The 231,360-nt window shown below is 50.4% G+C and overlaps 9 protein-coding genes and 2 pseudogenes across 18 annotated transcripts; 5 read left to right on the plus strand and 6 right to left on the minus strand.

Annotated features, from left to right (window-relative positions):
* The first annotated feature begins 2,382 nt into the window (after positions 1–2,382).
* On the plus strand, positions 2,383–85,945 carry praf2 (PRA1 domain family, member 2). 3 transcript variants are annotated; one of them, XM_063035106.1, is made up of 10 exons: positions 2,383–2,598; positions 39,252–39,368; positions 61,667–61,886; positions 70,203–70,448; positions 71,517–71,612; positions 74,955–75,069; positions 75,651–75,707; positions 76,272–76,347; positions 82,469–82,616; positions 83,176–85,945. In XM_063035106.1, the coding sequence occupies exons 1-10, from the start codon at positions 2,411–2,413 to the stop codon at positions 83,566–83,568; spliced, it is 1,656 nt and encodes a 551-aa protein (XP_062891176.1). In that variant the 5' UTR covers positions 2,383–2,410; the 3' UTR covers positions 83,569–85,945. The 3 variants fall into 3 exon arrangements, with proteins under 3 accessions (XP_062891176.1, XP_062891178.1, XP_062891177.1); XM_063035107.1 differs by lacking the exon at positions 2,383–2,598 and adding an exon at positions 34,923–35,285 and having other exon boundaries at positions 83,176–85,734; XM_063035108.1 differs by lacking the exons at positions 39,252–39,368; positions 61,667–61,886; positions 70,203–70,448; ... (4 more) ...; positions 82,469–82,616; positions 83,176–85,945 and adding exons at positions 10,124–10,341; positions 10,815–10,961.
* Positions 85,946–93,764: 7,819 nt separating this feature from the next.
* Positions 93,765–97,761, plus strand: LOC134338938 (tubulin alpha-1B chain-like). Of its 2 annotated transcripts, XM_063035149.1 has the most exons (5): positions 93,765–94,002; positions 94,155–94,303; positions 95,747–96,427; positions 97,154–97,403; positions 97,694–97,761. In XM_063035149.1, exons 1-5 carry the CDS (start codon positions 93,882–93,884, stop codon positions 97,747–97,749), a joined length of 1,257 nt encoding a protein of 418 aa, XP_062891219.1. In that variant the 5' UTR covers positions 93,765–93,881; the 3' UTR covers positions 97,750–97,761. The 2 variants fall into 2 exon arrangements, with proteins under 2 accessions (XP_062891219.1, XP_062891218.1); XM_063035148.1 differs by lacking the exon at positions 97,694–97,761 and having other exon boundaries at positions 97,154–97,551.
* A 2,235-nt stretch (positions 97,762–99,996) lies between these two features.
* Positions 99,997–127,158, minus strand: imp4 (IMP U3 small nucleolar ribonucleoprotein 4). 2 transcript variants are annotated; one of them, XM_063035146.1, is made up of 9 exons: positions 127,045–127,158; positions 124,299–124,407; positions 122,820–122,903; positions 117,595–117,704; positions 116,067–116,199; positions 108,444–108,598; positions 107,376–107,470; positions 103,067–103,140; positions 99,997–102,052 (listed from the first exon to the last, which is right to left on the minus strand). In XM_063035146.1, the coding sequence occupies exons 1-9, from the start codon at positions 127,045–127,047 to the stop codon at positions 101,940–101,942; spliced, it is 876 nt and encodes a 291-aa protein (XP_062891216.1). In that variant the 5' UTR covers positions 127,048–127,158; the 3' UTR covers positions 99,997–101,939. The 2 variants fall into 2 exon arrangements, with proteins under 2 accessions (XP_062891216.1, XP_062891217.1); XM_063035147.1 differs by lacking the exon at positions 127,045–127,158 and adding an exon at positions 124,935–124,960.
* A 334-nt stretch (positions 127,159–127,492) lies between these two features.
* Positions 127,493–143,021, plus strand: ccdc115 (coiled-coil domain containing 115). The gene is made up of 5 exons (XM_063035552.1): positions 127,493–127,635; positions 131,011–131,114; positions 134,193–134,326; positions 141,140–141,340; positions 142,310–143,021. The coding sequence occupies exons 1-5, from the start codon at positions 127,513–127,515 to the stop codon at positions 142,423–142,425; spliced, it is 678 nt and encodes a 225-aa protein (XP_062891622.1). The 5' UTR covers positions 127,493–127,512; the 3' UTR covers positions 142,426–143,021.
* A 2,440-nt stretch (positions 143,022–145,461) lies between these two features.
* Positions 145,462–172,793, minus strand: LOC134339062 (5-aminolevulinate synthase, erythroid-specific, mitochondrial-like). Of its 2 annotated transcripts, XM_063035343.1 has the most exons (12): positions 172,671–172,746; positions 172,270–172,309; positions 166,865–167,046; positions 165,084–165,266; positions 162,312–162,419; positions 159,477–159,696; positions 156,040–156,224; positions 155,313–155,492; positions 154,446–154,610; positions 150,489–150,757; positions 148,421–148,583; positions 145,462–146,409 (listed from the first exon to the last, which is right to left on the minus strand). In XM_063035343.1, exons 1-12 carry the CDS (start codon positions 172,744–172,746, stop codon positions 146,246–146,248), a joined length of 1,935 nt encoding a protein of 644 aa, XP_062891413.1. In that variant the 3' UTR covers positions 145,462–146,245. The 2 variants fall into 2 exon arrangements, with proteins under 2 accessions (XP_062891413.1, XP_062891412.1); XM_063035342.1 differs by lacking the exon at positions 172,270–172,309 and having other exon boundaries at positions 172,671–172,793.
* LOC134339063 (tubulin alpha chain-like) lies at positions 171,310–181,009 on the plus strand. Its single transcript, XM_063035344.1, has 5 exons — positions 171,310–171,327; positions 178,975–179,197; positions 179,292–179,440; positions 179,830–180,510; positions 180,713–181,009. Exons 1-5 carry the CDS (start codon positions 171,310–171,312, stop codon positions 181,007–181,009), a joined length of 1,368 nt encoding a protein of 455 aa, XP_062891414.1.
* Positions 175,102–177,828, minus strand: LOC134338719 (tubulin alpha-8 chain-like; annotated as a pseudogene).
* A 9,586-nt stretch (positions 181,010–190,595) lies between the features above and the next one.
* Positions 190,596–191,448, minus strand: LOC134338754 (tubulin alpha chain-like; annotated as a pseudogene).
* Positions 191,449–191,529: 81 nt separating this feature from the next.
* On the minus strand, positions 191,530–197,989 carry LOC134339026 (tubulin alpha chain-like). 3 transcript variants are annotated; one of them, XM_063035281.1, is made up of 5 exons: positions 197,981–197,989; positions 193,155–193,377; positions 192,856–193,004; positions 192,029–192,709; positions 191,530–191,826 (listed from the first exon to the last, which is right to left on the minus strand). In XM_063035281.1, exons 2-5 carry the CDS (start codon positions 193,273–193,275, stop codon positions 191,530–191,532), a joined length of 1,248 nt encoding a protein of 415 aa, XP_062891351.1. In that variant the 5' UTR covers positions 193,276–193,377; positions 197,981–197,989. The 3 variants fall into 3 exon arrangements, with proteins under 3 accessions (XP_062891351.1, XP_062891349.1, XP_062891348.1); XM_063035279.1 differs by lacking the exon at positions 197,981–197,989 and adding an exon at positions 197,675–197,683; XM_063035278.1 differs by lacking the exon at positions 197,981–197,989 and adding an exon at positions 196,480–196,506.
* Positions 197,990–207,306: 9,317 nt separating this feature from the next.
* LOC134339165 (tubulin alpha chain-like) lies at positions 207,307–218,323 on the minus strand. 2 transcript variants are annotated; one of them, XM_063035541.1, is made up of 5 exons: positions 218,244–218,323; positions 209,692–209,914; positions 209,392–209,540; positions 208,566–209,246; positions 207,307–207,603 (listed from the first exon to the last, which is right to left on the minus strand). In XM_063035541.1, exons 2-5 carry the CDS (start codon positions 209,810–209,812, stop codon positions 207,307–207,309), a joined length of 1,248 nt encoding a protein of 415 aa, XP_062891611.1. In that variant the 5' UTR covers positions 209,813–209,914; positions 218,244–218,323. The 2 variants fall into 2 exon arrangements, with proteins under 2 accessions (XP_062891611.1, XP_062891610.1); XM_063035540.1 differs by lacking the exon at positions 218,244–218,323 and adding an exon at positions 216,789–216,819 and having other exon boundaries at positions 209,692–209,940.
* A 4,534-nt stretch (positions 218,324–222,857) lies between these two features.
* On the plus strand, positions 222,858–229,602 carry LOC134339166 (tubulin alpha-1A chain-like). 2 transcript variants are annotated; one of them, XM_063035543.1, is made up of 5 exons: positions 222,858–223,512; positions 223,664–223,812; positions 223,958–224,638; positions 225,601–225,861; positions 229,582–229,602. In XM_063035543.1, exons 1-5 carry the CDS (start codon positions 223,392–223,394, stop codon positions 229,600–229,602), a joined length of 1,233 nt encoding a protein of 410 aa, XP_062891613.1. In that variant the 5' UTR covers positions 222,858–223,391. The 2 variants fall into 2 exon arrangements, with proteins under 2 accessions (XP_062891613.1, XP_062891612.1); XM_063035542.1 differs by lacking the exon at positions 229,582–229,602 and having other exon boundaries at positions 225,601–225,897.
* The last annotated feature ends 1,758 nt before the right edge of the window (positions 229,603–231,360 follow it).

The raw sequence follows: 231,360 nt of genomic DNA on the forward strand, positions 1-231,360 counted from the left end.
GGGAGAAATTTAAAAGGGATCCAAGGGGCAATATTGGGGAACAGTTATTGTCCTTTGTTCCATCCGAACTTCCTGGTGGCCAAACATTTTAATTCCAATTTCCTATTCCTGTTCTGACATGTCAGTCCACAGCCTCCCCTTGTGCCATAATGAGGCCGCCCTCAGGGTGGAGGAGCATCTGGGTAGCCTCCAACCTGATAGCATGAATATTGATTTCTCCTTCCACTGATTTTTTTTTCCCCCTCCCCTCTTTTTCTATTCTCCACCTCTTCTCACCTTCCACTGGGACCCCTCCTCCTTCCCTTTCTCCCACTCTCCTCTCCTATTAGATTCCTTCATCTCCATCCCTTTACCCAAGCCTCCCACCTGGCTTCACCTATCAGCTTCTAGCTATCCTCTTTCCCCTCCCCCCAACCTTTTTATTTTGGCATCTTTCCCCTTCCTTCCCAGTCCTGATGAAGGGTCTCGGCCCGAAACGTCGACTGTTTATTCATTTCCACAGATGCTGCAGGAACTCAGCAGGTCAGGCAGCATTTTGTGTGTGATGCTTTGGACTTCCAGCAACTTGACGTTCTCGTGCACCAGGCTCCTGAACCAGCGTGAAAAGTCAAGAGGATATGTTGAAACTTCATGTAACTCCGGTTGGGCCACATCTGGACTATTGCATACAATTCTGGTTGCTTCACTATAGGAAGGATGTTGAGGCTTTAGAGAGGGTGCAGAAGAGGTTTACCAGGATGCTGCCTGGTTTAGAATGCTATAACGGGAGATTGGACAAACTTGGGTTGTTTTATCTGGAACGGCAAAACTGAGGGGACATCTGATAGAGGTTTACAAGATTATGAGAGGCATAGGTGAAGTGGACAGAGAGTATCTGTTTCCCAGGGTTTAAATATCTAATACCAGAGGGTATGAACTGAAGGTGAGAGAGGATACGTTCAATGGGGCCGTGAAGAGTTTGTTTTTTACTCAGAGAGTGGTGGGTGCCTGGTATGGCGGTAGAGGCAAATACATTACAGGCTTTTAACAGACGTTTGGATAGGCACATTAAGTAGATGGAGGGGTATTGGCATGGTGGGGGTAGGAGGGTTTAGTGTTTGTGGGCCGAATGGCCTGTTCCTGTGCTGTTCTATGTTCTGCGACGCACTTTCAAAGACTCCTTACAACTCATATTCTGGGTCCTTTTATTTTCCCATTATTGCTTGTTTGTAAATGTTTACTGTATTTTTTCTTTAAACTGCAGCAAGAAACTCAAGTTTAGTCAAGTTCAAGTTTTTAATTCTCATTCAAATAGACACGAATACCCATGAACACAGCAAAATCAAATAGCATTACTGTGGGGTCAAGAGGCAAAACACAGTACCAACAATCATACACAGCACAAAGCACACACAGTACTGTGCAAAGTGCCTTGGGCACATACAGTATAATATGAGCTAGGGTGTTTGAGACGTTTGCACAGTACTGTAGAAATTTTATGTATTGTACTGTACTGCTGTCACAGAAAAGAAACATTTTATGACATGATGAGAGTGATGATAAACCTGATTCTGATATGGGTCTCTATTGTGGACTGAGAGTGGGAAGGGGACATCATGGCTGGGAAAAGCGGAAGGGAGAGGGCAGGTAGCGGGAAGCGCCAGAGAGCGGTTCTGTAATGATCAATAGATCAATTGTTTGGAATCAAATGACCTTGCCTTGTGTCTCAGGTCTGGATGTGTCTACACCCGCGCCATCATTCTCCCCCACCCCCCGGCACTCCTCCTCTGCCACCATTCTCCCCCACCCCTCCCGCAGCACTCCACCCTCACCATTCCCAACATCCTTTGCTCCCGTCAGATTTACAAACTCGCTCTCCTCTCCATGTTGACAAATACTGGGCCTTCGTTACCCTAGCTATACATACAGTATGTGCCTCAGGACTTTTGCACAGTATTCTATAGCACATATAAGATTGAAGTAAACGTACAGACACTCAAAAAAAAGTTATATAAATGACGGGTTATAATGGTCTTTCTCAGTATAAGGGGGTCAGCACAGTATCTGTTTGCTTGTTAGACACTCTCCAAATCCATCCAGCTGTCAGAGATAACGACGACTCTAGGTCAAGAGGCAGGAAATGGGACCCATCGGGCAATTCAGTCACGTGCTTGTCAGCACTAGATGGGCTGAATGGAATTCTGTGTGGTAGATGACGTAATGCTACAATTTGCATACGTGGGTGGGTCCACGCACGACGCAATCACCAGGGCGTACGTCCGACCCATGGAGGAGCTCAGCTCGGAGACGCAGGCGCAGTAAAGGAGATGAGGCAGGCGGACGGTGGTGCGCCTGCGCAGTCAGCGCGCTGACTCGGTTGCTCACCCCACCCCACCCCCCCCGCACCTCCACCGCCGCCGACGCCGCCGCCATGGCTCGGCACTCCGAGGTACAGCTTCCGCCGTTCCGCACAATGGACGACTTCTTGTGCAGCTCGGCGCGATTCAGCCTGCCCGACATTAAGGATCCATTAAGGTGGAACAACCGGGTGATCAATAACCTGCTCTACTACCAGACCAACTACCTGGCAACTGTCGCCGGCATCCTCCTGCTGGTCGGGTCAGTACCGGCGCTCCGCTGTCTCCCGCCCCCTTTCCCTCAGCGATTGGTTGGTAACGCCGTCACTCAGGGCGGGCTACCACTTGTATTGAGTAATCTGTGTGTTGTTATTATGATGACGTAATCAGGGGGCGGGTCTATAATGCGTTCCCGTCATTTATTTGCTACCTTCGTTGACATTCATGTCTTCTTTAGAGACTATTGGTTCTGAAATGTTTATCGATCGCAGCAGGGGGTAGGGCAACAGCTGTTACTGGACCGCGCCTATGGTCCTTTCTCCCATTGGTAGTTGAGCCGTCACTCAAAATAGGGTTCCCCTTTTAATTGGCTCTACCTCTACTAGCTCAGTTTGGTACCACCTTTTTCTCCTTCTTCTCTCATTCATTGGCTGAGCCGTACAGTCAATCATGCGTTGACGTCGGTGCCACGTTTGTTTGAGCAATGCAGCTCCCGCCTGGCATTAAAGGGATGTGAGCAGTCAGGGGCTTATTTTTTTTTAATGCCGATAATTATTCCCACTTTGCGTGAATGGCAGTTAGAAGCATGAGGAAAATCAGAGAATTAGCTTTATTATCGCTGACGCAGGTCGTCAGATTTGTTTTGCGGCAGCGGTACAGTACAAAACGTCAGTAAGTAGAGGAATAGCGAGGTAGCGTCCATAGGGTCAATGACCCGAAATTTGATGGTGGAGGGGAAAAATGTCCCTGAATCGTTGAGTGTGGGTCATCAGGCTCCTCTACCTCCTAACTGATGGTGCTAATGCGAGGAGGGCATCCTTGATGATGGATGCCGTCATTTTGGGGCACCAGCTGTAGAAGATGCCCTCATGTTGGGAGGGGCTGTGTCCTGGGGAAGCCGGCTGACTTTACAAACCTCTGCTACTTTTTTTTCCCGATTCTGTGCGTTGGAGTCTCCGCACCAGACGGTGATGCAACCAGTCAGCATTCTCTCCACAGTTGATCTGTAGATTTGCTAGATTCTTTGGTGACAAACTGAATCTCCTCAAACTCCTAAAAGAAGACTGTGGCAACCTGCCTCAGTGACTGTTATCCAGTAGCAGTTACATCCACGGTGCTGAAGTGTTTTCATGAAACATATCGACTCCTACCTGAGAAGTGATCCACTGCAGATGCCATCTCATTGGCTCTTTACTGAACCCTGGAACATCTGGACAGCAAAGATGCAAACATCAGGGTGCTCTTTATCGACTACAGCTTAACATTCAATACCATCATCCCCTTAAAACTGATCAATAAGCTTCAAGAGCAAATAGATCCTCACTTGTAGACCCCAGTCAGTTTGGATTGGCAACAACATCTCCTCCACAATCTCCATCAGCACAGATGCCCCACAAGTCTGTGTGCTTTGTCCCCGTTTCCACTCGATTTATATTTATATGACTGTGAGGGCTAAGCACAGCTCCAATGCCATATTCAAGTTTGCTGACGACACCGCTGTTGTAGGCCGAATCAAAGGTGGCGATGAATCAGCATAAAGGAGGGAGATTGAAAATCTGGCTGAGTGGTGCCACAGTGAATGTGTCCTACTCAATGTCAGCAGGACCATAGAGCTGTTCATAGACTTCAGGAGGATGAAAGCAGAAACCCACGAGCCAGTCCCCACAGGAGGATCAGAGGTGGAGAGGGTCAGCAACTTTAAATTCCTCACTGTTACTATTTTGGAAAACCTGTCCTGGGCCCGGCATGTAGTTGCACGACATCACCTCTATTTCTTGAGGAGTTTGCAAAGATTTGGCATGACATCTGAAACTTGTGACAAGCTTGTTATAGATGTATAGTGGAGAGTATATTGACTGGCTGCATCACAGCCTGGTAGGGAAACACCAATGCCCTTGAACAGAAAATCCGACAAAAAGTAGTGGATCCAGCCCAGTCCAACATGGGAAGAGCCCTCGCCACCTTTGAACGCGTCTCATCAGCGTGTTGTCACAGGAAAGCAGTGTTCACCATCAGGGACCCTCACCTCCCAGGACATGCTCTCTTCTCGCTGCTGCCATCAGGAAGAAGGTAGAAGAGCCTTAGGACTCACACCAGCAAATTTGGGAACAGTTATTACCCCTCAACCATCAAGCTCACAACTTGAGTAACCACACAACTTCACTTGCCCCATCACTGAACTGTTCCCACAACCTATGGACTCACTTCCAATGACTCTTCATCACATGTTCTCAATATTTATTGCTTATTTAATTATGATTACTTATTTCTTTTTGTGTTTGCTCAGTTTGGTGTCTTTTGCACCCTGGTTGAATGCCCAAGTTGGTGCGATTTTTCATTGACTCTATGATGGATTTATTGAGTATGCCAGCAAGAAATGAATTTCGGGGAGGCATATTGTGACATATATGTACTTTAATAATAAACTTACTTTGGACTGGTGTGCCTTCGTCGTGACTGTATCAATACATTGGGCCGAGCATAGATTCTCTAAGGTGTTGAAGGCCCAGGAACCTTAACCTGCTGTCCCTTTACACATCTGACTCCTCGATGAGGACTGGTGTGTGTTCTGATTAATATTTAATAAATGTCAGGAAGAACACTTGAATTACCATGGAAACAGAAGCTAGGGATCTAGCATTGAATCTATGGGCCAAATGGCCTGTTTCTACACTGTACAATTTGCTGACTTCTCCCAATTTAAAGATGCATTTACAATGACCCAATGTGTCACAGCCTTTCTGTGTTTTGGGAATTTAATTCTTCCTCAGATTCCTTATCAACTGTATCTCCACCTTAACTTAAATATATGCCCCCTAGTTTTAGACCTCTTGCCATGTGGAAGAGTCTCTCCAACTCTGCAACTGCCCCTCACCCCTCATCATTCTGTCCAGGTTCCTCCCACCCCCCCCCCCACCTCAGTCTCCCCCGCTCCAGGGAGAGCAGACCGAGCCTCTCCGGTCTCTCCTGCTAACTGAAACGCTGCATCCCGGGCAACGTCCTGGGGAATCTCCTCTGCACCCTCTCCGGTGCAGTCGCCTCCTTCCTGTAGTGTGGAGGCCAGAACTGTACACAGTACTCCAGCTGGTTTATAAAGTTGTACTATAATGGCTCTGCTCCTGTATTCTGAGTTCCAGCAGGTATCCCAGCACCTTCTTCACCACTTTACTGAAGACAGACCTTTCTGAGTCGTGCCAGTAAAAAAATGCTGAGAGTTGACAGAGTCATGCCAAATTCCTTTAACCTCCTGGGCAAGTCGAGGCTTTGGAGAGCTTTCTTGGCCATTTTGTCCACGTGATTGGACCAGGACAGGCTGATGTTCATTCCCAAGAACTTGAAGTGCATCTACATCACCAAATACAGCCCTGAGATTCATTTTCTTGTGGGCATACTCAACAAATCTACAAAATAATAACCATAACAGAATCAATGAAAGACCGCCCAACTTGGACATTCAACCAGAGAATTGAATTGACTTTATTATTTTTACTCTTCATATACATGACGAGTAAAAATCTTTATGTTATGTCTCCGTCTAATGGTGCAATTTATAGTAATTTATAATGAATAGTATGTACAACAGGACAGTCAATATAACAGAAATGCAATTGTATCAGCATGAATTAATCAGTCTGACGGCCTGGTGGAAGAAGCTGTCCCGGAGCCTGTTGGTCCTGGTTTTTATGCTGCGGTACAGTTTCCCGGATGGTAGCAGCTGGAACAGTTTGTGCTTGGGGTGGCTCGGGTCTCCCAGTGATCCTTCGGGCCCTTCTTATATGCGTGAATAGTCATTTTATTGTCCTGAATAGTGGGAAGTTCACATCTACAGATGCACTGGGCTGTCCACACCACTCTCTGCAGAGACCTGCGATTGAGGGAAGTACAGTTCCCATACCAGGCAGTGATGCAGCCAGTCAGGATGCTCTCAATTGTGCCCCTATAGAAAATTCTTAGAATTTGAGGGGCCATACCAAACTTCTTTAACTGTCTAAGGGGAAAGAGGCGCTGTGATGCCTTTTCACCACACAGCTGGTATGTACAGACCACGTGAGATCCTCAGTGATGTTTATACTGAGGAATTTAAATTTGTGTACCCTCTCAACCCCAGACCCTTTGATGTCAATAGGGGTTAGCCCGTCTCCATTCCTCCTACAGCCCACAACCAGCTCCTTTGTTTTTGCGACAGTGGAGGAGAGGTTGTTTTCTTGACACCATTGTGTCAGGGTGATAACTTCCTCTCTGTAGGCTGCCTCATTATTGCTTGAGATTAGGCCAGTCATTGTAGTGTTGTCAGCAAATTTAATAGGCGGATTGGAGCAGTGGGTAGCGACACAGCCATGGGTATACAAAAAATAAAGGAGGTGGCTTAGTACACAGAGGACAATCCGAGCAAATTCAAAAAGAAAGAAATAATAGTAAGAAATTATTTTATTAACAACGTCATGCTTTGGGTATTTTTTCCCTACAGATTTTCTCAAAATGCAATAACTATTTCATTTTTGCTGCTTAAGATAAAAAATTAAGTTGGTTAAATTAGGCCCATTGAATTAGCCAATAGGATTTGTCTTGTTGACAATTTTTTGAGCGAGAGCACGAGAAAAAGAACAAGGAGTAATTTTCAAGAGCGAGAGCGCAGGATTGAAGGGGGGAAGAGAAGGAAAGTGGAAACGGAGGACAACCATCGCAGAAGAACATGGCGAAACACTCACAGAACCCATTTGGAAGGACAGATACTGATGTTGGAAAATCTTCATGTAGACCATGGTCTCACGGAGAATGCACAGATAACTTTTAATTAGCTATAGTAGTTGGCACACAAACTTGGAAAAAGTTGGGCCTCTTTTCCTTAGACATTGCGCGAATATGTTTCCTGGGGTGGGTTCTTCAGCGCAAAACCATTTTGGTACTGTGAGTAAACGAAGTGAAGCAAATTGGATTGATTACGCAACAATGAGTTCCTCAGAAGGCAGTGGAGGCCAATTCTCTGGATTCTTTCAAGAAAGAGTTAGATTGAGCTCTTAAAGATAGTGAAGTGAAGGGATATGGGGAGAAGGCAGGAAAAGGGTACTGAGTGTGGATGATCAGCCATGATTACAGGGAATGGTGGTGCTGGCTCGAAGGGCTGAATGGCCTACTCCTGCACCTATTGTCTATTGTCTATTAAGTGCATCTGTTAAACTAATATACATATGCATGATGGGCCCTTTTCCTTTGGTTGTATTATATTGTATTATGGTGTTTGTTATAGTTCGAAATATTTTGTCAGTACAATTTTAATCTGTCTATTCTGTTGTGAATTCAATTATTGCTTCCTGGCGAATGGTAAATTTGCTTGGATGGTCACTGTTCATTCAGGTAACAGACCTGTGTTCCCTTAAAGGAACATTCAGACTTTTTGGTGTTGTGCTTACCTGAATCATATTTACTTTGACATGTTTATTTATTGGGAATGGGCTTTCATCATCATTGTTGAGTTATGTTACTGTTGAGTTATGCATTGCTGAGTTATGTTACTGTTAGCTTGTATTCACAGCAATAGATATCCCTTTACGGTGAGAGGGTTACATACATGAATAAGTAATAAATATCAAGAAAATGAGATGAACAGACCTTGAAAGTGAGTCCATTGGTCATGGAAACATTTCAACGATGGGGGCAAGTGAAGTTGAATGAACTTACCCCTTTGGTTCAAGAGCCTGATGGTTGAGGGGTAATAACTGTTCCTAACCCTGTTGGTTCGAGTCCTGGGGCTCCTCTGTGGCAGTATGAGAGTATTATCCTAGGTGGTGGGGTTCCCTGATGATGGATTCTGCTTTCCTGCGACAGCGTTTCATGTAGATGTGCTCAACGGTGGGGAGGGCTTTACCCATGATGGACCGAATCCACTACTTTCTGTAGGATTTTCCGTTCAAGGGCATTGGTGTTTCCACACCAACTTTTGACCTCGGCAATGTTGATGTAAACAGGAGCATGTGCACCGGCGCCCTTCCTGACGTCAATGACCAGATCTTTGGTTTTACTGACACTGAGGAAAGGGTTGTTGCCGTGACACCAGGTAACTAAGCTCTCCTTCTCCTTCCTGTCCCCTGAATCATCACTATCAGAGATACAGCCCACAACAGTGGTATCATCTGCTATCTTGCAGATGGAGTTAGACATGGCTTTTGTCATGACACGTCACGAGAATCAGATCAGTTATATTATTCAAACTGACGTTGAAATTTGTTCTTATATGGCAGTGGTACAATGCAAGAGATAAAAGTTATTATAAATTACAGTAAGCATATATAAAAGAGTGCAAAATAGAGTGACAGTGTTCATACATTCATGGACCATTCAGGAATCTGATGGTGGAAGCGAAGAAGTTGTTCCTGAAACGTTGAGTGTTGGGCTTCCTCCTTGATGGCAGCGACGAGACGATGGCATGTCCTGGATAGTGAGGGTCGCTAGTGATGGACGCCGCCTTCCTGAGGTGTTGCTCTTCGAAGACGTTCTGGGTGGTGGGGGATGGTTTTGCCCGTGGTGGAGCTGGCTGAGTTTGCAACCCTCTGCGGCTATTTGCGATCCTGTGCGGGGGCCCCTCCGTGCCAGACAGTCACACAGGCAGTTCGAATGTTCTCCACAAATCATTCATGGAAACATACGTGAGTCTTTGGAGTCATACCAAACTTCCTCAAACTCCGAATGAAATATAACCGCTGGCGTGCCTTCTTCATAATTGCATCAATATGTTTGGACCAGGATGGATCTTCTGAGGTTTTGACGCCAATTGACTACTACCATCGTGGAGGAGGTACAGGACACTGAAGACCCACACTCAATGATTCAGGAACACCTTCTTCCCCTCCACCATCAGATTTCTGAATAGTCCATGAACGCTTTACACCTTATTATTTTTGCAGTTTTGCCTGTAACTTATGGTAATTTTATCTACTTGCCCTGCACTTCCACCCCCGAACAACAAAGTCCGCATCCTCATTACCCTGTGATAGCAAATCTGAACTCCACCGTGGACCATTCTAAGCCTGGCTGTGATAAGAGGAGGCCTGGTCATGGGGGCAAGCAACCACATCCCATAAAAACCCAGAGCTACAGCAATGCCAACAGTAGCTCCAAAGACCTCATCCCGGGGAGAGGAAGGATCCTTGCCTGGATATGCATGAAGTTGCGTAGTGAATGCTGCAAGTCCGTGCAAGCCACAGTAGAACATTTTTCAGGTCTTGCAAAATGTTTTTGAGCTGTGTCCAATTTCAGCTGCATGGCAACAAAGGCTATGTGAGTGGGAGCATTTCAGTCACTGCGTGGCCGCGCACCCTTGCAGCTTAGAGGGAACCGTGATTTTCGGGGTTCTGCCCCCTCTCCCTGATGGTGGTAATGAGAAGTGGGCATATCCTGGGTGGTGAGGGTCCTTAATGATGGATGCCGCCTTCTTGAGGATGCCCTCGATGGTGGCGAGGGTTATGCCCGTGATGGAGCTGGCTGAGTCTACAATCCTCGGCAGCTCCCTATCTCCGTCCTGCTCCTGACGCTGATTCTGAGAGTGACCCGTCTGCTGCCCCCCGCCGCAGGTACATCGAGCCGCTGAAGACTCTGCTGGGTGGGGCAGTCGTCTGCCTCTTCTTCCTGGGCTTCGTGTGGTCAGCCGAGAACAAGGCGGTGGTGCGGCGCCTGCGTAGAAACCACCCCGGCCTCTGCGTACTGGCCGTGCTGGCCGCCAGCTACTGCCTGCTGTCCCTCCTCGGAGGGGTGGCTGTCTTCCTATTTGGCATCACTTTTCCCATGCTCTGTAAGTGACCGCTCTCACCGCTTCGGTGGGGGAGGGTGGGGGGGTGCGTGGGCGGTTGAGGTAGACCTGTGAACGTTCCCTTCTGTCTTTCCCTTGTTCAGTTACTCCCTGCTTCTTTTCCTTGCCCTTCACATGAGGTTGTTGCATTGGGAGAGAGGGAGAGCAGGGGCTTGTGCCTCTTGGAACCAAGTCCTATCCCGAGCATTGGCTGTGTTTGTGTGTCTGTGCCTCTGTGTGTGTGTCTTTGTCTATGCCTCTGTATATATGTGTGTGTGTGTGTGTGTGTGTGTGTGTGTGAATCAGCCCCCTAATCCCCATCCCCATCCCGTGAGAGGGGAGGAATTCAGGGGAACGTGAGTGGAGTGAAATGGGATGGGTGTCAGTGGGCTGGCACGGAACAGGATGGGACGGAGGGCCTGTTCCCCTGTTTGGATGTCTCTGTGACAGCCCTCTCTGTCTCCCGCCCCATCCAGTGATCCTCATCCACGCCTCTCTCCGCCTGCGGAACCTGAAGAACAAGATCGAGAACAAGATCGAGAGCATCGGCCTGAAGCGCACCCCGATGGGCATCCTCCTCGAGGCCCTGGGTCAGGAGCAGGAGGCAGGGTCATAGACACCGTCCGAGCGGACCATCCCCCCCTGCACCCCCGCCACTGCTCATCCACTCCAGTGCACTGCTCGAAGAAAGGGACCATCCCGGGACAGAAACGACGTCTGTGTTTGTGTATCTGTCTTCACCCTCCCCCTCTCGTATCCACTCCCTACCCACCTCTCTCCACTTCCAATGCCCTCTCTACCCACCTCTCTCCACTTCCAATGCCCTCTCTACCCACCTCTCTCCACTACCAACACCCTCCCTACCCACCTCTCTCCACTGCCAACACCCCTCCCTACCCACCTCTCTCCACTGTCAACACCCTCCCTACCCACCTCTCTCCACTGCCAACACCCCTCCCTACCCACCTCTCTCCACTGCCAACACCCCTCCCTACCCACCTCTCTCCACTGTCAACACCCTCCCTACCCACCTCTCTCCACTGCCAACACCCCTCCCTACCCACCTCTCTCCACTGCCAACACCCCTCTCTACCCACCTCTCTCCACTTCCAACACCCCTCCCTACCCACCTCTCTCCACTGCCAACACCCTCCCTACCCACCTCTCTCCACTGCCAACTCCCTTTTCTACCCCATCTCTTCCCCTTGCCCATCTCTTCTTTCTACCCCATCTCTGCCCTCTCTCCCCCACTCCCCTATCCCCATCACTCCCTTCCTCCTTCTTCCCACCCTCTTGTCTACACTCCCACCACCTCTCTCCCCCTCTCCTACCTGCCACCCTTTCCCTCTGACATTTCTTGCCCCTTTCATTCTTACATCCCCTCTCCCTCACCCTGCCCACCTACTCCCTCCACCACCCTCTCTCCTTCCCCCTCTCTCTTTCCTCACCCTTTCCCTCCTCCTCACTGCCCCATTCCTCTCCTTCCCCCCACACTCTGTTCCCCCCTGTCTTCCTCTCTTTCTCTCTCTCCCTCCCAGGAGGCGACATTCCCACTTTGTTCCCGTATCCCTATGCCAACCTCCCACCACCCAACTCTGTGGTCCCAACGCTGGCCGGGACAGCCTAGAGGCAGCCGCAGCCGTGGCCCGAAGAAACCAGCAAACTACGAGAGATCGTCCTTTCCTCCCCCGCCCCAAGGAGATCTCTCTCCACAATCTCCACTTTGACAGTTCAGTGGAGACAGGGATTTGGTGATGGAATGGCAAAAGATTTCTGTGTTGGGATGGCTTTGGATTCGGGGAGAGGGGTTTCTGAGAGAGATGTCCCTGTGAGTTCCACGTGGGAAGAGCTGTGGGGTTTGTGATCTGCTGTCAGAGTATCTGGGGCCGGATTTCATGTTGTGCCCGCTAGGAGGGAGGACCTCCGCGATCAGTAGCCATTGTCAGCCAGTGCATGTCTCAGTACCGTGCGTATGTGTGAGATTCAGTGTATTGCCATAATCTTCAGCATTCCTTGAATGTAAAGACACTAATGTGTACAGTTCAGTAAATTTTTTTTACTCAACTTCATTGTTGTCATAAGTCCGTATACACCGGGTATAAATGCCATGAAAATTAGCTCTTTGCTCCTCGCCTCCCTTCCCTCCCCCCTCTCTCCTCCCCTCCCCTCCCCCCTCCTGTCTCCACCCCTCCCCTCTCCCTCAAACCCTCCCCTTCCCCCTCTTCCCCATTCTTCTCTCTCCCATTCTGTCCCCTTCCCCCTCTCCCTCTGTCTCTCCCCTTAGATATAATTTACAAGGATGTTGACAGGGCTTGATTATCGGGCAGGGGGGAGGTAAAAAAAAAGTTTCTCTTCATCTCTGTTCTGAAAAAGCAGTGCTAAATCTACTTCCCTTAATCTTGCGGCTCTGTCCCCTATTTCTAGTCTCACCAGTGGAAACAACTTTCCTGTCTCTATCCTACATAATTGTGTGTGTTTGATAAGGTCCCCTCTCATTCTCCTGATGATTTCTAGTGGTATAGTCGATCTCTCCTCATCGGCAAACCCCCCACGTCTCCAGACTGGGAGAAAGGTTCAAAGGTTAATTTTATTGTCAAAGTATGCATGTACAATACAACCCTTAGGTTTGTCTACTCCAGATAGCCATTAAATACAGAAAGACCCTGGGAGTTGATGATAAAAAAGACATCAACTCCTCTCCACCCCAACCGGCATGAAAAAGAAAAGAAACAAAACTGGCAGACCCCAAAATCCAACCCCCCCATCCCCCTCCGCCTGTAGCAAAATCTAACCCCCATGCCTGCAGCAAAAACAGCCACGATAACAATCAACTATAACAATCCCTGACCCCTCACTCGCAAAAAACAGTGACTGTAGCACCAAACCGAAATCCCCCTACACACAGAAAATTAACAGATCATCCTCCCCCTGCTATCGACTACAGGAAAGAAAATACCGAAAAACTGGAAACCAATATAAAGTACAGTACAATGTTCACGTAAATCTCAGAATATGCGATTCACAAGAAAACATACTGAAAGTGAAGCATACATTAGATAAAATTTTTACAACAGAGACCCACCAAATAAGAACAACAATAAGATTGGACTTGATGGACTTATCAAAATGAAGCACAGAACTAGAGGGCCTCAGTGGGCTGAGGAGTACCTGTGGGGGCAGACAATTTGAGTCGAAACCTTTCATCAGGTCTGACGGCATGGGGTGTCAATTAGAATCACGTTTATTATCACTGAGTAACACACACAAAGTGCTGGAGGAACTCAGCTGGCCAGGCAGCATCTGTGGAGAGGAGTAAACAGTTGACGTTTCGGGCCGAGACCCTTCTTCAGGACAGGAGAGGAAGAGGGATATTCAGAGTAAGAAGGCCACACATGGATTTTGTTGTTTTGTGGCAGCAGGACTGTGCATTGCATAAAAATTAACATGAATTACAAAAAGAAGTATATTAAAAATGAATAAGTATTGTAAAAAGGGAAGAAAATAATTCATGGGTTCATGGACCATTCAGAAATCTGATGTCCCAGATGGAGAAGATCCTCCGCAAGTGTCACCACACTTCCAGCGCCAATAACCCTAAGGCCATAAGATATAGGAGCAGAATTAGACCATTTGGCCCATTGAGTTTGCTCTGGCATTTCATCATGGCTGATCCATTTTCCATCTCATCCCCAGTCTCCTGCCCCTTCATGCCCTGATCAATCAAGGAACTATCAACCTCTGCCTTTATAAGACCGTAGGATATAGGAGTAGAATTAGAACCAACAACAAGACAGCAGTAGCAAGATCTCCAACCAAAGGGATAACTGTACTTCACTCAGCCCCATCATTGAAATATTCCCACAACCAATGGATTCACTTTCAAAGACTCTTCATCTCATGATATTTATGGCTTATTTATTTATTATTTCTTTCTTTTTGTATTTACACAGTTTGTTGTCTTCTGCACTCTGGTTGAGTACCATGTAGTTGCTGTGGTCTTCCATTGATTCTGTTATGACTACCATTCTTTAGAGTTATTGAGTATGCCTGCAAGACCATCTCAGGGTTGTACCATCAGGGAGGAGGCATACGTTGAACAATTCAGGAATAGCTTCTGCCACCAGATTTCTGAATAGACATTGAGCCCATGAACACTACCACACTACTATTTTTTGCTCTTTTTGCACAACTTAATTGATTTAACTTTTTTAATATATATACTTACTGTAATTTACAGTTATAACTATGTATTGCAATGTACTGCTGTCGCATAACAACAAATTCCATGATATTTGCCAGTGAGATTAAACCTGATTCTGTATGTGGTGACTTTGATATTAAATTTACTTTGAACTTTGAAAACAACTCCCTTTCCCACCTTCCTACCCACTCGTTCAGACTAACGAGTCCACACTGAGTGACATAGTCCCAGTTGTCATGTTTGGCCCATACCTCTCTTAATCACAGGTATCTCTAAATATTTTTAAACGTTGGTACCACTTCCTCGGGCAGCTCGTTCCACGTACCCACTGCCCTCTCAGTGAGGTCGAGAGCGGAGCGTGTTGTCTAATGGCAGAGCGTGAACCCACGATCAGCTCCATTTCTCACCTGCTGAGCAAGATTGATATCTACGAGGATGAGCATAAAGTCGGCCTTGGGTCTTGGTCAAAGTTTGATCAGTGTGGTTTTCGAGTCGGACTCATTTTTAGAGGGTACTGCCGTTCACGTTCGTGTTAAATGTTTCTGGTTTTATTGCTATTTTGTGCGATTTTGATCGGGCCAGACTGGCTTAGTCAATGAACGACATAGCGCTAAATTGAACTGAACTAAACTAAACATCTCTAGATTGTTTCAGTGACTCTGCAGTTTGACATTTAACATTCTGTGTATCATTTGCTTGTGTTTTTTTGCTGCTCCCGCTCCCTATTAATGCTCCCAATGGTGTGCACCTCGAGTAGCCTCTGACAACCAAGTCCAGCTCCTGGCCTTCACGTGTGGCTTTACCACTGAGCCCGGCAGAACCGTGTCTACTGACGTAATTGGCAAAGGCAGGTTACTGGCGCCTTAAAGCCAGTCACTTTGGGCAGATGGGGCCCGTCAGCCATGGTTGGCAGCTCACCCAGGAGAAGGTAAACTCTGATCTAAAACCTCCGCTGCCTTGCATGTCTGGGTAGAGGGGATCCGTAATGAACGGATGCCACCTTTTTTGAGGCACTGCCTTTTGAAGGTTTTCTCGATGGCGGGGAGATGGTCATGGAGCTTGCTGAGTCTACAGCCCTCCTGCAGCTTTTTCTAATCCTGTGCAGTGGCCCCTCCATACCGGACAGCAATGCAACCAGTTCGAATGCTGACCATGGTAATCCGTCAAAGTTTGCTGGACTCTGGCAACGTAGCAAATCTGTGCACTTGAGGGGGATGTTGGGCAGCCTAGAATTTTATTCCTTAGCGCTTAGGAGACTGAAAGCTGATCTCATAGATCATTGGGTGAATGTACATCCTTTTCCCCACGGTCAGAGAATCAAAAACTGGAGGACACAGGTTTAAAATCAGAGAGGAGATATTTAAGAGGAACCCGAGCGACATTTTTTTCAAAGTTCAAAGTACATTTATTGTCAAAGTATGTATACAATATACACCTTGAAACTCGTCTCCTTGCAGGCAGCCACAAAACAAAGAAACCCAATAGAACCCATTTTTAAAGAAACACTGTCTAACACCCAGTGTGCAGAAAGAAAAAAAAAACAAATTGTGCAAACAATAAAAGTAAGCAAATAGCATTCAGAACAGAAGTGAGTCGATGGACACGAAGCCTGGCATTACTGCAGCTGGAGCAGACCACAACTTCAGTTCAGTGCAGAGCTGAGTAAGCGCCATGCAGCAGAACTGGCCCAACCCTTGCCTCTGGTCCCGACGCCCTGCGTTTTTCCACCCAGAGGGCGGTCCGAGTGTGGAATGAGCTGCCAGAGGAAATGGTTGAGGTGGCTACATTAACAACATTTGAACGTATTTTGGACAGGTACACAGATTAGGGAAGGTTCAGAGGTATATAGGTCAAATAGGCCTAGTTTAGATGGGGATCTTGGTCGGCATGGACTAGATGGGCTGAAGGGCCTGTTTTTGTGTCGTATGACTCAATGAGACAGATGACAGTCTCGACCTGAATTGGCGGCTGTCATTATGCCCCACAGATGCTGCCTGACCCGCTGAGTTCCTCCAGCAGATTGTGAAGTGCTCCAAATTACAGTGCCTGTGGTCTCTGCCATCTCCACACTGGTCTCACCTTCTCGCAGATATTTTCTTCATCCTACCCCACCACTTCAAACCAATGCTTCCTCCCCTTTCAAATAAAAGAGCTGCAGATGCTGGAAATTTGAAAGAAAAACACAAATTACTGGGAACACTGTTACTAAACAATCCTCACTGCCACACTCCTGTCCCCTGTCCGCTCTCCTACTCTGCTACCCCTCTCATTCAAACTTTCATACATTCACCTCCTCCAAGAGAGGCAAGGGTGTAACACTGAGGCTTGGAAGACATTGGTCAGGCCGGATTTGGAGCATTCACCCCATATGTGGAGTTTCTCTCCCCTCCACGGGCGCTGATCGACTACCAAGACATTGTTAGTTGCTCCAGAATCCAGCATCTGCAGTGCTTACCCTTCCCTTCCTCTCCCACACCGTCCACCCCTCCTCCTCCCCTTCCCTTACCATCTTCCCCTCACCACCCCAGCATCCACCCCTCACCTTCCCCACTCGTACCGCTATGTCCACCCCTCTCTCCCCTTCCTTCTCCATCTTTCCTTCCCCACCATCCACTCTTCCTCTTCCCTTTCGCACCCCATTTTCCCTACCATCCACTCCCTTCCCCTCTTGTATCCACCTCCCTCTCTTCCCTCCTCTCCCCACCCCTCCCATCAAGTCTATTGATTTCCCTCCTGCAGAGAAGCCCCACCCCTCTCAAAGGCCTGAGACCTCTTGGGTCTGGTGTCTCAGCCCCTTCTGGCTGCACGATCACAAATCCCAGGGTTATTCTCCCCAGGGGCTCCATTCCATCTCCAGACTAACCGTTCAAACCCTCCACCAACCTGACACTCGTCATCTCCTTGTCATCTCCCCTGGGGTCCATCCCACCTTCTGCCCAAACCTTCAAACCCCGAACCAACCTGACCCATCATCCTGTCATCCTCCCCAGAGTCCATCCCATCTCCTGACCTCCCCTGACCCTCCCTCCATGGAGTAACTTCTGAAATTCCTGCTTTGCTGCTACTGTGCAATCGAGAATCTCCGGAGACGAAGGCCCCAAATCCTCGGCTTTGCCTATCGCCTGTTGCCAGGACTGGGGTCGAAGCGCTCGGCAGAGATGGTGCTCGGTGTCGCGAGGTGGTCGGAGGGTCGGAGTTTTCAGGCGGACTCGGAGTCGGACTGTGGTCGGATGCTTCCAGGATGCTGCATCGGCAAGTTGGTGGTGCTGGAGGTTCACCGTCTGCGTGAGATGATGGGACTTTCGAGAGACTTTGAGACTTTACCGTGCCATGGTCTGTTCTTATCAAATTACGGTATTGCTTTGCACTGTTGTAACTATATGTTATAATTATATTGTTTTTGTTTTTAAGTCGGGTTGTCATGTGTTTTTGTGATGTCATTCTGGAAAAACATTGTATCATTTCTTAATGCATGCATTACTAAATGACAATAAAAGAGAACTGCGTGTCCTGATAATCTAATCTAATCCATGTCATTCCCCCTCAGGGTACATTCCAGCCAATTTCAGTGGCACAGTAGTGTAGTGGTTGGCACAATGCTTCACAGTAACAGCGACTTGGGTTCAATTCCTGCCGCTGCTTGTAAGGAATTTGTACATTTACCCTGTGACTGTGTGGGTTTCCTCTGGGTGCTTTGGTTTCCTCCCACAGTTCAAAGAAGTACTGGTTAGTAGGTTAATCGGTCATTGTAAATTGTCCCATGATGAGGCTAGGGTTAAATTGGGGGTTGCTAGGCAGTGTGGCTCAAAGGGCCTACTTTGTGCTGTATCTCAATAAATAAATCTCGGGACCAGCTCCTCCATTAACCCCTTATCTGACCCCCGTCATTCCCATGTCATCCTCACCTGCAGTCGATCCCGTCTTCTGACTGTCCCTTCCCCCCCACCAGCTGGCCATCTCCCAGCCCAGCCCCACGACACTCCTTTGCTTCTCTCAACCTGTCACCCCCAAACCTCTGTGGTACAGCTGAACCCGACGCCCCTCCCCATTCCCACAGATGACACCCCTAACAACACTCTGTTACCCCCAAAATCGAGAGCGTCAGCCTGAAGTCCACCTCCATGGGCATCCTCCTCGAGGCACTGGGTCAGGAATGGGAGGTAGGGTCATAGACACCGTCCCAACAAACCCACCCCCCGCAAATACCTCTACCATCGCTTATCCACTCCAGTGCACTGCTCGAAGGAAGGGACATCTCTGTTACCGTCCCAGGGCAAATACTATGTCTGTGTCTATATATCTGCCTCCACCTTTCCCTCTTGTTGCCCTCTTCCCCCCTTCTCCATTCTCTGTCCACTTCTCTACCCCTTTCTCTCTTCCCACCCCAGTCCCTCTGCCCCCAACTTCTGTAGCTCTCCCCCACCCTCTTGTGGCCCCCTTTCTCTGCCCCTCTCCCACTCTCTTCACTCCCTCTGCTCTGTTTGTTCCCCCCCCCCACACAGAATCTGGAATAGCACAGCACAGTACAACGTCTTCAGTGGGCAATGAAGTGCCACGTCGTTGGACGTGGGCAATTACGTTCTTTCCACGACCATGGCAAAATCTCTCTACAGAAATGGTTTCCCCGTTACCTTCTTCTAGGCAGCATCTTTACAAGACGGGTGACTCCCCCTCCCCCCAAGCCACTAATTCAGAGATTGTCTGCCTGGCATCAGTGGTCACATAACCAGGACTTGCTGCTCATATGACCAGCCTGCTCCCGTGGCATCAGGTGACCCGGATCGAGGGGCTGAGCAGGTGTCACACCTTGCCCAAGGGTGACCTGCGGGCTAGCGGAGGAAAGGAGCGCCTGACACCTCCTTTGGTAGAGATGTTACTTCCACCCCGCTAACCTTTTGACCCACTCTGCCATCAATCTCAAGCCTTCCCTTCCAGAATGTGCCAGAGGAACTCATTGGGATGAGCAGCATCTGTGAGGGGGGAAGGTGGATTTGTCATATCTTGGGTGTTTCTTTTTAAACACAGAGTGTGGCAGGTGTCTGGAAGGCACTGCTGGGGGTGGTGTTGGATGCAGATAACTTAATGATCTTTATGGAGGACAGTGGCTGTATTTCATTTGGAGTTTGAGGAGGCTTGGTACGTCACCAAAAAACACTCGAAAATTTCTACAAATGTACCTTGGAGAACATTCTAACTGGTTGCATCACCATCCTGTTGGGACACTGCACAGGATCAAAATAACCTGCAGCAAGTTATGAACCTGGTCAGGCTCCATCATGGTCGCTAGGGTCCGTAGTATGCAAGACATCCATAGTCATAGTCATACTTTGTTGATCCCGGGGGAAATTGGTTTTTGTTACAGTTGCACCATAAATAATTAAATAGTAATAAAACGATAAATAGTTAAATAGTAATATGTAAATTATGCCAGGAAATAAGTCCAGGACCAGCCTATTGGCTCAGCGTGTCTGATCCTCCAAGGGAGGAGTTGTAAAGTTTGATGGCCACAGGCAGGAATGACTTCCGATGACGCTCTGTGCTGCATCTCGGTGGAATGAGTCTCTGGCTGAATGTACTCCTGTGCCCAACCAGTACATTATGTAGTGGATGGGAGACATTGTCCAAGATGGCATGCAACTTGGACAGCATCCTCTTTTCAGACACCAACGTCAGAGAGTCAAGGAAGTGCCTCCAAAAGCCAGCGTTCATCATTACAGATCCCCACCGCCCAGGGCATGCCCTCTTCTCATTACTACCATCAGAAAGAGGTACAGAAACCTGAAGGCACACACTCAGCGATTCAGGAATAGCTTCTTCCCCTCTGACATCTGAGAAAATTAACCCACAAACACTTCCTCAATACTTTCCTTTAATTCCTTTTTATTTGTACTACCTCCTATTACTATGTATTGCAATGTACTGCTGCCACCAAGTTAAAACACTTCACGACATACGTCGGTGATCTTAAACCCGATTCTGATTCAGAAGGTAGACATATGAATCTACAGAGAGTAGAGAGGGGGATATGGACCAATGAACAGGCAGATGAGACTAGCAGTCAGTGGGACGAGGCAGAAAAATGGTTCGGCACAGCCAAGAAAGGCCAAAAGGCCCGTTTCTGTGCTGTAATGTTCTATGAGCATATTTCAGCATGGGCCAAATGGCCTCTTCCCTTGTTGCCCTGTTCTCCATTTAAAATTTCCTTGAAGGGGAGCCATTCAGCCCATCAGGAAAACACGAGCAGGAGTGGTCCCCTCTGCCCTACCGTTCACTATGCAGAACAGACTCGATGGGACGAAAGGCCTAATTCTGCTCCTACTCTCAGTGGCCACTTTATTACGAACACCGGTACCCTCCTGCTCTCTAATGTAGGTATCTAATCAGCCAATCATCTGGCAGCAACTCAACGCATAAAAGCATGCAGGCATGGTCAAGAGGTTCAGTTGTTGCTCAGGCCAAACATCGGAATGGGGGAAGGAATGTGATCTAAGTGACTTTGACCGTGGAATGATTGTTGGTGCCAGATGGGGTGGTTTGAGTATCTCAGAAACTGCTGATCTCCTGGGATTTTCAGACTCTAGAGTTTACAGAGAAAAACAATTAGAAAAATCCGGTGAGTGACAGTTCTGTGGGTGAAAACGCCTTCTACAAGAGGTCAGAGGAGAATGGCCAGACTGGTTCAAGCTGATAGGACAGTGACAGTAACTCAAATAACCACGTGTTACAACAGTGGTGTGCAGAAGCATCTCCGAAAGCACAGCAGGTCGAACCTTGAAGAGGGTGGGGTACAGTCACAGCTGACCACAGACATGCACTCAGTGGCCATTTTATTAGATACGGGAGGTAGCTGATAAAGTCACCAGTCAGTCTGAACATGATCATTGCTCATCCACGCTGGCCACAACTCCTCCTACGCCACTTTCAGTTCCACAGTTTGTCAGCCTCCTCCTCAATGATTCGGAAGATCCCTCCTTCAGGGTTAGAAAATCCAGCGCTTTCTGTGAAAAGAAATTTCCACACACTTGCTTACACAGGATTTTGTCGAGGAAGCATCGCCTGTGAGCTGCCCCCAGTACAGCCTTGGGTGCATTGGTTGTAATGCAAGCAATGCCTTTCACGGTAAGTACTGGTGCGTTCACTCGAGTCGAGTGTGACGTTTTCTTTCGGGTCTGTCAATTGGTATCTCTCTCAGCCTCTCACCCACCCCTCCCTATGCTGCCCCCAATACCCCCAAATGCCGCCCAGATTCTTATCTCCCTCTCCCCAGACTAACCTACATCTTTCCCCCATTGCCCCCTCCACCTCCCCCTCAACCAACCCCACCAGAGGGCCTCCATATACCACTCCCCCTCCCCCCCCCGGCACTCCCGTCTCCCTCGTCACCCATCTAGCTCCCCCTTCCATGAGACCGTAAGGTACAGGAACAGAATTAGGCCATTTGGCTCGTCGAGTCTGTTCCGCCATTCCATCATGGCTGATCCATTTCCCTCTCAGCCCTAATTGCCTGCCTTCTCCCCGTAACTCTTCATGCCCTGACTAATCAAGAACCTATCAACCTCTGCTTTAAATATACCCAGTGACCTGGCCTCTGCAGCTGTCAGTGGCAACAAATTCCACAGATTCACCATTCTCTTGCTAAAGAAATTCCTCCTCATCTCCTTTCTAAGAGGATGCCCCTCTATTCTGAGGCTGTGTCCTCTGTTCTGAGGCTCTCCCACCATAGGAAACATCCTCTCCACATCCACTCTATCAAAGCCTTTCACAATTTGATAGGTTCCCATTTGGGTCACCCCGCATTCTCCTGAATTCTAGTGAATACAGGCCCAGAGCCATCAAACGCTCTTCATATGACAAGCTGTTCAATCCTGGAATAATTTTCGTGAACCTCCTTTGAACTATCTCCAGTGTCAGCATATCCTCTCTAAGATAAGGGTCCCAAAACTGCTTTTAATACGCCAAGAGAGCCCTCACTGATGCTTTCTAAAGCCTCAACTTTGCATCCTTGCAATACTGTATTCCAGTCCTCTTATAAAGAATGTTAACACTGCATTTGCTTTCCTCACCACAGACTCAACCATCAAATTAACCTCAGAGAATCTTGCACAAAGATTCCAAAGTCCTTTTGTACCTCAGATTTTTGAACGTTCTGTCCATTTGTAAAATAGTCTACATTTCTTCTGCCAAAGTGCATGACCATATACTTACCGACACTGTATTCCATCTGCCACTTCTTTGCCCATTCTCCTAATCTGTCTAACTCCTTCTGTAGCCTCTCTAATTCTGCAAAACTACCTGCCCTCCAGTTATCTTCAGATCATCTGCAAACTTTGCAACAAAACCATCAATTCATGTCACGGACTTTATTTGGAAATGCATGGAGGACTGTGTGTCTCGCGAGACGATCCGGGTATTCCCTAACGGGAAACCTTGGATGAATTATGAGGTCAAGTCCCTTTTAAAGGCTAGAGCTGCGGCTTTTAGGTCCGGGGAAACCAGTCGCTACACGGAATCCAGGCGTGAATTCTGGAAAGCCATTAAGGGTGCCAAGAGGCAATATCGAGCCAAGTTGGAAGCCCAGGCTAGCCAAAGGGATGCCAGTAGACTATGGCAGGGTCTAAATCACTGGGCGCAAAGAAAAGGCTGGGAATATCAATAACTGTGGCGCTTCTCTTCCTGACGAACTTAACGTATTCTACGCAAGATTCGAACAGAAGGGGAGCGTCCCGCTCCCCCTGGATGAACAGGACCTGGTGGCATCGAGATTCATCGTCACCGAGCAGGATGTTAGAAGGGCCTTCCTGAAGATAAATCCAAGGAAGGCGATGGGCCCAGATGGCGTCCCAGGACGGGTTCTCCGGGCCTGTGCAAGCGAGCTAGCTGGAGTGTTTGCTGACATCTTCAACTGCTCCTTGCTTCAGTCTCAGATCCCCTCGTGTTTTAAGAAGGCAACGATAATCCCAGTGCCGAAGAAGAGCAAGGTGGCATTCCTGAATGACTATCGACCTGTGGCTCTGACATCAATGGCTATGAAGTGCTTCGAGAGATTGGTTATGGCACGCATCATCCACAGCCTACCGGTCAACCTTGACACTTTTCAATTCGCCTACCGGAGCAACAGGTCAACGGCAGATGCCATCTCTCTGGCCCTACATTCCTCCTTAGAACACCCGGAGAATAAAGACACATACGTAAGGCTCCTTTTCATTGATTACAGCTCTGCCTTTAATACCATCATTCCAAATAAACTGATTCCTGAGCTCCAGAACCTGGGCCTTAGCACTCAGATCTGCAGCTGGATCTTCAACTTCCTCACAGACAGGACCCAGGCTGTAAAAATAGGGGACAAGCTCTCCTCTACAATCACTCTGAGCACCGGTGCCCCACAAGGCTGTGTACTCAGCCCCCTGCTGTACTCACTGTACACCCATGATCGTGTAGCCAAGTTTCCATCAAACTCAACATATAAGTTTGCTGATGACACAACAATTGTAGGCTGTATCTCGGGTAATAATGAGTTTGAGTACGGAGAGGAAATTAAGAACCTGGTGGCATGGTGCGAAGACAATAACCTATCCCTCAACGTCAGCAAGACGAAGGAATTGGTTGTTGACTTCAGAAGGAGTAGCAAACCACACGACCCAATTTACATCAGTGGTGCGCAAGTGGAACAGGTCAAAAGCCTAATATCACAAATGACCTGACTTGGTCCAACCAAGCAGAGTTCTGTGCCAAGAAGGCCCACCAGCACCTTTACTTCCTGAGAAAACTAAAGAAATTTGGCCTGTCCCCTAAAACCCTCACTAATTTTTATGGATGCACCGTAGAAAGCATTCTTCAAGGGTGCATCACAACCTGGTATGGAAGTTGTCCTGTCCAAGACCGAAAGAAACTGCAGAAGATTGTGAACATGGCGCAGCACATCACACAAACCAATCTTCCGTCCGTGGACTCACTTTACACCGCACGCTGTCGGAGCATTGCTGCCGGGATAATCAAGGACATGACCCACCCAGCCAACGCACTTTTCGTTCCTCTTCCCTCCGGGGAAGGTTCAAGAGCTTGAAGACTCGTATGGCCAGATTTGGGAACAGCTTCTTTCCAACTATGATAAGACTGCTGAACGGATCCTGACCTGGATCTGGGCCGTCCCTCCAAATATCCGGACCTGCCTCTTGGTTTTTTTGCACTACCTTACTTCCCATTTTTCTATTTTTTTATTTATAATTTACAATTAAAATTTTTAATATTTACTAATTTTAACTATTTTAAATATTTTTAATATTTAATATTTGTAATCCAGGGAGTGTGAAGCGCAGAATCAAATGTCACTGTGATGATTGTACGTTCTAGTACCAACTGTTTGGTGACAATAAAGTATAAAGTATCATCAAATTATTGACATATAACGTAAAAAGAATCTGTCACAACACAGATCCCTGTGGAACACCTCCAGTCACCAGCAGACAATCAGAAAAGGCTTCCTCTTTGCCTCCTGCCATTGAGTCTCTGCTTTATCCATGCCAGAATCTTCCCTGCAATACCTGGGAAGCTCCCATCCCTCCCCACCTGCCACCTCACCCCCCATCACTCCCCACCCGCTACCTCACCCCCCATCACTCCCCACCCGCTACCTCACCCCCATCGCTCCCCACCCGCTACCTCTCTCCATCGCTCCCCACCCGCCACCTCACCCCCATCACTCCCCATCCGCTACCTCACCACCCATCGCTCCCCACCCGCTACCTCATGCCCCATCGCTCCCCACCCGCTACCTCACTTCCCATCCCTCCCCACCCGCTACCTCACCCCCATCGCTCCCACCCGCTACCTCACCCTCCATCGCTCCCACCCGCTACCTCACTTCCCATCCCTCCCCACCTGCTACCTCACCCCCATCCCTCCCCACCCGCTACCTCACCCCCATCACTCCCCACCCGCTACCTCACCCCCATCCCTCCCCACCCGCTAACTCACCCCATCACTCCCCACCCGCTAACTCACCCCCCATCCCTCCCCACCTGCCACCTCACCCCCCATCCCTCCCCACCTGCCACCTCACCCCCCCATCACTCCCCACCCGCTAACTCAACCCATCCCTCCCCACCCGCCACCTCACCCCCATCACTCCCCATCCGCTACCTCACCACCCATCGCTCCCCACCCGCTACCTCATGCCCCATCGCTCCCCACCTGCTACCTCACTTCCCATCCCTCCCCACCCGCTACCTCACCCCCCATCGCTCCCACCCGCTACCTCACCCTCCATCGCTCCCACCCGCTACCTCACTTCCCATCCCTCCCCACCTGCTACCTCACCCCCCATCCCTCCCCACCCGCTACCTCACCCCCATCACTCCCCACCCGCTACCTCACCCCCATCCCTCCCCACCCGCTACCTCACCCCCCATCCCTCCCCACCTGCCACCTCACCCCCCATCACTCCCCATCGGCTACCTCACTCCCATCCCTCTCCACCTGCCACCTCACCCCCCCATCACTCCCCACCCGCTACCTCACCCCCCATCACTCCCCACCCGCTAACTCAACCCATCCCTACCCACCCGCTTCCTCACCCCCATCACTCCCCACCCGCCACCTCACCCCCCCATCACTCCCCACCCGCTACCTCACCCCCGATCACTCCCCACCCGCTAACTCACCCCCCATCACTCCCCACCCGCTACCTCAACCCCACCCTCCCCACCCGCTACCTCAACCTCCATCGCTCCCCACCCGCTACCTCACCCCCATCCCTCCCCACCCGCTACCTCAACCTCCATCGCTCCCCACCCGCTACCTCACCCCCATCCCTCCCCACCCGCTACCTCAACCTCCATCGCTCCCCACCTGCTACCTCACCCCCATCCCTCCCCACCCGCTACCTCAACCTCCATCGCTCCCCACCTGCTACCTCACTCCCGCATCCCACCCCACCCGCTACCTCACTCCCATCGCTCCCCACCCGCTACTTCTCTCCATTGCTCCCAACCTCACTCCCCCATCACTCCCCACCCGCTACCTCACTCTCCATCGCTCCCCACCTCACTCCCCCATCCCTCCCCACCTGCTACCTCACTCCCGCATCCCTCCCCACCCGCTACCTCACTCCCGCATCCCTCCCCACCCGCTACCTCACCCCCATCACTCCCCACCCACTAACTCACCCCCATCCCTCCCCATCAGCTACCTCACCCCCATCCCTCCCCACCCGCTACCTCAACCCCACCCTCCCCACCCGCTTCCTCAACCCATCCCTCCCCACCCGCTACCTCACCCCCATCACTCCCCACCCGCTACCTCACCCCCCATCACTCCCCATCGGCTACCTCACCCCCATCCCTCCCCACCCGCTACCTCACTCCCGCATCCCTCCCCACCCACTCATTCACCCCCATCACTCCCCACCCGCTACCTCAACCTCCATCGCTCCCCACCTGCTACCTCACCCCCATCCCTCCCCACCCGCTACCTCACTCCCGCATCCCACCCCACCCGCTACCTCACTCCCATCGCTCCCCACCCGCTACTTCTCTCCATCGCTCCCCACCTCACTCCCCCATCATTCCCCACCCCACTCCCCCATCACTCCCCACCCGCTACCTCACTCTCCATCGCTCCCCACCTCACTCCCCCATCCCTCCTCACTCCCGCATCCCTCCCCACCCGCTACCTCACCCCCATCACTCCCCACCCACTACCTCACCCCCCATCACTCCCCACCTACTAACTCACCCCCATCAATCCCCACCCGCTACCTCACCCCCCATCACTCCCCATCGGCTACCTCACCCCCATCCCTCCCCACCCGCTTCCTCAACCCATCCCTCCCCACCCGCTACCTCACTCCCGCATCCCTCCCCACCCACTACCTCACCCCCATCACTCCCCACCCGCTACCTCAACCTCCATCGCTCCCCACCTGCTACCTCACCCCCATCCCTCCCCACCCGCTACCTCACTCCCGCATCCCACCCCACCCGCTACCTCACTCCCATCGCTCCCCACCCGCTACTTCTCTCCATCGCTCCCCACCTCACTCCCCCATCACTCCCCACCCGCTACCTCACTCTCCATTGCTCCCACCCGCTACCACACCCCCATCCCTCCCCACCCACCTCTCTCCATCGCTCCCCACCCGGTACCTCACCGCCCATCGCTCCCCACCCGCCACCTCACCCCCATCGCTCCCCACCCGCCACCTCACCATCCATCGCTCCCTACCCGCCACCTCACTCCCCATCACTCCCCACCCGCCACTTCACCCCCATCACTCCCCACTTGCTACCTCACTCTCCATCGCTCCCCACCCGCTACCTCACTTCCCATCGCACCCCACCCGATACCTCACCCCCCATCCCTCCCCACCCGCTAACTCAACGCCCATCCCTCCCCACCCGCTACCTCACCCCCATCCCTCCCCACCCGCTACCTCACTCCCCATCCCTTCCCACCCGCTACCTCACCCCCCATCCCTCCCCACTCGCTAACTCACCCCCATCCCTCCCCACCCGCTAACTCACTCTCGCATCCCTCCCCACCCGCTACCTCTCTCCATCGCTCCCCACCCGCTACCTCACCCCCCATCCCTCCCCACCCGCTACCTCACCCCCCATCGCTCCCCACCCACTACCTCACCCCCATCCCTCCCCACCCGCTACCTCACCCCCATCACTCCCCATCCGCTACATCACCACCCATCGCTCCCCACCCGCTACCTCACGCCCCATCGCTCCCCACCCGCTACCTCACTTCCCATCCCTCCCCACCTGCTACCTCACGCTCCATCGCTCCCCACCCGCTACCTCACCCCCCATCCCTCCCCACCCGCTACTTCACCCCCCATCGCTCCCACCCGCTACCTCACCCTCCATCGCTCCCACCCGCTACCTCACTTCCCATCCCTCCCCACCCGCCACCTCACTCCCCCCATCGCTCCCCACCCGCCATCTCACTCTCCATCGCTCCCCACCCGCCACCTCACCCACATCCTCCCCACCCGCCACCTCACCCTCCATCGCTCCCCACCCGCCACCTCACCCTCAATCGCTCCCACCCGCTACCTCACCCCCATCGCTCCCCACCCGCTACCTCTCTCCATCGCTCCCACGCTACCTCACCCCCATCCCTCCCCACCCGCTACCTCACCCCCATCCCTCCCCACCCGCTACCTCACCCCCCATCCCTCCCCACTCGCTAACTCACCCCCATCCCTCCCCACCCGCTAACTCACTCTCGCATCCCTCCCCACCCGCTACCTCTCTCCATCGCTCCCCACCCGCTACCTCACCCCCCATCCCTCCCCACCCGCTACCTCACCCCCCATCGCTCCCCACCCACTACCTCACCCCCATCCCTCCCCACCCGCCACCTCACCCCCATCACTCCCCATCCGCTACATCACCACCCATCGCTCCCCACCCGCTACCTCACGCCCCATCGCTCCCCACCCGCTACCTCACTTCCCATCCCTCCCCACCCGCTACCTCACGCTCCATCGCTCCCCACCCGCTACCTCACCCCCCATCCCTCCCCACCCGCTACCTCACCCCCCATCGCTCCCACCCGCTACCTCACCCTCCATCGCTCCCACCCGCTACCTCACTTCCCATCCCTCCCCACCCGCCACCTCACTCCCCCCATCGCTCCCCACCCGCCATCTCACTCTCCATCGCTCCCCACCCGCCACCTCACCCACATCCTCCCCACCCGCCACCTCACCCTCCATCGCTCCCCACCCGCCACCTCACCCTCAATCGCTCCCACCCGCTACCTCACCCCCATCGCTCCCCACCCGCTACCTCTCTCCATCGCTCCCACGCTACCTCACCCCCATCCCTCCCCACCCGCTACCTCACCCCCCCCCTCCCCACCCGCTACTTCACCCCCCATCGCTCCCAGCTCCCCACCCGCCATCTCACTCTCCATCGCTCCCCACCCGCCACCTCACCCACATCCTCCCCACCCGCCACCTCACCCTACCCGCCACCTCACCCTCAATCGCTCCCACCCGCTACCTCACCCCCATCGCTCCCCACCCGCTACCTCTCTCCATCGCTCCCACGCTACCTCAATCACTCCCCATCCGCTACATCACCACCCATCGCTGCTACCTCACGCCCCATCGCTCCCCACCCGCTACCTCACTTCCCATCCCTCCCCACCCGCTACCTCTCTCCATCGCTCCCACGCTACCTCACCCCCATCGCTCCCCACCCGCTACCTCTCTCCATCGCTCCCACGCTACCTCATCCCCACCCGCTATCTCACTCCCCATCGCTCCCCACCCACTACCTCACCCTCCATCGCTCCCACCCGCGACCTCACCCCCCATCCCTCCCCACCCGCTACCTCACTCTCCATTGCTCCCACCCACTACCTCACCCTCCATCGCTCCCACCCGCTACCTCACCCCCCTCGCTCCCCACCCGCTATCTCACTCCCCATCGCTCCCCACTGGCTACCTCACTCCCCATTGCTCCCACCCACTACCTCACCCCCCATCCCTCCCCACCCGCTACCTCACCCTCCATTGCTCCCACCCACTACCTCACTCCCCATCGCTCCCACCCGCTACCTCACCCCCCATCCCTCCCCACCCGCTACCTCACCCTCCATCGCTCCCACCCGCTACCTCACCCTCCATCGCTCCAACCCGCTCCCTAACCCTCCATCGCTCCCCACCCGCCACTTCACCCCCATCACTCCCCACCCGCTACCTCACTCCCCATCGCTCCCCACCCGCTACCTCACCCTCCATCCCTCCTCACCCGCTACCTCACCCCCCATCCCTCCCCACCCGCTACCTCACCCTCCATCGCTCCCACCCGCTACCTCACCCCCCATCCCTCCCCACCCGCTACCTCACCCTCCATCGCTCCCACCCGCTACCTCACCCTCCATCGCTCCAACCCGCTCCCTAACCCTCCATCGCTCCCCACCCGCCACTTCACCCCCATCACTCCCCACCCGCTACCTCACTCCCCATCGCTCCCCACCCGCTACCTCACCCTCCATCCCTCCTCACCCGCTACCTCACCCCCCATCCCTCCCCACCCGCTACCTCACCCTCCATCGCTCCCACCCGCTACCTCACCCTCCATCGCTCCCCACCCGCTACCTCACCCCCATCACTCCCCATCCGCCACCTCACTCCCCCATCGCTCCCCACCCGCCACCTCACCCCATCCCTCCCCACCTGCTACCTCACTCTCCCATCACCCCCCACCCGCTACCTCACTCCCCATCCCTCCCCACCAGCTACCTCACTCTCCCACCTCACCCCCCATCCCTCCCCACCTCCCACCTCACCCCTCACCCCCATCCCTCCCCACCCGCTATCTCACCCTCCATTGCTCCCACCCACTACCTCACTCCCCATCCCTCCCCACTCGCCACTTCACCCCCAACACTCCCCACCCGCTACCTCACCCTCCATTCCTCCCCACCCGCTACCTCACCCCCATCCCTCCCCACCCGCTACCTCACTTCCCATCCCTCCCCACCCGCTACCTCACTCCCCATCGCTCCCCACCTACTACCTCAACCTCCATCCCTCCCCACCCGCTACCTCACCCCCATCCCTCCACACCCGCTACCTCACCCTCCATCGCTCCCCACCCGCTACCTCACCCTCCATCGCTCCCACCCGCTACCTCACCCTCCATCGCTCCCCACCCGCTACCTCACCCCCATCACTCCCCATCCGCCACCTCACTCCCCCATCGCTCCCCACCCGCCACCTCACCCCATCCCTCCCCACCTGCTACCTCACTCTCCCATCACCCCCCACCCGCTACCTCACTCCCCATCCCTCCCCACCAGCTACCTCACTCTCCCACCTCACCCCCCATCCCTCCCCACCTCCCACCTCAACCCTCACCCCCATCCCTCCCCACCCGCTATCTCACCCTCCATTGCTCCCACCCACTACCTCACTCCCCATCCCTCCCCACTCGCCACTTCACCCCCAACACTCCCCACCCGCTACCTCACCCTCCATACCTCCCCACCCGCTACCTCACCCCCATCCCTCCCCACCCGCTACCTCACTTCCCATCCCTCCCCACCCGCTACCTCACTCCCCATCGCTCCCCACCTACTACCTCAACCTCCATCCCTCCCCACCCGCTACCTCACCCCCATCCCTCCACACCCGCTACCTCACCTTCCATCCCTCCCCACCCTCTACCTCTCCCCCATCTCGCCCCACCCGCTACCTCACTACCCATCCCTCCCCACCCGCTACCTCACCCCCATCCCTACCCACCCGCCACTTCACCCATCGCTCCCCCACCCGCCACTTCACCCATCGCTCCCCCACCCGCCACTTCACCCATCGCTCCCCCACCCGCCACTTCACCTCACCCTCCATCCCTCCCCACCCGCTACCTCACCCCCCCATCCCACCCCACCCGCTACTTCACTCCCCATCCCTCCCCACCCGCTACCTCACTCCCCCATCACTCCCCACCCGCTACCTCACTCCCCATCCCTCCCCAGCCGCTACCTCACTCCCCCATCACTCCCCACCCGCTACCTCACTCCCCCATCCCTCCCCACCCGCTACCTTACTCCCCCATCCCTCCCCACCCGCTACCTCACTCTCCCATCACCCCCCATCCGCTACCTCACTCCCCATCCCTCCCCACCTGCTACCTCACTCTCCCACCCCCTGCCTCCCCATCTCTCCCCAACTCCTTTCCCCTCTCCCCCACCCCTTACCCTCTCCCTCACTCCCCTCACCCCTTCCCTCTCTCCCCTACTCCTTCCTTCCTCGCTCCCAACCGTCCCCCACCCCCCTTCAACCTGCACCCACCCCTCTACCCCTATCCCCTTCCTTTCTTCTACTCCTTGCCCCAACCTCTACACTCTTCCCTCCCTCACCCCCTCAAGACACTAACCCCCTTCCTCCCCTCACCTCCCACCCTTCCCCCCTCGCCCCCACTCCTTTGCCCTTCCCACCACCCCTTCCCTCTCTACCCCACCCCTTCCTCCCTCACCCCCATCCCTTCCCCCTTCCCACCACCCATTCGCCCTCCCTCTATCTCCCCATCTCTTCTCCACCTCCCCTTCCAACCTCCACTACCCCTACCCCATCCCCTTTCCCCCACCCTCCCCCTCCCCTCCCCAGAACCATTACCTGCACCCCTTCTCTTCCCACCCCCTCTCCATTCACTCTCCCTTCCCTTCCCCGTTCCTCGCCATTGCCCCACCCACTACATCCTTTATCTCTCCAACTCCATGCCCTCCACCCTCACCCCTACCCCTAAAACCCACCCATCCCACCTCCCCCAACCCCACAAACCCCATCTCCCCCACCCCCCTAACCCCCACCTCATTCCACCCCCAACCCCCACCTCCCCCCACCCTAAGCCCCCTCACCTCATTCTCACTCCCCTCCCTTCAACCCCTCCCACTCCCTTCCTCTCAACCCCACCCCTCCTCCCTCAACCCAAACCCCTCCCCCACCCCCTCAAACCTCCCCCTCAACCCCACCTCACCCCACCCCTCTCAACCCCACCTCATCCCCTCACCCTCATCCCACCCCACCTCACCCCCCCTCAACCCCACACCCTGCAACCACCACCACCCTTCAACCCCACCCCCTCAAACCCCACCCCACCAACCCCCACCTCAACCTCCACCCCCTTCACCCCCACCCCACCAACCCCCACCTCAACCCCAACCCCCTTCAACCCCTACCCCCTCAACCCCCACCTCACCCCCACCCCCATCAACCCCATCTCCCCTTCAACCCCCACCTCAACCTAACCCCCTCAACCCCCACCTCACCCACTGAACCCCCACCCCACCCCTTCAACCCCACCTCACCCTCACACCCCTCAACCCCACCCCTTCAATCCCCACCCCCTCAACCCCACCCCCTTCAACCCCCACCTCCCTCAAACCCACCCCCTTCAACCCCCACCTCACTCCACCCCCCCAACCCGCCACCTCACCTTCACCCCCACCCCCCAACCCCCACCTCACCCTCACCCCCACTCACCCAACCCCCACCTCACCCTCACCCCACCCCCACCTCACCCTCACCCCACCCCCAAACCCCCACCTCACCCTCACCCCCACTCCCCCAAACCCCCACATCACCCTCACCCCCACTCCCCCAACTCCCACCTCACCCTCACCCCACCCCCCAACCCCCACCTCACCCTACCCCCAACCCCCACCTCACCCCCACTCCCCCAACCCCCACCTCACCCTCACCCCCACTCCCCCAACCCCCACACCCTCACCCCCAACCCCCCACCCCCCAACTCACCCTCACCCCCAACTCACCCTCACCCCCAACCCCCCACCCCCAACTCACCCTCACCCCCCCACCCCCAACTCACCCTCACCCCCCCACCCCCAACTCACCCTCACCCCCAACCCCCCCACCCCAACTCACCCTCACCCCAACTCCCCTCACCCCCAACTCACCCTCACCCCCAACTCACCCCCACCCCCAACTCACCCTCACCCCCACCCCCAACTCACCCTCACCCCCAACCCCCCAACCCCCCCACCCTCAACCCCCCAACCCCCCCACCCTCAACCCCCCAACCTCAACCCCCCACCCTCAACCCCTCAACCCCCCCACCCTCAACCCCCCCACCCTCAACCCCCCAACCCCCCCACCCTCAACCCCCCAAGCCCCTCACCCTTAACCCCCCAACCCCCCCACCCTCAAACCCCCACCCTCAACCCCTCAACCCCCCCACCCTCACCCCCACCACCCTCACCCCCACCACCCTCACCCCCACCCCACCCTCACCCCCACCCCACCCTCACCCCCACCCCCAACTCACCCTCACCCCCAACTCACCCTCACCCCCAACTCACCCTCACCCCCACCCCCAACTCACCCTCACCCCCAACTCACCCTCACCCCCAACCCCCCAACCCCCCCACCCTCAACCCCCCAACCCCCCCCACCCTCAACCCCCCACCCTCAACCCCTCAACCCCCCCACCCTCAACCCCCCAACCCCCCCACCCCCCAAACCCCCCACCCTCAACCCCCCAACCCCCCCACCCTCAACCCCCCAACCCCCCCACCCTCAACCCCCCAACCCCCCCACCCTCAACCCCCATCTCAGCTCCCTCCGCACCCCATCCCCGTCTCTGTTGCTGCCAGGACGTTCCGCGATGCCCCCTGTGGGTCGGAGGACCGAACACGGCCCATAGTCTGCGGCTCCGACCGCGGTGGCGGGGGAGCTGTGGTAACACTGTTTTTTCAGACCGATCCGCCTCCTCCATCTCCAGGCCAGGAGACGTCCCGCCCTTTCCTCCTTCCACCCAATCACCACCCCGACCGGTGCCAGCAACAGGATCGTCGTTGTCACGCAGCCCATTCCCCATTGGCCTTCGCGCCTGTCGGTCAGCGCATGGCAGCCGGCACACCCCCTCCCTCCCGTCAAACGAGGCCCACACCCTGGTTCGCCGGCTGACTCACTTGTTTTTCCGCCCCGTTTTGCTTCGGGCCTCTGGTCAAAACCCGCTCAGAAGTGGCCGGTCCCCGTCGGTGCGCCGCCACTGTCCCGGTGGGCCGATTTGCGTGTTGGGGAGCGGCGCCAGTTGGATCCGCGGGGCTCCCCTCGATCCCGGTGCCGGTCCTGGTCCTCACCGCCCCCCGCCCCCTCCGCGGAGATGTCGGATGACGGTCCCAAAGCTGCCGACCCCGGGCTCCCATCCGAGAACCTGTACGTGGTGGTGGACTGTAGTTCGGAGCTGATTAACCTGCTGAGGTGAGACGGGAAGAAGGGGAGTGGGGGGACAAGGAAGACCTGGGAAATGGGGGGGGGTGGAAAGAAGGGAGAAAGGGGACAGTGATTGGAAGGGGTCAGAGACATTGGGGGTGGGGGAAAGAGGAGGTGGCAGAGGGAGAGGGACGGGGAAGAGGTGAGGGTGGTGAGGAAGGGGGGTAAGGAATGGGGGTGGATTGGGTGGAGGAGATGATGGGGTGAGATGGAGCTGCTGAAGCTGTAGGGGGAGATGAAATGAGAGGGAAAGAGGCAAGGGGTGCAGAGGGAGTGAATGGGGCATTTGGGGGAGGAGGGCATGATAGGGGAGGTGAATTGGGGGGGAGAGTGTAAGTGGCATGGATGAGTTAATTCTGGGGCCAAGTGGAATGAGAGATATTGGGGGTGCAGTGGATGTCTGAAGGGGTTGCAGATGATATCCGGGTGGATTATGGAGAGGGCAACCTCCCTCCCTCCCTCCCCAGCAATGGCCCTGGGGTCACTGTTTTAGTCACTTCCCCATTTGTCAGTGCCTGTCGTTGTGAACCAAGGCTGCCTTTCCGTATGGGTTTCTCATTAGTGCCGGGAGTGAGCCTCTGTGCCAGCATTGTCTGTGTCCCTGTGTCACTACGTTCCTCCCCAGACACCAGGCCCCTGGCCTAACCCCTCGGTTCTGAAACCTGGCATAGGAATTGCCCTGGAGTTGGCTTTTGTGGGTGAGGCTGTCCTGCCCTTCTACTGAAATACCCAAGTGGGGTCAGAACAAGGCACGAGAAGACCACCATCCTGCTGACTGCTGATCACCATCCTGACTACCTGCTGTACAGCTCACCAAAGTCCTCTACCTCCCCAGCCTGTCCCTCGATCTCCTCCACATCTTGAAACCCATGGACCTGTGTTCTGAATGGACATAGAAACGAAGCTCCCACGGTAGTTTGGGGAATTCCAAAGGAATAACCCTCTGGATGAAGAAATTCCGCTGTACCTCAGTCCTAAACAGCTTACTCTGCAAGGTTCAGTCCTCTACCTCTGAGATGCCTCTGGTCAGGAGAGAAATCCTCACTGAGAAAGTGTCCTTATCAATGACTTTGCCTTTCCTTTTTCTAAGCTCTCTTGAAAGGCGATTGCGAAATGTACTTATTGTGACAGGGAGGGAGTTTGGAGAGAGGCAATAGTATGCAGGTGCTGAAATCTAGAGCAGTGACTGATTTTACAGGCAGGGTAGAGGATGCATAAACAACACTGGTGTACAGAGGGACCTTGAGGTGCAAGACCATCGTTCATTTGTTATGTGCCTTGTTGTTTGACGTGGGCACATATAGTTGTTCCATGACCATGATTGTTCTTGGCAAATTTTTCTACAGTAGTGGTTTGCCATTGCCACCTTCTGGGCAGTGACCCCCAGCCATTATCAATACTCTTCCAGAGATTGTCTTTAGTCCCTAGCCTCTTGAAAGTGGCCACACAAGTAGATGACGTGGTTACGAAGATGCTTTGCTTGCTTGCCTTAATCAGTCAGGGCACAGAGTACAAGAGTAAGGTATATAAACCTCTGCGGGCCACACAGAGTATTGTGTGTAGTTTGGTCACCAAGTTACAGGAAGGCTGAGGGTGTTTTGGAGAGGGTGCAGAAGAGGTTTACCAGGATGCTGTCTGGATTAGAGGGCGTGAGCTACAAGGAGAGGTTGGACAAATGTGGGTTGTTTTCTCCGGAATGGTGGAGGTTGAGGGGAGATCTGGGAGACATTTATAAAATGGAGAGGCAGAGATGGTCACAATCTTTCACCTAGCGTAAAAATGTCAAATACCAGTGAACATGCATTTAAAGGGTTTGGCGAGGTGGGAGGGGGAACATGTCGGCCCATGGCCCCCTCTTGTGCTAAGCTGAGGCCGTCCTTGGGGTGGATGAGCAGCACCCTGTATTCCGTCTGGGAACCCTCCATTCTGATGGCATGAATATCGATTTCTCCCTTCCTCAATATCCCCCCCTTCCTCTATTCTCCACTCTGACCTTTTACCTCTTTTATTTTGTCTTTCCTGTAAACAAATATCCACCCACCTCCTTCCTGTATTCTCCACTCTGACCTTTTACCTCTTCTCACCTGTCTATTTTCTCCCTCTGGGTCCCCCTCCTCGTTCCCTTTTCCTATGGTCTCCTTTCCTCTCTTTCTCCAGCCCTTTACCATTCCCACCCATTTGGCTTCACCTCGCACCTTCCAGCTAGCCTCTCCCCCACCTCACCTTATTATTCTGGCATCTTCCACCTTCCTTCTCAGGCCTGAAGAACGGTCTCGCCCTGAGCCATCAACTATGTTCATTTCGATATACCTGCTGAGTTCCTCCGGCATTTCGTGTGTTACTCTGAGCTTCCAACATCTGCAGAATCTCACGGCGTCTTTAAGTTCAAAGATGAGATGCGGGGCGAGTTTGTTCTCGTAATACAGAATATGGTGGGTGCCTGGAACGTGCTGTCAGGGATGGTGGTGGTAGCAGAAACAAAAGAGGAGGGATACGGATCATATGCAGGCAGTAGGGATTTAGATGAATTTGACATTGTGTTCAGCACAGACATTGTGGGCTAAAGGGTCTTTTCCATATTGTAACAACCTGTTGCAAGTCACCTGAACCCAGTCTCCACAGGATGAAGCCATTTGGCTCATCAGGTCCACCCAGGGGGCACTGTATCGGGTGTGGAACTCGGCACGGTCTTCTGCTGCTGTAGCCCATCCACTTCAAGGTTCAATGCGTTCTGCATTCACTGCTGTAATGTGGGGTTGTTTGAGTTAAGTGTCAACTTGAACCGGTCTGGCCGTTCTCCTCAGACCTCTCTGATTAACAGGGTATTTTCGCCCACAGGGCTGCCCTTCAATGGATGATTTTTGTTTCTTGCTCCATTCTCTGTAAACTCCAGAGCAGGGGTTCCCAAACTTTTTTTTTATACCATTGCCTGAGGAGTCTGGGTTAGGAACCCTTGTTCCAGAGCATTGGAGACTGAGGGAAGCCTCTGTGTCACTCCAGGGACAGCAACCCAAGTTTGTCCAACCTTTCCTTATAGCTCATACCTTTGAATCCTCCGAATCTCTTCTGCGACCTCGCCAAAACTCCTCACACCCTCCCTGCAACGGGAATGACCAGAACTGCACACAATTGTCGAGATGTGGCCTTGCCGGTGAAGCTGGTGGAAAAGGTTTTGGCTGTCTGTGTATGCTTCTTCTGAACTGTCATTCTGGAGAAAACAGCTCACGGTTATCCAACCTCTCCTTGCAGCTTGCAGTCTAATCCAGGCAGCATCTTGGTGAGAATCTTCTGCTCGCATCCTCCCTCTAATGGGAAAGACTTGAAAAGAAAGCAATGCACAGAACGTAGAAGAGTACAGCGCAGTACTCTTCTACGCAGTACAGGTCGTTCAACCTACAAAGCTAAAAGCAAATCGAAAACACTCAAGCGCTAATATCTCCTATCTCCGCCATGGCCATATCCCCCCACCTTCCTTACATCCATGTGCCTATCTCTACAAAACCTCTATAATGTATTTCCCTCCACCACCATACCAGGCAGTGCAGCCCAGGCATCCATGACTCTGAGTGAAAGAAGAAACTTGCCCCTCACACCCCCCCTTGAACCTCCCCTCATTCACCTTCAATGAATGCCCTCTGGTATTAGACATTTCTATCCAGGGAAACTTGTTGTCTATCCACTTTATCGAAGCCTCTCATAATCTTGTAATCCTCTTATCAGATCTCCTCTCAGTCTCTGGTGCTCCAGAGAAAACAGCCCAAGTTTCTCCAGGCTCTCATTACACCAGCCCTCTGAGCCAGACAGCATCCTGGTAAACCTCTTCTGCACCCTCTCCAAAACCTCAACATTCCTCCTATAGTCGGGCAACCCAAGTGCATGCAGCCTCACCAAGGTTTTACATGGCTTCCTGGCTCTTGTATTCAACAATATTTTCCCGCTCTCTTCCTCTTGCAGTGTGAACTCGGTGCAGCCAGAGTCGGGGATTGTTGCTGACATCGACATCGGTGAGCTGCTGTATCCCAAAAGTTCGGAGAGTTACTACACATTGAAAAGCCAGCCCATCACTGAAAGGTTAGTCAAATATCCCTTGGTGAGAGTCGTAGCAGATCAAAGATTCGAACTACATTTATTTTCAAAGTGTATATATGCAGTACGCAACCCTGAGATTCACACAACAAAGAAGCACCATGGAACCCATTTAAAAAAAAAATCAAACTCCCCCAAATGGCAAAAAAAAAGGGACAAGAATGCAGAATATAAAACACAAAACTACCAGAGTCATCGAAAGGGTCTGGGTATACTCGGTCCAGCTCAGTTCAACCCAACCCAGCGCTGTGCCATTCATTATCTTCAAAATCCCGGATTAAAATCGCACAAAATAGCAAAAAAAAAGGAGCGACCAAGAACCAGAAACACATGATTACGTGATCTGGACTCTGAAAGCTCTCACTCCTCAAACATACTTTATTTTACTTGTGCGCTAGGAGACCAGCATGGCCTCTGTCACCCACACTGGTCTGAAGTCTGGACAGAGAAATGTCATTTTTATACAGAACTGTCTAGCCGTTACAGATATTGACAAAGTGGTGGCCTTGTGTATGTTCAGATTCCTTATTGGACAGATCAATTTGAGATGAGGTGAAAGAAAGGATACAAGACACACACAGCAACTAAGGGGCAATGGTTTTACTGACTTCGAGGTATCGTCAGTTGTTAGCTTGTTGCTTCTACTGTGAATGGCGATTGATCTTGATAGTAAGGAATTCAAATGTGCAGTGATTGACTGAGCTGTAAGAACAGTAATTCATAGCGTAAGAATGTCAATTACAAGGACCTGGTAGATCAGCGGTCCCCAACCACCGGGCCGCAGAGCATGTGCTACCGGGCCGTGAGGAGACAAGGAGTCAGCAGCACCTTTCCTCATTCCCTGTCATGCAGTGTTGAGCTTGAACATAGGGTTGCCAACTGTCCCTTATTTGCCGGGACATCCTGTACATTGGGCTAAATTGGTTTGTCTCATACGGGACCGCCCTTGTCCCGTATTTGCCCCGTTAAGGTAGTGCGTTCCTATGAAACCTTCCGTGCCGAAATGGCGTAAAGTGAAGAAGCAATTACCATTAATGTATATGGGAAAAATTTTTGAGCGTTCCCAGACCCAAAAAATAACCTAACAAATCATACCAAATAACACGTAAAACCTAAAATATCACTAACATATAGTAAAAGCCGGAATGATATGATAAATACACAGCCTATATAAAGTAGAAATAATGTATGTACATTATAGTTGGGAAGATTAAGCCAAAACCGATTTGTGGGGGAAAAATCGGCACGTACGCGCATACGCACAGAGGTACCCGCGCAAGGATTCATGGTCATTGTAGTCTTTCTCGGGGTAAACCCAACTGTCCCGTATGACTGCTACTTTTGTCCCTTATTTGGAAGTGAGAAAGTTGGCAACCCTAACTGTAAAAGACATGTTGAGGTGACTTTAACCCTACTTGAACACCACTGCCCCCCCCACCGGCCGGCCGGTCAGCAAGAATATTGTCAATATTAAAGCGGTCCACGGTGCAGAAAAGGTTGGGGACCTGTGTGGTAGAGCAGTGCCAGAGACGGGGATTGAGGGTGTGATGTGAGCCTTTACAGGTGGGGTGCAGAGGTTTTGCTGGGCTGCTCACTCAGCAGAACCTGCTCTCTTCCTTGCCATTACGGGAGCTGGAAAGACCGTCTCGCCTCCAAATGGCTGTGGATCAAGAGGAGCGCTCGACACAAGCTGGCTGGCTCGCCCAGGTGAGGGTGTCTGATGTTCAAAGACCTGGAGCACCCGGTGACCCCAGGTTACATCGCTGATGATGTGTCCCAGCACATCTTAGATAGATAGATACTTTATTGATCCCAAGGGAGGTATCAGTGTCACAGTAGCATTACAAGTGTACAGATATACAAATATTAGAAGAGAAGTATGAAAGAATAAAAAATAAGTTAACTCAGTCTAACAGGAGGGGGTCATCACTTCCTCGGCTGTAGGTTGACTCATGATAGGGCCTAATGGCCAAGGGTAAGGATGAGCCTCTTCGGAGCAGCTTCAAAATATTGGTATTAACAGTCAGTCGAAACCTCAAACTGACGACCGATGATGCTTCGATGTGGTGGATAATACAGCCCAGTCCGTCACAGTAAACTGTATGTTTGAATTCCTTACTTGCAAGATCAGTCACCATTCACAGTATAGGTGCCAAGTCATTAGAAACTGCAAGTTGACAACCGATGATGCTCGAAGTTAGTAAACCAATTGTCCCCCAGTTGGTGTCTGTGTTTGCATCCTTTCATTATAGTTTTATCTTGAAATGATTCTGAGAAACTGCTATGCAAAGGGAAGCTCTGGTCTTTAAAGACCTTTCTTTCCTGTCCTATCTGCACTTCTCTACAGTCTATTCTTGCCTGGATGTTTGCCTTACCACAACTCCTCGAAGCTCCTGAAAGCCTCCCCCATCCCCCAGTCACTCAGCATGGAAACAGGCCCTTCAGCCCAACATATCACTACTGACCAAGATGCCATATTCAGGCTAGTCCCATTTGTGTTTGGCCTGCATCTCTCAAAACCTGGGGTGCAAGGACCCCGTTGCTTAAAGGTATTGGCCCATAGCCTAAAAGAGGATAGGAACCCTTGTTCCAAACCTTTCCTATTCGTGTACCTGTTCAAGTGTCTTTTAAATGTTGGTTGGTTCGTATTTGTTAGCTTTCTTGAGCCCATCACCCCTTCTGGGGCTGAGGCCGCCGACAGCAGTTTGCCAGAGTCCTCTGTCCTGGACCAGTCTTTCAAGTTGTCCCCCTGGTGTAGCCCATCCCCTCAGCGAGAAGTGTGGACAGTCATGGAAGGAGTATTGTGTTCCTAGAACAGGGCCCATATCACTATCTTCCCTAACACAAAACTGTGAGTAGTTTTGGGCTCCTCATCTAAGAAAAGATGTGCTGGCATTGGCGATGGTCCAGAGGAGGTTCACAGGGAGATTCCAGAAATGAAAGGGTTATCATACGAGGAACATTTGATGGCTCTGGGTCTGTACTCACTGGAATTTCGAACAATGAGGGGAAGGATCTCATTGAAACCTTTCGAATGCTGAAAGGCCTAGACAGAGAAGGTGTGGAAAGGATGTTGCCCATGGTTGGGGAGTCTAGGACAAGAGAGCACAGCCTCACCATAGAGGGACATCCATTTAAAACAGATGCGGAGAAATTTCTTTAGCCAGAGGGTGGTGGATGTGGGATTTATTACCACAGGCAGCTGTGGAGGCCAAGTCATTGCGTGTATTTCAGGCAGAGCTTGATCGGTTCTTGATTGGACACTGCATCAAAGGTTAAGGGGGGGAGGCCTGGGAGCGGGGCTGAGGAGGGCAAAAAAGGATCAGCCATGATGGAAAGGCAGAGCAGCCTCTATGGCCCAAATGGTCTAATTCTGCTCCTATGTCTGATGGTCTTATCATCAGCTGGGGCATCAAAGAGTTGACAGTAATGCTTTTATTGTCTTAGTTTATGTATTGTAGCTCATCACCCCTACGTCAGCATGGGCTTCACCTCTCCCTGGCCCCTTCCCACTCTCTGTGCACAGTAGAGACCATAAACAGAGTCAGGTTTATCATCACTCAGATGGTAAGAGGTTGATCAGCCCTGTGGCTTCCGCGAATTTGTGCCTTTCACCACGTAACATCATAATCTTCGAGGTGAAGATCCTTTCTCTCCCAGGGATGAGGTCTTTGGAGCTTCTGTTGGCGTTTCTGTAGCCCTGGGTTTTTATGGGACGGGTTTGCTAGCTCCGTGCCCAACCCTCCTCCTGCCGGGCTTGGTACTGTCCATGTCCATGGCGGAGTTCAGATTTGCTATCAGTGAGTTATATACCCTATGACTTGGCCTCCACAGCCGTTTGTGGTGATGAATCCCACAGATGCACCACTCTCTGGCTAAAGAAATTCCTCCTCATCTCCATTCTAAGTGATGCCCTTCTATTCTGAGGCTGTGTCCTCTAGTTTTAGACTCTGCTGCTATAGGAAACATCCTCTCTATCAAGGCCTTTCAACGTTTGATAGGTTTCAATGAGATTCCAACCCCTCCTCCTTCGTTCCTCTGAATTCCAGTGAGTACAGACCCTGAGCCTTCAATCGCTACTCATATGACAATTCTTTCATGTGACCACATGATAGAGGAGCAGAATTAGTCCATTATGCCCATCGAAGCTGCTCCACCATTTCATCATAGCTGATCTATTTCTCTCACTGCCCGGATCATTCCCAGAATCATTCTCGCGAATATGCCAGCACATATTTTCTTAGATAACAGGACCAAAGCTGCTCACCACTCTCCAAGCTCGGTCTGACCAATACCTTATGAAGCCTCAGCATTACATCCTTGCTTTTAGTTTGCAGTCCTCACTGACTTAATCTACATGTTGGCCTTTAAAGCATCCTGCACGAGGACTCCCAAGTCCCTTTTAGTTTTCCTCCCTGTTTACAAAATACATTTTTATTTCTTCTACCAAAATGCATGACCATACACTTCCCTACACTAGGTTTCAATGAGGTCCTCCTTCAAATCCTTCCTGTCCCAAGGATGAGTTCTATGGAGCTTCTGTTGGTGTAGGTAGATAGAATTGCAAACCATGTGCCCAGCCCTCCTCCTTTCGCATCCAGGCTCGGGGCCGTCCACGGTGCAGTTCAGATTTGCTATCACGGAGTTCTAATGGCGTGGGGTTCATTGTTCGGGGGTAGAAGTACAGTGCAAGTAGATAAAATTACCATAAGTTACAGGCAAAACTGCAAAAATAATAAGGTGTAAAGTGTTCACAGACTATTCAGAAATCTGATGGAGAAGCTGGTCCTGAATCATTGAGTTTGGGTCTTCAGGCTTCTGTACGATGGTAGTACTCAACTGGCGTCAAAACCTCAGAAGATCCATCCTGGGCCAAACATATTGATGCAATTATGAAGAAGGCACGCCAGCGGTTATATTTCAATAGGAGTTTGACGGGATTTGATATATCACCAACAACTCGAGCATTTTAACTGGCTGCGTCATCGTCTGGTATGGAGGGGCCACATGCATGTGATCGGGGGAAAAGGTTCACTGGGTTGTAATCTCAGCCAGCTTAATCGCGGGCACAACCCTTCCCCACCATCGAGAATATCTTAAAAAAGCGGTGCCTGAGGAAGCTGGCATCTAACAATGAGGACTCTCAGCATTTGCCCTCTTGGGAAAAGTTACAGGAGGTTGAAAACACACTTAGAGTTTTAGGAGCAACATCGTCTCCTCTGCCATCAGATTTCTGAGCACTATCTCGTATATATGTATATGTGTGTGTATATATGTAAATGTGATTTACAGTAATTTTTATGCATTGTTGCCGCAAGATGACAATTTTCCTAATAAACAATATTGTTTAAAAAAAAATCTTAGGCACAACATACATATAGCTAAGGTGCCTAAGACTTTTGCACAGTGCTATAGAAATTTTGTATATTGCACTGTACTGCTGCAAAAAAAAACAACAAATTTCATAACAGTTGAGATATGATAAACCTGATTGAGATATGGGTCTCTATTGTGGACTGAGAGTGGGAAGGGAGCAGGGAGAGGGGAACCATGGCTGGGAAAAGGGGAAGGGAGCAGGAAGCACCAGAGAGACATTCTGTAATAATCAATAAACCAATTGTTTGGAATGAATGACCTTGCCTGGTGTCTCAGGGCTGTTTGTGCATGCACCTCTCCCCACCCCTGGTGCTCCTTCTCTGCCACCTGTCCCACACCCCTCCCGTGACGCTCCACCCTCGCCGTTCCCAACAGCTTTTGCTCCCACCGCATTTAGAAACCCACTGTCTGCTCTAGGTTGACATACAGTACCATGCTAAAGTGTTGGGCACTCTAACTACAGTATTTGGGCCCGAGACCTTTTCACAGTACTGTACGCCAGTGACAATAAACCTGACTTGTTCTGTACCTACCTCAACCGCTTCCTCTGACAGCTTTTTTCCACATCAAGAGTGGTAGGTATGTGAAATGAGCTCCCAGAGGAAGTGGTAAAGGGAGGTACATTTGTTATGTTTAGCAGACATTTGGACAGGTAAGGCGCAGGAGCAGATTTGTGCCACTCACTCCGTTGAGTCTGCTTTGCTGTTCCATAATGGCTCTTTTATTTTCCCTCTCATCCCCATTCTCCTGCCTTCCCGTCTCCCTCTTCCACCTGGAGCACCGTGCACAGTTTCCATCTCCCTCTCCCGCCAGAAACACAATGCAAAGTTCCCGTCTTCCTCTCACACTGAAAGGAACTGTGCACAGTCCCCAAGTTCCCTCTGCCATTCCATCATGACTGATTTATTTTCCCATTCTTCTGCCTTCTCCCCATGACCTTTGATGCTTTTACTAATCAAGAACTTATATACCCAATGACTTGGCCTCCACAACCATCTGTGGCAATGAATTCCACAAGATTTGCTACTGTTTTGCTAAAGTGATTCCTCCTCACCTAAAGGGGCATTCTGTTCCATGGCCATGTCCTCTGGTCCAACACACCCCACGATAGGAAACATCCTCTCCACACCCATTCTATCCAGGCCTTTCAGTGTTTGAAAGACTTCAATCAGGTTCCCCTGCCCATGTCATTTTTCTAAACTCTAGTCCCAGAGCCATGAAACACACCTTGTCCATTAACCTGTCATTCCCGCGTTCATTCTCGCAAACTTCCTTTGGACCCTCTCCAATGCTAGCACATCATTTCTTGGATAAAACTGCTCACGATGCTCCAAGTGTAGGTGCCATCCACAAATACACTGATGTTGTTGGTGGAATCCCAAATGACCACGCAAAAGCGTTTGGGAGGTTGATAAGACCGCCCTAGGAGTATTGGGCTCAGTTTTGTTTGCCCTGCTATGGTCAACATGGCCCAGAGCCATCAAACACTCCTCATATATTAACCCTTTCACATGGGTAGGGAGCCTGCAAGAAGACCACAACCTTGTTGTAGGGTTTAAGGGCTTGCGTGCCTCAATGACCAGGCTGGAGTCAGGGCTTTATTCTTTGGCTCTTGGTAGGGTCACCCCTAGATTGGTCCACTGGTCCTCCAGGTTTGGGGTCTCGGCTCAGTGCTAACAATCCTGACTGGTCAAACAAAATCATTACGGAAATATCAGTGAAGTATCTTAGAACCATAGAAACTACAGCACAGTGCGTCGGTATTCCTGAGTCTCCACCCTGGCCTTGCATGACTGACAGTAGTGAAAACCGAGAAGCTGCTGGCACAGTGAACATCGCCAGGGATGGAGGATTTTCATTGCTGCCCTAAACACCAGCAAAGACCAATGCCATTAAGCAAGGGGTCCTTGGACCCCAGGTAGAGAACCCCTCCTTCAGAAGGCCAAATCCAGGCAAGTGAGACCAGCTAAAGTAAGCAGCCTGGATGAGTTGGTGTACGGTGCGTGTTCGCCAAGGCATAATTCCATGGCACACACACCTCCTGTATAGACACGTACCTTGTAAATCTTGTGCGTGTTTAGGCACAGTGATTTTTGTCCTGTTTCACTTTTGCCTTTCTCAAAGCCTGCCTTTATGTCTGTGCAACCTACTTCCTCAACTCCAGCTTCTGACCTTGCTCCTGTTCCTTCCCTCAGTAGAAAGGCCGAATAGTGTGTTAACTCGTCCCCCACCACACCTGCGACCAAGATGCAGGAGGCTAGCTGCCCCTGAGGAAGCTGTGTGTGCTGTGTTGCTGCTGGGGTTGGCAAAGTGACAGTGCACCAGATGGGTCCCTGGCTTCATTCCAGGATTGGGTATTCACCGGAACATAGAGGGAAGAGCAGGAAATCTCATGCAGAATTTCAGCACAGGTCCACAGGCTACTTAGAGCGGGATAGCGCCTTCAGCCCATGATGTTGTGCCGACCTTTTAACCTACTCCAAGATAATTCTAACCTTTCCTTCTCACATAGCCCTCCATTTTTTCTTTCACCCGTGTGCCTGTCCCAGAGCCTCTGAAATGTCCCTAGTGGTTGGGAAGAGAGGGGAGAGTGAGCAGAAGCACCAGAGTATTAAATAAACCAATTGTTCGAAATCAAGTGACCTAGCTTAGTGTCTCCATGCTGGGTGTGTGCCACCATCTCCCCCCACCCCCCTGCACCTCTGACACTCCCGCTCCACGTTGACAAATTCAGTCCTGTGTCAAAGTCTTAGGACACATAGTCTCAACCACTCTGACAATTCTTTTTCCACTCCAAAGGTGGTGGGTATATGAAGTGAGCTCCCAGAGGAAGTGGTAAAGGCAGGCAGAAGTACAGTATTTAACTGACATTTGGATGGGTAAGGCCATTAAGACGTAGGAGTGGAATTAGGCCATTCAGCCCGTCGAGTCTGCTCTGAAATTCTGTCATGGCTGATTTATTATCTCTCTCCCTGTCTCTTGCCTTCTCCCTGTAACCTTTGACACCCTTACCAATGAAGAGCCTCTGCTTTAAATATACCCAGTGACTTTGCCTCTACAGCCATTTGTGATAATGAATTGGCAAGGTTCCTCTACCCTCCGGCTAAAGAAATTCCCCCTCACCTCTGTTTCCTCAATTCTTAACCCAAAAAAGACAGGAGCAGAATTGGGTCACCCTTGCTGAGTCTGCTGTGTCGTTTCACAATGTCTGATTTATTATCCCCCTCAACCGCATTCTTCTGCCTTCTCCCCGTAACCTTTGACACCCTGACTAATCAGGAACCTATCAACCACTGCTTTAAATATACCCAGTGACTTGACCTCTGCAGCTGACTGTGGCAATGAATTCCACAGATTCACCACCTTCTGGCTGAACAAATTCCTCCTCATCTTTGTTTTAAATGGATGCCCCCCCCTCCCTTTTCTGAATCTACCCACTGATCTTAGACTCCCCCCCGCCCCCAAGTATTGGAAACATCCTGTCTACGTTCACTGTATCCAGGCCTTTAAATATTCAATAGATTTCAATGAGAGCCCTCATTCTTCTGGACTCCAGTAAGTACAGGCCCAGAGCCATCAAATGCTCCTCATACTTTTAACCCTTTCATTCCTGTCATCATAGTCGTGACCCTGCTCTAGACCCTGTCTCCAGGCCAGCACATCCTTTCTTAAATAAAACTGCTTACAATACTCCCAAGTACAGAAATCATCTACAAGCACGCTGATGACACCACTGTTGTTGGCAGAATCTCAGTGGTGACGAGAATGTGGTTGCGGGGTATTGTGCCCAATTTTGGTTCTCCTGTTATGTGGAAAAACCTCACTATGGCCCAGAGCCATCAAACGCTCCTTATACATTAACCCTTTCACATGGATAGAAAGTCTTTAGAAAAGGGGTTCCCAACCTTTTTTATGCCATGGACCAATGCCATTAAGCAAGGGGTTCATGTTCTCCAGGTTGGGAACCCACCCTTGATGAGGATACGGGTCAAATCCAGGCAAATGAGACCAGCTAAAGTAGACAGCTTGGATGAGTTAGTGCACAGTGCCTGGGAAGGCCGAATACTGGCTTACCTTCACACCACCCCCCTCTGGGACCAAGGTGCAGGAGACAGGCTGTCCTAGGGGAAACTCCATGTGGAGCTCTCAATGCAGTGTTGTTGCTGGTGTCGGCAAAGCCAGACTGGTCCTTGGCTTCATTCCAGGATTGGGTATTCACCAGAGAGTAGAGGGAAGAGCAGAAAATCTTGTGCGGAATTCCAGCACTGATCCACAGACCACAAACACTAGAACGTAGATCTGTACAGTACAGACCCTTCAGCCCACACTGTTGTGCTGACCTTTTAACCTGCTCCAAGGTCAATCTAACCCTTCACTCCCACATAGCCCTCCATTTTTCTTTGATCTGCATGCCTAAGTGTCTCTTAAATGTTCTTAATATATCGGCCTCTGCCACCTATGGCAGGGCGTACCATACACTTGCCACTCTCTGTACTGTACTGGGGGAACAAGAAACTACCTCTGACACCTCTCCCAATATGTTCCTTGACTCACCTTAAAAGGATACTCTCTGGTATGGTCCATGACCTTTTTGGGAAAAAAGACGCTGCCTGTCCACTCGTTCTATGCCTTTTTTGTAATCTTATACACCTCTGAGGGTTGCTAGTTCGAGCCCTGGCTGAGGCAGCGTGTGCGTCCCTGAGCAAGGCACTTAACCACATATTGCTCTGCGACGACACCGGTGCCAAGCTGTATGGGTCCTAATGGACAAGATCGGTGTCGTGGAGAGGGGAGACTTGCAGCATGGGCAACTGCCAGACTTCCATACAACCTTGCCCAGGCCTGCGCCCTGGAAACCTTCCAAGGCGCAAATCCATTGTCTCATGAGACTAGCGGATGCCTATATACACCTCTATCACCTCCTCGGTGGCAGGGTGGAGATGTGCCTCTACAAAAGAATGTGCGAGGCGCTCCTTCCCTCTGCTGACCTGCAGGTCACCCTTGGGCAAGGTGTAGCACCTGCGTAGTCTCTGATCAGGGTCACATGAATCCATGGGAGCGGCTGGTGCATATCAAAGTCCTGAATATACGACTGCTGGCACCAGCCAAACAATCTCTGAAGAGTATTGATAACGGCTGGGGTCACCCATCTTGTAAAGATGCTGCCCGGAAGGAAATGGCAAACCATTTCTGTAGTAAAAATTGCCAAGAAAAATCATGGTCAAGAACATGCTCACCTAGATGCAGATAATGATGATTAACCAGAGCCACTCTGGGGGGCAGGGGGGAGTCCCTGGTTGCCCACTCGATCTATGCCTCGTATCATCTTGTACACCTCTATCAAGTCATCTCTCATCCTCCTTTACTCCAAAGAGAAAAGTCCTAACTCTCTCACCCTTTCCTTAGCAGACTCTAACCCAGGCAGCATCCTGGTAAATCTCCTCTGCATCCTCTCTATAGCTTCCACATCCTTTCTATAATGAAGTAAAATATGAATTTTCCCATAATGAAAATTATTATATTAAAATTATATTTTCATTATACTGTGGATTCCAGTTAATTGGGACACTTTGGGACCAATGCACTTTGGCCCAATGAAGCGGCTGCACCAATTTGCTGAAGGCTCATGGAAATAGTTTTTTTAAAAGGTATAAAAATGACAAACTACTCTTTACAAACTTGCTCTCTGCTCCACATTGACAAATACAGTACTGTGCAAAAGTCTTGGGCACCCTAGCTATATATATGTGCTCAAGACTGTTGCACAGTGTGGAGAGGAATAAGCAGCTGGTGTTTCGGGCCCGAGATTCATTCCCCTCCTTAGATGTTGGCTAAGTTGCTGAGTTCCTCCACCAATTTGTGTGTGTTGCTTGGTGTGCGTCATTGATTATCTTGGTCAGCATAGATCAGTCGGGCCAAAGGGACTGTTTCTGTGCCATGCATCCCGTTGGTCCCCCAGCCATGATTCTCAGGAATATTGGAATAAGCCATATAAGATTTGTATCTCCTCTGTGCCCTTCCCACTAAACTTGATGTGTCAAAATTAGATTGTCCAGATGCTGGAAATCTTGAGGAACTCACAAAATGCTTGAGGAACTCAGCAAGTCAGGCGGCATTTATACTTAAGCCCATTACCCTGATTAGGGCAAAGGCCACCAACAGCATCTTGCCAGAGTCCTCCGTCCAGGGCCAGTCTTTCAAGTTGTCCCCAGGTGAAGCCCATCTTCGAAGATCCTTCCTCTCCCAGGGATGTCTGTGGAGATTCTGTTGGCGTTTCTGTAGATCTGAGCATTTACCTGGTAGAACTGGTAACCATAATGCCCAAACCTGCTCCTTTTGCAGCCTGGCTCGGGACCGTCCATGGTGGAGTTAGGCAGCATCTATGGAGGGAAATAAACAGTCGCCGTTTGGTGCCGAGACCCTTCATCAGATCCGAAATGTCGGCTGTTTATTCTGCTCCATAGATGCTGCCTGACCTGATGAGTCCCTCCAACATTTCATGTGTGTTGTTAACCAGCGTTAGCACATTTAGAATGGGGAGAAATATTTTAATCTATTGTAGTGCAAAGTCACAGTGATACTGTACTGAGGTAGTGACTCAGATTGTGCAATTTGGTTCAGCAAGTCACAGTTCAACCTTGTGGTATGGATTAGGGAACATTATATTGGTTATAACACACATTTACACTTTGTACTTATCTCCTGTACCTAATAAAGTAGCCACTGCATATATGTTTATGATCTTCTGCTGCTGTAACCCATCCATTTCAAGGTTCAACGTGTTGTGCATTCAGAGATGCTCTTCTGTTGTAATGTGTGACTACCCTGTCAACTGAACCAGTCTGGCCATTTCCCTCTGAACATTAGCAAGGTGTTTTCACCCACAGAACTGCTGCTCACTGGATGTTTCCTGTTTCTCGCACCATTCCCTGTAAACTCTAGAGCAGGGGTCCCCAGCCTTTTTGCCATAGACCAATACCATTAAGCAAGGGGTTTGTGGACCTCAGACTGGAAACGCATGCTCTTGAGACTGTTGTGCGTGACCATCCCAAGAGATCAGCAGTTTCTGAGATGCTCAAATCACCAACAATCATTCCATGGTCAAAGTCACTTAGATCACGTTTCTTCCCCATTCTGATGTTTGGTCTGCACAACAGTTGAGCCTCTTGACCATGCCTGCATGCTTTTATGCATTGAGTTGTTGCCTCATGATTGGCTGATTAGATATTTGCATTGAGGAGCAAGTGTATAGGTGTCTCTAGTAAAGTAGATGCTGAGTATAAATCTGAAATTTGCAGTCTATTTTGTGATATTGTAATAATATGCAGACACTTGAGAAGCCAAGAATTGCTTCATGGCAGAACCATGGCTAACGGTGAATGTTTTAAGTTAAGAATCCTTTGTCAGAATGGAGAAAGAGAGATTAATTAAATTAGTGGTTTTAGGTTGCCGAAGACGTGGTTGGAAGAGTGAGTAGGTCAAAGGGAATATCCGTGAGTTGCCATAGAGATCTGTTGTTTCGTTACCAGGGGCAACTGTAGTATTGGAAGAAGTTGGCTGAGCTTGTATTAGACAAGTCCCTCGGGTGAGATGGAAGGCGTCTTGCAATTTGGCAGGACTTAGAATGGACGTGGAGATGTTTCTATCATAGGGTGAGTCTAGGACCAGCGGGCACAACCTCAGAATAGAGAGACATCCATTTAGAACAGAGAGGAATTTCTTTAGCCAGAGGGTGGTGACTCTATGGAATTTGGGAAGGCCTGGTCAGGCGTGAAAGGTTACAGGGACAAGTTAGGAGTAATGGGGTTAGGGGGAAATAGATCATCCATGATCAAGTTCCAGAGCCGGCTCGATGGGCTGAATGGCCTAACCCTGCTCTTATGTCTTGTGGAATCACTGGCTGGAACAAGCTTAAATATTCAGGATTGATTCAGAATGGAAAATGCCTGAACTTCACACGCCTGTCAAAAACGAGGCAAAGGATAGACTGGGTGGCTCCAGATGGTCAGTTTAATTTCAACTTTCTGCACCAATTTTTTTTAAATTGAGATACAGGATGGTATCAGGCTTTCCGGCCTTCAAGCTGTGCCGCACCACCCAGCGGACCCTCAGTTTAATCCTGGCCCAGTCACAGGACTATTTACCATGGCCAATTCAGTTGCCAACTGGCGTGTCTTTGGACTGTGGGATTCCTCACCCGGAGGGACTTGCATTAATTAGGATTCTCTGGTGTAGATTAACCAGTGGCTGCCCACAGTTGGGGCAGTTCTATGGTGTGGTAATGCTCAGAGATGGTAAGAGTATCGTACTGGACGCGGGGTACGTGGGCTTGCAGAAGACGTTTAACTAAGTGCCACACGACAGGCTTATCATCTAAGCAAAAGCATCTCAAAAGTTCAAATTAAATTTATTATCAAAGTATATGACACCATGTGTTGGCACGTGGCCAAGTGGTTAAGGCGTTCGTCTAGTGACTTTACCACACATTGCTCTGCGACGACACCGGTGCCAAGCTGTATAGGTCCTAGTGTCCTTCCCTTGGACAACATCGGTGGCGAGGAGAGGGGAGACTTGCAGCATGGGCAACTGCCGGTCTTCCATACAATCTTGCCCAGGCCTGCGCCCTGGAAACCTTCCAAGGTGCAAATCCATGGTCTCATGAGACTAGCGGATGCCTATTATGTCACCATGTAGCCGGCTGGTGGCGTAGTGGCATCAGCGTTGGACTTCGGAGCGAAGAGTTCGAATCCAGCCGGCTCCCCTGCACGCTTTCCATCCGTGCTGGGTTGAGCGTCGAGCTAGCAACTCAGCCTCGTAAAAAGAAGAAAGCCTGCTTAAAAAAAATGTTGTCATGACAGCGTCCTGATGACTCCACTCAGAGTTAAGGGCTTTTATTTATTTTTGTATAATCCTGAGATTCATTTTCTTGCAGGCATTCACAGTGAAACAGAGAAATAGAATAGAATCAATGAAAAACTACATGCAAAGACTGCCAACCAACGTGCAAACAAAGGGACATGGTGCAAATAAGACCATAAGACATAGGAGAGGAATTAGGCCATTCAGCCCATTGAGTGTGCTCTGTCATTCTATCTCAAACCCATTCTCCTGCCTTCTCCCTGTAACCTTTGATGCCCTGACTAATCAAGAACCTATACAAAAACAATACTGAGAATACTTAGACTCCTTAAAAGTGAGTCTGCAAGTGTGGAATCGGTTCATTGATCAGGTGAGTGAAGTTATCCATGGTGGTTCAGGAGTCTGATGGTTGAAGGGTAATAACTGCTCCTGAATCTTGTGGGTGGAACCTGAGGTTCTTGGATGGTGGGGGCCCTTGATGATGGATGCGTCTTTCTTGTGGCAGCACTCCTTGTAGCTGTGCTCAAAGGTGGGGAGGGCTTTGATTGCGACGGACTGGAAGGTGTCTGTGTAAGCTTCTCTTTCTTCGTTTGAAAATTGTGTTCTCCTGTAAATGATATGCCAGGGCTGGGGATATGTGTGGAGTAGTTAATTTGTTTATGTTAGTGTTACAGTGCGGAACAGCCCCTTCTGTCCCAACGAGCCGCACTGCCCAGCACCCCACCTATTTTAACCCTAGACTAATCACCGTGCGATTTACTATACGAGGAGTGATTGATACGTTCGTGGCCCAGGGTAGAAGGAGTCAATTTTAGAAAATCTAGCACATTTATTTTTCAACATAGTCCCCTCCTACCTGTACACACTTAGTCCAGCGGTCGTCTAGCATACGGATCCCTTCTTTGTAGAAGTTAGCGTCTTGGACCTCCAGAAGTGGTCCACAGTATGGGGTGATTGATAAGCTCATAGCCTAAGGTAGAAGGAGATGAGTTATTAACATCAAACTTTCTGCATTATCACTCAAAGAGTTGAACTGCACATGCATGTAATGAGAGTTATATAACTTATTTCCTTCTACCTTAGGCCACGAGCTTATGAATCACCCCTGTTGTGGACCACCTGGAGGTCCAAGATGCTCTCGTTACATGCACTTGCGGTTCAACGCTTTGAGTGATAATGCAGAAAGTTTGAAGTTAATAACTCATCTCCTTCTGCCCGAGGCCCCGAACATATCAATCACCCCTGCTGTGGACCACTTCGACAAAGGAGGGATCCGTATGCTCCACGACTGCTGGAGGGGACTATGTTGAAAAACAAATGTGCTAGGTTTTCTAAAATTGACTCCTTCTACCTTAGGCCATGAACTTATCAATCACCCCTCGTACAATGACCAGTTAGTCTACTAACCGGTCCACCTTTGAACTGTGGGAAGAAACCCATACAATCACGGGGAGAATGTGCAAACTCCTCACAGACGTTGCGGGCATTGAACCCCCAAACTCTCAACGTCTCGCTAACTGCAATGTTACCGTGGTGCCTCAGACAAGAAAGGTTCAGGGAGGTATGTGAACAACATTTAAAAAAAACTCTTGGACAGATACCAATAGGAAAGGTTTAGAATGATAAATGGCACAGTCTTAGATAGGAAACTTGGTCTGGAGAGCCTGAGTTATTGGGAGAAGTTGGCCGGGGTAGATTTTTATTCCTTGGAATGCTGAAGACTGAGGAGCAACCTTATGGAAGTGTTTTTATTTTTAATTATTAAGGCTTAAACACGAGATTCTGCAGATGTGCAAAATGACATCTGTCCTGATGGGATGTGTCGGCCTGAAACGTTGACTCTACATAGATGCTGCCTGACCTGCCGAGTTCTTCCAGTGTTTTGTGTGTGTTTTGCTTATGATGGGCAGGGATAAGGTGGTCAGTGAAGGTCAAACCCCAGCGTAGGGGAGGCCAGGGTTAAGGGTGACAGGAGAGTTTAAAAGGGAATGCAGTTTTTCATGCCCGGGGTAGTACATGGAGCAAGACAGGAAGTGGTTGACGCAGGTACCATCACATCAACGTTATTCCACGTGAAGACACAGTAGCCAAATGGCCTAATTCTGCTCTGTATGTCATGGTATTATCTGTGCTCTTTCCAGCCCACCACCCCCCTCCCCCTAACCCCAGACAGACATGAAACTGGATGCAGGAACCAGATCCGCACACACTTCCCTCTCTCCTGCACACCAGCGGCTGTTCCAACACTCCCTTGTCCTTGTGCGTCAGATGTCCGGCCACATCCTGTCTGGGGGCACATCGCGTGCAGGGGTAGGTGAAGCAGCGGAACCGAGGGGAAGCCCTCCCCCAGCAGGCTCAGCCCAGCCATGAGACCTGAGCACAGCCCAGCACCGGGGGCCAGCTTCTTCTGCGGGCCCTGCACGACTTCCGCGTTCGTCTCCAAGTCATGGAGGCAGGCCCAGTGGCCTAAACTGTTTACGCTGACCACCTTGCCATAAGAGGACAGGATACAGGAGCAGAATTAGGCCATTCTGCCCTTCAAGTTTGCTCCACTATTCCATCATGATTTACTAGCCCTCTCAACCCCATTCTCCTGTCTTCTCCCCAAAACCTTTCACGTCCAGACTAATCTAGGACCTGTCAACCTCTGCTTTAAATATACCCAATGACTTGGCCTCCATAGCCATCTGTGACAGTGAATTCTACAGATTCATCACCCTCTGGCTAAAAAAAAAAACAACTTCCTCATCGCTGTTCTAAAGGGACATCCCTCTTTACTAAGGCTATGTCGTCGGGTCCTAGACTCGCCCACTATAGGAAACACCCTCCCCACGTTCACTCTGTCCAGGCCTTTCTATATTCGATGGGTTTCACTGAGGATCTCTCCCCCCGCTTTGTTCTAAACTCCAACGAGTACATGCTCAGAGCCGTCAAACACTCTTCAAATGTTAACCCTTTCATTCCCGGGATCATTGTTGTGAACCTTCTCTGGGCAATTTCCAATGCCAGCACATCCTTTCTTACACAAGGGCCCACAACTGCCTCACATTACTCCAAGGGTGGTCTTTCATTGATTCTGTTATGGTTATTGTTCTATAGATTTATTGAGTATGCCCACAAGAAAATGAATCTCAAGGCTGTATATGGTGATATATATGTACTTTTGATAATAAATTTACTTTGAACTTTGATGATGATGATGGCGACGTCGACTCAGGCTGGAGAGGCCAGCGTCAGGCATTTTCATGCCTTACAAGGCGCGGATTGGAAGGCTGTGTGGGGCGCCACTCCTCACACAAACATTTCGCGGTATTTTTCTTTTATTTTACGAGGCCGAGTTGCGAGCTCAACACTCGCGGATGGAAAGCGTACTCGGGAGCGGCCCGACTGGATTCGAACCCGGGAACCTCCGTCCGGCGCTGATGTCACTGCGCCACCAGCCAACCAACTTTGACCAGTGCTTTATAAAACCTCAGCATTATGTCCTTACTTTAATATTTCAGTCTTCTCTCTTTCTGTCTATCTGTGGCCGAGATAAGATGATAAAGAGGTTTAAATCAAAGGAAGAGGGCATAATAAGGCATTATTTGGAAAGAAAAGGGCAGCTGAAACATTGGGTTGAGATGTTTAATTTGGACTACATGGGACATAGAACACTATGGCATGGTAGTGCACAACGCTTAGCTGTACAAGTGACGCAGGTTCCTGACGATGCCTGTAAGGAGTTTCCTCACACAGTTCAAAGGTTGGTAGGTCATTGTAAATTGTCCCGTGATTAGGCTCAGATTCAATGGGGTGTTGCTGGGCGGTGCAGCTCGAAGGGCTGGAAGAGCCTATTCCACGCTGTATCTCAATAAATAGATAAATGAAAACAGGCCCTGATCTCTCTCACACAAGAGATTCTGCAGATGCTGGAAATCCAGAGTAACGCACAGAAAATGCTGGTAGAACTCAGCAGGCCAGGCAGCATCAATGAAAAGTGTTGTGTATCTAATATTTCAGTAATGCATGAGTAATCTTGTATGTGTGTATTATATGTCTAAGTATATTATTTATTCATATATAAAATATATTCATTGCTTGTCATACCGAACAGTCAGTCTTTCTTGTCTGGCGCGTAGTATCAGGATTGGTCTTTCGAATTAACCAGGTCACGATATGAACGTTCCTGACTCGACCCTAGTTTTTTTTTAAACTAGGCCGAGTGGCTAGCTTGGTGCTCAACACGGCACGGATGGAAAGCATGCCCGTGGGCGGGGGAGGGCAACTAGATTTGAACTTAGAAGCCTTCGCTTCTGAAGTCCGGCGCTGATGTCACTGCGCCACCAGCCGGCTTATAAAATATATAATATAAGTTAAGCATTCTTGTTCATTTGAATAATTCTTTACAAGTTATATGTAAAAATATGTGAATTGCATATGTCATGATGCTACTATGTGATACATGCATGCTCACTTGAAGTAAACACGAAGTTAGATACACATCTCGGACTCCCGTGTCTTCTTTTGAAGTAGTTTAATATTTTGAAGTTACGAAACATAACAGAAAGGAGCACACACAAAATGCTGAAGGAACTCAGCGGGTCAGGCGGCATCTGTGGAGGTTAAGTTGACATTTCAGGCTGAGGCCCTTCATCAGGACTGAGAAGGAAGGGGGAAAGATGCCAGAATAAAAAGGTGGTTGGAGGGAAAGGATAGCTGGAAGGTGATAGGTGAAGCCAGGTGGGTAGGAAAGGTAGAAGATGCACTCTGTGATAGGAGAGGAGAGTGACCATGAGAGGTGGGGAGAAGGTAGGAAGTGATGGGTGGAAAGGGTAAAGAGCTGGAGAAAATGGAACGTGATAGGAGAGGAAAAGATCTTGGGAGATGGGGAAGGAGAAGGGGCACCAGGGGAGGTGATAGGCAGATGAGGAGTAGAGGTTGGAGGGCAGAGTGGGAAAGCCAGCATCTTTCTCAGGGATAAAATCTCAATATTAGAGGGCACGTTTTTACAGAGAGAGTCTCCAGCATTAAGTGTGTGTTCCTTCACCCCATGATGTAGTTCTGAACTAATTAAATTGATAATTAAGATTGTCACTAAACTAATCCCTTCTGCCTACACAGTGTCCACATCCCTCAATTCCCTGCACATCCATGTGCTTATCTAAGATAAGCCTCTATCATATCTGTCACCACCTCCACTGCTGGGAGTGCATTCCAGCCACCCACGTTCTGCATTACAAGAACAAACTTGCCCCACATCTCATCTTTGAACTGATAAACACACAAGATGCTGCAGATGTTGGAAATTCAGAGCAACACACAAAATGCTGGAGGAACTCAGCAGGTCAGGCATCATCTATAAAAATGAATAAACAGTAGACGTTTTGGGCCGAGATCCTCCTTCAGGACTGAGAAGGAAGTGGGGGGGAAGGGTGGGAGGCTATTTGGAAGGTGACAGGTTGGAGAGCTAGAGAGGAAGGAATCTGATAGGAGAAAGGGCAGAAGGAGGGAACCTGGGGAGGGTGGGGGGAGTAATAGGCAGGTGAGAAGAGGTGAAAGGTCAGAGTGCAGAATAGAGTAAGGGCATGATGGGAATTTGTTCATGGGAAGGAGAAATCAATATTCACACCAGAGGGAATATAAGGTGTTGCTCTTCCATCCTGGGTGTGGCCTCATCTTGGTACAAGAGGAGGCCATGGACCAACATGTTGGAATGGGAATGGGGATTGGAATCAGCATTTTGTGGGTGTTGCTTTGGACTTCCAGTATTTGCAGACTTTCTCGTGTTTAGGATATGAACTTACCCATTCTCACCTTCGGTGCATGCCCTGCGATATTGGACGTGCCCATTCTGGAGAAAAAGATCCTGGCTTTCTGTCTCTGCTTCTCATAATCTTATAAGCCGTTGTCAGGTCTCCCCTCGGCCTCCGTCGCTCCAGTGAAAACAGCAAGTTTGTCTAACCTCTCCTTGTAGCACACACCTTCGAATCCAGGCAGTATCCAGCTGAATCTGTTCCGCACTCTCTCCAAAGCCTCTGCACCCATCCTGCAATGAGGGAGACCACACAGGAGACCACAATAATGTAGCGGTTAGTGCGACACTGTTACAGCTCGGGGTCAGAGTTCAGAGTTCAATTCTGGCACCCTGTGAGCAAGTTTCTGTGTTCCTCCCCATGAGCATGCGGGGGTTTCCCCCGGATACTCCGGTTTCGTCCCACAGTCCAACGACGTGCCGGTGGTAGGTTAATTGGTCGTTGTAAATTGTCCTGTGATTAGGCTACAGTTAAATTGGTGGCTTGCTCGGCTCAAAGGGCCAGAAGGTGACAGTAACTCAAATAACCACGTGCTACGACAGTGGTGTGAAGAGAGCATCTCTGAATGTAAAACACATCAAACCTCGAAGTGGATGGGCTATAGCAGCAGAAGACTGCGAACATACACTCAGTGGCCATTTTATTAGGTACAGGAAGTACCGACAATGTGGCCAATTAGATTATACAATCACGAGAGGCATATTGATTCATTCTTACCATGGTAGTGGGGTCTCAAAACAAGAAGGCCTAGATTTGAAGTGAGAGGAAAGAGATTCAAAGTGGATCTGGGGGCAAAGTTCTTTTTCTTTCCCTCTCTTCCCATAGGGGTTGATTGATATCTGGAATGTGATGCCCTCTAAGCTAAGCGGGTGCATGGCCACACAGTAACTGAAATGCTCTTGCACACATACCCTCCTTTGCTGAGCAGTTAGAATATCTTATATATATAATGACGTTGACTCAGACCTGAGAGGCCAGTGTTGGGCATTTTCATGCCTTACAAGGCGCAGTTCGAAAGGCTGTGTGGGGGGGGGGGGTGCCACTCCTTGCACAGACATTTCACGGTATTATTTTACGAGGCCGAATTGCGAGCTTGACATCAACCCGGCGCGGATGGAAAGCGCGCACAGGGGCGGTCTGTCACTGGATCGAACTCGGGAACCTCCATTCTCAAGCCCGGCACTGATCTCACTGCTCCACCAGCCGACCAGCAAATATATTTTATATAATGTTAACGTGATTTTGAAGTTTGCTAATATTTTGACGTGTTAATGTAATTATGAAATATCCTGTAAGTAATGACATGTTAATGAATATAATCCATAAATTTTCTAAATAAGTAATGTACCACAACCTTCATGTTGAAACATTTGGAGCTTCAACATGTTTACATCGCTGCCTCAAATTGTAACAATAAACACAGAATGGAAGTCAGTAGTTCATTGTTAATAAACCAATAGCCCACTGAATGCTGATGTCATTTAAGTTTAAAAGTTTATGAAACATGAAAAATTTTCTTTGTACTATATTTCATTCATATTCATCAGCATGTGCCATGTTGTATGACGTGATCAATCACGGTCTTTCCATGGCTGTGATTTGTTTTTGGCAAATGAAGTGGTTTACCATTGCTGCCTTTGGGACAGTGTCTGAATTTCTGAATTTGCTCTCTATTTAGAAAACCGTCTACGCTTTTATTCCTCCAACTAGAATTCCATTGCTGAGGAAGAATTAATGATAGCCGATACTGTGCTCCCTCTTTCACGTTCCCTGTCCTTCTCTCCATTCTCTTTCTTCTTTTACACAGTTTAATTAGTTTTGTGGCTTACAGTAATTTGTCTTGCACTGCTGTTGCACAGAATAAATTTCATAATGTTTGTCAGTGATAATAAACTAGATTGTGATTTTCTCTCCCCTCACCCTCTCCCTCTGCTCCTCCCCTACCCCTCATCCCCTCATCTCCATTCCCTCCCACTCCCCCTCCACCCCCTCCCCTTCCACCCCTTCCCCTTCTTCCCCTTCACCCTTCTTCCTCCCTCTCCTTCTCTCCGTTACCCCTCTTTGCCCCTTCCCCCCCACCCTTCACCTCCCCCCTCATTTTCACCCTACCCCATCTCTCAATATCCCACTCCTCCTCCCTTTCCCTCTCCCCCTCCCCACCCTTCACCTCCCCCTCTCATTTTCCTTTCTCCCCCCTCCTTTCCCCTCCCCAACCCTTGCTCTCCCTTCTTCACCCTCTCCTCCCCCCCCCAGCGCCCCGTCGGAGCTGCGGGAGAGCCGTCCCACTCCCCCCTCAGCCATGAGCTCGCGGGTGCTGCTTCGCCAGCAGCTGATGAGGGAGCAGGCGCAGGAGCAGGAGAGGCGTGAGCAGGCGGCCGCCCAGAGGCAGCAGGAGCGGCCCCCCGCCCCTGCCGCCCGGCCCATCCCCGTTGGCATGCCCACCACCGCACACGTCCCTGCCAACATCCTGAAGGTGGGTGCGGAGGGGACGGGCATCGGTCGCCGTGGAAATGGGAGGCGGGTGTGAGGGGGGCGGAGATGGGGAGAGGGAGGGGGTAGTCTTCAAGGGGGGGAGAACTGGAAGATGGGGTCATTGTCTGCTATGGGGAGGGGTGGGAGGGAGGGAGAGTGATGGAGGGAGGTCTGCCCCCTGGCTAAAGTGATTTCTCCTCATCTGTTCTAAAGGGATGTCCCTCTATTCTGAGGCTGTGCCCTCTGGTCCTAGACTCCTCCACTGAAGAAACACTAAAGGACTGCGAGATATAGAAGCAGAGTTGGGCAATTCGACCCAGCAAATCTGCTCTGCCATTCTGTCATGGCTGATTTATTATCCCTCTCAGCCCCATTCTCCTGTCTTCTCCCCGTCCCCTCCATACCTGCTCTATACAGGCCTTTCAGTATCCTATCTCTCTCCCCCCACCCACCATATGTCTACTCAGTATCTCATCTCTGTGTGTGTATGTGTGTATACATGTGTCTTGTCAGTGTATATGTCTTGACTGTGTGTCTCGTGCATGTGTGTGCATTCTTTCCTTCTGACCTGCTGAGCTGCTGTGCTTCCCCTGGTCGCTCTGGTTCCGTTCTACATCCCAACGAATGTGTGGAGTGAGTGGGTTAATCCTGTCGCCCTGCCCGACCCCTCTCCAGAGTGTGAGTGTGGCTGAGGGGAAAGTGCAATGGTATCAGCATGACTGGATCAGCACAGGGGGGCCTGCTCCCGTGCAGGATGTGCCTACATCAGCCATGTCCTTGTTCTGTTTCCTTCTGTAAACACGCATGCTGTTTATCTGCTTCTGCCGAGCCCCTGACTCTGTCATGAACTTGCTCCCGAGTGGCCAGGGGCAGCTGAAGGCACGGTCTGTGAGTGCGGCCATTCGCCTTCTGTCCTCTTTGGCCCGAACTTTCCCTGCCTGGCACCTGCCAAGTTGTGGAAGTCCTGGAGCGGTGACAAACTTGTCAGCCCAAACATAAGACGCCAACCGTCCAAGATCCCAATCCCAGCTAATCCCATTTATTCACTTATTCAGAGATGGGGCCAGAACAGGCTCTTCCCGCGTCACCCACCTGTTTAACCCTAGCCTAGTAGCAGGATGACTTACAATGACCGATTAACCTCCTAACCGGGACGTCTTTGGGATGTGGGAGGAACTTGGAGCACCCAGGAGAAACCTCTTGCAGAAGGAGCCAGAGTTGAACTCCGAGCACCAAAGCCCTGAGCTGCATTAGCATTGTGCTGTCTGCCAAGCTACCCGAGCGCTACTTGCAGTTACCTTTAATCCCTCTCAGCTAGGAGTTCCCAACTTCAGGTCCACAGACCCTTTGCTTAATGGTATTGGTCATTGGCACAAAGAAGGTTGGGTACCCCAGCTCTAAGCCTTTTCCATCCATGTACCTGTGCAAATGGCTTTTAAATATTGTTATTGTACCTGCCTCAGCCACTCCCTCGTTCTATGTACCTATTACCCTCTGGGTGAAGAAGTTGCCCCTCAGGCCTGTCTTAAATCTCACCCCTCTCACCTTAAAATTGTGCCCTCTAGTCTTGATTCCCCAACCTTGGGGGCAAAGACTGTGTGCCTTCACCCTGCCTGTGCCCCTCGTGACTTTGTACACCTCTATGAGGTCAACCCTCTGCTCTTGATTCCCCAACCCTGGGGAGAAATACCGAGTGCATTTACCCTATAAATGTCCCTCATGATTTTAAGTACCTCGATAACGTACCCCTCAGTCCCTTAATGCTCCAACCTCTCCCTAATAACTCTCTACAACCTCCTGTAAAGAGCAACATGGTGGTGTGGTTAGCATCACGCTGTTACAGCACCAGTGACCATAAGATACAGGAGCAGAATTAGGCCATTTAGCCCATCGAGTCTGGTCCGCCGTTCCATCATGACTGATCCATTTCTGTCTCAGCCCCAGTCTCCTGCCTTCTCCCCGTAACCCTTCATGCCCTGATAATGAAGAGCCTGTCAACCTCTGCCTTAAATACAGACTTGGCCTCCACAGCCACCTGTGGCAACAAATTCCACAGATTCACCACCTCTGGCTGGAGAAATTTCTCTGCACTTCCACTCTAACTGGACGTCCCTCTGTTCTGAGGCTGTGACCTCTGGTCCTGGACTCCCCCCACCCATCCTCTCCACATCCACTCTATCGAGGCCTCTCAGCTTTCGATAGTTTTCAGTGAGATTCCCACCCCGCCCCACCTCGTTCTGCTGCATACCAGTGACCTGGGTTTAATTCCTGCCACTGTCTGTAAGAAGCTTGTACATTCTCCCTGTGACTGCTTGGGTTTCCTCCACGTGCTCCAGTTTCCTCCCACCTCCCAAGGATGTTCGGGCCAGTAGGTCACCTGAGTGTAAATGGGCTGTGGCGGCTTGTAGGCTGTAAGGGCCTGTTACTGTTTCTCCAAAGAAAAATAAAATCACTCAGTCCCAGTAAATCTTTTCCGCACGTTTTCCTGTTTAATGACGTCTTTCCCAAAACAGGATGCTGCCAAGCTGCAGCCTCAACAGCGTCTTGTACAACCGCCGTACATTGTTCCAACGACTGTACTCAGTTCCCTGACCAGCTGAAGGCCGGCGTGCCAAACGTTTTCTCAATCGACCTGTGACACCACTTTCCAGGGACCATATACCTGTACCCCTAGGTCTCTCTGTTCCACAACACTTGCCAGAGCCCTAGCATTCACTGTGGAATCGCTGTCGTGGTTTGACTTCCCAAAATACACCTCACATCCAGTTGAGAATTCAGGAGGAATGCGGTCGTGCCCGGGCGCGGCTGCTGGCTGCTCAGGGTGAAGTCACGGTGAGGATGGTGCGTGCGGGGAAAATGAGTGACGGAAAGATCTGGACCATCTGGGAAAATGGCAGATGAGATTTAATGCAGACAGGAGTGAGGTGTTGCAACTTGGCAGGACAGAGTAGACCAGGACATATGCGGTAGGGCACTGAGGAGTGTAGTACAACAACGGGATATGGGAATACCGAATCATAATTCCTTGATAGGGTTATAAAGAGATCTTTTGGCACACCAACCTTCATACATCAGGGCACTGAATGCAGGAGTTGGGATGGGATGTTGAAGTTGTATAAGACGGTGAGGACTGATTTGGAGTATTGTGTGAAGTTCAACAATATCACAGTTCAACACATCAATAATAAGTATACTTTTTTTGAATACTGTTAGTGGGGACGACCTACCAGGGACAAGTTGTAGTGGTCGCGTCTCTGGCACCAAGACTGGACCCTCAGCTCAGAAAGGAAGGAGGGACAAGAGGAGAGCAGTAGTGATAGGGAATTCGATAGGGGGACAGATAAGAGGTTCTGTGGGAGATGGAGAATCCCGGATGGTCTGTTGTCTCCATAGTGCCAGGGTCCGCAATATCTTGGATCGAGTTCTTGGCATTCTCAGGAAGCAGGGTGAGCAGCTAGATGTCGTGGCCCATGTAGGGACCAAACAATGACGTGGATAGGAAGGAGGAGCAGGTCCTGCAAAGAGAGTTTAGGGAGTTGGGTGCAAAGTTGAAGGACAGGACCTCCAGGGTTGCAATCTCAGGATTGCTCCCCGTGCCACGTGCTAGTCAGGCTAGAAATAGGAGGATAATGCAGCTAAATACGTGGCTAAGGAGATGGTGCAGGAGGGAGGGCTTCATGTTTCTGGACAATTGGGCTGTGTTCCAGGGAAGGTGGGACCTGTTCCGATGGGACGGTTTGCACCTGAACTGGAGCGGGACTAACATACTTGCGGGTAGATTTGCTAGTGCTGCTCCGGGGGGTTTAAAGTAGATTTGCAGGGGGAGGGGAACCAGAGTGTTAGAGCAGATAGTGAGCTGGAGGAGGATAAAGGTCATGTGAGGACTGCATGTATAGACAGAAATCAAAGGTTTGTATGTGAGAGAAATGTTCTCAGGTACTTCTATTTCAATCTAAGGAGTATTGTAGGTAAGGCAGATGAGTTTAGGGCACGGATTGGCACATGGGATTACGACATTATTGCTATTAGGGAGACTTGGTTGCAGGACTGGCAGTTTAATGTTCCGGGATTCTGTTGTTTCAGACGTGATGGAGGGGGAGGGATGAAAGGGGGAGGAGTGGCATTACTAGTCAGGGAAAATATCACAGCTGTGCATAGACAGGACAGCCCTCTTATCTACAGAGGCCATATGGGTGGAGCTGAGGAATGGGAAAGGTGTGACCACACTAATAGGGTTGTATTATAGACCACAATAGTCAGAATTAGAGGAGCAAATCTGTAGAGAAATAGCAGACCGCTGTAAGAAACAAAGTTGTAATAGTAGAGGAGTTTAACTTTCCACATGTTGACTGGGACTCCCACACAGTGAAAGGGCTAGATGGCTTGGAGTTTGTCAAATGTGTTCAGGAAAGTTTTCTAAATCAATATATAGAGGTACCTACGAGACAGGATGCAATACTTGATATCCTATTAGGGAACCAGACAGGTCAGGTGACAGAAGTATGTGTAGGCGAACATTTTGGGTCCTGTGACCGTAATGTCATTAGTTTCAAGTTAATTATAAGGATAGATCTGGTCCTCGAGGTTCTAAATTGGAGAAGGGCCAATTTTGTGGAAATGAGAAAGGATCTAGGAAGAGTGGATTGGGATAAGCTGTTTTCTGGCAAGGATATGTTCAGTAAGTGGAAGGCCTTCAAAGGCGAAATTTTGAGAGTGCAGAGTTTGCATGTGCCTGCCAGGATTAAAGGCAAATGGAACCTTGGTTTTCAAGGGATATTGGCGATCTGGTTAAGAAAAAGAGGGAGGTGGATAGCAGGTATTGGCAACAAAGAACAAATGAGGAAATTGAAGAGTATAGAAAATGTAAGAAAATACTAAAGAAGGAAATTAGGAAGGCAAAAAGAAGACATGAGGTTGCTTTGGCAGATAATGTGAAGGTAAACCCAAAAGGTTTTTTACAAGTATATTAAGAGTAAAAGGATAGTAAGAGACAAAATTGGTCCCCCAGAAGATAGAGTGGTTGTCTATGTGTGGAGCCTCACGAGATGGGAAGATCTTAAACAGTTTTTTTGCATCAGTATTTACTCAGGAAACTGGCATAGTGTATATGGAAGGAAGGGAAACAAGCAGTAGTGTCATGGAATATATAGAGATTAAAGAGGGGGAGGTGCTTGCTGCCTTACAGTGAATAAAGGTAAATAAATCCCCCAGGCCTGACATGATGTTTCCTCGGACCTTGAGAGAGATGTGTAGAAATTGCAGGGGCCCTGGCAGAAATATTTAATATGTCCTTAGCCACAGGTGAGGTGCCAGAGGTTTGGAGGGTAGCTCATGTTGTTCCGTTGTTTAAAAAACGCTCCAAAAGTAAACCAGGTAATTACAGGCCAGTGAGCCTGACATCAGTAGTAGGTAAATTATTGGAAGGTGTTCTGAGAGATTGGATATACAAGTATTTGGACAGCCAAGGGCTGATTAAGGATAGTCAGCACGGCTTTGTGCGTGGTAGATCGTGTTTAACGAATCTTGTAGAGTTTTTCAAGGAGGTTACCAAGAAAATAGATGAAGGAAAGGCTGTGGATGTTGTCTACATGGACTTTAGTAAGGCCCTTGACAAGGTCCCACATGGGAGGTTAGTACATAAGGTTCAGACACTAGGTATCCATGGAAAGGTTGTAAACTGGAGTCGAAATTGTCTGTGTGGGAGAAGACAGAGTGGTAGTGGATGATTACTTATCAGACTGGAGGCCTGTAACTAGTGGTGTGCCTCAGGGATCTGTGCTGGGACCATTGTTGTTTGTTATCTATATCAATGATCTAGATGATAATGTGGTAAATTGGATCAGCAAGTTTGCTGATGACACTAAGATTGGACGTGTTGTGGACAGCGAGGAAGGCTTTCAAAGCTTGCAGAGGGATCTGGACCAACTGGAAAAATGGGCCAGAAAATGGCAGATGGAATTTAATGCAGACAAGTGTGAGGTGTTGCATTTTGGAAGGACAAGTCAAGGTACTTGTAAATGGTAGGGCACTGAGGAGTGCAGAAGAACAAAGGAATCTGGGAGTTCAGACACATAATTCCCTGAAAGTGGCGTCACAGGTAGATAGGGTTATAAAGAAGGCTTTTGGCATCCTGGCATTTATAAATCAAAGTATTGAGTATAGAAGCTGGAATGTTATAGTGAGGTTGTATAAGACATTGGTGAGGCCAAATTTGGAGTATTGTGTACAGTTCTGGTCACCTAACTATAGGAAGGATATCAGTAAGATTGAAAGAGTCCAGAGAAGATTTACTAGGATGTTGCTGGGTCTTCAGGAGTTGAGTTACAGGGAAAGACTGAACAGGTTAGGACTTTATTCCTTGGAGCGTAGAAGAATGAGGGGGGGATTTGATAGAGGTTTACAAAATTATGAGGGGTATAGACAGAGTAAATGTGAATAGGCTCTTTCCACTTAGATTAGGAGACATAAATATGAGAGGACATGGCTTTAGGGTGAAAGGGGAAAGATTTAGGGTGAACTTCTTCACTCAGAGAGTGGTGGGAGTGTGGAACGAGCTGCCATCTGATGTGGTAAATGCGGGCTCACCCTTAAGTTTTAAGACTAAATTGGATAGATACATGGATGGGAGAGGGCTGGAGGGTTATGGACTGGGAGCAGGTCAATGGGACTAGCAGAATAAAGTTTTGGCACAGATTAGAAGGGCCGAATGGAGTGTTTCTGTGCTGTAATGTTCTAAGGTTCTATCGTTCTGGTCACCTGCCTACAGGAAAGATGTAAATAAGATTGAAAGAGTACAGAGAAAATTTACAAGGATGTTGCCAGGACTTGAAGACCTGAGTTACGGAGAGAGGCTGGATAGTTAGGGCTTTATTCCCTGAAGCATAGTTTATTTTTCAATGAGTAATTCTTAAACAGACAACTAGACCTCGATCCCATTTATGAGCCAGTGCAGACAGATTTCCAGCCAATGCACAGAGTTTGCCATGCAGCCAATCAGTGAAGAGACCCCCTACTATGTCACAATTGAGTTTCCGCGGTGACGGCCAATCATATATAAAAGCCAAGTATTCGGAGAACACACAATGATGATGTCTCTTTGTACAGTGACGAAAAATTTACAAATGGATTGGCAGGAGAACAACTCAGCCCAACCACCAACCACCCGAGCTACACATTTTCCTATTTCTATCTAACTCTCTAAATTCTCTCTTCAGGGCCTCCTTCCTTTTCCTACCTATGTCATTGGTGCCAATATGTCCCAAGACTTCTGCCTGCTGACCCTTCTCCTCCTTGGACTTGCCTGTCCCAAGATGCCCCTGAACCTGGCCTCTGGGAGACAACAAACCATCTGGTGTTTCTATCACGACCACAGAATCTTGTCTCTATTCCTCTAACTGTGGAATCCCCTATCACTACTGCAGTCCTCTTCTCCCCTTCCCTGCTGAGCTAGAGTACCAAACTCAGTGTCAGAGACCCGGTTACTGTGGCTCCCTCCTGCTGGGTCCTCCCAGCCCCAACACTAACCAAAGTGGCGTACTTATTATTGAGGGGAGTAGCCTCAGGGGCGCTCTGCACTGGCTGCCGCTTTCCCTTCCCTTTCCTGTTAGTCACCCAGGTTTCTGCTCCTGCAACCTCGGGCGACTACCTCCCTGTAGCTCCTATCCATCACCTCCTTAGTTTCCCATATGATCTCAAGGTCATTGACCTGCAGCTCTCATATGTTCTCTGTGGAGCTGCAACGCGGTGCACAGTGCAGATGTGCAAATCCGGAGGGCTGGAGGTCTTCCAGAATTCTCTCATACCACAGAACGTACAGAACAGTGTGGAGCCTTTCTGACTGCACCAACTATGCACTAATAGATGAAGAAGGAACTTCTCAGAAACTTACCTCACCCAAGCCTGTTATCACAGAACCTGCTGATCCAAAGCATCCCCACTCTTAACGCTGGTCCACTCCAACAATGGCCGCTCCGTTTGTGTCTACCTTGCTAATGAGTCGTGATTCGACTGGGCTGCCAGAAAAAAGCCAAAAGCCCACGAGCTGTGTCCACAACGTTGCAGTTTCTTGCAGTCATGGGGAGAGCAAATGCCATACCAAGCCGTGATACATCGAGATAGGATGCTTTCTATGGTGCCTTGATAAAAATTGGTGACTTGCCAAGTTTCTTTAGCCCCTTGAACAGATTAGGGAGATATGAGCCACACATGGACGGGTGGGACAAGCTTTGAACGAGGGATATTAAGCTGGCATGTATGAGAGGGGCTGAAGGGCCTGTGTTGATTGTTATAATTCTGACCGGCTCTGGTCCCCCTGTAGGTGCAGACCCATCTGGAGAACCCCACCAAGTACCACATCCAGCAGTCTCAGAGGCAGCAGGTCAAGCAGTACCTTTCCACCACCCTGGGCAACAAGTCGGCCGCCTCCCAAGCCATGGCTGCCGCTGCCGCCGCTGTCCCCTCTGCCTCGCCCGGACCCCAGGAGCGGACGCCTTCCCGAGCCGGTGGGAGCACCCCCGGCAGCCCCATGGTCCTGCTCAACATCGGCTCCAACACTGAGACGGAGGTGGGTGACTGGGGAGGGAGGAAGGGAGAGGTTCGATCCTGTCGTTGAGCAGAAGTTTTCAACCCTCCCTCACTGGTGGTGGGGAGAGGGAATGGCGGGGAATGGGAGCTGGCGGGAGTCAGCATGACCTTGATTGGCGGAATGGCGGTTTCCCACTGCGTGAATCATCTGTCTGGTATAATAGGTGGCTAGCAGAGAATCAATGGGTTGAAGGGCCTATGTCTGTGATGGGGAAGCTTGGTGGTGGTGTTTAATAGGTCAGCAAGATGTCCCAGGGTTGTTTAGTCATCTTAACTGGGGAGTATTTTGGTTGAACAATTACTGGGAAGGGGGAATGGAACGAGAGGCTCAACATCTGTGTTAGTCGGGGGAGGTATGGAACTTCTTCGACTGGATTCATTGTCGACTGTCTGAGCCCCCAAACCCCCTCCAGAGATGCTCCGTCAGCTCGATTGTAGCACCAAGCTCCAGCACCTCTCCTGGCTCCATCCCGACACGGGGAAGGATAGGGGAGTCGGCTGGACATAGCAGGAGCTGGGGCAGGTGGAGGGATGTTTCAGAAAGGGAGGGGTGGGAGGATCCACGTTAGGGGGCTTGGGATTGTCTTTCCAAGTGCGGGAGCATTGCCCGGGGTGTGAGGTACGTTGTTATACGACTGGAAAGAATGATATTCACAAGTTGATGCCCATCTCCCCTTCCCTCCATCACCCACCGCACCACCCCCCTCCTCATCTTCCTTGTCCTCCCCTTCCCCTTTTCCCTTTTCTCTTCCCTTAATACTCGCTCTCCACCCCCTCCCCCTCTCCCACTCCCCCACTCCCCCTCTCCCACACCCCCTCCCACTCTCCCCTCTCCCCACTCCTGCTCTCTCACTTTCCTCCTGTCCTCTTTCCCCCTCCCCTAACTCCACAAAATCTCCCATCCCCCTCCCCTTCCCCCTCCATCTCCCATCCCCCATCTACCCCCTCTCCCCTCCATCTCATCCCCTTCCCTTTCTCCACCCATTCTTTTCCTCCGTCTCCTCCTCTTTCCTACCGCACGCCCCCCCCCCCACTTTTCCCAACACAGATTGACGATGTTATTGATGAGATCATCAGCCTGGAATCGAGCTACAACGACGATGGTTTGGGCTTGCTGGACATCGGGGTGCAAATGCCCAACACGGTGAGTGTCCCTTCCTTGCAGGGGTTTCCAGCAGTCTGGGGAACATGCCCCACCTGTATTTTATTCACTGTCAGGGTCATCTGCTGTATCAGATGCCCCAGTGTGGTCCCCCGTTGGGGAGACCCCCCGTAAACTGGGCAATTGTCCCGCCACCATTAGAGGTGGGATTTCCCGGTGGGCCTCCATTTCAGTCTGACTTCCCGTTCTGATGTGCCTGTCCATGTCTCCCTCGCCACCATGAGGATGCCACACTCAGATTGGAGGAGCAACATCTCCTTCCTTCTTGGTAGCCTGCAACCTGATGGCATGAACAGTGATTTCTTTAACTTCTGGAGATTTCTCCACCTTCCCCTTGCTATCTTTTTCCATTCCCCATTCTCGTTCCCCCTTCTCCCCCTTCTCCTCACTTGCCCATCCACCTCCCTTTGGTTCCTCTCTCCTTCCCTTTCTCACATGGTCCACTGTCCTCTCCTATCACGTGTCTTCTTTTCAGCCCTGTGGTGAACGATAGGGCAGTGAAGTGTGCGTTAGAACAAAGGAATCTGGGAATACAGCTCCATAGTTTCTTGGAAGTGGTGCCATAGGTAGGTAGAGTCGTAAAGAAAAGTTTTTGCAACATTGGCATTTATGAAGTCAGGGGGTGCAGGAGTTGGGATGTTACGCTGAAGTTGAATAAGATACTGATGAGGCCTAATTTGGAGTAACCGTAACACACACAAAAGGCAGCATCTATGGAAAAAAAGTACAGTCGGCCCGAAATGTTGACGTCAACTGTACGTTTTTCCATAGATTCTGCCTGGCCTTCTGAGTTCCTCCAGCATTTTGTGTGTGTTGCTCGGATTTCCAGCATCTCCAGATTTCCTCTTAATTTGGGGTATTGTGTGCAGTGCTTGTCACCTACCTACAGGAAAGCTTGATCAGGTGCAGAGAAAATTTACAAAGATGCGGCCAGGATTTGTGGCCCTGAGTTATAGGGAAAGGTTGAATAGGTTAGCATTTTATTGTTCTTCTTTTCCGTCTTGTTTTATGGTGGTTGGCACCCAGCTTAATGGTGCATTACTGCCACCTTCTGCTCCAGAGTGTGCAATAGACTTACATTCTAAATCCCTTCACCCAATCACACACACACACACCCTAACCTACACTTTATCCTCCCATATTTGGCCATCCTATTCCTGCTTATTCATCACAAGTCATCTCCCTCTCTCTCCTCCCTCTCTCTTTCTCTCTCTGTCTCTCTTTTTCTCTCTGTCTCTCTCCCTCTCTCTCTTTGTCTCTCTCTCTCTCTCTCTCTTTCTCTGTCTCCCCCTCTCTCTGTGTCTGTCTCTCTTTCTCTCTCTTTCTCTCTCTGTCTCTCTCTTTCTCTCCGTCTCTCTGTCTCTCTCCCTCTCTCTGTCTCTGTCCATCTCTTAGCGAGGAGCCCCTCCAACATGTCCGTCTGTGTCACCAACTCCAGGCACGGGGAGCCCTGCTACTTCCTCCTGGGGCGATCTGACAATATTCGGTGGGTACCCTCCCCCTGCCCCCCTCCCCTGCCACGTGTCGTGGGGCGGGGAGTACGTGGAAGCATGCATCGGTGTGCTGACGGGTTAGCACGAAGGTGGTGGCGTTGTTCACAGTGCAGGAGTTTGCCAAATGGTACAGTGGGATATGGTTGAGTTGTAGATGTGGTCAGAGAAATGATGGATGCTACTCAGTCCAGGGAGGTGTAAGCCTAGGAAGGGAGCGGTACACATTGATGGTAGGACTGTTAATAAAGTTGATGTACAGGGGGATCTTGGGGTCCAAGTCCACAGCTCCCCAAGAGTGGCTGTATGTTGCCAGGACGGTTATAAAGGCATTCGGCATGCTTACCTTTATAAGTCAAAGCATTGAGTTCAGGAGTCAGGAATTTACGTTGGTACTTTATAAAACTCTGGCTAGACTGCACTTGAAGTATTGCAGTGAATTCTGGTTGCCCCATTTCAGGAGGGATGTGGAGGCTTGGGAGAGGGTGCAGGAGAGGTTCACCTGGATTAGAGGGCGTGAGAAGTTATTTTCTTGGGAACAACGGAAGCTGAGGGAAGAGCTGAGAATGGTTTATAAGACTGAGAGGCAGCAAAGGAGCCGATAGCCGTTTTCCAGGGTCAAAACCTCTGCTCTGTAGAAAAGGTTCAAAGTAAATTTTATTGTCAAAGTACAAATATGTCACCATATACAGCCCTGAGATTCATTTTCCTGTGGGCGTACTCAGCAAGTCAATGGAGTAGTAACTATAACAGGATCAATGAAAGATCAACCAGAGTGCAGAAGATAACAAACTGTGCAAATGCAAGTATAAATTTAAGGCATCCGTTAGTCTTGCGAGACCATGGATCTGCGCCTGGAAAGTCTTCACTCTCCGGGGCACAGGCCTGGGCGAGGTTGTATGGAAGACCAGCAGTTGCCCATGCTGCAAGTCTCCCCTCTCCACAACACCAATGTTGTCCAAGGGAAGGGCATTAGGACCCATACAGCTTGGCACCAGTGTTGTCGCATCATATCCTATAAAAATAATATCCATTATATCCTATAAAGTCCTCAATCTTCTACGCTCCAGGGAATAAAGTCCTATATAGGACTTTATTCCCTGGAGCGGAGAAGATTGAGAGGAGATTTGATGAAAGGTATACAAAATTTTGAGAGGTATAGATAGGGTGAATGCATGCTGGCTTTTTCCTCTGAGGTTGGGTGAGACCAGAGCTAGGGGTCATAGGTTAATGGTGAAAGGTGAGAAATCAAAGGGGAGCCTGAGGGTGAACTTCTCCACTCGGAGGGTGGTGCAAGTGTGGAACGAGCTGCCAGCGGACGTGGTGAATGTGGGTTTGATTGCAACATTGAAGAGCTAGGTACATGGATGGGTGGGGTACAGAGGGCTGTGGTCTGGGTACAGGTCGATGGGACTGGGCAGCAAAACCAGGCTGGCATGAGTGAGACGGGCTGAAGGGCCTGTTTCTATGCTATAGTGCTCTATCGCTCTGTGGTGAAGCTGGCTGAGTTCCACCACTGCTTCTGTACTTGTGAATTGGATTCCCACACCAGGCCGCGATGCCAGTGAAACAGCTTTGCACGGTAGAAGTTTGTCAGAGTCTTTGACGACATGCTGAATCTCCTCCTCACGAGCTGCCTGTGTGCCTTCCTCATGGTTGCATCAATGTGCTGGGCCCAGTGAGAAAGTAATTGAAGTTGCTCAGCCTTTCCACCATGTCTGAGAGACCAGAGTCGCTGGCGCCTTCCTCCCGGGACTATATGGGGTCTCTGAGATGGCTTTCTAATGGACTCTCTGCTTCCCCTACCCCCTCCTGCCCATTTCTGTCCCCACAGCTGCCGGTGTCTGGGACCCTGATGAGCGCGTACACCAACCCAGGCCTGAGCAAAGCTGCCGTCACCATCAGCAACTCCTGCCCAGCCAAGCTGCCCAATGCCAAGGATGCCACAGGTACTGGCCACGCATGCCACGCTTCCGGGCCTGGCGTTCTGTCTTCCCTGAGACGCGTCCACCGGCTGCTACTTGTACTCCTCGCCAGCTTTCACCCGCCTCTGAAATATATGTCTGTCCACCTCTCTGCAGCTGTGTCCTGTCCTCCTCTCCCCTGCCCCTCTGTACCAGTTCCTCCCCTTACTCTCACGCCTTCCCATCTCCACTTTCCTTGCCCCACTCCTCATTTTACTCCCCTTCCCGTCCTTTTCCCTCCACCGTACTCCCCTCTCCCTCCCTCCTCCCTGCTCTACCCCCTCTGCCCTCTTCCTCCTCTCCCACTGCCCCCTCTCCCCTCTCCCTCCCCTCCCCTTTCTCTCCTGCTGTCCTCCTTTCCCCATCCCACCCCCTCTGCTTTCTCCGCTCCACTTCCATTCCACTCCTCACCTTTCTTCTCACCCCGCCATCCAGCCGGTCTCCCAAATGTCCGCACATGGGTCAGGGGCTTGTAAGCCGGGGAGGGCCTGTACGCACCCTAATTCAGCTTATAATAAGTAAAACTCCCCCTCCCCCTCTTCCTCCCTCCCCCCCCACACTCACAGATGTCGATATGAAAGCTTTGATCAAAGAACGACAGAAGAAAGACAACCATAACCTCAGTAAGTGTGGGCGGGTCGCGCCGTGCAGGGATGGGGAAGGGCGGGGCTGGTCACGCTGTTTGGTGCAGGGAGGGGTGGGTCATGCCGTGTGGGATGGGGAAGAGGTGGGCCATGCTCTGGGGAGGTGGGTCGCGCCGAGGGATTCGTCCGCAGGGAAGGGTTCCTCAACTCCTTCCTCCCCACTCTCCCCCCCACCCTTGCACAGACACCCGCCACCCCCGTGGCCAGTTGCCTTGCTGTACACGGGGAGGGGGATCGTCGCAGCTGCTGTTAGCCTTGCTCGTTGTGATGCGAGGCACTTTAAATACACTGACCTAACACCCCACCCAGAATGCCGAGGGTCCGGCACCTGGAAAGCGGGGTAATGGTTGTCAGTTGAGGATCGGGAAGGAGAAACTCACCGACTCGGTTGCAGCCCCACCATCTTCTCCCCCACCATTGTTGATGCCTCCCCTTTCTAATGTTCTGGGACCCGGCTGATGAGGGAGGAGGGATCGCTGAGTTCTCGGGTATCACCAAGGGAGACTGGCTGCCCCACTCACTCTTTCTCCCTCCTGTCCACAGTTGAGAGAAGACGGAGGTTTAACATTAATGATCGGATCAAGGAGCTGGGAGCCATGATCCCAAAATCGAATGATCCGTGAGTTCCTCTCCCGACAACGCCAGCTGGGGTGAATTACTGGGGAAATCAACTTGCCTTCCCTTGCTCAATGCACACCATCCCATCACACACACCAGGAGTCAAACATAAAGTGAAGCTCCGTCCACAATGTCCCATCACATACTCCCGGGGTCAGACAGAGTGAAGCTCCCTCCACACCATCCCATCACACACTCCCGGGGTCAGACACAGACTGAAACTCCCTCCACACCGTCCCATCACACACTCCCGGGGTCAGACACAGAGTGAAGCTCCCTCCACACCGTCCCATCACACACTCCCGGGGTCAGACACAGAGTGAAGCTCCCTCCACACCATCCCATCACTCACTCCCAGGGTCAGACAGAGAGTGAAACCCCCTCCACACTGTCCCATCACACACTCCTGGGGTCAGACACAGAATGAAGCTCCCTCCACACCGTCCCATCACACACTCCTGGGGTCAGACACAGAATGAAGCTCCCTCCACACCGTCCCATCACACACTCCTGAGGTCAGACACAGCGTGAAGCTCCCTCCACACCATCCCATCACACACACTCCTGGGATCAGACACAGAGTGAAGCTCCCTCCACACCATCCCATCACACACTCCAGGGGTCAGACACAGAATGAAGCTCCCTCCACACCGTCCCATCACACACTCCTGAGGTCAGACACAGCGTGAAGCTCCCTCCACACCATCCCATCACACACACTCCTGGGATCAGACACAGAGTGAAGCTCCCTCCGCACCGTCCCATCACACACTCCCGGGGTCAGACACAGAGTGAAGCTCCCTCCACACCGTCCCATCACACACTCCCGGGGTCAGACACAGAGTGAAGCTCCCTCCACACCATCCCATCACTCACTCCCGGGGTCAGACAGAGAATGAAACCCCCTCCACACTGTCCCATCACACACTCCCGGGGTCAGACACAGAGTGAAACTCCCTCCACACCATCCCATCACACACTCCCGGGGTCAGACACAGAGTGAAGCTCCCTCCACACTGTCCCATCACACACTCCCGGGGTCAGACACAGAGTGAAGCTCCCTCCATACTGACCCGTCACACTCTCTCGGGGTCAAACACAGAGTGAAACTCCCTCCACACCGTCCCATCACACACTCTCGGGGTCAGACACAGAGTGAAACTCCCTCAACACCGTCCCATCACACACTCCTGGGATCAGACACAGAATGAAGCTCCCTCCACACCGTCCCATCACACACTCCTGGGGTCAGACACAGAATGAAGCTCCCTCCACACCGTCCCATCACACACTCCTGAGGTCAGACACAGCGTGAAGCTCCCTCCACACCATCCCATCACACACACTCCTGGGATCAGACACAGAGTGAAGCTCCCTCCACACCATCCCATCACACACTCCCAGGGTGAGACACAGAATGAAGCTCCCTCCACACCGTCCCATCACAGACTCCCGGGGTCAGACACAGGCTGAAGCTCCCTCCACACCATCCCATCACACACTCCTGGGATCAGACACAGAGTGAAGCTCCCTCCACACCATCCCATCACACACTCCCGGGGTGAGACACAGAGTGAAGCTCCCTCCACACCGTCCCATCACACACTCCTGGGGTCAGACACAAAGTGAAGCTCCCTCCATACTGACCTGTCACACACTCTCGGGGTCAAACACAGACTGAAACTCCCTCTACACCGTCCCATCACACACTCCTGGGATCAGACAGAGTGAAGCTCCCTTCACACCGTCCCATCACAAACTCCTGGGGTCAGACACAGGCTGAAGCTCCCTCCACACCGTCCCATCGCACACTCCCGGGGTCAGACACAGAGTGAAGCTCGCTCCACACCGTCCCATCACACACTCCCGGGGTCAGACACAGAGTGAAGCTCCCTCCACACCATCCCATCACACTCTCCCAGGCAGGAACGATATATCAGCAGAGCCATATAGGGATCCGACAGAGAGTGAGGCCCCTCAGTTCACTGCATCTCAGTGGTACGTACCTTTGCAGTCGTTGCACTCTCACCCTTTCTGCTTGACTCTGTCACATAGCAGAGGAACAGACCCTTCGGCCCATCTCACCCATGCCAGCCAAGATGTCCATCTAACACTAGTTCTATTTGTCTGTGTTTCATCCTCCAATCTCTCACTGGAGTATAAAAGCCAGGATGTAATATCGAGGCTCTATAAAGCACTGGTGAGCAGTTTTGGGGCTGCTTATCATAGAAAGGACGTGCTGACATTGGAGAGGGTTGAAAGGAGGTTCACAGAGATTATTCTGGGATTGAAAGGTTTAATTCAGAAGAATCGGGGGCACTTCATTGAAATCTATCGAATGTTGAAAAGCCTTGATAGAGTGGATATGGAGATGATGCTTCCGGTGGTGGGGGGAGTCTAAGATCAGAGGGCACAGCCTCAGAATAGACGGATGTCCTTTAGAACAGAGATGAGGAGCAATTTCTTTAGCCAGAGGGTGATGAATCTGTGGAATTCATTGTCACAGGCGGCTGTGGAGCGAAGCGATTGAGTATATTTGAGGCAGAGGTTGATTCTTGATTAGTCAGGGCATGAAGACAGGTGATTGGGGCTGAGAGGGAAATTAATCAGCGAAGCTGACTCGATGAGCTAAACGGACGAATTCGGCTCCCATGTGTTATGGTTTTGTGGTCTCTAACCGTGTACCTGATCAAATGTCTTTTTAATATTGTGAGTGTACCTATGTCTTGCACAAGCACAACAGTAGGAGGAGCTATCGAAGAGGATTCTGAGGGATAGAATCAGATTTATTATCACCGGCATGTGACGTGAAGTTTGTTAACTTACAGGCTGCACGAGCGATTGGAAAACCATGGCCTGAGAACACAAAGCTTGGTGGGGTTGTGGGTAGTGTGGGGGGGGTGGGGTTGTAGGTTACAACAGGACACGTCTGGGGAGCTGGGCTGAGACGTGGCAGATGGAGTTCAATGCAAGGAGAGCGTGAGGTGATTCATTTTGAAATGTCGAACTTGAAGGCAGAATCCAGGGTTAATGGCAGGATTCTTAGCAGTGTGGAAGAACAGAGGGATCCTGGGGATCCGTGTTCGTAGATTAACAATTCAACAATTACAGCATGGAAACAGGCCGTCTCGGCCCTTCTAGATCCTTCAGAGTTCCCGCGCAGGTTGATAGGGTGGTTAATAAGGTGTATGGCGTGTTGGCCTTCATTATTCGAGGATTGAATTCGAGCTTTGAGGTAATGCTGCAGCTCTACAAAACCCTGGTTAGACCACACTTGGAGTATTCTGTTCAGTTGTGGTGATCTCATTATAGAAAGGATGTGGGTGCAGAGGAGATTTATCAGGATGCTTTCTGGATTACAGAGCATGTTTGTTTATTTATTAACAGAATAGGCCGTTCTGGCCCTTCGAGCCGCGCGGCCCAGCAATAACCCGACTTAATCCTAGTCCGATCACGGGACAATTTACGGTGACCAACAAACCTACCAACCAGTAGGTCTTTGGACTGAGCGCGAGGAAACCCACGTGGGTGGTCATGGGAAGGGGGGGTCCGCTCAGCAAAACAAAGGAGCTGGTCACTAACCGCTGCACCGCTACCGTGTCTGAGGAAGGCAAGTTGAATAAACTCGGACCTTTCTCCCTGGAGTGAACGTACCTTCATCGAGGCGTGCAGGATGATAAGAGGCACAGATCGAGTGGACAGCCAGAGACCTTTACCCTGGGCGGAAATGGCTAATATGAGGGGGCATCATTTTAAGGTGATTGGAGGAAAGTAGAGGGATGCCAGAAGTAAGTTTTTTAGACAGTAATTGGTGAGTGTGGGGAACACACTGCCGGGGGTGGTGGAAAAGGCAGATACATCAGGGACATCTGTGTGTTCGTCCATCATCGACGTCGATGAGGACCTCGACACCATTATGATGGTGTTGAGACCAGCGCTTGATTTGGATTTAAGTGAGGGAGAGTTGCGCAGCGTCAGCCTCACTCTCTCTTCCCAATTCCCATCTGGATCCAGTGGCAAGACAGAGTCGAGACGGCTGGAGATGGGACTCGGTGCAGTGGGTGACCAGGATGTCTTCTGTGTCTTGTCCTGCTCTACACGCTCCACATTCTTGACTGTTGGACCTTCTATTGGTCTCGTCCGCTCAATCCGCCGGAGTCTGTCTTCACATGCTGGGATAGACAACTCCCTATCTCACTGAGGGTTTGAGACCCATCGGCTACCCTCACCTGGTTTAGCCAGCTTGTCGAAGCCGTTGCCCGGGGTGTGGCTGTTGTCGCATGCAAACAGCTACGGGGAGCCACAGGTGAGAGCTGAGTGCCAGGTGGGGACCAAAGGTGGACTAACCGCCTTGAAAAGGATGCGACGTGTTCCCCCACCAGAGGTGCTACCCCTCCCTGACACCCCATACACCCCGTCAGGGACATTTAAGAGACTCCTATACAGGGACATGGATGAAAGAAAAATGGCGGGTTATGTAGGGGGAAAGGGTTAGATTGACTTTAGAGTAGGTTAAAGTCCAGTACTATGCTATAAGGTTCTTTGATGAGTCAGCATGGTTTTGTGAGGGTTATAGTAACTTCATTGTTTTCAAGGAGGTGACGAAGGTGATTGACTCAGGTAGAACTGTGGATTGTAGATGTTTGATAAGTTCAGAGAAGATGTGAGGGGCGCGTTTCTTGTTTACACCGAGTGGCAGGTGCCCAGAATGCGCAGCCTGGAGTGGTGATGGAGGTGAATACAACAGGGGTGTTTACCAGGCTGCTAGACGCAGTAGCGTGGCGGTTAGCGCTGTGCTGTTACAGCTCGGGGCCTTCCGGAGTGTGGAGTTCGATTCCAGCATCTTCTGTAAGGAGCCTCTCTACATCCTCCCCTTGCAATGGGTGCGTTTTCTCCAGGTCCTCCGGTTTCCTCTCACAGTCCAAAGACATACCGGGTGGGTTAACTGGTCACTGTAAATTGTCCCGTGGTGAGGACAGGGTTAAATTTGGGCTGCTGGGCGGTGCTGCTGAAAGGGCCGATGTCACCATGTGTGTTGGTGATGTGGGGACCCAAGTGTGCAGGAAGGGCAAACTCCCACGCAGACGTTAACCTAGGACCCTGCAATTAGCGCTAATCGGGCGTCTGCTAAATAACACAAGTAACGTGGAATCCCCAAGCCTATCAAAATAAACTCAACAAGTCTAAACAGAACACACCAGAAATCACAATCAGAATCAGGTTTGATATCACTGGCATGTGTTCTGAAATCCGTTGTTAGCAATACGTAATCAAAACTGTATATGACTGTATATTAGAAGTATATATAGTGTCCTTGGGTTCAATGTCCATTCAGAGATCTGATGGCAGAGGGGAAGAAGCTGTTCCTGAATTGTTGAGTGTGTGCCTTCAGGCTCCTGTACCTCCTCCCTGATGGTAGCAATGAGAACAAGGCGTGTCCTGGGTGATGGGGGATCCCTAACGACGGACACGGCCTTTCTGAGGCAGCACCCCTTCAACATGTCCTGGTTGCTTTGGAGGCCGGTGCCCATGAGGGAGCTGGCCGAGTTTACGACTTTCTGTAGCTTGTATCGATCCTGTGCGGTAGCCCCTCCACCAAACGGTGATGCAGCTAGAATGCTATCAAGGGCAAGTCGCTCAAGGTAAAACGCAAGGAACTGTAAACGATTAACAATTTGCATTGAACAACCATTAACCAATTCAGGTTTACTGAGAAACCCTGGGCGTCAGTGCTCTCTGGCGCCCTGCAGAGGCCCAAAGAGCTCATTACAGGCCGACTCTACACAGTATCTCATTTAAGACAGGCACTTGAATGTGCAGGGAGGTGTGGGGTGTGCACTCAGTACAGGCAGGAGGGATTCGGTGTCATAAGCATAGATAATAAAAGGGCCGATTGCTGTGTTGTGATGTTCACTGTTCTATGCTCTGTCCTGTCTGAATGTCTTGAGTTTCTTACCCAGTAGGAAGGTGCTGTAGATGTGTGAGGTTGTGGGGAGGGAGCGACAGTGGGACATTTTGACCCAGTGATCTGAGGCCACCGTGTCGAGCGCAGGCTCCCTGCACGCTCTCGAGTCTCAGGGTGTCTCCCCTCCTGTCTCCCTACCCCCACCCCCACCCCACAGAGAAGCCCGCTGGAACAAAGGCACCATTCTGAAAGCGTCGGTGGACTACATCCGCAAGCTGCAGAAGGAGAGCAGCCGCTCCAAGGAGCTGGAGTCCCGGCAGAGGAAGCTGGAGCACGCCAACCGGGTCCTGCTGCTGCGGATACAGGTGAGGGGCAATGGCCGTCGCCGTTACCCACAGGCCTCTGTGATAGGGAAAGGGCCCTATCTGATGGAAAGGAGATACTAACATCTATGTCTCCCTCTCTCTTTCTACTCCTCCCTCTCTCTACCTCCTCCCTCTCTCTACCCCATCCCTCCCTCCCTCTACCCCTCCCTCTCTCTACCCCTCCCTCTCTCTACACCTCCCTCCCTCTAACCCTCCCTCTCTCTACCCCTCCCTCTCTCTACCCCTCCCTCCCTCCACCCCTCCCTCTCTCTACACCTCCCTCTTCTCCTCTCCCTCCCTTTTCCCTCTCCCTCTCTTTCCATGCGAATCTCTTCCTCCTCTGTCCTGCTCTCCCTCCTCACTGTCCCTCTCTCCTGACTCTGTCTCTCTCCCCCTCTCTCACCAAACCCCTCCCTTCCCCTCTCTATTTCTCTCTCTCTCTCCCCTGTACTGTCTCTTACCCTCCACCCTCCCTCTCTCTCTTCCCCAACACCCCCCTTCTGTCATTTCCCCCTCATTCTTTCCCTCCATTCCCTCTCTCTCCTCCTCCCCTCCACAGGAACTGGAGATCCAGGCCCGGGTGCACGGCCTGTCGCTGAATTCCCCCTCGGGCCTCAGCACTGCCCAGCTGGCCGCTCAGGTCATCAAGCAGGAATCGTCAGCCCCAGAGTGTATGTCGCTGGCTGCGCCGGTGCTGGGGGCTGAGACCGGCCCGCCCTTCGAGCTGGGCCTGGAGCCAGGCCTGGGGCTGGGCTTGGACCTGGGCATGGAGTCCCTGGATGAGCTGCCCTACCCCCTGAAGCTGGACTCGGGCCTGGGCGATGTGCTAATGGAGGGTCCGCTCTCGCCGGTGGGGGCAGGCGACCCCCTGCTCTCCTCCGTCTCCCCCGCCGTCTCCAAGGGCAGCAGCCGCCGGAGTAGCTTCAACATGGAGGAGGAGCCCGGCCTCTAGGCCGAGGGGGAAGGTGGACACAGGGGAGAGGTGTAGGGTGGGGCACAGAGGGTGTGCCGTGCAGGAGGCTGACTATGGGGTCCCCCTTTCCTCAGACACAGTCTCCTCCCTCTAAACTGGCTCCCTCCCCTCCCTCTCAACCCCTCCCTTGCCTCTCCCACTCCCTCCCTCCTCCACCACCCCCTTGCACTCTCCTTCCCTGCCTCTGCTCCTCCCGGCTTCCCTCTATTCACATTCTAGCACCCTCTATCCACACTATCTCCACCATCCCTTCCTCCCCCTCCCCTCCATCTGCCCTGTCCCACGACCACATTATCTGTCCTCTTCCCTCCATCATGCCCCCCCGTCCTTATCAGCCCTCCCCTCCCCCCCACACCTTCCCCATCCTCATGCTTCCTGCCTCATCTCCCTTACATCCACCCCCCATCCCTCTCCCTCATGGCTGCTTAGACTTCCTCACAGCCCCCACCCATCTCCATCACTGCCCCCACCCGTCTTCCTCACACCCCCCACACATCTCCCTCACACCCCCCACCCGTCTCCCTCACACCCCCCACCCGTCTCCCTCACAGACCCCACCCGTCTCCCTCACCGCCCCCACCCATCTCCCTCACCGCCCCCACCCATCTCCCTCACAGCCCCCACCCATCTCCCTCACCACCCCCACCCGTCTCCCTCATAGCCCCCACCTGTCTCCCTCATGGATCCCACTTTGTCATAACCCTTCTCCCCCCCGACAGACCTTCACACTTTCCTCTTCATTTTCTCCCTTCTCATCGACCCTCTTCCCCTCAGGCACCTCTCACCCCCTGTGTATATGCCCCACTGAACTAGACTGTAAGCCCCCACTCCCCTCCCAGTCTACTCCGTCCCGGGACCCGACTGTTTGCGAAGCTTCCCACAGTTGAGTGTCCCGGACCTCACCGGACCAGGGAGTGGAGCCGTGAAGCCGGCTGTGAATTTGGGGAGAGGAGGAGCGTGAGCTTCTCTCCAAGTGTTGGACAATTAACGAATGGCTGGACTGTAGTCATCAACTTGACCTCTGTCCTGATCAAGGCAGCGTTTCCTGGCGCCCAGAGTGGAGATTCGCAATTTTATTTTTTAACCAGCAGGGTATATTCATTATGTAAATGTGATTATTCAGCTAAGAGATCTGTAAAATAAATTTTATATACTTCCAACACCAGATCTGTTGGACAATTGGAGGGAAGGGGTTTTCTTGGGGAATGGGGTGTGCCTGTTTCATCTGTGTCCTCAAGAGATTCTGCAGATGTAGGAAATCTTGGAGCAACATTTCAGGAATGCTGCCCAACTCTATAAAAGCCCGGTTAGACCACACTTGGAGTATTGAGTTCAGTTCTGGTCACCTCAGCATAGGAAGGTTACAGAAGCTTTAGAGAGGGTACAGAGGAGATTTACCAGGAAGCTGCCTGGATTAGAGAGCGTGTACAATGAGAATAGGTTGTGTGAACTGGGGCTGTTCTCTTAGGAGCGAAGGAAGATGAGAGACAAGTTGATAGAGGTGTACAAGATAATAAGAAGCATAGATCGTGTGGACACCCAGAGATTTTTCCCTGGGGTGGAAGTGGTTTGTGATGACTATCATTAAATGTACCGTGGCGTTTGACGTGGGCACTCGCTATCTTTGTTCTTAGCAAAATTTTTCTACAGAAGTGGCTTGCCATTGCCTTCTTCTGGGCAGTGTCTTTACAAGACAGGTGATCCCCCCAGCCATTACCAATACTCTTCAGAGATTGTCTGCCTGGCGTCAGTGATAGCATCACCAGGACTTGTGAACTGCACCGACTGCTCATACGACCATCCACCACCTGCTCCCATGGTTTCATGTGACCCTGATCGGGGGGCTAAGCAGGGGCTACACCTTGCCCAAGGGTGACCTGCAGGCTAGTGGAGGGAAGGAGCACCTTACACCTCCTTTGGTAGAGACGTATGTCCACCTCACCAACCAAAATACCAGCGGTTATAATTTTAAGACGAATGAAGGAAAGTTATGTCAAAGTAAAGCTCTTTACACATGTAGCTGTGGGTGCGTGGAACGCCCTGCCAGGGATGGTGGTAGAAGCAGATACATCCGAGGCATTTAAGAAACTCTTAGGTAGGTTCATGGACGACAGAAAAATGGAGGGTGATGTGGTGAGTTAATGAAAGTGTGGAGGAAGAGGGGGATCTTGGAGTCCAGGTCCATAGATCCCTCAAAGTTGCCACGCAAGTTGTTAGGGTGGTTAAGAGTGTTGGCCTTCAGTAGCTTTTATACGGACTGTAAAAGCTTTTATAGATATGTAAAAAGGAAAAGACTGATAAAGACAAATGTAGGTCCCCTGCAAACAGAAACAGGTGAATTGATTATGGGGAGCAAGGACATGGCAGACCAATTGAATAATTACTTTGGTTCTGTCTTCACTAAGGAGGACATAAATAATCTTCCAGAAATAGTAAGGGACAGAGGGTCCAGTGAGATGGAGGAACTGAGCGAAATACATGTTAGTAGGGAAGTGGTGTTAGGTAAATTGAAGGGATTGAAGGCAGATAAATCCCCAGGGCCAGATGGTCTGCATCCCAGAGTGCTTAAGGAAGTGGCCCAAGAAATAGTGGATGCATTAGTGATAATTTTTCAAAACTCGTTAGATTCTGGACTAGTTCCTGAGGATTGGAGGGTGGCTAATGTAACCCCACTTTTTAAAAAAGGAGGGAGAGAGAAACCGGGGAATTATAGGCCGGTTAGCCTAACGTCGGTGGTGGGGAAACTGCTGGAGTCAGTTATCAAGGATGTGATAACAGCACATTTGGAAAGCGGTGAAATGATCGGACAAAGTCAGCATGGATTTGTGAAAGGAAAATCATGTCTGACGAATCTCATAGAATTTTTTGAGGATGTAACTAGTAGAGTGGATAGGGGAGAACCAGTGGATGTGGTATATTTGGATTTTCAAAAGGCTTTTGACAAGGTCCCACACAGGAGATTAGTGTGCAAACTTAAAGCACATGGTATTGGGGGTAAGGTATTGGTGTGGGTGGAGAATTGGTTAGCAGACAGGAAGCAAAGAGTGGGAATAAACGGGACCTTTTCAGAATGGCAGGCGGTGACTAGTGGGGTACCGCAAGGCTCAGTGCTGGGACCCCAGTTGTTTACAATATATATTAATGACTTGGATGAGGGAATTAAATGCAGCATCTCCAAGTTTGCGGATGACACGAAGCTGGGTGGCAGTGTTAGCAGTGAGGAGGATGCTAAGAGGATGCAGGGTGACTTGGATAGGTTGGGTGAGTGGGCAAACTCATGGCAGATGCAATTTAATGTGGATAAATGTGAAGTTATCCACTTTGGTGGCAAAAATAGGAAAACAGATTATTATCTGAATGGTGGCCGATTAGGAAAAGGGGAGGTGCAACGAGACCTGGGTGTCATTATACACCAGTCATTGAAAGTGGGCATGCAGGTACAGCAGGCGGTGAAAAAGGCGAATGGTATGCTGGCATTTATAGCGAGAGGATTCGAGTACAGGAGCAGGGAGGTACTACTGCAGTTGTACAAGGCCTTGGTGAGACCACACCTGGAGTATTGTGTGCAGTTTTGGTCCCCTAATCTGAGGAAAGACATCCTTGCCATAGAGGGAGTACAAAGAAGGTTCACCAGATTGATTCCTGGGATGGCAGGTCTTTCATATGAAGAAAGACTGGATGAACTGGGCTTGTACTCGTTGGAATTTAGAAGATTGAGGGGGGATCTGATTGAAACGTATAAGATCCTAAAGGGATTGGACAGGCTAGATGCGGGAAGATTGTTCCCGATGTTGGGGAGGTCTAGAACGAGGGGTCACAGTTTGAGGATAGAGGGGAAGCCTTTTAGGACCGAGGTTAGGAAAAACTTCTTCACACAGAGAGTGGTGAATCTGTGGAATTCTCTGCCACAGCAAACTGTTGAGGCCAGTTCATTAGCTATGTTTAAAAGGAAGTTAGATATGGCCCTTGTGGCTACAGGGGTCACGGGGTATGGAGGGAAGGCTGGGTTCTGAGTTGGATGATCAGCCATGATCATAATAAATGGCGGTGCAGGCTCGAAGGGCCGAATGGCCTACTCCTGCACCTATTTTCTATGTTTCTATGTTTCTATGTTTCTAGTCGGTGGATTGAGTTCCAGAGATGTGAGGTAATGTCGCAGTCTTATAAAACTCTGGTTAGACCACAGCTGGAGTATTGTAAGCAACACACAAATGCTGGGGGCGGCAGTTCAGGTATCTATGGAAATGAATGCTTCAGTCCAAAATCCTTCTTCAGGGCTGGAAAGGAAGGGACAAGACAGAGTGAGAAGGTGGGGGGTGGAGGAGGCTAGCTGGAAGGTGATGGGTGAAGGCAGGTGGGTGGGAAAGGTAAAGGGTTGAGAGGAAGGAATCTGATCGGAGAGGAGAGTTGGGAGGAGCAGAGGGAGGTGATAGGCGGGTGAGAAGAGGTAAAAAGCCAGAGTGCGGGATAGAAGAAGAGGGGAAGGGGGAGCGTTTTTTTTTAAACCAGAAGAAGAAATCAATATTTATGCCATCAGGTTGGAGGCTACCCAAATGGAATATAAAGTACTGCTCCTCAGCTCCAGTGAGTACAGGCTCAGAGCCATCAAACGCCCCTCATACTCTACCCTTTCATTCCCGTGATCACCTCACCGAGATCCTACATCTGACGATCCTATGTCATCTCTTTCTACGGAGACGATTTTACTGTCCATGTACATTGTTCCCAGCAGAGCTACCCCACCCCTCTTCCTGGCCGTCCTTACAAAGTGGATCCAAGGTTCCAACTATAATCTTCCGGCGTCCACTCTGATATCCAAAACATCATACCTGCCAATCTCTAACTGCGCCACAAGACCATCTGCCTTGTTCTGTATACTGGGTGCATTCATATATAGAACCTCCAGTCTTGTATTATCACCCTCTTCAGTTATGACACCATGTTACCGGAAGTTAAACTATTATACGTTTCTAAAAAATTGTCTCTTTTATGTATTTTGGAGAATTTCGTACCCTCTCCTGCACTCTCCCCATTTGTTTTATCCTCGTTTTTCCAAACTCTTGAACCCATCCACCTTCAACCCATCCCACGGACCGCAATGTTGCCCTATTAACAGCCCAGCCTTCCTCATAGTCTCACTGCGGTACTGCCCCGTCACTCGGGGTCCCACCCCGCGCCAAATTAGTTTAAACCCTCATTCTCCCATAGGAGAATACTTGTTAAACTGCTGGAGCAAACCTGTTCACAAGGATATCGCTTCCCTCCCTCCAGTTCAGGTGTAACCCATCCTTTTTGTGCAGGTGATACCTTCCCCAGAAGCGATCCCAATGATCCAGGGATCTGAATTCCTGCCCCCCGCAACACCAATTCGTCAGCCACGCATTCATCCGCCAAGTCATGCTATTCTCACCCTCACTGGCACATTGGCACAGGCAGCAATCCAGAGATTACTACCCTGGAGATCCTGCTTCTCAGCTTTCTGCCTAACTCCCTATATTCTCTCTTCAGGACCTCCTCCCTTTTCGACCTACAGGTACGTCGTTGGTAATTAGGTTTTAATTAATATGCTACCTTGTTATAGGCACTGTGAGCGGACATCTATATTTTCAATGAAAGACAGATTTATTCTTGACCCTCGCTTTGGGTCACAGCAGACAGACCGCAGGGACATAGGGGCAGAATTAGGCCATTCAGCCCATCGAGTTCGCTCCACCGTTCCATCATGGTCGATTCATTATCCCTCTCAACCCCATTCTCCTGGCTTCTCGCCGTTAGCTTTGACGCCTTGACTAATCAAGAAACCATCGAGCTCCACTTTAAATATACCCGATGACTTGGTCTCTATAGCCATCCATGGTAATGAACCCACAGATTCGTCACCCTTCGACTACAGAAATTTATCCTTGTTACTGTTCTAAAGGGACGTCCTTCTGTTCTGAGACTGTGCCCTCTGGTCCCAGACTTCCCCACCATAGGAAACATCCTATCGAGGTCTTTCAACATTCAATAGGTTTCAATGATTCTTCAATTCCAGCGAGTCCAGGCCCAGAGGATCAAACACTCCTCATACGATAACCCTTTCATTCCCGGAATAACTTTTGCGAATCTTCTGAACCCTCATCAATGTCAGCTCATCGTTTAAGTAAAAGGCCTAAAAACTGCTCACAATACTCCAAGTGAGCCCTCAGCATTACATGCTTGCTTTTATACTGTAGTTCTCTCGAAATGAATGCTAATGTTGCATTTGTCTTCCTCGCCACCGACTCAACCTGCAAGTTAAGCCCTTTTGCACGAGGACTCCCAAGTCCTTCTGTACCTCAGATTTCTGAGTTGTATCCCCGTTTAGAATATAGTTCATACTTTTATTTCTTCTACCAAAGTACCTGGCCACACACTTCCCGACACTATTCCACCTGCCACTCCTTTGCCCATTGTCCTAATCTATGTATCTAAGTCTTTCTGCAGTCACCTCGTCTATCTTCGTGTCGTCCACAAACTTGGCCACGAAGCCATCAATTCCGTCATCCGAGTCACTGACGTGTAACGTAAGAAGAAGCGGTCCCAACACGGACCGCTGCGGAACACCACTAGTCACCGGCAGACAATCAAAAGGCTCCCTTTATTCCCACTCTGTGTTCCTGCCAATCAGCCAATGCTCTAACCATGCCAGTTTCTCTCCTGTAATACCATGGGCTTTTGTCAGCCTTATGTGCGGCACCGTGACAAAGGCCGTCTGAAAATCCAAGTACACAACATCCACCGTCTACCTTGCTTGTTATTTCTTCAAAGAATTCCACCAATTTTGTCAGGCAAGATTTTCCCTTGAGGAAACCATGCTGACTATTTTATCATGTGCCTCCAAGTACCCCGAAACCACGTCGTTAACAATCGACTCCAACATCTTCCCAACGATTGAGGTCAGGCTATGTCTACATTTGCCTTTCTTCTGCCTCCTCTTCTTAAAGAGTGGAGTGACATCTACAATTTTCCAGTCCTCCGCAACCCTGTCAGAATCTGTTGATTTTATTACAGAAAGAGAAAGCGGGCTGTGTCGACCGTCGATGTTGCGTCCTAGCGGTCGAGATACACGAGCCAGGGCGGTGCCGATATGGAGAGCAAGTGTTTGCCCATGTAACAGTATCACCCTCTCCACGCAGCCGATGAACCCAAAGGAACGGGCAGAGGTCGATACAGCTCGGCACCAGCAGCGTCGCAGGGGTTGGAAGTCGGTCTCTCGGGACTCGGCTCCGGATTTTTCCAGCAACACACATAAAAAATGCAGGTGAACGCAGCAGGCCAGGCAGCATCAATAGGAAGAGGTACAGTCGACGTTTCGGGCCGAGACCCTTCGTCAGGAACTGACTGAAAGAAGAGATAGAAAGAGGATTGAAAGTGGGAGGGGGAGATTCGAAATGATAGGAGGGGGAGGGATGGAGCTAAGAACTGGAAAGTTGGTTGGCAAAAGGGATACGAGGCTGGAGAAGGGAGAGGATCATGGGACGAGAGGCGCAGGGAGAAAGAAAGAAGGGGGGGCAGAGGATGGGCAAGGAGTTATAGTGAGAGGGAGAAAAAAGAGAGGATTAAATAAATAAATAGATAGATAAATAAGGGATGGGGTACGAGGGGGAGGTGGGGCCTTAGCGGAAGTTAGAGAAGTCAATGTTCATGCCATCAGGTTGGAGGCTACCCAGACGGAATATCAGGTGTTGTTCCTCCAACCTGAGTGTGGCTTCATCTTGACAATAGAGGAGGCCGTGGATAGACATGTCAGAATGGGAATGGGACGTGGAATTAAACTGTGTGGCCACTGGGAGATCCTGCTTTCTCTGGCGGACGGAGCGTAGGTGTTCAGCGAATCGGTCTCCCAGTCTGCGTCGGGTCTCACCAATATATAGAAGGCCGCATCGGGAGCACCGGACTTTTCCCTCGGGGTTTACTCCCCAAGCCTTCCCCATGAGTGGGTATAGCCGCAAGGCAGCGGAGGCTTGAGCTCAGAGTTTCCCTTCTCACAGCTAAGCTGCCAACCATGGCTGACGAGCCCCAGCTGCCCTAAGTGACTGGTGTTAAGGCGTCAGTAACCCAATAACCCGCGTTTGCGCCTTCTCCTATCAGTAGAAACGGTTCCAGCGGGTTTAGTAGTTAAGTCATAATGAAGGACAGGAGCTGGACTTGTTTGGCAGAGGCTATTTGAGACGCATGCCACTGACAGCATTTAACGGGTAGTGGGCCACATCTCCACTACGCCCCCCCCCTTCGGCCATGCAACCTTAAGAAACCGATTTTATATCTTTTCTCAATAGTGCCAGTGACAGTATACTGTCATCGCTCTTTATTCCAACCTGCCAACCTTCAGGCCATCCCACTCAGGGACTTGTGCTAGTATTATTTTGTGACTATGTGTGGTGTGCATTGCACGCTATATGTGCCGTAGCCCCAGAGGACAGATGTTTAGTTTGTCTGAATGTTGAAGGACAATAAACTTGAACTTGTTCTAACAGCGGGAAAGAAGTTGTCCTTGAGCCGGGTGCTACTCCTTTCAGGCTTTTGTATCTCCTGCTTGGATGGGGGTGGGGTGGGGGGAGAGAAAATGTCCGGGTTGATTATGCTGGCCGCTTTGCTGAGGCAGCGTGAAGGGTCTAAGAGTCCTTGGAGGCGAGGCTAGTTTCCAAGGCAAGAACAAGAGTTCGTAAAAGCGATTAGAGCAGTTTGGACCGAAAGGCCGGTTTCTGTAACTCCCTCCACTGTGGGCGGTGGGTGCGTTGACTATAAGTCTTGGGGGTGGGGGTGGGGTTGTTTCTGGCTGGCTGGATGAGGTAGATCGAGCCTCATCAGGTTGTCAAGCGCCGTCGTGCATTATCAATTGTGGCGAACGCTTGTGTGGCACCAAGCGGACAATCCGGGCTTGTGTTTATGCTCAACTCTCCAGGCAACCAGGGGTTAATTGTCGCAGGTCGCCAATCAGAGCGCGGGCTTGCCTGTATAAATAGGGCGAGCGGGCAGCCGAGGCCGTCAGCTGCTGCGACAGGCCCGGGAGACAACATGGTGAGCTCACGTGGGTGGAACTTCGGCCGGGGCGGGGTTCTAATCGTCGGGCGCCGTCAGTCCTCGGGGAGCGCTCATCATTAGACAGGACAATTTCTTTTCGGTAGAGGTAGCGGGTCGGGAGATCCTATCAATCCTTCGCCGCGTAGTATATATACCTACTGGAGGACAGTGAGGCGGAGTCAGCGCCCAGTATGGAATGAACGAGATTCCAGTAGTAAATGGGTTTATTAGTGTCACTTCTACCGCGGATACAGCAAAAAACCTGCCTTCTTCGTTACACGCCACGGTAGCGCAGCCGTTAGCGCGACGCTATTACAGCTCGGGGCGTCGGAGTTCAATTACCGTGTAAGGAATTTGCACGGCCTCCCCATGAACCGCGAGGGTTTCCTCCAGGTGCTCCGCTTTCCCCCTACAGTCCAAAGACGCCCCGATTAATTGGTCATTGTAAATTGTCCTGGCTGTCTGTATCTTGTTTTACGGCGGTTGGCATCCAGCTTAATGGTGCATTACCGCCACCCTCTGCTCCAGAATGTGCACTAGACATACATTCGAAATCCCTTCACCCAATCTCACACGTAAATTGTCCTGTGATGAGGCTTGGGGTTAAAAGGGGCGAGTTGCTGGGCGGCACGGCTCGTTGGACCGACAGGGCCCGCTCCACGTTGTATCGCTAAATAAATAAAAGTTAAAATAATAACAGAATGCAAAATAAAGTGTAACAGCTACAGAGAAAGTGCACCGTAGGAGGACGATAAGGTGAAGGTCATATAGAGGCAGATTGTGAGGCCAAGAGTCCATCTTATCGTTTAATAGTGGGTAAGAAGTTCTCGTTCAGCCTGGTAGTACGCGCTTTCATGCTCTTGTTCCTTCAGCCCAATGGGGATGGGGTGGGGAAGAGTGTGTGTCCAGGGTGGGTGTGTGGGGTCTTTGAGTTTGCTTTTCCGAGGCAGTTGGATGTAGACAGCGCCGTGGGGTGGGGGGGGGGGGGAGGTTATCCAGATGTTCTGTCTTTTTGCGCTTTGAATTTTATCTATTTTTGAGTTGGCCGCCGCTAGCGAGAACGGCGGCCATCGGAAGGTGGGAGCGGCCAGCCTCTGTGAAGCCCTGGCGAAGTTATTAATCTCGTCTCTTTCCCGCGCCGGCAGCGCGAGTGTATTTCAGTCCACATCGGTCAGGCCGGGTGCCAGATCGGTAACGCTTGCTGGGAGCTGTACTGTCTGGAGCACGGCATCCAGCCGGATGGACAGATGCCGAGTGACAAGACCATCGGAGGGGGCGACGACTCCTTCAACACCTTCTTCAGCGAGACGGGGGCGGGCAAGCACGTCCCGCGGGCCGTCTTCGTCGACCTGGAGCCCACGGTGATCGGTAAGGAGAGGGGAGGTGGGACACCGACCATTCGTGAAGGGTCCATTCAATCGGAACCATTCGCTTTAAACATGGTTGTTTTCTTCTGTTCTTAATCATCCCCACCGCCTTCTCCCTTTCCCCCGTTCTTTGCTCCCTCCTTTCCCACACAGATGAAGTCCGGACCGGCACCTACCGGCAGCTCTTCCACCCCGAGCAGCTCATCACGGGCAAGGAGGACGCGGCCAACAACTACGCGCGGGGCCACTGTTCCATCGGTAAAGAGATCGTCGACCTGGTCCTGGATCGCATCCGGAAGGTGGTAGGTACACTTGCGCCGAATGTCGGGACCCGACGCACCGGCAGGGTCCCGACACCATCGTGCCTCTGCTACCCTGAGAAGACGTCGTCAACTAGACGAACCTTCGTCCTAATTCTGCTCAGAGAGTTCACGGACCCTCGAGAAGAGCCTTAGAATAGAAATGTTTAAAATTAGGAAAAAACACAGGGGGACTGTGAGCGGACAACTACACTTCCAATAATAATAATAAAACCCCTATCAGATTTGTTTCTGACCCCCTCATTGGAGGCGTAGGGGTCAGCCCATAAGGCATAGAAGCTGAGTTCAGCTATTCGGCCCATCGATTCTGCTCCACCGTGGCCGATTTACTATCTTTCTCAACCCCATTCTCCTGCCTTCTCCCCGTAATCTTTGACGCCCTCACTAATCAGGACCCTATCAATCGCTGCTTTAAATATACTGAATGACTTGGCCTTCACAGCCGCCTGTGACCAGCAGCATCCACAAGGTCGTCCGGACAGGTCCGCCCCATCATTGCAGGCCGACAAGAGCTGGGGAACATTTATTTAATGAGATACAGCATGGAATAGGTCCTTCCGGCCCTTTGATCCCCGATTTAACCCCAGCCCAATCACGGGACAATGTACAATGACCAATTAGCCTACCAACCTTTAGACTGTAGGGGGAAACCGGAGCACCTGGAGGAAATACACGCAATCACGGGGAGAACGTACACACTCCTTACAGGGAGCGGCGGGAAACTAGTCATGAGGAAGAACGCAACAAGGACCAGAGAGCGTTCCAGAGTGCTACAAGGCAGACAGCCCAAGATCTGACCCGGGAGAGCCCACAGAAAAATGGATACCCACACAGTCTTTACCGCACAGAGAAGGGAGGACCAAATCTCGGGGGCATTGGTCAGGAGAAAGATTTTAAAATGATCTGAGGGACATTTTTGTTTCACCAAGAGTGCACTCCCTATGTGGAGCGAGCTGCCAGAGGAAGAGGTTGAAGCTCTATGAATAGTATAGGCTCAGGGGCGGTCAGAGGTCAGAATTCAATTCCGTCCCCCTGTAAGTCCTTCCTGTAAGTGCGTGGGTTTCGTCCCACAGTCCAAAGACGTATCGGTTAGTAGGTTAATTAGTCATTGTAAATTCTCCCGTGATTAAGTTTGGGTTAAATAGGTGGGTTTTGCTGGGCAGCGCGGCTCGGTAGGACGGAATGGCTTGTTCTGCGCTGTATCTCTAAATAAAATACTTTGAGAAGCACATGGATAGTTAATTTGTGACTCACTACATTGTCAGGGTAGACTTGACGGGCTGAAAGACCTGTATCCGTGCTCGAAGCGTTCTTATCCGTCGTCGTGTAACAACACCTTGTGTCCCCGCGAGTTGGGGTGAGAGGGAACTCGGCTCGCAGTCACTGGACACTTTGTTCCCGACTCTTGCTGTCCTTTCCCTGCAGGCGGACCAGTGCACGGGGCTGCAGGGGTTCCTCATCTTCCACAGCTTCGGGGGCGGCACCGGCTCGGGCTTCACCTCCCTCCTCATGGAGAGACTCTCCGTCGATTACGGCAGGAAATCCAAGCTGGAATTCTCCGTCTACCCGGCGCCCCAGATCTCCACCGCCGTGGTCGAGCCTTACAACTCGGTGCTGGTCACCCACTGCACCCTCGAGCACTCGGACTGCGCCTTCATGGTGGACAACGAGGCCATCTACGACGTGTGTCGGCGGAACCTGGACATCGAGCGCCCCACCTACACCAACCTCAACCGCCTCATTGCGCAGTTGGTGTCGTCCATCACGGCGTCGCTGCGCTTCGACGGCGCCCTCAACGTGGACCTGACCGAGTTCCAGACCAACCTGGTGCCCTACCCCCGCATCCACTTCCCGCTGGCCACCTACGCGCCCCTCATCTCGGCCGAGAAGGCTTACCACGAACAGCTGTCCGTGGCCGAGATCACCAACGCCTGCTTCGAGCCGGCCAACCAGATGGTGAAGTGCGACCCCCGCCAGGGCAAGTACATGGCGTGCTGCATGCTGTACCGCGGAGACGTGGTGCCCAAGGACGTGAACGCTGCCATCGCCACGATTAAGAGTAAGCGCTCCATCCAGTTCGTGGACTGGTGTCCGACCGGCTTCAAGGTGAGTGGGGCGTTTGAGAAGGGGTGGGGGGGGGGGTCGGCGGCGGGATTAAACTCCTCCTATCTACACAGATTCAGTGACGTCCTCTCCCTCACATGACAACATTCTGATCCAAACCGGCCTCGCCATGCGGACATCCCTCTGGGATTATTCCCGCCTGCATCGCTGAGTACAGGCCTACCTTCCGTTCTGCCCGGAAAGGGGCGCATGAGGGTGGGGGTTGCTGCGCACGCATCTAGTAGGGATGCCATTGGCTGAATGGCCTCATTCTGCCCGGTAACGTGCACGATTTGGAAACGTAAAGTCCATGCGGGAGAGGAAATAAGGAATTGGATCATTTCCTGGTGGGTCCTACTCTTCGTACCAGTCCGAACCCCAAACAAGGTCCCAATTTCCCCCCAACGGGCCGGGGTCTCCTCTGTTCTTGCATCTTTACCTTTGGGGAGAGAAGGTGAGAAAACTTCTTCACTCAGAGTGCTGGGAGTGTGGAACGAGCTGCCATCTGATGTGGGAAATGCGGGCTCACGCTGAAGTTTTAGGAATAAATTAGATAGATACATGGATGGGAGAGGTGTGGAGGGTTATGGACTGGATGCAGGTCAATGGGACTAGCGGAATAATGTTTCGGCACAGACTAGAAGGGCCGAATGGCCTGTTTTCTGCGCTGTAGTGTTCTCTGGTTCTAAAGTCTGACCGTTCTCTCCTCTCGGCCCCCCGCCCCCACAGGTGGGCATCAACTACCAGCCCCCGACTGTGGTGCCCGGCGGCGACCTGGCCAAGGTGCAGCGCGCCGTCTGCATGCTGAGCAACACCACCGCCATCTCCATGGCCTGGACCCGGCTGGACCTCAAGTTCGACAAGATGTACGCCAAGCGGGCCTTCGTCCACTGGTACGTGGGCGAGGGGCTGGAGGAGGGGGAGTTCCAGGACGCGCGGGAGGACATGGCCTCGCTGGAGAGGGACTACCAAGAGGTGGCGGTGGACTCCGCCGAACTTGACAATGCAGCGGAGGAAGGAGAGGAGTAGATGATATTATTTAAAGTTTAGCATTTAATCAAATTTCTAATATCGTTACGCAACGACTTAAGGTTTAGGAAATAAATTTTAACAATATAAGCATTATAGTTCCGAAAATAAATTATGAAATAAGTCTTTGAAACTGTGCCCATTTATTTCAAAGCACATATTAAGTAACCATATAGAACGCGGAGATTCAAAGTAAATACAAGCACAATATAATCAATTAAAGACCGCACCCAACAAGACGGACAGCCAGTGTGCAAAAAAAGAACAAACCGTGCAAATACAAAACAGAAAAATAATAATACTGAATAAATAAGCAATAAATATTTGAGAACATGAGACGAAGAGTCCTTGAAAGTGAGTCCAGAGGTTGTGTTGGTGTGAGTGAAGTTGTGCCCTCTGATTCAAGACCTAATTTTGACGTGCAGTCGTGGTGCTGTGATCACTCGTTGAGCATGATGTCCGTGAGTGAGAGGCAGTCACCGCACGGTACTTGACAGATCTTGGCTGGAACCTCCCCCTGAACCTTACCACGATGGGTGACTAAGCTCCTAACCACCAGACGGTATCGCTGTTGGGAATTCACAAGCCTTTCCAGCACAAGGTGACGATCTTTGGAGAAACATTGAAGAGTGCAAGGATGCCGTAAGGGGATGTAGTGAGAGGGTTAGATAGAAACAGGCCCTTCAGCCCCAATTGTCTATGCTGACCAAGAATCCCATCTAAGCTGGTACCATTTGCCTGCATTTGGCCCATATCCCTCTTTCTGATCCAAGTACCTGTCTAAGTGTCTTTAAACCGTTTTTCATATACCTGCCTCAGTTCACTCCCTCTGGCAGCTTGGTCCACACCGTGACCACCCTCTGGGTGAAGAAGTTACCTCACTCCACATAGAATCAGTAGCCACATTTTTTCCCCCCAGGTACACCTACCTGTTCGTTAATGAAAAAATCTCATCAGCCAATCAAGTGGCAGCAACTCAATGCATAGAAGCATGCAGATGTGGTCAAGAGGTTGAGGCTAAACTTCAGAATGGGGAATAAATGTGTGATCTAAGCGACTTTGGGTGTGGAATGATTGTTGGCGCCAGACAGGGAGGCTTGAGTATCTCAGACACTGCTGGTATGGCATTTTACACACAACAGTCTCTAGGGCAGGCATTCCTAACATTTTTTAAGCCATGGACAAGCAAGGGGTCTGTGGACTCCAGGTTGGGAACCCCTGCTCTAGAGTTTACAGAGAATGGCGTGAAAAATGAAATAAACATCCAGTGAGAGTCAGCTCTGTGGGCAGAAACGCCTTGTTAATGAGAGAGGTCAGAGGAGAACAGCCAGGCTGGTTCAAAGTGACAGTAACTCAAACACGTGTTACAACAGCGGCGTGCAGAAGAGAGCATCTCTGAACGCACAACACATCGAACCTTGAAGTGGATGGGCCACAACAGAAGACCACACCAGGTTCCACTTCAGTGGCCACTTTATTAGGTAGACCCCCACACCTAATAAACTGGCCACTGAGTGGATGTACCGAAGGGTTGGTCTGCAGGCACACTAACTAATACAGTTTATTAGTTAACTAAAAGTTTATAAAAGTTAGATGCAAATTCACAGGACGCAGGGGAGAACACACATGGACTACAGCACAGTCTTTGTGAAAGAGCACAAATGCAATGTTAGCATTCATTTTGAGAGGACTAGACTACAAACACAAGGATGTAATCCTGAGGCTTTATAAAACATTGGTGAGACTGTACCTGTAACATTGTGAGCAGTTTTGGGCTCTTTATCTTAGGATGTGCTGGCACTGGAGGGGGTCCAGAGGAGGTTCATGAGAACGATCCTGGGAATGACAGGGTTTGTGTACGAGGAGCATTTGATGGCTCTGGACCTGTACTCGTTGGAGTTAAGAATGAGGGAGGGGATCTCATTGAATCCTATTGAAACACCTAGATAGAGTGGATGAGAAGGATGTTACCTATAGTAGGAAAGTCCAGAACCAGAGGGCACAGCCTCAGAACAGAAGGACATCCCTTTAGAACAGAGACGAGGGAGAATTTTTTCAGCCAGAGGGTGGTGAATCATGGAATTCATTGCCACAGATGGCTGAGAAGGCCAGGTCATTCGGTGCGTTTAAAGCAGAAGTTCATACTAAGTGTGTCAACGATCACAAGTAGAAGACAGAAGAATTGGGTTGACAGGAATAAAGCAGCCATGATGGAATAGCTCTTAACCACATTCTTCTGCCTTCTCTCTATAATCTTTGATGCCTTGATTAATAAAGAACCGGTCAATCTCGGCCTTAAATGCACCCAGCGACCAGGCCTCCACAGCCGCCTGTGGCAATGAATTCCAGATTCACCACCGTCTGGCTAAAGAAATTCCTAATCTCTGTTCCAAATGGACATCCCTCTATTCTGAGGCTGTGCCCTCTGGTCCTAGACTCCCCTACCATAGGAAGCAACCACTCTATCAAGGCCTTTCAACATTTGATAGGTTTCAAGCAGACTCCCCCCCACCCCAATTCTTCTAAACTCCAGTGCCTTCAATCGCTGCTCATATGATAACCCTTTCGCTCCAGGACAGCGCAGAAGTGCAGTGTGTAGCACCGATACCTCCATGTTGTGGTGACCTGGGAAAGATCCTGACTTCTGACGTTTGCCTCGCCTCCCCAAAATCTGGTTCCCTCCCAAATCCCACGATATAACAGCCGGACAGTCGTCGGCACCCGTCCAACAAGGCAGAGACATTAAAGTCGGCCACCGATAACAATTGGGGTTATTTTATTAAGATTGCTTACAAAAAAGAATTAGGATGTTTTAAACACTGATCAGACATCAGATTGTCTTAGCCACCGCCCCCCCTCCGAACTGTAACGAAGGCATTGCACCCTCTTGCTGGTGTACAACGACAATAAACAATCCTGAATCTTGACGAACCTTATGATGGCGACCAAGAGGAGTCACTTAGACCTGGCAGTAAGTTTTTATTGATCTACCCGAAGAATCTGATTCTCTCCAGTTAATGCATCGGGCAGGGTGGGGCGTGGAGTAATTGCCTTCCAACCCCAGTGTGGGTAGGGAGATGAACGTGAGGGAATAAAAGGAGATCAGTGTGAACAGTTGGGTCTTGGGCAAGGTTTGATTGATGCGGCTTGTGATAAGCTCATGATACGACGCGTTTCTGGTTTCTGGCCACTCCTTTCTCTGTTGCGATGTTGATTGGGGTGGACTACTGTCAACCAAGAACACAGTGCTAGATTGAACTGAACCGAGACTTAACACGCCTGGACTGTTTCACTGAATTTGTGGTTTGATGATTTATATTCTGTGCTTTTCTTGCCATTTGCACGATTTGCTCTTTTCATTTTCCACGCTGGGGGGTTTGAAGTCTTTCTGTGAATGGGTTGCATGGTTTTCTTGTTTTGTGGCAGCCTGTGAGACAGTGAACCTCAGGGTTGTACACCGCGTACATATTTCGATAATCAATGTACCTTGAATCTCTGAAGTAGTTGGCGCAGCCTCTTGTTTTTGCTGAGTCCACGGGAAGAAATGGTTCAACAGGCGGCTAATTTGCGGGCCCTGAATGCGTGGTTCGGCTTGAACGGAGCAGGGGAAATCGGTGATACCGTGGATCATGGAGGAATGCCCAGAGGGAGCTTGCTGACGTCAGTAGGCAGACAGGAATACAGACAGCAGGGTGGGCACTGGCAGCGGGGAGAGGAACAGTCAATATCACTGGTCTTCGCCAGTCTGCTCCCTCCGGTTTGTGCGTACACACGCACACACATGACTGTAGGGCTAAACCAGGGGTTCCCAACAGCTTTTATGCCATGGACCAATACCGTTAAGCAAAGGGTCTGCAGAGCCCAGGCTGGGAACCCCTGCCTGGTAAATACAGCTCCAGTGCCATCTACAAATTCGCCGATGACACCACTGTTATTGGACCAATCACCGGTCGTGACAGGTTAGCGTACAGGAGCGAGACAGGTCACCTGGTGAGTGGTGCACCCACAGTACCAACACCAGTAAGACTGAAGAGCAGATGGCTGACCTCAGGAAGGGAAGGAGGGTGAGCATTCACCAGTTTATACTGAGGGTGGTGGGGGGGTAGGAATTGGCGGCAGAGTCCGGAATCCTTGCTCCATGTCCACCCACCCTCTTGAAATTCACCGTTAGTTCTACTTCGTCGCTGAGTTAAAATGTTTCTTCGTCATTGCCAAGTCGAAATCTTGGGAGTCCACTCGAACATCACAGTGGAAACCACAAGCTGGTGAAACTTGAGCTGGTGAATAAGGTCATAAGAAGGAACTGGTTTAGCAACCAGTGCAGGTCCTGGGTTATCTGACATTGGCAGAGCTCTCTCGGTCAGGGAGAACGTTTTGGGAGGAAGCCTTGGCTGTCAAGTCCACTGGTGGCCAACACAGCAGGCGGGAGCCTCGGCCATGCCTCTTCCCCCACAGGTGCTGACCGCTCCACCTGGCCTGCCTCACCTCACTCAACGCTCAGGTACCTCTTCTTCTTGGCCGTGTTCGTGAACGGGTGCCAGCACCACTCCATCTCGGAGGTTCGCTCGTTCTCCAGGGTCCCCAGTTTGATCTGGTACGCTGCAGAGGGGGCAGGAGGTGCAACTGAGTGACAGGGTTCGCCTGGTTCTAATTAGTCCCACCAAAGGTGGCAATACTTCAGGCATTTCCCGGGACACCGAGCAAGGGCCTTTCAAACCCAGTCAGGTCCGCCCTCAGACACTGCAAAATCCTAATCAAGTCTACTTTGCTTCTCAAACCACTGAACAGCAGCCAGTCCTCCCAAATCCCCAGTACACAGCCAGCAGAATCAAATTCCCACACACCCTAGATATTTTCTTTTCTCCATTCTCCCAGAGGGCAGAAGATGCGTGAAAGCTCATACCAGGGTCAAGGACAGCCACTAATCTGCTGTTATAAGACTAGTAAATGGTTAACTCAAATAAGGTGGACTCTTGACCTCACAGTCTACCTCGTTATGATATTCCACCTTGGTTGACTTGAGTTCTCTGAGCTTGGCAATTTACTTAACAATGTTTCATCGCCATACGAGGAGACATCGTCAGCGCGCTGTTGAATGTGGTGCGTCCTCTGAATGCTTGGCCTTTACATACTTTCAATCATTTTAGAAACTCAATTGTGACGTGGGGGGGAAATCTGGTCGCTGATTGGCTGTGTGGCGAACTCTGTGCGCTGTGGTCATCGAGGGGCACAAATTCGACTGGGCAGCAGTGGAAGTCGCAGCGCGAGCGAACACGCGGGATTCAAGGGAATCCTGAAGCGTGATTTTCCACAAAGAATTCTGTGAACAAACATGCAGAGCTCGATCCTATTTATGAGCCGATGCGGGCGAAATTCCAGAGATCATGTCCGGTCAGCTGATTGAAAAGCACGTAAAGGCCAAGTATTCGGAGGACACACTACATTTAACAGCGCACTGATGATGTTCCTACAAGTCAATTGTCAAGATCGGAGAACAATGCAACCCAACCATCGACCGCCCGAGCTACACCCCTTCTGAATTATTTCCATATTCCCCCTCATCGTCCACCCCCAGTGTCAAGTGTTTTGTGGCTCTGGGGAGGAGATACTTACGCTTCATTTCGAACCTGGGCCCCACTTCGGACAGCTCCACATTCTTGTGATCCACCTTTTTGTAGACGTGGTGCCTGGGAAGCAGCAAGACTGGCGGTTAATTCCAGAGCGAGCGAGAAATAGCAGAGTTGGGGAAACCTGCGTCTCCCTCCACGTCTGCACATCTCACTGGCTTGGTAATCGTAGACCCCTTCCACCAGGGCATTTACCTGTCACCCTCGTCCACTGGACAGGAGATACAAAAGCCTGAAAGCACATACCATCAGGCTCAAAAAAAAACTTCTACTCTGCAAGACCATTCAACGGTCCCAGGTATGATGAGATGGACTCTTGACCTCACAATCCATCTTGTGATTGTTGGATTGAGTTACAGAATTAGTATTTTTCTTTGAGTTTAATGTACCAAACTTTTTTTGTGTTTTATGTAACTATCCATATACACTCAGTGGTTATTTTATTAGGTACACCTGTACACTAAAGCAAATATCTAATCAGCCAATCATATGGCTACAACTCAATACATAAAAGCATGCAGACATGGTCAAGAGGTTCAATTGTTGCTCAGACCAAACATCGGACTGGGGAATGTGATCTAAGTGATGTTGACCGTGGAATGATGGTTGGTGCCATAAGGGGTGATTTGAGTATCTTAAAAACTGCGGATCTCCTGGGATTTTCACGCACAACAGTCTCTAGAGTTTACAGAAAATGGTGCGGAAAACAAAAAACATCTGGTGAGCAGCAGTTCTGTGGGTGAAAACATCTTGTTAATGAGAGATGTCAGAGGAGAATGGCCAGACTGGTTCAAGCTGACAAGAAGGCGACAGTAACTCAAATAACCACGTGTTAAAACAGTGGTGTGCAGAAGAGCATCTCTGAATGCACAACATGTCGAACCTTGAAGTGGATGGGCTACAGCCGCAGAAGGCCATGAACATAAACTCTTCATCAGGTACTTAATAAAGAGAACTCCAAGTGTTTGTAATGTGGCAGCTTCTTCCCTGGGCAGAGAATTCCTCCTCATCTCTGCCCTAAATCTACTCCCATGAATCTTGTGGCTGTGTGCCATAGTTCTAGTCTCACCCACCAGTGGAAATAACTTGCCTGCCTCTATCTCATTTACTCTTTTCATAAATTTTTATGCTCCCGCAAAATGCTCTCTCATTCTTCTGAATTCCAGTGAGGAGCGAGTGCATGTGTAGAGAATGTATCCTATAGTGGGGGCGTCTCGGACCGTAGGGCACAGCCTCGGGACTTCACTTCAGAAAAGAGATGAGGAGGAATTTCTTTAGCCAGAGGGTGCTGAATCTGTGGAAGCTCGGTTATTGAATATATTATAAAGCGGAGGTTAACAGGTTCTTGATTAGTAAGGGAATTGTATGACATGTATGGGAAGCAGGGAGTAAATAAGGTGCTTGAGGAGTATAAGAAGTGCAAGAAAATACTTCAGAAAGAAATCAGGAGGGCTAAAAGAGGACATGAGGTTGCCTTAGCAGTCAAAGTGAAGGATAATCCAAAGAGCTTTTACAGGTATATTAAGAGCAAAAGGATTGTAAGGGATAAAATTGGTCCTCTTGAAGATCAGAGTGGTCGGCTATGTGCGGAACCAAAGGAAATGGGGGAGATCTTAAATAGGTTTTTTGCGTCTGTATTTACTAAGGAAACTGGCATGAAGTCTATGGAATTAAGGGAAACAAGTAGTGAGATCATGGAAACTGTACAGATCGAAAAGGAGGAAGTCCTTGCTGTCTTGAGGAAAATTAAAGTGGATAAATCCCCGGGACCTGACAGGGTGTTCCCTCGGACCTTGAAGGAGACTAGTGTTGAAATTGCAGGGGCCCTGGCAGAAATATTTAAAATGTCGCTGTCTACAGGTGAGGTGCCGGAGGATTGGAGAGTGGCTCATGTTGTTCCATTGTTTAAAAAAGGATCGAAAAGTAATCCAGGAAATTATAGGCCAGTAAATTTGACGTTGGTAGTAGGTAAGTTATTGGAGGGAGTACCAAGAGACAGAATCTACAAGCATTTGGATAGACAGGAACTTATTAGGGAGAGTCAACATGGCTTTGTGCGTGGTAGGTCATGTTTGACCAATCTGTTGGAGTTTTTCGAGGAGGTTACCAGGAAAGTGGATGAAGGGAAGGCAGTGGATATTGTCTACATGGACTTCAGTAAGGCCTTTGATAAGGTCCCGCATGGGAGGTTAGTTAGGAAACTTCAGTCGCTAGGTATACATGGAGAGGTGGTAAATTGGATTAGACATTGGCTCAACGGAAGAAGCCAAAGAGTGGTAGTAGAGAATTGCTTCTCCGAGTGGAGGCCTGTGACTGGTGGTGTGCCACAGGGATCAGTGCTGGGTCCATTGTTATTTGTCATCTATGTCAATGATCTGGATGATAATGTGGTAAATTGGATCAGCAAATTTGCTGATGATACAAAGATTGGAGGTGTAGTAGACAGTGAGGAAGGTTTTCAGAGCCTGCAGAGGGACTTGGACCAGCTGGAAAAAATTGGGCTGAAAAATGGTAGATGGAGTTTAATACAGACAAGTGTGAGGTATTGCATGTTGGAAGGACAAACCAAGGTAGAACATACAGGGTTAATGGTAAGGCACTGAGGAGTGCAGTAGAACAGAGGGATCTGGGAATACAGATACAAAATTCCCTAAAAGTAGCATCACAGGTAGATAGGGTTGTAAAGAGAGCTTTTGGTACATTGGCCTTTATTAATCAAAGTATTGAGTATAAGAGCTGGAATGTTATGATGAGGTTGTATAAGGCATTGGTGAGGCCGAATCTGGAGTATTGTGTTCAGTTTTGGTCACCAAATTACAGGAAGGATATTTATAAGGTTGAAAGAGTGCAGAGAAGGTTTACAAGGATGTTGCCTGGACTTGAGAAACTCAGTTACAGAGAAAGGTTGAATAGGTTAGGACTTTATTCCCTGGAGCGTAGAAGAATGAGGGGAGATTTGATAGAGGTATATAAAATTATGATGGGTATAGATAGAGTGAATGCAAGCAGGCTTTTTCCACTGAGACAAGGGGAGAAAAAAACAAGAGGACATGGGTTAAGGGTGAGGGAGGAAAAGTTTAAAGGGAACATTGGGGGGGCTTCTTCACACAGAGAGTGGTGGGAGTATGAAATGAGCTGCCAGACGAGGTGGTACATGCGGGTTATTTTTTAACATTTAAGAATAAGTTGGACAGATACATAGGTGGGAGGTGTATGGAGGGAAATGGTCCGTGTGCAGGTCAGTGGGAAGAGGCAGAAAATGGATCAGCACAGCCAAGAAGGGCTAAAAGGCCTGTTTCTGTGCTGTAGTTTCTATGGTTCTATGGTTATGGTGAGAAGGCAGGAGGCTGGGGGTTAAATCAACTATTATGGAATGGCGGAGCAGGCTTGTTGGACCAAACTGCCGAATTCTGCTTCTATGTCTCATGGTCTATAGTCCCCGGCGACCCAGTCTCTTCTCTTGGGATGATCTCCTCTGCACCGCCACCAAAGCCAGAGTGACAGGAGAGATTGTGGATGCTGGAGGATAATGAGCTCTGCGGACAGGCACGCTTCCACATCCCTCTTCGCGGATCAGCAGGCAGCCATTTGGCCCACCATTGCGTCCTCTATCCTAGCCCCTTTATCGCCAGCAGCGGCAGCGAAAGGAACACCAGCAGGTCTGCAGGGTTATCAATACAGCAGCACAGCAAGAGCCCGAAGCAACACAGCAGAATCACCAATACAGACAGGGAATTGAAGGTCACAGAGTCATAGAAAAGCACAGCACAGAAACAGGCCTTCAGCCCATTTAGTCGTGACTGAACCATTAAAAATGCCTACTCCCATTGACCTGAACTGGGACCATAGCCCTCCCATCCATGTCCCTATCCAAATTTCTCCTAATCGTTGAAATGGAGCCTGCATGCACCACTTGTGCTGGCAGCTCATCCCACACTCTCACAATCCTGAGCGAAGAGGTTTCTCCCCATGTTCCCTTTAATCTTTTTGTCTTTCACCCTTAACCCATGTCCTTCGGTTGTAGTCTCATCCAACCTCAGTGGAAAAAAACTGTTTGCATTTACCCCTCAGAATTTTGCGTACCTCTATCAAATTTCCTCTCAATCTTCTACATTCCAAGGAATAAAGTCCTAACCTATTCAATCTTCCCACATAACTCAGGTCCTCCAGACCCGGCAACATCCTTGTAAATTTTCTCTGTACTCTTTCAAAACTATTTACATCTCTCTTGCAGGTACGTGACCAAAACTGCACACATTGGATGTCGGGCTGAAGGGCCTGGGTTCAGTACCGACCTGAAGGAGATGTAGTCGTCTTGGTTCGCAAACGTGATCACTCTCTTGCTGTCGTCTTTAGGGACCGGGAATAAATACTTCAGAATGCTGGATACCTGCGGCACAAGAAGGCAGTGGAATTCAGCACCCAACATCTCTGCACACAGTGACATCTCCTGGACAAGGATGCCATGCTGAGGTTTAATAACTAGTTGGCAGCCTCTGCAGTGGAAGCACTTTAAGCAAGGGGTCCCCAACCCTTTCTGCACCGCGGACCGGTTTAATATTGACAATATTCTTGCCGACGGGGGCGGGGGGGGGGGGTGGTGTGTGTTCAAGTAGGGTTAAACTCCCCTCAACATGTCTTTTACAGTTAGGGTTGCCAACTTTCTCATTCCCAAATAAGGGACAAAAGTAGCAGTCATTGGATATTTTTAAAGTGGAGGTTGATAGATTCCTGATTAGTCAGGGCATTTAGGGTAATGGGGGAAAAAGGCAGGAAAATGGGGTTGAGGGAGATAATCAACCATCCATTGCAGAGCAGACTCGATGGGCTGGATAGCCCAATTCTGTTCTGACTGTGCAAAAGTCAGAGGCAGATTAGTCCAGGGTGACGCAACATCTACGGTCGACCCTGACCAACAGAGGCCTCAGAGCACTGCCGCCACAAAACAACACATTCTGTGATATACATCAGTGATAATAAACCTGATTCTGATTTCAATATAGTGTGTAATGTCTTGATCTGTATGAACAGTATGTAAGACACTGTACTTGCTTAGAGATGCAGCCTGGATTAGGCCAACCCGGTATGTATTTGGAATGTGGGAGGAAACCGGAGCACCCGGGGAAAACCGTAGGGGGGAACACCGAGACTCCTTACTGAGGACGCCAGGACTGAATGCCGAACTGCGACGCCACGAGCCGTAATAACGTTGCGCTGATCCGCAACGTAATTTCACTACATGTGACAATAATGAATCAATGCCAACCGGTGCTCACGAGGACGCGCGGGTCGCCGTGACTACGTTGGGGGGGGGGAAGGAAAGGCGCGAGCGAGGGAGAGAGGGGCTTTTGTGCAGCACTCACCCTCTGTCCGAGCCTGGACGTCAGGTTGTGGAAGATGAGGTGGGGGTGGGCCTCCGACATGGTGCCGAGGCGGGGGATGTCGTGCCGCATCACCACGTTGGAGAGAGCGAAGTACGCTGTCGGGCCGAAGGGCAGGTGGCAGACCACCAGGCCATCTGCAACGAGAGGGATCGGTTCCATGATGCACAGAGACACAGAGCACAACAGCACAGAAACAGGTCCTTTTGCCTAGCTAGATCCACTTCTCTGCCTTCTCCCATCAACCTGCACCCGGACCCGAGCCCTTCATACCTCTCCTGTCGATGTACCCACCCAAATTTACCTTAAATGTTGAAATCGACCCTCATCCACTGGTTCTGCTTGCAGCTCATTCCACTCTCACACCACCCTCTGAGTGAAGAAGTTCCTCCTCAGGTTCCCCTTAAACATTTCACCTATCACCCTTAACCCATGACCTCTCGCTCTAGTCCCACCCAACCTCAGAGGAAAAAGCCTGCTTGCATTTACCCTATCCAAAACCCTCAATTTTGTATACCTCTGTCAAATCTTCCCTCATTCTCCTTCGCTTCGGGAAATAAAATCCCAAACTATTCAACCTTTCCCTCTAACGCAGGTCCTCGTCCTGGAAACATCCTTAAAAATATGTGTATAAACATCCTTATACAGTTCTGTGCAAAAGTCTTAGGCACACATCTATAGCTAGGGTGCCCAGGACTTTTGCACAGTACTATAGTAATTTAATGTATTGCAAGGTACTATTGCTGCCAAAAAAAAAAATTCATGACATATGTGAGCACTCCTTCTCTGCCATCTGTCCACCTCTCCACCTTCGCCATTCCCAACATAGAAACATAGAAAATAGGTGCAGGAGTAGGCCATTCAGCCCTTCGAGCCTGCACTGCCATTTATTATGATCATGGCTGATCATCCAACTCAGAACCCCGCCCAGCCTTCCCTCCATACCCCCTGATCCCCGTAGCCACAAGGGCCATATCTAACTCCCTCTTAAATATAGCCAATGAACTGGCCTCAACTGTTTCCTGTGGCAGAGAATTCCACAGATTCACCACTCTCTGTGTGAAGAAGTTTTTCCTAATCTCGGTCCTAAAAGGCTTCCCCTCTATCCTCAAACTGTGACCTCTCATTCTGGACTTCCCCAACATCGGGAACAATCTTCCTGCATCTAGCCTGTCCAATCCCTTTAGGATTTTATACGTTTCAATCAGATCCCCCCTCAATCTTCTAAATTCCAACGAGTACAAGCCCAGTTCATCCAGTCTTTCTTCATATGAAAGTCCTGCCATCCCAGGAATCAATCTGGTGAACCTTCTTTGTACTCCCTCTATGGCAAGGATGTCTTTCCTCAGATTAGAGGACCAAAACTGCACACGATACTCCAGGTGTGGTCTCACCAAGGCCTTGTACAACTGCAGTAGTACCTCCCTGCTCCTGTACTTGAATCTTCTTGCTATGAATGCCAGCATACCATTTGCCTTTTTCACCGCCTGCTGTACCTGCATGCCCACTTTCAATGACTGGTGTATAATGACACCCAGGTCTCGTTGCACCTCCCCTTTTCCTAATCAGCCACCATTCAGATAATAATCTGTTTTCCTATTTTTGCCACCAAAGTGGATAACTTCACATTTATCCACATTAAATTGCATCTGCCATGAATTTGCCCACTCACCCAACCTATCCAAGTCACTCTGCATCCTCCTCACAGCTAACACTGCCACCCAGCTTCGTGTCATCCGCAAACTTGGAGATGCTGTATTTAATTCCCTCATCCAAATCATTAATATATATTGTAAACAACTGGGGTCCCAGCACTGAGCCTTGCGGTACCCCACTAGTCACCGCCTGCCATTCTGAAAAGGTCCCGTTTATTCCCACTCTTTGCTTCCTGTCTGCTAACCAATTCTCTATCCACATCAATACCTTACCCCCAATACCACGTGCTTTAAGTTTGCACACTAATCTCCTGTGTGGGACCTTGTCAAAAGTCTTTTGAAAATCCAAATATACCACATCCACTGGTTCTCCCCTATCCACTCTACTAGTTACATCCTCAAAAAATTCTATGAGATTCGTCAGACATGATTTTCCTTTCACAAATTCATGCTGACTTTGTCCAATGATTTCACCGCTTTCCAAATGTGCTGTTATCACATCTTTGATAACTGACTCCAGCAGTTTCCCCACCACCGACGTTAGGCTAACCGGTCTATAATTCCCCGGTTTCTCTCTCCCTCCTTTTTTAAAAAGTGGGGTTACATTAGCCACCCTCCAATCCTCAGGAACTAGTCCAGAATCTAACGAGTTTTGAAAAATCACTAATGCATCCACTATTTCTTGGGCCACTTCCTTAAGCACTCTGGGATGTAGACCATCTGGCCCTGGGGATTTATCTGCCTTCAATCCCTTCAATTTACCTAACACCACTTCCCTACTAACATGTATTTCGCTCATCCCTTGTCCCGCCAGATTTACAAACTTGCTCTCTGCTCCACGTTGACAAATACAGTCCCGTGCAAAAGTTTTACACAGCCTAGCTACATAGGTATCCCCAAGACTTGGAACATAGAAATCTACAGTATATTACAGACCATTTGGCCCACAATGTAACCTATCAGAAGAGGCTCTCAAAAGACCCTATTGTATCCGCTTCCACCACCGCTGCTGGCAGTGCATTCCACACACCCATGACTCTGTGTGAAAAACTTACCTCTGACATCCCTTCGGTACCCATTTCGAAACACCTTAAAACTATGCCCCCTCGTGTTAGCCGTTTCAGCCCGGGGAAAAGCCTCTGACTATCCACATAATCAATGTCCCTGATCTCACACACCTCTATCAGGTCACCTCTCACCCTCTGTCACTCCAAGGAGAAAAGGCCGAGTTCACTCAACCTATTCTCATAAGTTACGCCCTCCAATCCAGGCAACATCCTTGTAAATCTCCTCTGCACTTTTTTAAAATAGTATCCACATCCTTCCTGTAGTGAGGTGACCAGAACAGAACACAGTGCTCCAAGTGGGGTCTGACCAGGATCTTATATAGCTGTAACATTACCTCTCTGCTCTTGAACTCAGTTGCATGGTTGATGAATGTCAACACTCCATATGCCGTCTTAAAAACACTGTCAACCTGTGTAGCAGCTCTGAGTGTCCAATGGACACGAACCCCAAGATCTCGCCGATCCTCCACACTGCCAAGAGTCTTACCATTAATAGTATATCCCGTCTTCATATTTGACCTACCAAAATGAACCACTTCACACTTATCTGGGTTGAAGTCCATCTGCCACTTCTCAGCCCAGTTCTGCATCCTATCGATATCCTGCTATAACCTCTGACAACCCTCCACACTATCCACAACACCCCCAACCTTTGTGTCATCAGCAAATTTACTAACTCACACTTCTACTTCCTCATCCAGGTCATTTATAAAAATCACAACGAGGAGGGGTCCCAGAACAGATCCTTGTGGAACACCACTGGTTACCGACCTCCATGAAGAATACGAAAAATCTACTACCACCCTTTGCCTTCTGTGGGCAAGCCAATTCTTGACCCACAAGGCAAGGTCTTTTTGAATCTTATCAATTGTCTTACTGAAATCCATATACACTACATCCACTGCTCTACCTTCATCAATGTGTTCTGTTACATCCTCTATGAACTCAATCAGGCTCATAAGGCACGATCTGCCCTTGACAAAGCCATGCTGACTATCCCTAATCAGATTACGTCTCTCAAAATACTCACAAATCCTGCCTCTCAGGATCTTCAACAACAACTTGACCACCACTGAAGTCAGAATCACTGGTCTATACTTTCCTGGGCTATCTCGACTCCCTTTCTTGAACAAGGGAACAACATTTGCAACCCTCCAATCCTCTGGCACTTCTCCCCTCCCTATTGACGACACAAAAGATAATCCCAAAAGGCTCAGTGATCTCCTCCCTCGCTTCCCACAGTAGCCTCATCTGCTCCTGTTGACTTATCTAACTTAATGCTTTTCAAAAGCTCCAGCACATCCTCTTCCTTAATGTCTGTATGCTCGGGTGTTTCAGTCTGCTGTAAGTCACAGTTGTCAAGGTCTTTTCCCCTTGTGAACACTGAAGCGAAGTATTCATTAAGTACCTCCGCTACCTCCTCCGACTCCATGCACGTTTCCACTCTCACTCCTGACTGGTCTTATTCTCACCCCTCTCATCCTCTTGCTCTTCACATACTTGTAGAATGCCTTGGGGTTTTCCTTAATCCTGCCCACCAAGGCCTTCTCATGGCCCCATTCAAGCTCCTTCCTAGCAACTTTGGAATTTTCTAGAACTCTGACAGTGCCTAGTTTCTTGAACCTTTTGTAAACTTTTTTTTTCTTAACTAGATTTTCTACATCCTTTGTACACCATGGTTCTTTAACCCTACCATCCTTTCCCTGCCTCAATGGAACATACCTACGCAGAACTCCGTGCAAATGTTCCCTTAATATTTGCCACATTTCTGCTGTGCATTTCCGAGGACATCAGCTCCCAGGTTCCGGCCTAAAGGCTGATTTATAGTTGTGCGTCATATCAACACCGTAGGTACGGCGTAGCCGCGAACCCTACGCAGAGCCTACGCCGACCCCTACACCATAGCCTGACGCGCACCGCTCCCAAAATGTAACTACGCGTCGTGGCAACGCAGACTGCAACAACTGTGATTGGTCCGCTTGGTAGCGTCACAGATCCTCCTACGCTGCAACAGCTTCCCATTGGGCGACTGAAGGGCAGGGAAGGAACTCTGGCTGCAATGCTTTCCATAAAGCTTTACAGACCCCCGAAATTATGGAGGACACATTTCGCTTTTACGAAAAAAGACGCTCACTTTAAACTTGTTTACCTCGAGAAAGACTACCATGACCATGAAGCCTTGCACGGGCAGGTGTGTGCGTGCGTGAATTGCAGAGTGACGCAGACGCACCAACACACAAGTATAAATGCTCACAACGGCATAGCGCACTTGCGTAGACTACGGCGTAAGCTGGTACGCACAAGTATTAATCAGCCTTTATAGTATCATATTTCCCCCTACCCCAATTAAATGTTTTCCTAAATTGTCTGCTCCTATCCCTCTCCAGTGCTATGGTGAAGGAGATAAGAGTTGTGGTCACTACCTCCAAAATGCTCTCCCACCGAGAGATCTGACACCTGACCAGGTTCATTTTCCAAAACCAGATCAAGTACAGCCTCTCCTCTAGTTGGCTTATCTACATATTGCGTCAGGAAACCTTCCTGAACACAGCTAACAAACTCCACCCCATCTAAACCTCTTTTGCTAAGGAGATGTCCATCAATATTGGGAAAGTTAAAATCTCCCATAACAACAACCCTAATGTTATTGTACTGTTCCACAATCTGCCTCCCTATCTACTCCTCGATATCCCTGTTACAACAGGGGGCGGGGGTTAGTCTATATATAAAAAAAAGCACCCAGTAGTTCCACCCCCTGCAAATCTAGTTTAAACTCTCTCTAATAGCATTAGGAAACCTCTCCACCAGGACACTGGTCCCACTTGGATTCAAGTGTAACCCGTCCTTTTTGTACAGGTCACACCTACCCCGGAAGAGGTCCCAATGATCCAAAAAATCTGAATCCCTGTCCCCTGCTCCAATCCTTCAGCCACGCATTTCTCCTCCACCTCATTCTATTCCGATACTCACTGTCACGTGGCACAGGCAGTAATCCCGAGATTACTACCTTTGAGGTCCTGTTTCTCAGTTTCCTTCCCAACACCCTGTACTCTGCTTTCAGGAAGGGCCTCCACCATTTTTCTATCCATGTCGTAGGTACCAATATGTACTACGATCTCCAGCTGCTCGCCCTCCCATTTCAGGATATCGTGGATGCCTTCAGAAACATCACGAACCCTGGAACGTGGGAAGCAAACTACCATCCTTGTTTCTTTTTCGTGCCTATCTGTCCCCCTAACTAGAGTTCCCTGCCATCCTCTTCCATTTCCTACCCTTCTGAGCCCAGACTCAGTGCCAGAGGCACGGCCTCTGCTGCTTCCAACAGGTAGGTTCCCACCACTCGCCCCCAAAACAGTACTCAAAATGGAGTACTTACTGTAAAGGGGGCAGCCACAGGGGTGCTTGCCACCACCTGACGCCCGCCCTCCCCTCTGCTGATGGGTCACCCACTTTCTGTCTCCTGTGGCCCCGGGGTGATTACCTGCCGGTAGCTCCTGTCTATCACCTGCTCACTCTCCCCAACAAGCCGAACGTCTCTAAGGAGCTGTAGCTCAATGCACCTGGCGCAGATGCGGCCATCAAGGAGACTGGAGGTCTCCCGGACATCCCACATCTGACACCCAGCACAGAAAACTGGCATCGCAGTCGTACTCACTATTCTAATGCGCTGATACCCGCAACACGCTCCTTTTAAAAACTTTTCTCCCAGACCTGTGCAAAGCTCACTCTCTACGAATCGATTGGTCTGCCGCTAATGCACTGGACCCCGCAAAACGCTCCTTTATAAAACTTTTCTCCCCGACCTGTACAAAGCTCACTCTCTCTTTGAATCGACTGTTTCACCACTTCTGCACAGGAAGGCAATGGAAGAACATCCTTGCTTGGACTGTGTTCGTCATTGACGCAAACGGCGTATTTCACTGTATGTATCGATGTGCATTGGACAAATAAAGCTAATCTTTACCTTTCTGCCATTCTCCACCCACATTTGCAACTAAATTTTTAACGCTGTAATTGTAGTCACCTCCACCCTTCCTCTGTCAGCTCATTCCTCACACCCAACACTCTGCGTGAAGCTTAAATCTCTCCCGTCACTCTAAACCTGCAGCTTCTCGCTTCGTATTTCCTTCAGGTTATGTTGCAACCTGGCCGGCCGCAGCCCAGTCCAGAGAGTGAGGCCGATTCCAATGCTCGCCCTTATCTAGGAAAGGATGGGCTGACATTGAAGAGCGCTGAGAGGAGGCTCAAAGAACGATTCTGGGGAACAAAGGAGCATTTGATAGCCTGGGTCTGTACTCACTGGAATTCAGAAGAATGAAGGGGAATCTCATTGCAACCTATTGAACGTCCAAAGGCCTCTACAGAGTAGATGTGGAGAGGATATTTCCGATGGTGAGGGAGTCAAGACCAGAGGACACAGCCACAGAACAGAGGGCCGTCCATTTAGAATGGAGATGAGGAAGAATTTCTTCAGCCGGAGAGAGATGAATCTGTGGCCACAGGAGGCTGTGGAGGCCAAGTCATTGAGTATATTTAAGGCAGAGGCTGATAGATTTTTGATTAGTCAGAGCATGAAAGGGTAGGGAGAATAGGAGATTGGGGCTGAGAGGAAAAATAGATCAGCCCTGAAGAAATGGTGGAGCAGACTCCAAGGACCAAATGGTCTAATTCTGTTCCTATATCCTCTAATAGTCTTTGCCATCTGTGACCACTTCTCCATCAGTGAACCTGGGATATGACACTGCCAGATGTCCGTCTGCTCTGCCCCTCCTACAGAACACAGCTTCCACCGCACCCCACGTAACCTGTCACCTAAACTGGGACACTCTGGCGCCTTCTGCGCTCCCCCAGAACCACCCCCTCCACCACATCCGTGATCTGACCTGGGACGCCGCGGTGCTCATGCACGACAATCAGGTCGGTCACCGCGTTGGCCTTGCACGCCGTCACCAGGGCCTCGATGTCGTGCTTCCCTCGGTTCATCCGCTGGCTGCCGGGGAAGATCAGCTTCAGCTCCTGAAACAAACGTACATGGGGGTGAGAAGTTCAGGGATCAAAGCTGGGGAGAATAAAATATAATCACCTCCGGGAAACTGTGGGGCTTCTCCCCAAGCTGGAGAGAGGGCAGAGGAGATTTAAGATCTCAGTGGCCACTATATCAGCTACCTCCTGTACTGAACAAATTGGCCACTGAGAGTATGTTTGTGGTTTTCTGCTGCTGTGACCCATCCACTTCAATGTTTGACGTGTTGTGTGCTCGGAGATGCTCTTCTGCACACCACTGTTGTAACACGTGGTTATTCGAGTCAGTGTTGCCTTCCAGTCAGCTTGAACCAGTCTGGCCATTCTCTTCTGACAAGGTGTTTTCACCCACAGAACTGCCGCTGATTTAAAAAAAATATTTCTGGCACTTTTCACTGTAAACTCAACAGACTGTTGTGTGTGAAAATCCCAGGAGATCAGCAGTTTCTGAGATACACAAACTACTCCATGTGGCACCAACAATCATTCCACAGTCAAAGTCACTTAGATCACATTCCTTCCCCCATTCGGAACAACAAACTGAACCTCTTCACCAAGTTTTTTAAGTGTTGAGTTACTGCCACTTGGCTAACTGATCAGACATAGGATGGATGTAGTGTAATGGTTAGCACAATGCTTTACAGTACCAGCGAACTGGATTCAAATCTCACCACTGGGAAGGAGTTCTCCCCATGACTGCGTGGGTTTCCTCCGGGTGCTCCCGTTTCCTCCCACAGTCCAAAGATATAATGGTTGGTAAGTTAAGGGTTGTAATTAGCCCTGTGATTAAACTTGGATTAAATCAGAGGATTGCCGGGTAGTGCAACTCGAATGGACGGAAGGGCTTATTCTGCGTTGTATCTCAATAAACAAATACTCGCATTAATGAGCAGGTGTATAGGTCGACACAATGTGTACATCAGTGACAATGAACAAAATCCATTTTATTTTTCACTTAATTCATACCCTTCCAGCCACTCTGCCCAGCAACCCTCCGATTTAACCCTAGCCTAATCATAGGACAATTTACAATGACCAATTAACCTACCAACCTTTCGACTGTGGGAGGAAACCAGAGCACGCAGAGGAAACCCACGTGGCCATGGGGAGAACGTACGAACTCCTTACAGGCAGTGGTGGGAATTGAACCCGGGTCGCTGGAAGATCCTGAACACACCACGGATTCTATCATTTCACACCAGGGGCAATTTGGCCATTTACAGGGGCCGATTAACTACCGACCCCACCGGTCGTTAGGATGCTGGGAGAGAAACCCACACAGAGACAGACAGTGGCCGGGGTCGCAGTTGAACCCGGGTCTCTGGCACCGTGAGGTTTACCCACTGCGCCACTGCACAACAGCGATCTGACATCAGCGCTCTCTCTCACCTTGGCAAACTGCTTGAGCTTGGCACTGGGGTCCCGGGAGGTGGTGATCATGACTTTCGGGTCCTCCACTCCGGCCCACCTGTACTCGTCGTCCACCTGACTGCTTACTCCTGCAAAGGGACGGAGGTCGGTGATGGAGAGCTGGCCTGGCCTCTAGAGACGCACGGACACCACTTCCAGTCCAGTAATTGGTGACCCCCCCCCCACTATTCCCCATTTCCCTCTCTCATCTCATCTCCCATCACCTCCCTCTGGTGCTCCTCCCCCCTCTCCAGCCCTTTATCTCTTTCACCAATCGACTTCTCAACTCTTTACTTCAGCCTGCTGCCCCTCCCGGTTTCACCTGTCACCTTGTACATCTTTATCCCCTACTCCCACCTTCTTACTCTGGCCTCAACTCTTTCCCAGTCCCGATGAAGGTGGTCGGCCCGAAACATCGACTATTTACTCTTTTCCATTGATGCCGCCCAGCCGGCTGTGTTTCTCCAGCACTTTATGAGTTACAGTCCACCAGCTATACAAAGGATGTCATTACACTGGCCCGGGGGGGGGGGGGGAGGAAGATTCACCAGGATCTTCTGGGGACCGGAGGGCTCGATATCTTGATATATGAGGAGAGGCTGGACAGACTGGGACTGTTTTCCCTAGAGTGAAGGTGGTTGAGGGGTGACCTTGTAGAGGTTTATAAAGCCATGAGGGTCGTAGATAAAGTGGATAGTGACAGTCTTTTCCCGCAGGGTAGGAGCATCTAAAACGAGAGGGCACAGGTTTGAGCGGAGGGGTTCGCTAGGAACCTGGGGGGCAGGTACTTCCACACAGAGGGTGGTGGGTTTATGGAGCTGCCAGAGGAAGTGGTTGAGACAGGACACTCACAATGATAAACAGACAGGAAATGCTGAGGCTTTATAAGCCATTGGTCAGACTGCACGTGAACAGCTTCAGGCCTCTCATCTAAGAGAGGATGTGCGGGCATTGGAGAAAGTCCAGAGGAGAATGATCCCAGGAATAAAAGGTTAACATACGTGGAATGTTTGATGGCTCAGGGCCTGTAATCGCTGGAGTTTACAAGAACTGGGGAAGCTCACTGAAACCTATTGAATATTGAAAGGACGAGATACAGTGATTGCATAGAGGAAGTTTCCTATATCGGGGGAGTCTAGGTCCACAGGGCATAGGCTTTGAATAGAAAGATATTTCTTTAGAACGGGGACGAGGAATCTCTTTAGTAAGAGGGTGGTGAATCTGTGAAATTATTTGATACAGATGGCCGTGGAGGCCAAGTGGTCAAAGGTAGGATGTGCAAACTCTACACCAAGTATTCAGTGCCAGAGATGTTGAAGTTGTCCAAGACGTTGGTGAGGCCAAACTTGGAGTATTGTGTCCAGTTTTGGTTACCTACCTACAGGAAAGATGTAAGTCAGGTTGAAAGAGTACAGAGAAAACTTACAAGGATGTTGCCGGGTCACCCATTGGAGACTCTATAGTCAGGGGAGCAGACAGGAGATTTTGCGGATGTGAAAAGGACACCCGCATGGTTTGTTGCCTCCCAGGTGCCAGGGTCCAGGATGTCTCTGACCGGGTGCACGACATCCTGGTACGAGAGGGAAAGCAACCAGAAGTCGTGGTACATGTTGGGATCGACGACATAGGCAGGAAGAGGGATGAGGTCCTGAAGTGTGAGTTTCGGGAATTAGGCAGAAGGCTGAAGAACAGGACCTCAAGGGTGGCGTTCTTGGGATTGCTGCCAGTGCTACGTGACAGAGATGGTAAGAATTGGAGGAGATGGCAGTTGAATGCATGGCTGAGGAGTTGGTACAGGGAGCAGGGTTTTAGATTTTTAGATCATTGGGATCTCTTCTGGGGAAGGTGGGACCTGTACGGATTGGATAGGTTGCACCTGAACTCGAGGGGGAGCAATATCCTTGCAGGTAGGTTTGCGAGCATGGTTCGGGAGGGTTTAAACTAATTTGCGAGGGGGATGGGACCCAGAGCGATAGAGCATTGAAAGAAGTGCATGGAGTAAAGCCAGATCTAACATACAGAGAGGCTTTGAGGAAAGAGAAGCAGGATAAACAGTGTAAAGACAGTAAGGTAGAAGGGCTGAAATGTGTGTACCTCAATGCAAGAAGCATCAGGAACAAAGGTGGTGAACTGAGAGCTTGGATACATACATGGAATTATGATGTAGTGGCCATTACAGAGACTTGGCTGGCACCAGGGCAGGAATGGATTCCCAGTATTCCTGGATTTCAGTGCTTTAAAAGGGATAGAGAGGGCGGAAAAAGGGGAGAGGGGGTGGCATTACTGGTCAGGGGTACTATTACAGCTACAGAAAGGGTGGGTAATGTAGCAGGATCCTCTTTTGAGTCAGTATGGGTGGAAGTCAGGAACAGGAGGGAGCAGTTACTCTACTGGGGGAATTCTATAGGCCCCCTGGTAGCAGCAGAGATACAGATTGGGAGGCAGATTTTGGAAAGGTGCAAAAATAACAGGGTTGTTATCATGGGTGACTTTAACTTCCCTAATATTGATTGGCACCTGATTAATTCCAAGGGTTTAGATGGGGCAGAATTTGTTAAGTGTGTCCAGGATGGATTCCTGTCACAGTTTGTGGACAGGCTGACCAGGGTGAATGCCATACTAGATCTAGTACTAGGTAATGAACCGACTCAGGTCACAGATCTCTCAGTGGGTGAGCATCTGGGGGACAGTGACCACCACTCCCTGGCCTTTAGCATTATCATGGAAAAGGATAGAATCAAAGAGGACAGGAAAATTTTTAATTGGGGAAAGGCAAATTATGAGGCTATAAGGCTAGAACGTGCGGGTGTGAATTGGGATGATGTTTTTGCAGGGAAATGTACTATGGACATGTGGTTGATGTTTAGAGATCTCTTGCAGGATGTAAGGGATAAATTTGTCCCGGTGAGGAAGATAAAGAATGGTAGGGTGAAGGAACCATGGGTGACAAGTGAGGTGGAAAATCTAGTCAGGTGGAAGAAGGCAGCATACATGAGGTTTAGGAAGCAAGGATCAGATGGGTCTATTGAGGAATATAGGGAAACAAGAAAGGAGCTTAAGAAGGGGCTGAGGATCTTTATGTCCTCATTGTCCATGGGAATGGTACCGGAGGATTGGAGGGAGGCGAATGTTGTTCCCTTGTTCAAAAAAGGTAGTAGGGATAGTCCGGGTAATTATAGACCAGTGAGTCTTACGTCTGTGGTGGGAAAGCTGTTGGAAAAGATTCTTAGAGATAGGATCTATGGGCATTTAGAGAACCATGGTCTGATCAGGGACGGTCAGCATGGCTTTGTGAAGGGCAGATCATGTCTAACAAGCCTGATAGTGTTCTTTGAGGAGGTGACCAGGCATATAGATGAGGGTAGTGCAGTGGATGTGATCTATATGGATTTTAGTAAGGCATTTGACAAGGTTCCACACGGTAGGCTTATTCAGAAAGTTAGAAGGCATGGGATCCAGGGAAGTTTGGCCAGGTGGATTCAGAATTGGCTTGCCTGAAGAAGGCAGAGGGTGGTGGTGGAGGGAGTACATTCAGATTGGAGGATTGTAACTAGTGGTGTCCCACAAGGATCTGTTCTGGGACCTCTACTTTTCATGATTCTTATTAACGACCTGGATGTGGGGGTAGAAGGGTGGGTTGGCAAGTTTGCAGACGACACAAAGGTTGGTGGTGTTGTAGATAGTGTAGAGGATTGTCAAAGATTGCAGAGAGACATTGATAGGATGCAGAAGTGGGCTGAGAAGTGGCAGATGGAGTTCAACCCAGAGAAGTGTGAGGTGGTACACTTTGGAAGGACAAACTCCAAGGTAGAGTACAAAGTAAATGGCAGGATACTTGGTAGTGTGGGGGAGCAGCGGGATCTCAGGGTACATGTCCACAGATCCCTGAAAGTTGCCTCACAGGTGGATAGGGTAGTCTTATGGGGTGTTAGCTTTCATAAGTCGAGGGATAGAGTTTAAGAGTCGCGATGTAATGATGCAGCTCTATAAAACTCTGGTTAGGCCACACTTGGAGTATTGTGTCCAGTTCTGGTCACCTCACTATAGGAAGGATGTGGAAGCACTGGAAAGGGTACAGAGGAGATTTACCAGGATGCTGCCTGGTTTAGAAAGTATGCATTATGATCAGAGATTAAGGGAGCTACGGCTTTACTCTTTGGAGAGAAGGAGGATGAGAGGAGACATGATAGAGGTGTACAAGATAATAAGAGGAATAGATAGAGTGGATAGCCAGCGCCTCTTCCCCAGGGCACCACTGCTCAATACAAGAGGACATGGCTTTAAGGTAAGGGGTGGGAAGTTCAAGGGGGATATTAGAGGAAGGTTTTTTACTCAGAGAGTGGTTGGTGCACGGAATGCACTGCCTGAGTCAGTGGTGGAGGCAGATACACTAGTGAAGTTTAAGAGACTACTAGACAGGTATACGATGGAATTTAAGGTGGGGGCTTATATGGGAGGCAGGGTTTGAGGGTCGGCATAACATTGTGGGCCGAAGAGCCTGTACTGTGCTGTACTATTCTATGTTCACCTGAGTAATATGGAAAGAGTGAATAGGCTAGGACTTTTATTCCTTTAGCTATAGAAGATTGAGGGGAGATTTGATAGAGGTATACAAAATTATGAGAAGTATAGATAGGGTAAATGCAGTCAGGCTCCTTCCACTGAGGCTGGGTAGGACTGCAACTAGGGGTCATGAGTTAAGGGTGAAAGGTGAAAGGTGAAAAGTTAAAGGGGAACACGAGGGGAAACTTCACTCGGAGGGCCGTGAGAGTGTAAGCGAGCTACCAACACAAGTGGTGAATGCGAGCTCGAATTCAACTTTAATATAGGCACAGGGATGGTCTGGGAGCAGGTCGATGGGAGTAGGCAGTTTAAATGTTTCAGCACAGATTAGAAGGGCCAAAGGGCCTGTTTCTGCATTGCGCTTTTCTGTGACTGTGACAAATAGTGCTGGGGTCGGGACTGAAGGCGGGTTTTGATGGAGCCGTGTGGCAGGGGGGCTACTTGATGGTGCTGACAAGTAAAGTTGTTTCACCGGCAGCATCACCTGCTCGAGCTGAAAGGAAGTACTGCCGCACAGTTGCTACCATTTCTCTCCTCCCCCCACATCAGACCGCGCAGTCTCTCTACCCCCGCTGCAGCAGCCCCTCCCCCACCAAATCCCACGCCTCATCACCCCTAACGGGAAAGGAAGCCGCCCTCACCCTCGCCTCCTTCGTCGTCGTACTCCAATGCCTTCTGCAGCTCCAACGCTTCCCGCCGCAGTTCAGTGGGGATCAGCTTGTTCTCTGCAACAGAGAGGAAGGGGAAAATGGAACATCGTCACCAGGAAAAGAAAGTTCAAGGTACATTTATTACCAAAATAAAAAATATACCCTGTGGCCACCGCGAGAGGAAATGCAGTGCAGGCAGAACAAAGGGCCATGACAAAGTAGACTGAGATTTCATGTTTATCATACAGGATGTCCGCTCTGAAGTCTGGTAACAGTGGGATAGAAGCTGTCCTCGAGTCTGGTGCTTTGTATCTTCTGCCTGATGGGAGGTGGGAATAAGAGAAAAAATCTGAATTGGGAGGGGCCTTTGATTACGCTGGCTGCTTTACCAGGGCAGTGGTAGACTTAAAGGGGACCGGGGGTTAACTTCTTCACAAAGCGGATGGTGGGAACATTGAACGAGTAAGAAAGCAGAGCAGGTGAGGACATGAATTACATTTAAAAGACACTTGGACAGCTACAGGGATAGGAAAAAGTTATAGAGCAGAGGTTCCCAAACTGGGGCCCAACTCCGTTAACGGGAAGGCTCCACGGCACAGAAAGGGTTGGGGAACCCCTGGTTTAGAGGGGTATGGGCCAAATGCTGGCAAAAACCATAGTCCACATTTAAAGCAGAGGTTGGAAGGTCCTTCATTAGTTAGGGCGTTAAAGATTATGGGGAGAAGGGAGGAAAATGGAGTTGAGAGAGAAAACAGATCAGCCATGGCACAGCACACTCGATGGGCTGAATGGCCTAATTCTGCCCCTGGTGGCCACATGGTATGGCAGAGAAGGTCCCGGTTCTGAGCTGGATGACTGCATAACGACCCCAATCGGAGCTCCAAAGTAGTTTAATAATAAATCCACGTCACCACACACTGCCCCGAGATTCGTTTTCTTGCAGGCATTCACAATAGAACAAAGAAATACAATAGTATCATTGAAAATAAAAACAAAGTGATAAACAACCGACGTGAAAAAGACTAGAAACTGTGCAAATAATTATACCGCATCATGATCGACTGCGAGAATCTGGTGAATGTGCATGTGGATGATTGATTGCGTGGTGAACCAACTGGATCTCCTCCACGTGGCAGGCTCTCCCTTTTGGGTGTGGGCTTTCGAGTGTGCATGCTCTTCATCCTACTGGCCCCGATTTGGCACTCCCACACTGTAAGTTACGCAGCGTGTACAGTCACGAACATGAATCAGTAGAAGTATGGAATCCTGTTACCCTGTCGTTGGTCCTGAGCTTCGGATACGTAACAGTAATAATCTTATGCGCGTCCTGTGACAGATGCTCGGCCACCAGACCCCGTGATCTGCTGATGCTGTCTACCCAATTGAAGTCCATCAGCCCCACCTCCAGGCTGCTCAGTGAGCAGAGAGACCCCGTGAAGGCAGGAGCAGACCCACCAGGCAGAGACTCACCGTCCAGGGCGCTTTGCAGTTTCCGCTTTTTCTCCTCTATTCGGCGCAGCTTGTCCTCCTGCGCCTTCCGGTACAGGTACTCCCTCCGCATCCGGGCCTGTCGACGCAGCTGAACAGGGGCAGGGATAACACAGAACAAAGCTCAAAGTCAATTTTAAAAAAAAACAGTTTCAGGCAATCTCAAGCTCCTGGATCTCAAAATCTCTGGGGACCTAACCTGGACCCAACACATCGATGCAGCTATAAAGGAGGCATGACAACAGCTACATCTCATTAGGAGTTTGAGATGATTTAGTATGTATTCCTCCCTGGCCAAACTTGAGCAAAAGAACAGAGAACATAAAACAATAGAGCACGATACAGGGCATTTGGCCCACAATGTTGTGTCGATCTTTCAACGTATTCTAAGATCACTCAAACCCTTCCCTCACATGGAGTCCTCCATTTTTCCTATCGTCTAGAGCTTTCTAAATGTCCCTAATATATCTGTTTCTACCATTCCACACAAACCCACCAATCTCTGCATAAAGAACTTAACTCTTAAATTACTGCCCCTCCCCTTCATTCGGCCAAAGACCTTAAAATTATGTTCCTTTGTATTAGTAATTTCTGCCTCGGCAAAAATTTTCAATATACCTTTAACTAATAAATAAATTCAAATGTATGTGACTTTTCGATTTCCATTCTAAATACTTATAGAATGCATATCACGAATAAAAATGCTTAAAGTGCCGTGCAGTTTCCAGGTTGTATAAAAATTTCCTGCTCAGATGCACAGCTGTCCGTTTCTCTTTCTCCTTTCCCCCTCCCTCCCCCTTCCCTGGGTCCCTTTCCCACCTCCCTCCCCCGTGTCCCTTTTCCCCCTCCCTCCCCTTCCCCGTGTCCCTTTCCCCCTCCCTCCCCCTTCCCCGTGTCCCTTCCCCCCTCCCTCCCCTTCCCCGTCTCCCTTCCCCCTCCCCCTTCCCCGTGTCCCTTCCCCCCTCCCCGCGTCCCTTCCCCCCTCCCTCCTCCCCTCCCCCTCCCTCCTCATCCTTTCCCCTCCCTCCTCCCCTTCCCCCTCCCTCCACCCCCTTCCCCCTCCCTCCCTCTTCCCCCTCCCTCCCTCTTCCCCGTGTCCCTTCCCCCTCCCTCCCCCTTCCCCGTGTCCCTTCCCCCCTCCCTCCCCCTTCCCCGTGTCCCTTCCCCCCTCCCTCCCCTTCCCCGTGTCCCTTCCCCCCTCCCTCCCCTTCCCCGTGTCCCTTCCCCCCTCCCTCCCCTTCCCCGTGTCCCTTCCCCCTCCCTCCCCCTTCCCCGTGTCCCTTCCCCCTCCCCCTTCCCGTGTCCCTTCCCCCTCCCCGTGTCCCTTTCCCCCTCCCCCTTCCCCGTGACCCTTCCCCCCTTTCCCATGACCCTTCCCCCTCCCTCCCCCTTCCCCCCTCCCCCTCCCTCCCCCCATTCCCCCCTCCCTCCCCTTCCCTTCCCCGTGTCCCTTCCCCCCTCCCTTCCCTTCCCCGTGTCCCTTCCCCCCCGCGTCCCTCCCCCCTCCCCCTCCCCTCGTCCCTCCCCCTCCCATCGTCCCTCCCCCCTTCCCCTCCCCTCGTCCCTTCCCCCTCCCTCCTCCCCTTCCCCCTCCCTCCTCCCCTTCCCCCTCCCTCCTCCCCTTCCCCCCCTCCTCCCCTTCCCCCTCCCTCCTCCCCTTCCCCCTCCCTCCACCCCCTTCCCCCTCCCTCCACCCCCTTCCCCCTCCCTCCTCCCCTTCCCCCTCCCTCCACCCCCTTCCCCCTCCCTCCACCCCCTTCCCCGTGTCCCTTCCCCCTCCCTCCACCCCCTTCCCCCTCCCTCCCCCCTTCGCCGTGTCCCCCCTCCCTCCCCCTCCCCCCCCCTCCCCCCTCCCCCTTCCCCCCTCCCCCCTCCCTCCCCCTTCCCCCCCTCCCCCCTCCCTCCCCCTCCCCCCTCCCTCCCCCCTCCCTCCCCCTTCCCCCTCCCTCCCCCTTCCCCCTCCCTCCCCTTCCCCCCTCCCTCCCCCTCCCCCTCCCCCCCCTCCCTCCCCCCCTCCCTCCCCCTTCCCCCCCTTCCCCCCTCCCTCCCCCTTCCCCGTGTCCCTCCCCCTTCCCCGTGTCCCTTCCCCCTGCCTCCCCCTTCCCCGTGTCCCTTCCCCCCCTCCCTCCCCCTTCCCCTTCCCCCTCCCCCCTCCCCCCTGCCTCCCCCTTCCCCTTCCCCCTCCCCCCTCCCCCCTGCCTCCCCCTTCCCCCCCTTCCCCGTGTCCCTTCCCCCCCTCCCTCCCCCTTCCCCGTGTCCCTTCCCCCCTCCCTCCCCTTCCCCGTGTCCCTTCCCCCCTCCCTCCCCCTTTCCCGTGTCCCTTCCCCCCTCCCTCCCCCTTCCCCGTGTCCCTTCCCCCCTCCCTCCCCCTTTCCCGTGTCCCTTCCCCCCTCCCTCCCCCTTCCCCCCTCCCCTTCCCCGTGTCCCTTCCCCCCTCCCCCTCCCCCCCGTGTCCCTTCCCCCTCCCCCCCTTCCCCCCTCCCCTTCCCCGTGTCCCTTCCCCCCTCCCTCCCCCTTCCCCCCTCCCTCCCCCTTCCCCGTGTGCCTTCCCCCTCCCTCCCCCTTCCCCGTGTGCCTTCCCCCTTCCCCGTGTCCCTTCTCCCCTCCCCTTCCCGTGCCCCTTTCCCCTTCCTTCCTAACCTCCTTGTGCCTTCCCCCTTCCCCTCCCCTCCCCCTTCTCCGTCCCCGTCCCCCTTCTCCCTGTCTCTTTCGCCACAACCCCTCTCACCATCTTGGCAGCTCCAAGCTCGTCACCCACGTTACTTCAAACGCTGTAGCACACTGGCTGACAAGCCAGAACCAATGGTTGCTCGCGATACTGCGTTGTCTTCTGAGCATTCGGATTGGCGGTAGGAAAAAGCCACGCGGATGCTATTGGCTGACGGCAGGCAAAGCAAAGACGACCGCCTAATGGTCAGAAACCTGGAAAGGGATGCTCAACTATTGGTGTAACTGACTGCCACTTACAGAACACGATGATTCTATTGGTGAATCAAAGAAGGGACCATGGTAAAGAGGCGGGGAATCAAAACATCGAGGGAAGGAAGCAACTCTCATTGAACTTGGGCGGGAGATAGCGACGATGACGTTCATTGGTGTACATTCCTGTCGATCACAGTGGATGCGAGTATTATTGGTCGAAGGGAGGGCGGGCTCGTTGATGATTGGTGCGAGGGGTGGGGGACATGGAGCCGTGATGTCCGAGGAGGCCGGGCGGGGGCCGCTCTCTGAGCGGCTGGACGAGCAGCTGCTGCGCTACCTGGAGGAGATGGAACAGCTGAACGACCGCAGGGAGCGGCTGGAGAGGCTGATGGAGCAGGTGAGCCCGGCCGCAGGGGGAGGAGGAGATCACCTTTAACCAGACGATGATGTCAACCCTATTGACATCAATGGATCTGGGGCTGAGATGGTGAACAGCTTCAAGGTCCTTGGTATCCAAGGCCTTCACATGGTCTGTACATACTGGTTGTGTGGTGAGAAAAACATAACAGCCACTCTTTCACCTCAGTCGGTTGAAGAAGTTTGGCACGAGTCCCCAAATCCTAAGAACTTTCTACAGGGGCACAATTGAGAGCATCCTGACTGGCTGCATCACTGCCTGGTACGGGAACTGTACTTCTCTCAATCGCAGGGTTCTTCAGAGAGTGGTGCAGACAGCCCAGCGTATCTGTGGATGTGAACTTCCCACTATTCAGGACACTTACAAAGACCGATGTGTAAAAAAGGCCCGAAGGCTCACTGGGGACCCAAATCACACAAACTGTTCCGGCTGCTACTCTCCGGGAAACGGTACCGCAGCATTAAAGCCAGAACCAACAGGCTCCGGGACAACTTCTACCACCAGACCATCAAACTAATTAATTCACGCTGATACAATTGTATTTCTATGCTATATTGACTGTCTTGTTGTAAATCTTACGGTACATACTATTTATTACAAATTACTATAATTTGCATATTCAGACAGATGTAACATAAAGATTTTTACCCCTCATGTATGTGAAGGTTATAAGGAATAAAGTCAATTCAATTCAATTCAACGTGTCTACCCAGTGACTGAGAATTTTGACTGTCTGAGGTTTGCGGGGCCACTGATAACACTGGACCACAACTTATGGATCTGGGGGTGCTGATCCTGAAATTTTCCATGACATTTCCCTACCATGTACTGTTTCTTTTTGAAATTGTCTGTTTTTGTTATTTCAATTCGTAATTCAAGTCAATTAAAATGTTGCCCACAATGTAAGCTGAAAAGTTTTCTATCTTGTCCTGGCATGCTTAGGCAGGGGACATGGAATGCACAAAAAACAGGGGGAACTCAGGCAGCATCTGTGGAGGGGAGAGTGTCAGCAACTTTAAATTATAGAGGCTCTGTCCTGGGCCCATAAGTGCCACATCTGCATGAAACGCTGTCGCAGGAAAGCAGCATCCATCATCAGAGACCCCCACCACCCAGTACATGCTCTCTCCTTACTGCTGCTATCAGGAGGAAGGTCTTGGGACTCACACCATCAAGTTCAGGAACAGTTGTTACCCCTCAACCATCAGGTTCTTGAACCAAAGGGGATAACTTCACTCAACCTCACTTGCCCCATCATTGAAATGTTCCCACAACCTCTGGATTTAACTTTCAAGGGCTCTTCATCACATGTTCTTGATATTTATTGTTTATTTATTTATATTATTCTTTCTTTTTGCATTGTCACAGTTTGTTGTCTTCTGCACTCTGGTTGAAAGCCTGAGAAAGGAAAGAGGCCTGAGTAGGGAATAGAAGAAGAGGGGAGGAGGACGGGCAACTTCGTTTCAACAGGAGGAGAAATCGATATTCGCGTCTTCAGGTTGGAGGCTACCCAGATGTTATATAAAGTGTTACTCCTCCAACCGGAGGGTGGCCTCCTCTTGACACAAGGGGAAGCCATGGACTGGCATGTTGGAATGGGAATCGGAATTAAAAGGCTTACAACCCTCTGCAGCCCTTCTCTGATCCTGTGCAGTGGCCCCCTCCATACCAGAAGGTGATGCCACCAGTTAGAACGCTCTCCTCGGCACACCTGTAGCAATTTGCGAGCGTCTTCGGTGTCCTCCAACTCCCGATGAAATATAGCTGTCGTCCTGCCTTCTTCGTAATTACATCGATATGTTGGGCCCAGGATAGACCTTCAGCGATGTCAACACTCGGGAACTTGAAGCTGCACTACTGACCCCTCCATAAAGACTGGAGTGTGTTTCCCTTGATTTCCCCTTCCTGAATTCCACAATTGATTCCTTGGCCTTGGTTGGTTGTAACAGTAAGTCTCTCCCCACCGCCCATGTCCTTTCACTGAATTTGAATTGTCTGGTGTTCGAAGTAACCCACATTCTGGGCCAATAGGAGTTTAAAAATGCAGGCACCGAATGGTGGGTGTGCAGATGCATCTCACTAATTGTCGTATCTGAATATCTGGATTCTGACAACTCTCACTCGTCCCGCAATCACACTTCGTTCTCTCATGTGGAAGGGCAAAGGGTTCTGACCCCGTCACCAAACTTCTGAAACTTCAACTCTGAATCGCCAGTTTTCTTTCTATTTCCTCGGTGTGCGCATGAACAGACGATCGAACCTGGACCCGCAGCATCTCCTCACGAGTCAAGTAGGCACAGTAACATCTACTTGGCTTGCAAGGCTCCCTGCCCCCATTCTAACAACTTGCGATTGGAGTGTGTCCCGTCTGGCTGTATGATTGTGTGGTGCGGAACCTGCAAGATCCTACCGTGGACAGTCATAACTGCCAAGAGGATCACCAGAGTCTTCTTTCCCCCCGCCCCCCCCATTTGTGACATTTACCAGGAGTGTTGCAGATGAGGGGCCCAAAGCATTGTTGAGGATCCTCACCACTCATCAGGAAGGAGCATCAGGACTTGGACTGCCAGACTGGGTAACAGCTTCTTCCCTCAGGCTGTGAGACTAATGAACACCCTGCCATCACCAAGATCCCATCACTAGGACAGTGAGCTTTTCACTGTTCCGCTCTCTGGATTGAGAAGCAACACCTACATTCTGTCTGGGTAGCCTCCAACCTGATGACATGAATATCAATTGTGGTTTAAAAAAAAATCCTTTCTTCTCCCTCCTACTTCTATTTTTCATTCTGGCCTCTTCTCACCTGCCAATCACTCCCCCCCCCCCACAGTTCCCTCCTCTTTCCCTTATTCCATGGTCTACTCTCATCTCCCATCAGGTTCCTTCCTCTCCAGCCCTTTACCTTTCCCACCCACCTGGCTTCACCTATCACCGTCTAGCTATCCTTCTCCTTCTCACCCCCTTCACTTTTTTATTCTGACACCTTCCCCTTTCCTTTTCAGCCTTGAAGTAGGGTCTTGCCCTGAAATATCGACTGTTTATTCCTTTCCAGAGATGCTTCATGACCTACTGAGTTCCTCCAGCATTTTGTGTGTGGTGCATTTTGAATTATATTTCATTAACTTATTCCTGGTAATATTTTGTTTTGTGTGCTGTGTGTGATAGACGTTTTGTGGGAGCACCATGGTCGGGAGGATCAATATTTTGTTTGATCAATGTCAATGTCTATACAGTATAGATATACAGTCAGGTGATGATGATCTTGAATGTTTATACAGATATTGATCCCATAGAAAGTTTCTGCACTTTTGAATCCCATCATTTGCATGTCTGACCAGAAGTCTCCCTCCTCAGGGTTGGTTCTCGCTCTCCAAGGCTCGCTACTCCATGGGGACCAAGTGGGTTTCTTCTCTCCAGTACGGACCGGAGATGGTGCCGTTGGCTCGTGTTGATGTGAGGTAAGTGTCGAGCTGTGTGGTACGTGGCCGCGCAGTAACTGAAATGCCTCCGTGCACATAGCCTTTGTTGCCACGCAGCTGGGATTTTCAGTGTTAATATAATTGTGAAATTATGCCAATATAATTTTAAAATCTATGTTGATATAATTGTGAAATATTCTGTAATTAATGCTGTGTGTTAATGAATATAATCCATAAATTTTCTAAATAATAAATGTACACAATTTTTACTTTGGAACATTTCAAAGCTTCAATGTGTTTACATTGTCAGTGTTTCACGTTGCAAATTGTAACAATAAACACCGAATTGGGTGGCGGGTGGAGGTGCGTCCCTACCAAAGGAGGTGTAAGACGCTCCTTCCCTCCGCTGGCCTACAGGTCACCCTTGGACAAGGTGTAGCACCTGCTTAGCCCCTCGATCAGGGTCATGTGAAGTCATGGGAGCAGGTAGTGGATGGTCATACGAGCAGCTGGTGCGCATCACAGGTCCTGCTTATGTGACCACAGATGCCAGGCAGACAATCTCTGAAGAATATAGTTATGGCTGGAGGTCACCCATCTTGTAAAGACACTGCCCAGGAGAAGGCAATGGCAAACCACTTCTGTGGAAAAATTCACCAAGAATATGGAAGGACTGTGATCACCCACGCCGTACGACAGGGAACATGATGATGATGGTAAATCTATTGGTAGTGTTTGGGGCACTTAAGAGATTCGTTGATAGGTATATAGGTGAGAGCAAGTTGGTGGGTCTATGTTGGAGGGAAGGGTTAAGATCGATCGTGGAATAGTTTAAATGGTCAACACAACATCATGGCCCGGAAGGCTTATTGTGTTCTGTGTTCTTATTCTGGCTGCTTTTCAAGTATAGATGAAGAGTCTGGGCCTGAAACATCAACTGTTGACTCCTTTCCGCAGATGCTGCATGACTTGCTGAGTTCTCCAGCATTGTGTGAGTGTGTGTTGTCCGGCTGCATCTGTTTCACACTCGTTCTCCTGCCTCCCTGTGCTGTGGCGACCAGAACTGTGCCGTCAGGGCAGCACCGTGGCGTGGCGTTCAGCGTAACGCTGTTACGGCACCCGCCGCCCGGGTTTGATCTTGTAAGGAGTTTGTACGTTCTCCCCGTGACCTCGTGGGTTTCCTCCAGGTGCTCGGGTTTCCGCCCACATTCCAAAGGCGTACGGGTTAGTAGGGTCATTGGCCACATGGGTGTAATTGGGCTCCTGGCGCTCACTGGGCCAGAAGGGCCTGTCACTGTTACGTATCTCTAAATAAATAAATTAACAAACTACTCCTCAAGTGTGGCCTCACCAATGCTTAAGATCATAAGACAGCAGAGCAGAATTAGGCCATTCGGCCCACTGAGTCTACTCCATCATCCCATCATGGCTGATGGTATTATCCCTCTCAACCCCATTCTCCTGCCTTCTCCCCGTAACCTTTGCCACCCTAACTAACCAAGAACCTATTAACCGCCACTTTAAGTATACCGAAAGACTTGGCCTCCACGGCCATCCGTGACAATAAATTCCACAGATTCACCAGCCTTTGGTCAAAGAAATTCCTCTTCATCTCTGTTCTAAAGGGACATCCCTCTATTCTGAGGCTGTGCCCTCTGGTCCCAGACTCCACCACTACAGGAAACGTCCTCCCCGCATCCACTCCATCTAGGCCTTTGTCCTATACAGGTTTCCCCCGCCATCTGAAGCTAGAGCGTTCCTATGAAACGGTTCGTAAGCCGGAAAGTCGTAAAGTGAAGAAACAATTACCATTTATTTACATGGGAAAAATTTGTGAGCGTTCGCAGACCCAAAAAATATCCTATCAAATCACGCCAAATGACACATAAAACCTAAAACAACAGTAACATATAGTAAAAGCAGGACCGATATGATAAATATACAGCCTATATAAAGTAAAAATAATTTTCTACTATCATTGCCGCATCGCCTCTGAACTAGGCCAACATTTACGTGCCTGGCTGCACCTAATTAATTAGCTTGTTTATTTTAGCTTTTTCTCTTAAAGATGTGCTGGGTGCGTCCCGGCTACCACTGCACCACTGCATGCTTCGCGGCAATGTATCAGTCTGCGGCCTGGAGGTTGGGACCACTGGGGTGGTGGGACACTGAGGTGTCATCTCATCATCGTCTGTTTCCATCAGGGCAGGCAAGTCATCTTCTTCAATGTCTGCCTGCCTCGATATCGAAGGTCGAGGTTCGTCGTCTGCTGTGGCTGATGTGGAAGGCTTGAAAAATGACAGTATGCTTGACTGCTTAGCCTCGCGCATTTTTCTATCATACAGTTCTTTGTAAGCACTCAAACCATCCTGCAAATATGCTCTAAACCTACGTACCCTTTCAAAATTAAAGTCATACTTTTCTGCAATCATTGCAGCGAAAATCTCACGCAGTTGCTTCACGTTCAGTTCCTGGACGACTTCACATTCGGTTTCGATTGTTATCCTTTCCTCTTCCAATTGCATCAGCTCTTCATCTATCAGTTCTTGGTCATGGGATGCCAAAACCTCTTCAACATCATCTTTGTCAGCTTCCACAAGCCAAACTCACTTTGTCCTTACTTCGTTCACCACGATCGAAACGCTTAATTATGTCTAGTTTTACGCTAAGTGTAACACCCTTACAAGCTCTTTTAGGCTTTTCCGATACCGTAGAACTTGTCTTGCTAACGGGTGCCCAAAATAAATTGAGATAAAGCACAGATGCTCACAGGCATGTGTTTAAGCAATGCCGGCTAGGATACAGTTTCGGGGGAGGATCTTGTCGCGCGCTGCCTTTTTTCGTAACAGTGAAAACATCTTCTGTTAGTGAAAACAGGTAACTAATGTAGGTCTTTTGTAACAGCAGTGTCGTAAAGCGAACGCTCGAAAAGCGGGGGACACCTGTACTGATTTTCGGTCAATGAAGGTCAGCGTGCCAGTTGCCCTATCCCACCCTGTTGTCTCTATGAGGGGAGCTCTGACTTGATCCCCCGAGGTCCCTCAGTGCATCATTACCACCAAGCTCCCTTTTAGTATCTGATGTCTCCCTAAAACATTTCCTCATGACTTGTTGCAGTCAGAAAGAAGACGGTTACTACAACTTCAGAGTGGAGCGGGTGGACTCTGGAGAGCAAACGGGTGGGACCATCGTGGAAAAGCGCTTGGAGATTGAGGAGATCGGACCCAAAGAGCAGGAGGAAGCTCCACTCGGTAAGAAAATGCAGCGGATTCTGTTTAATTGGACCATTGGTTTAACGGGGCAGACATTTATTTGTGACAACCCTTCAAGAACAAAAACTGATTGAGAAAGTAGCCGGGATTCACTTCATTTATTTGGGACATTTATGCCTCTTAATTGGGACAGGAGACTTGCTGAGCAGTTTCTAACTTGTGTCAGTCCTGTGCACTTGTGTGGCATTTGACACTGCAGCATGCTTAGAGCGAACAGTTTAAAAAAAAATGTCATTTGCCTGTATTTGTGTTCAAAAAGCAGTGATTTTTGTCACTGAGTGTCAGCGAAGAATAAGCATTCAGACAATTGCCTCTCAGCCCCATTCTCTGCCCTCACCCCATAACCCTTGACACCCTTACTAATCAAGAACCTGTCGACTTCCGATTTACATACGCCGAATGATTTGGCCCCTACAGCCGTTCATGGCAATGAATTCAACAGATTCATCAACGTCTAGTGACAGAAATTCCTCCTCTTCTCCATTCTAAAGGGACATCCTTGTATTCTGAGGCTGTGCCCTCTGGTAATAGATTCCCCCACAACAGGAAACATCCTCTGCTTGTCCACTCTAACTAAGCTATTCAACATTTGATAGGTTTCAATGAGTTCCACCACCTCCCCCTCCCCCCGTGAGAACAGGCCCAGAGCCATCGAGCACGCCTCACACGTTGTCCCGAGATTCAGTGAGGAGATTTATTTTGTGTACCATCCAGACAGATTATTCCAAATGCCGTACATCACAGTAGTATTAAATTATGAGGGTTATAGGATTCCTTCAAAGTTCAAAGTAAATTTATTATTAAAAACGTATGTCACCATATACAACCCTGACATTCATTTTCTTGCGGGCATACTCAATAAATCTACAGAATCTATAAGATGATGAGAGGCATCGGTCGTGTGGATAGCCAGAGGCTTTTTCCTAGGGCTGAAATGGTTAACACGAGGGGGCACAGATTTAAGATGCTTGGAAGTAGGTACAGAGGAGATGTCAGGGGTAAGTTTTTCACACAGAGTGGTGGGTGCATAGAGACTCTTTGATAGGTACATGGAGCTTAGAAAAGTAGAAGGCTATGTAGTAGGGAAATTGTAGGCAGTTTCTAGAGGAGGTTACATGGTTGGTACAACAGTGCGGGCTGAAGGGCCTGTAATGTGCTGTAGATCTCAATGCTCTATAATAACCATAACAGAATCAATGAAAGACTGCACCAACTTGGGCAATCAATGTGCAATAGACAGCCAACTATGCAAATACAAAAAGTAATAATAAATAATTAATAAATATCGAGACCGTGAGATGAAAAGTCCTTGAAAGTGAGTCCATAGGTTGTGGGAACATTTCAACGATGGGGTGAGTGAAGTTAAGGTTGTTATAGCCAGGAGTAGTAGTGGGTACAGTTTCCCTCTCCCTAATTAAATGTGCCTGTCTTAAATAGCGTCTGACGCTGATTCTAGCTCCTGGCCTTCATTATCAGCTACAAAGCCTGGAGGAACGGGCTGTTCCCAGGGCCGCACACGGAGACCAACATCCGGTGCTGCTGGCAGATCGTCAACTCGCTGAGAGACACTGTTTGGTCGGCCCGAAGCTTGCTGGTCCGCCAGCACGTGGAGATGTCCGTGGGAGAATGCTGCCGGCTGGCACATTCTCGGCTGCAGGAGTACGTGCTGAGGGACGCACTCAAACTCGGTGCAGCCACCGCAAGGGCCCGGTGGGGAAGGACCACAGTATAGGTTTCTCCACCCGTGGGAGTGGGAGGGGTCAGGTGGTGGGGAGTATACCCCTCAACAATGGTGTGGAAAGGTGAAGCAACAGAGTGCCACATGGGTGGCTAAGAGTGTGGAAATGTATAGACCGTAATGGAAATGTCTGTAAAGGATTGGCAGTCATTGAATGGTTTATTGTATGTAATTTTAATTTTGAATAAGGTATATTTTGTTTAAAAAAATTGTTTCTACTGACAGGAGAAGGGGCAAAAGCGGGTTACTGGTGCCTTAAAGACAGTCGCTTCAGGCAGATAGGGCTTCACAGCTGTGGCGGGCAGTTCATCTGGGAGAAGGAAAACTCTGATCTCAAACCTCTGCTGATTTGCGGCTATATCTTCTCACGGGGAAGGCTTCGGGAGTAAACCCCGAGGGGGGGATAAACCTGGCGCTGGAGTCCCGACGTTGAGTTCAACGCGGACTGGCGACTCCTGTGCCAAACTGTATCGGTCTCTGCCTTTTGTTTGGCTTCGTCAGCTGCGGGGGGAGGGGGAGCCTCCCGCATGGGTGTTCTTCATGTCGTACTGTTCCCTGGCTTGCCGATCACGTAGGCTGCGTGCTGGACTCCGGCCAACAGGGGGCCTCGAAGAAGGAGTATATACATGCAGACCTTTCCCCCTCAGGTTGGGTGGGACTAGAGGTCATGGGTTAATGGGGAAAGCTAAAAAATTTAAGGGGAACTTCTTCAATCAGAGGCTGGTGGACATGTAGACAAGGGATAGAGGGCATCCAGAGTCACTGCCTCTGCTCTGTGCTCGACGGCGTGGATGGGTGACAAAGGACATCTATGGGGATCGTGCTGACCTAGGTTAGTGGGCCCCAGGGTTGGGCATGAGGACTGGTCAGTTGGTGAGCTTGGAGTTCGAGGTGCCGTCATCGGCTAGCTTGGGTGTGTGTGTGTGTGTGTGTGTGTGTGTGTGTGTAGAAAGTGGTTTGTGTTGTGTTGTGTTGCTGGTTCGTCGTTTGCTGTGTTCTCTGTTCTGCCGAGCATTGTGGGCGTGCTACATTGGCGCCAGAATGCATGGCGACATTTGCCGGCTCACCCTCAGCACCCCCTCGGGTTCAAAGCTCAAAGTAAATTCATTATTGAAGTACATGTATGTCACCATATACAGCCCTAAGATTCATTTCCTTTTGGGCATACTCGATAAATCCATAATAGATTAATAACAATAATAGTAGTAGTAGGCAACTGTCAATCCCAGGGAAGCATGGGTTTTTGTCTCTGGTCAACTGTGTCCTCTCCAGGATGAAGCCTGGGCGGGAAGATTTGAAGAACTGGCTGTTGCCCATGCGGTGGCTTCCCCTCTCCACGTCACTGGGTGGGTCTTGGGGTGTAGTCCAAGGGAAGGGCAAGCACTGGTACAGCCTGGCACCAGTGTCGTTGCAGAGGTTGCCAGAATGAAGTCGTAAACGACATCAAACTGCCTTAGGGACCCTGGCTCTGGATTTCTCCCTCGGGGTTTACTCCCGAAGCCCTTCCCATGGGTGGATATGGCGGCAAGGCAGCAGAGGTGTGAACTCAGAGCTTCCCTTCTCCTTGGCTGCTGATGAGCCCCACCTACCCGAAGCAACTGGTTTTAAGGCGCCAGTGGTCCACCATTGCCCCTTGTTAGTAGAAACAGTTCTGCTGGGCCTAGTAGCTAAGCCACTCGTGAAGGCCAAGAGTTGGACTTGGTTGTCAGAGGCTGTTAGAGGTGCACACCATTTGGAGCACTTTATAGGTAGTGGGAGCTTATCCCTGCTACCACCCCCGGCTCTGACAACCTTAGGAACCAATAACCATGATAGAACCAGTGAAAGTTTACACAAACTTGGGCGTTCAACCGATGTGTAAAATACAACAAAACTCTGCAAGTACACAAAGAAATAATATCAATAAATAAATTAGCAATAAATAGCATGACATGAAGATTCCTTGAAAGTGAGTCCATAGGTTGTGGGAACATTTCATTGATGGGGGCAAATGAAGTTATCCCCTTTGGTTCAAGAGCTGATGGTTGAGGGATAATAACTGTTCCTGAACCTGGTGGTGCGAGTCCTGAAGCTCCTGTACCTCCTTGCTGATGGCAGCAGCGAGAAGAGAGCATCTCCTGGGTGCTGAGGGTCCTTCAGTGATGGATACTGCTGTCCTCCAACAGCAGTTCACATGGACGTGCTCAATGGTGGGGAGGGCTTTACCCGTGAGGGGCTGGTTTGAATCGACTACATCTTTGTGCGATTTCCCGTTCAAGGGCATTAGTGTCTCCATACCGGGCCGTGATGCAGCCAGTCATTATACTCTCCAGAAGTTTGTCAAGGTGTCATGCTGAATCTGTGCAAACTACTGTGGAAGTAGAGGTGCTGGCTGTGCTTTCTTCGGAATTGAACTTGCGTGCCGGGCCCAGGACGGGTGCTCTGAAATAATAACACCAAGGAACTTCAAAGTTGCTGACCCTCTCCACTGCTGATCTGCCAATGAGGACCAGCTCATGGACCTCCGGTTTCCTTGTCCTGAGGTCAGTAATCAGCTCCGTGGTCTTGCTGACACAGAGTGAGAGGTCGTCGTTGTGTCACCACTCAGCCAGATTTTCAGTCTCCCTCCCCGATTCGTCGCCACCTCTGATTTGGCCAACGACAGTGGTGTTGTCAGCAAGCTTGAATATGGCATTGGAGTTGTGCTTAGCCACACAGTCATAAGTGCAGAGTAGAGCTGGGGGCTAAGCACGCTGCCTTGTGCTGGCCCTGCGCTGGTGGAGATCATAGAAGAGATGTGTGATCAAAGAACCTAAATTCGAATCTTGAACTGGAACAAGCTGCCGTTGAAAGTGGTGGATGCGAGTTCAGCTACAATACTTTAGAGAAGTTTGCATACTTTATACTTCATTGTCGCCAAACAGTTGTTACTAGAACGTGCAATCATCACAGCGATATGTGATTCTGCGCTTCCCACTCCTGGATTACAAATATTAAATATTAATAATATTAAAATAGTAAAATTTAGTAAATATTAAAAATTTAAATTATAGATCATAAATAGAAAAAGGGAAAGTAAGGTAGTGCAAAAAAACCGAGAAGCAGGTCCGGGTATTTGGAGGGTCCGGCCCAGATCCGGGTCAGGATCTGTTCAGCAGTCTCATCACAGTTGGAAAGAAGCTGTTCCGAAATCTGGCCGTAGGAGTCTTCAAGCTCCTGAGCCTTCTTCCGGAGGGAAGAGGGATGAAAAGTGTGTTGGCTGGGTGGGTCGTGTCTTTTGTTACCCTGGCAGCACTGCTCCGACACGTGCGGTGTAAAGTGAGTCCACGGACGGATAGGTACATGGATGGGAGAGGGAGGCGTGCAGGTCGATGGGACTAGGCAGGAAAACAAGTCAGGATAGACTAGATGGGTGAATGGCCTGCTTCTGTGCTCTTCTGCTCTGTGACTGAACACTGAACTGATTCCTGAACTTATGGACTCACTTCCAAGGAATCAAAGATTCAAAGTGCATTTATTATCAAAGAATAAACTTGAGTCTTTTTTGCTTACTGGCCGTCACAAAGCAAGGAACCTGAAAGAACCCATGTAGAAGAAGAAGAAGAAGAAGAAAGAAACCAACCCCCAGTGCCCACACAGAAGGGGAAGAAAAAAAAACAAAACAAATCACGCAAACAATAGAAATGAGCAATAACAACAGCATTTCGAACCAAATTGAGTCCTTGGATCCAAATCCCCAGAGCAACCTGGAGTAGGCCCAAAGCCCAAACCCAGTTCATCACATTAGCGGGGCAAATCACCGCAAAATTCGCAGACATGAAGCACTGCAGCCCGGGGCAGTCTCACACACAGCCTTGGCATTACGGAGAGAGAAGCCCCCAGCCTATATGGGCCGGCGTTTAAATTGTCCGAACCTCGCACTAGAGCCTATCCCTGCCACAGCGAATCTCTCCAGGTCTGAATTTTGCTGCTGGGGAAGCTGTTCTCGACCTCCGCACACCTCAGCACCCAGAACGATCCTACCTCACCCGACACCCTACCCTCTGGTCTATCTGGGCTGGCATTTAGATTCTCCAAACAGTGGATTGTACCTCGCATTAGGACCCGGGCCTCGCCGTGGCGAATTGCTCCAGGCCTAGAACAGGCCACCCAGCGATTCGCTTTGGACCTGGATTTCGCTGCCGAAGAAACCAAACCTCGACCTTTCCAAATCGGCTCGGCACTTGGATAGATCCACCCTCCCACCCAAGCCAGCTGGATGGGCATCGGAACACCTCTGCCCCGTCTTCTCCCTCCGAAACATCCACTCCAACTCCCAAGTGCATCGATTTTCCAGCAGACCTGCGGGGCACATCCTGTGAATTCACTTATAGCCTTCGCTCACTTCTTCATTGTTTGCGGTGATAGTTCACCACAATTTACTTCTTTAAAAAAAGTGTTATTAATAATAGTTTTAATTACGTTGCTTTCGAACTGCCGGTGAGCTGTTGCACATCTTCAGTAGTGCCATCTTAAACCAGAGGTTCTACAACACGTTCTCAATATTATTTATTATGCATTTCGTCGTCTGCGTACTTAGTTTCCTTTTGCACATTGGTTGTTTGTTTGTCTTTGTGTGTAGTTTTTCATTGATTAATTCTGTTATATTTTGTTTATCTACTGTGAATGCCTACAGGAAAATGAAACTTAGAGTAGTGTATGGTGATGGATACGTTCCTTAGTAATAAATTTACTTAATTGGCTAATCGTTGGAGTCCATGGCATACAGAATGTTGGGAACCCCTTTGAACTTTGACCCGCTGACTCTAAGCTGCCTTTGAGTCTGGTGGTACTTTGTATCGTGGGAGATGGGGGAGAAGAGAATGTCCTGGGTGGGAAGGGGGTCTCTCCTTATGCTGGCTGCTTTACCAAGGCAGTGGGAACTGTAGACAGCGTTCGTGGAGTTGGGGGGGACTGGTTTCCGTGATGGACTGTGCTGTGTCTCCAACTTGCTGGAGAGAGAGGGGAAGGGAAAATGTGAACTTCCTCCGTAAATAAACACAGCCTGACCACTGGCGCCTTGCTCTGTTGCACAGTGAGGAGGAGGAGGAAGCCAGAGGACAGCGGGGAGAAGGCGCCGCGTGCCGACAAGGAGGTCTGCGGGACGCAGGCCTCGGTGGAAGATCGTGAGAGACCATCGCGGCAGGGGGGGCCACCGCTGGCTCGGGATCCGCTGAGGTGGTTCGGGGTCCTGGTGCCGCACAGCCTGAGGCTCGCTCAGGCCTCTTTCAAAGAGGGTGAGTGGTCTGAGACGCGGGCAAGGGGTGGCGAGGGCTGGGCTCTGGGAACTGGGGCTGTGGAGACGAGGCGGGGGTAACGATCAGAGGAGAACGAGTATGGCACAGAAATGGCAAGGAGGGAATGGGGAGGAGAGTGAGGAAAGGACGAAGCGGGCTGCGGGGAGGCAGATTTGAGGATAGAAGATGGATGGAGGGAATCCGTGAGGAAAGTATGGCAAAGCAAGGAAATGAGATGGGGAGGGGTTAGCTGGTGGTTTGTAGGGGGGAAGAGAGCGGCAGGGTCAGGTGCATGGTGGGGAAGAGGATGGGATTTGAGCTGGTGGTCTTTGGGGAGGAGGGAGGGTGGGCAACATGGGCTTTGGGGAAAGGCAATGCCAGCCAACTTCCTTGAACCACTCACCGACAAGAGTCCATCAGACTGCTCATCGTCTGGAATGAGATGGGAAGGAATTTCCTCAACTGTCATGCCCTTCACTCCCTGGCCACAGCTCTTCCCCTCTCCCCTGGGCTGTTACTGTTGTAATACGTGGTTATTTGAGTTACTGTCACCTTCTTGTCAGCTTGAACGAGTCTGGCCATTCTCCTCTGGCCTCTCTCATCAACAAGGTGTTTTCGCCCACAGAACTGCCACTTACTGGCCGTATTTTATTTTTGGGACCAATCTCTGTAAACTCTAGAGACTGTTCTGTATGACAATCCCAGGAGATGGGCAGTTTCTGAGATACTCAAACCACCCCATCTGGCACCAATAGTCATTCCATGGTCAAAGTCAGTTAGATCACATTTCTTCCCCCATTCTGATATTTGGTCTGAACAACAACTGAATCTCTTGACCATGCCTGAGTGTCTTTGTACATTGAGTTGTTGCCACATGATTGGCTGATCAGATATTTGCAGGTGTAACTAATAAAGTGGTCACTGAAAATGTTCTCTCTCTCTCTCTCTTTGCCCCCACTGCCCGGTCAGTTATGGAGCTAGCAGCTGAGGTGGCCACTCTCCAGAGCAGAATCTCAAACACCAAATCACGGTACCGGGACCTCCTGCGGCAGAAACAGGAGCTGGCAGAGCGGCCGAGCCGATGACGGAAGGGCTCTGCGCCCCCCCTGCATCCGCTGCACCAGGTCCCTCACTCCCATCCTCCAGCCACAGGGATGGTGAATCCCACTCTGGAAAAGTCTCAGTCCCGGTGAACATCAGCTGTGGAGGACCCATGTCATGTACATTTCACCAGAGTTACGCCAAAGACAAGGACTCGAATGGAAAAATCGAAGGGGTGGGATGGGGTGTGCGTAGATTGGAACTGTAATGGATTCACATGCAGTGTGTCTGTAATCTGAGTTTAAACAGAGGCTACCTTTTTTCTGGTGTACTGAGATTCATAACTCGGGGCGCTTCTCGAGTGGGGCAATGCGCCCAAAAGTGCTGGAGGAATTCGGCAGGTTGGGCAGCAGCTGGGGAGGGGAATAAACAGTCGATATTTTGGGCCAAGACCCTTCTTCAGGACTGGGAAGGAAGGAGTGAAGCCAGCATAAGAAGGTGGGGGGAAGGGGGAGGAGTACAGGCTGGCAGGTGATGGGTGAGGACGAAGATGAGCAGGGGGAGCGGCTTTATCGTCATTTTGCAGCAGCAGTACAGTGTAGGTGTAAGAAATTACTGTGTCACAGTACAAAATAAACAAATATTGCAAAATAATGCAAGGTGGTGTTGATGGGGTCACGGACCGTGCAGAAATCTGACGGCAGGGAGACAGTAGCTGTTCCTAAAACGTTGAGTGTGTGCCTTCATGCCCCTGTGCCACCTCCCTGCTGGTGGTAACAAGAAGAGGGCACGGCCTGAGTGATGGGAATCCTGCAAGATCGATGCCGTGCTTTGAAGATGTCCTCGATGTTGGGGAGGCTGGTGCCTGCCATGGAGCTGGCTGTCTATTTCTTATTTTATTTAGAGAAAGAGTGAGGAGAAGGCCTTTCCGGCCCAGCGAGCCACACAGTTCACAACCCTGTCTAACACAGGACAATTTACAATGTCCAATAAAACTGTCTTTGGAGTGTGGGGGCAATCGGGAGCAGTCAGAGGAAACCCAGGCGGTTCAGAGGGAGAACGTAGAGACTGTGCCGGAATTGAACTCCGGGTTTCCCACGAGCCGTAATAGCGTCACGCTAACCGCTACCATGGCGTCTACAACCCTCTGCAGTCTCTTAAGTTCTTGCGTATTGGCGCCTCCATGCCAGTAAATGGTATGAAGTAAGAAGCTGGGAGGTGATAGGTGGAAGAAGTAAAGGGCTGAAGAACAATGAATCTAATTGGTGAGGAAAATGGATGGCGAAGTAATGAGTAAACAAATTATGGAAAACTTTAGTGGTCCGTTCTCTCCCTGATGAAGTGGCCACTGAGTGTAAGTTCATGGTCTTCTGCTGCTGCAGCTCACCCAGTTCATAGCTTGACATGGTGTGCGTTCAGAGATGCTCTTCTGCACACCACTGTTGTAACGTGTGGTTATTTGAGCTACTGTCACTTTCCTGTCAGCTTGAACCAGTCTGGGGTTTCTCCTCGGACCGCTCTCATTAACCAGGTGTTTTCCCCCCACAGGATCGCAGCCCACTGTACGTTTTTGTTCCTGGCACCATTCTCTGTAAACTCTACAGACAGTTGTGTGAAAATCCCAAGAGATCAGCACTTTCTAAGATACTCTAACCACCCTGTCTGGCAGTAACAATCATCCCACGGTTGAAGTCACTTAAGTCACATTTCTTCCCCCATCTTGATGTTTGGTCTGCACAACAACTGAACCTCTTGACCATGTCGGCGTGCTTTTTTGCATTGAGTAGCTGCCATATGATTGGCTGATTAGATATTTGCATTAACAATTATATACAAGTGTATATAATTGTGATATATAAATAAATGAACAATGAGTAATGAATGAATGAGTGGGGGACAGGGCAGGAAACACAACAAGCCCCCCGCCCTCACCCCCACCCTCTCAACAGTTTCCAGTCAGGTACTCCAAGGGTGAGACACAGACTGAAGCTCCCTCTACATCATCCCGTCAACATCCTTGGAAGTGAGACGGGCAGAGGGTGAAGCCCTCACTGCACCCGGTCTCGAAGAGCACCGAGCTCCCGATGGCATTCCTCGCCGGGCTGGCTTCAGTGTCACACCACCAATTAAACACCAGGTGTTGGGACACCTCCGTCCCTGTGTCGGCACAGGAGAGGAAGACAACCCTTTGCAGAGGACACTACAACCTTTTATTAGCAACGTAGTTGTGAGGTTACAGCATGGCAGCGGACAATGCTCGTGGAATTACACACGCAAAAAAATGCTGGAGGAACTCAGTTGGGCACCATCTATGGAGGGGGAATAGATAGTTGTCTGTAGAATCTCGTGCTTGTGGAGTTGCTGCTGTCGGATTTAATTTTGGAGGCGTTTTCATCTGTTCACGGCAATAACAAATATATCCCAAACCCAGATTACTTTGAACTGGTGCGACCTTGGTGGCAAATGCACTTGTTCTGTCTGTGTTGTCGAATGAGTCCCAGCCAGGACGCGTGGAGAAGGGGCGTAGAGAGGAAGGGTTGGCGCTCCCGCTAGATCAATGCAGTGCGTAAGCCACCTCGTGTCGGCGGTGCGGTTGGGTCCTGTGGTAATGGACCTTGCACTCGGATAATGCAGGTTCACTTGGAGAACCGCTCTGTGCTGAGACTGGCTGCAGTCTGCCCTTCCCACGTTCAAAGTCACAACGATGAGGTCAGGGGAGCAGAGATTTGCACACGATCTGTAAAGGTGACGGGAGGGAGTTTCTTGCATTGACAGGGAGCTTTTAATTTTAATTACTTGATTTAGAGATACAGCACTGAACAGACACTTCTAGCCCAATGAATCTCGACTAGCAAACCCACCGACTTAACCCTAGCCTAATCACAGAACAATTCACAATGACCAATTAACCTGATAACCGGTGCGTCTTTGGACTGTGGGAGGAAACCAGAGCACCTGGAGGAAACCTACGTGCACACAGGAAGAACGTACAAACTCTTTACAGACGCCACTGGGATTGAACTCTGAATTGCAGAACACCCTGAGCTGTGATAGCATCACAATATCAAAGAAAAACGGCATTTTGTAAATTTTTGTTTATTGTTACTGAGTCTTTACAGCGAGTGTCAGGGAACATAATTTTTGTTCAGTTAAGGTTTTAAATCGCTGTAGCGGTCCAGAAAGCTGAGCTGTGTGAATCGGTTATATGGTGTGTGGAACTATATTGAGTGTATGCAGTTGTGTGGATATTTGAAAATAGTGGATTGAGTTCTTCAGTATGGTGGCCAACCTTGGAGGAGTGGTGGGAAAGAGACCTTGAGGTGGTCGGAATTGTCCAGGACCGCCGCGGCTCTTTGCGTGCACGGGAAAAACGGCTGACAGGGTGTGACCTCGGGATAACACTGGTGCTTAAGTGAGACATACGGGTAAGAGTAGCATGTTACACTGATGCTGTGGGGATGTGGGCGGGGTGTGTCGGTGTTACTGTGAGGGGTGAGGGGTGTGTTGGTAATACAGTGAGGGGTGCAGTTGAGGAGTGGGGGGGGTGTTGGTGTTATAGTGAGGGGTGTATAGTCATCAAAGATCTCACCACTGAAGGAGTGGACGTTGTCATCAGATTTCGATGGACAACTGAAGAGAGGGGTGTGGAGTGTGGGGTGGGTTGGTATTACATTGAGGGGTGTGTCGGTGTTACAGCGAGTGGCGTCGGTGTGTTGGTGTTCTGGAGAGGTGTGTGGGGTGTGTCGGTATAACAGTGAAGGGAATATGTCATGTAGGCGTTACAGCGAGGGGTTTGGCTTTTATAATTTGTCCAGGACTCATTGTTTTCATTGTTTGCCCGGACCAAAGTGCTTGAGCTGTGGTTCAGGCGCGTGCTGTGATGTACTGGCCCTCTGGTCCACCGAAGTAGCTGCGCTCCCATTCACTCATCAGCTCGAAGTGCAGGGGCCGTTGGCAGAAGCTGCAGGCCGTCGGGGACAGGTGTTGGATGGGCAGGCCTAGGTCCTTCCAGACACCCACCAGGCAGTCTGAAACAAGAGACCGTTGATCGTTACCAGGAGTGATCGGTGAAGCAGTTAGAAACGGCGGCAGTGTGCAGGTCAACTTGCAGGTTGAGTTGGTGGTGAGGGAGGCAAATGCAATGTCAGCATTCATTTCAAGGGGGACTGGACTATAAAAGGGGACGTAACGTTGAGGCTTTATAAAGCACATTGAACAGTTTTTGACTCCTTTCCTAAGAAAGGTTATGCTGGTTTGGAGAGATCCAGGGGCAGTTCATGAGAGTGATTCCAGGAATGAAAAGAAGTACTTGATGGCTCTGCGTCTGTACTTGCTGGAGTTTAGAAGACTGAGGGAGGAGGATCTCAATGAAACCTAAAAAATATTGAAAGGACTAGATAGAGTGGAGGGGTTATTTCGTATAGTGGGGGAGTCTGGGAGAAGAAGGACGTCCCTTTAGAACAGAGATGAGGAGCAATTACTTTAGCCAAATTGCAGTGAATCTGTGGAATTCATTGCCACAGACAGCTGTAGAGGCCAAGTCATTGGGTATACATATTTAAAGTGGAGTTTGATACACAGGTTCTTGGATAATCCAAGTACTTGGGAGTTTTATGAGCAGTTTTGTGCTCCTTATCTAAGAAAGGATGTGTTGGCATTGGAGAAGATCCGGGGAGAATTGAATATTGAAAGGCGTAGATAGAGTGGGCGTGGAGAGGATGTTTCCTATAGTCATAGTCATACTTTATTGATCCCGGGGGAAATTCATTTTCGTTACAGTTGCCCCAACCAAGAATAGAGTATAAATTATGAATAGAGAATAGACTATAGTGGGTGAATCTAGCACCAGAGGGCACAGCTTCAGAATAGAGGGATGTCCTTTTAGCTAGAGGGCGGTGAATCCGTGGAATTCATTGTCACTGAGGGCAGATCAGGCCAAGTTATTGGGTATATTTAAAGTGAAGTTTGATAGGTTCTTTATTAGTCAGGGCATCAAAGGTTGCGGGGAATAGGCAGGAGCCTGAGAGGGATAATAAATCAACTATGATGGAATGGCAGAGCAGACTCAATGGGCCAAATGGTCTGTTTTACTCCTATGTCAAGAAAAGTGACCAGAACTGAACAGTCAGAGTTGAAAAGAACAAAGGCACAAAACCGGGGGCAGAGACTATAGAGCAATGTTGGTTGTAGCTTTCGACCAGAGCCAATAAGAAGTTGACCCAGGTAGCTCAGGTGACCTGGAGCCTACAGGATGGAAATGTTTTGAAAATCATTTGAAATGATGAGGAACACTATAAGAGTTAGGACCTTCAAATGCACCTGAAACCAACCATCATGAAAGTTGAGCCCCCCGCGGACACGTGGAGATCGGAGCAGGACCACGAGGAACACATGGCCAGCATAGGCTCCTGCTACTGGTGTTAACTCTTCTGTTCTGTGACTGTTTATGGAGGACCGGGAGAGCTTAGTAGGGTATGCACACGGGTACTGGGTTGTGTAAATTCACGTGCCCTTCCAATGAGACACGAAGGGTACTTGCCGGTAATTGCAGATTCTCTCTGTGCCTCTCTGATCATATTACTAAGCGGCGGATCCTAGTAACAGTTGCCACTTGATTGACAGGTTAGATATTAGCAATAACGAGCAGGTGTACCCAATAAAGCGGCCACTGAGAGAAGTATAGCAGAAGATTTTGGGCCGAAGACCGGTTCCTGTAGTCTGCTGTTCTACGACTATGTGAGGAATGGAGGGACATGGACGGGACGGGATTTGGTTCAATTCAGCTTCGCATTCGGCACAGACATGATAGGCTGGAGGGCCTATCTCGGCTATGTTTCAAGATTGCTGCCTCCTCGCATATCGCAGGGCCTCCCCCCCCCACCCCCAGTGTGGTGAAAAGGGGCAAGATCTCAAGCTGGCGAAAGCTGGTCACTGTCTGCCCCCTCTGCCGGCACTCCCTCCACGTTCAGCGGCTCGTCAGAGTTCAGAAACTCCCGCCCCCCACCCATACACCCAATGCCACGGTTTCCCGTCACTCACCCACGAAGCGGCCCATCATGTGGGGCTGGTGGTGCGGGGAAGGAGCCAGCCGCAGCAGCTCCTCCCCGCGGGGCACTGTCGGGTAGTTGATGGCCTGGATGTAGATGCCGTGTTGGCTTAGGAGGACGTCAGAGATCTTCGTGTTCTTGGCGGCATCTCCCACCTTTCGGGACAAACAGCGGCCGGTTAAAGACAGCGCCATTCCGCCCCCATTCCTCCCCAGACCTTCCCCACCCCGCGTGGATGCTGGTTCGGGTCCTAGAAGTATCTAGTCTTGGCACGGTAGCGTAGTGGTTAGCGTAATGTTTCACAACACCAGCGATCAGGGTTCAAATCCCGCCGCTCTCTGTAGGGAATTAGCACGATCTCTCCATGGCCGCGTGGGTTTCCTCCGGGCTTCCATCCACATTCCAAAGGTCCATATGTTAGGGATGGAAAGTTGTGGGTATGCTACGCTGACGCCAGGAGCTGCGCGACACTTGCGGGCTGCCACCCGGCACATCGACACATTTCACTCTACATTTCGATGTGCATGTGGCAGATGAAGCTAATCTTTGGGTGTGCAGTGAGGTTGTTAAAGCGGGGGGTGGCAATGGGGAGACAAGCTCCCACTATCTGTTAAATGCTCCCAGTGGCGTGCGTCTCAGGTAGTCTCTGACAAACTAGTCCAGCTCCTGGCCTTCACGTGTGCCTTAGCTACTAGGTCCGGCACAACTGTTTCTATTGACAGGAGAAAGAGAAGAGCAAAGGCGGGTCACTGGCGCCCTAAAACCAGTCACTCCGGGCAGATGAAGCTCGTCAGCCGTGGTTGGCAGCTCATCAATCAAGGAGAAGGAAAACTCTGATTTTAAACCTCCGCTGCCTTGCGGCTATACTCACTCATGGGGAAGGCTTCGGGAGGAAACCATGAGGGAAAAAATCTGGAGCTGAAATCCCTACAGCGATCCTACGCTGAGTTCAAAACTGACTGGCAACTCCTGTGACGCGGCGGGTACCAAACTATATCGGTCTGTGCCGTTCCCTTGGGTTTAGATGTGTGAAGAGTGGGAGCTTGCTACACGGGCAACAGCTCGCTCGCCATATCGTACTGCCCAGGCTTGTGTAGGCAACTAGGAAGCAACATCCACGGTCATTATGACTAACAGCGGCCTCACTCACCGTGAGATGAGACGATCCGGATGTTCAGCTTTGGGTCAGTCTCTCCCAGTACCATTGCTGTTTTCTACACAGGGGAAGTCCCCACGTTAAGAGAGGGCGCAGTAATTAATTGTAACCCCAAAACTTGGCCTATCGCAAGCAAACTGCGGAACGGACAGCAAGACTGAATATCCACGGGCGGCTCTGCTAGTTGGGATGTGAGGAACACACAAACCTCATAAAGACAGCGGCGGGAATTGAACCCGGGTCTCCTGAGCTGTAAAGTGATTGCGCTAACCACTACGCTACCATGCCCCACCTCAAAGGGGTGGTGGTGGTGGCGGGGGGTGGGGGGGGGGAAGCTATTTTTCACTGATTACCCAAGTGCGACCCGTTACTGGTTATTGGTGAGATCACCTCAGTTTGGTGTTCCTGGTTATCGATGAGATTATCGTATATCCCGGTTAACGATGAGGTTACCACATCTCCTGGTTATCCCATGAGCTTATACTGGTACTGGCTAACCAGGTTCTACAGTGAGATTTCTCCAGCGTGTATCGCTGGACTTATAGGACGATATCAGCCCGATATCTCCGGCTGTATGGAGAAGGAGAGATGGCAGCCACTGGCACCCGGAGTTACACAGAGAACGCTGTAGAGTCTCAGCGGGTCAGGCAGCATCCGCAGGGGAAGAAAAATCTGAGACCTTTCACCTGGACTGACCTGGATGGTCTCGGCCTGAAAAATGAAATAGCCGTCCACTTCCTTCCATGGACGCTGCCCAACTCGGGGATCACCACCGGCGCTCTGAGTGTTTAACCCCGGTTGTTGGTGAGATTGCCCAGGCCCGGTGTCTCCGGTTACGGGCGCGAGGTCCCCCATCCACCCCACTTCCCCAACCCCGGGCGTTGTAATGGCGCACCGCACTCACCCGGATGGGGATGATGTGGCTGGGGCAATTGATGACGGGCAGTCCCGCGTCCACCAGCAGTTGCCTCAGGTACCGGACGTTGCGCTGGTGGGCGCGCCGCAGCAGCCGGCCCTCCTGGCCCCGCAGGGTGCGCACGGACTCCAGGGCGCCGGCCAGCGCCATGGGAGGCAGGGCTGTGGTGAAGATGAAGCCGGCGGCGAAGGAGCGCACAGCGTCCACCAGTGCGGCCGTGCTGGCGATGTAGCCGCCCACGCAGCCGAAGGCTTTCCCTGCCGACGAGGGGAGACGGGTCACAGTCGGCTCTCACACACCCCACTCCCAGCCCCCGGCAGTTTCCTTATTTCCTGGCTAGCCCCTCCCGATTACTTCACTGGCTGTAATTACACTTCTCTCTCCCCTTTCTCTCCCGTCTCTCTTCCTGTCCCCCACCCCTTCCCCTCTTTCCATTCATCTTCTCCCCACCCTCCCTCTCCATTTCCCTCCCCGCTCTCCCGTCCCTTCTCCTTCTCCCCCACTTTCCACCCCTGCTCTTCTATTTCCTTCCGTTCTGTGCAACCCTTCCTGTCTCTTCCCCTCTCCATATCAATTCCCTGCCTCCCCATACCCTTCCCCTTCATTTCCCTCCCCTCCAATTCGTCTCTTCCCCTTCGACCCTCATTTCCCTCTCTCCCCTTCTTACCCTCCCCCTTACCCCCAATCCCACCTCCACCCTCAACCCTCTTCTTTCCTTCTGTTCCACAACGCCATATTATGGAAAAAAGAACAGGAGCAGGCCCTTCGGCCCACATTGTCTGTGCTAATCCAAATTAAATTACATCCCGTCTGCCTGCACATGGTGCATATCCCTCCACTGTTTTCCTGCACATTCAGCCTGTTTAATAACCTTTTAGACTTCTCTGTCGTATCTACTTCCACTACCGCCCCCGGCAGCACATTCCAGACACCCACCGCTCTCTCTGTAACAAAACTTGGCATCTCACATCTCTTTTAAACTTATCTCCTCTCACTTTTAATGTACGATCTCTAACAATTGACATTCCCAACCTGGGGAAAACAAAATTCTCACTGTCCACAGTAATTCTGCCTCTTGCAGTTTTATAAACTTCTCGCAGGTCTCCCCTGAACCTCCTACGCTCCAGAGAAAACAACCCAGCGAGAAACTCCCAGTCTTCATCTCCTGAGAAATTCCCCTGAGAGCCAAATCACCATCCTCCGCGATTATAGAACAGTCCAGCATAGGTGTTTGTACTGTTCGGTCCACACTGAACACGGGATTGAGCCCGAACATGGACAACATCCCTCCATTTCCTGTATTTTCATGTCTAACGGCTTCTTAAACGCCCATTTCGTATCTATCTCCACCTTTGGCAGCACATTTCAAGCACCCACCTCTCTCTGTGTTAAAAAAAAAGAATCCCCCCCCCCCATATCTCGTTTGAACTTTGCCCAGCTCACCTTAAGTGCATGCCCTCTGGTATTAGATGTTTCCTTAGTGCGGGTGGGGGTGGGACATTTGCCGACCTTATCAACATAAACAAGATACTGAAGGAACTCAGCAGGCCAGGCAGCATCTATGGAAAAGAGTAAACAGTCGACACTTCGGGCCGAGACCCTTGTGAGACTGTTGTGGGGTCTCGGCCCGAACTGTCGACTGTTTACTCTTTGGATTTTCAGCACCTGCAGATTTTCTCGTGTTTGTGTCTACCCTCTCTCTATGCCTTTCATAACATCTCAGGTTTCCCCTCGGTCACCACCGCTCCAGAGAAAACAGCCAATTTTATCCAACCTCTCCTTATAGCTCACCCCCTCTAATCCAGGCAGCATCTTGGTCACCCTCTCCAAAACCTCCACATCCCTCCTGTAGGTGGGGTGACCAAAACCGCACACCAGACTCCAAGTTCATCCTCACAAAGTTACATAATGACTCGCTGATTCCTATGCAGTCTCCTGAACAAGGTTAAGAGGGAAATCAGAAGGGCTCAAAGTTCAAAGTGACTTTATTATCAAAGTATACGCATATCACCATGTATAACCCTGAGATTTATTTTCTTACGGGCATAATCAATAAAACTGCAATAGAATAACGACCATGATATGATCAATGAAAGGCCGCACCAACTTGGACGTTCACCAGTGTGCAAGCTATGCAAATACAAAAATAAATAAATAACAATCATGAATAGATAAGCAATAAAGATAGAGAACATGATATGAAGAGCCACTGAAAGTGAGTCCATAGGTTATGGGAACATTTTAATGATGGGGCAAGTGAAGCTGAGTGAAGTACAGTTATCCCCTTTGGTTCTTCCAAGCGAGCCACAACCTTGTCATTGGGTTTGGAGGCTTGCGGGCCTCAGGGACCTGGAGAGCAATGTTGGCTGGAGTCAGGGTTTTATGCTTTAACTCTTGGTAAGGTCACCTGTGCCAAACACATCGCTGAGTAGAGGTCAGACTAAGAGTGACCCACCGCTCCACCTTGTTCTCTTGTGGCCACCGTAGGTACAGGAGAAAAATTGATGGGCTGAATGGCCCAATTCTGCCCCCCGGCCACTCTATTTATTTATTTATTTATTTATTTATTTATTTATTGAGATACAGCACAGAATAGGCCTTTTTGTCCCTTCCTGCTACACCACCCAGCAACCCCTGATATAACCTTAGCTTAATTACGGGACAATTTACAACGGCCAATTAACTGGCCAACCGGTACATCTTTGGATTGTGGGAGGAAACTGGAGCACCCGGAGCAAATCCACGTGGTGACGGGAAGAACATGCAAACTCCTTACAGACAGCGGCTGGTACAGTATAGCATTGTGCTGACCACTACACTAACCACTACTGAAGAATAGGATTGAGATCTCACAGAATGCAATTGAGAGGAATAGTAAATTAGCCATAATGGAATGGCGCGGCAGAATTTATGGACTGAATGGCTTAATTATGCTTCTGTGTCTTATGGAATGGGATTGGGAGGGATAGTAAATCAACCATGATGGAATGACGGAGCAGACTTGATGGCCGATTGGCCTGATTCTGCTCCTGTGTCTTAAGGTCTGAAATTTGTTGGGTTCAGTGCAAGGTATAAAAATACTTTAAGATACAATAAATACGTAAATAGAGCAAGAGCCAGAACAGGAATAATGAGGTGATTGTCCATGGACCAGTCAGAAATAGGGGAAGAAGCTGCTCCTAAAGCGTCGTGTGGGTCCAATACCTCCTCCCCGGTGGTGGAAATGGGGGCAGCACGGTAGCGCAGGGGTTAGCGTAATTACGGCACCACCGACCCGGGTTCAATTCCCGCTGTCTGTACGTTCTCCCCATAACCACGTGGGTTTCCTCCCACATTCCTAAGCCGGTAGGTTAGTTGGTCACATGGGTGTAATTCGGCGGCGTGGATTTATTGGGCCGAAGGGCCTGTTACCGTGCCGTATCTCGAAAGAAAGAAAGAAAGAAAGAAGATGCCCTTAGAAGTGGATGCCACCTTGTTGAGTTCGTTCATTTGCTCGCCTTTGCTATTTATGTTCCTGTTCATCTGCCTTTTAAACTTTGTTAATGTATCTGTCTCAATGACTTCTTCAGGCAGCTCGTTCCGGACAGCCACCACCCGCCGCTTTAAAAAAAACTCCGCCCCTTGGGTTCCTTTTAAAATCCGCCCCCGCTCACCTTAAACCGTGCCCTCCCGTTTTTCGGTTCCCTTTTTTTTTGCGCGCTTTCACTCTGTCTGTGCCTCTCATGAATATTTCGATCAGATCACAGTTGAGGGCCAGTGGGGATCGGATAACCGAACGGCCTCTTACGCACAACGCGAGCGAGCGTGTCCGCATCTGCGAACTTACTGCGCTCTATCCATTTGACATGATCCACATTGCATCGCCCCGCCGTAAGGTCCAAACCCGTCCCGCCTTTCCCCGTCCCCGTCCCTGCGGTGAGTGGGAAAGAGCTAACTCTGACTTACCGAGTGTTCCCGACACGATGTCCAGTTTGTGGAGGACGCCGTCCCGCTCTCCGATCCCGGCGCCCTGGATTCCGTACAACCCCACCGCGTGCACCTCGTCCACGAAGGTGATTGCCCCGTACCTGTGCGCGACATCGCACAACTCTTCCAGGGGGCAGATTGCACCTGGGCGGAACAGAAAGGTAGCGTCATGAGACGTGGTCCAGAGTGCATTTGGCGTGATGTGCGCAGTTTTGGGCACCATTTCGAACAAGGGACGTGCTGGCATTGGAGAGGGTCCAGAGGAGGTTCACAAGAATGATCCCAGGAATGAAAGGGTTAACGAACGAGGAGCGTTTGATAACTCTGGGCCTGTACTCGCTGGAGCTTAGAAGAATGAAAGAGGATCTTGTCGAACCTACGGAATACTGAAAGGCCGAGATAGAGTGGGCATGGAGAGGATGTATCGTATAGTGGGAAGAGTCTAGGACCATAAGGCACAGCCTCAGAGTGGAGGAGTGTCCATTTAGAACAGAGATGAAGAGGAATTTCTTTAACCAGAGGATGGTGAATCAGTGGAGTTCATTAGCACAGACGGTTGCGGAGGCCAAGTCATATTTAAAGCGGGGGTTGATTGGTTCTTGATTAGTAAAGGCGTCACAGGTTATGTGGAAAAATCAGGAGATTGGGCTAGAGCGGGAGAATAAATCAGCCATGGTGGAATGGCGGAGGAGCCTTGATAGGCCGAATGGTCTAATTCTGCCCCTGTGTCTTATGGAAAGCCGATGCCATTTTAATAGGCTGAATTTAAGATTGACTCCCCTCCAGCCAGCCCGTCCCGGCAGCTTCCACTCTGTCCGGCTCTGGCAGCATGTGCCGGCTCCTCACCATCCATCGAATGCACCGTCTCAAATGCCACGATCTTTGGAGTCTTGGGGTCCGACTGCCTCAGCAGTTGCTCCAGGTGCTGGGCGTCGTTGTGCCGGAAGACGAATTTGGGCACCCTGCTGTTCCTGATGCCCTGGATCATGGAGGCATGGTTCCCGGCGTCGGAATAAATCTCACAACCTGCCGGATTCAGACGCGCTGTTAAACCGATTGCTTGCCCTCTTTCACTCGCCTCCCTCCACTCCCCCTCCCCTTTGCCTCTCCTTCCTTCTCTCACCCTTCCCTCATCCCTTTCCTCTTTCCCCTCCCTTCCCTCTCTTCCCTTCACCCCTCCCCCTCACCTTTCCCACCTCACCTCTCTCCCCCTCACCCTCCTTCTCTGTCCCCTTCTCTCCCCTTCCCTCCGCTACCCCTCCTTCTCTCTGTTGCCCCATTTCGTCTTCTCCTCCCTCCTCTTCTTCCCCTCTCCCCTCCCTCCCCTCCTTGCCCCCTCTCCCTTCCTCCCCTCCTTCTCCCTCCCCTTCTTCCCCTCTCCCCTGCTTCCCCCTCTCCCTTCCCTCCCCCTCTCCCCTCCCTTCCCTCCTTCCCCCTCTCCCCTCCTTCTCCCTCCCCCTCTCGCCCTCCCTTCCCTCCTTCCTCTCTCCCTTTTCCTCGTTCTCCCTTTTCTCCCTCTTCCTCCTTTCCCTCCCCCGGACTCTGCCCCCCCCGCCCCCTCCGCGCCTCATACCGGGCAGCATCTTGGCCAGGGTGAAGAGGGTGGAGTCGTTGGCCACGAAGCAGGACGAGAAGAGGAGGGCGGCGTCCTTCCGATGAAGGCTCGCCAGCTCCCGTTCCAGATCCACGTGGAACTTGCTGGTGCCCGAGATATTGCGCGTCCCTCCGGCTCCTGCGCCGTGCTGCTGCAGCGTCTCCCTGCAGGTAGCGCACTAGTCACGGCCGGTACGTCATACGGAAGCTTCCTAAATAATATCAGAGGGCCGAGGCCAATGCGGATCTGGCACACGGCTGGGGCCGATCAGGCGTGGTCGCATTGAACACCTGGGGTCTGTCTCCTTGCGTAGAACATAGAATAGTACTGCACAGTACAGGCCCTTCGGCCCACAATGTTGTGCCGACCCTTAAACCCTGCCTCCCATATAACCCCCCACCTTAAATTCCTGCATATACCTGTCTAGTAGTCTCTTAAACTTCACTAGTATATCTGCCTCCACCACTGACTCAGGCAGTGCATTCCACGCACCAACCACTCTCTGAGTAAAAAACCTTCCTCTAATATCCCCTTGAACTTCCCACCCCTTACCTTAAAGCCATGTCCTCTTGTAATGAGCAGTGGTGCCCTGAGGAAGAGGCGCTGGCTATCCACTCTATCTATTCCTCTTATTATCTTGTACACCTGTATCTCATCCTCCTTCTCTCCAAAGAGTAAAGCCCTAGCTCTCTTAATCTCTGATCATAATGCATACTCTCTACACCAGGCAGCATCCTGGTAAATCTCCTTTGTACACTTTCCAGTGCTTCCACATCCTTCCTATAGTGAGGCGACCAGAACTGGACACAGTACTCCAAGTGTGGCCTCACCAGAGTTTTATAGCGCTGCATCATTATATCGCGACTCTTAAACTCTATCCCTCGACTTATGAAAGCTAACACCCCATGAGCTTTCTTAACTACCCTATCCACCTGTGAGGCAACTTTCAGGGATCTGTGGACATGTAGCCCTAGATCCATCTGCTCCTTCACACTACCAAGTATCCTGCCATTCTCGTGTGGTGCCTCGTTTAAGTGGGAAGGAAGGGCATGGACTGGGCTAATCCCTCCAACCTACACCATCTTCATATCCCTCCAACCTACACCACCTTCATATCCCTCCAACCTACACCACCTTCATATCCCTCCAACCTACACCATCTTCATATCCCTCCAACCTACACCATCTTCATATCCCTCCATCTTCCTCACATCCACGTGCCTATCCAAACGTCCTTTAAAACCTCTAACATATTTTCCTCCATCACCATAGCAGGCAGGCATCCACGACTCTGAGTAAAAGACTTACCCCTCACATTCTCCTTGAACCTCCCCCCGCCACCCCCAGTCCTTCAATGCATGCCCTATGGTGTTAGACATTTCAACCCCGGGAAACGAAAACTCTGTCCACTCCATCAATGACTCTCATAATCTTGTAAACCTCTAGCAGATGTCCCCCTTAACCTCCCGGCGCTGCAGAGAAAACAATCCAGCCTCTCGTGATAGCACTTCCTGGTAAACCTCTCCTGCATCCTCTCCAAAGCCTCAATATCTTTCCTACAGCGGGCGGCCAGAACTGTATGCAATACTTCAGATGCAGCCTAACCTGTTTTATAAAGTTGCTTTTGACTTTTGAACTCAATGCCTCGTCTAATAAAATCAAACATTCCATATGCCCACAACCACCTAATCGACCTGTGTAGCCACTTCTATGAAATCGGAGCCCAAGGTCTTTCTGCTTAGCCACACTGTTGAGGATTGTCGCCTTAAGAGTGCATTGTTTCCATGCATTTCCCCCCACTAAGATACAGTGCCTTACATTTAACTGGGTTAATTTCCAATTTATCTGGGTTAAGCTCTTTCATGTAGTCCAAGTCAGCATGGAACTGTGCAGCCCGTCAGCCGACAATGTTGGCCCAACCAGTTAAACATTCTCTCTTCTCTCCTCCCCATCGGGCCTAAGATACAAAAGATTGAAAGCTCCAAGCTCTATAAGCACTTCTACCCGCTTTTATAAGTCTATTAAATGGTTGTCTGCCTCTTAAAGGCCAACTCCACGTCCCTGGTGGAAACGGGTAAGACCGGCCAATGGGGCTCTAGTGAAACTATAGGCCAATCGTCTGTACAGCGGATAGAATGCATGGCAGAAACATTGATAAACTCCAAATATACCTCTGGCTTTGGACGATGGAGAGAGGGGATCATCAAGGCCTATGCTCCACTGGGAGCCAAGGGCCCAAGAAGAAAGAAGAAATGGGTTTCTAGTATTGGAAGATGGATTCTTGACCTCACAACCTATCTTGTTATAATCTTGCATCTTATCATTTACCATTGCTCCCTCTCTTTTGCGGTTACCTTGCTGAACTCTAAACAAGTAAATAAATAAAATTGAATGAGTGAATAGATAGATAGATAAAGACATATACGGTATATAATAAACCGTCAACATTTCATTCCAGATCCTTCTGTTCTACCGTACTCCTCAGTGCCTACCGCTCCACCGCGTTAGACCTGGCCTGGTTTGTCCTCCCCAAAGTGCCATACCTCACGCTTGTCTGAATTAAATTCCATCTGCCATTCAAAGCCTATTTTGTCAGCTGGTTCAGGTCCTGCTGCTAGATCAGACAGCCTTCCTCTCTGTCCACTACGCCCGAATGTATATGAAACCGGGTCTCTGCTACTGCAAAGCCCCGGCTCTACCCGCTCCGCCACTGTGCTGGTCCGTGCCTCGTGGAACAGTGAAGGACCCTTTCCCGGGCATTTTCACTTGCCCGAGCCCATATTTCTGGCGGGCTGACTCAGCGCTGCGTTTGGACTCATTGGCCACTTTGCCAGCTACCTCTTGTTGCTAATAAAGTGGCCTCTGAACCTATGTTGGTCGTCTTCTGCTGCTGTTCCTCACCCACATCATTCAGAGACGATCTTCAGCTCACCACCGTTGTAACGCGTGTTTTTCGGGATTACTGTCGCCTTCCTGTCAGCTTGAACCAGTCTGGCCATTCTCCTCTGACCTCTCTCTTTAACAAGGCCCTTTCGCTGACAGAACTGCCACTCACTGGATTCGTTGTCGTTTTTCACACCATTCTCTGTAAACTCTGGAGACTGCTGTGCGTGAAAAGCCCAGGAGATCAGCAGCTTCTGAAATACTCAAACTACCCCATCTGGCACCAACAATCATTCTAAGGTCAAAGTTCCTTAGGTCATATTTCTTTCTCCATTCAGATGTTTGGCCTGAACAACTGAACCTCTTGACCGTGTCCACATGCTTTTATGCATTGAGTCGCTGCTGTGTGATTGGATGATTAGATATTAATGTTAATGATCAGGTGGAACAGGTGTAGCTAGTAAAGTGGCTAATGAGTGTACGTGGATGGCTGTGGGAAGTCGTGTGTGGGCGGGGTTCGTCCTTCCACTTACATGATGGCTTTCAGGACGCGGGGGTGTCGGCTCATTCCCAGATAGTCGTTGCTGCACCACACGGACACGTCGTGTCCTTCCGCCGTGGGCTTAGCGTAGTGTTCCGCGAAAGGATACTCCGCCGCTTTCCGGTTCACGGTCTTGAACACACGGTAGGTATGATCTTCTTTCTTCTCCTCGATCTTGCGCTCAAAGAATCCGTCGTAGTCAAAGGCATTGTCTGTCAGTTAAAAAAAAGATGTGCGGGAGAGGGGAAGGAGACAGAAACAGCGAATCAGTCAACGGGACAAACTTAACTAACCAAATTGGTAAGTCGGTTTATTATCGTCACGTGTACCGAAGTACAGTGATAAAACTTTGCATGCCGTCCATCTGCGCATCGAGTCAGTACAAAGGAATGCAGAATAAAGTGTTTCAGTTAGCGAGGAAGTGCAGTGGAAGCAGACAGTAAGCTGAAAGGGCCGGAACGAGGCACAGTGCCCATCGAATCCTGCGAGAGAACCGTTCCACAACAGCGGGATAGAAGCTGTCCATGAGCCCGGTGGTACGGGCTTTCGGGCTTTTGTATCTTCTGCCCGATGGGAGAGGGGAGAAGAGAGAGTGTCCGGAGTAGGCGCGGTCTTTGGCTGCTTTACTGAGGCAGCGAGAAGTGTGGGCAGAGCCCGTGGAGGGGAGGCTGGTTGAGCTGGGTCCACAACGCTCCGCACTTTCTCGCGGTCTCGGACCGAGCGGTTGCGGTCCCAAGCCGTGGTGCATCCGGACAGGACGCTTTCCGTGGTGCGTCAGTTAAAAGTTAGTGAGTGTCAGTAGGGAAATGGCAAATTCTTCAACCCGATGAGGAAGGAGAGACAATGAGTGAGCTTTGTTGGCCCGTGGTGACTGCGTGGCTGGACTAGGGGTTGACCTCCCTTCCGCCTCCCTCCCCCAGGAAGGCAATAACCAGTTCCTTTGATTTTCTGACACCTCAAAGCGAAGGTCGAATCTGAAGGCACAATACAGGGCTAATGACAGATTTCTTAACAGTGTGGAGGAGCAGGGGGATCTTGGGGTCAACGTTGAGAGATCCCTCAAAAATGACACGCAAGTAGATCGGATTGCTAAGAAGGTGTGAGAAGGCCTTCATTAATCGGGGGACTGAGCTCAACAGCCGCGAGATTATGGTGCAGATCTATAAAATTCTGGTCAGACCACATTTGTGCTCATTTCTGGTCACCTCATTATAGGAAGGATGTGGAAGCTTTAGAGAGGGTGCAGAAGAGATTTACCAGGATGCTGCCTGGATTAGAGAGCATGTCTTATGAGAAGAAGTTCAGTGAGCTCAGGCTTTTCTCTTTGGAGTGAAGGAGGGTGAGAACAGATTTCTTTTGTCCCCTTAGATGGGGATGGAATTCCGAAATCGATGTGGAAGGGAGCGTAGGAGTCTTAGTGCGGGATTCCCTAAAGCTAAACTTGCAGGCTGAGTAGGTAGTAGAAACGGAGGTTTTAGAACAGCTCCTTCCCCTCCGCCATCAGATTTCTGAATGGTACCTGAAGCCACTAACACGACCTGTCTATTTAGTTTTTCACTTTATTCATTATAATTTATATTTTTATGTCTTGCCACAAGGGGGAAATTTCACACGTGTCAGTAATAATAACTGATTCTGACTCTGATCTCTGACCTGCCGTGGTCGGCTTAGTATTTATCCGTTAATGCTCTGGTCGGCGAGGACGCCTTTGATGTGAAGACCTGGCAGTCCCCTACCACTGGCACTCAGGAGTCGCCGGTGGGAGTCCGTCGTGTTGGAGGCAGTGGTTCCCGGTGTGTTGGGAAGGAAATTTCCAGCCCGTGTCCCAGTACTGTCCGCATCTGTCTGAGCGCAGGTGTCGGCCGTTCTATGCTCTTGTCTGAGCCGATATGAGGAGAGGCTGGACAAACGAGGGTTGGATCCCTGCAGCAGCGGGGGCTGAGGGGAGGCCTGGCAGAGCTGTGAGGCGTAGATAAAGCAGATAACCGGTATCTTTTATCTCCAGGACGGTAATGTTTAATACTAGACGACATACATTTAGAAGGGGAAGATTTAAAGTAGACATGCGTGGTAAGTATTTCACTTGGAACTGAAAATAACTGACAAGACCAACCTACGTTTGAGTCTGGGATTTTAAATGCTGAGTATCACATACTTGGAAAAAATGTGCGAAGATCCAGAGAGACAGGGAGAGACAGCGAGATTAGTCAGGGTGTCAAAGGTTACTGGGAAAAGGCAGGGAACTGGGGTTGAGAGGGGTGATAAATCGGCCATGATGGAATAGCGGAACAGGCTCGATGGACCGAATGGCCTAGTTCTGCTCCTATGTTTTAGGGTCTTAAAATCACAGACAGATGCACACATGCACGCAGACACGCATGGAGACATACGGACACACAAACGCACGGATTCACAGTCTCGTGCGGGACTACAACTAGAGGTCATGGGTTAAGGGTGAAAGGTGAGAAGTTTAAGGCGAACATGAGGGGGAACTTCTTCACTCGGAGGGTGGTGAGTGTGTGGAACGAGCTGCCAGCACAAGTGGTGCATGCGAGCTGGAAATCAACGTTTAAGAGAAGTTTGGATAGCTACATGGATGGTAGGGGTATGGAGGGTTATGGTCCCGGTACAGGTCGATGGGATGAGGCAGTTTAAATGTTATTGGCATGGACTAGTTGGGCCGAAGGGTCTGTTTCTCTGCTGAATTTCTCTATGACTTTATGAACCACAGACTCTCAGACTCGCCCATACACATACAGACAGACAGACAGACAGACAGACACACACACACACACACACACACACACACACACAGCCACACACATACCCCTGTCCATGTTGTCCTGGAGAAGGTGAGTAGTTGCTGGGACGCCGTCTTGGACCTCGTTATCCAGCGCCGGCTGCCAGTCGAGAATCGCCTCGGTCTGGGTGAGTTCTGGAAGGCAGAGAGATACCGTGATGATACAGCAGCACGTAACGGCGACTCCGGGAGGTGTGTGTGTGTGTGTGTGTGTGTGTGTGTGTGTGTGTGTGTGCAGGGGGTTGGTGGTGGTGGGAGTTGATCGTTCTCTTGGGCCTGACCCAAAGTTGTTCGCCCTCCTCTCCGCTGTCAGCCACATCTTCGGTCCAATTGGGCGCCACGGTAGCGTTGCGCGGCCCTATTACAGCTTGGTGTGTCAGAGTTCAATTCTCGCTCCGCCTGTAAGGCGTTTGTACGTTCTCCCCGTGATCGCTTGGATTTCCTTCGGGTGCTCCGATTTCCTCCCACAGCCAAAGACTAGTTTGCTGGGTTAATTAGTCATTGTAAATTGCCCCGTGATTAGGCTGGGGTTAAGTGGGTGGTTTGCTGGGCGGTGCGGCTCGTTGGGCCGGAAGGGGCTGCTCCGCGCTGTAGCTCTATAAATAAAATAAAACTGTGGTCAGCTCGGCGTCGGGGGTTCTCGGACTGATCCTCTCGGCTGCCAGGACCCCACTCGCCCCTGGGGCCGGACACTGCTGAACCAAAGCTCAATGCAGACCAACATCCAGCAGCTCCTGGACCAGGACCCGATGGTAGAAGTTCCCCAGAGGTGGGGTGGATCAGGGGAGTGTGCCAACCTCTCTGTCTAAAATAACGCCTCCAGCTAGGGAAGAGGCTAGGTAGCATCCACGCCAAGACGACCAGACTGAAAAACAATTAGTCAGAGTGATCGGCACCTCCACCCATTAACCCATGCCATCACCCACTATCACCATTACATCCACAGCAGCCCTTCATCTCCCCATGCACTGCCAATATACGCTTACACTCCATACCTTATACCTACACGGACGCAGTCACTGCCTGCTGCTACGTAGAAGAGTTCCTCTCAATACCATAAGACACAGGAGAAGAATTTGGTCATTTGGCCCATCGAGTCTACTCCGCCATTTCATCATGGCTGAACCATTTTCCTACCTTCTTCTCGTATCCCTTCATGCCCTGACTAAACAAGAATCTATCAACCTCTGTCTTAAATATACGCAAAGATTTGACCTCTACAGCCGCTTGTGGCAACGTATTCCAGCGATTCTACTCTTTCTGGTGAAAGAAATTCCCCCTCATTTCCGTTCGAGAAGGACGCCCCTCTGTTCTGAGGTTGCGTGCTCTGGTCCTAGACTCCCCCATCATAGGAAACATTCTCGTCACACCCTTTCAACATTCGATAGGTTTCAATGAGGTCACCTCTGGTACTTCTGCATTCCAGTGAACACAGGCGCAGAGATGTCAAACACTCTTCATGTGACAAGCCGTTCAATACTGGAATCATTTTCGTAAACCTCCTTTGAGCCCTCTCCAGAGTCAGCACAATTTGAGTTCCTCTTGCCAATAGTCGCCTTGTCAACTTTATCATGTCCTGTCAGTCACCTTATGTTCAGATACTGCGCCACCTAGCGTCACTTCACGATACAGTCTGTCTATAAGCTAATCTTATGTACATAACTAACAAGGCTTTTTGTGTTTTGTGTTTTTTTAATGTTGATCGGATCCGGAGTAACAATCACTTCCTTCTCTCTTACACTGGTGTACTGAAGAATCACAATAAACAATCTTGAATCTTGAGCCTTTAATGACATCACCGGTTTTTATTTCTCAGCGAGAGACCATCTGGGCCGTGTCGCCCAAGATGCCCATCCAGGCTATTTACCAGAGACCCCTCGGTGAATGGGAGGGGTCTATGGCATAAAAAGCTTGGGAGCCCCTGCTCCAAACCTTTCCTATCCATGTACCCGTCCAACTGCCTTTTAAATGTCGTTATTGTACATGCTTCAACCAGTTCCGCTGGCAGCCCGTTCCAGACTCACCACTCTCTGAGTGAAGTTGTTCTGTCTCAGGTTCCCTTTAAACATTTCACCTTTCACCCTTAACCTGTGACCTCTAGTTCTAGTCTCACGCCAGAGGAAAATGTCTGCATGTATTAACCCTATCTATACCAGTCCTAACTTTCTATACCTCTGTCAAATCTGTCCCCGTTCTCCAAGAAATACAGCTTTTACCTACTCAGCCTTTGCCTATACACCAGGTCTTGGTTAATTTTCTCTGTATTCTATTCAATCTTATTGATATACTTCCTGTAGGTAGGTGACCAGGACTGTGTACAATATACCAAATTAGGTTTAATCAACGTCTTATACAACTTGAGCATAACATTTCAACTCCTGTACTCAGTACTCTGATTTATGAAGGCCAATGTGCCAAAATCTCTTTTTACGGTCCTATCCTACAGTGATCCCACTTGCAAGGAATTATGTATCTTTATTCCCAGAACCGTCTATTATGGCGTAACCCTCAGAATCGTGCCCTGCTTTGCCCTTGCAAAGTGCAACACCTCACACTTGTCTACATGAATAACAAATTACATCTGCTATTCTTATAACTATTCTACTTGTGACGCCGATTTCAAGGGATTATGGAACTTAGTTCTGTGTAAAAATGGCATTTCTCTGCTCGGACTTTAGAACAGTGCGGTGATAGGGGGCCACGCTGTTCTTCTAGTGCACAAGTAAATAAAGTGTGTTTGCCAAATGGAGTTCGAGTTTTCAGTGTCCAGTTAAGCGGGGGTGACAGAGGCACACTCACCTCTCCGAGGTGCCATGACTGCCAGGTCCTCCTGCACCGCCAGGCTGGCCTTGCGGATCAGCTTGCTCAGGCCCCCCTGAGCCTCCAGCTCCACGAAAGGGCAGTTGGACGCGACGTCCTGGCTGCCGGACTGGATCATGGCCTTGGCCGAGGCTAGCAGCGGTGACGGAAAGCCGCCAGCCCCTGAAAGACAAAACAGCTAGATATTCGGACACCCAAGACTGTCGCTGCAGACTCCTCATTTTCTCCCCTGCCGAATAGGTTATCCACACCTCTGCTAGTTGAGAAAACTCCCATAATTCTTCCTTCTCCAATCGTCCCTCCCCACTGTGATGTCCCTCCCACCATGACAAGTGCTACACCTATACTCCTCCCTCACCTCCACCCAGAGCCCCAAACAGTCCTTACAAGTGAGTCGCCACTTCACCTGCAAGTCTGTTAGGGTCACCTACTGTATCCGGGGCTCCTGGTGCAACCTCGTCTACGTCGGGGAGAACCAACGTAGATTGTGGGAGGGAGGTGTCCAATTAGTCGAGCAGCTTCGCTCCGTCCACCACAATAGACGGAATTCCCCGGTGGACACCCATTTCAATCCCACTCTCCAGTCCAATCCCACTCTCCATTCCATTCCGGCGTGTCGGTCCATGGTCTCCTATACGGTCACGAGGAGTTCGCTCTCTAATACGAGGGGCAACATCTTGTATTCCATTTGCTTAGACTCCAGCCTGACGACATGAGCATCGATCTCCCTAACTTCTGTTAATTTCTCCCCCTTCCCCCTCTCTTTTTCCATTACCCATTCTGGCTCCTCTCTCACCCCTTCTCTGTTCCCCACCTGTCTATCGCTTCACCCAATGCCCCTCCTCCTTCCCTTTCTCGCATGGTCCTTTCGTTTCCTCTATCAGCTTTCTACTTATTCAACCCTTCACATCTTCCATAAATCACCTCCCAGCTTTTTACTTCAATACCCCTTCCCCCACCCACCCTCCTTCCCCCCGACCTGGCTTTCCCTATCACCTTCCTGCTTGTACCTCAACCCCATTCTCTCCTCTGCCCTCCCCCTCCTTTCCGATAGGGGGAGCTCCACCCTGTGTCTGACTCCAGGAATGAGTTATGGGACGGTGTAGAGGAAACTTCAATCAGTGTCTGACGCCGGGATGTGTAATGGAACGGTGCAGAGGGAGCTTCACTCTGTGTCTGACCCCAGGAATGTGTGATGGGGCAGTGAGGGTGGAGATTCACTTTGCGTCTGACCTCTGGAGTGAGTGACAGGATATTGTGGAGGGAGCTTCACTCCGTTTCAGTCCCCAGGACTGTGCGATGAGACAGGGTAGAGGGAGTTTTACAGTGTGTCTGACCCGGGGATATGCGATTGGACAGTGTAGACAGAGTGTCACTCTGTGTCTGACCCCGGGAAAGTCTGATGGGACGGTGTGGAGGGAGCTTCACACCGTGTCTGATCCCGGGAGTGTGAGACGGGACGGTGTAGAAGGAGCTTCACACCGTGTCTGATCCCGGGAGTGTGAGATGGGACGGTGTAGAGGGAGCTTCACACCGTGTCTGATCCCGGGAGTGTGAGATGGGACGGTGTAGAGGGAGCTTCACACCGTGTCTGATCCCGGGAGTGTGAGATGGGACGGTGTGGAGGGAGTTTCATGCCATGTCTGAGCCTGCCCAGGGATGCTGGCGACTGCATCAATCGGGTGTTGAAGATTGTCAAGAGGTGCGGTATCGTATTGTTGAACGGTGCCATTAGGACTCCCCCTCCCCCCCACGTTTACCAGATGATTCCTTCTCCTTGGCCCACTGCAGGTTGAAAATGGAGGTGGCCACGCCGCGGGACATCACGGGGCAGCGCTGAGCGTAGACAGCCAGCGAGGGTCCCGCCTTCTGCATGAAGATCCGAGGAACTCGGAGCAGAAAGGGGCAGGTGTGGGCGAAGAACCCCATCATCAGCTCTGACCTGCAAAACAAAGGCACGGAAACTGGAACCAAGTGACTAGTGTGTGCGTGACTGCGTGAAAGTGATTGCGAGTCTGTGTGAGTCTGTGTGTGATTGTAGTCAGTATGAATGTGCGTAAGTGAATGAGTGTGTGTGTGATCTCAATGTCTGAAAGTCTGAAACTGTGTATGAGAGAGTGTGAGTGTGTGTGCGTGTGAGTGTGTGTGATTGTGTGTATGAGTGTGTGTGTGAATGATTGTGTGTAAGTGAGTGAGTGTGAGAGTGTGTATGAGTTTGTGTGTGTGAGTGAGTGTGAACGAGTGTTTGTTAGGATCAGGTTTGTTATCACTGAAAAATATATGTTGAGAAATATGCTGTTTCGTGGGAGCAGTACAGTGCCATATTGAAGTTGCTATGGTAAATAAACAAACAAACAAACAGATAGTGAGATAGATCAATAAATAAATAGCGCCAATTAAGACTAGTGTGGTTGTGTTCATGGGTTCATTATCCGTTCAGAAACCCGATGGCGATTTTCCTGAAACGTTGACTGTGTGCTTTCAGGCTCCTGTAACTCCTCCTTGGTGACAGCAATGTGAAGGGGGCATGTCTTGAGTGATGGGGGTCCTTAATGATGGATGCCGCCTTTCTGAGGCATCACGATTTGAAGCTGTCCTCGCTACTAGTGCTCATGATGGAGCAGGCTTGAGTTTACGACCCTCTGCAGCCTCTTGTGATCCTCTGTGTGTGCATATGCGTGTCTCAGTCTCTGTGTGTTTGTGTGTGTGTGTGTGTGTGTGTGTGTGCATGTGTGTGTGTGTGTGTGTGTGCGTCTCAGTCTGCGTGTGTGTGTGTGTCTCAGTCTGGTCTGTATACCATAAGACTATAAGATATAGGAGCAGAATTAGGCCTTTTGGCCCAATGAGTCTGTCCACCATTTCATCATGCCTGATCTATTTCCCTCTCAGAGCCAATGTCCAACTTTCTGTCCATAATCTTGGATGCTGTCATAAATCTCTTCCTTAAGTATACTGAATGAGTTGGCCTCCACAGCCACCAGTAGCAAAGAATTCCACCGATTCATTACTCTCTGGCTGCAGAACCCCCCCCCCCCCCGCCCCTCATCTCCGTTATAAAAGGACAGACCTCTATTCTGAGGCTAGGGTCTCTGGTCTTAGACTCCCCACCATAGAATGCACCCTCCAGTCTCCACAATTACTCTTTCGTGGTCCTTCAACATCCGGTAGGTTTCAATGAGACCGCCCTCACCCCCGTTATTCTTTTGAGATCCGGCGAGTACAGGCTCAGAGACATCAAACGCTCCTCATAGTAATAATAATGACCATATATGATACGTCTTTGAATCCCGGTATATTTATATGCGTTTGTGTGTGTGTATTTGTATCCCTAAGTCTGTGTGTTTGTTTTGTGTTGATATGTGTGTATATGCTTTCCCCAGCGTGCGTGGCCTTGTCTCTGACTGTACGTGTGTGTGTGTGTGTGTGTGTGTGTGTTTCTGTGTGTGTGTGTGTGTGTGTGTGTGTGTGTGTACTTGCGCTCGTCCGTGTGCACGAGGAGTCTTCATACGTCTCTGTGACCCTGTGGGTGGTGGAGGGGACCTAGTTCGGGGAGTCGGACCTCTGACCAGAGAGATCGACGACAGGGCCCCAAAAGAGGCACTGGGGCAGTGAAGAACACACCACCCCATGAAAGGGTCTTCAGTACTGAATCCGTACCCCACCTCCCTCCAGCCGAATAACACCTTCACATCTAACCCTCAGGGAAGACAGGTCACTCTCACATCTAGACATTCAAGCTGATTTATCTTACGCATTTAAACTAATTCCAATTGAATGGCCCCCACCCTCCAGGTTACGCTCTCTTCTCGCTGCTACCATCAGGAAAGAGGTCCAGGAGCCTTAGGTCCCAAACCACCAGGTTCAGGAACAGTTACTACCCTTCAATCTTTGAATGCACAACGCATCGAGCCTTGAAGTAGATGGGCTACAGCGGCGGAAGGCTACGCCGGGTTCCACTCTTGCACCTAATCAAGTGGCCATTGATTGTAGAACGAGCTGCCAGATGAAGTGCTTGAGAGAGGTACATTAATAACATCAATATTAATAGCAATTGGACAGATACATGGATAGGAAGGGATACATAATAAGAAAGGGTTAGATACTAATAAACTGCCCAGCGCCCAGTGTCAAACTGTCAGGCATCAGGCTTTGGAGGGATATGGGCTAAACGCGCGAAAATAGGACTAGTTTAAATGGGCATTTTGGTTGGCATGCGCTCGTTGGGCCGAATGGCATGTTTCCATGCTGTGACTCTGTCACTTTCTGACCCTTGTCTCTGGGTTGGAACTGTTGTGTACGAACAGCCGTGTAGGACTGCAGCTGACAGGCACGCCCCTGACGCGGCGTCTGGGTGCCAGAGATAAGCCGAGACCCTCCGCTACCCCCAGAGTTTGCCTGGATTCTGCCGAAGGCTTCGGCCAGTGAGAGAGCTGCGGCCTGAATCCGACCAATAGGGGTGAGCTGAGCGACTGGGGAGACTCGCGGCGGCCAATCGCGTCTTGCAGCGTCGCTGTCGTCAGTCAGAGAGGCCGCTCGGGAGATAACCGGTCCTGCCAGATCAGCACGGACACAAGCCCTCTCGGCTCAACCTGTCAGTGCCGACCTCCCCAGCTTGTCCACTTGCCCGCGTTTCGCCCAACCCTTCCTATCCATGTACGTGTGCAAGCGCCTTTTAAACCACGTCCTTTGGCAGCTCGTTCCACGTACCCACCCACTACATGTAAACGTTGCCTCTTTAACTTCTACCCTCTCCTCTTAAATCTGTGCCCGCTACTTTTAGACTCCCCTCCATTGGGGAGAAAACTGTAACCTCCCTTCCCTTATCTAAACATCTCCTGATTTTTATAAACCACGAATTGCCTAATTCTACTCCTGTGCCTTGTGGTCTTAATTACAATTGCAGATCACACTTGACAGAACATATCTCGGTAGGCCAAAACACAGGCAAGTGGGATCAGCTCCCTGGTCGGCATTAGCGTGTTGGGCCGAAGGTCCTGTTTCTGTGCTGTTTGACTCTATAACTCTATACGTTAGCTCTGTACGTTGTATACTGTTTTACATATCTGATGTTGGCCAAGTGGTTAAGGCGTTCGTCTAATGATTCGAAGGTCGCTAGTTCGAGCCTTGGCTGAGGCAGCGTGTTGCGTCCTTGAGGAAGGCACTTAACCACACATTGCTCTGCGATGACACCGGTGCCAAGCTGTATGGGTCCTAATGCCCTTCCCTTGGACAACATCGGTGGCGTGGAGAGGGGTGACTTGCAGCAAGGGCAACTGCTGGTCTTCCATACAACCTTGCCCAGGTCTGTGCCCTGGAAACCTTCCAAGGCGCAAATTCATGGTCTCATGAGACTAACGGATGCCTATATATATCTGAGAGGGAGTACTTTTTACTTTTTTTTCTGTCTACCCCTGACGGGACTAATTCTGGCCGCACAGGACGAGAAATGACCCCAACACGTACCGCAGTAATTGCAGAGTACAGGCACCGGGGGTGTGAACTGCTTGGGAACTAGCAGAGCAGTGGGTCTGTGACCCACCCGGGACCGCAAGAGGTGACTCTTTTCCCTGCTGGTAGAAGCTGGAAGTTTTCTACGGAGAGGACTGAGACTGCTTGCCTCACGGCCGGGCATGGAGGGTCTAATTCACAGCTTCGCATGAGACCTCACAGGGTTGTAGACTTATCTCGGGCCACAACCCCTCCCCCACCGTCGGGGACATCTTCAAAAAGCGATGCCCCAAGAGTGCAGCGTCCGTCACTAAGGACCCTCCCCATTCAGGGCATGCTGTCTACACGCTACTGCCGTCGGGGAAGACCCGCACTCAACGACTCAGGAACAGTTTCTTCCTCTGAACGTTCTATGAGCCCATGAACACTACCTCACGACGCTTCTTTCGCTATCGATCTGTTTATTTTTGTGATTTATAGTTCACAACGTACGTCAGTAAGTCTGGTTCTGATTCGGAATATCAGCGGTATCCTGCAGGGGCCAGTGAAACGCCACCGTACAGGTAGCTGCATTCCGGGCTCCGGACTGCCTCGCTTCGCTAACAGCCAGCTCAGACACTCCTCTCCCCTGCCCTCTGAGTCGGCAGCCTCAGCGCAACGGGGTTGGGGTGTGCGTGGGTGAAGCCCTGAGCAGCCTGCAGCCCTAAAGTACGCCCCCTTCATAGCCCTTATCCTGTGGCAAGGCAAAACCCCCACCATGACCGGGAGTCACTCTGTGCCTGTCTGGATAATTGCCTGTCAGGGCCTTCCAAAGGGTTAAAAGAGCTCTAACGCGTTAATAACGACTCGACTGACCAATCGAACCGTTCACCGCAAATGACGTAGTCTCCTACACGGAGTGGTAGAGTCACACGGCATGGGAATAGGACCTTCGGCGGTCGTTTGGCCACTTGTATCAGTAGTCCCAAATAGGACTATCTTGGGACCATCTCCTTGGTCGACGTGGACGAATGGGCGCGAAGGGTCTGTTCCGATGTTTTTGATTCTATGACTATGCGTTCTTAAGGGAACTGCTATTCTGTATATCTGAGGGGATTTGTTTTTGCCTGCCACTGACTGGGCTAATTCTGGTGTGTCGTACAGGACGAGAAATGGTCCCAGTACGCACAGTTATTCTGGTGCACACGCACCGGGAGTGGACTGCGTGAGGACACGCTGACTACACGACCTAATCCTACTCGCTCGCATTTGCCCCCCTCACATCCCTCTGAACCTTTCCTATCCACCCACTTGTTCAAGATGCTTAAAGTATTGTTAACGCACCCGCCTCAGCCGCCTGCTCTGGCAGCTCGTTCCACACACCCGGCACCCTCTTGGTGAAGAAGCTGCCTCTCGGGTCGGGTTCACTTTGAACCTGTTGTAGACTCCCCGAACTTGGGGGTGGGGTGGCTGGCGGGCTGTAGATACGCCTCTATCAAAGGAGGTGCAAGGCGCTGCTTCCCTCCGCTAGCCTGCAGGTCACCCTTGGGCGAGGTGTAGCGCCTGCTTAGCAAATCCCCGCTCCCCGCACACACCATTCAGGGTCACCTGAGGCCGTGGGAGCAGGTGGTCGATGGTCGTATGAGCAGCCGGTGCACATCACAAGTCCTGATTATTCGACAACTGAAGCCGGGCAGACAACCTCTGAAGATTATTGATAATGGCTGGGGTCACCCGCTTTGTAAAGACACTGCCCAGGAGAAGCCAATGGCAAACCACTTTGTAGAAAAATGAATTGTCAACAGCCACCACGGTCATGGAAAGACCACGGTCGCCTACGTCAAATGACACGGCACATAACGACCGAAAGAACCCCTGGGGGGTGGAGGGGGTAGACCATGACCTTATCGAAGCCCCTTACCGTTTTAATAAACCTCTATAAGGTCATCCCTCCAGCGAAAAAATCCCAGCCCTGTTTAGCCTCTCTTTATAACTTAAGCCCCCACTCCCATCCTGGTAACATCTGTTCCTGAGCCCCTTCCAGTTCCGGGGACGCCCTTGCTAGATCTGGGCGACCAGAACTCTACTCAAAAATCCCCAAGTGCGGCCTCACCGCCGCTCCGTGCCGTTGAAGCATACCTGGAGGAGGAATCAAAGATTCGTTTCGCGATCTCTTCTTGTCAGTCTCTTGTTGTCCTACACTGAGGACGAACATTCAACATTGGGACGGTGGGTTTTTCAACGATGACTAGTTGTTTTCGATGGGGGTGGGGTGCCCTTTTCCCTCGAGCAGGGATTGGTTCCCCGCAGAGGCTGGAACGGCTGAGATAAAGAGGTGGGGACAGCGGATAGAGGCGAGCGGTGCCCTGGTCGAGAGAGGATAAGGCTGCTGAGGAGAAGGTGGGGGAGGGGGTGTTCTCGGTGTTTAAGATTAGCGAGGTGAATTCGTTCCAGGGCAGAGGGAGGGACTTGCAGTTGGTTAAGAAGGCTGCTCGGTGTGTTGTAGAGGCAGCGAGTACAGCCTCTGCTTTCCAGTGGTGGAGACCCGGGTTCGATGCCCACCTTCGCCGTTGTGGTCGCCTGTGTGTGTGTGTGTGTGTGTGTGTACCAAATGGTCAATGCCCGTAACTGCTGGTCAATTTTATATAAAAACGGCATTTCTCTGTTTAGACTTTAGAACAGTGTGGGTGATAGGGCCGGGCTGCTTCGCGTGATTGAGAAACATCTGCGAGCTTGTCAAAGTCCCCTTAATCGGCGACGGCACCTCTGCTTCACTGTGATGCGGCTGCAAATAGCATTTTGATTGTTCCTGCACCTCACCGTGCTTGTGAGCCACCCTGAGGCGGTGTGGGAGAGACCAGAGGCGCGCAGGAATCCCTGCTGGGTTGCGCGCTGGCCCCTGCGGGTGCTGCCCTCCAGCGCTCGCACCCTGGAAGCGCAGCTGCATTGCACCATCTGTGTTTGACCCAGCGGGCAATGTGAATTTCCTGAGCGCTTGTTCTCGCACACACACGCGACAACAGGACAACGCCACATGTACCTTGAACCTTCAGACTCAAGGACTTGCGCTAATATTATTTTGTGACTGTATGACCTATCGTAACTTTATGTGCGGTGTGCTGTGTGTGACTCTGTTTTGCACCTTGGCGGCGGAGGACCGATATTTCGTTTAGCTGTTTACACGTGTATGGTTTGAATGACAATTAAATTTGATTTTGATTTTGATTTGTTTTGGCACGTGACAATAAACATATATTGTTGCAAGTTAACACGCATCGTCAGGAAGGGCAGAGGTTCCCGACCTAAGGTCCACCGACCCCTCGGTTAATAGTAGGTGTCCACGGCATTAAGGAAGTTTGGGAACCCCTGAATTGGGGAAACCAATGTGACTGCGCGCGAATTTAAGTAGAATCTCAGAAGCACCTCGCTTCCTTTACACTTGAGCAGGGAACCAACACATCTCAGGGTGGGCGCCAGGGCTGTCGATGTGCATAATACATCTTCTCGCAGTGATCCCAAGGGTTTCCCCCGGGTTCGCTGATTTCCTCCCATGTTCCAACGAGTGTTGGGGTGATGGGATTCTGTGTGTGTGTGTGTGTGGGGGGGGGGGTGGGTGGGTATGAAGTGGATCTTGGTAGGATTAGTGTACCAGCGGGTACTAGATGATGGGAGAAGATTTGAACAGTGGAAGGCCCCGTTTCTGGGATAAGCAACGATGAAACCTGCATTCGTCATACAGGCGGCGTAGGGGATACAGTGATGTTAGAACACAAGACAGTACGGGCCCTTCACAAATAGCTGGAGTCCTAGACCTGATCCCGTGCTGGGCTACGATCATTTTAATTCCATTAAAATAATCCTGGTTTGTCAAGTATCACAGGATCATTGAAACTGGGAAAACAGCACAGTTAATGCCCAGGTTCCTGTTTCCAGTCACCGTCCCTGTCCCTGCAATAATCTGTCCTGCCCTCGGCCCAGCACACAGGTGCAATCCTAAGGAAGGCGTACCAACATCTTTGCCTTGTTAGGGCTGGTTACCTAACACTAACACTTCTACAGCTGTACTCTTGAAAGTATCCTGAAAGGCTGTATCGTGGTCTGGTTCTGCAATTCGAATGCGCAGAAACGAAAGAAGCTGTAGAGAAGAGTAGTGGACTCAGCCCGTTCCCTCTCCCCGCCATGAGGACCGCAACGTTGTCGTGGATTGAAAGCTTGCGTACCACGACGACCCAGAGAGCTATGTCGGCTGGAGTCAGGGCTTATGCCAAACAGGTCAAAGGGCCGAAAAACCTACTAACATAGCGTTTTTGAAATATGGGAGGAAACCGGAGCTCCCAGAGAAACCCCACGTAGTCACGGAGTGAACACACAAACTCCTTAGAGACAGCGGCGGAAATTGAACCCTGGCCGCTGGCGCTGTAATAGCGTTAGGCTACCGTGACGCCAATAAAATAATCTACCCCACACCCGCCCGCGCAAGTATTTCAAACAGCCATCAAGCTGTTGTGGCTTTAAGAATACAATACTCAGCTACAGTCAAAACAGAGTTTATTTCAGACATAAAATAAAATTAATCCTCCTCCTCGGCCCTCTTGTCCAGATCTGCTGAATCGATGCCAACCTGGTTGTAGTCCTTCTCTAACGAGGCCTGTCCTCCCTCGCGTCTCTCCCTCCCTCCAGCCTCTCGCCCACATACCAGTGGACGAAGGCCCGCTTAGCGTACAACTTGTCGAACTCGATGTTCATGCGGGTCCAGTCCATGGCTGCGGCGGTGGTGTTGCTCAGCATGCAGACGGCGCGCTGCACCTTGGCCAGGTCACCGCCGGGCACCACAGTCGGGGGCTGGTAGTTGATGCCCACCTGTGGGAAGGAGGAAAGGAGAAGCATTCTTTTCAGGCGCACAGAGGCGCAGCGGGTAGAGCCGCTGCCTCACGGCGCCAGAGGCACAGATCGATTTCCATTTCCAAACTGGGCGTAAACGGTGAAACATAACAGGCCGGTATAGGGTTACTCTGGGGTGGTCCCAGGGTGAAAGAGGGTGTAGGTTATAGGTGCTTGGCAAAGGTGTTTTAAATGGCGGCGGGAGGGGGGGGGGGCTTGTTTGCGAGGAGAACTATCCTGCACTTTATGGCCGAAGCGTATACACCTCCAAAAATAGTTGCGGACTTGGATGTTGGGAAATGTGGATAGATTTGGGTTCCCTACTTGAATTCCAAGACTTTAATGGTAAGGCTTCATGGTATAAAAAAAGGTGAGGAGCCCTTGGGATACAACATGTGGACAGAACGAAGCACCCCGTGGCACAGGATACGACGATTCTAGAGAACTTCACCGATTCTCCGCCAAGCCCCGTGGGTTGGTCTCAGAGCCTCCAGTCACCTTGAAACCGGTCGGACACCAGTCCACGAACTGGATGGAGCGCTTGGTCTTGATGGTGGCGATGGCAGCGTTCACGTCCTTGGGCACCACGTCTCCGCGGTACAGCATGCAGCACGCCATGTACTTGCCCTGGCGGGGGTCGCACTTCACCATCTGGTTGGCCGCCTCGAAGCAGGCGTTGGTGATCTCGGACACGGACAGCTGCTCGTGGTAAGTCTTCTCGGCCGAGATGAGGGGCGCGTAGGTGGCCAGCGGGAAGTGGATGCGGGGGTAGGGCACCAGGTTGATCTGGAACTCCAGAAGGTCCACGTTGAGGGCGCGGTCGAAGCGCAGCGAAGCGGTGACAGACGACACCACCTGACCCAGCAGGCGGTTGAGGTTGGTGTAGGTGGGTCGCTCAATGTCCAGGTTCCGCCGGCAGATGTCGTAGATGGCCTCGTTGTCCAACATGAAGGAGCAGTCCGAGTGCTCGAGGGTGCAGTGGGTGACCAGCACCGAGTTGTAAGGCTCGACCACGGCGGTGGAGATCTGGGGCGCCGGGTAGACGGAGAATTCCAGCTTGGATTTCTTGCCGTAATCGACGGAGAGTCTCTCCATGAGGAGGGAGGTGAATCCCGAGCCGGTGCTGCCCCCGAAGCTGTGGAAGATGAGGAACCCCTGCAGCCCCGTGCACTGGTCCGCCTGCGGGGAAAGAGGTGTGAGCGTGAGGTACTGTGCCGTTCTCCGTTCGGAATGGGAGAGGATAGTGGGACAGGTGTGGATTGGGTTCATCACTGGCCAACGGGAAACGTTTACAATTCGCTGACGGGCACCTGCCCACAACCTACCAGCTTCCGGATGCGATCCAGGACCAGGTCCACGATCTCCTTGCCGATGGAACAGTGGCCCCGCGCGTAGTTATTGGCCGCGTCCTCCTTGCCCGTGATGAGCTGCTCGGGGTGGAAGAGCTGCCGGTAGGTGCCGGTCCGGACCTCATCTGTGTGGGGGGAAAGATCACAGAACGGGAGGATTATAGGCGATATTTACAATCCGCTTAATGCGTTACGGGGGCGGGGGAGGGAGACAGCGTTGAGGGACCTACTATTACATTCGTGCACCTATCCAAACTTCTCAAACACTGAAGTGGAGCTCGCATGCCCCACTTGCATCTCCTCCTCCGTAATCTGTATAGGGTCAGTAACCTCACTTTTAAACACTCTGCCCGTCCCCAGAATAAATACAAATGGGGAAAAAAATCGCAACTGGACTATAGCGATTATTAGGGATCTCATCGATTGTTTAAGGTTGAATGGTCTGATGATTTAACGAGATGGGCGCTGTTCCTGCAATAATAATTGGAGACTGGCCGGGTGGTCGGGCAGAGGTTTAAAATGCCACGAGAATGCATATATAAACTGGACGGCCCTTTTCACCCGGGGGGGGGGCGTTGTAGAACCTCAGGGTGTAGGTTTCAGGTGAAAAGGTAAAGTGGTTTGAGGGGCAAATCTTTCCAGACAGAGGGTGGTGGAGATGTGGAACGAGTGCCAGAGCAGGCGGGTACCATTACAACGCTTCAAATGAATCTGCACAGGAACATGGTTAGGACGACTCTGGAAGGAAATGCTTTGCAAGGATAAGGACCGGAATCCCGGCTGCATAACTGGCAATGAAGATAATTATGCTCGAGGTAATTGCGTGACGGCACCAGCCGAATTTGAAGAAGGAATATCCATAACTATTAGAATTAAAGCTGGATAAATGGCGATGGAGTACGAAGCAATGTTTGAAAGGGCTGCAAAGGGATGGATAGATATGCTCCTTAGCAAGTGATCAGCAGCATTGACTCTTTCCATTCGCCACCGGTGCCGCCGTTACCCAGGGAATCAGACACCCGTTTTGTTTTCCCTGCGCGGTCTCTCAGTGCGCCCTGCCCTCCCATCGCGGGGTCGTTTTGGATCTCCTGGAGCTTGGAGACACGCAGTACATTTCCATTCCCCGGAGATCACCCCGCCTTCTCGTCCCCGCACTGCTCGGTCCCCGCTCCCACGCCCGGCACTGAGGATGAGCCCGAGACTGAACTCTGAGTTCATTAAAGGAGGGGAAACATCTGACTACAGCTGACGGCTTTTGGGAGTAAAGGATTGTGCGACTAAAGGGTTCTGAGACTAAATAATCAATCTGAAGCTACTAGATGATATTTGATCTGCTCGAATCGATGTGGATTAATAAAGAAGTGTAGATGTTGGGCAAACACATTGGCTGGTTTATTTTAACGGGAGTTGGATTTAATTGGCAACAGTTTGCTGACGCTTGGTTTAATTTGGAGCTATTTCTTCCTGGTGCACTGAGGTGGGGGAGGGGCTGGAGAGCCGTCCGCTGTTAATTGATCTGCGCTTTCCACGACGGACCAATCAGCAACGGGCACCATCGAATTTTGTGTGTTACGCTTCCCGTGGAGACCGGGGCCCCTTTGTCCTCGCTGGCCAATCGGAGGTCGGGCGAACGCCAACGTTCTATTCCCGGGGACTATAAAGGGACCGATTGACGCCGCGCGCCGCCACTGCGAGAACTGCTCGAGGAAAGCAAAATGGTGAGCGCGCGCGTGGGAAATGTCGGGGGCGCGCGAGTGCGGTGCACCGGGAGCGGGAGCGGGGACCCGGGCAGTGAATGTATGCGGGAACGAGGAGGCGGAGTGAACCCGGGGGAAATGGAAGTGCAAACTCTAGGAGGTCCGAAATGACCCGGCGATGGGAGGAGGAGAGCGCACCGAGAGAATGCACAGGAAAAGCAGGTCCGTGATTCCCACGGAAACGGCTGCACTAGTGGCGAAGGGAAAGCAGAATGTGTATGAATTGCAGAGGTGGGTGGGACTGACCTTCATCGTTACAGCTTGGGACGCTCCATGGAGTTAATCCGGATTGGATAGAGTTTAGTGCGCGAATGGGGCGAGGGCGCTCAGGACAATGGCATCTGGAGATATGCTGGAATTATTATAGAAATATCGGAGCAAACAGATCGGGAGCGCACTTCTGGAAAACAATTCCCTTGTGCCTTAATACCCAACCGTATGTTGCCCTCCCTGCAGCGTGAGTGCATCTCAGTCCACATCGGCCAGGCCGGGTGCCAGATCGGTAACGCTTGCTGGGAGCTGTACTGTCTGGAGCACGGCATCCAGCCGGATGGACAGATGCCGAGTGACAAGACCATCGGAGGGGGCGACGACTCCTTCAACACCTTCTTCAGCGAGACGGGGGCGGGCAAGCACGTCCCGCGGGCCGTCTTCATCGACCTGGAGCCCACCGTAGTGGGTAAGGCCAGCGGGCATTGAAGATTGATCTCGCGCTGATTTAACAGAGTCTGTGTTCAATTCGCCCGTTCTCTGCTTCCTCTCTCCCCACACAGATGAGGTCCGGACCGGCACCTACCGGCAGCTCTTCCACCCCGAGCAGCTCATCACGGGCAAGGAGGACGCGGCCAATAACTACGCGCGGGGCCACTGTTCCATCGGCAAGGAGATTGTGGACCTGGTCCTGGACCGCATCCGGAAGCTGGTACGTTACCTAGCGACTACCAATCACCTTCGGGCGCCCCATGCTCACCTCTCCACTGTATCCCATACCGTATTCGTCTCTGAGTTCTGCTTCGCAATGCCAACTCACCGGCTGGTCCTGGATTCGGAATGTCGCAGCTCCCGCTTGCAGAGAAACTCATGGCGCAATCTCCCTCCGGACCGGGAACGGGCGGCATGTTCACCTATTTTACCTTTCTCCTTTCCTTTGAAGACACTCTCAAAACTCGGCCGCTCTTTAACCCGTTTCGCCTTTTCCATTCTGCAATTATCGGATATTTCACTTTATGTTCGCCCACACGGCAATTCCACGCCCATTACGTTCCTCTCGTCCCCACCCCGCTCAACCAGCTGTATATTCTCTGCCCGCAGGCGGACCAGTGCACGGGGCTGCAGGGGTTCCTCATTTTCCACAGCTTCGGGGGCGGCACCGGCTCGGGCTTCACCTCCCTCCTCATGGAGAGACTCTCCGTCGATTATGGCAAGAAATCCAAGCTCGAGTTCGCCGTCTACCCGGCGCCCCAGATCTCCACCGCCGTGGTCGAGCCTTACAACTCGGTGCTGGTCACCCACTGCACCCTTGAGCACTCGGACTGCGCCTTCATGGTGGACAACGAGGCCATCTATGACGTGTGTCGGCGGAACCTGGACATCGAGCGCCCCACTTACACCAACCTCAACCGTCTCATTGCGCAGTTGGTGTCGTCCATCACGGCGTCGCTGCGCTTCGACGGCGCCCTCAACGTGGACCTGACCGAGTTCCAGACCAACCTGGTGCCCTACCCCCGCATCCACTTCCCGCTGGCCACCTACGCGCCCCTCATCTCGGCCGAGAAGGCTTACCACGAGCAGCTGTCCGTGTCCGAGATCACCAACGCCTGCTTCGAGCCGGCCAACCAGATGGTGAAGTGCGACCCCCGCCAGGGCAAGTACATGGCGTGCTGCATGCTGTACCGCGGAGACGTGGTGCCCAAGGACGTGAACGCTGCCATCGCCACTATCAAGACCAAGCGCTCCATCCAGTTCGTGGACTGGTGTCCGACCGGCTTCAAGGTAAGACCCATCCGCGCCTGAATGCATTCCCCGCACGCAATTTTCTTCTGTCTGCCCTTGCAGTTTTCAACCGTCCCAGGGAAAGTCGGCTAGTTGTGTTGCCTTCACAAATAGGCAGGCACCAACTGAGCAGTGGGATATTATGAAGTGGAATTTGTTGGTTGGAATGAGGTTATAATTGATGCAACTTTATCTCCCACAGGTGGGCATCAACTACCAGCCCCCGACCGTGGTGCCCGGCGGCGACCTGGCCAAGGTGCAGCGCGCCGTCTGCATGCTGAGCAACACCACCGCCATCTCCATGGCCTGGACCCGGCTGAACCTTAAGTTCGACAAGATGTACGCCAAGCGGGCCTTCGTCCACTGGTACGTGGGCGAGGGGCTGGAGGAGGGAGAGTTCCAAGACGCGAGGGAGGACATGGCCTCGCTGGAGAAAGATTATCAAGAGGTGGCGGTGGATTCCGCCGAGCTGGACAGAAGAGGGGAAGAGGAAGAATAAGATTTAGTAATTTAGAAATTGAAGGTTTAATTATGTTCAATATATTGTTATATATAGTATCATACTTAAATTAATAAAAGTGTTTTAAGTAATGTTTGTTCCGTTTTTTTATTTGTTGGGCTTGGAGAACTCGGGTAAGGTGGTGATTTTTTTATTAACAAAGTATACTTTATTCAAAAATAAGATTATGTACAATAATCCATTCAATAACTGTCAATCCTTTACAGACGTTTCCACTATATTCTATACATTTCCACACTTTCAGCCACTCACGTGGCTCTCTTGTTTCATCTTTACACACCATTGTAGAGGGGTTCTCCCCGCCACCCAACCTCTCCCACTCCCGTGGGAGAAGGACCCTAAACCGTGGTCCTTCCCCACCGGGCTCTTGCGGTGGCTGCTCCAAGTTTCAGTGCGTTCCTCAGCACGCAGGTGGTGAAATGGGTAAAGGCAAATAACATGAGAATGTGCTGGGTGCGGCCATTAGTGGCTCAAGGTCGCGTCAGATGCGCAGTGGCCACTTTATTAGGTACATTTACTTGTGATTGCAAATATCTAATCAGCCAATCACGAGGCAGGAATGCAATGCATAAAATCATGGAGCCACTGAGACGTTGCGTTTTTTTTTAGCAGCGACCAATCGGAGATCAGGTTTGCCGATTGAGTAGAAAGGGCAGGGACTCGCGGTAGTTTTGTCCAGCGGCCAATCAGCGTTCAGGATTGAGCGGCAAAAACAAATTAAAATACGGCAGGGGCTAGCGGAGCTACTATCGTGGGAGTGGACACAGTTAGAGTGGGGATCCAGAGCCTTTAGCTTTTCGAGGCTCCAATGAGAAGCTTGATTGAGAGAAAGCGGAAAGCTGTGGGCAGATGTTAACCTCCCGCCCCCCACGACAGCTTTTGAAATTGTTTTTCCTTCTCGATAGTTGAATGCTTCTGTTGCGGTATGCTGGAAGGCAGGGAGACCTCCAGTTTTCCTGACGATTACGTCTACGAGAGGTCCATCCAGCAGCAGCTTCTAACACTCCGCGCTAAGGAGTTGGAGCTGGAGCAGATGAAATCCGGACCATTCGGGAGACTGAAGGGGTGACCAGATAGGACATATGGGGAGGCAGTTACATCCATGGTGCCGGACATGGGAATCTGGGTGACTGCCAGGAAGGGTAAAGGCTTTAAGCGGCCAGTGCAGTGTAACCCCGCTCAACATCAGGTATACCACTTTGGATGACCCAGCAAAGGAAAGTCACGGTGGTCGGGTCTCTGGCACTGGGTCTGGCTCTGTGACTCGGAAGGCAAGGGAGAGAAGAGGCGAGTTGATGGTAATAGGGCGTCCGTTACTTAGGGGAAGAAAAAGGGGGTACCGTGGAAGAGAATAAAATTCCTGGATCGTAGATTGCCTTCCAGTGCCAAGGACGGAACATCTCGGGTCGAGCCGTCGGCGTGCTTAACCGGGAGAGTCAGCAGCCAGACATAGGTAGGTTGAGTCAGGAGCTTCTGCAAAGTGAGTTCCGGGAGTTGGGTGCCAATTTAAAGGGCAGGATCTCCACGGTTGTCATCTCAGGATCGCTACCCGTGCCATGTGCTAGTGAAGCTGGCACCGGGAAGATTATGCAGGTTAATACGTGGCTAAAGAGTTTGTGTGGGAGGGGGCATAAAAATTTTGGATCATTAGGTTGTCTTCCAGTGAAGGCAGGAACTGGAGGGGACGGTTGGCACCTAACCTGGAACAGGACTAATATCCTAGCGGTGAACGGGCGGAGGTGGGGGGTGGGTGGGGGGAAGCGGGTGGAGAGGAGTGGTTTAAATTAGAGTTGCAGGGGGTTGGGAACCAGAGGGCAAGAACAGTTAGCGGAGAAGTTGTAGAGAAAGGTGGTGTTCAGACCTCAGACAAAGTTTGGAATCAAAAGGTTGAGCATGGTGGAACCTGTCCTGAGCTGGGTATATTTCAGAACAAGAAGTATCGTAGGAAAAGCAGATGACCTCAGCGTATGGGTCGGCACGTAGAGTCATAGGGCCATAGAACAGTACAGCACAGAAACAGGCCATCCGGCCCATCCAGTCCATGCCGAAACCTTTTAGCCTACTCTACCTACTCCCATCAACCTGTACAAGGACTATAAACTTCCACACCCCTACCATCACTAACCCGGCTCCTCTTAAATGTTAAAATCGAGCTCGCATACACCACTTGCGCTGGCAGCTCGTTCCACAGTATGATCAACTTAAACTTTTCACCTTTCAACCTAAACCCGTCACCTCTAGTTGTAGTCCCACCCAACCTCAGTGAAAAAAAAAAGTCTGGTTGCACTTACTCTTTCTATATCTCTCATACACTTCTACATCTCTATCAAATCTCCTCCCGATCTTCTACGTTACAAAGAATGAAGTCCTAACCTATTCAACCTTTCCTTATAATTCAGGTCCTCCAAACTCGGCAACATTTTTGTAAATTTTCTCTGCATTCTTTCAACTTTATTTACATCTTTCCTGTAGGTAGGTGACCAAAACTGTAACACAATACTCCAGATTAGGCTTCGTCATTGTCTTACATAACTTCAACATAACATCCCATCTCCTGTACTCAGTACTTTGATTTATCAAGGCCAATGTGCCAGAAACTTTCTTTATAACACTAGCTACATGTGATGCCACTCTCAACGAATTGTGGGCCTGAATTCCCAGATCCCTTTGTTCTGCCGCACTCCTCAGTGCCCGACCGTTCACTGTGTAAGACCTACCCTGGTTGGTCCTGCCAAGTACCACACCTCGCACTTGTCGGTATTTTATTCCATTTGCCATTTTCAGTCCATTGTTCTAGCTGATCCAGATCCCTCTGCAAGCCATGATAGCCCTCCGCGCTGTCCACTACACTCCAAATCTTGGTGTCATCCCCAAATTTCCTATTCAAGTTAAGCACATTATCATCCAGATGGTTGATAAAGATGACAAGCAACAATGGACAGAGCACCGGTCCCTGCGGCACTCCACCTAGTAACAGGCCTCCAGTCAGAAAGGCAGCCGCTTACGGCCACTGGCTGGCTTCTCCCACAAAGCCAATGCCTAATCCAATTTACTATATATAAGATTATTAAGGGATTGGACACGCTAGAGGCAGGGAACATGCTCCCGATGTTGGGGGAGTCCAGAACCAGGGGCCACAGTTTAAGAATAAGGGGTAGACAATTTAGAACGGAGTTGAGGAAAAACATTTTCACATAGAGGGTTGTGGTTCTGTGGAATGCTCTGCCTCAGAAGGCAGTGGAGGCCAATTCTCCGGATTCTTTCAAGAAAGAGTTAGATAGAGCTCTTAATGATAGCGGAGTGAAGGGATATGGGGAGAAGGCAGGAACAGGGTACTGATTGTGGATGATCAGCCATGATCACAGTGAATGGTGGTGCTGGCTCGGAGGGCCGAATGGCCTACTCCTGCAGCTATTGTCTATTGTCTATTGTGTACTACTTCACCTTGGTTTTGTGGTATTGTATCCATGGTGCGCCTTGGCTGGATGGGCAAGTCTGCCTGCTCGATATTTCGGGGTTCCGTTGTTTTGGACGCGACGGGGCGGGAGGGATTAAATGAGAAGGAGCGGCGTTACTAGTCAGGGAAAATATCACGGCAGTGCTCAGAAAAGACAGATCGGCGAACTCGTCTACTGGAGCGTTATCTGTTGAACTGAGGAACACGAAAGGTATGACCACATTAATGGAGCTAAATTAGAGACCACCCAACAGTCCTAGGGATTTAGAGGAACAAATTCATGGAAAGGTCGCAGGCAGTTGCAAGAAACATAAGGTTGCTGTAGTAGGCGATTTTAACTTTCCACATATTGACTGGGAATTCCGTACTGGAAAAGGACTAGATGGGAAAGAGCTTGTGAAATATGCTCAGGAACGTTTCCTCAATACGTAGAAATCCCAACGAGAGAGTGTGTGATACTTGATCTGCTATTAGCGATTGAGAAAGGGGCCAGAAATTTGTGTACGGGAACACTTTGCACGTAGTCCTCTTAATGCCATCAGTTTCAAAGTAAATATGCAACGAAGATAGGTATGGTCCGTGGGTTGAGACTCTAAATTGGAAAAAGGGCAATTTTGATGGTATCAGAAAGAATCTGGGAGGAGGAGGATACTGACATGATGAAGGAAGCCAGAGATGGAGGTCGTTCATTGCTGCACTGAACACCACAATGGTCGGTAGTCTAAAGCCTGTACCTAACAGAATGTCTAGTGTCTAGTCCTTTAAAGACCTCCAAGTTAGAACTCGGGACCAATTCTAACTCCGAGGTCTGCTGCTGAGCGTAAGATCTATAAATTATTTATAGCTAGAGATACAGCAAGACAACAGACCCTTTCGGCTCAACATGAGAGTCTGTCGTTGCTCCAACTTGGGAAGTGGCGGGAGTGGGGACACAGAGGTAGTGGTGAATGCGGGTTCGATTGCAACCATGTCAGAGCATTTCCAATGACTACATGGATGGGAGGGATATGGAGAGCTATGGTTCAGTTGCGGGTCGATGGGACTAGTCAGAGTACGACACTGGCCAGACGGGCCGAAGAGCCTCTGTAGGCTACAAAGGATGAAGAAAGGTCAAAGAAGGCCTTTATTCATCGAGGAAATTAGTTCGTCAATCACGGTTTATATCATAGCTGAATAAAACTTTGAGGTCACTCTTGGAGTACGGTGGGCATTTTTGGTATTAGAGGCTTTGGGGAAAGTACAGATGGGGTTCACCAGGATGCTGCCTGGATTAGAGGGAAGGGAGAAGTTGGACAAACTTGAGCTGTTTTCTCTGGAGCATGGGGGCCGAAGGTTGTTCTGATAGAAGTTTATGCAACATTTTCTCTATATTTTATATATATTACAGCTGCGCGGACCAACCATTGCTCTGAGAAGGGATCTTTTACATGGCTTGAAAACTTCTCGGGACTTTAAATGTTTTTGTAGTACGCATACTATTTATAGTTAAAATGAAAATTGTAAAATTACATATTATTGATTTTATTTATTAATTGAAGTACGGTACAACACAGAAAATCTTTCATGTTTCGTAAACTTCTTTTCTCGTCCTCCTTTATTACTGCTATGTGGCAACAGAGGATATGGGCGCGGGAGCACTTCAGTAACTGCGCGGTCGGGCAACTGCGCATTTTAGACAGAAGAGCGTTTATGAAATTATGAGAAATATCATTAATTATACAGCCTGTATCTTTTTTCTCTAGGGTTGAGGGGTCAAATACTAAGGTTAAAGGAAGGAAGTTTAAACATGTCCGGGACATGTTTTTTTAAATTTTTTTTATAGAGAGTTGTGTGTACCTGGATATGTTGCCAGGTGTGGTATGGAGGCAGATAGGATAGAGGTGTTTAAGATGCTCTTAGAGAGGCACATGAATGTTCAGCGAATTAAGGACTTTTCGGAGAACTCTTTATTATAAAAGGATGTGCTGACATTGAAGAGGGTCCAGAGAAGGTTTTCGGGACTGATGCCGGGAATGAAAGGCTTAACGTATGATCAGCGTTTGATGGCTCTGGGCATGTACGCACTGGAATTCAGAAGAATGATGGGGGATCTCATTGAAACCAACACGGCAGATCGATCACGCGGTTAATCGACTCCCACGAGTTCTCTCTCTTGGGCGCGGGCTTTCCAGTGTGCATACGTTTTCGTCTCTACGTGCGCGTTCGTCACTCCCACATTGTAATTGCCCAACATGACTGTTCCCTCTAAGCTGCGCGGGTGCGTGGCCGTGCCGTAACTGTAATGCTCCCACGCACACACTGCAGCCGCAATATTCTTTTATATAACGCAAATATAATTCTGAAATGATGCTACTGAATTTTTAAATCTATTTTAATATAATTGTTAAATGTCCTGTAATTAATTATGTGTTAATGAGACAAAGTTTGGTTGGACTGGAGAGCTGTAAGGCAGTGTAAGCCACTGCGATAGTATGGGCTGCCTTTTTGATACAAACCGGTGGCGCTCACTCCTAAAGTTGCAAGTGTTTGGGAAGATTGGTCATGTCCCACATCAAGAATGTAATCCCGGCTACCTTGGACCAGCACCAGTTTGCTTACAAGGCAAAAAGATCAACTGAAGACGACATTTTATCGCCCTTCATGTTGTATTGGAGCACGTAAAGGATGTGTTTTTTTATTGATTACAGCTCGGCTTTGAACACCATATAACCACCATATAAGCTGACTGTCAATCGCCACAGTCTAGGTCTCTGCACATCAACCTGTAATTGGATCTTGAACGTCCTCACTAACAGTATCCAGACGTGAAAGTAGGCGAGTGCACGTCAATCCCCTTAATCGTGGACACTAGTGCCCCACAAAGGTGTGGAGTAAACTCACTTCTCCACACTCTGCTCACCCATGCCACAAAATCTGATAGGTGTACAGCAATCACTCAACATCAAGAAAACAAAAGACAAAAGAAATGGTAATTGACTCAGCAAGGCAATTTGACGCTCCTGAAAAACTGAAGCAGCCCATACCTCAATGCACACAAATGCATTCAGGCAAGTGTCAAGTAATGTCTGTTACAAGCCCCACAATTCATAAACGGTGAGATGGTAGAAAGGGTCTCCAGCTTATGGTTTTGGGGATGAACATCTCCAAGAGACTCAGTTGGCTCATCAACACAACCTCCACTGTGGGAAGGCACAACAGTGACTTTCCAAGCGGAGGTGCTCAAGGAGAGCTAATCTACCCCTAGTATTGCTGATCAATTTTTATCGATGTGCGATAGAGAACACACTGACATACAGAATGCCAGTGTAGTACTCTAGCTCTCCAAGTGGTCATTAGGATGGCTCAGCACACCACTGGGACTCAATTACTGGACCTGGAGACAATCTACAACTCTCAATGTTTAAAGTCATTCTCAAGTTCCATCCCTTCCGGAGACTGTCTTTTCAATCTTCTGCCATCTAGTAGGAGATGCAGAGGGATCTTAGCCGAGACATTAAGACTAAAAAACAGCTGCTTCCCAAGGGCAGCTGAGTAATGCTACACCCTGGTTTGTCAATGGCCTACGAATGTTATGGACTATCGAAGTCACTTGTTGCATGTAGATATGCGATTTTGCTTTTAAATTAAGCCATACCGTATATATTGAAACATTTTAGAGCATTGACATATTTACATTGTCAGTGTTTCAAGATACAGCACGGTTACAAATTGTAACAATAAACGCAGAGTGGAAGTTGGCAGCTCGTTGATAAACCGCCAGCCCGCTGAACGCCGACGCCTTCTACAAAAGAAATCATCTAAAGTGCCGCGCAGCTAACTAAAAGGCATTTAAAAAATTCCTCCTCAAAGCAATCGTTAGTCCGCGCCGCTGTGTAGGACAAAAATTAGAAGGAATGTTGTCCACCGTGTCCCGATCCTAATATAACTAGTAAAAATATTTAATTGCTGATGTCTGAACGTGTACGGACACTTCGTAAGCAGTGGGAACGTAGAAGAATGCTAGGGAACGGAGCCGGGAGGGGAAAGAATGACCGAACCAGGAAACCAAGGATGACATGGTCCCAGCGGAAAGCCGGGACAGGTGACTTTGAATGGGATGTCGGGGAGGAAAAGATATAATAAGCATCCATTAGTCTCGTGAGAGCACGGATTTGCACCTTGGAAGGTTTCCAGGGCGCAGGCCTGGGCAAGGTTGTACGGAAGACCAGGAGTTGCCCATGCTGCAAGTCTCCCCTCTCCACGCCACCGATGTTGTCCAAGGGAAGGGCACTAGGGCCCATACAGCTTGGCACTGGTGTCCTCGCAGAGCAATGTGTGGTTAAGTGCCTTGCTCGAGGACACAACTCGCTGCCTCAGCTGAGGCTCTGACTAGCGACCTTCAGATCACTAGACCGACGCCTTAACCACTTGGCCACGCGCCACACAAGAAAAGATATGACATGATGGAATCGTGAGACGTAGAGGACCTTCGTACTTCTCAGTCAGTACTGAATCATTCTGCAATCGTATACCAAGGGTGCGGCCTAGAAGATTACCACGCCTTCGGAGTTCCAGGATTTTGTGGCTCTGGAGGCGGGCGGACTCGTGGCCGGTGTCTCTGCAGGGAATCGGTGTGTCGAGGGAAATGGAAGATAGAAAGCAGCAAGATGGATGCTGGCTGTGTGCCCAGAGACCCGGAGAAGCGACGCAACTGACTTTTAACATCGTAAATCAACGAGCTGTTTGTTGTGTCTCTCCTCTCGCTGTGAAAGGGAGACACCTCTTTTTCCCTTATTAGGGAGAGAGAGATAACCTGTCGAATTACCGGGTGAATGAGTAGTCAATGGGGTACTCCAAGTCTGTGTCTTTACTGATGCTTTGGTGCACGCTTGAGTGCTTGGTGGGGGGCACCGATGCTTTTTTGCTGGTGGGGGAGGGCGGATCGCTGCGTTGCTTACGCGTGGGAGGCGGGGCTGGGGGGTGGGCTTTGGGGTTCTAGCATATAACTGTCATTCATTCTTTGGGGCACTGCTCTGTTTTCGTGGATGTTTGCGAAGAAAAAGCGTTTCAGGATGAATATTATATACACTTCCCTGATATTAAATGTACCTTTGAAACCTTTGAATCGTATCGCCCGCTCCTCTCCGCCCCCCACCACCTTATTATGGAATCATAGAATACTACAGCACAGAAACGTACCCTACGGCCCATCTAGTCCGTGCCGATCTAGTATTATGCCTGGTCCCGTCAGGCTGCATTTAGGCCATAGCACTCTATTGCCCTCCCACCCATGTATTTATCCAAAGTTTCGCTTAAGTGTTCCAATCAACCCGGATCCACCACTTCCGCAGCCAGCTCGTTCCACCCTCTGAGTGAGCAGTTCCCTCTCATGTTCCCCTTAAACGCTACGCTTTTCACTCTTAACGCTTGGCCTCTAGTTCCACTCTCACTCAGCCCTCAAAGGAAAAATCCTGCTTGCAGTTACCCCATCGATACCCCTCATAATTTTGTATAACTCTATCAAATCTCCCTTATTTTCTTATGCTCCAGGGAGTAAAGACCTAATACATTAGTATTTCCAAATAACCAGGTCCTCAAGTCGTAACAACATCCTTGTAAATTTTCTCTGCACTTTTTCAATCTTACTTTATCATTCCTGGAGGTAGGTGACCAAAACTGCACACAATTCTCCAAATTAGGCCTCACCAATGTGTAATACAATTTCAACGTGACATCCCATCTCCTGTACTCAGTACATCGATTTATGCAGACCAGGGTGCCAAAAGCATTCTTATTACCGGTGACGCCACTTTCAAGACTTTATGTATCTGTATTCCCAGAACTCTCTTTTCTATCGTACCCCTCAGTGCCCGACAGTTCACCTCGTGCCTACTGCAAGCTTTGATAGTCTTCCTGGATGTCCACTACATCGCTAATCTTACTGCAATGAAAATTAAACTATGCCCAGCCGGAGGTGTGCGTGGCCCACCTATAGACAGATCAACGCAACAAATCTTCACTTAAGCGTCTTTATTAATTATCTTAGGTATATTAAATAAATAAACAAACAAACAAATAAGTAAGTAAGTAAGTAAGTAAGTGAGTAGATAGCTTCTAAATTAGTAAATCTTATTCTTTCTCTTCCCCTTTCTTGTCGAGTTCGGCGGAGTCCACCGCCAGCTCTTGGTAATCCTTCTCCAGCGAGGCCATGTCCTCCCGCGCGTCCTGGAGTTCCCCCTCCTCCAGCCTTTTGCGATGTTCCAGTGGACGAAAGCCCGCTTCGCGTACATCTTGTCGAACTTGAGCTGCACCCGGGTCCAGGCCATGGAGATGGCGGTGGTGCTGCTCAGCATGCAGGCGGTGCGCTGCACCTTGACCAGGTCGCCGCCGGGCAGCACGATAGGGGGGCTCATAGTTGATGCCCAACTGTGGGAGACAAATTTGTATCACTTCTAACCGCATTCCAACCAACTCATTTCACCGCATAATATCCTATTGCTCAGTTAGCGACTTTCCATTCGTGAAATGAACATAATTCGCCGACTATCCCGAAGTCAGTTTAAAACTGTACGGACAGAAGAATATTGTGTGCGGGGTATGCGTTCAGGTGCGGATGGGTCTCCCCTTGAGGCCGGTCGGACACGAGTCCATGAACTTTCCACTCCATCGGCAAACCTGAGTGAGCTGCCGATCTCCGATTGGTCGCTGCCAAAAAAAAAGTCTAATGCCTCCATGCTGTTATGCATTGCATTCCTGCCTCGCGATTGGCTGATTGGATATTTGCAATGACGAGCAAGTGTATCTAATAAAGTGGCCACTGTGCATCTGACGCGATCTTGCGCCACTAATGGCCGCACCTAGACCATTCTCCCCAGCTCCCGTCTTCTCCTGTTATTTGCCTTTAATCATTTCACCACCTTTCCTCCCGTTTCCCCAAACTTGTGGTGACACAACAAATAAAAAATCAGGACGTTACTGACATACTTTTATTATTTTAAATATGATACTCTATATAACGATACATTGAATATAATTGAACCATCGATATCTAAATTACAAAATCTCATTCTTCCTCTTCCCCTCTTCTGTCCAGCTCGGCGGAATCCACCGCCACCTCTTGATAATCTTTCTCCAGCGAGGCCATGTCCTCCCTCGCGTCTTGGAACTCTCCCTCCTCCAGCCCCTCGCCCACGTACCAGTGGACGAAGGCCCGCTTGGCGTACATCTTGTCGAACTTAAGGTTCAGCCGGGTCCAGGCCATGGAGATGGCGGTGGTGTTGCTCAGCATGCAGACGGCGCGCTGCACCTTGGCCAGGTCGCCGCCGGGCACCACAGTCGGGGGCTGGTAGTTGATGCCCACCTGTGGGAGATAAAGTTGCATCAATTATAACCTCATTCCAACCAACTCATTCCACTTTATAATATCCCACTGCTCAGCTGGTGCCTGCCTATTCGTGAAGCGAACACAACTAGCCGACTATCCCTGGGACGGTTGAAAACTGCAAGGGCAGACAGAAGAAAATTGCGTGCGGGCAATGCATTCAGGTGCGAATAGTTCTCACCTTGAAGCCGGTCGGACACCAGTCCACGAACTGGATTGAGCGCTTGGTCTTAATGGTTGCGATGGCGGCGTTCACGTCCTTGGGCACCACGTCTCCGCGGTACAGCATGCAGCACGCCATGTACTTGCCCTGGCGGGGGTCGCACTTCACCATCTGGTTGGCCGGCTCGAAGCAGGCGTTGGTGATCTCGGACACGGACAGCTGCTCGTGGTAAGCCTTCTCGGCCGAGATGAGGGGCGCGTAGGTGGCCAGCGGGAAGTGGATGCGGGGGTAGGGCACCAGGTTCGTCTGGAACTCGGTCAGGTCCACGTTGAGGGCGCCGTCGAAACGCAGCGACGCCGTGATGGACGACACCAACTGCGCAATGAGACGGTTGAGGTTGGTGTAAGTGGGGCGCTCGATGTCCAGGTTCCGGCGGCACACGTCGTAGATGGCCTCGTTGTCCACCATGAAGGCGCAGTCCGAGTGCTCGAGGGTGCAGTGGGTGACCAGCACCGAGTTGTAGGGCTCGACCACGGCGGTGGAGATCTGGGGCGCCGGGTAGACGGCGAACTCGAGCTTGGATTTCTTGCCGTAATCGACGGAGAGTCTCTCCATGAGGAGGGAGGTGAAGCCCGAGCCGGTGCCGCCCCCGAAGCTGTGGAAGATGAGGAACCCCTGCAGCCCCGTGCACTGGTCCGCCTGCGGGGAAAGAGGTGTGAGCATGAGGTACTGTGCCGTTCTCTGTTCGGAATGGGAGAAGTTAGTGGGACAGGTGTGGATTGGGATCAACACTGGCCAATGGGAAACGTTTACAATTCGCTGACGTGCACCTGCCCACAACCTACCAGCTTCCGGATGCGGTCCAGGACCAGGTCCACGATTTCCTTGCCGATGGAACAGTGGCCCCGCGCGTAGTTATTGGCCGCGTCCTCCTTGCCCGTGATGAGCTGCTCGGGGTGGAAGAGCTGCCGGTAGGTGCCGGTCCGGACCTCATCTGTGTGGGTCGAAAACATTTCAGTACGGGAGGATTAGCACGCTTTATTTATTTGTTTGTTTGTTTATTTTGCAATCCGCAGGGCGTCTTACGGAGAGGGGAGGAGACCGCGTTGAGGTTTCTATATGTCAGCACTATTGCTCCCCTTACCGACCACGGTGGGCTCCAGGTCGATGAAGACGGCCCGGGGAACGTGCTTGCCCGCCCCTGTCTCGCTGAAGAAGGTGTTGAAGGAATCGTCGCCCCCTCCGATGGTCTTGTCACTCGGCATCTGGCCATCGGGCTGGATGCCATGCTCCAGACAGTACAGCTCCCAGCAAGCGTTGCCGATCTGGCACCCGGCCTGGCCGATGTGGACTGAGATACACTCGCGCTGCAGGGAAGGTAACATACGGTTGGGTATTAAGACACAAGGGAATTGTTTTCCAGAAGTGCGCTCCCGATCAATTTGCTCCGAGCTTTGCATAACAATTCCTATGTATCTCCCGATGCCCTAGTCCAGAGCGCCCTCGCTCCATTTGCAAACTAAACTCCATCCAACCGGGATTAGCTCAGTGGATCGTCCAAAGATGAAACGATTCAGGTTCACTCTACTAACCTCTGCAATTTCCTACATTCTACTTTCTATTCGCCGACCGGAGCCCTCACGCCCTTGGGAATCACACACCACTTTTTCTGCGCATTTTCTCAGCGCACCCTCCCCTCCCGTCGTCGGGTTACTTTGGATCTCCCGGAGTTTGCGGACATGCAGCACCTTTCCCTTCCCCGGGGTTCACTCCGCCTTCTCGTCCCCGCAGACATTCACTGCCCGGTTCCGGCTCCCGCTCCCGACACTTCTTCCAAGCGCTCACCATTTTCCACTCCTGGATCAGTTCCCGCGCTGGCGACGCGCGGCGCCAATCAGCCCCTTTATAGTCCCCGGGAATAGAATGTTGGGGATGGATCGAACTCTGATTGGACAGAGAGGACAAAGGTCCCCGGTTGCCGTGGGAAGCACAACACACAAGATTCGATAGTGCTTGCTGCTGATTGGTCCGCTGCGGGAAACGCAGATCAATTAACCTGTCTGACCTCTCTCAGATTCCAGCCCCTCCGCTATCTCAGTGTCCCTGGAAAAATAGTCCCAAATTAAATCAACCGTAATCAAACTGTTGTCAATTAAATGCAAAACCCGATCAAACACATCAGGTAATGTTATTGCACAACATCATATTTATTAATCCCCATCAATTCAAGCAGATCAAATACAGCCATGTAGTTTCGAGCTAATTGATTATTTAATCTCAGAATCTTTTAATCACACAATCCTTTACTTTAAAAACCTCCAAAAGCCGTTACCTGCCGTCAGACGTTCCCCTCTCTTAATGAGCTCGGATTGGCGATTTGTCTGAATCAACGCCTCAGGCTCGTCCGCACTATTTATCCTCCGGAGTCACCGCTGCTGGTCACCTACTAAGGAACCTATTCGCTAATTCTCGGCATTCCTTCCAAATACTGCTTCCTTTTTTCCCCCCTCGCTACTTACGCAGCCAGAATTCCAATCCTTAACCAGATTCCAGCCACGATTACTTCCGAATTTTTACCACTTCCTCCGGCAGCTCACGCCATATACTCCCTGCCCCCTGTGAGAAGAATCTTCCCCTTGGTTCCTCTTTAAATCATGAACACAAGAGATTCTGCAGATACTGGAAATCCGGAGCACCACGCACAAAATGTTGGAGGATCCCAGCAGGTCAGGTAGCATCAGTGGGGAAGAATAAACAGACGACGGTTTGGGCTGGCACCCCTTCATCAGGACTGGAAAGGACGGGGCGGGAGCCAGAATAAAAATCTGGAGGGAAGAGGGAGGAGTAAAACCTGACAGGTGATTGGTGGGGGAGGGGAGATGAAGTGAGAGGCTGGCAGGTGATTAGTGGGGGAGGGGAGATGAACTGAGAGGCTGGCAGGTGATTGGTGGGTGTGGGGAGATGAAGTGAGAGGCTGGCAGGTGATTGGTGGGGGAGGGGAGATGAACTGAGAGGCTGGCAGGTGATTGGTGGGGGAGGGGAGATGAACTGAGAGGCTGGGAGGTGTTTGGTGGGGGAGGGGAGATGAAGTGAGAGGCTGGCAGGTGATTGGTGGGGAAGGGGAGATGAAGTGAGAGGCTGGCAGGTGATTGGTGGGGGAGGGGAGATGAAGTGAGAGGCTGGCAGGTGGTTGGTGGGGAGGGGAGATGAAGTGAAAGGCTGACAGGTGATTGGTGGGGGAGGGGAGATGAACTGAGAGGCTGGCAGGTGATTGATGGGGGAGGGGAGATGAAGTGAGAGGCTGGCACGTGATTGGTGGGGGAGGGGAGATGAAGTGAGAGGCTGGCAGGTGATTGGTGGGGGAGGGGAGATGAAGTGAGAGGCTGGCAGGTGATCGGTGGAAACGGTAAAGGACTGAAGAAGGGGGAATCTAAAGTGGAGGAGAGTGGTTCATAGGAGAAAAGAAAGAAGAGAGACACTAGGGAGAGGTAATCGGCAGCTGAGGAAAGTCAGAGTGCGGAACGGACGAAAAGGGAACGGGGAAGGAGGAGAGATTATCGGAAGTTGGAGAAATCGACGTCACGCCGTCAGGTTGGAGGCTACCCTGACGAAATATGAGATGTTTCGCCTCCAACCTGAGTGCGGCCTCATCATCGCAGTAGAGGAGGCCGTGGAACATCGTGTCGGAATAGGAATGGGGATTCGAATAGAAGTAGTGGACCACCGGCAAATCCTGTTTGTTGGGACGGAGCCAAGGTGCTGGACCAAGCGGTCCCTCCATTCTACGTCGGGGCTCATCGATAAAGAGGAGGCCGCTCCGGGAGCTTCACCCCCGCCCCCGCTCGGTTTCACCTATCACTTTGTGTTTATCCACTCCCGCCCCCCCCCGCGCCCACCTTTTAAATCTACTCCTCATCATTTTTTTCCCTCCAGTTCTGCCGCAGGGTCTCGGCCCGAAATGTCGACGGTACTTTTTTCCATCGATGCTGCCTGGCCTGCTGAATTCCTCCAGCATTTTATGAGCAGTACTTTGTACAGCATTTTGTACAGTACCGCACAAAGGCCTGAGACACGTAGCTACCATACCTACGCCTTTTGCACAGCGCTGAAGCAATTTTATGTATTGCAGTTTACTTCTGCCGCAAAAAAAACCAAAACAAATTTCATGACGCAAACAAGAGAACATCTGCAGATGCTGGAAATCCAATCAACACACACAAAATGCTGGAGGAACTCAGCAGGCCAGGCAACATCTTTGCAAAAAAAAAAAATAGTCGCTATTTCGGGCCGAGACCCTTCGCAGGACGGGAGTCAAAAAAAAAGCTGAGTAGATTTAAAAGGTGGGGAAAGAGGAGACAGAAACACAAGGTGATAGGTGAAACCGAGACGGGAAGTGAAGCTAAGAGCTGGGAAGTTGATTGGTGGAGACACAGGGCTGGAGAAGGGAGAGTCCGATAGGCGAGAACAGCCATTTTAATTCCACTTCCCATTCCCATTCCGATATGTCAATCCATGGCCTCCTCTACTGTCGCGATGAGGTCGCACACTGGTTTGAGGAAAAACACATAGAACATAGAACATAGAATAGTACAGCACAGTACAGGCCCTTCGGCCCACAATTTTGTGCCGACCCTCAAACCCTGCCTCCCATATAAGCCCCCACCTTATATTCCTCCATATACCTGTCTAGTAGTCTCTTAAACTTCACTAGTGTATCTGCCTCCACCACTGACTCAGGCAGTGCATTCCACGCACCAACCACTCTCTGAGTAAAAAACCTTCCTCTAATATCCCCCTTGAACTTCCCACCCCTTACCTTAGAGCCATGTCCTCTTGTATTGAGCAGTGGTGCCCTGGGGAAGAGGCGCTGGCTATCCACTCTATCTATTCCTCTTATTATCTTGTACACCTCTATCATGACTCCTCTCATCCTCTCCAAAGAGTAAAGCTCTAGCTCCCTTAATCTCTGATCATAATGCATACTTTCTAAACCAGGCAGCATCCTGGTAAATCTCCTTTGTATCCTTTCCAATGCTTCCACATCCTTCCTATAGTGAGGTGACTAGAAATGGACACAGTACTCCAAGTGTGGCCTAACCAGAGTTTTATAGAGCTGCGTCATTACATCGCGACTCTTAAACTCTATCCCTCGACTTATGAAAGCTAACACCCCACAAGCTTTCTTAACTACCCTATCCACCTGTGAGGCAACTTTCAGGGATCTGTGGATATGTACCCCGAGATCCCGCTGCTCCTCCACACTACCAAGTATCCTGCCATTTACTTTGTACTCTGCCCTGGATTTGTCCTTCCAAAGTGTACCACCTCACACTTCTCCGGGTTGAACTCCATCTGCCACTTCTCAGCCCACTCCAGCATCCTATCAATGTCTCTCTGCAATCTTTGACAATCCTCTACACTATGTACAACACCACCAACCTTTGTGTCGTCTGCAAACTTGCCAACCCACCCTTCTAACCCCACATCCAGGTCGTTAATAAAAATCACGAAAAGTAGAGGTCCCAGAACAGATTCTTGTGGGGCACCACTAGTCACAATCCTCCAATCTGAATGTACTCCCTCCACCACCACCCTCTGCCTTCTGCAGGCAAGTCAATTCTGAATCCACCTGGCCAAACTTCCCTGGATCCCATGCCTTCTAACTTTCTGAATAACCCTACCGCGTGGAACCTTGTCAAATGCCTTACTAAAATCCTTATAGATCACATCCACTGCACCTCCTCAAAGAACTCTATCAGGCTTATATTCCATCTGGGTGTCCAACTTCGATTTCTGATCTTCCGGTAATGTCACCCCTTCACCATTCCCCATCCTCTTTTCCCTCTCTCACCTCATCTCGCCTGCTCACCACCTCCCTCTGGTTCCCCCCCCCCTTTTCTTTCTTCCATGGTCTTCTGTTCTCTCCTATTGGACTCCCCCGTCTCCAGCGCTTTATCTTTATCACTAAGCAACTTCCCCCTCCCCCGTTCGGTTTCGACTATCACCTTGTGTTTCTCCCTCCCCCCCAAAACTTTTAAATCTACTCCTCATCTTTTTTTTCTCCAGTCCTGCCGCAGGGTCTCGGCCCGAAATGTCGACAGTATATTTTCCATCGATGCTGCCTCGCTTGTTGAGTTCCTCCAGCATTTTGTGTGTGGTACTGAAATTTCATGTCATATGTGAGTGATGATAAACCTAATTCTGATAGGGTGCTGTATTGTGAACGGAGAGTGGGAAGGGGGCAGGAGGAGAGAAATCGTAGTTGGGAAAAGGGGAAGAGAGGGGTGACGCAGCAGGAAGCACCAGAGAGACCATCTGTTATGATCAATAAACCAATTGTTTGGAATTAAATGACTTTGTCTGGTGTTTGAGGGCTGGGTGTGTCTCCACCCCCACCACTCAGCCTCCGCCCCTCACCCCCGCCCCTCACTCCCGCCCCTCACCCTCCGCCCCTGGCTCTCCTCCGCCTCCTGTCCCACTCCCCTCCTGCGGTGCTGCACCCACGCCAGTCCCAACATCTTTTGCTCTCGCCAGATTGACGAACTCGCTCTCCACTCCACGTTGACAAACGCAATACTGAGCAAAAGTCTAAACTGCCCGAGCTATATGTATATGTGCCTAAGATTTTTCACAGTTCTGTAGATGGCCCCGACTGACTCGCAGTTGAATGGTTGCCTCACCTGAAAGGACTGTTTGGAGAACAGAATGGAGGTGGAGGAGGAGGTGACTGGAAGCTCTTCAGGCATATTGTTCGTCGTTGCCATTTCCACAGCTGAGATTTTAATTCTTGTCCTTACTTTCATATGGAGATACAAGATACTGCAGATGATGAAATCTGGTGCCGTCATTCCAAATTCTAATTCAGACAGGTGACATTTCTTTAACCTCAAGTCCCTGCTGATGCCGACCGGGGTTACTTCAAACCTGTGTCTCTCTAATCATCAGAATGATTGTTTGAGTTTTCTGCAGCCTGTCAGATCGTCTTGTCCACGGGGTATCAGTCGCCAAAACATCCCCCTTTCCTTGTTCTGTCTCCGGAGGCTCACTGAGGGATGACTTTACAGGGAGCGGTCACGGGGCTGCAAGGCAGCCGGCGATGTTCACCTCTAGCAAAGAGCAGGCTATAGAGACATAGAACACTATAGCACAGTGACAGGTCCTTCGGCCCGTCTAGTCCGTGCCAAACTATTATTGAATGTTTACATCGAACCCGTATCCACCATTTCCATTAGCAGCTCGTTCCACACTCTCACCTTCCTCTGAGTGAACAGGCCCCCCTCATGTTCCCCTTAAATAACTCACCTTTCACCTTAAACCTATGAGCCCTAGTTCTAGTCTCACCCAACCTCAGAGGGAAGAATGCCTGTTTGCATTTACCCGCTCTATACCCCTCTGGAGGGAGGAGAAGATGGCGGCGCGTCGCAGCGCGCGCGGCTGTTCAGAATGAATATCGTATTTGTTAACTAGGGGGCCGTGCACAATCCGGATTTGATGGAGACAGCCGTGAGAAGCACGGAGGAACACCTGGAGTAACTTCTGAAATGCCCGCTTCGCGGCCGCTGCTACTGTGCGATCGAGAATCTCCGGAGGGGAAGGCCCTAAATCCTCGGCTTTGCATATTGCCTGTTGCCGGGGCCGGGGTCGGGGTCGAAACGCTCGGCAGAGATGGTGCTCGGTGTCGGAGAGCTGCTCGGAGGCTCGGAGTTTTCGGATGGACTCGGAGTCGGGCTGCGGTCGGATGCTTCCAGTATGCTGCATCGGCAAGTTGGTGGCACTGGAGGTTCACCGTCTGCGTGAGATGATGGGACTTTCGAGAGTCTTTGAGACTTCTACCGTGCCATGGTCTGTTCTTATCAAATTACTGTATTGCTTTGCACTGTTGTAACTATATGTTATAATCATGTGGCTTTTGTTGGTTTTTAAGTCGGTTTGTCATCTGTTTCTGTGATATCATTTCTTGGAAGAGGCGCAGTCGACGTTTCGGAATCCGGATTGCTTGAATTTCCAGCATCTGCAGAATTCCTGTTGTTTGCGTTTAAATTCACTACTGCGAAGCCTCTTCCGGTGATGCCTACACCGAAGAAGTTTAGATCCTCTCTTCGACGGGAGTTCAGTGAAACCATCTCTCACTGCTCCCCATCTGTGATTTCTTCGGCTCTTCAAAAAAGCCTCTTCCTATAGATGCTGCCTGGCCTGCTGCGTTCACCAGTAACTTTGATGTATGTTGCTTGAATTTCCAGCATCTGCAGAATTCCTGTTGTTTGTATCATTTCTTAATGCATGCATTCTAAATGACGATAAAAGAGGACTGCGTGCCCTCGTAATCTAATCTCATCTAATCATAATGTAATCTAATTTTGTATACCACTATCATATCTCCCTTCATTCTCCTACACTCCAGGGAATAAAGTACTAACCTATTCAATCTCTCCCTATAACTCCAGTCCTCAAGTCCAGGTAACATCCTTTAAATCTATTTCAATCTTTTTGATATCTTTCCTGTGGGTAGGTGACCAAAACTGCACAAAATATTCCAAATTGAGACTTACTGAGGTCTTTCTACAACTCTAACAAACGTCCCAACTCTTGTACACCCTTGTGAGGTACTGTATGTGGCGTCTCACGATTTTGCTCTTAACCGATAAAAGATCCCCAAAATCTTGAAAAGCTTCCTGGGAAAAATATAATTTGAGTTTCTTTTCCACACTTAAATTCCTGAAATGTCATTTGTACGGGAGCTCTGGAGAACAGAGCTCAGGCACCGACCTCCGGCGCTCTGTGTGTGTGTGTGTGTGTGTGTGTGTGTGTGTGTGTGTGTGTGTGTGTGTGTCTATGTGTGTGCGCGCATATTCTCTCTGTGGCCCCATAGATACCCCGCCCCTCGCTACTCCGGTTTCCGTCCACATCCCATCGCCTGCAGAGCCGATGCGTCCTGCTTTGGTGAAGACGGCTCTCGCTGTGATCCCGTGGGTACCTCCCCGCCTACCCCCACTACTCTGATTTCCTCCCACATGTTGACGTCCTGCGGGGCCGGTGCGTTGTGTTTTAGCGGAGACGCAGTCAGAGGGACTAGGAGTCCTTGTACGAGAATCTCTGGCGAGGCAAGCAACAGCAAACCATTCGGTATCCTGCCCTTTCGGACAACACACGACCCAGAATCAGGACTACGGGCTTCTGGGGCCAAAGTCTGGCAAATGGGACCGGCTCGGATGGTGTAGCTTGGTTGGCACGGACCAGCTGAGCCGAAGGGCCTGTTTCTGTAACAGCGTCATACGGCACGGATACAGTTCTCTGGACCCAAGTGGATGTGCCAACCCAAAGTAACCTATTCTGTCTGCACAGGATTCTTATCCCTCTATATACACAAGAAATTCTACAGATGTTGGAAATCCAGAGCAACAGAAATAAAATCTGTCGAATTATTTGCCACAGGCAGCTGTCGCGGCCAAGTCTTAATGTATATTTAAGGCAGGGGTTGATATATTATTGATTAGTCAGGTCATGAAGGGATACGGGGAGAAGGCAGGAGATTGAATTGAGTGGGAAAGTGAATGAGCGGAGCAGACTAGGTGGCCTGATTCTGCTCCAATATCTTATAGACTTAAAATGCTGAAGGAAATCAGCAGGTCAGGCAAAATATGGATATGACTAAACAGTTGGCGTTTCGGACTTATGATTCCGATTAATGGTCTCGGCCTGAGACCTGGACTATTTATTGCTCTGCACAAATGCTGCCCAATCTGCCGAGCGCCTCCGGAATTTTCTTTGTGTTCCCATAGTAGCGTAGCGGTTAGCGTGACGGTGTTACACCACGGGGCGTCGGTCAATTCCGACGCCCTCTGCGAGAAAGTCTGGACGTCCTTCCCATGAGCGTGTGTTCCCAGGTGCTCTGGTTTCTCTTCACTGTCCAATGACGTATCGGTTACTAGGTTAATTGCTTATTATCCTATGATTAGGCTCGTGTTAAATAGGTGGTGAGTGGTGAGCTGCAGATACGGTACGTCTCTACCAAAGGTGTACGACGCTCCTTCCACCCGTTAGACTGAAGGTCGCTCTTGAGCAAGCTGTAGAACTGGCTGAGCAACACCCCCTCCCCGCGATCAGAGTCATGTGAAGCCATCGGAGCAGGTGGCGGATGGTCGTATGAGTAGCTGGTGCATATCACAAGTCCTGGTGATGCGACCACTAACTCCAGGCAGACCGTCTCAGAAGACCGTTGATAATGGCTGAGATCTACTACTACTAAGACATCCGTTAGTCTTGCGAGACCATGGATATGCGCCTGGAAAGTCTTCACTCTCCAGGGCGCAGGCCTGGGCAAGGTTGTATGGAAGACCAGCAGTTGCGCATGCTGCAAGTCTCCCCTCTCCACGACACCGATGTTGTCCAAGGGAAGGGCATTAGGACCCATACAGCTTGGCACCAGTGTCGTCGCAGAGCAATGTGTGATTAAGTGCCTTGCTCAAGGACACAACACGTTCCCTCGGCTGGGGCTCGAACTCACGACCTTCAGGTCGCTAGTCCAATGCCTTAACCACTTGGCCACGTGGGATCACCCGCCTTGTAAAGACACTCCCCAGAAGAAAGCAATAGCAAACCACTTTTGTAGCAAAAAAATGCCAAGAGAATGGCCATGGGAAGTCTATGACCGCTCATGTCATACGACACGGCACATGACAAACGGACGAAACAGTTCATTGTGCTGGGAGTGTGTGTTCGGTACTGTGTGGATACATAGACAGACAGAGAGACAGACAGGTGGACAGATAGACAGATATACAGACAGATAAATAGATAAACAGACATACAGACAGTCAAGTAACGTCAAGTCAAGTTTATTGTTATTTAACTAAATACTATATGTATACCGTCAAATGAGACACAGTTTCTCCGAACCAGGGTACAAAGCACAGTAGTACACATGACACATATAACACACAATAACTTTAGGAAAGTAAGAATTAAATCTATAAATAAATTAAGCATAGATAAACAACGTAAAGTGCATAAATTAAATATTGTCGGGTACAGTACAAATTATCCGGTGTCACTTCAAATGCAATGCGGCAGGAAGCTCAAAAGCCCAATGGCGATTGAAGAAACTTGTTTCCCATCCTGACCGTTCTTGTTTTGATGCTTCGGAGTCTCCTGCCTGATGGTAGAAAGTCAAAGAGGAGGCTGGATGGATGGGTGGGATAGTTGAATTTACTAAGGGCCCTGCGTACGCAGCGCTCCTGATCAATGTCCCTGACGGATGGTAGGGAGTCCCCTATGATCCTCTCAGCCGTTCTCGCAGTCCCTCAGTAGGGACATCCGGTCTTATGCTCAGCTATTCCCATGCCAGATCGAGATGGAGCTTGTCAGGACTCTCTCAATGGTGCGCCTGCAAAATTCAGTTAAGATGGGGATGGGGGTGGGAGCTTCGATTTCCTCAGTCTACTTGGGAAGTGGAACACTGCTGTGCGGACCAGGTGAGATAGACAGAGAGAGAGAGAGAGAGAGACAGATAGACAGACATATAGACAGACAGATAGATAGATAGATAGATAGATATCCTCCAATACCTGCCCGTTCTTCCGCCAGTCTGAATGCGTCGTAGAGGCTTTTTATTAAAAATATCGCATCTGCTTCCACCATTTGTATGTTGTCCTTTGCTTCCTTGTTTGTTTGTTTGTTTATCTATGCAGTGATACACCCAGCAACCCCCGGCAAACCCTGTGCTCTGTGAAAATCTCTCTCTCACCCCCTCTCTCTCCCCATCTCCCTCTCCCCCTCCATCCTCCTCTTCTCCCCCTCTCATTTTCTCTCCCTTTCTACCTCTCTCCTTCTCTCTCTCCCTCTCCCCATCTCCACCCTCCCCTCTCCCCCTCTTCATCTCTCCCTTTCTCCCCCTCCCCCTCTCCCCTCCCCACTCTCCTCTTTTCCTGTCCCCTCCCCCTCTTTCCCTCCCCCTCTCCTCGTCTCTCCACCTCCCCTCTTCCCCTCTCTCCCTTCTCCCCCTCTCCCTCTCTCTCTCCCTGTCTGTATTTAAGAGTACTATTTACAGCAGATTTAAAGGCAACTGTTGCACCATCAAATTTTGTGAAATATCTGCAATATCGATTACTTTGTCAATATAAATTATACATCTGCCTTAAAGCCTACTCTCAACTCCCTCCAATCACGTAGCAAGGCTCAATATCAGGCGTTCTTTGACCAGGCTTCCCTGAAGAGTCCCGGTGTGTGAAATTAATCAATACCATCTGTCCAGATAAAAACTGCCCTTGCTCTGCGCTGCCACGGTCATCAGATTTCAGTAAGAATGTATTGGGCTGTTTAATCACAGAGAATGAGTTCGTTATTAACGGCGTCATTGATGAGGACACCCTTGAGTAACGGGGACAAATTTCACGATACACAACTGCGATGCAACCGTGGCGACTGGCTGGTAAATCCAGTTGGAAGTTAAATTTCGATCGAGACTATAAATCTCTCTCTCTCTGCGGCAGCAGTACAATGCAACAGATGGTAAAAATCAGAGAAACGGTGAATTACAGGGGAGGGAGGAGGAGGAGAGAGACAGAGAGAGCGAGGGAGGGAGAGAGAGGAGGGGGAAAGGGTGGGAGAGAGAGGGAGGGAGAGGATGGGAGAGGGAGGGAGGGTGGGAGAAGGAGGGTAAGGGAGGGTAGGAGAGAGAGGGAGGGAGAGAGAGTGGGAGGGTGGGAGAGAGGGGGAAAGAGGGAGGGTGTTGGAGAAGGTGGCAGAAGGAAAGAGAGAGGGTGAGAGAGGATGGGAGAGGGAGAAATTGTTGCCGATCTCGGGAGAAAAAGCGTCGTGACTGACTTTTAACACGGTAAATCAGCGAACTGGTTTGTTATGTCTCCCCTCTCGCTGTGAAAGGGAGATGCCTCTTTCCCCCTTCATTCTGGAGGGAGAGAGCGCCTGTGGCATGTCGAATTGTCGGGTGAACGATTAGTTTTTGTTATTCTGCAGATCATGACCTTTATTGGGGGCTTTGCATCCTTGGTGGGTGCAGGGTGCTGATGTTTTAATTTTGCGGAAGAGCGTGGGTGTGGGTGAGGGTCGTTGCTTTACTGCTGCTGGTGCATGGAAGGGGGTAGTGAGAGGTTTTAGGGTTTTAACGCTTTTACTGTCACTGATTCTTTGGGGTCCTCTTCTGTTTCCGTGGGTGTCTGTGAAGAACAAGAAGTTCAGGATGGACATTCCCTGCGTTTCTCTGACAGTAAATGGAACTATTGAACTATTGTACCGCGCGAGGAGGCCCTTCCGGCTACGCCGTCCCCGCAATCCCCGATAAACCTTATTAACCCTGACTTAATCATGGGACAATTTGCAATGACCAATTAATCTACTATCCGGTAGGTCTTTGGACTCTCAGAGAAAACCGGAAAACCTGGAGGAAATCATGGGGAGGACGTACAGAGGCTCCTGACGGAAAGCACCAGAATTGAACTCCGAACTCTGGAGCACCCCAAGCTGTAACAGCGTCGCGCTAAAGGCAACGGCTACCGTGGCGTTATGTTCTCTGTGGGCTCCTCCCAGCATATCCTTGGGGATTTACTGATCTTCCTGTTTATTGATTGATTGAACAGACTCATCCGGCCCAATCCACTGCACTGCCCAGCAACCCACCTGTTTCACGCTAGCCTAATCACCGGGCAGTTTACAGTGGCCAATACGTCTACTAACCGATACGTCTTTGGACTGTGGTTGGGAACCGGAGCACCGGGAGGAAACCCCCGCGGTCACAGGAAGAAAGTACAAACTTCTTTCAGACGGCACGGGAATTGAACTCTGAACTCCGGAAAAGTACCACGCTGTAACAGTGTCCCGGCAACGGCGACGGTAGCGTTAACGCAAATAGCAAATTTCGCAGCATGTTTTGATGTACCTTAGATAAATAAATTTCAATCGGTCAATCTAACCTCTCCTTCTCGCGTAGCCCTCCAGTTTTCTTTCATTCATCTCTCTGAGAGCTTCTTAAATGTCCCGAATGTATCTGCGGGTGGAGGGGTGGGGATACGTCTCGACCAAAGCTCCTTCCCTCCGCTAGCCTGCAGGTCACCCTTGGGCAAGGTGTAACACCTGTATATACACCCCCTCAACCCGATCAGGGTCATGTGAAGCCATGGAAGCAGGTGATGGATGGTCGCATGAGCAGCTGGTATGTATCACAAGTCCAGGTGATGCGACCACTGATGCCAGGCAGACAATCTCTAAAGAGAATTAGTGATGGCTGGGGTCACACGTCCTGTCAAGACACTGCCCATGAGGCAATGTCAGCCCACTTCCGTGGGGGAGAAAACTTGGCAAGAGCAATCATGGTCACGGATTGAGAAAAGAATAAGAACAGCGTGAGGTGGTCAGATGGAAGACCATGATCGACCATGTCATATGATGCGGCACGTAATGATGATGATTATGAATGTATCTGCCTCTACCACTACCCCGGAAGCGTGTTCCACATCAATCAAAGACACTTAACATGAATTAGCTGCAGAAATGTTCTTGTGAATGCTGCTTACGGAATGACAGTTGTCTGATGCTGCTGCAAGTGGGCACATACACGTACTTGCGCCCATGACAATAAACGTGAATTTGAATTATCTCCCTCCCCCCGCCCCCACAGCAGTTTATAAGACCATAAAATATAGTAGAATGAGGCCATTTGGCCCATCGAATCTCCTCCTTAGCTGATCAATTTCCTGTCAGCCCCAATTGCGTGCCTTCTCCTTGTTTACCTTCAGAGCCCTGACTAATCAAGAATCTATCAACCTCTGCCTGAAATATACCCAATTACTTGGCTTCCACAGCCGCCTGTGGCAACGAATTCCACAGATTCACCACTCTAGCTAAAAGAAATTCCTCCTCATCTCCGTTCTAAACGGTCATCCTAATCTGAGGCTCCGTCTTCTGCCCACACCACAGGAAACATCCCCTCCACATCGGCACTATCGAGATCTTTCAACGCGCGAAAAGTTTCAATGAGATCCCTCCTCGTATTTCTGAATTCCAGTGAGTACAGGCCCAGAGCCATCAAAGGCTGCTCACATGACAAGGCTTTCCTTCCCGGAATCATTTTTGTGAAACTCCTTTGAACTCTCCACAATGCCAGCACATCATTTCTTAGGTAAGGGACCTAAAACTGCTCACAGTACTCCAAGAGAAGACCCGCAAAGCAGTTCTTTTTATTTAAATAAACACAATGCAAAACTAAACTTAAAATAGATTTTATTAGACAATTCAGATAACAGTATAAAGAAAAATAAACTATTTTTTACAGACATAAAATAAAATCAATCTTCCTCCTCGGCCCTCTTGTCCAGATCTGCCGAGTCGATGCCAACCTCCTCGTAGTCCTTCTCCAGCGAGGCCATGTCCTCCCGCGCGTCCTGGAACTCCCCCTCCTCCAGCCCCTCGCCCACGTACCAGTGGACGAATGCCCGCTTGGCGTACATCTTGTCGAACTTCATGTTCATGCGGGTCCAGGCCATGGCCACAGCGGTGGTGTTGCTCAGCATGCAGACGGCGCGCTGCACCTTGGCCAGGTCACCGCCGGGCACCACGGTTGGGGGCTGGTAGTTGATGCCGACCTGTGGGACAGGACAGAATGCAGCTCGGTTACGCAGAGAAACTGCTTCAAGAGGAGAGGCGCCGGCGGCCACTAGGCGGAGCACTGGGGATACAACCAGAGACAAGAGGCCCATGTTGGATCCCCACCGTGCGCCCCCTGCTTCCTTAGCTTCGCGCCCTAATACGTGATGTAGAATTAACTGGCCTCTGGACAAGGCATGCAAGCGGTGACGGATTTAGAGATTGTTAAATGGAAGGGAAACTGGATCGAGAGAAGAGCTAGCATGAACTCGATGAACCGAATATATACTCAATGGCCCTTTTATTAGGTACACATGCCCATTAATGCAAATGTCTGATCAGCCAATCACGTGGCAGTAACTCAATGCGTAAAAAGCATGCAGACGTGGCCATGAGGTTCAGTTGTTGTTCAGAGCAAACATCAGAATGGGGAAGAAATGTGATCTAAGTGACTTTGACCGTGGAATGATTGTTGGTGCAAGACGGGTTAGTTTGGCTATTTCAGAAATTGCTGATCTCCTGGGACTTTCACGCACAATCTCTCCAGAATTTACAGAGAATGGCGTGAAAAACAAACAACAAAGAAAAATTATCTAGTGAGCGGCAGACCATGAACGTACACTCAGTGGCCACTTTATTTGGTACTTGGAAAATAAGTTTAATTTAAACTTTGACAACCTGGGTTTTCGAAGCCGAAAGCTCAGAGATCAGAAGGTTCGCAATAAAGTGGCCACTGTCTAGAAAAATAGATTTAAGAGGGGAGTCTGCGGCTACGCAATTCGGATAGACGGGGCGCTCCTAAAAGATCTACTTAGTCTATCAGAGCTAGGCAGGAATGGTTACGGATTCGAGCAGAAACATCTCTGGCCCTTGCGGGGATCCCATGTCTCGTGAGAGTACCGGTTTGGGTGAGGGCCCCGTAACGAGGGTTCTCCGGACTGGTCTCAAAGCCTCCACTCACCTTGAAGCCGGTCGGACACCAGTCCACGAACTGGATGGAGCGCTTGGTCTTGATGGTGGCTATGGCAGCGTTCACGTCCTTGGGCACCACGTCTCCGCGGTACAGCATGCAGCACGCCATGTACTTGCCCTGGCGTGGGTCGCACTTCAACATCTGGTTGGCCGGCTCGAAGCAGGCGTTGGTGATCTCAGCCACGGACAGCTGCTCGTGGTAAGCCTTCTCGGCCGAGATGAGGGGCGCGTATGTCACCAGCGGGAAGTGGATGCGGGGGTAGGGCACCAGGTTGGTCTGGAACTCCAGAAGGTCCACGTTGAGGGCGCCGTCGAAGCGCAGCGAAGCGGTGACAGACGACACCACCTGACCCAGCAGGCGGTTGAGGTTGGTGTAAGTGGGGCGCTCGATGTCCAGGTTCCGCCGGCAGATGTCGTAGATGGCCTCGTTGTCCAACATGAAGGAGCAGTCCGAGTGCTCGAGGGTGCAGTGGGTGACCAGCACCGAGTTGTAAGGCTCGACCACGGCGGTGGAGATCTGGGGCGCCGGGTAGACGGAGAATTCCAGCTTGGATTTCTTGCCGTAATCGACGGAGAGTCTCTCCATGAGGAGGGAGGTGAATCCCGAGCCGGTGCCGCCCCCGAAGCTGTGGAAGATGAGGAACCCCTGCAGCCCCGTGCACTGGTCCGCCTGCGGGGAAAGAGGTGTGAGCGTGAGGTACTGTGCCGTTCTCTGTTCGGAATGGGAGAGGTTAGTGGGACAGGTGTGGATGGGTTCAACAGTGGCCAATGGGAAACGTTTACAATTCGCTGACGGACACCTGCCCACAACCTACCAGCTTCCGGATGCGGTCCAGGACCAGGTCCACGATCTCCTTGCCGATGGAACAGTGGCCCCGCGCGTAGTTATTGGCCGCGTCCTCCTTGCCCGTGATGAGCTGCTCGGGGTGGAAGAGCTGCCGGTAGGTGCCGGTCCGGACCTCATCTGTGTGGGGGAGAAAGATTTCAAAACAGGAGGATTAGCACGCTTTATTTATTTGTTTGTTTGTTTATTTTGCAATCCGCAGTGTGTCATACGGAGATGGGAGGAGACCGCGTTGAGGTTTCTATATGTCAGCACGATTACGCCCCCTTACCGACCACGGTGGGCTCCAGGTCGATGAAGACAGCCCGGGGGACGTGCTTGCCCGCCCCTGTCTCGCTGAAGAAGGTGTTGAAGGAATCGTCGCCCCCTCCGATGGTCTTGTCACTCGGCATCTGTCCATCCGGTTGGATGCCGTGCTCCAGACAGTACAGCTCCCAGCAAGCGTTACCCAGCTGAACGCCGGCCTGCCCGATGTGGACTGAGATACACTCACGCTGTGGAGAGAGGGAGACGGGGAGAACAACCGGTTATTCAGAAAGAACAGCGGGCGAAGACCTACATGTCCCATGAACATAATCTTATTTTAGTAAATAACTTTATTTTGTAATATTTCTGAATACAGTATATTTTTCGGGAAATAATGAACATAATGTGCTTGCGGTTCTTGCCTTCCCACTCGTTAAGGGCGGATCCGTCCGCAATCCTTCCCCACGTAGACCCCCGTAGCGCCTACCCCGAGTGGTAACACCTCCACCACACCTCCGCAAACTTTGCCTCCTTTCCGCCTACCCCATTCACCCAATGGAGTCACCGCCTGAAACTCACACCACCAGTGAGGACGCGCCCCCAGAACTCTTAACTGAATCCGGCCCGGGACACTCACCATGATCTCTATCTTTCTATCTCTCTCTCTGCTCTCCCAGCTTCAGCGAATTTGTCGCAGCGCATCTCGAACGCACCTATTTATACCCCACCCGGTGGAACGTTCTCTTCAGCCGGGCCGCGCTCTGATTGGCGCAAACGGGGCCAGCGGTTCAGATTGGAACGGGGAGACAAAGGCTGCGAGAACGCCGATTGGTTCTTGGCCCCAGTGAAGGAACAAAGGGGTTCTCGGTGAACCTGTTATTCGAAAGGCGCAGCGTGATAAAGGAATCGTTTGGAATTCAGTTGTCTTTTCGGCGCAGGGACAAACCACCCAAAACCCCAGAAATTCATTCAAAACCAAGGAGATCACTTCCGCATACTGTATTCCAGGTGCTGCCCATCGGGGACCACCGTATAATCTCAATGTATAGACATTACTCCTCTGATCAAGCTAGAACAGAGAAATTTACAGCACATTACAGACCCTTCGGCCCACAATGTTGTGCCGACCATGTAACCTACTCTAGAGACTGGCTAAGAATTTCCTTAGCGCATGACCCTATATTTTTCTAAGCTCCGTGTACCTGTCTAAGAGGCTCCAAATAAATAGCGTGAAGTGTGAAAAATACGAACCGATTCGCTTTGGGGGGGGGGGGGTCGAAGTTGAAGGCAGAATATAGGGTTAAAGACCGGCTTATAGCAGCGTGGTGGAACAGAGGGTCTTAGGACCCACGTCCCTGGATCAGTCAACTCAAAGGATGCTTAAGAAAACCTGCGCCGTGTTAGCTTCCGTTAGTCGCCTGGCTGAGTTAAAGACCGTGAGGTAATATTGCAGCTCTATATATCTCTAGCTGGACTGCATTAGTGTTCACCTCATTATAGGAGGGTGTAGAAGATTTATAGGGGTGCAGAGGAGATTTACCAGGATGCTGCTTGTCTTGCGAAGAGCGAACTTGGGCTTTTCACTTCGGAACGAAGAAGGAGAGAAGTGACTTGATGGAGATGTACGAGGTGATAAGAGGCAGAGATCCAGAAGACATGCAAGAGAGTTTTTCCAGGAAATGGCTAATACGAGGAGGAGGGGCATAATTTTAGGGTGTTTGGGGGCAAGTGTTGGGGAGATGTCAGTGTTGTTACTCTTTTTTTTACCAGAGAGTGGTGGGTGCGTGTAACGCCCTGCCAGGCTAGTGATAAACACAGGTACACTAGGGGCATTTAACAAACTCTGAGATAGGCCCTTGGATGATGGAAATTAGAGGGATATGTGGGAGGGAAAGGTAGGTTAAATTGATATTAGATCACCCTTACTGATGGATAGATCGCCCACGGCAGCCCACCAGAGTTCCCTGTCCTGGCCTTGCCTTTCAGATTGTGCCCAGATGTAGCCTACCTTCTTGATGTCAGATCTTTCCTCTTCCAGAGCCGAGTTCTTCGGAGTTTCCACTGGCATTTCTGTAGCTCTGGACATTTACGGGACGGGGTTGCTAGCTCCATACCTAACTCTGCGCTTTGCGCAGCCGGCCTCGGGAACGCTCAAGGCGCAATTAGATTAATCTTAGAGTAGATTAAGATGTCGGCAAAACATCGTGTCCCGAAGGGCTGAATAAGCGTTCTAAATAAGTGGTCGTCAACTTGTAGAACTAGTGTGTGGGCTTTGGAGAGGTTGGGAAATTAATTTGCCAAAATGTGGTTTGGGTTTGAGGGTACGGGCTATGCGGAGAGGTCGGACAAACTCGGGTCGTTTCTTCGGGAGCGGCAAAGCCCGAGGGGAGACCTGATCGAGGTTTATAAAATTATGAGACCCATAGACAGGGCCAAGAAGATCTTCTGTTCCCGGGATGGAAAGGATTGACGATGAGAATTTTAAACACATTTACAAGGCAGTATTTTTCACAAGAGAGCGGTGTGTGCTGGAACTCACGGTCAGGGGAGGTGGTGGAAGCAGATGCGATATTTTTAATAAAAAGCCTCTACGACGCATTCAGACAGGCGGAAGAACAGTCAGGTATTGGAGGATATCTATCTATCTATCTGTCTGTCTATATGTCTGACTATCTGTCTCTCTGTCTATCTCACCTGGTCCGCACAGCAGTGTTCCACTTTCCAAGTAGACTAAGGAAATCGAAGCTCCCACCCCCATCCCCACCTTAACTGAATTTTGCAGGCGCACCATTGAGAGCATCCTGACAATCTCCATCTCCATCTGGCATGGGAATAGCTGAGCATAAGACCGGATGTCCCTACTGAGGGACTGCGAGAACGGCTGAGAGGATCATAGGGGACTCCCTACCATCCGTCAGGGACATTGATCAGGAACGCTGCGTACGCAGGGCCCTTAGTAAATTCAACTATCCCACCCATCCATCCAGCCTCCTCTTTGACTTTCTACCATCAGTCAGGAGACTCCGAAGCATCAAAACAAGAACGGCCAGGATGGGAAACAAGTTTCTTCAATCGCCATTGGGCTTTTGAGCTTCCTGCCGCATTACATTTGAAGTGTCAGCAGATAATTTGTACAGTACCCGACAATATTTAATTTATGCACTTTACGTTGTTTATCTATGCTTAATTTATGTATAGATTTAATTCTTACTTTCCTAAGTTATTGTGTGTTATATGTGGTATGTGTACTACTGTGCGTTATACCCTGGATCGCAGAAACTGTGCCTCATTTGACGGTATACATATAGTATTTAGTTGAATAACAATAAACTTGATTTGACGTTACTTGACTGTCTGTATGTCTGTCTATCTATTTATCTGTCCATCTGTCCACCTGACTGCCTCTCTATCTGTCTTTGTATCCACACAGTACCGAACACACACTCCCGGCACAATGAACCGTTTCGTCCGTTTGTCCTGTGCCGTGTCGTATGACATGGGCGGTCACGGACGATCGTGGACTTTCCATGCCAATTTTCTTGGCAATTTTTTTGTACAGAAGTGGTTTGCTATTGCATTCTTCAGGGGAGTGTCTTTACAAGACAGGTGATCCTAGCCATTATCAACGCTCTTCTGAGATGGTCTGCCTGGAGTTAGTGGTCGCATCACCAGGACTTGTGATATGCACCAGCTACTCATACGACCATCCGCCACCTGCTCCCATGGCTTCACATGACTCTGATCGGGGGGAGGGGGTGTTGCTCAGCCAGTTCTACAGCTTGCCCAAGAGCGACCTTCAGGCTAACGGGTGGAAGGAGCGTCTTACACCTTTGGTAGAGACGTACTGTATCTGCAGCTCACCACTCACCACCTATTTAACACTAGCCCAATCATAGGACAATAAGCACTTAATCTAGTAACCGATACGTCACTGGACAGTGAGAGAAACCAGATCACCCGGGAACACACGCTCATGGCAAAGACGTCCAGACTTTCTTGTAGAGGGCGTCGGATCTGACCGACGCCCCGTGGTGTAACACCGTCACGCTAACCGCTACGCTACTGTGGTAGCACAAAGAAAATTCCGGAGGCGCTCGGCAGATTGGGCAGCATTTATGCGGAGCAATGAACAGTCCAGGTCTCAGGCTGAGACCGTTAATCGGAGTCATGAGTCCGAAACGTCAACTGTTTAGTCCTATGCATATTTTGCCTGACCTGCTGAGTTCCTTCAGCATTTTGAGACTATAAGATATTGGAGCAGAATCAGGCCACCTAGTCTGCTCCGCTCGTTCACTTTCCCACTCAGTTCAATCTCCTGCCTTCTCCCCGTATCCCTTCATGCCCTGACAAACCAATAATATATCAACCCCTGCCTTAAATATACATTAAGACTTGGCCGCGACAGATGCCTCTGGCAAATATTTCGACAGATTTTATCTGTGTTGCTCGGATTTCCAGCATCTGTAGAATTTCCTGTGTATGTAGAGGGATATGAATTCTGTGCAGACAGAATAGATTAATTTGGGTTGGCACATACACTTGGGTCCAGAGAACTGTATCCGTGCCGTATGACGCTGTTACAGAAACAGGCCCTTCGGCTCAGCTGGTCCGTGCCAACCAAGCTACACCATCCGAGCCGGTCCCATTTGTCAGGCTTTGGCCCCATAAGCCCGTAGTCCTGGTCCTGGGTCGTGTGTTGTCCGAAAGGGCAGGATACCGAATGGTTTGCTGTTGCTTGCCCCGCCAGAGATTCTCGTACAAGGACTCCTAGTCCCTCTGACTGCGTCTCCATTGAAAATCAATGCACCGGCCCCGCAGGACGTCAGCATGTGGGAGGAAATCAGAGTAGTGGGGGTAGGCGGGGAGGTACCCACGGGATCACAGAGAGAGCCGTCTCCACCAAAGCACAACGCACCGGCCACGCAGGTCATTCAGATGTGGGAGGACACCGGAGTAGCGAGGGGTGGGGTATCTATGGGGCCACAGAGAGAATATGCGCGCGCACACATAGACACACACACACACACACACACACACACACACACACACACACACACACACAGAGCGCCGGAGGTCGGTGCCTGAGCTCTGCTCTCCAGAGCTCCCGTACAAATGACATTTCAGCAATTTAAGTGTGGAAAAGAAACTCAAATTATGTTTTTTCCAGGTGGCTTTTCAAGATTTTGGGGATCATTTATCGGTTAAGAGCAAAATCGTGAGACGCCACATACAGTACCTCACAAGTGAGAGTTGGGACGTTTGTTAGAGTTGTAGAAAGACTTTAGGAAGTCTCAATTTGGAATATTTTGTGCAGTGTTGGTCACCTACCCACAGGAAAGATATCAATAAGATTGAAAGAGACTTAAAGGATGTTGCCTGGACTTGAGGACCTGAATTATAGGGAGAGACTGAATAGGTTAGAACTTTATTCCCGGGAGTGTAGGAGAATGAAGGGAGATTTGATAGTGGTATACAAAATTAGAGGGGTATAGATCGGGTAAATACAAACAGGCATTCTTCCCACTGAGGTTGGGTGAGACTAGAACTAGAGCTCATAGGTTTAAGGTGAAAGGTGAGTTATTTAAGGGGAACATAAGGGGGGCCTGTTCACTCAGAGGAAGGTGAGAGTGTGGAACGAGCTGCTAATGGAAGAGGTCGACACGGGTTCGATGTAAACATTCAATAATAGTTCGGCACGGACTAGACGGGCCGAAGGACCTGTCACTGTGCTATAGTGTTCTATGTCTCTATAGCCTGCTCTTTGCTAGAGGTGAACATCGCCGGCTGCCTTGCAGCCCCGTGACCGCTCCCTGTAAAGTCATCCCTCAGTGAGCCTCCGGAGACAGAACAAGGAAAGGGGGATGTTTTGGTGACTGATACCCCGTGGACAAGACGATCTGACAGGCTGCAGAAAACTCAACCAATCATTCTGATGATTAGAGAGACACAGGTTTGAAGTAACCGCGGTCCGCATCAGCAGGGACTTGAGGTTAAAGAAATGTCACCTGTCTGAATTAGAATTTGGAATGACGGCACCAGATTTTATCGCCTGCAGTATCTTGTATCTCCATATGAAAGGAAGGACAAGAATTGGAATCTCAGCTGTGGAAATGGCAACGACGAACGATATGCCTGAAGAGCTTCCAGTCACCTCCTCCCCTGCCTCCGTTCTGTTCCCCAAACAGTCCTTTCCTGCCTATCACCTCCCTGCTTCCCCTCCCACAACCCTTTATCTTTTCCCTTACTTGTTTTTCACCCGGAACCTACCAACCTCCTCCTTCCCACCCTCTCTCATCTTCTTTAGAGGGCCTCTGCCCCTTCCCTCTACAGTCCTGTCGAAGAGTTCCGGACCGAAACGTTGACTGATCGTTTCCACGGATGCTGAGTTCCTCCAGCGTGTTGTGAGTGTTGCCTGGGCACATCTTGTCCGGTGGTATATATACTCCACTAATCCCTCCCTCCTGATTGGTTAGTCCTCATACATATGATGTATGTAGTCTTTATAGGAGGATAGAACAATGACGCAGAACAGGCCCTTCGGCCCACAATGTCTCTGCTGAACACAACACCAAATTAAACTAATCCCACCTGTCTGCACAAGCTCCACAATCCTCCATTCTCTGCCATCTGTGTCTGTCTGACTGCCTCTTAAAGACCAGTACCCTGGCAGCCTGTTCAAAGATTTGCTCTGTTAGTCACAAGTGCGTCGAAACATACAGTGAAATGCGTTGATTGTGTCAATTGAAATCAGTGAGGATTGTATGGGTGTCAACGTAGCATGACCACAACTCACACCTTTGAGAGAAAAGAGCGAACAGACAAACTCCTTACAGGCAGCGATGGGGACTGACCCCGGGTCGCCTGCCCTGTAACAGCGTTAAGCTAACCACTATGCTACCGTGCCATCCGGGGTCAATTCCAGCTGCTGCTTGTAAGCAGTTTGTACGTTCTCCCCATGACCGCTGGGTGCTCCGGGTTCCTCCCGCATTCCAAAGACATACGGGTTATTCGGTGATTTGGTCACATGGGTGTCTTTGGGCAGCACGGGCTCAGTGGGCCTGAAAAGCCCATTACCCGTTCCGTACCTCAAATGGAATTAGAAGGAAACCCCACCTGGTGATCATCGGCACAGCAACAGTGTTACGTTAACCATATGCTGACATACTGCCCCACCTTCAAACTTTCACCCTAAACCCATGACCTCTAGTTCATCCCATATTCAGCTCACAATAAATATCCAGAACATGAGATGAAGAATTCTCGGAAGTGAGTCCATAGGTTGTGGGAACAGTTCAGTGACGTGGTAAGTGAAGCTGAGTGAAGTTATCCCCTTACGTCACCGTTTACAACCTGGAGGTAACATTTCTTGCGGGCATACTCAGTAAATCCAAAGAATAATAGCTTTAACAAAGACCGCACCAACTTTGGTGTTCAGCCGGTGTAGTTGAAGACAACAAACTGTGTAAATACAATAATAATAATGCAACAAATATGAGAACATGAGACGAAGAGTCCTTGAAAATTAGTCCGTAGTTTATGGGAGTATTTCGGTGATGGGGTCAAGTGACTGTGAGTAGTTATCCCCTTTGGTTTAAGACCCTGATGGTTGAAGGGAAATAACTGTTCCCAAACCTGGAGATGTGAGTCCTGAGGCTCCTCTACCTTCTTCCTGATGGCAGCAACAAGAGTAGAGCACGGCCCGGATGGCGTCGCGGGGGGTGGGGGGGGGGGGGTCGGTGGGAGTCCCTGATGATGGATGCTGCTCTCCTGCAACATCGCTTCGTGCAGATGTGCTCAGTGATGGGGAGGGTTTTACCGTGATGGATTGGGCCGTAGCCACTACTTTTAGTGGGATTTTCTGTTCAAAAGCCTTGGTGTCTCATAAGGGCATGGCTGAGAACGGACCCAAGTGCAAGACACAGACACTGAAGAACTAGGGACAGGACTAGGATACAGGGCGATGGCAAGGACATGGACAGGAAAACCAGGAACCTGGAGCAGGACTTGTCAAGAGAGCTAGGAGCCCAGGCTTAGACTCCGAGCCAGAGACTGGACAAAGACCCAGTACCTGGGTCTTGCCTCTGGCTCGGATCCCAGAACTAGGCAAGGACGAGGCTTGGCAGGCAGGCAGGACGAGGCTGGAGTCTTCAGGCTTGAGGCTAGAGGCTAGAGATTAGAGGCAAGGCTTGGCAGGAGGCAGGAGGCTGGAGTCTTCAGGCTTGAAGCTAGAGGCTAGAGACTTGGCTTAGCAAGAGGCTGGTGGCTGGAGACTTGAGGCGAGGAGAGGCTGGGGGCTGGAGGCAGGAGACTTGAGGAGAGGCTTGGCAGGCTCTTCCTGGGCAGGGCGCGGATCACCACCCGACAGAGGCAAGGGACAGGAAGGGACAGAACCAACCCCAGGTAACGGCGAGACTGCCTGGCTTACCTGGGCGGAGGCAAGGGACAGGAAGGGAGCTAGGTACAGGGTGGCTCCAGAACAAGACTGCAGGCGAGACGAGGCGAGAGATACCGGCAAGACAAGGCAAGGCTTCTGGCAAAGCAAGGCGAGACGAGAACTTCAGGCGAGGCGAGAGTTACCGGCAAGACAAGGCAGGGCTTCAGGCGACGAAACAGAAGGCAGAGGAAGGCAAACAAGGCGTAAGGACAAGAACAATCCAGCAGCCGCACCCTGGTCTCTGAAGGTATGTATGCAGCCAGCCCCAACGAGCATCAGCTGACTCAATTAGAGCTCAACAAGCCAAAAACAGGGTAGACAGGAAAACCCGGACAAGGGTCACTGGACCGGACCGTGAACTGGAATACGGACTTCACGGACCGGACCACGACATGGCGTTTCCAGATCAGGATGTGATGCAGCCAGTCAATATACTCTCCACCATTCATCTAAAGAAGTTTTAGCTGTCATGCCGAATCTCCACAAACTCCTAAGGCAGAAGATGCTTTCTTCGCAATTGCACCTACATGCTGGGCCCAGGACACCTCCTCCAAAATGATAACACATTTGATTGGTTGGTGACACAGGGCAAATTCAGATCAATGGGACGAGCTCAAGGAATCATCTTGGTTAGCATGGATGAATTGGGCCGAAGGATCTTTTCCTCCATATGAGCCTTGAAACTAAAGCTTCTTAAGGTGAATGTGGAGGGGATATGAATGTCCCTCAAAAAGTTGTCCTCCATCACCCTCGGCACCTGGGATATGCGCTCTTCTCATTGTTGCCACCAGTGGGAGGTACAGCGAGAAGGGAGCTTGACCTGGGCAGTGGGCATCCCAGAAACTCCATGTAAATGTGCTCAGTGATGAGGAGGGCTTTACCTGCGATGGACTGGGCTGTATTCACTACTTTTTTGTAGGGTTTCCCGTTCAAGGGCACTGGTGTTTCCACACCCGACTGTGATGCCGCCGGTCAATATACTCTCCATCACATATCTACTGAAGTTTGTCAATTTCTGAGATGCTCCGAAGGATTCCATACTTTCTTTCTGTAGTTGCATTTATGTGCTGGGCCCAGGACAGGTCCTCTGAAATGATAACAGCAAGGAATTCACAGTTGCTAACCCTCTCCACCTCTGACTCTACGATGAGGACTGGCTCCACCCCCTGAAGCCAACAATCGACTCCTTAGCCTTGCTGACATTGAGTAAGAGATAGTTGTTGTAGCACCACTCAACTAGATTTTCAATCTTTCTCCTGTACATTGATTTGGCCTATGACAGTGGTGTCGTCAGCAAAGTTAAGTACTGCATTGAAGCTGCGCTTAGCCATTGGCCATTCGGACATTGTTTGGCTGAGGAGAAGAAGTTGTTCCTGAATCACCATGTGTGAGTCTTCAGGCTCCTGTACCTCCCACTGGTGGCAACAATGAGAAGAGAGCATATCCCAGGTGCTGAGGGTCCTTAGTGATGGAGGACAATTGTTTTGAGGGACCATCATATCCCCTCCACATTCACCTTAGGAAGTTTTCGTTACAAGGCTCATATGGAGGAAACGGTCCTTCAACCCAACTCATCCATGCTAACCAAGGTGATTCCTTGAGCTAGTCCCATTGATTTGAATTTGGCCTGTGTCACTAACCAATCAAATTTTGGAGGGCCTGTCCTGGGCCTGTGACTGCAATTGCGAAGAAAGCATCTTCTGCCTTAGGAGTTTGTGGAGATTCGGTATGACAGCTAAAACTTCTTTAGATGAATGGTGGAGAGTATATTGACTGGCTGCATCACATCTTGATATGGAAACACCAAGGCTTTGAGCATAAAATTCCACCAAAAGTAGTGGATACGGCCCAGTCCATCACGGTAAAGCCCTCCCCATCATTCAGCACATCTGCACGAAGTGTTGTTGCAGGAGAGCAGCATCCATCATCAGCGACCCCCACCCCCACCCACGCCATCCAGGCCGTGCTTTATTCTTGTTGCTGCCATCAGGAAGAAGGTAGAGGAGCCTCAGGACTCACGCCTCCTGGTTTGGGAACAGTTATTACCCCTCAACCATCAGGCTCTTGAACCAAAGGGGATAACCACTCAATTTCATTTGCCCCATCACTGAAATACCCCCATAAACTACAGACTCACTTTCAAGGACTCTTCATCTCATGTTCTTATATTTATGGCTTTATTATTATTATTATTGTATTTATACAGTTTGTTGTCTTTAATACACCGGCTGAACACCAAAGTTGGTGCAGTCTTTGTTATGGCTATTATTCCATGGATTTATTGAGTATGCCCGCAGGAAATGTTATCTCAAGGTTGTAAACAGTGACATATATGTATTTTGATAATAAATTTGCTCAGAACTTCTGAACTTTGATGTACCCGTCGAAGTAGCTTTTAAACGTTGCAGTTGCACCCGCCGCTTTCTGGCAGCTTGTTCCACATAACCCCCACACTCTGTGTGAAAAAGTTGCCCCTCGATTCTCCTTTAATTCTCTCCCCTCTTGCACAGACATTAATAACAATTTCAAGTTTCTGGGTGTCAATCTCTCTGAGGATCTAATCTGGTCCCAACATATCGATGCAGCTAAAAAGAAGGCAAGACAGCTGCTATATTTCATTATGAGTTTGAGGAGATTGATTTGTCATCTGAAACACTGGAACGTTTCTACTGATGTACGGTGGGGTGCATTCTGACTGGCTGCATCACCGTCTGGTATGGGAGGGCCACTGCACAGGATTGAAGTAAGCCGCTGAGAGTTGGGAAATTAGTCAGCTCCATGATGGCACTAGTCTCCGTAGTAGCTAGGACATCTTCGAGGAGCGATGTCTCAAGAAGGTGGCATCCATTATTAAGGACCCCCATCACCCAGGACATACCCCCTTCTCATTGTTACCATCAGGGAGGAGGTACAGAAGCCTGAAGGCACATACTCTACTTTTGAGGAACAGCTTTTTCCCCTCTGTCATCCGATTTCTGAATGAATATTGAATCCGTAACACAGCACCAGTACTTTTTAATATCTATTTTTACCCTTGTTAATTAACTATTATATACTTTAACATATTTTATATGTAATTACTTACTGTAATTCGCTGTTTTTTTCTAGGTTTACCAGGTATTGCATTGTACAGCTGCCGCAAAGCTAACAAATTTCAGGACATATTAAACCTGATTCTGATTCTGAGATGAGCCGACGGCTGTGACAGAGAGAAGAAACCCCGTTAATCTGACCCCACGCAAAAACCGCCGGAGGAGCTCCGCAGGCCGGGCAGCATCTGAATGACGGATGCTACAAACAACAGCGCAGACCAGTACAGGTCCGTCGGGGACCGTGATCCACGAGCTCACCGGGGCTGGGGTTAGATGAACGTGTATGTCTGTGGATGGGTATGGAGCTAGTAAACCCGTACCGTCAATGTCCAGAGCTACAGAAATGCCAGTGGAAATTCCTAGCACTCGTCTCTGGAAGAGAAAAGATCTGACATCAAGAAGATAGGCTACACCTGGGCACAATTTAAAAGGCTAGGCCAGGACAGGAACTCCAGAGGGCCATCCTTACCTCAGTAAGGGTGATCTAATATCAATTTAACCTACATTTATCTCTCACATAGCACTTTAATTTCCATCATCCAAGGGCCTATCTCAGAGTCTCTTAAATGCCCCTAGTGTACCTGTGTTTATCACTAGCCTGGCAGGGCGTTCCACGCACCCACCACTCTCTGGTAAAAAGAGTAACAACTCTGACCTCTCCCCGACGCTTGCCCCCAAACACCCTAAAATTATGCCCCTCCTCCTCGTATTAGCCATTTCCTGGAAAAACTCTCTTGCATAACCTCTGGATCTCTGCCACTTATCACCTCGACCATCTCCATCAAGTCACTTCTCTCCTTCTTCGTTCCGAAGTGAAAAGCCCAAGTTCGCTCTTCGCAAGACAAGCAGCATCCTGGTAAATCTCCTCTGCACCCCTATAAATCTTCTACACCCTCCTATAATGAGGTGAACACTAATGCAGTCCAGCTAGAGATATATAGAGCTGCAATATTACCTCACGGTCTTTAACTCAGCCAGGCGACTAACGGAAGCTAACACGGCGCAGCCCTTCTTAAGCATCCTTTGACTTGACTGAGCCAGGGACGTGGGTCCTAAGACCCTCTGTTCCGCCACGCTGCTATAAGCCTGTCTTTAACCCTATATTCTGCCTTCAACTTCGACCCGCAAAGCGAATCGGTTCGTATTTTTCACACTTCATGCTGTTTATTTGGAGCCTCTTAGACAGGTACACGGAGCTTAGAAAAATAGAGGGCCATGCGCTCGGGAAATTCTTAGGTTACATGGTCGGCACAACATTGTGGGCCGAAGGGTCTGTAATGTGCTGTAAATCTCTATGTTCTAGCTTGGTCAGAGGAGTAATGTCTATGCATTGAGATTATACGGTGGTCCCCGATGGGCAACACCTGGAATAAGGTATGCGGAAGTGATCTCTTTGGTTTTCAATGGATTTCTGGGGTTTTGGGTGGTTTGTCCCTGCGCCGAAAGGACGACTGAATTCCAAACGGTTCCTTTATCACGCTGCGCCTTTCGAATAACAGGTTCACCGAGAACCCCTTTGTTCCTTCACTGGGGCCAAGAACCAATCGGCGTTCTCGCAGCCTTTGTCTCCCCGTTCCAATCTGAACCGCTGGCCCCGTTTGCGCCAATCAGAGCGCGGCCCGGCTGAAGAGAACGTTCCACCGGGTGGGGTATAAATAGGTGCGTTCGAGATGCGCTGCGACAAATTCGCTGAAGCTGGGAGAGCAGAGAGAGAGAGAGAGAGAGATAGAAAGATAGAGATCATGGTGAGTGTGTCCCGGGCCGAATTCACTAAGAGTTCTGGGGGCGCGTCCTCACTGGTGGTGTGGAGTTCAGGCGGTGACTCCATTGGGTGAATCGGGTAGGCGGAAAGGAGGCACCATTCGGAGTAGGCGCTACGCGGGTCTACATGGGGAAGGATTGCGGACGGATCTGCCCTTAACTAGTGGTAACCTCAAGGAAATTATGTTCATTTTCCCCCAAAAATATACCTTATTCAGAAATATTACAAAATAAAGTTATTTACTAAAATAAGATTATGTCCATGGGACACATAGGCCTTCGCCCGCTGTTCTTTCTGAATAACCGGTTGTCCTCCCCGTCTCCCTATCTCCACAGCGTGAGTGTATCTCAGTCCACATCGGGCAGGCCGGCGTTCAGCTGGGTAACGCTTGCTGGGAGCTGTACTGTCTGGAGCACGGCATCCAGCCGGATGGACAGATGCCGAGTGACAAGACCATCGGAGGGGGCGACGATTCCTTCAACACCTTCTTCAGCGAGACAGGGGCGGGCAAGCACGTCCCCCGGGCTGTCTTCATCGACCTGGAGCCCACCGTGGTCGGTAAGGGGGCGTAATAGTGCTGACATATAGAAACCTCAACGCGGTCTCCTCCCCTCTCCGTAAGACACCCTGCGGATTGCAAAATAAACAAACAAACAAATAAATAAAGCGTGCTAATCCTCCCGTTCTGAAATCTTTGCCCCCCACACAGATGAGGTCCGGACCGGCACCTACCGGCAGCTCTTCCACCCCGAGCAACTCATCACGGGCAAGGAGGACGCGGCCAATAACTACGCGCGGGGCCACTGTTCCATCGGCAAGGAGATCGTGGACCTGGTCCTGGATCGCCTCCGGAAGCTGGTAGGTTGTGGACAGGTGCCCGTCAGCGAATTGTAAACGTTTCCAGTTGGCCAGTGTTGAACCCATCCACACCTGTCCCACTATCCTCTCCCATTCCGAACAGAGAACGGCACAGTACCTCACGCTCACACCTCTTTCCCCGCAGGCGGACCAGTGCACGGGGCTGCAGGGGTTCCTCATCTTCCACAGCTTCGGGGGCGGCACCGGCTCGGGCTTCACCTCCCTCCTCATGGAGAGACTCTCCGTCGATTACGGCAAGAAATCCAAGCTGGAATTCTCCGTCTACCCGGCGCCCCAGATCTCCACCGCCGTGGTCGAGCCTTACAACTCGGTGCTGGTCACCCACTGCACCCTCGAGCACTCGGACTGCTCCTTCATGTTGGACAACGAGGCCATCTACGACATCTGCCGGCGGAACCTGGACATTGAGCGACCCACCTACACCAACCTCAACCGCCTGCTGGGTCAGGTGGTGTCGTCCGTCACCGCTTCGCTGCGCTTCGATGGCGCCCTCAACGTGGACCTTCTGGAGTTCCAGACCAACCTGGTGCCCTACCCCCGCATCCACTTCCCGCTGGTGACCTACGCGCCCCTCATCTCGGCCGAGAAGGCTTACCACGAGCAGCTGTCCGTGGCTGAGATCACCAACGCCTGCTTCGAGCCGGCCAACCAGATGTTGAAGTGCGACCCACGCCAGGGCAAGTACATGGCGTGCTGCATGCTGTACCGCGGAGACGTGGTGCCCAAGGACGTGAACGCTGCCATAGCCACCATCAAGACCAAGCGCTCCATCCAGTTCGTGGACTGGTGTCCGACCGGCTTCAAGGTGAGTGGAGGCTTTGAGACCAGTCCGGAGAACCCTCGTTACGGGGCCCTCACCCAAACCGGTACTCTCACGAGACATGGGATCCCCGCAAGGGCCAGAGATGTTTCTGCTCGAATCCGTAACCATTCCTGCCTAGCTCTGATAGACTAAGTAGATCTTTTAGGAGCGCCCCGTCTATCTGAATTGCGTAGCCGCAGACTCCCCTCTTAAATCTATTTTTCTAGACAGTGGCCACTTTATTGCGAACCTTCTGATCTTTCAGCTTTCGGCTTCGAAAACCCAGGTTGCCAAAGTTTAAAATAAATTTATTTTCCAAGTACCAAATAAAGTGGCCACTGAGTGTACGTTCATGGTCTGCCGCTCACTAGATAATTTTTCTTTGTTGTTTGTTTTGCACGCCATTCTCTGTAAATTCTGGAGATATTGTGCGTGAAAGTCCCAGGAGATCAGCAATTTCTGAAATAGCCAAACTAACCCGTCTTGCACCAACAATCATTCCACGGTCAAAGTCACTTAGATCACATTTCTTCCCCATTCTGATGTTTGGTCTGAACAACAACTGAACCTCATGGCCACCTCTGCATGCTTTTTACGCATTGAGTTACTGCCACGTGATTGGCTGATCAGACATTTGCATTAATGGGCATGTGTACCTAATAAAAGGGCCATTGAGTATATATTCGGTTCATCGAGTTCATGCTAGCTCTTCTCTCGATCCAGTTTCCCTTCCATTTAACAATCTCTAAATCTGTCACCGCTTGCATGCCTTGTCCAGCGGCCAGTTAATTCTACATCACGTATTAGGGCGCGAAGCTAAGGAAGCAGGGGGCGCACGGTGGGGATCCAACATGGGCCTCTTGTCTCTGGTTGTATCCCCAGTGCTCCGCCTAGTGGCCGCCGGCGCCTCTCCTCTTGAAGCAGTTTCTCTGCGTAACCGAGCTGCATTCTGTCCTGTCCCACAGGTCGGCATCAACTACCAGCCCCCAACCGTGGTGCCCGGCGGTGACCTGGCCAAGGTGCAGCGCGCCGTCTGCATGCTGAGCAACACCACCGCTGTGGCCATGGCCTGGACCCGCATGAACATGAAGTTCGACAAGATGTACGCCAAGCGGGCCTTCGTCCACTGGTACGTGGGCGAGGGGCTGGAGGAGGGGGAGTTCCAGGATGCACGGGAGGACATGGCCTCGCTGGAGAAGGACTACGAGGAGGTTGGCATCGATTCGGCAGATCTGGACAAGAGGGCCGAGGAGGAAGATTGATTTTATTTTATGCTTGTAAAGATTAGTTTATTTTTCTTTATATTGTTATCTGAATTATCTAATAAAAACTATTTTATGTTTAGTTTTGCATTGTGTTTATTTAAATAAAAGCAACTGCTATGCTCTCTTGGAGTACTGTGAGCAGTTTTTAGATTATGAGAACACTCAATCCTCTTTCATTGTCATTTAAAAATGCATACATGCATTAAGAAATGATACAATGTTTCTCCAGAGTGATATCACAGAAAACAGGAGAAACCAAAGACTAACACTGACAGAACCACATAATTATAACATATAGTTACAGCAGTGCAAAGCAATACCATAATTTGATGACGAACCATGAGCACAGTAAAAGCATGGGTCCCTTTTCTAAGAAATGATGTGCTAGCATTGTGGAGGGTTCAAAGGAGTTTCACAAAAATGATTCCAGGAAGGAAAGTCTTGTCATGTGAGGAGCGTTTGATGGCTCTGGGCCTGTACTCACTGGAATTCAGAAATACGAGGAGGGATCTCATTGAAACTTTTCGCGCGTTGAAAGATCTCGATAGTGCCGATGTGGAGGGGATGTTTCCTGTGGTGTGGGCAGAAGACGCAGCCTCAGATTAGGATGACTGTTTAGAACGGAGATGAGGAGGAATTTCTTTTAGCTAGAGTGGTGAATCTGTGGAATTCGTTGCCACAGGCGGCTGTGGAAGCCAAGTAATTGGGTATATTTCAGGCAGAGGTTGATAGATTCTTGATTAGTCAGGGCTTTGAAGGTAAACGAGGAGAAGGCAGGGCAATTGGGGCTGACAGGAAATTGATCAGCTATGGTGAAATGACGGAGGAGACTCGATGGGCCAAATGGCCTCATTCTACTATATTTTATGGTCTTATAAACTGCTGTGGGGGCGGGGGGAGGGAGATAATTCAAATTCACGTTTATTGTCATGGGCGCAAGTACGTGTATGTGCCCGCTTGCAGCAGCATCAGACAACTGTCATTCCGTAAGCAGCATTCACAAGAACATTTCTGAAGCTAATTCATGTTAAGTGTCTTTGATTGTTGTGGACCACGCTTCCGGGGTAGTGGTAGAGGCAGATACATTCATAATCATCATCATTACGTGCCGCATCATATGACATGGTCGATCATAGTCTTCCATCTGACCACCTCACGCTGTTCTTATTCTTTTCTCAATCCGTGACCATGATTGCTCTTGCCAAGTTTTCTCCCCCACGGAAGTGGGCTGACATTGCCTCATGGGCAGTGTCTTGACAGGACGTGTGACCCCAGCCATCACTAATTCTCTTTAGAGATTGTCTGCCTGGCATCAGTGGTCGCATCACCTGGACTTGTGATACATACCAGCTGCTCATGCGACCATCCATCACCTGCTCCCATGGCTTCACATGACCCTGATCGGGGTGAGGGGGTGCATAGACAGGTGCTACACCTTGCCCAAGGGTGACCTGCAGGCTAGCGGAGGGAAGAGCTTTGGTCGAGAAGTATGCCCACCCCGCCACCCGCAGATACATTCGGGACATTTAAGAAGCTCTCAGAGAGATGAATGAAAGAAAACTGGAGGGCTACGTGAGAAGGAGAGGTTAGATTGACCGATTGAAATTTATTCATCTAAGGTACATCAAAACATGCTGCGAAATTTGCTATTTGCGTTAACGCTACAGTCGCCGTTGCCGCGACACTGTTACAGCGTGGTACTTTTCCGGAGTTCAGAATTCAATTCCCGTGCCGTCTGAAAGAAGTTTGTACTTTCTTCCTGTGACCGTGGGGGTTTCCTCCCGGTGCTCCGGTTCCCAACCACAGTCCAAAGACGTATCGGTTAGTAGACGTATTGGCCACTGTAAACCGCCCGGTGATTAGGCTAGCGTGAAACAGGTGGGTTGCTGGGCAGTGCAGTGGATTGGGCCGGATGAGTCTGTTCAATCAATCAATAAACAGGAAGATCAGTAAATCCCCAAGGATATGCTGGGAGGAGCCCACAGAGAACATAATGTCATGGTAGCCGTAGCCTTTAGCGCGACGCTGTTACAACTTGGGGTGCTCCAGAGTTCGGAGTTCAATTTTGGTGCGTTCCGTCAGGAGCCTCTGTACGTCCTCCCCATGATTTCCTCCAGGTTTTCCGGTTTTCTCTGAGAGTCCAAAGACCTACCGGTTAGTAGGTTAATTGGTCATTGCAAATTGTCCCATGATTAGGTCAGGGTTAATGGGGTTTATCGGGAATTGCGGGGACGGCGTGGCTGGAAGGGCCTCCTCGCGCGGTACAATAGTTCAATAGTTCCACTTAATGTCAGAGAAATGCATGCAATATACATCCTGAACTTCTTGTTCTTCGCAGACACCCACGGAAACAGAAGAGCACCCCAAAGAATCAGTGGCAGTAAAAGCGTTAGAACCACAAAGCCTCTCACTACCCCCTTCCATGCACCAGCAGCAGTAAAGCAACGACCCTCACCCACACCCACGCTCTTCCGCAAAATAAAAACATCAGCACCCTGCACCCACCAAGGATGCAAAGCCCCCAGTAAAGGTCATGATCTGCAGAATAACAAAAACTAATCGTTCACCCGACAATTCGACATGCCACAGGCGCTCTCTCCCTCCAGAATGAAGGGGAAAAGAGGCGTCTCCCTTTCACAGCGAGAGGGGAGACATAACAAACCAGTTCGCTGATTTACCATGTAAAAGTCAGTCGTGACGCTTTTTCTCCCGAGATCAGCAACAATTTCTCCCTCTCCCATCCTCTCCCGCTCTCCCACCCTCCCCCTCTCTCTTTCCCTCTCCCACCCTCTCTCACCCTCCATCTCTCCTCTCTCTCTCCCACCCTCCCCCTCTCTCTCTCTCTCACCCTCCCTTACCCTCCTTCTCCCACCCTCCCTTCCTCTCCCATCCTCTCCCTCTCTCTCCCTCCCTTTCCCCCTCTCCTCTCTCTCTCTCTGTCTCTCTCCTCATCCTCCGTCCCCTGTAATTCACCGTTTCTCTTATGTTTACCATCTGTTGCATTGTACTGCTGCCGCAGAGAGAGAGAGATTTATAGTCTCCATCGAAATTTAACTTCCAACTGGATTTACCAGCCAGTCGCCACGGTTGCATCGCAGTTGTGTATCGTGAAATTTGTCCCCGTTACTCAAGGGTGTCCTTATTAATGACGCCGTTAATAACGAACTCATTCTCTGTGATTAAACAGCCCAATACATTCTTAATGAAATCTCATGACCGTGGCAGTGCAGAGCAAGGGCAGTTTTTATCTGGACAGATGGTATTGATTAATTTCACACACTGGGACTCTTCAGGGAAGCCTGGTCAAAGAACGCCTGATATTGAGCCTTGCTACGTGATTGGAGGGAGTTGAGAGTAGGCTTTAAGGCAGATGTATAATTTATATTGACAAAGTAATCGATATTGCAGATATTTCACAAAATTTGATGGTGCAACAGTTGCCTTTAAATCTGCTGTAAATAGTACTCTTAAATACAGACAGGGAGAGAGAGAGGGAGAGGGGGAGAAGGGAGAGAGGGGAAGAGGGGAGGTGGAGAGACGAGGAGAGGGGGAGGGAAAGAGGGGGAGGGGACAGGAAAAGAGGAGAGTGGGGAGGGGAGAGGGGGAGGGGGAGAAAGGGAGAGATGAAGAGGGGGAGAGGGGAGGGTGGAGATGGGGAGAGGGAGAGAGAGAAGGAGAGAGGTAGAAAGGGAGAGAAAATGAGAGGGGGAGAAGAGGAGGATGGAGGGGGAGAGGGAGATGGGGAGAGAGAGGGGGTGAGAGAGAGATTTTCACAGAGCACAGGGTTTGCCGGGGGTTGCTGGGTGTATCACTGCATAGATAAACAAACAAACAGACAAGGAAGCAAAAGACAACATACAAAACAACAACAGTGAATCGAGCCCGTTGTTCCCTCCCTTCCATCCACAGACATGCACGTTCATCTAACCCCAGCCCCCGGTGAGCTTGTGGATCGCGATGCCCGACAGACCTGTACTGCTGTGCTGTTGTTTGTAGCATCTGTCATTCAGTTCCCTCCACAGATGCTGCCCGGCCTGTGGAGTTCCTCCGGCGGGTTTTGCATGGGGTCAGATTAACGGGGTTTCCTGTCTCTATCACGGCCGTCAGCTCATCTCAGAATCAGAATCAGGTTTAATATGCCGTGAAATTTGTTAGCTTTGCGGCAGCTGTACAATGGAATACGTGGTAAACCTAGAAAAAAACAGCAAATTACAGTAAGTAATTACTGGGGCAGTATGTCAGCATATGGTTACTGTGAAACTGTTACTGCACCAATGATCACCAGGTGGGGTTTCCTTCTAATTCCATTTGAGGTACGGAACGGGTAATGGGCTTTTCAGGCCCACTGAGCCCGTGCTGCCCAAAGACACCCATGTGACCAAATCACCGAATAACCCGTATGTCTTTGGAATGCGGGAGGAACCCGGAGCACCCAGCGGTCATGGGGAGAACGTACAAACTGCTTACAAGCAGCAGCTGGAATTGACCCCGGATGGCACGGTAGCATAGTGGTTAGCTTAACGCTGTTACAGGGCAGGCGACCCGGGATCAGTCCCCATCGCTGCCTGTAAGGAGTTTGTCTGTTCGCTCTTTTCTCTCAAAGGTGTGAGTTGTGGTCATGCTACGTTGGCACCCATACAATCCTCAGCGATTTGAATCGACAAAACGACCCATTTCACTGTACGTTTCGACGCCCTTGTGACTAACAGAGCAAATCTTTGAACAGGCTGCCAGGGTACTGGTCTTTAAGAGGCAGTCAGACAGACACAGATGGCAGAGAATGGAATATTGTGGAGCTTGTGCAGACAGGTGGGATTAGTTTAACTTGGTGTGCTCAGCAGAAACATTATGGGCCGAAGGGCCTGTTTTGCGCCATTGTTCTATCCTCCTATAAAGACTACATATATCATATGTATGAGGACTAACCAATCAGGAGGGACGGATTAGTGGAGTATATATCCACCGGACAAGATATACCCAGGCAACACTCACAACACGCTGGAGGAACTCAGCAGGTCGGGCAGCATCCGTGGAAACGATCAGTCAACGTTTCGGGCCAGAACTCTTCGTCAGGACTGAAGAGGGAGGGGGCAGAGGCCCTATAAAGAAGGTGGGGGAAGGGTGGGAAGGAGAAGGCTGGTAGGTTCCAGGTGAAAAACCAGTAAGGGGAAAGATAAAGGGGTGGGGGAGGGGAAGCAGGGAGGTGATAGGCAGGAAAGGTGAAGAAGGAATAGGGGAAAACACAATGGGTAATAGAAGGAGGCGGAACCATGAGGGACGTGATAGGCAGCTGGGGGAGGGACAGAGTGAAATAGGGATAGGGGAAGGGAGGGGGAGGGAATTACCGGAAGTTGGAGAATTCTATGTTCACACCAAGGGGCTGGAGTCTACCTAGACGGAATATGAAGTGTTGCTCCCCCAATCTGAGTTTAGCCTCATCATGGCAGTAGAGGAGGCCAT

This window comes from Mobula hypostoma, chromosome 28 (assembly GCF_963921235.1).
Source record: "Mobula hypostoma chromosome 28, sMobHyp1.1, whole genome shotgun sequence".
Taxonomy (NCBI): domain Eukaryota; kingdom Metazoa; phylum Chordata; class Chondrichthyes; order Myliobatiformes; family Myliobatidae; genus Mobula; species Mobula hypostoma.

What these genes read in the sequence shown, in the direction of transcription:
- praf2 (XM_063035106.1), top strand. Translation starts at nt 2,411, where the DNA reads ATGGCTCGGCACTCCGAGGTACAGCTTCCGCCGTTCCGCACAATGGAC. An exon ending in TCCCTGCCAACATCCTGAAG is followed by an intron (nt 61,887 to 70,202) that starts GTGGGTGCGGAG and finishes GTCCCCCTGTAG; the next exon opens with GTGCAGACCCATCTGGAGAA. An exon ending in TCCTGCTGCTGCGGATACAG is followed by an intron (nt 82,617 to 83,175) that starts GTGAGGGGCAAT and finishes TCCCCTCCACAG; the next exon opens with GAACTGGAGATCCAGGCCCG.
- LOC134338938 (XM_063035149.1), top strand. Translation starts at nt 93,882, where the DNA reads ATGCCGAGTGACAAGACCATCGGAGGGGGCGACGACTCCTTCAACACC. An exon ending in CCTGGAGCCCACGGTGATCG is followed by an intron (nt 94,003 to 94,154) that starts GTAAGGAGAGGG and finishes TTTCCCACACAG; the next exon opens with ATGAAGTCCGGACCGGCACC. An exon ending in GGTGTCCGACCGGCTTCAAG is followed by an intron (nt 96,428 to 97,153) that starts GTGAGTGGGGCG and finishes CCGCCCCCACAG; the next exon opens with GTGGGCATCAACTACCAGCC.
- imp4 (XM_063035146.1), bottom strand. An exon ending in CGACGACGAAGGAGGCGAGG is followed by an intron (nt 117,705 to 122,819) that starts GTGAGGGCGGCT and finishes GTCCCTTTGCAG; the next exon opens with GAGTAAGCAGTCAGGTGGAC. An exon ending in CGTCCAGGCTCGGACAGAGG is followed by an intron (nt 107,471 to 108,443) that starts GTGAGTGCTGCA and finishes CTTGTGCCGCAG; the next exon opens with GTATCCAGCATTCTGAAGTA.
- ccdc115 (XM_063035552.1), top strand. Translation starts at nt 127,513, where the DNA reads ATGTCCGAGGAGGCCGGGCGGGGGCCGCTCTCTGAGCGGCTGGACGAG. An exon ending in TTGGCTCGTGTTGATGTGAG is followed by an intron (nt 131,115 to 134,192) that starts GTAAGTGTCGAG and finishes GACTTGTTGCAG; the next exon opens with TCAGAAAGAAGACGGTTACT. An exon ending in TCAGGCCTCTTTCAAAGAGG is followed by an intron (nt 141,341 to 142,309) that starts GTGAGTGGTCTG and finishes CTGCCCGGTCAG; the next exon opens with TTATGGAGCTAGCAGCTGAG.
- LOC134339063 (XM_063035344.1), top strand. An exon ending in CCTGGAGCCCACCGTAGTGG is followed by an intron (nt 179,198 to 179,291) that starts GTAAGGCCAGCG and finishes CTCCCCACACAG; the next exon opens with ATGAGGTCCGGACCGGCACC. An exon ending in TGGACCGCATCCGGAAGCTG is followed by an intron (nt 179,441 to 179,829) that starts GTACGTTACCTA and finishes CTCTGCCCGCAG; the next exon opens with GCGGACCAGTGCACGGGGCT.
- LOC134339062 (XM_063035343.1), bottom strand. Translation starts at nt 172,746, where the DNA reads ATGTTCGTCCTCAGTGTAGGACAACAAGAGACTGACAAGAAGAGATCG. An exon ending in CATCGTGTCGGGAACACTCG is followed by an intron (nt 150,758 to 154,445) that starts GTAAGTCAGAGT and finishes CCTCGTCGGCAG; the next exon opens with GGAAAGCCTTCGGCTGCGTG. An exon ending in GCCACATCATCCCCATCCGG is followed by an intron (nt 148,584 to 150,488) that starts GTGAGTGCGGTG and finishes TTGTCCCGAAAG; the next exon opens with GTGGGAGATGCCGCCAAGAA.
- LOC134339026 (XM_063035278.1), bottom strand. Translation starts at nt 196,506, where the DNA reads ATGGGAATGGGAAGTGGAATTAAAATG. An exon ending in TGGGAAGTGGAATTAAAATG is followed by an intron (nt 193,378 to 196,479) that starts GCTGTTCTCGCC and finishes CCTTCCCTGCAG; the next exon opens with CGCGAGTGTATCTCAGTCCA. An exon ending in GGTGTCCGACCGGCTTCAAG is followed by an intron (nt 191,827 to 192,028) that starts GTGAGAACTATT and finishes TATCTCCCACAG; the next exon opens with GTGGGCATCAACTACCAGCC.
- LOC134339165 (XM_063035540.1), bottom strand. Translation starts at nt 216,819, where the DNA reads ATGGTTAACGTAACACTGTTGCTGTGCCGAT. An exon ending in AACACTGTTGCTGTGCCGAT is followed by an intron (nt 209,941 to 216,788) that starts GATCACCAGGTG and finishes AATAACCGGTTG; the next exon opens with TTCTCCCCGTCTCCCTCTCT. An exon ending in GGTGTCCGACCGGCTTCAAG is followed by an intron (nt 207,604 to 208,565) that starts GTGAGTGGAGGC and finishes CCTGTCCCACAG; the next exon opens with GTCGGCATCAACTACCAGCC.
- LOC134339166 (XM_063035542.1), top strand. Translation starts at nt 223,392, where the DNA reads ATGCCGAGTGACAAGACCATCGGAGGGGGCGACGATTCCTTCAACACC. An exon ending in CCTGGAGCCCACCGTGGTCG is followed by an intron (nt 223,513 to 223,663) that starts GTAAGGGGGCGT and finishes CCCCCCACACAG; the next exon opens with ATGAGGTCCGGACCGGCACC. An exon ending in GGTGTCCGACCGGCTTCAAG is followed by an intron (nt 224,639 to 225,600) that starts GTGAGTGGAGGC and finishes CCTGTCCCACAG; the next exon opens with GTCGGCATCAACTACCAGCC.